Source organism: Pezoporus flaviventris, unplaced genomic scaffold, assembly GCF_033815535.1.
Source record: "Pezoporus flaviventris isolate CSIRO_AGI_PZ_B2104156 unplaced genomic scaffold, CSIRO_AGI_Pfla_v1 ptg000081l, whole genome shotgun sequence".
Lineage (NCBI taxonomy): Eukaryota > Metazoa > Chordata > Aves > Psittaciformes > Psittacidae > Pezoporus > Pezoporus flaviventris.
In genome coordinates, this window is record NW_026892629.1 from 3,245,094 (window position 1) to 3,480,717 (window position 235,624).

General features: G+C 38.9%; 3 protein-coding genes and 1 long non-coding RNA gene across 17 annotated transcripts; 2 read left to right on the top strand and 2 right to left on the bottom strand.

Moving 5' to 3' along the window:
* Nucleotides 1-1,588: 1,588 nt before the first annotated feature.
* On the bottom strand, nucleotides 1,589-55,406 carry TMEM200A (transmembrane protein 200A). Of its 4 annotated transcripts, XM_061474889.1 has the most exons (3): nucleotides 55,211-55,406; nucleotides 34,428-34,492; nucleotides 1,589-4,778 (listed from the first exon to the last, which is right to left on the bottom strand). In XM_061474889.1, the coding sequence occupies exon 3, from the start codon at nucleotides 4,760-4,762 to the stop codon at nucleotides 3,287-3,289; it is 1,476 nt and encodes a 491-aa protein (XP_061330873.1). In that variant the 5' UTR covers nucleotides 4,763-4,778; nucleotides 34,428-34,492; nucleotides 55,211-55,406; the 3' UTR covers nucleotides 1,589-3,286. The 4 variants fall into 4 exon arrangements, 3 of the variants coding, with proteins under 3 accessions (XP_061330873.1, XP_061330872.1, XP_061330874.1); XM_061474888.1 differs by lacking the exon at nucleotides 34,428-34,492; XM_061474890.1 differs by lacking the exons at nucleotides 34,428-34,492; nucleotides 55,211-55,406 and adding an exon at nucleotides 54,923-55,149.
* A 1,032-nt stretch (nucleotides 55,407-56,438) lies between these two features.
* Nucleotides 56,439-57,102, top strand: LOC133280310 (uncharacterized). The gene is made up of 2 exons (XR_009747117.1): nucleotides 56,439-56,561; nucleotides 56,975-57,102. It is a non-coding gene; the product is annotated as an uncharacterized LOC133280310 (long non-coding RNA).
* A 35,498-nt stretch (nucleotides 57,103-92,600) lies between these two features.
* On the top strand, nucleotides 92,601-129,888 carry SAMD3 (sterile alpha motif domain containing 3). 3 transcript variants are annotated; one of them, XM_061475004.1, is made up of 11 exons: nucleotides 92,601-92,831; nucleotides 92,923-93,028; nucleotides 93,740-93,929; nucleotides 97,440-97,550; nucleotides 106,952-107,137; nucleotides 107,447-107,531; nucleotides 112,494-112,661; nucleotides 125,193-125,396; nucleotides 125,777-125,948; nucleotides 127,610-127,692; nucleotides 127,940-129,888. In XM_061475004.1, exons 2-11 carry the CDS (start codon nucleotides 92,950-92,952, stop codon nucleotides 128,222-128,224), a joined length of 1,563 nt encoding a protein of 520 aa, XP_061330988.1. In that variant the 5' UTR covers nucleotides 92,601-92,831; nucleotides 92,923-92,949; the 3' UTR covers nucleotides 128,225-129,888. The 3 variants fall into 3 exon arrangements, with proteins under 3 accessions (XP_061330988.1, XP_061330990.1, XP_061330989.1); XM_061475006.1 differs by lacking the exon at nucleotides 127,610-127,692 and having other exon boundaries at nucleotides 127,940-128,137; XM_061475005.1 differs by lacking the exons at nucleotides 125,777-125,948; nucleotides 127,610-127,692.
* A 280-nt stretch (nucleotides 129,889-130,168) lies between these two features.
* L3MBTL3 (L3MBTL histone methyl-lysine binding protein 3) lies at nucleotides 130,169-211,214 on the bottom strand. 9 transcript variants are annotated; one of them, XM_061475000.1, is made up of 22 exons: nucleotides 210,716-211,214; nucleotides 200,563-200,674; nucleotides 188,575-188,686; nucleotides 186,193-186,352; nucleotides 185,052-185,190; nucleotides 183,686-183,770; nucleotides 181,079-181,170; nucleotides 176,865-176,969; nucleotides 175,129-175,264; nucleotides 170,575-170,666; nucleotides 169,874-170,025; nucleotides 160,340-160,416; nucleotides 158,858-158,943; nucleotides 156,420-156,530; nucleotides 154,727-154,841; nucleotides 152,307-152,409; nucleotides 144,635-144,781; nucleotides 143,154-143,318; nucleotides 139,373-139,464; nucleotides 135,374-135,537; nucleotides 134,248-134,310; nucleotides 130,169-132,056 (listed from the first exon to the last, which is right to left on the bottom strand). In XM_061475000.1, exons 2-22 carry the CDS (start codon nucleotides 200,662-200,664, stop codon nucleotides 131,913-131,915), a joined length of 2,442 nt encoding a protein of 813 aa, XP_061330984.1. In that variant the 5' UTR covers nucleotides 200,665-200,674; nucleotides 210,716-211,214; the 3' UTR covers nucleotides 130,169-131,912. The 9 variants fall into 9 exon arrangements, with proteins under 9 accessions (XP_061330984.1, XP_061330983.1, XP_061330987.1 ...); XM_061474999.1 differs by having other exon boundaries at nucleotides 210,626-210,749; XM_061475003.1 differs by lacking the exon at nucleotides 210,716-211,214 and adding an exon at nucleotides 209,315-209,468.
* Nucleotides 211,215-235,624: the final 24,410 nt, after the last annotated feature.

Sequence of the window (235,624 nt, forward strand, 5' to 3'; positions counted from 1 at the left end):
TAAAACTAGTTTAGAAGGTCCTGACTTTGGCTTATTTGTCACCCTGCAGTTGAACCAGAGCAACTCATTGTGGGGCTGCATAGAGCATTGATAACAGAAACTAAATTAAGAAAAAAGTCTGTGAACTGAATCAGCAAGAGACTGAATATGATATGGGTGCCTTAAAGACACAATTTAAGACATGTTTTTGTCTTCACCAGTTTCTTACTTGCCAACTGTACATGGCTCCCATTTTGGCCACTGTAAGGTTCCTAACTTTCCTCATGTACTACTGCATCTTCGCCCTGCTGCAGTTTCTGACTTCTGTACATGAAGACTAGTGTTCAGGCCTTTTAAACTGTCTGCAAGCTTTCATGACTAGCTTGAGCTGGAACTACCAAGTAATATGGAAGGATGTGATGTCCTACATTACCATCAAGTGAGGGGATCCTTTCCCTCTACATGGCACTAGGGAGGCCACATCTGGAGTGCTGGGTGCAGTTCTGGGTTCCTCAATACAAGAGAAACATGGACACACTGGAGATGTACCAGTGAGGGGCCACAAAGGTAATGAAGGGACTGGGGCGTGCTCTCCTCTGAGGGCAGGCTGAGAGACCTGGGAGCACTGCTTAGCCTGGAGAAAAGGCTTAGGGGGATCTTAACACCATATGTAGGTGTACAGACACCTTAATACCTAAAGGAGGGGGCAAAAATAAGGAGCCAAGCTCTGAAAAGAGCCTGGTGCCCAGTGACAGGACACAAGGCAATTGGCACAAATTGCAATACAGGAGGGTCCCTCTGAACATCAGATAACACTCTTACTTTGAGGGTGACCGAATACTGGCACAGGTCACTCAGGGAGATTGTTGGGTTTCTCTCCTTGGATTTACTCAGAAACCACCTGGACATAGTCCTGGTCAACCACCTCCAGGTGACCCTGCTTGAGCAGGGGGTTGGACAAGATGACCTCCAGACATCCCTTCCAACAGCAACCATCTTGTGATTATCTCAATTAAATATTCCATTTTGGGGTTATCTGGGAATGTTTTGGTCTGTCAGCCATGGAGTTTCTTTGTATGGTATTATTTTGATTTCTTGCTTTAAGTCAGTAGCCTTACTCTGGTCCCCCAAGTGGGTAATTTTTCCAAAGTGAGTATATTTTTCAGTAACAAGTATCTATGTTGAAATTAAAAGCTCATGCCCTGCTGTCCTTAGAAAAGAACCACTATTAAATATATGATGGTACCCCAAAACCAGTCTTTTAAGCTATGATTTAGTGTAGCTATTAGGAAAATAAAAGCTTAAATCATTAATGTCTTTAATAGTGTTTTCCATTTTTGTAAGAAACCTACTGCAAATTAAAAAGAACAGGATGTTCTTTTTATAAAAAAATTCCTTGTATCAAAACCGTATTTCACATTACATGAGGAAAAAACATCCAAGTCTTTACATCTACAAGGATGTCGTTGAAATCAATTAGTCATAGCCAAATATCCAGTGGCAAGAATATATATTAAGCACAATGTTATATACAATGTTACGATACCCAATTATACTTTGGTATGGAAGATTTGAGAGCATAGAAGAAAAACAGGTCTTAAACCAGATATATGTAGATAGACATTTTATTTCAAAAAATAGCAAATGTCTTAAGAACACAAACCAGAAAGTTATTAAAAGCTTCATAGCAAAATATTTAGCCAACTCTGTTACAATATATAGGCTTGAGGTTCTAACAGTTAACACTATGCCTCAATTCACTGAGCAAGTAATGCTCCTGATACATAAACATCACGCAGCTGAAATACAGAGTTTAATATTAAAAAAAGAGAGAGGGTATTTTCATCTTTGATCTTCCATAATCAAAGTAAATGAAGAACAACAACATTTTAACAGGTTTTATTCTTTTTGGGAAAAGCCATTAAAAAGAATTCCTGAGTATTTAGGTTAAGTAAAAATATCAAACCCAACCAATTAAGACCAACATCCTGTTAGGTGAGCCTTGCAACAAATGTCACTTGAAGTGACATTCTCTAGCATGGCTGTTGTGGCAGGACTGTGGACTGAATACCTTAGTGAAATACATGAAAACCTTCTGGTATGCACATTCAAATTTTCATTTTCTTTAGTAATACAACTGTCAACTGTGAAGATTGGTTTGCTGAGAAAAACATTGTTTTAAATGTCACTTCCTTCTGCAGAATCTTGTAATGCAAATTACCACAGCTAAACCTTCAGTGAACCGTCACACCAATAATTATGTGAAATACAGAAATCAAAATCTAGGCAAAGGTCTTTCATACTATGCTAGTATACATATTGAACTATATGCTTTGTATCAGTATTTTGAACACAGAGATCTAGCTATTTAACTACTCGTTATTGTAATGAGAGGCAATATATTCATTTTCCATTATTCTCTTCAGATGCATGTCACAGTATAATCCTATTATACACTATGTTTCTAAAATCCTGCTGGCATTCATCATGTTCCTATGATTTTAATTGAATATGTATATTTTTATTTTAAAACTGCTGCCAATCAAAGTGGGTTAGATAACTAATCCCAGAAGAATTTTCAGATTTCTTACTTTATATATGCTTTCCCAGAATTACAAGATTAAATTACAATGGACGTAGAAATATTATTGTACAAAGCATAGTTAATAATTCACAACACTGGTATTCAACTCGACCGATTACAATGAATTTACAAAAATGGTTTTAATTATACCCACTCTTTTTTATCCACCCATCCCAATATGTAAACAAGTTTCTCACAATGACAATGGCAAGACTGCAGTTACTGAGATGTACCATATGTAAAAGACAACACCTAGGATATAGGCCTGGATTTGACAATTCCAGGGTGTGCTCCTGTTCACTTCCCATTCTAGACTGCAAGCACTGTTTTCAGACTCTTGCAGTTATTAAATAGATAGAATTTACAGGTAAATGGAGCTTTTTTCCTAATGCAGACTTCTGGAGTCAATTGATAAAAGATAGCATGCTTATATAGAACAAAATAATAATGACTCAGGGAAAATTAGAATCAGTTCTACCAAAAATCTCTGAGCAATTGATAATGTACAGTATTGCAGCTGTATGTTACTAAGACAAAAAACCTGGCATTAAGGTTGGTATTTTTTTAAGATGAAGATCTCTGTTCACACAAACCAGTTTTGATGGGCTATATTAAGCATTTGGTTAAAAACAGGCTAGTACTAGTGTCACTGAAAAGGAAACACTTGTCAAAATGTTTTTTTTAAAAATACTGTGTGACATCTTCTAAATTGCAATTTAAATATTAAAATCTTGTTTCAGATGTTCCTCTCTTCAGGTTGTTACTCAAAAACTCATCATGTTCAAAACTCAAATTATTATGAGATCTTGATATCATAAGAAGTTTTTCCTTATTAGTAAAGTCTTTCTTGACTGCCGCTTGTGGCACAAGTAACCTATCCATTGGGTCCTCTTTGTTTTCTAGTTTCATATATCCTTTACTGTTGCTCCGATCCAGTCTGGGCCAGCTAGGGTGCTTCCTTTGTTCAGCTTGGACAGTGAGCATAGACGGACCCCTGTCCAAGTCCAGGGACTTTGAATGCGAAGACAGAAGATGCAAAGATGTGTTGGACCCAAACTGTTTCCTGGCAGCACCAGGTGATAAAAGCTTTCCTGTGCTTGGTCCAAGAGTCATAGAAGATTTGAACTGATCAGATGGACTGTCCCCAAAAGAATTGTGTCTTGGCAGCATGGCAGAGGCTGGTCTATAAGATTCATTGGTATCAGTTAGTGGAATAGCCAGAGAATCCATCGACAGATTTCTAGACCGACTCCTAGTGATGTCTGAGTCCTCAGTTATGTTGTCTATATTGGGTTCATCAATAACACAGTTATTCAGTTTAATTACTGGCAGCGTGAAAGCACTAATGGAAGATGATACAATGGATTTTGTTTCACACTTTATAGAGCCAGTGTTTTTGTCATCTGAAGCCTTGCTGGAGTGAGGGTAAAGTCCAAAGACTGAACCAGATTGCTCAGTCAGCAGAGGTGGCAGGAGGCTACCAGTGATCCTGTCTTCATTTAGGGTAGTCTCATCTTCTTCAGCAGAACTATCCATTCTAAAATTACTCTTGAAGCCAGAGAAAGGTGCAACTGTGTTTGCAGCCAGCCGTGAAGCACATAAGCTCCCACTGTGCCCAAGTTCTCCTTCCCCCAACAAGCCAGTGAAGGCACCACTCAGCTGCTTTTGTTCCTTGATCCTCAGTGTGTGGATGTCTATTACAGTGGAGTATATGTCTCTCATGTGTATGATTTTTGTCTCCTTGTCACGGTTTTCATGCAGAATGGCATTTGCACAAATAAAAATGAAGATTCCAATGCCCATAGTAAAAGGGCCCAGCATTTTCATCTTATCCGAGTGCACATGCTGCTCAAAGAAACGAAGTAAAATGCTTCCTTGGCTTCTCAGGACTTGGGTTTCATTTACAGAGAGATTATCTTCAGATCCTAAAAGCTGTTCCTTTTGGGGCCAGTATCCAAGGATAGCCATTGCAATTCCAAAGAATGCAATAAGCACTCCCAAAACAAGGAAGAATCCCGATGGAGAATAGAGGCGGATTTTGCCCCTGACAATAACTACATCTGCCCTAGGTCGGCATCTAACTGGTTTCTTCTCCTCAGTAGCTGGAGCTGTAGAAAGATTTACATGTTGCTGAGATCTTGCAGAGTCTTGCCTTTTTAAGGCAGCTAGTCCTGTTATGACTCCTCCGGTTGCTATCATAGTTCTATATTGTGCCCTGGGGAGGCAAAAAAAGAACAAAAATTATAAATATTGAGGCAAGCAAAGGCTGTGTCTGCAAATGAAAACAGCACTTTGTTAATCTGCAGATATTTCTAGATGATAATAATATTAATGAATTTTAAAAAGCTAACATATAAGAGCTAGTGCTCTTACTGGCGATATATCAGTATTAGAGATTAAATACTCAGAAGAGAGAGTTGAGAATTAGAGATTAAATACTCTTAATAGACAATTTATCTCTGGATTGGTCTGCAGCAAAATCAGTAATATAGTTACCTTGTATGCATTTTAGACAATCTCAGCACTTTATTAGTTCTTTTGAAAACTTCTTTTAAAAACTTTTAAAAGACTATGAACATGGATTCACTCTACATAGGCCCTTTAGGAGCTCTTTCCTTAAGGATTTCAGCATATATTAATACATATTTATTCCATCATTTAAAGATGTTTTTATTAAGCCTATTCAGATCACCTGAGTCTGAACTACACAGAGTAGTTCAAATTCAGAACCATTTTTGTCTTTCCTAATAAAGCTGATTCTCTTTTATGCATATATAGATTTTTCTTCTCCCCTTCTTGGTTCCTCCTGGACTACAATACAAGTAGCTGTAGTCCACAGTTTAATTTACCAGACAAGAAATCTTCATAAATTTTATCCATTCAAAGCTTCATCATTTATAAGGAAAATTATTCATTTTAGACATAGTTTCATGTCTGGCTGTCTATGACACAAGAAATATTAATGAGCATGTGTTTAAAAAGAGAAAGACATGTTTGACAGTTTCATATGAGTAAGAGTAATAAATGGAAAAACACAGTTAGGGTAACGGGTTCATGCTTAAACAGGGGAAGTTTAGATTGGATATAAGGAAGAAGCTCTTTACTGTGAGGGTGGTGAGGCACTGGAACAGGCTGTCCAAAGAAGCAGTAAATGCTCCATCCCTGGCAGTGTTCAAGGCCAGGTTGGATGGAGCCTTGGGCAGCATGGTCTAGTGTGTGGTGTCCCTGCTCATAGCAGGGGTGTCGGAACTAGATGATCTTAAGATGTTTTTGAACCCTAACCCTTCTATGATTCTGTGATTCTATAATTGTATTTTATTTTATAAGGCATCTTATAATCAGACTCAAAAATAGTTTCTGAGCTTTATTAATTAATATTAGAATGAATACTAGATAACATTATAGAGTAAACTTGAGATATTGTAAGCCAGGTATGAAAAAATTATGTTCTCTTCAGTGGCATTACTAGGCTCAGAGATAAAGAAGGCTGACAGTCTGTTGCAGAGGAAAAGACTGTTGAAGCTGGGAATGGCTTAATGAGCAGACAGAGCTAAAGTTGGACTAGGTGAATAATGTGAGAGGCTGAAAAGCAGAGGCAAAGCAAGTCAGCGACTGCTTGCAATTCACAGGCCTCAATTTTCATCAGATCTTTTTAAAAACATATTTTTTAAAAAAACCCAGCAGCGCACCCACGGGAAAAAAACAATTAGATGTACCATGGCATGAGAAACAGACAGATGTACATTGGGACATTAGCATAGATTTCCAACACTGCAAGCAAGTGTCGCATAAGCATATCTATGAACAGAAATAGGTCCAACCCACCCCATATGAACTTGATTATGAAATTAGCAGGGAATTTGAGAAAAGGGCCAAGAGGAAGGGCTAATAAAGAAAAACTAAAAATCCACTGTTTATTATTACCTGTTCAGTAGCAATTTAGATGAGAGACAGAAGATGTAGCAACCTGAACTCCCTCCCTGCACCAACTTTATTCTAGGACAGAGCACTTCCTTTCTCTGTGAGAAACCTTTGCTTTATGAAGAAAGACCTGAAAAAAGGCCTAGGGTGCTAAGTATACAGCATTTTCTGAACTTCTGAAGGAAATTCATAGCATTATTCTAAAAATCTCTGATATTTCACTCGTACTGTCATGTTCTGGAAATTCTCACCCTTTGCAATTCTCTTCCATTTTTATGCTGTCATCTGGGCAATTTCCATAGTTTGATGCCAATTAATTTCTTGAATGCTTCATGAAAAGCCTTTTTTTATGTAACAACTGAAAATCCCCCAAAGAAAGTTATTTGACATTGATAGACTTTAAAAATTAAGCCAAAACTTTCTCATATGCTGATGTGTTTAAGGGTTTCTGCCAAAAAAGAAAGATCATTATTCTGCAAAACAATGTTTTGAATCTCTAGACAGAAATAAATGCGACTTGTCCGTTATAAAAGCTGCTGTGTTTTGTCATTACTCAATTAAATGTAGTTAGTTTTCTCTATGAAATAAATTACAATAATGTTAGCATATCTTTACTGAAATTAATAATAATTTAGCTAGAATCTAGTTTATTCCATTATTCTTTTCCAAATCCCAGACCTCTGGGTGGGGGGGAAAAGGAGTTTCCATATTCATGTGGTATTTTACAGGCACACACCAACTCACCCTGTCCATTCTCAGGGCTGCCAAGGAACTCCACAGGTAAGGCAGGTTAGGGCTAAACCACACTCTGCCTGTTGCTAAGATTTGTTATTTTGTTTACTGTACTGTGCTTATCACAGCTACCTGGATTACTCCAAAGGATGAACACTGTAAACTCACATTGTCTTGCTAATTATTTTAAACAAACCTCTAGCAAGAGCTCCTCTCTAACTCTGAAAAGAAGAACCAATAAAAACATTCTTAAAAATTACGTCTTGAAATGTCTTTCTATAGAAAGTTCTCATTTGCAGATTTTGCAAAAAATTGCAGGAAAACCACATCTCAATTTCATTATTAACTGAAGGACATACAGAAACTGAGATCTCTTGAAGTAAGACAGGAAGCAAGATCTCTCAAGACATGTGGCTGACTTCCTTCCAGCATTTCAGGAGAATATGTTGTTCCTCTGTTCATTTTACCTGCATCAGAACGTGAGCACAAGGGAGAGTAGGTCTGGCAGTAACAAGGTACAAGTATATTTTATACACAGAAAGACTCCTTTCCAACCCTAACTATTCTATGATTTTATGATTCTATATTAAGATGTAAACCTTTTTTTTTTTTTAGGAAATGTTTAATTTAGAATAAAGTGACATTGTATACACATTTGATTTATTCTGCAAAGCTTTTTAGTTTGCCCACATAACAGCCATAATGGGTGCCAACGACAAATGCTGCTTCTATTATTTAACTTAGTACAGTGATTACATTTCATTTTACCCTCGAGTTTGAATTCAAACTTCTGAACAAGCAAAGACTTAAAAGACTGACTCAGAGGTAAATAAAGATTGCATGAAGAGCTCAGACAGCATCTCTTTGGTGGCACTGTGAATGACACAGGCTGGCTCTAAAACAAATGACAAAATGGATGTGGAATATAGAACAAAAAGGAAGAGTCAAGCCTGTAATTCACTTTATAAAACACAACTGTCTTGCTGATACAAAAGCACCACAGCTGCCAAATTTCTTTTGAACAAATTTTGAGTGACTCTCTAACCTCATAGCTGCTCTCTTTGTTTCATCTTCAGCAAGAATATCAAGTCCAAAGGCCAGGACAGCTTAGGATTTTAGTCTCGAAAGAAGCAGCGGCCCAGATTTACCTCTAGATTTAGCTTTGCTTTGCAATGTGGTGTTGTTATGGAGTGGCCTTGACACCAGCCCTTTCAGCCACTCAAAGATCAGCCAAGAAAAGCCTGTTTTGGTAGAGATTCTGCAAATCAGCTCCCACTCACCCTCGCTCTTAAACTCTCTTTGCATTGTTCACACAGGAGAATGACTCAGGCTCTTGATGCTTCAGCTCTAACCTCTTCAATAGCCATTATCAAGACGTACTTCCCACAGGCTGCAGTTCATCATGCACTGCTCCAGCCTGGGTCACCCATGGGGTCACAAATACCCACCAGCAACCCTCCTCCAGCATGGGTTGTTCTCTCCATGTGCCACAGGTCCTGACAGAAGCCTGCACCAGCGTGGGTTTTTCATAGGGTCACAGCCTCCTTCAGACATCCACCTGATGTCGTGTAGGGTCCAAAGCTGGATATCTGCTCCCTTATGGAACCTCCATGGGCTGCAGGGGCACAGCTACCTCACCATGGGCTGCAGTGGAACCTCTGCTCTGGAGAATCTCCTGCCCTCCTTCTGCACTGACCTTGGCTTCTGCTGTTTCTCTCACATATTCTCACTCCTCTCTCTGGCTGAAGTGGCACAGCAACTTTTTCCCTTCTTAACTACATTATCACAGAGTCACTACCATCATCACTGGTGGGCTCAGCCTTTGCCTTGTCCAGTAGTGGGTCTGACTTGGAGCTGGAATTGGCTATAACGGACATAGGGGAAGCTTCTAGCAGTTTCTCACAGAAACCACCCCTGTAGCTGCCCTGCTACCAAAACCTTGCCACGTAAACCCAGTACAATAACACCTGAAAAAGTACGGGTGGGTAAGGAGTCACAGGAGGGGCTGCAGACCACCTAACAAGAAAATAGTAGAGCCAGAGGACTAAAAGTTCATCCAGGAAAGGTTTGCAGACATGATGCAAAATGGGTAATGATAAAAGAAGTGTCACCTTGGGATATGGAGTGACATCTGCTTTTTCCTTATTTTACACTGGCTACCCAAGTCAAGGCTGCCAAAGAAGCTGAAAGGTATTCTCCTTTATTACCTTTCCATATGTTGCTCAGACGCTCAAGGAAAGGCTATCATAGAGGAAACATAAGAAAGAGGGTAAAAAAAGCTTCCACAAAACACTTTGTTGTGAGTAACCACTAGAATTGCGTTCACCAAGCAACAAAGTCAGGAGGTCAAACTCAAATCAACAAAGAAATGGTAGATTGACTCTGTGATACAAAGGTAAGGCATAGGTAAATTATCATAGACAAACTGCAATTAAGCACAAGTGGATGAGGATCCCTCTTTTCTACCAATACATCAGGCTATCACTGGTGATCAGACAGAAATATGGTGCATTTATGCTGCCAGCATTACCCACACCTGACTTTGCCAGCCTAGAGAAAGGAAGGGAGGCAGGTAACCTGGGATCTCACTAGAGTAGCTGCAGCACACAGAGCAACCTGAACATCTTGGACATGTCCACAGGGAGGTATGGCAGATAAAAGGAGTGACTCAGAGTCCTTTTGAAGCTATGAATTGTCTGCAGAAGTAATACCCAGTTATCCTTTGGAAGCTAAGCAAACAGTGGGTGGGACAGGATTTCATGAGTCAATCAGTTGACTCACTGATTGATTATCCCAGATATAAGAGATGTGTCAACTGCAAGAACCAACTACAGACTGCACATTTCTGTTTTAACAGCAACTGAGGCAAGAGCTGCTATTTAGACAATGGCTCCAGTGCTAAGCAGCTTAGGAAAATATGAAAGATGTGTGTGCAAGAACACAGATTCAGTGGAAGGAACTCCAGCGTGTTCTAGTGGCTCCAGCTAACTTCTCCTGGTTCCACAAACTATAAGTTACTTATCTCTTTTACCTAAGAGACTGCTACCTTAATATCCCTCTTTCTTAAAATCCCTATTTCCTCCTTAATGAGTAGCATCATCTTAACTGTACTGCTGTCAACTAACTTTTTTTCAGAGACATGACTGAAAGTGACTCAATTTCAAATTTTAACAAGAGGACAAATTTTAACATCAAAGAAAGTTTCTTTTACCTTTGAAAAACCTGGATGTTTCGAAATGAAACAGGTATGTAAGAGACTGCTTACTTATAAAATATTTCTCATAATCAAGAATGCAAATGATAAAGTAGTAATAGAACTGATAACATAACTGAGTAAACAAATCAATATTAAGCTGTATTTAATACATTCATACTTTCCTCCCAATACACAATTATACATATCAATGTTATCGATGCATAGATGTTGTCATCTGGTACAATCTGTTCTTTTCCAAAGATAAAAATACACAACTTCTAGTCCCAGGGGAATTAATCATTCTGGTAGAGATGATAAAGCAACAGCAAAAAGAGGGTAGTTCCACAAGAAGCAGAAAAAAATCACCTCAAATTACATTTTTATTTAACAGTTTAACAAGCAGCCCCCTTCAAGTGCCTAGCATATCAATGGGACTACCTTATAATGCACCTCTACTCACATCCATTCCTCAAAAAATGACCTGATGGAACAGATTAAAAAAAAAGAAGCAAGAATACAGATTTCCTCTGCATTCATGATTATGGGGTATTTTAAATGTACTTTAATTGACAATAGGTGAGAAGAAAGCATGTGAAATGTGGTATCAAAAATCTTCATAACCTCAGCTGGGGTTTTAAAGTCATGCTAGCAAAAGGATAGGAAACTGCATGCCTATTTAAAACATTAAAGCTTTGAAATTTTCAGCTGAAAAGTTCCTTTTTATCAAAGTGACTTTGATACAACTCTGAAGGAGCCACACTCAATATATCAAATCTCTGTTTGGACTAACATTCATCCTATTTTATTAGCAAGCCTGGGGCATGACATTGCCTATCCTGACCTTTAGGACTGCCCACTGCCTTGTGTTAAAGCAGGACTCTCACAGCTAGGAAGATCCAAGTATGACTATGAGTAATACAACTTCCTAATCTAGCCTTCCTCAAGCTGTTACACTAAGTGTCTGCATAATGACTCAGTGGAAAGGTTATAAAATTACCACAATTCATAAAAATTACATTAAAAAAATAGAATCTTTAACCATCTGTTATTATTTTGGGGGGGGGGGGGGGGGAATAAAACCCCAATCAAATCCAAACCAAAACAAAAAACCCAAACCCCACTAACCCATTTTTATAAAATCATACTTCATTACTATTAAGTGAACCTCTCAACTGGACAAGGAATAGAACTTACTTACAAAGATACAACTGATTGTTACCCAACCTTTCACAGCTAATCAGTTTGTGTCAGCAGCAGTGCAAGCCTTTCCTTCCTTTAGAAAACGCATGAAAGTGAGCTTAAAGACCATCATTTTATTTTTCAAACAAAATTTTGGGACATACTGTCCAAGACAGCTGACTCAGGAGGTCAGAGCCCTGGTTCATATACACAGTGTGAATATAGGATCATAAGATACTGGATAATTCAAGCTAGGCAGGAGCTGGGAGTCTCTAGTCCAACCTCCTGCTCACAGCAGAGCCAGCTGCACAGTCAGACCAGGTTGCTTAGGGGTGCGTTCAGTTTGGCCTGGAAATGCCGCCCCCAGGACAGAGCTGGCATAGCCCTCTGGTCCCACTGCCCCACGGGCAGAAAATTCCTCCCTATATCCAGTCCAAACCTCTCTTGTTGCAACTGGTGTCCCAACACCATGCGGCACTGTGAAGAGCCTTTCTCTGTCTCCTCAGGAACTTCCCTGTAGGTACTGGGAGATGCTGTTAGGTCCTACCAGAGCTGTCTCTTCTGCAGGGCTGAACCAAACCCACTTGCTCGTTATCTTTGCTGAAGCTCTCTCAAGAGCTTCAGCTTCGGACCTCCCCAGGGGCTCCATGCCAAACTCACTCCAGTCTGCCAGTGTCTGTCTTAACATCTTATTAGTGTGAAATTCCTTTTTTAAAATCACCTGAGATTTTATTTGGCTCTAAACTGACTTGAAATAATCAACCAAAAACTATGAAATTTCAACTAAAAGTTACAAACTCAGAAATACTGATAAATATAATTGGAAGCTAAGTGAAGATGTCCGTTACCCAGACTTGGGGAATGCTGTGTCTGCATTCTTGAAATCACACCAAAGAAAAATCCCTTTTGGATTCCTTCATCATTTACAGTATCTCTCATATACTTTAATTATTCCAACCATTATGCCAAGGTCAAAAGTAAGCTGAACACCCAGCAATATTGCACAAAGATGAATGCCTGAACTGCTTATCCTCTTTGCTCTTATTTCCTCAGCTAGAAAGTTTCAGTGGGTCATATATTGTAATTCTATGCAAAATCAGCAACATTCAATATTGGCAGCATTACACAGAGCTCGTTAGCCACTCACAAAAGCACAGAGCACACATCAAAGAGAGAAAGAAGGAACCTGACTTTCTATATTTGCTTTCAAGACACTGCTCTATGACTTGGCCTAGATTTGGTGTACAGGCTTTTGCCTGGCCCAGTTGCACTCACTTTTGAATTTGTTCCGTCCTCAGACACATCTATAGCAGGCTGCAGTAAATCAGGTGTGAGTCTATAGAAGTTCATTAATTTTACCAGCATAAACCTCAAGTAACATGAGTTTGGCACCAGGTCTCTTATGTCTAGAACGGCTCCACAGGGGTCATGCACTAAAACAAACATGTTTTCGAGGCCACAAAACAACTGTCTCATGCAATCTAAACCCACCTGCCCCACCATTGTCATGTGGGATGTCCCAAATTTCCAGCTGTCCAGCTTAGGGCAGCTTTACCAGCTTAGCTCAGGTCTTTGATGACAGACTAAATAAATACAAGCTCTCAGACACTGGATGTATTTGTTTGTGGAATGCCTCCTGTAATCTCTGCATCCACGGTATTAAACTATCAATAAATTGAGAGCTGTAACTTGTTCTCAGATGTGTGCATTGGTAACTTCTTTACTTATGCAAGGAAATTTTCACTTATGCACAGATACATCATGTCCTGTTCTGAAGTATGTTACAGAACTAAGTCAAAAACCAATAGGGAGCTAAAAATAAGACTGGAGAAACAAAAATTGGAAGAAGCTTTATTAAATTTGCAGACAAGGTGTTTAAAAGGTGGTTCCTAGATGAAAAAAATAGAATATGCATATAGGAAAATAAAAGCCAGTATAGTAGGATTTACTTTTGCTTTTATTTGCTTGCATTCTCCAGTTTGCCTGAGTTTTTCCACTAAAAAGCAGCTAGGGTGTTTTGTTTGCTTTTTCTAGCCTAAACTGAATAAGGTGATAACTCTCCTGTATGACTAAAGTGACAAAACCTGTTTCTAAGCTATTTTAGCACTTCAGTTTGTCCATTTTCTAGTGAAAATCAATATTACAAGTGGAAGCAGATACTGGCTGTTTAGCCAAATATTCATAATTATTTTAGACATATTTGTCCATTCACATTAGTACTGTTCATATTTAGCCATTTACAAAGAACCTGGGTTATAGAATCATAGAATCATAGAATAGTTAGGGTTGGAAAGGACCTTAAGATCATCAAGTTCCAACCCCCCTGCCATGGGCAGGGACACCTCACACTAAACCATGCCACCCAATGCTTCATCTAACCTGGTCTTGAACAGTCCCCGGGATGGAGCATTCACAACCTCCCTGGTCAACCTATTCCAGTGCCTCACCACCCTCACAGGAAAGAATTTCCTCCTTATATCCAATCTAAACTTCCTCTATTTAACTTTTCACCTGTTACCCCTTGTCCTGTCACTACATTCCCTAATGAAGAGTCCCTCTCCAGCATCCCTATAGGCCCCCTTCAGATACTGGAAGGCTGCTATCTCTGTTTACAGGTGAAACAAGTAGACTATTTTAATTTTTTTATGCCACACAATCTACCTGGTTTCAGTGTTAACAGAAAGTAAAGTTTTTCATTGAAAATAATCACTTTAGAAGCACAATCTAGTTTAAAATGTGTAAAATAAGCATCTGGATCTTAATGCATGTCTTCAAGTCTGCTTTTTTCACTTTTTATCTTTTAGACATTACAAAAAAATTAAAAGAAGGAGCTTCTTTTAGAAGAAAGGAAGTGAAAACTGTGAGGTAATATTATAGCTAAGCAGCCCTAGAACTGAAATCCAAAATGTGCAGATCTAATAGGAATTCTAAAGCAAGCTCGAAAAACACAGGTCAGAGTATTGATCGGCTATCAACCACATCATAAAATAAATTTTATAAAGGTCTCTAGATGTTTCTGAAAGAATGAATGTGTAAAAGCAGAGTAAAAGGTATGCTCACTGTCATCTACTGCATGCCAAGGAAAGGCATGATTAAATACTCCAGGGCTCAGTGTGCCAGCTAAATTGAATTCCTAATACAAACTGAACATGAAACAAGATCGAAACTGTTAGGAAATATCTTCATTTACAAGTATTAGCATTTTGGGTTCTTCAGTCCTTATGCAAAAAAAATTCAAATAAAACTGTGGCAGGCACTTGGTGTGGAGGTATAAAAGCACAAAAAATGCTGGAGTGCTCTGGCTACCATGTATACTCACATCATCTAGCTTAACTAGCAATTTGTTACTTGATTTAGTCAGAGGCAAAATCTCCAGCCTAGACACGCACTTTATATAGGCAGTGACCAGCTGTCAGGAGACCAAACAAATGTCCTTATCTGCACTACATGCTCAGTTAATCATGTCAATTAGCAGGTTCTAACAACTGCAATTTCCCACTGTATACAAGTGCAATGATTGCAAGATCAAATAATACCGGGAACAGTTAGGCAGTAGGTATTTTAAAGAGGGTGTAAGTAATATAGCTATTAGATATGAAATAAAATCTATTTGCTCCACAACGAAGATGTCTGAGCAAAGCTTTTCCACTGACCAAGGAAATACTTCTTGTTCTATAAAATGTACAAACTCAAAGGAGTAGAAGCCAGGATGCTCTGTTTACTGTCAGAGACCTAGAACCAATCTTTCAAACACACTCAAATAATGCAACCACAGTGTGTGGTTCTATTTGAAAATCTCAGTGCATGATAGAGGTACAAAAAACATGTGAAGTGCTCAACTTAGCAGAACTTAAGGACCTAAGATCAAAAAGTAACTGTGAAAGCCACAGGCTGAAACCTGCTACTTGTCCACTAAACCTGGCAACATAGTTTTAAATTAGCGGCCAAGACATTTCCTGGCTCCCTGGGTGCCCCCAGCCACAAGGTGAGAATGTTTATATGGCCAAAAGGAACACCTGCTTCAGCACACCTGAGCTCTATGCTATTGTTGCACTCATCTGCCCTGTCACTGCCTTCTGAAATGCTCTTTCACGCTATGATCTAAGGAACACTTACAAAACATGGCTCAGCGTCAGGACGTTTTTCACACTGAAGACCTTTGTATGAGTTAATTTGCTCTGCCAAGAAGCAAGACAAATCAGCCCCTTCTAAGGTCTCTGTTCCCATAATTAGCAAAGCCATAGTATCTGAGCTGCCACATTTAAAGTCAGTTCCAGCACCTCTACACTAACTTTCAGTGACTCATGGGGGCAGGTGAACTCAGATAGTTACAATATAATTATATTAATCCATAGGGGCATAATAATCAGTGTATGAGGTTTAGGTTATTCTATCCAAATAGATTTTAATAATAAACCAAATAGGGCATCATTATATTATTAGGACATTAATAATGGAATGAAAATTTTCTTGATTCTCAGGAATCCCCTGAAAATAAGTAAACTGGTTAGTGTGATGCTATTCCCAGTAAGTCAACAATAGTTTCAAAAGCTAGATACAAAAAAGGGAGAGTCAAGCCCTGTTTCATAGAGAATGGAAGGCCCAGTTCAAAAATAGTTCTGGTATCCTTCACATTCAAACTTTTTTGCCCATTAATGGATGTCACAGAAATAAATGATGATCAAATTAACAGTAAAAGTCAACCATGTCTTCAAACACAGGCTACAGTGATCGAGACACGCATCCACATGGGGGCATCAGTAGAACCTGTAAGCATCCACACTGCTGCTCAGCTTGTTGACTAGTAAACACAAGTTCCAAAGTACATACAGAAGCAGGAGTTTCAAGACACAAAATAGTATTTTACGTGCATAAAACAATAGAAATGTCAATATGAAGGCTTGAGATCACTCCCCTTATGTAAATTATCCCTCACAATTTCTTCTGTACTTCAACTCCATTTTCACTTCTAATAACCACTCTCCTTGTGCTGTAATACCCAAAACTAAGGATACTGTGAAAAGGAAGAACCCACAAGGGGCCAAGTAACCCAAGAGTAGTGAGATGCTAAGAGAAAGACATCCTGAAATGCTGTGGGTCACATTTATAGAATTGTATCTTAACCTTTGATAAGCAGAATTCACTTACACAGATAAGTGGTTTGCTTAGTAAATCCTTTTTTTCCCTTTACCATGAATAATATGTGAACAGCATTGAGAGTTAAAGCCAAATAATTCCTTGGTAGTACACAAAGTAAGGCCAGTTAAGTAGAGCAAAACTGCTACCTGCCCACTTTTACTTGCTTCCAGAATGCCCAGGTGCTGTTCACACAGGGAACTTTACACCTAGCTCAAAACTTTCTTTCACAACCCTTAAAAGATCTGCCTCCCTCACCTCAAACATCTACACTCCATCCTGTTGGCCTACATTTCAAACATACACAGCTTTTCCATGAGACCAAAGCCTCTGAAATATGGCAGAGTTGCTGTTACTTCATTTTGCATCTGTGAATCAGCATATGCCTGTCCTGCTGTTTTGCAGAAAACCAGCTCCACCCAGTTGTTCCAGTTAGATTGAGTCACTTACAGAGAGTTTGTGGAATAACAGGCTGCCAGGCCTTAAAAAAAAGAGACTATTCCTTATACATGAGGAATGATTAATGGTACTGCTAGCTAAAGCGTGGTGCCCTAGTTAAAGACCTATTAATGGCTGTGTTGCAGAGAGCATGCTGGCTTATCCAGTATGTTGCACAATTTCAATGCCTTCCACTCATAAAGTCTATAAATCTCTATTTTAACATCCTTGAGCTACCCTGAGTTGACCCATATGATCAGGACAGACGTTAATACTGACTGATACTAGGTAACGTTTATTTTAGCAGATGACAACTTTTATTAGCATGTATTACAGGTTGCAATTTATTCACAAATGACTCACAGTACTCTTTCTTTTAGTTCCTTGAGGTGGTCACTTACATTGCTATTGGTACATCTTATACGCTATTAATATTTTACTTACTTTTAATTTGCCTGGATATGGTCACTCTTAATTAAAAAGACAAGTATCAGTTTATTTTAATGAATATCCTCCTGACTTATACAAAGCCAGCATAATGTTCAGAATGAAGCACTTATAAGTAAGGCACATTTAAACTAAAATGAATACAAAACTGAAGCTATTCAAGGTACCTTGTTACAAACTGTTGGTTGATCTGTGGCACATATAGATGGCATGAACAACTAAGAGATTATTTCAATCATGATTTTAAAGTCAAGACAGAAAATATACTGTCAAGTTTTTCCAGTTAGTGTAAAATTTACATTCTTGTCGTATGTCTTTAGGGACTTCTAAGCTCATCACGGAATATTTTATAGGTGTCAGTCAGTCTGGTATGCCTAAATCTTTAGCCTTAATTCTAAATTCACTGTTGAGGAGAAAAGAAAGTAAAGGTCAGTAAAACTCAGCAGACTACCGAGTACCAACAGATACAGCATGGGTTATTTTATTTTAATTTTAAGAAACTTTTGACAAAATGCCAGCTCTGTGTGTGAAAATCAGGATGAAGAAATGAGGAGAAGGAGGTAAGTCAAAAATATATTTATGGATTGAGCAGCAGGAGGTTGCCAGCTGTCCACCATAAAGTTTTAAGTTCAGAGTATATGGGAAAGAATGAAATACAATATCACCAGTTACTTACTTTTTCAGTAGAAGGCTAGCAATGTGTTAGCAATATACCAAATGACTTGAAATAGATTTACTTAGATAAAGCAACAAGAAAAACGAAAATGAAAATTATCCACATATAATAGAATGTATTCTATAAAATTCATAGAAAATAATCAGAATACTTTTTAACTAATGTTTATTTATGATTCTTCTTTTCTCACAGTTGTGCTTAAAGGTTACGGTTCAATCCTTGTCCCTCCTAGTGGAAAGGCAGCAGCAATGTCAGTGAAAGTATGGAGTAACAGGGAACAGCCATTAAAATACAACAAACATTATGAAGTAGTTGGGACTATCCAGTTTAGTGCAGTTAACACCAACCAGCGCATGCCTGAAGTGTAACCAGTCTCTAGTTTTGTTGAGATACGGTCCTAAAAGTTCAGGTCTTAAGACAGGTACTAAGTTAGCTCTTTTACTTCTTTGGGGAAGCCTTGAGAGCTTTGATTCTGCAGAAAAGACACTTCCTAGAAAACCAAGGGTAAAGTAAATGGGTTAGACAGCTGTATTACTATATATATGTACACAAGTTCAAGTTCATTATGTGACTAAAATGTGAATTAAGTAATTACTACTTGTTTAAGACAATGAAAGTACTGCAGCAATGTCACAGTAAGCCAGATACACAAGAAAGTAAAAGAACAACTGTTATTTTTTTCTAAAAATATGTCCAGGAATTAACAGAGCAAATATTAGAAGGAAAAGGTTCTGTACAACATGAACTCAGCTTGACATTTGAAATAGTGGCTGATAGAGCTGCAAACATTGAGGACCACCCAACGTGAATAAAGAGGTAGAGGACTATAGAGCGATGAACCAGATAGTGCAACTATGTGCAAACAGCCTGGAATGTCACAGATAGAATGTAATTTAACCAATGCAAATGCCAGAAAAATGAAGATAATGAATGAGAACACGCTAGGAGGCAAGGAAAACTCAAATCAACAGAGAGACCTATGCAAACAGTGGAAAAACATGACAGATGAGAATGAAACCAAAAGGGAAGGTAAAAGAAGCATCTGCTTATGAGAACTGTTTTATTCATAGGAAAAGTGTAGGGTCTGTGGGAGTTAACTAGTTGGATACATTTGCAGCTGCTGGCAGATTTGGAAGCTGATCACATCCCCCAGGTTCAGCTGGAGGATAAGACTACAGAACAAAATCCTTCTTCTTTCACATCACACTGTTGTTTTTCCTCTACAGAAAGGATCAACCATCACCTGCTCAGTGGCTGAAATAACCACTTCACAGGTGCTTCATTTAAGGCTTCTCATTTACCCTTCAGTTTTCCTTACCCTAGAGCATTGCTAAGATAGCAAGAAAATTTCCTACAGTCCTAGAAGTCAGGGACTGCTTTATAAGCAACTAGCATAGCCACCATTGGTCAGAGAAGTATGCAGTACTCTGAGCTGTTCATAAGCACCTAAGCCTCAGTCACTTGTGCCAGATGGCTCCCTTGGAAACATGCCTGCATTGCCCTCGTACATGAGTGCAGCTTCTCACACTGCCTTGACACCCCAGGGTGTGGTTCTAAGCGAGGCATATCCCAACTGAGAGTTCCAAATTCCAGCCAATTCTGACACTTCTGCCTTTCAAATAACTGTGAATTTGAGAAAAGGTTTAACACAAGCCCCCTGCAATTTTTCATGGCTGATTGCTGAGTGGGTGGAAGAATGGGTCAGAACAGAGCACTCACAACATCTCTGCTGTACCCCTCAAAAGCTAAATTCAGCAGACGAAGATCCAAAGATAAGATATCTACTATATAATTAGAAATATAATATCTGTACTTTCAGAAAATAAGATCGATCATATTGGTTTATTTGTTGTTGTTCTTGTTGGCAAATTTCTGTTTGTCGTAATGTTTTATTTAGGACCTTTGAAGGAATTCTGGTCAGCTGCAAATGGCAACCATGAATATCCCCAGCTTTTCAGATTGGCTGAAAGCTGTGTTTAGATTTTTCACTTGGACAGTCCATCCCCATACAGTTCCAAGTCACATTTTCCAAGCCATGGAGAGATGCTTGTAGAGCAGACCTCTATTATGTGCTTGCTGATAACACACAGCAGTGTTTTTGTGCCACTTACACAGAAGAAGCCTTCCATACACCTAGGAACAGTCAGTGACAATACTGAACCTGATGGTTTCCCAAGGGCTCTTAAACATGCCTTTGCTGTTAACAGGAGCACAACATTTAGCTCACTGCTGCCAGACATGCTAAAAGCAGGAACACAGTATTATGATCTTAATGCTCAATATTTGTCTGCTTTATTTAAGCTGACTTAAATCTGCAAACAGAAACCCAGCTGAGCACTCTTTTCCTAACTTTTCAGTTCATAATCCATACATAGATCCATAAATATAGCCTGAAGATGTCACATCTGAGAAACAAACTATGACCCATTTTACATAAAGCTTTTGTGTGCACATCATATGGAGCCACGGTAGAATCTTAGCAGATTGTGAAACCAAAAAACCCCAGATGAGTAAACCTGCTTTGGGACCAAGGGGGCAGATTCCTAAATAATCCCTAAAACTGGAAGGAATTATTGTTTCTCCAGCTCTTACCAGTCATCTTAACAAAGATGACTCCCTTGCATGCAGTCTACATGCAGAAACCTTCTTGATGAAATATTCTGACTTACACTGAAATCATTACAGAAATGTCAGTAAAGAGTTTTAGTGTTAATGAAATCATCATCCTCTGGTGCCATAAATATCATCCCATGTGATCCTGCTCACAGAGCATCAACGTATGTAAGGAGATTCTAATTTTCTTTCCATCTAAGGTATAATAAAGATCACACAATTCCTAAAAGCAGGACCATGGTGTCACCTAAACTGCTTTCAGAACTGCTGGAACATTGATGTCACTCTGAAAGCCTCATGTCCTGTGAGCTGAGAGGTGGAGAAGAGTTGAGACAGCAATGTGCCAGTTTTTTCCACCATGGAAACTCACAATCCATGCATGACGTGGCACCCTATGCCACCCCTATTCTATTCTACTGTTGTTATACTCACAAATAAATATAGTGACACCTGTCCTTGGTGAGTGTCATATAGTCCTAATCACATAACACCACTGTGTAGTACTTGTTCTGAAAAAGCATTACTGAAGCACATTGATGAGGTGCAGTACAGCCAACAGAGTATTTCTATGAAACCTTCAATTTTCCAGCACTTCCTGATTATCTTCTGATTTGAGCCATGTGACACAGCTGAGCATTAATATTGATTTTTGAATTTAATTACAGACACTTTGGCTTGGAGAGCTGTGACATGCTGAAATTCAATTGAACTGGGCTTGCCCTGGACTCCTTCAATATGCACTGTGCTGATTAATCCAATCCTGTTCTGATTTTCTGCAATGCAGGCTACACTTATTTGTTCCCATTCCTTCACAATGAATGCTGTCCAGCATTTGCATCCCTGATTCAGCACTTGTTAAACATATGCCCCTCCTCAGCTTGCTATACTTTGTGTTAACTGTTATCACAGAAACATATTGCTTCAAAAACAGGGTCAATAAGAACAAGACAAAGGAAGGGCAGATAGGCACTCCACATGTGTTTTAGGGAGGAACTTACAGATTTAGATTTGCATAGGCTGCAATAGACATATATTACTCAGAATACCTTTATTCTTCTACATCTTTATCCCTATCCTTTCCTTTTGAGAGCACGTGGTTGTTTTGTAGCTCTGTTTTTAAAAACCTTTATTTCACCAAAAATGTAAGTAGATTACATCCACTTAGTGCCAGCTGTTGAGGATTGATGTTAGCTATGGGATAGTGACAAATACTTGCTTACTCTGTTGGCTTACTGACGGGGTAAGGACGTTAAGAAGTCCTGATTCATGTTTCTTACCTATAAAATCATACCCAGACACCAGCATACTGGAATCTCCTTTTAGTCAATATCAAAATAAAATGGTGTTTCACGATGTCCAGAATACAGCTATAAAAATTATGTCATCAGGTGATTACTACCAGTAGAATTTAAAACAGTTTAAAAAGCTTAATATCCATTTCCTCTTCATAGAATAGCTAATGCATAAAAAAGCTTAGAGCAAAATTTTCGAGAGTCATTCAGAACCTCTTTCAGAAGTTACCTGGGAACCCTAATTCAAAATGGAAATTTTGTTCCCAAATTGCTTAAATGTTTTTGACACTTTTACCCTTAGGGTCTGAACCTTCAATTTCAGAAAGGTTCACCTTTAAGCATTTGAGGATTAGAACTTCGCTGTTTCCGTTAACTGGGCCATGGCTCTTTTGCTCTGACCCTACAACACCCTCTTCAAATTCCTATTTACTAATCACCAAGTAATTAAGTTATAACTGTTCCCCCTAGACAGCTATTCCTTCCCCATTTCTGCCTTTTCCTCCACATACACCAACCTTACAAAGAATCGGGTTTAAGACTTTCAGGCAAGCTTTCAACCAATGAATTCACATCTTGCTGTCTTTAGGTGTGCAGATCTGTAGGGCTCTACAGTCTAATGGTCTTTATTGATGGGAAAAGGAGGAGAACCACTTCAAACAAGTATACCCAGGCCATACTGTTCACTGCCCTAAGGTGTTTATAGGATGGTGTCTGTCATTAATTTGGGACCAAATCTTTGCATTTTCCACTTTTATTTCAGCAGTTCAGTCTGCTTGAGGTTTTGAGTTTTACACAAAAAGCAGATTTAAATGCTAAATGATGTCCAAATTCAGTAATACCTCCAAATTACAGTAGGCTTTATATAGCAACAAAATATAGGATGCATGATTGTGTTAATGGAAAAAAAACAACCCAACCTGTTAATTCCGAAGGCATTTGTAAAGTTACTATCAAAGATTTACCAGTCTTTTGCTTAAAGGACCTTTCTAATTATAAAGTCTTTCAACTTTGCTTTTTGAAAATATGCTTCCTTGTAGTTCACAGCCCACCTGCGAATTTCTGAAGAGCTCTTCTGTAGAAAATTACGGGGGGGGGGGGGGAACAATAATAATATCCCATGAACATACATGGAAAATATTATTTATTATAAAATATTAGTAAGACATATGGGCAGCAGCAATAGTTTCCTTAAAAGCTCTCTGTCAGTTGAGCATCTAACCTGGGGACTTAGCATCAATATTATTAACATGCTTAATAACAAAAATGCTGAAATATATGTAAATTCAAAATCATGTGTCTTTCTACTGTTGTACCAATGATTATACAAGGGCTACGTTACTGAATATACCACACATTCGAAATTGATTCATTTACACAAACAAAAATAATAACCATATTAACAGAATAAACAGATTATGTAAGGATTTGTGGGTTTTTTTCCCTATATAGTCTGCCTTGCTAGAACACTGAAGCTGGTCCCTAGACAGTGTCTTCTTCATAGGGATCATTTAATATTCAGCTGCACAGTAAACATTAATTGTGTTCTTCCTCTACACAAAATTAAAAAGAAAGCCATGCTTTGTACCATGTCAACTGCAGCACTTTAACATTCAAAATACCTTCTACAAATATAAACTCTTGCCAATTAGGTGAAAATGTGTTGTTGTTGGGTTTTTTTTTTGCTTATTTTTTAATTACTCTCTCTTCAATTCTGATCTTAAAGCCAAACTAAAATCTAGGGAGAAAACAATTAGTTTAGTCCCTTTACCAATGGTAAAGATAGCACCAGATATTGTTTTAAAAATATAAGACTGGAAAAGATGTATGCTTCATTACTTTACAATCAAAACCCATTTATAATCTTTTTCAACAAATCTACAGCTGCCACTTTAAAAGTGAAGTATTCGTTCCCACTGTCTCACTGGGATCACTTTACCCCAATGTCTAGAAACATTATTCTCACTTCCAGCTCCTTTTTATTCCTGGATTATGCTCATTTTATGCTCATTTGGGTTTGTGTAACATATTCTGAGGTAGTTGAAGACAACTATATTTTTGAGATGCATCTCTGTTGTTGAAACAACCCACTTCTGTTCCTCTCTCTAATGAAATAATTTGTTTCAGTACCTTCAGAATAGCCAGTAATACTAAACAGGACAGATCCATCACTTTTTACATTCTCAGAGCACTTGTTTGACCCATCAGTACATTTAAATGTATGCTAAACTTTACGAATATGAATACTGCAGCTGACCTTGACAGCATTACAAGTGTGCTTCACATTTTTAAGCTAAAATGCTCTGTGCACTGATGGGTTGAAGCAATATGCTCCTCAAATTGCAGACTGAGGCCAAGGGAGCAGGAGGTCAGGATCTGAAGCAGCCAACACAACAGCAGAAAGAGCCGATGCAGTGAGGACAAGCTTGTGCCTCAGTTACAGTAAAACATTTGCAGGGAAAGGAAGTATTGGTGACACAGTAACATTTATTTCTTTAATCATAATTACCTAATACTACTCTAGCATATTCACATATAATTCAGATGCTGAATTAGAAATCAAAGAAGAATAAAGTACTCTACGTGGTATCAGTGAATATCTGGTGAACTGTAGCAGTGCGGCACCTAATCTGCATCTTCTCTGTGTCTGGTAAAATGTGCAAGAACTGCGTTGCCAGTTGTAAGGCATACTAACCACAGAAAACAGATTTACCCCTAGATGCCTTTATTATAACAAAAAGATACTTTAATTTTCATTATTATATAATGAAAAAACTGTCAGCAAATATTTAATCTTTTGAAGCTTACAAAGCTTTTGATTTCAAATATGAACTGTGAAGTCTTGTTTCTTTTGATTTTTTTTTTTTTAAATGCAGTCTGGTTCTCATGTGGGTGAAGACAAAACACCCACATTCATTACACTCATTGATTTGTAACCCTTCACCTTGTCTTCTATTGTATGTTACTTGTCTGATGTCCAACCCTTTCAGTCTAGTTTCTTCAAAGAATTTTGTACCTTATGAGAACAGATTTGATTAAAATTCTCCTATTGCCACTCTAAAGCCTGTTACTTATAGTCTTCTACAGTCTTCTCTTTAGTATTCTCACAGTCTTCCATGCTCATCAGCCACAAATGAAGAAAAGCTGAAGACGCACAAGTTATAGTGTAAAATCTATAGGGCAGGTACATTGTAGATGATTCTTTTTTGTCTTCCATGCTGTGCAGAAGTTCACCTTGATGTACACACAGCAGGTTATGTGGCAAGGCATCCCTTCCTGTTCCCTCAAGTCAACAGCAAAAATCTAAGTCAACTAAATTTTGAATAATTTTTAATTAACAGAAGATTTTAAAGTGTTTTCTGTTGCTAGAAACATCTCCAAAATTAAAGCAAATGCTCTGACTGAAGTTTGCTTTGACACTAACTAATGAAATCCTTTGAAAATACATAAAGCAAAACTTTTGGTTCAGTTCTAGTCACTGGGAAAAAGTGGCCTCATTGGAACCATCCTGACAGACACTTGCAAAATCTTGAGATCAGATTGTGTACTATACTCCTCAGGGGAACATTATTAAAAAAGAGATAAACTTGCAGCCAGTGAGATTTAGATGGACTGTGTGTACTAAGTATAAACACAGATGTTTTCTTGAGTCACTGTCTGCCAGGCACCCTCTATTAACAAAATTAAATTCTCCTATCCTCATAGACAAAACACAGATAAAGAACCGCCTGTGTACTCTCATAAGCCAAATATCATATACTTTAGAGTATCTGTTGCTCAACAACAGTGAATTTAATTATTTTGTTTCTACAGCAAATTTAATTATTTTGTTTATCTGTGAACATTTATGTGAAGATACATATCTTCGCATTTGCATCTTGACATGACTAATGAAAGTACAACGTTTTTTCTGCAACTAATTCATTTCACTTAATATGGCAATGACTGATTGATTTCATTTTCTGGTGTGGAGGACATCCTGTGACACAGCCAATGTTGCTTCAGAACCTCTGAACTTAATTATCTCAAAATAGAAGGCAAAGTAATAGATACTATTTTTCTGTCTCTTTATTTCTGAAATTACCTGCTGCATATCAGAAGATTTTTCAATGATGTTATAGTTAAGCAAATGCTACTGTTATTGGTGCTCAATTCACAACAGGAACTTTGCATTACTAAGGCATGTAAAATTATATCTGTAAATGTCTTTTAGGATTATGCTTAGTATAATTTATTGAAAACAAATTAGAAAAAAAATTCACCTACAATTAGAGGCCTACTTTTCTAAGCACATATAAAATTGTGATTGGCTTTTATGGAAGTTTTGAACGTGCAAGGAATACAAAATGATATTAAGTTGCCCCTCTAAAACTATACAGGATTACGAATACCACATAATTACGCTGTGATCAAAGGGCCCTGGTGATCTTTTAAATTTTGAGAACACAAGTTTGCAAACCTGCCCTCTCAATGTAGAATGAAGTTAGGTATTTTAGTTCAATTTCTAATTGTTTTAAACAGCATTCAGAGACTTTGCACACTGTTGCCGAAGTGTCTTTCCACTTGTCAGTACTGGCTTAATGACTGGACTCAAGATTGATCTTGAAGGTCTTTCCAGCCTAAATAGCTCTATGATCCAAAGCATTTCTTTCACACATAGTACCATAATTTGGAAGCTACACAAATGTGGGCAACACCATAGAGGAAATAAATAAAATATAGTATGAAAGAATTACTCTTCTTTTTTTTAACAGTGCTAGTTTTTCAAAACCAAAATATAATTATATCTAATATTTTCTAGTGGATATTCGGTAACATATGTGCCAACTCAGCATTCTGAATTTTAGTTGCTGATATGCTGGGAAATCTTAGGCCTAGCACCCTTGCAGTGATCCTAAAAATGGAATGATACAGAAAATTGTTTGGATGTGAACATAAATAGCTTTTAGCTTTCTTACCAAAATCTTAACTACGCAAAACTAGTTCTAGGTCAAACAACATATTTTTTTCTATGTTTCATTACCATTTTTAAAAAAAGTTATTTTTAGGGTGATTTTTGACTAAAAACATATTTTTGACAGGAAAAAAAAAAAGAAGACGTTTCAGTTTCAACACTCAAAATGTATTTTGGCTGTTTCAACATCTGTTTTCCATCATTATTGATGATTATACGGGTGCCCACACAAGGTATGTCTTCTTTTAATCTATACAGCATTTTTGCAAACAGACTTCATTAGCAAAAATGCTGTTCTGATATATATGTAGTGTATTCTCCATTTCAGTTCCATCCTACTTCAAAGTTTTGACAATTATTAAATAAAAAATATGATAAAAAGAAACTTTACAGCAGTTCTTCTTTCATATTATTGTCAACTCTGAGTGGGAGTGAAATGTTTCGCATGTAAAAGTGATTTTTTAACCAAAATATTGCACATACAGAAAATGAGTCATATTATAAATCACACAACTTCTGTCAAAAGAAAGAAACACTTCACATAGAACTGACATTCATCTGGTTAAAAAACTGTTTTTATGAAATATAATTTTGAACACCACAAATCATGCTGCTCATAAGAAACTTTTATACAATATGCACACCATTTTCAGATCCATACATTACCAGATGTCAGAGACTGCAGCCAGGCTGGCCCAGTTTTCCAAATTCTTTTCTTTGCAATGGAACATCCTACAAGCCTGCCAAGAGCTGAAAAGTTGCTGCCCAAATACAGGAGACTTATTAGAATTGAAGATGTTTATGGCAATGACCACTTATTTCCCCTTACTGTATTCCATTGTTCTCTCACCAAAAGCTACTCTTGGTTGCCAAAATTTTTGGTTATTCCTGTTTGCTGAGGTTTATGAAGAATGGACTTTTAAATGGTAGCTGCAACGCTACTTTAAATCAGGAAGCTGTAGCAAATGGATATTCTCTAAGGGCAATTAACTTTCTGAACCTTATTTTAACTACAGCTTTTTGTTAGACAACATACTACTTATCCTAAATAGAAGCTCAGTCAGGAAAACTTCCTTGAAGGATATTAATCCTATTCATAGCAGCCCTGTTGCATCTTCCTTTTTGCCAGGCAAAAGACTGCATATATCCACAGAAGCTCCAATTGCTGCCTGGGGACTTCAGAACAGCATTCACTGAACTTTTATTGAAGTGTCCCCTTTGTCACGCTACCAGCCTGGTATCATACATATCTGCTGGAATCTGCTTATCATAAGATAAGCAGAGAAGTAGAACAGGTGGTGACAACAGATGCCATTGCTTTAGACAGGTGAAAGGATATGGTTAAATTCACAATCACATAACTCCTATCAATCCCTCGACCAATGTATTGTTACTAATACAATTTGTCACTGGCAGTAGTTCTCTGTATGCACCCCAGCTGTAACTAACTTCCGTGCAGTCTCATTTCCCAACTTTGACACTGGTTACAATAGTCAGCTTCATGATTAGCTTCAACATTCAAATTACTTAAATTTCTATAAAACATCATGTAACTGGTTACAGTTGGCACTGGATAAATATTAACACATAACATGTAATTTAGAATTGAGATATCAGACGCTGGTAAGACCCTGCTAAGACACTGCTATATGACCTCCAACTGAATACACTAGTGAAATTACGACATTTTTTTGATGCAGGATCAGCCTGTAAGTTGCCAGGAATCAGTACTGCAAGGAATTGAGCACTTTGGCATCCAGTGCTCTGAAATAAATTTTTAGCCTGAGACATGTTATCAGGAGAGCAGGTTGCTTAACACCACATTCTCAGACCCACACAGGAATCTTCCAATTCAGAACAAAGCCAACACCTTGATCTGGCCTTACTCCACACTTAAATTTACACATATCTAACTAAAATAAAAACAAATTTCAAATACTTTCTACTGTTTGCATTACTTGTTGCAGCAACAATTGAGAACAACTAGAAAAAGTCCACATTTTACCTTTTCTTAATTTTGTTTATTTGCCAAGTATTTTTTTACAGCAAGTTTCTCTTAAGTGTTTTTTTTTTCAACTGTTATTTTTAAGAGTCTTTTACATGACAATATAGAAAACAGAAAATAAGAGCATTAACATTTTCAGGAGCACTTGGAAGTCTAGCATTTGAAACTTTTATTAGGTACTGATTTCTAATGCATGTTGGCTTTTAATATTCTTTAATACACAGATAATACATACTTAAGCCAGAAGAGCTTTACAATTATTTGCACTAGTCCCAACACCCAGCCATAAAACTCACAATGAAAAAGAAAATGTGATGTCTTCCAGGAAAAGACTTCAAGAAAATTGCATCATGCCACCAGCCAAAAGGCAAATATCAAATTCCAGTTTCCAGAGCCAAAATGCCTAGGAAAGACTAAAAAGCAAAGAAGAGGGCAAGCCTTAGAACCTGTAATTAAGCTAGCAAAATATTCATATTCTAAATCAGTGATTTTTCAAATTTCTGATGTTTGTAGACACCTAAAAAATTTCCAATGCAACCACTGTATAGTTAATATATGTGAACTTTTTTCCTCGGTCATATTCCAGAAGTAGTCTTAGAAGTTGTTCACAGACCACAGACCCTTCCACTCTCCATGGAGCCCAAAGATCACATTGTGAAAGCCAGACAGAAATTCAGCAGCCAAACGAACTCTCTTTTAAAAATAACTGAAATCTTAGAAGACAGGTTTGTGAGGGGAAATTACAGGGAAAAAAAAACAAAACAAAACAAAACAGAATCAAAACACATACATAAAATGTCTTGATTGTACCTAAAAAAGATTCCATAGAGGTGTCTGGATATTGTAGCAAACTTTTTGACTTGCTATCTTCTCATGGTCAAACCCTATTGTCCTCATCCCATAGTAAGTTCAGATCTCCAAATTTCTTACGTCCTTAATGGATTGCTACTGAAAGTCAGTAGCTAAGTCTCATGTCGACTGACTTCCCGATGACAGAATTGGGGAGTGATCATATATCAAATCTCTTCATGCCTGTTGTGTCTCTGCCAAATAACTCCCTAAATCTTCATGGCAAACTGTTATTATAACAGCCAGATGTCTTAAACAGGCACACTTGTGCTATGAAGCAGATCTTCCACACAAGACAGGTCCAGGTGCTCCATGCTGATTCTGACTAAATCAGACATGGCAACGTGTGCACTCCCTACACTCCTTGCTAGGAAACCCTTAGTTTCTGAGATAGCCCATTCCCTTCAGCCAGAAGGTGATTCAAATACATGTAAATGTGGGGAGTGTTATGACAAATTAAGAAAGATCTCTGCAACATAAGAATAAGTAGACCTGATCAGGAGTAATGTAAATAAGAAGCTAGAAGAAATCAGAAGAAACAAAATGCCTACTATGCAGCTTTTATTCATAGGAAGGAAGCAACCATACATTAGCCTAAGAACTAGAAGGGGGGGGAGGGGGGGGGGGGGGAATAAAAAAAAAAAAAAAGAAAGGAAAAAGGGATAATGTCTATCTTTAAGAAGATTAGTTTTCCTGGAGTTCATGGAATTTTCAAAATATATAAATAGGCTGCTACTTTTGCACAAATTTTCACATTGGTTGCTTATTATTCAATTCATCTGTGTTAATGATTAACCCATCATAACTGATTTATCATTTTCATTAGTCTCAGAATTCAACATTCCACTCTGCAAATGCTGAATGGAAAAACACTTAGGCAATAAAGTAAAAAGTCCCTGGATGCTGTTTATCAAAGTAGTTACATCTGAAGATTAATTCAAATACAGAACATCTGCTGCCCTGGTGTCATAAAAATCCACAGCTGCATTATGAGCCACACACATTCTCTCAGGGTATCTGCTGAGACAGGGGAAAAAAAACCTAATCCCACTAAGGAAGACCAGCTAAAAAAACTTCCGTCTGTAATCAAGATATTGATACAGACATGGCATCAACATAGAGCTGAAATTCAGCCATATTCTTGAACGCAGAGTAGCGACTTGCTGCCTACACTTGCAGGCATTCATGCCACAATCAGTACTTTGCTGTCTGGGGCTAGAATCTGTTGCTGTGACTCATCCGAGGTGTCACCACACCACAGGAGAAATCCTGCTGTGATCTACAGCCTGTTCAACGTAGGAGTACTACAGTAGCTCACAGAAATCACTCTGGGGCCCTTACAGACACCAACTAGTACCTTCTTCCGTTAGAAACAGTTCAAGTGGAAATGGGGCTACTCATTTAAGTAGAATTTTATTTACTGTTGGTACAGATGCAACAGCTAGACCTTTATCATTCTTAAGAAAAATCCATTTTCTAACACACTGTATAAGGCAAATTCTAAAATCCTTGAGGAGACTTGAGCGCAGGCCAAACAACTAATACACTTGTCAATGTTCCCTATGAATGCTTCTGGTACTTCTGTAGAAGGCAGTGTCTCCTTACTCCACTGCCAGTCCTAAACTTTCCTATGTGCCACTTTCTCACTAGGACCTGCCCACACCTTCCTCAGGTGGGATTTGACTGCCTCTCACTTGGTCACCAAGGATCCCTCAAATCATACTGCTAGGCTTCCTTGCTCTCCCTTGCACTGGAATTATGGTTCTACATATCTCTCCCCAAAACTCTGTACTTGGATATGTGTTCCTCTAGCTCTTCTCCATCCTATCTGTGCTAAATGTTTTCTTCATTCACTTTATTCAACCTTCCTCATTTTTTTCCTATTTAGGAGATGAACCATTCAGGATGTTAATTTTACTGGAAGGATTGTAAGATCTGAGATACAGATCTGTTATGCCAAAAATGCTAGGAGCTGGCACCAACAAGCTCTTTGACCCACTGTAATGTTTCCCACACTCTGATTTGTGCACAATAGGCAAGTGGAGATCCAGGGAACAGAACAAAAACATTAAAAAAAAAACCAACCCACTCAAAAACAAACTTAACGAGATAAAACTCTAATGACAATTAAGAAACATGTAGATCGGATATGTTCACAAGGCTACTAAAACAGTGACTGGAGCTCTTCTCAATTAAGCTGGGTCAGCTTCAGCTCAGTAGGGTTGGGTGCTGCTACCAGGGGAAGTACCCTCATGCATGAAGTCCAGTGGATTAAGTGCTTTGCCCTGCTACATCCAGCCCTAGAACTTCCCAGTTCAGCCTTGCAGTGCCCTTGCAGAACATGAGAAACAGATGTGCCAGGACAAAATTACTGCAAGTTGCAGTGGAATATATGAACGCTTTGTTACTCTTCATTAACAACTCATGCTAAGACACTAAAATACAAACTGTAGCAAGGGAGGAGTTGGGTTCACCTGCTACTTGCAACAGAGAAAGCCTTTAATAAGCACAGCGATGGACAGTTTCAGAAGAAATATCTTAAATCACCATAGCTACATTTGCTACTGAACTGGGGTCAGAGGCCAGAAGTGCTGTCTAACCAGCCAGATGCCTGCTGGATGGAGCACAGGCTACTGAGATGGAGCACAGGCTACTGAGCTCAAGTTGTTACTCTACCAGCACTGCATGAAGCCTGTTTGTGTAAGGGCATATAAAAGGTGAGACTATCTGCTTCAGTAACTTTATCCAATCAAGGACCTTTCCAATACATCAGGGGATAATAAGCAAAGAAGGAAGCAATAAACAAAAGCACACAAACTGATAGACAAGGGATAAACAGAGACAATGCCAAAGACCTCTGGATACTAATAGATGATGCATTACGAAACTAACTCAGCATGACTGTGTATTCACCCACAACCTTCAAGTCGAACTAGTCAGTGAGTAGCAGGCTCTGGGGACCTAGTAGGGGTATCAAGTGGGCAGAGGGTTCATGCTGGTATTTGAGGGAGCCCATGAGTGTAGGGTGCCTATGGGACAAGTGTGCGTACATGTGACTGCAACAAGCACTGAACTAGATCAGCTGGTGAGTGGCGTACCCAGGAGGAGGGGCTCCACCAGTGCTTGGGGGATCCATGAATGCATGTGTGCTTTCATTCGCTAGGGAACGTCAATCCTTACCAGCCAAAGAGAAGAGGTACTTGGTTGTGAGCTCACTCCTAGAAGCATTACATGTGGGTGCTGCTGAAGGAATTGCCTTGCTTATGGCAATCTGTGTAGCCAGCCGTGCACAAGTCCTCTCTCTGTGTGGGCTCTGTGGTACATGTTTTGCCCTGCTAGTGGTTGAACTTGTAAATGGAAAAGTGGCAGCCATGCCCATCAGTCTGGGACGGAGACCTCTAGGTTTCAGGGCACCCTGCTGGGCTCCAAGAGTCATGCAGGAGGAATTTCCAGACTCTTGGAGCTGCTGGAAGCAATGGCTACTTATAGGATCCCTTAACTGTGCTTAAAGCTGATGTATATTTGGCTTCAATCCTATAGTCACATCAACATTTCTTAAGTAACAGCAAGGTCTTCTTTACATGCCCCATAATACAACTTCCCATTAAGAAAAAAATTTAATCCATGCTGATAGGTCTTAGCTCCCTGCTCCTGGAAAACTGCTCAAGATTTTGAAATAGATGACAAAAGAAGTACGTCTTATCCATCCCAGCAGAAAGACAGGAAAGGTATGCCATAAAGATGAAGATAAGCCCACACTTTGTTTAGCCATTTAGTCCCAGAACTGTTACATGCATTAATCTTTAGTCGAGAAAAAAGTTTAGCAAGGAAGATGTATTGAAGCCACCAAATTCTAAGGTTAGCTTTGTTCTCCAGGCTTTCTATAGTTCATCTATATTTCCCTTTGCTCTGCATAATTTTCAGGTCATTGCATAATTTTCAGGTCATTTGTCTTATCAATTAGGTATCAAAGGCCCACATATGTGCTTTGAAAGTGTGTAACAAAACAAAAGGTTAAATCCTAGGTTCAAGCAACAGGAGGCTGGCATTAGTTTAAATGGGATCAGAATGTTATATGTGACTTCAAATTCTTTTTTTTCCTTCTCTTCCTGGTGTGCATTTCGCTGCCTTTTCAAAATAACTGCTACCATGTTTTATTATTTGTATGCTTTTGAGTCTTTGGACGCTGTCCATCTCAAATCTTAAGAGATCTGATCTTGTTATTCAGTCACACTTCAGTATTATATTGGCTTATTAAACAATATGATGATAATTACCTTGGAACTTTAAAAAGCAAAAGACTCATTGTAATGGACCCACAGGAAGTACAGAAACTTAAATTATTATTTCTATAGTGACAAAACTATGCTTTATGTTTACAAATTTAACAAACTTCTACAGACAGCCTGATTTATAAACATCTGCTTACCTGCACTTTTTTCTTCATTTTAAGGTCATAAAGCTTTTACAGTAAATTCTTCAGAGTTATTGCACCTGTATGCAAAATAACATTATAATCTTACAAGTTGGATGCAGAATTTGTTCAGAAAGAAAATGCCCTTAGTGCACCTAAATCCTCGAATTCCCTCCATTACAATTGGTGCAATTTTTCATGAAACTAATAGCTGCTAGAACTGGCAAGAATTTGTAGATCTGAGGCCAGAGTACTACAGCTTTTCATTCTGCTGCTTGGCAGGTAGAGAAAAATTCTGTCATTCCACATAAACTGGCAGATCTAATCATTTGTGTAATTTCATATGGTTTTGCTTATCAATGAAACACGAGCTCTTTAATTTTTCTAAGTCTGTATTCTATTTATTTGCAGGATTGATACTTTGACCAACTAGAATGAATTAATAGGAGACACATCACCAAAAAGTTGAAAAACTATTTTTTTTTAAAGTAGTTCTGCTGTGTAAAGTTTCTTCCATTTTGAACTTAAGAAATAAAACTACTTCACAACTTGTCAGCAGCAGGTCATACACATTAACAACAGGACCTATGAGTTTCTTCAGCAACCAGGACCTTTCAGCAACACATGCTATAAAAATAGAATGAATCAGTCCACATCTCAAAAATATTTGTTTCTTAAACCTTAAACGCGTTAATTTTCCTCACTGCTTTATACTTTTTATTTTCCTAATAAGTTAAATTTTGGGGAGAGAAAAACAGACAAAAAAACCCAGACAACTACTATGACCTCCCCATTTCCTTTACCTCACCTAATTGACTGCAGAGAACAAGCACCTTCCATCCTCCAGGCACATCTGTGTATATGCTCTCACCAAATGTAATATTACTATAGCTGCCTCAACTCCCCCTAGATTTTCACTTTTCTATTACAGCACATCAACTATCCTGAGACACTCTTCCTCATATTAAAATTAATTGAAATGTGCTTTCAGCAGTATATTTTCATGCTCAGAAAGCTGACTGCAGTTAAGTATGGCATGACCACAGAGAAAAATATTTTCTCTGAGTATCTTTTTAATCTAGGCTTGTCATATGGTTCTGCACAATAAAAGCCCTATTTTGGCTTGCTCCCAACCTTCTCTTGAAACAAAGCCTGATCTCTCTTTGGTAGATTACTTGTCAGTATGTTAGCATACATGTTCATATCCTAGAAATAAGGCTGGTTAGATTCTTGATTCTATAGAGGAACCAGGAAAACGCATGTGCTAGTTTTTATCAGTCATTCTAAAATGCTGACTATTAGAATGATTGACACTTCCACTGAACATCTACTATTGCCTCATCTTCCTTCAGAAGCACTTACCGTTTCAGAGAGACAATAAAGGCCTCATCCAAAGCAACCTTACAACAAAGTAACCACTTAAGTCCACTACATGTGCAGTATAAGGTAGACCACATGAAAAATAAAGAAAAAAAAGATAATATGACCAAGTAAAAGGAGATAACATTACAGAAAGAACAGGAATTAATGAAAGTACTAGTTCACTTTGGATTATCACTGTTCGCACTAGCTCTCCCTGCTTCTCTTTTGCTTTTACTACATGACTCACTCATTCATCCCGAGACCTTAAGAGTTTCATGCAGCGCAGCACTGGACAGAATTTTTTGGTAAAGATAAATCATAGAATTACCTGAATTAATGTATGCTATAAGGGCGCAGAGTGGTATAGCTTTTACAGAAGTGGAAAAAGATGTACTTTATCGTCAGTGCACATGTTCTAATGTACACTGTGTACCTGTACATTAGTACAAATGTACTAATACTCAGTGAATGTGGAGACTGCAATAAATAAAAAAATAGCAAATTGTTACTTTCAGTTAAAACTGGAAGTTTTATGGATAAAGCTAATACATATTACGAAATCTTTGGGTTTACAATGTTAATAACATTTTTACAACAATCACCGGATACTCCTTGTTGCCTGGCCTTTGAATAGAGATGCAGGATCTTTTGCATCTCTAAAAAATAGATTTTTCACTTTAATTATCAGTTAGAATTGCAGACACTGGGCATATTTACACTATGCAATGAAGTGGGGTAAACTGAACTGAGCAACAGCTAAGGAAGCTCAAAACAAAGCACCATGCATGGGTGCTCAGTGTTACCTAAAATTGTAAGAAGCAGCTCCTACTGCTTTGGTTGCAACATCACTTTTCTATTTCTTTTTGCAGAGGTGCTACTTTCTCCAGATGGCATGATGCTGGTTAAGCAGATAACAAAATCTCTGACATTGCAATGTGTAGATACAACCAACTTTGTTTTGAAGAGCTAGCTATTAGCTGAAGGACTCTCACAAAAACTACTAGCCATGCCCTTCATACACTGGTATCGTGGTTTGCCGTTTGTCTGAGGAAGCTGCATCCTAAAGAAAGTGCAAAAGAAAATTAATCCTCATGTCTGCCCTCGCATTTTGAGAGCCAGTGCTTGTCCTCTGCATTCATCCAAAAGGAGTCATCTTTTAGCATGGCTCTGTGGGACTGACAGAGGCTAATTCTTTATAAAAACATATGACCAAGTTGAATATGAAATAAACAGTTTTAGGGGAAGATCTTTACGCAGAAGGTCCGTTACAGGCCACTTAGTATTTTGCAACAATCTGACATTAACTTAGATTTTGGGATACTGTATTAAGACAAAGTATGTCTGACTGCAAAACCTGTCATTCACTAACAGATAAATGAAGGATGAGAGTATACAACTGTAAAAATATTTAAATGATTGTGTATTATACAAATTCTCAGATTTTCAGAAAACCAACACAAAAGTAGAGCTAAAAGATGTATTTTTAAATTATGAAAAATCTGAAATCCCCATATCACAGTTGTTTGACATCCTCTCTGTAAAATCTGCTTTCTCTGTTATCAGCATCTCAATTTAAAATGTAACCATTGTTAACAATTACTACAGTTAGATATACTCCAGATGAAGAGCTTTTGCAGATAAAGTCAAACTGAGCATATGGAAACCTCCCATAGTTCATTGAAAAAAAACACATACAGACTATGATTCATCCTCCTTTCTGCGACCTTTATAAAGAAGAAATGGTTATGAATATTTGTAATCCTTTGGCAATTCTTGTCTTCTTCCTGCTGATATTTGTCAAGATTATCCACTAAAGATACTCTGCTTCCTGAGTAGTTTTCTTGTACCTCACTGAAACCTTTGGTTTGCAGGAAAGATGAGAATTGGAACTAACTAGCTTAGAACTCCAGATCTAAATTATTTTCAAGTATTTTGCTTTAAAAGATAATCTGAGCCTCCAACTTTTAATGCTTCTTTTAATTATGTGCCAGGTATGAGAATGAAACATCATGGCTTGACAGTACCCAGTCCAGAAGTTCCGGCTGATTCTGCCACAGACCACAAGAAACCATAAAATGACCATTCTCAATGTCACTTTGTATCTGATTTTCTGTGATATATTATACTGTGTACCACTGCAAAGGAAACAGTTTCCTTCTCCAAAGTCCATTTAAAATGCTGCCAAGTTACCCAGTTGTCTGGTTATTTTCTTTGTAAATTCTTGTTTGTAATTTTACCAGAATTTAATAGCTATGGCCTTTTATGGAACAGGGCAGCCCTGCGTCTGTGATGCTTTTGAAAAAACCTCCCGAAAACTGGTTGCTTGACTACTAAATAAGATTGGGGAAAAATATACAGCAATGGTGATATTCATATTTGTAATTGTTTATTTCAAAATCTGCAACTCCTTACACATATGTAAATTCTCTGCAGACTGTTGGTATAATTTAAGTGGGACATGTGTTCTCTGATGTCAATTTTGTTCAGACTCTGCAATAACTTGAAAGAACAGGATACACACACACACACAAAATATCTGTTTTGACCAAAATTATAAAATATTGTTTAAAGGGAGGGAAAAAAATAAAAAAATCATAAAACCTTTCTTTATATAATACAGATTTTGCAAATGAATACCTAAGATCTCCATTATTAACAAACTCACCTAGATAAGAATGGGAATAAATTTGAATGATTCATATAACAATCTGTCAACCTTTCCTATAAATGATTCTTTTTCTCAAAAAGGATACTTCAGAAAAAGAACTGTTGAATCATATTGAGTTACAAATCTGAATAATAGCAAAGTTTGCTCACGTAATTTTTGAAAATCAGACTTCGGGCCCAGCTCTAGACGTTCTGCAAATATAAGGCTTTGGTGAAGTCATTTTGGGTAGCAAATGCAAATTTTAGAATTAACAAATCATTTATGATATTTAATTACGCATATGAAATTCTGGTCCTACTGAAATTAACAGGCAAACTGTTAATGATTCTTTGAGACCACCACACATCATGCGTTGCTTTGTGACATGAATGAATATGAAGTGAAGAATATCACCCACACTTTGGTCTAAGCTTGCAAACATGTAAGCAACACAGTACTTCCGCTTCACAGTACCATCAGCAAGTGCTAGCTGCAAAACTTTTTCAATCTGTTAATTATCCCATAAACACGCCAAACCAATTTCTTCACAAAAACTGTGGCTTGTATATTTTTATACTCTTTGTTAGAAGAGCCAAAGTGTTATTTTGCTTATGAAAGCATATATTTCTCCTTAAATGAAGTATTTTTTTGAGGTAGTATTTACATGAGATTCTAGAGGGATCAGTATGTTTAAAAATAATACTTCGTTCATAGTTATCCAGACCACACTGTCATCCAGCTTGTTTCTGTCTGGGAAGAACTGGCATGTCCAGTTTTCCTTCTCCTAAGTCTACCAATGGAAACAGTCCAATATTTCACCAAGAACAAAATACAAAGGTCATAATGCCCTGTTTCCAAAACAGTGATCCATCCTGATCGTTACCTTGGGCAGAATCTCCAAATCCCACACCTGAGGCTTACCAGGAAACAGATACCTGTGACTCAGCCCACAGGCAAGAGGAAAGGTAGTCTTTTACAGCAAAAAAGACTAGCTCCCTACTTTTGTGTGCCAGTCACAGAGCTACCAAGGGTGCTAGCCCAGACAATATCCCCAGGAAAGGAAAGGAAAGAGCCTCCTCACTAACTGGACCACATATGCCATCCTCCCCTTCAGGGCAAACTTCCCATATAGCAGACAGGGTGTCTCCCTGCCTCCCCAGGCAGACTTGTTCCCAAAATTTCAGAAAAATACAGAACCTTATAACCTAAAATCTCTGACACTTGATATTGTGGTGATAAAATATACTCTTAAGTATCTCATCACAAATTTATTTAATTAAAAATTAACCTTGCAGTTAAATGGCCATAGTAACCAATTGTTCTCCTGCCCAATGCTTTTTCTGAGCAAGACAAGCAGTTAGCTATTGCTGCTTACTGGCAGATGTTTCCTGACAGTCAGAAGCCAAGCCAGGATATGGAATTAACACAAAGACCACACATGATGCTCCATCTGTCAAAAATCTATCAGAAAGGTAGCCCTGATAGACTTCTTGCAACATGAGGTAACACTGGGCATGAAAAAAAAAAAAAAAAATCATATTCCAATAACAAGAGGTTTTAAGACACAAAAGTAGTGCCTGCCTTCAAGCTATTGTTCCTTTAATTCCCAGAAGCAAGGTCCAGGCTTTCCTGATGAACTGCTGAGACAAAGAGCAGCCGCCGAGAATTCAAGCAGAGAATTTCACAAGGCAAAAGCCATAACCTTCACAGAAGCACAATACAAACACTAGACCTCATCTCCACAGTCAATAAGGGTGTCTACAGACTCATCCACATCTGGAATGGCTCCAACTATATACATATACATATATGTGTATCTGTCCAACTATATGGCCCTGAAGCATGCAGACTCATGCATACAAAACAAACCCACTCTTAAATCACAGAAGTATAGAATAATTCAGGCTGGAAGAGATCTCCACCACTAACTCCAAACTCCAAAATATGCAATTCATATTTATTTTCCTATAAAACAGCAAAGGAAGGCAAAAGACTGTTATTTCAACTTAGAAACAGTTCAGAAAGTTCTGAGATGATCTAATCATGTGCTATATATGACACACAATTCTTCATTCAGCCCATTAAGAATATTACCAAATCGCTTGTATTCGGTATTGTACATTAAACCTTGCACTTGTAGTGTGACAGCTACTCCTGAACTCACAAGGTTTGTGTAAATTACCCAGTCTTATTTGGAGACATCTCCATATAGGAGACATACATGGAGACATATAATGGAGCAGACATGTAATAGCCATCCAATGTCTGTTGCCCCCATTAGCTCAGGCGTCATTACAAAGTACTAAATTTCATTAGGCAGATTTACCAATACCCACCCTACTTTTGCCACACGAATAATGCATTAAAGGCATGGTCCGTCTGCAGAATTGTACCCCTATGTAGACACGTTTGTTCCATTCACTACACTGAGCATGTGCATTCTAAACTTTATCCAAGGAGTTGTATGCTGGAGAACCACATCCAACTTCTCCAACATCTATTTATCAATACAGCTGGAGAGAGTTGCCTAAAATAAACAGCTAGGCCATTATGTTTGTCTAAATAACGAGCTTACATTATACATTTCAAAGCAATAGCTTTGATGGAATTTAAATCCCTCTAGAGAAAAGCAGTATTTAGCCACAAGCATATAACTGTTCCACCAAAATATATATATGCATGAATATTTTAGGACAGAAAAGATCATTGTCATCTGCACACTGCGTACATAAACAAGGAAATTCATCTCTGATTTTCACATCACACCTGTAACTCCTCAAGTTAGATATTTCAGAATGACAGCCTTGATTTTCAGAAAGCCAGCTCAGCTTTTGGAAGGTACTTTAAGAATTAATTCTTCTCACTCCTAGAAATGTTTCCAATTTCAATTGTTATTTTCCATTTCAGTATTTTAACTTCCAAGACATTTTGGTACATTAAGATTCCTTCCGCCATTAGTGTCTGCTCAGACATCAACATTCTCAGAGCTCTTCACTCAGGACATATAATACAGATTTGATTTTGCATAGCACCTTTCATTCAAGCATCTGAGAAATTCCTCATGTGTATTTATGAGTGTTAAACCGCCTATAGAAATATCCCCATTTTGCAGATAAGCAAACTGAAGGAAAAGACACTAAAAATAATATTCTTCAAGAGGATGAAAGTAACAAGTGATGAGACCAAGGTGCTTATGTATTTCTGGGAAGGCAGGGTCAGGAAAGCTCTCTGAAGTCACAGAGTGCCCCTGGCAGAGCCAAGAGTAAAACCCTCATGGTCAGATTCTTATACCTGGAGTTCTATAGCAAGGTCATTATGATTTGAATACATTACTTCTAGATACCATTGTATAAAGTTGAAGTGTACAAGTCTGTATTCAAAACAGCTCAGAAATGCACTACAAATTTAATACTAACTTTTCAATTACATTAAGGGTACAAAGTATCCAGCACAGGAATGCAACAGGCTTTACACTGCCTAAGCAACTGGCTGTTTTCACCCTATTTCATACAGTAAGGCACTTTAAGCCTAATAACTCATAAACACCTGTACTTGCAGCAAGACCAAATTCGCCTTGGCAGCTGCTGAAACTTTGACCCATGGCAGAGACAATGAAGACCTCAGCCCAACAGTTTAGTCCCCAGTGACTCTGTCTCAACGGAAATGCACACACTCAGCTGCTTCTTTTCACATTTGAACCTGGAGGAAAGCTTTTTCTGGGTCAATGCACATTACTGAGTAGATGAAAGAACTTAATTGGCTTTCCCCAAGATGCAGCTAATAGCTATCAGAGTATATTTGGAGAGGAGACTTATTAGGCACAGACCTCTTACTCTCACAGCCTTATGTCATACAAAGCAGTAGGTCAGATCATAGTAAGAGGCAGAAAATGACGGTGTCTCCCATCCCAGTAGATGGGATTGCATAACCAGGAGAAAGTAAATTTTCAGTACATTTATATAACCTTTCTTACAACTCCAATATTATTGCTCAAGCATGCTGGGACATAAAGGTTACTGAGATTTTACTACTATTTTTAAACTGAGGGACATGGGCTTTCATAAATGGCCAGCTTTATACAAAATGAACATCTGTCCCGAGATTTACACACCTCATAAAGTCCTTCCTATCTGCATTAAGGCATTTCTGAAAGTTCTCTAAAAAGTGTTTCCCCTTGACTGAAGATACATCTTCCCCATTGTGCTTCCATTAAGAGTCTGAATATCACTAATAAGAAAACTGAACATCTACTCCAAATCGTGATTAACTTAATTAACCTACCATACGCTTTCATAGTATTCTATTATAATCAATGCAATTAGATGGGGGAAAAGTATCTCTTACTTCCAAAGATACTCAGACATGTTAGATATGCCATTTAGAGATTTTGAAGACAGATGTTTTAAAATACAGACAATAAAAGCATATGTTTAGGGATGTTAAAACAACAACAGAAATACCACCTGAACATGGCTCAAATAAACTAGAAAGTCTTCTCTGCACATACTGGATGGCTTTGGAGGTTTTTCCAGGATGGCAGCTTATTAGCTGTAACTGATTGTCACGGCTTTGAACTAAAACTATTCTAGCTCCTGAGAGCAGTTTTGGTTTGCTAGTGTAATAAAGGCATGATTCACAGAAAACATCTTTGACATTTCTGGGCTATGTAAGAACTAATACTAGGTCCCTGACCGCCTCACACACTGAAATCCTAACATCTTAAGGTCCTTTCCAACATGAAATCCTGATCTTGTTGAAATATGTAGGAATTCTGCATTTGATTTCATATGGTCAGGATCTCACCACACTACCAGAGCAACAGTAAGCAAACAAGAATAATTCAATCTTTTACAGTGTTCTTGAGATCACAGCAGGAGAGGCCATTTTTTACATCATCCAATTCTATCTGTAACCCTCCACCAGTTTTGTGACATATATTAAAACTTCCATTAAAATCAAGGATTTATACTGATATGTTAGTAATGATAGCAAAGAATCCAAATTCCTACCTCTTTGCCAACGTGAGTAATTTGTACAACTCTAAAAATTAACTTTGCAGGAGTCATTGAGTAGTCCAGTGTGCAGTTCCTGGCTGTGTGCACCCTAGCTATAAGCAAATCTAAATACCATTCACTTCCTGGCTGCTCTGTTGTAGGAAAAAAACAAAAAGGGAGAAGCAAAGCAAAGGAGGAGAGGATGGATCTCCTTTGATATAAATAGAGGAAAGACCATTGCAGAGACACAAAAAAAAAATGAAGGATTTAAAGGACTGTCTCAGGAATAGAGTAAGTCAGCTATTACCAAACCTTTCACATAACATCGTGTCCATGAGAATCTTATGTGTTGTACTACACTCTGGTATCTTGTCTATATCTATACAGGGGTGTCTCGGGTTCACATCATAAAGTAGGGCTACAGCATTAAGGAGCTTTACTGCTATCCTTTGAAGCACACAACAAAACTAGAGCCTACATGCCTCCATACGAGTCAAATACACTACCTGATTGGAGTTTGGTTTGGATTGTTTTTAACAAAGAGAGGGAAAATAGTTCCATGGACTCCCCACTCTGCTTCCAAGATTAAATATGTACACACATATGCATACACAGCAAGTCCAGAGGACAGCCACAAGGATAAGGGGACTTAGCACCTCCCATACAAAGGCTGAGCAAATTGGGGCTGTTTAGCCTGGAGAAGAGAGGCTGTGTGGAGACCTCATAGCAGCCTTCCAGTATCTGAAGGGGGCCTACAAGGATGCCAGAGAGACTCTTCACTAGGGACTGTAGTGATAGGACAAGGGGTAATGAGTTCAAACTTAAACAGGGGAAATTCAGGGTACATATAAGGAAGAAATTCTTTCCTGTTAAGGTGGTGAGGCACTGGAACAGGCTGCCCAAAGAAGCTGTGAATGCTCCATCCCTGGCAGTGTTCAAGTTCAGGTCGGACAGAGCCTTCGGTGACATGGTTTAGTTTGAGGTGTCCCTGCCCATGGCAGGGGGGTTGGAACTAGTCAATCTTAAGGTCCTTTCCAACCCTAACTATTCTATGATTCTAAAACAGAAATTACTGTCAGATCAGACAGAAGAGCCATAGCAATTCAGATAAACATTTAAATAATGCAATACTGTCTTGGCTACATAGCCATGCTTTTTTCATGCTCTCTCTACATGAACTATCCAGGCAGAATGGAGAAAGTTGCTGCACTATAAATATACAGACTGTTTCAGTAAAAACAAACAAAACCTATACTGAGAACAAGCAATAAAAAAGTTCTACAATAAAGTATTCTGAAAACTAAACTACAAGCCAAATATAGAATCATTCACACAAGCCATTTATCAACCTCAATTTTATCATTCTCCCAAAGCCGTGACATGAAGTCGTATAATCTTTTGGGGTTTTATGAAATCCAGGATGGTTTCTCTGGCTGTTTTTCAGACCTCTGCTGTGGCTCTTACCTTCTTTTTTTTACAGTTTGATCATTCCGAGTGAGAGCTCTTCTGAAAAAGCAAGTTACACTCAGTCATCCTCTGGCTTTTGCACACAATGAAATTGTTTAATCACAGCCACCTGGTTTTATATGTGATGTATGTGAAAGTGATTTTAAATGCTTTTTAAACCATTTCTATTGTTTTGAACCAATCTCAAATTCTTTTCCTTCACTCCCTCTCCCCTCCAAGAAAACGTGACTACGTCTAAAATAGTAAGAAATTCATAAAGTAAGGTCTGTAGACAATTGCTGTCTTATTCACCTCATTGATGTTTCCATCTGAGATAATTTCCTATCCAGATAGGATTTTAGGCACAGGTATTGTAGAAACCTGCCCAGCACCTTAACTTCAAAGTCCATGTGATTACATGGGCAAAATCTCATCTTTTGAAAACAAACTGCTTCAAGATCTTGACAAAAAATCTTGCAAGCCTGAACTTAGTGCTCATCTCAACAACCTCTGCAACTACCCCTTCCTCTTTTGTCTACCTTCCACACCGTGAAACAGCATATGTGGGCTGGAGCTTGTCTAGAATATACCCCTAGGACACACTATACATGATCAAGAACATCATAGTCTAAAAGGCAGAAGAAGTATGGTCAAAAGGCAGACAAGAAGCAGTACAAACATGCATATGACCATGCTAAAGGCAAACTTTCTGTACAGTGCATCTGTTACTGGAGAAGTTTTCCAGTTAAGTGTTTGTGAAGAGTTCAAAAGCCACAAGCTTCTGGAAAATAGTAGGGCACAACAGCAGATCAGACCCCTTTTCTAGGGCCTTTTAACTGCTGCATGTCAAAGTCTCTGTTGTCACTGCTGAAAACTCCAGTGTTACCGCACCACATCTTTTCTAAAATTTTAACCATGGCAAATGGCAATGACTTGCTTCATTGTTCCTTATGGATTTACTGAAAGACAAGAAGGAAAACAATGTTATGATATTAATGCCACACGTACTTCTAGTTACATTACTGCTTCTAGACCCGCTCCTCATACTTCCAGTTATTTACATAAGAGTCTCCCTACTACTTGTCTAAGACATTATTTGCAAAAATACAGTCTTGCCCCTACAGAATAATCAATGTTTGTGGTTGCTGCTCTGCTACTGACCTATCTTTCTCTCTAGCTACCATCTGCTTTCATATCATTATATTCACAGTCCTGCAGTTGTCAAGGAATGACTAGTTTGCCTACGATTTTTTAGAAAAGTGTAATAAACTCTGTCAGTTTCAGAGTTTTCTGCGCAGCACAGAGCTACTGAATGTGTGCAACTGAATCAAATGCAGGCAGTTAGGCATAACAGTATTATTAATATAAAGCAATAGAAGAATCCACACAACAAACATTACCCAGACCTCAAAGCACCAAGTCTAGCCTAGGAATCTCCAAGCCTCCAAGTATTAGAAGTGTTTCAACCACATGCTGTTGGGAATATGGGTATTCCCAGACAAAGCCTCACTGTCAAAAGGCTAATTCCAGAGCACATGACTCCTCAGAAGAATCTTCCAACCCAAATTTCCGTAATATCAGCACTCTCTCACAGGACCATCTCTGTGTCAGACTAGTTTACCAGCCTGTCTCTCTGCCTCTCCATCTCTGAATTCACAGTTTGCTGTACTGGACCTTCATTTCTTTTTTCTTTTTTCCTCCCCGTTTTCCTCAGTAGATGCTTCTTGAACTGTAAAGTGGGAACAGCTAGATTAGGCCAGAAGTTTGGAACTGAATTCTGAAGTCCATCCCTTCAGCCACAAAGTTTAACAAAAGCACACTTAGCTTGAGGGTGATGCTGATACTGGCTTCTCAAGGAGTCATAAGCAATGTGCTAGCCCTATTTCCAAGGCACTCAATATTCTGGGCTGAAAATTACCCCCTAAGCTCAAACCTGAAAGACATGGATGACAAACCTTATTAAAAATGACAGTGTACCTACTAACAATTGGAATAGTCTGTACAAAAGAGAAGAAGTTGTCCTTGAGACCAGGTCTAAACTCTGGAAGGAGGGACTGCAGAAACTAAGGATCACACAGACTATCTTCTGCTCCAGGTTCCCCCTTTGGACTTTGCCTTCCCAAACACAGAGTAAATGCCTAGTAACATGCACACTGACAAAAACAGTTGTAAAAGCAAAGATTAAGTATTCCCAGAATTCTTTAATGTATGAAAAACAATGAATTTCACATGTCATGAAGTCATGTCACAAAGCACAATAATAATGTATTTGTATGAACTGCTATAAAGGCAGCACAAAAACATGTTGGTAAAGTTATCTAGAAAACATTACCAGAAAGCTATACTAGTTCATCTGAGCCCAGCTTCTCACAGTGCAACCCTGAGTTGTGATAAACTTAGCTCTTTTACAGGAATTTTATATAATGTATACAATACCATCTAGTCATAACCTCCAAATCCCACTGGAAAATAAAAATAAAAATCTAACTGAAAGAAAACATTCACAAAATTAAGATCTAAAAAATAACCACAGTCTCAGCTATAACCTACTTTCCATTCCCATTTAAAATCTACAGCCAACAGGACAACGAGAAATTACAAACTGGAGTTTTTAAATGCTTCTGTGTGTAATGTCATTGGTATGACTTCTGTCTTTCTAATACAATATAGCCTATTGAACTATGTTCCAGCAAAGTATGTAGGACCTTGATGATATTCCACCACAGGCATCAATTAATGAGGCCATGTCCTAGGAGGATAAAATTGAATTAGAAAAAGAATGACAATAAATTCAGAATAGGCATCTGTGAAGTAATTTGAAAAGAAATTTCTTCCTGGCAAAGAGCAAAGCAAACATTTTGCAGGGGTCATAAGAAGGGTTTGGGGAAAGCACTTTGTTACTCAATTAATGCAAAGTGATTCTACTGCTTTAAAATCTATAAACTGTATTAATAGCCAAGCCATTACTTCACAAGAAGCGTCTGTGAGGCCTCTGGATGTTTATTATTAATATTATCCTGGTCCAAAAATGGCTAGCAATTATTACCAGGCCATTAATTGTGACAAGCTAGAGTTTTATTTCGTGTGCAAGTCTGTGTTTGTTTGGTAAACCTCTTGTAACCCTTTTGGGATTATGGTGTCCCAGTATGTTCCACCAATTCCACATATATTGCGTATCCAAATATAATGTTCCATATTCCAGTTTCCATAATACCAAAGTTACTACTGAGATAGGAAATTGACATCAGATTTCTTTAAATGTAATTACAGCAAATAGTGGCTTCCAAACATAACTTTTAATATCTTACTTCTATTTCAAATCCAAGTGTATTAGAATTATTGTAATAAGACTGTTTGGGCTGAGGTGGGAAATCATTTTAACACATCATGGATCTAGTGCCCAGTACCAGTTGCTGTGCCTGGGCATGTGGGCCCAGGCAGTGGGACTCCACCATGTCTCTTTCATACTATCAGAAGGATGCCAGAGCATCTGTGGCTAAGGTCAGCTAGCACTCTCTCAGGCATTTAGCTGCTTCTGTCGAGAAGCTCCTTCCAATCAGGCAGTTGGGATGTGACCAACTCAAAGATGGTTTAATACCTGCACATAGCCAGACCATTCTGGCTCATTCTGGCTCATTCTGGCTGGAGAACAGATCTTTGCTTCATTAGTATCCTAACAGAGACATAGCTAACATGTATCAGAAAGAAAAATCTGTGCCAAGTACAGTAGGTAGCCAAGTATTCATTTGATAAATGCCACTTAATTATCCACCATTTTGAAGGAAGTCTCCAGTGTGCTTATTGTGCTCGCTAGTCTTCCTCTTCCATGAGACAATGACAGATTACATAGATCTGCATGGTAGTAACTTCTGAGTTCAGAGTATTAAGCTGTTTGCAGATGGAAACAACAGTTCACCTAACTTGCAAGCATTTCAAAATCCAGTTTCTATATTCATAAGCGAACTATACTACCTAGATGCCTTTCCTTTCATATGTCTGAACTGATTTGCTTACAAGTATCACTTCTGTAAACAGTGTTTAACATCATTTTTGCAGATCATCGTTCTTTGACACACAACAAAGACAAATAGTTTAAAATGCATCTTAGAGAGACAAGAATTAATCTCTTAATTTTCCGAAGTCAAAAAACAGGAATGCTTAAAAAAAAAAAAAAAGAAACACTACCATATCTTTTGGTCTTACTATTTTATTCATTAGTTACATTCAGGGGTATAAACAACTTTCATCTTTACAACTGCAACTTGCTATATCTCATCCTTTTTCTGCCTTCCCTTTGTTTTGGGTTTGTTTTTTTTTCCTTTCTTCAATATTCTTTTTTACCATTTGCTCGATTTTCCACTTTCCCTTCTCCCCTGCTTTCTTCCTTGGTTTTTGTCTGTTATATGTAATTTAACATCATCCTACAGAAATAAAGTCACACTTCAGGTGAAAAAAGTTAACTGTTAAATACACAGTAATTTATAGCAAGAAGTACACAACTGCCAAGTCTCAGACAGTGTATCAGCTTTACTCAGTTGACCTCCAACAGCCCTACCATGACATCCGTGTCTCCAGAACAGCATAGTTCCATGGTGCATCTCTTTTTCTGAGTCCAGTGGGCTGCCTCATACTTTATGCACCAAGACTGTCTAGCACAAGATAATGCAAAAAAGAGAAGCTACAGCAGCTAAGATATGTACACCCTGTCCAAGTAAAACTTCCTCAGGAAAGCTAGTCTGCTGCAGCAAAATGCTGCCCCAAGACATGATGCTGCCTTCACACTTTTCATAAAGGAACACAATGTACATCTCATGTACAGTGTCAATACATGCCAAATTTCACATTTGCGTAAAAGATAGTGTCTTTAAAGTATCATATCTAAAAATACAGGTAATAGGATCAAGACAATTGCCAGGCTAGAATACACTTGGCAACCCTGCCAACTTGTATGAAGAACAGCAAGCACTACAAAGGAAATGCAATTCTCAATTTATGAGTTTTTCCAGTACAGAGGAAAATAGTTTGATATCCTAATAACTCTGAGAGCTATTGATTTATCTGCAGTGTCTTGCACACTGAACCCTAACAAATCATAAGTAGATTTTCAATAATAACAAACAAAAACTGGACTTTTTTTCATTACAACCTACCTTCTTCTGTATTTCCTCTGTATTTTAATATGTGATATGCTTTTGTTAGCTTGAATTACACAAAGGAGAGTGTACACTTCAGCGCTTTTTCAGCTGCAATTTTACACCTGTAACTAAATGGATGGACAAGTAATAGCACTTTTTTTTTTTTCATTTAATACATAGCAAAATGTAAGTGATAAAATTAATACCATACAAACTCGTTCTTCAACAATAGGCAACTGGTTACAGATAAGCAGAGCCATTTACCATTTATTCAGGTTCCATTCAGATGGAGAATGTGAAAAAAAAAAATCTAATTCTATTACTGTTACCACTAACACACCAAATTTAACACAAAAAGTGAAGTTTTTTAACTGCTTCCTAATTAATCTGCTTTGAAGGTGGTTTATATTGACAAAAACTAAAAGTACTTTTGGAATTCTGCCCTTTATTGGAAAAAAGTAGCATGACTATCATGGGATAGATGTAAAAAAGCTTGTTTTGATTTCATATCCACTCTCTGAACTAAGGCTACAGATCCCAGCATAAGTTAGAGGCATCAAACTATAAACCCTTACCATGCCGAGTTGAAAAAATTAAGCTCCACTAACCAACTGCCAGAATGCGTAGGCTATTAGTGTCCAACTGTATCAATGCTTCATTGAAAATGTCTTTCCCACTTTCCAGCCAGAGTGAATTACAGAAGTATGCAGTTTCAACAGGCTCAAATTTTAGCCCTTTTTGTTGATGGGTTTAAAAACCATTGCACTGGTGTGCAATTAACTGTACTTGTGAAACAGCAAAGGAAAATAACAATGCATATAAAGCCACATTTTTTCCTCTTCCTCTGTAGTTCTTCATCTTTAAACTAGTTTCCCTGAAAAGTAACCTAAGCTATATTTTATACCTCTTGTGATTTTTAAAATCTGTTTGATTATATGTACCTAAAGCATTTTTCATTGAAGTGACAAAATCCTAATTTCTCTGATTCAATGAGAGTTTCATCATTTCGCTCAGTGGGACAGAATGAAAAGCAATGTAAAAAAAGTCTTTTGTTTCTACTTATTTTAGTTGGAGGAAAATGGTCACACTTCCAACAAAAGGAGCAACTGACTAAAATTCTAGTGGGATATAAATAATGAGCCATTTATATAAATGCACACAAGAGTAAAGCAGCAACTGTCTTCTAAGACTTTTCAGTCTTGGACTTTATACACAAAAAGGTACTTCATTGTTTCACTTTACACAAGTCTATTTTCCTGAAAATCTCTGCTACATCATTACTTCTCACTGATGGTGTTTCTCAGATGCCCAGTTTTGGTAAGGTAGCCCTGCAATTCCCTGTCTCTCTTTTTTTTTTTTAGGTACTGAAACATGGAGAATAAAAAAGAACAATAACCTTCCCCAGCGTGAAACACAGAAGAGCAGAGGAGATTACTGAACAACAACAACAACAAAAAAACGCTTCTTTCTCAGGTCTTTTGGTCATTCTTTTCAAAAAATGCCAAGTGCTCCTTTTAATATTTCTGTCACCAAAAGACCAAAGTAAGAAAACTGAGTGATACAAACATGTTCTGCTACTGCTGCAGATAAAAGGTTTCAAGTAGCTCTGTATTACAGATATCCATCTCATTTGGCTAGCTGTACAAAAAAATAAGATAAAATTGATTTTTAAGAAAAGGCACCGAGGCAAAGTCATGAAATTTAAAATTATTAATCCTGCAATAAAGTTTGGGAAAGAGAATGTAATTCCATTTATACTAAGAGACCAGTATAATCTGACTACTTCAGTACTAAGTTCAGTCATCAGGTCCACTTGAGCTGCTCCTGACAAGATTCACCCATGTGAAAAGCAATTACATATATACACCATTACTGTGGCGTGTATAAATGGTTAATGGTGGAATAGAGTAACAACTTCATGCTGCACAGTTACACTGAAGTCTCAACATGGAAGTTTAGAACAGCATTTATTCTCACAAACTTCACAAAAAGTGGACACCCAGGAGCTAATCTAACTAGTGAGTAGGATAACAGCTGTGCAAAACATCTGTTCAGTAGTTTAATTCACTGATGTTGTCAGTATTTCACCTTTCCACACAATTGATAGTCCACTTATTACCTTATTACCCAGAGATTGTGGGGGGTTTTGTGTTACTGAGTAAAGAAGAAAAGCAGAAACTTTTCCTTACAATATTTTTATTTTAAAACCAAAGTACTAACTAAAAATAAAGCACTAACTGAAGCACTGTCTGTGATTTCCTCTTATTTCTAGTCAGCTTGGAGAGCATACACAGTTCTATTTTAAAATAAGTATCAAACTTCTCTATGAAGATTTCTAATTCTTAAACTATTGGTTAGTATCTTCGAGTAACTCAAAGGCAGTAACCAGTTAGCAGCACAGAAGTAATACAAGGATTCTGATGGTGAGTATCAAGAATGGATTTCTCTAAATCCTGATAGTAATAACATGTTTGGGATGTCTTCCCACATCTATCATACTCCGCTGCATCAGAAATCTTGACGACAATGTTTCAGAGAACAGGTTCAAGTCCTCTTAAAGGTTTTTATGTAGAACTGTAGTACAAACATTACCTAATAGGATATTCTTCCTAGTCTTTTCTAGAAGTCTTTGGGTTCTTCTTGGGCCCTGTTTGCCAGCCTCATACATAGGTCTGAAACACCTTAGAGTGTCTAAACTGGCACACGATGCCTCTGATTTAATGAATTAGCCCCACTTTTACTCTCTAATATTGCACAAGAAAATTATTCACAATTTCCTCTTTGTTCCAGTATCACAAGATCAAACATGTAGACTAAAAGTAACTGATCTGCTTATAAAGCATAATGGCATCAAATCAAATGGGACGCATCATCATAAGCTAGGGTATCAAGCTCCTCTTACTTCTACTACATTCTCTACCATTATCATAGACAAGACTGACAACAATCTTCTGTTAAACAAAAAAAAAAAAAGTCATGACAGCGACCTTTAAGTTTCAGATTTTTTATACCATAACTTTGTCTGGTTTCAGCAGTTTCAGTGGGAGTTTTCACTGGTTTTCAGCATTTCAGATTTTTGGCTCTTAAAATACACTGAACAAGGCACAAGAAGTTGCAGTTTCCTCCTGCTTTTCCATACATGCACTTTACTCCTTAACCAATTTTCACTTTTCATTTTCCCCTTTTGCCCCCAGACAGGTAGGAGTCAATCAAGAATATACAATCTGTGAGATGTAGCCAAGGTAAGAATCTGCTTATGGCATAGGTAGTCTGTGTCATATAGCCAGCATTCATGGAAATTGGAGCAGAACACTCTGAAAGACTGCTTGGTTCAGGAAAAGTCCAGCAGTGCAGTTAAGGCAGTGAAAAGTTTCACTGAAGTTACTAGGACCTATTGCTATGTGCAATGAACTCGCACCATAGGAGATCATTAGGGCTGGAGGTTGGAACTACACACCTGCTTGAGCGTCAGCACACATCAGCGCTTTCTTAGAGCTTGCTTAGTCCATAGTTCATAGGATTAAATTCAGACAGCCCAACTTTTGTAATGTGATGACTGAGCTTCAATAAAAATGAAATTCTGTTACAATTCCAGCAAGGCTGTATTGGGCAAAACCATTTCTGTCTATGGAATAAAATAATTCTAATATGCTGAACTCTTGCATGGGTAGTCTTTTTTCCAACTTCCATTTGGATCATTGTTGCAATCCAACAAAGGAGCAACAAATAAAATGTGTTTCTATGCCGACAAAATATAAATTATATAGGATTTTATTTTCCAGATTACTACATAAGTACCACATACCTTTTTCCATGAGGGTGTCTTTCTGTGCTCAGGACAAAAATCTAATTATAACTCATGTTTTAAATTACTAAGAATTGTCTTATCTTCTAACAAGTATTTTGCTAAAAGTACATTTCCTGGCAACAGAAGAGGTGCATTAAAATGTTCCAAACCTGAAAGACCCTTTGGCTTAATTATCAAGTAATTTAAGTTATATTCAATGGAATAAGTTATATTCAATGGAAATATAATTTTCTGATATAAACGGGCTTTTTTCCCCCCACATCTTCTGCAAAGCAACACAGAAACAACTAAAGGAAAAAAAAAAAATGCACTATTTCTTTCTATCTGGACACTTACTTGATTTCCATCACATGGACTGGAAGTACCACCTCCTTGTAGAAGAATAACGGAACAGTTGCTAGTTGATCTAGCACCAGGGTTAACCACAAAAGGCAAAACCCTTGCTGATAGAATTTAATTGAACAACATAGTCCTTGTATCCTAAGAGCACTCTGAAGTGCAAGTCCACTACGCTGCTACAGGTTATTTTGTAGTTCATGTTACACAGAATGCTACACTAGAGGATCACTTTCGCCTGAATGGTTTTGCCTTTAAACAGGAAAACCCGTTTTATTTTTCACAACCACTGCATAAAATAGACTAGCAGCGGTTAATGACAGTTAGTCTTAAGTGTCAAGTAGATGCAGCAATTGCAGTCCCAGATCTGCAGAACAGCTGCACGCATATTGAACTGAAGCACAAGCACCGACAATGGTTATGTTAGGAAGGTATGAGAAGCATGTACCACGCACCCAAGCTGTTTGCAGTACTTTTGTTTCAAAGTCTACCTCACCAGTAAGCTGATGTCTAGCCGACCGTGGATTTATTTAGCAGCGAGTTATTTCTAAACGCAAGGGAAGAGGGCAACCCCCGTGTAGTCCCCATCTGCCTCATCCATCCAGTTAACAAGCACACCACCATTTTTTCCTCAAACAAAGGTTAAGGAAAACCCAACTTCTATGCAAAGAGGAAACCCGCGGGGCGGGAGCGGCAAGGGGGGCGAAGACCGGGGCAGCCCCTCTGCAGGGCAGGGCAGGGCTCCCGTCCGGCGGGGCAGGCGATGCCAGCGCGTAAAGTACCTCGGAGCCGAGAGCAGACAAAAGAGGGTGTGTAGCAGCCGCACGGAGCGTGGAAGCCCGCGCCGCTCGGAGGCAGAAAGTCCGTTTCTGGCAGGGCAAAGCCCACCTACCCGTGCCAGCCCGCATCCTGCCCCCAGTCGCCCTAAGCAAGGGCGTGTCTCCCCGTTCCCCGCCACCGGCAGGAACGGACACGGCCCAACCCCTCCGCTGCCGGCCGGCTGCGGGCGGGCTGAAGTTTTGAGGCGACGGGCGGACCTCTCCACACACACCCCCCGCCCCGCCGCTTACCTCTGGGGAGGCGCGAGGTATCGGCAGCCCTCCGCGCCCGGCGGGGCTGCGCGGCACCCGTACCACAAGGGGCTTCTCCGGTGAGGCGGCGGCTGGCTCACGGAGTGACAGGGCGGCGGCTCCCCTCGCCTTTCCCCGGTACCGTCCTCGGCGAAACGCGGGCGGGGGTAGGCATGGTGAACAGGCAGGCAAAGGGGCCGGGGCGGTCACTGCCGGCCGGAGGAGGACGCCCGCCGACCGGGGACTGCGCGCCCCCCCGCCGCCTCTGCACGGCCAGCCGGAGGCGGCCTCCCCCTGCTCGCCCTGCGGCGACGGGCGGGTGCCATAGCAGCGGGCTCCGCGGGCCGCCGGGAGCTGCGGAGGGGGAAACGGCAGTCAGACAGCTGTGGGCGGGCGGCTTCTCCGCGGAGCAAAACTTTCCCGGCTCCTCAGGTCGGTGCCCGGCCGCCGCCCCGAGGGAGGGCAGCGTGAGCCCTGTCCTCACGGCCGCCCCACGGGCCAGGGCCAGCCGCGCCCCTCAGTACCGCCAGAGGCAAAGTTTCACTCCGAGACCTCCGGGCTGCGGCCCCGGCGCCATAGGCACGACGCCCCCATTTCCAGCCACGGCCGGGAGGAGGGTGACGGGCGCCAGCAGAAGCGGCCCCCTCGCCCGCGGAGGCTGCAGCCGGAGCTCTGAGGGGCTAAGCGGGCAGTAGGCAGATCTACTGGAACTAGGGACGAGGAGCCCCGCAGTGGGACATGACGGGACGGCGGCCAGGGAAAGGGACAGGCGGAGCCGCGGGGTGGGAGCGTGGCTCCTTCTCTACCTCCCGGGGAAGTTTCCCTTCTCCCCAGGGAAGAAGCGCGGCGAACAGGCGAGACCAAGCGGCTGGGAAACCTCCCCTGCGGACCCTCCCTCCACCGCTCTGCGAGCAATCCCGCCGGAGTGGCGAATTTGTAGGGCGCCAGGTCCCGCCCCGGCGGGATGAGGGGCCGCGAGGGAGGAGTCGCCGGCAAGGGCGGAGGGAGGAGTGCGGGCTTGGAGGGGGCGCGGCGGGGGCGCTGGGGTGCACCCTTCTCTGCCTTCCCTTTTTCTCCCTTATGTGGAGCCGGACGGGAGCCATGGGAGCTCAGGGTGATTCACCGAGATGGGGGGGGGGGGTTCACCTCAGACGCAACTGCACTTTTATGATTCAGTTCTTCTCTTTTTTTTTCCTTTTTTGCTTAATTTTTGTTGTCGGTTTGGGGGTTTTTGTGATCGCCCGCCCACTCGTCCTGTCCAGCTAGGGAGCTGAACTACCTGCTGCTAGCATCTTCATCAGATGGGGTTGGAAGCGGTAGAGACTCCGGTCTGCATGGGAACTCCACATTTGTAAGTAGAACATACCTTTTTTGTTTTGGGAAAAAAAAAAAAAACAACACTTTGCACTTGCTTTTAGTTGGGAGGTTTTATTTAATTTTCAAAAATTGGTTGGACTTAAGCATTGCTATTGCCTTTTGTGTGACTTACCAAAATTCTACCTAATGCATCTCCCCAGAAGAGATAAAAATGCTGAACTTGGCATAAGCATGTATAAATTTACCTCGGGTAATGCTCTCCTCAAGATAGGTAGTGGCTTAGTAGCTTCCATCCACCCTGCAGTAGGACTTTAAATCCTAAGTGTGTACTGTGGTTGTACAGTGTGTTGTCAGTTCTCAGTGTACATTTTGTAATGATTATACTCCTGCCTCATGGCTGCAATGGCTTCCACATTAAATATACCTTCTGTTACCACCTTATTCTAGCAAGGAGACACCCATGTCAGAAACTCTGGACTAGCAAAGAGAAGAGTAACATTCCTCAGAAGTTTGAAACATTTCCAGCTGTTCGGCATGTTTTGATTCAAGGAACGAAGAATCACTTTCAAGTGTCAGATTTCTCTCTGTTCATTCAGGTATTACTGGATCTGTAATTTGGTTTGTGCATAATGTAGCATGTATTTGATGTCAGCTAGAGCAGGTCTTCAGGCATATGTGTACTTCAGAGATGTCAAACTCCCTAAGGCCCAGCTGTGCATCACAGAGGGAAGGAATAAAAGGATTATATATGCCCACCAAATCCCTTTTAGATGCAGTGTCTTTACAAGTAAAAAATCAGAAATTTTCTCTAGAATTTATGGAAAATGCCACTGTGGAAGAGATGGAAACTTCAGCCTCCGGTGCTGTCAGTAGATGATGAAATGTGGACCAAAGGTGTGATGTGAACCAGTGCCGGTTTGATGACTGCTCTTGCACTCTCTCTTGAAAGGCTGGGACTTGTAAATCTGCAAGGAAAGTGATCTGTTCAGTTCTTGCTAATGACCTCTGCTTTCTCTCCAGTACTGGATGAGGTACAGTATCACCTGTTAAATCATCATCTCTGCAGCAGCAACTAAGCCCCACACAGCCATTTGCTCACTCCCCTGAGGTGGGATGGGGGAGAGAATGACAGGAGTAAGAGTGATAAAACTCATGGGTTGAGATAAAGACAGTTTAATAAGTAAAGCAAAAGCCACACATGCAAGTGAAGCAAAACAAGGAATTCAGGCAGGTGTTCAGCCATCCCCAGGACAGCAGGGCTCCATCACACGTACCAGTTACTTGGGAAGATGAACGTCATCACTTCAAATGTCTCTCCTTCCTTTTCCCCCCATCTTTATACGCTGAGCACAGCATCATATCATATGGAATATCTCTTTGGCCAGTTATCCAGCCTGTGTCTCCTCCCAGTTCCTTGTGTACCCACAGCCTGGTTGCTAGTGGCATTAGGGTGAAAAGCAGAAAAGGCCTTGCTTGACTCTGTAAGCGCTGCTTCAGCAATAATGAAAACATCCCTGTGTTATCAGCTCCGTTTATAGCACAAATTCAACACAGCCCCATACAAGTTACTATGAAGAAAATTAACTACCCCAGCCAAAACCAGCGCACTTCTCTATTCATATTTTCATGCCTTCTCAGATAAATTTTATCCTTTTGTAAGTGCTGGCTTTTAAAATAAATCCTCAGATGATTTATGCTCTCAAACAGCCACCCTCAAAAAAGATCCTAGGCAGGTGACGGGAAGAGCCAGTGTGATTTTGGGGACAGAGTGAGTAAGTTGCAGGACCAATTTCAGTAGCGCTTCAGGGTGAGAAGCATCTCTAGGATAGAATTACCCTTGCATTTGCTGTGTGTGCAAAACCCATATTGCCACTGAACAGCAGGATTTTTGTTTTTACATGTGGCCCATAAATTCTATGTAGGAAAATGTGACAAAAAATTTAAATGACTGTGGGCAACACAATTATACGGGAGATTGCTGTGGATTATGGTACAACAAGAGGGTCTTCCTGTGGGACAGACATCTGGGAGACGTGTCTTTCAAGCAGATGATTTTCAGCTTTGCTTGTTAGTTGTGTTGCCTGGATTCTTCTAAAATTCTATCAGTGAATTTTTAGAGAGGGGTAGTGCCTGTTCCTTTTCCTACTTACAACAGTTTTATACTGATCTTAAGACCATTGATTTAAGGAATTTACTCCTCATCTGCAGTAGAAAAGATGACAGCACTCTTAACTCTTCAGATCTGAGTTGTCTGCACATCTCTGGAGAGTCAGCCAATGTCAAGACCAATATTTCAGGCTTTTAAAGTCAAAACTGATATTGCTAATGCCCATTAAAACAAATATTATAATGCATTAATTATGAAGGTGGTTGCTTTTGAGATTATAGCAAGAATCATTAATAAGCCTCATGAGTGAGATCCTCCCTTTTAATTTATTTAAAAGCATGGAGTACTTTTATTTGCAAGTTGGGATGTTAGTAGTGTTATACTAGTTTCCCTTCCAACCCACACCTTTCTGCTCATAGTATGAAAAGTCATTCATTTGCTGTATAAGCAAGGCTGTGGGAGGATTAAAGTGTAAGCCTATCTTCTGTAAATTTAATGCAATTAAAGAGAAGGCTGGCATTTTCTTTAGTTCTTGCCTTTGGACAGGAACTTCTTCTAAGATCTAGACTCCTTGCTACTTTGACTTTGGCCAGAATTTGACTAGAAATTATGACACTTAACTATCCTGTGTGATAAGGAGGTAAGTGTGAAATGTTCTTAATTTGGAACACAAATGAAATTGAAGGTTGGAAGGATCCCCACTAGAGATGAAGAGGTCTGTCAAGTCTGGACTATTACTGTTTTTATTTTTGCTAAGACTTAATGTGAATAGTACTGAGGATCAGTTATCTTATGCAGCTTACTTTCCACATCATATTAAACTTTTAAAAATACCCTAAAGCTGTTATCTCTTTAATTCTAATTAAGATGTAAAATGAATCTTCAATCCTTCATTTGTTCATACCTAATTTTTTACAGTTTAATCAGTTAGAATTTGAGCTCTCTAAGCAGTGAATATGAGTACCAAATGTTCCTTGTTGTTAATAAATGACATATTAGTCAATAAATAATAAACATGTAACTGCAAAATATGCCTAGGTCTTTGGTTTAATGACTGGTTCCTTCTCCTAAACATACAAAATCTTAAGATCTTTGATCTGTACATGAGAAAATGCTTAAGCAATCAAAGCTCTAAATAGTGTCTAAATATTAAATCACAAGCGTATTATGTGTTATCAGGAAGTACAATCTAGTAAGCAAAATTCAGTCATAAAATACCTGAATCACTCCAATGTTTTCCATCAGGAAATGGGGTTAACAGTTAGGTTTTTCTGTAATATCCTTCTAGAGCACACAAAATGGCATTGTATTCCTTGCTGTATTTTTCCCTTGAACTAAGTGAAATTATTATTAGAGAGGAATGATGCCACAAAGGCTGTTGTTTTAACTTGTGATGCTGTCACTGCCTCCCACTATCTGTCTCTTTGAAAATAAACCACCTTTCCTCTCCATCAGAGGTCTAGAAGCTGTGTCTTTCTTATCCTGTGTCCTTTTCTTATCCTATGCTGTACTGATAGGTTAGCTCCTGGCCAACTGCTAAGGTGTATAACAAGCAATTAGCTCTTTATTCTACGGTGCTCCTGCCTATCAGGAGCTCATGGTAAGTGTTATTAGAGCTACTTCACTGGGTGTCCTTGTAACACTGGTGTGGAAGTCATTTCTATATTGCCCTAAAAAATCTTGAAAGTGGCTAAGCTGCTGCAATGTCGAAACCACCGACTCTCAGGCTGATGAGTTAATTTCCTGATACTAATGGTACATGCCTTCTTTACTCAGCCAGATACTTTTCATGGCAGATAGCATCTTTGGTTTGCATGTGTACCCCACTGTGAGAAATCAGTGAGGTCCCATTCAGCAGAATTATGGTGCAAATGTTTGGTAACAGCAATGTAAGCCGAGAAACATGGGGCCAGGAAAATGTCAGAATCCTCTAAAATGATCCTGGCATGTGTCACTATCTTTATAATAGTTAAGCAGCATGGAATACTGTGTAATTTACCATTTACTGAATTGAGCTTTACCTTGAACACTTTCTGAAGCTAGTGAGAATACAGATAGAAATGGCTGCTTCCAATGATTTGTGGGGTGTCAACAATATTTACAATGCTGGTTTAACTTAATCTTTTCCTGCTTTCCTACAGTCTTAACTTTTTAAAAAAGAATAGACGCTCTGCTCTCCAAGTGTGTAAAAAATGTTTATGTATAAAAATAATCCTTTGAAACTGTGTTACTAGTTTCTGTAAATAGAAAGTCAAATTTTTATCTGCTCAGCATTGAGAATATGTAGGGCTTTTTGTATATAAGGAATTTTCTGGAATATCTGTTCTCTTGTGAACAAGTGAAGTATGAACCAAGAGTTTGAGTTTAGTAGGTTTTAATCTGTCTTGAAGTGGTTTAAGAAATCAGGCTTTCTTAAACATGTTCCAACTCTGTAATAAAAGTTTATTGTGACTTTATTTGAAATGTTTGTCTGAAGAAAGTGTTGTTATATTCTGAATAACTGTATATGTTGGATACATATGTATAATGTTGGTATCTGATAAAACCACACAGAAATCTTACCTAGAAATAGAACCATTATTTTTTATATCCACATGTAGGTGAAGAGACTCTGAATAATACACTGAATAAAGGAAAGAAAGTTAAATGCATATGTCATGGTTTAAGCCCAGCTGGCAACCCAGAAGACCATGCAGCCGTTCGCTCACTCCCTCCCCCTTTCTCCCTCTGCTCCTGGAGAGATGGGGAGGAGAATCAAAAGAATGTAACTCCCACAGGTTGAGATAAGAACAGTCCAGTAACTAAGGTATAACACAAACCACTACTGCTACCACCAATAATAATAATGATAAGGGAAGAGAATACAACCGCTCACCACCCGCTGACCAATACCCAGCCCGACTGAGCAGTGATCTACCCCTTCTGGGTAACTGCCCCCAGTTCTACATCCTGGGCATGACGTCCTGTGGTATGGAATACCTCTTTGGCTAGTTTGAGTCAGGTGTCCTGTCTCTGCTTCCTCCCAGGTTCCCCTCCTCCCTGGCAGAGCATGAGACTCAGAAAGTCCTTGGTCAGACTAGACATTACTGAGCAGCAACTAAAAACATCGGTGTTATCAGTGCTGTTCCCAGGCTGAAAGTCAAAACCATAGCACTGCACCAGCTACTAAGAAGGGGAAAAAAGACTACTACTGCTGAACCCAGGACAGCATATGAACTAGAACTCGTTTAAGGCATAGGATGGTGAAGAAAACAATTCTTCCAGAAAGGTGTATCTTTTATTTTCATCATTGCAATCTAAGCTTTGGTCTATGTCTAGGAGACTTTCTTGAGTTTGCATCTTTAAATAGCAGCACCATCTTGAAAGGAAGATGGAGAGTAATATGTAGCTCTTATATCCATTATAGCAGAAGCCCTCAATAAATAAATAAAGTACTAGTGGAATTTTTATTATTTTTTTTTAATTAACAAATATATAGAAAATGTAATCTTTTCTCAGATTACTGAATTGTTTGCAGCAGGCACTTTTTCTTCCCTGCATTAAAGTTTCCTGATACTCCATCATGAATCAAAACACACAGGTCTTCTCTTCGGGCTGTTTCAAGACAGGTAAGTGGGATGCTGCGACCACAGGTAGTATCTTTCCTTCTTTGCATAAGGACTTGTCTTTTTTTTTTAAATGCTAACAGTAGTGCCAGCAAAAGAGAAGATGGCTTACAGAACTGCCGTCTTTTCATTGTGCATTTCTGGGAAGATAACAAAAAGCAATATTCTGTGTGATTTAAAATGCTAGTTTTGTAACAAGCTTCCCATGCAAGTGCTGTCATGAGCAGCAGTCATACTATCTCCATGTAAGATTCCACTGGGGACATTTGGAAATTGGAAGCAAGTGAAGCAGAACTATCTTTGAGAAAAGCATTGTTGCTCTTTTGAATGTAAATCTAAAAAAACTGGTAAAATAGAATTTCTTCATAATTTTGAATGATGCCACTGAAGTATTTTATATGTCACATTGTATTTATCTGTGGTCATTTCAGTTGTGAGGTCAGACTTCATGCCATTCCATACCATCTCAAATTCTTCTCACTATCATTGTGGGTAAAAAGGTATGGAGCACTAGGAAAAGTGAACAGATGAGTCCCATTTGAATAAATATATCCCTATTAAAATGCATCATTAAGGAAAATATCAATTATTCCTCCTGTTGCCTACTTATGCAGGAAAAAAAAAAAAAAGATCGTGTTATGTAATACAAGTAATTAATTACCTACAGGTGCTACCAATGAGGTTCCTAAATATTACTGTTTCTTGAAAAAGAAACTAGAACTGAACTACAGCTTCCTTCATCAAGAAAACATGAGGGTGTTAAAAGCCTCCTGAGACATGACCAGATATGCTAGCTTTGCTAAAGCAGGAATTTTACAAAGTGACAGGTACCTCAAAGAAGGTGCTCCTCTCCCATAGTCATTAGCATTTTATTCCACATAACACATGCGATTACTGTCTATCCTTGATTAAAGAGCTAGATCTTAATGCTTAAATTACAGGAAATATTTTAGAAAAATATTTATGTTCCGAGGAAAATAGCTAAAACATCTTCAGCAGAGAAAACTGTCACAAAATCATCTTTATAGATTCCCATTATGCTTAAAGATTGTTAGGATGGGTTTTAGGATTCCACATAATAGTGGAGTGCTGGAACATATTCTAATGGGGAGAAGTATGTTTGTGCTAAATCTAGACTGATGTCATGAGGATCTCCCTGTCTGACATGATTATGCAAGTCTTCCAAATAATCGAGTCCTGCTGACAGTCTAGACAGGAGTTGTGTTTTATTCAAACAGTTTAAGATGGTGCACAAAATCCTAAGCATCAGGTCTTCATAAAATATACTGTAAAATGTAATTCAACAATTCCAAGCTTTATGAAAAAGAGATTGTGATTTGTTGTTCTGTTACTCTTTATGCCTCTTTCTGAAAGGCGAATGCTGTCTGTAACAAAGACTACCAAATGTGGCAATTAAAAAAAACTCATTGATGGCACCAGGAAATTTACATTTACTATGAGAATAGTTATGAAAACGGTATTTATGCCAACATTTTGAGTGTAATCCAACATTTTATTTCCAACACAATACAAATCTATAGTCTATGTTACCTGGTATTTCAAGGACTTAACCCCATATAAAAGATCAGTCCTTGTAGATTTTTGTCTCAATAGTCTTCTCGTTGACCAGTTTTAGCCACCGTGCTCCCTGTTTTTTAATTCCAGTGAAGATTTAAGAAGGGACTGCCAGTTTACTGACAAATTTTTGCCTTAGTTTACTGAGGCAAATTTTTGAAGAAGCTCTGGTTTTGGTTTTTACATTTGAGTGGTGCTAGCAGCTAGAGTATGGAGCCAGAGAGCAATGGTCTTTGATTAAAACTGAAGGAAGAGAGTAAAACTAAGAATAAATGCAGTAGAATGAAGTGAATGATCCCATTTCTGTTGAAATCAACAGCAATGTTCCCTTTACATTTAGTACCCCAAATATTTCTTTTACTGAAGTGTTGCATGAGCCTCCTGAAGGTGCAGAGTATTCAGCCACTATGCAGTAAAACATTTCAAGACATATTTAACTTTAAACATGAATAACGCAACTGAAAAAAATACCAAACCCTATTGCTGTTGGACAGTGTTCTCAGTGTCCTGCTAAACTGACTCAGTTTAAGCCTACAAAGCTATAAATATAATAAGAAACATAATAAGAGTCATGCTATAAAAAAGATTGGAGTCTTACTTTATATTAGAAATTTACTAGAATATGGGTGCTAGATAAAAACTACTATTTTGTAGTTTTCAGAGTTCAGTTTAGCTCAGCAGTAAGGTTCATGACATAATCTGCTTGTTCTCCTCAGAAGGTATTCTGAAACAGTGGAGAAATATCCTGAACCACGAGTTAAAGAAGACAGGATGACTTCATGCATTTTTCATTTGGATCTCTATGGGAGATACTGCCCCAAAGACAGATGCATGGTAACATGTTGTAATAACGTACTTTTTTTCCCAGCTCCTTAGAAAATGTTTTGGTTTTTTTTCTGGTATGGAATTTGTACTTGTAAATAGTGGATTTTTATTACATAGATACATGCATATATACATATATTTATATATTATAATTACTGGTTGGAAAACATGCATTATATTCAGGTTTCCCTCCTTTCAGAGAAATTTTGCAATGCTTAGGGATTTGAGTTTTCCCACTAGAATCAAGGAAAATATACTGGGAGGTGCAGTACCTTTAGAGGATTGTATACTAAAGCAAATCAATCTGAAAGATATGTCCTACCTCACAAAATTAAATGGAAAGACACCCGTGACATTTTTGGCCCATTTTAATGTGCATTCCACTGTCTTATCATTTTTGTAGTCATGAGTGAGAAGTCTGTAAACAATACTTTCATTTCTGAACACTGCAGATTCTCAGAATAGTTTATATCAGGAAAATATTTTAGATGAGACCGTGGAGGAAGCTACTATGCTAAAATGTAAAAAGAAAAATTAAGAGATAGGGCAGACCTCTATACAAACCTCTATACATCAAGGGATTTTCCTTATGTTTTTAAAGGTCGCTGTTCTGCTTAAAGAATTGTAAATGCCTGTTAGTGATGATCTAGATATGAACATGAAATCTGCTGCGTATTTCCAGTAAATTACTGGCATAAGATGCTTAAGAGGACAAGAAAAATAACAGTGGAGCCATTCATTAACGTCTAAAAATTTCTGTTATTAATAATTATGTAACAATCATATCAATCTACCACTCAGCATATTTTATCACAGCATTGCGTCAAATCTCATTTATGAATGGGATTCAGTTATAACTGAATAGTTAGTTATGAATATTTGATTTGCTTAAATGGTAATTAACATAGAAGCTTGATAAAGGGGAGCCTGTTATTCATTATTTCCATATGTCTCCCAGGATTTATTATATCAAAATCCTGAGTACAGCAGAATTACTTTCAGAGAAGTATTGCTAACTTGTGATAATGATGGAAAGGGATCATGTCAAAATGTATTAACCTGATACTAGGAGAAGAATGCTTTAGAAGAACTTTCTTTTAAAGGTATTTGTAAACAATTTTCCAAACATTTAAGTTAAAGGAGATACTCTGTAACAAAATGCTCAGCAGGATGAGCTTGACTATCTTACCATATTGCTAATTGCTTCATCACATCTGCAGATGAGCACACAGCAGGCTGACTGGAGCCTTTGTTGATGAAGTTTGCCAAAATATCAATTTGTTCGTTGTGTTGAAATGAAGCACAAGGATCTTTGTCAGTTTCACTTTGATTGTTTTACTGTCTGTTCTGAAAATATCTTTTTTCTTCACAGCTTGACCAGAGCTGGATAACATCTTCCTCAGGAGAGCAGTTCTGTTATGGTTATTTATACCTAACTAGACAGTTTGTTATGTACCCATCTGCTCCAATTCTCATTGACTTCAGTGTGAATTTATGGCAGAGGAGGTACTGCTTAGTGCTTACTTTCATTTTACCTGTCAACAAAAGCCATCATGTTTATGCACAGGGTAATGACATTCTCTTTGTGGTATTTTTTCCATCTGAAAAAATCTACTGATGTTAACCTTGGTCTCCCAGTTACATTCCAGCACACATATTTAACCTTTTTTTTATTATTATTATTATTCCCTCTAAAATTTCCAGTTGTCACAGTACTCCTGTTTTTGCCAGAGCTGTTAAATGGCATGGCTGTACACTGCTGACTGAAACATGAGAGCCTCCTTTTTTCATTTAGTCATCAGCTATGTTTCAGCTCTACGGTTTACTTACCATGGGGTCTGAAGCATCTTACTATTCTCATAGAGTTTCTTCCATCGATGGAAGCTTAAATCCATATATTTAGGGAAAAAAAAATGCTTCTGAGTTGCAATAAATTTTAAAATCTATTCTGTTACTTTGTTGGTAAACAGTTTAATTCAACTAAAATCCCCTTATCTGTGATGTGATTCTTTAAAAGCACTTGACTACACTGAGACCAATGTCAGGCATGCTGACCAGGCATGTTTCATAGTGTTTCCTAATTCGGTCTCTTTCACTGTGAGGTTAGACTGTGGTCCTCTGGAGTCACAGACTGTCATGGATAGAATAACATGGCAGAGTATGATTTCTATGAGTATGCTTTATCTTCATTGCCAGGGCCTTTGTCTTCGTACCTTAAGACATGCAGTCTTGTGACATAAGAAGTGTTCAAGTATGCTGGCTTAGGACCATGTGGAGTAATGAACTTTCATTATAAAAATGTTGGACTTTGTTAGTCCAAGTTTTTCACATATAGTATTAATTAGAGGGGTTTGGGTTGAAATGAGCACTCTGGAATAAAAGACAATGAAAAGGCAATACTCGAAAATGCAAGTACCAAACATAAAAGCATTACAATAGCAGTGGCATCAGGTGCAGCAAATGTTTGTCCTCCGTTGTTCAGAGAAGCCATCTGTTGCACAATAGGAAAGAAGGGGTGTTAGAAATCTGCTGGTATAGGAAACATCCCAATTTTATGAAGTGCTTTGAAACTGCATCAAAGTAAAAATGACTATGTAAATATAGGCACTAATTTATTTAAGGGCAATGAGTCTCCCGTGTCATTCTAAGTGCACATTTTAGATAAGAAATGGCTGTGCAGCTGAGTCTGCAACACCTGTGCCAATCTGATTTGAACCTGCTCTTGGAACCAATGTTTCTGACAAAAAAAGGTTTGAAAAATAACAAAGCTATTCTTTACAGATGTCTTTTTCAGGCCTATGGTGTGTTGAAAAGGGATGTTAGAAGTACTAGCAAAGTAGCTACCTTTTGTCCTGTAATGATGCATATGAACTCTACAGATTTGTGAATTCTGGAAATAGGAAAGCCTTTTGCTCCCTGAAATGCCTGTACACCAATGCACGCAGCATGGGGAATAAACAGGAGGAGTTAGAAGTCTGTGTGCGGTCTAAAGGTTATGATTTGCTGGCAATTACATGGTGGGACAGCTCACATGACTGGAATGTGGTCATGGATGGCTATGTCCTTTTTAGGAAAGATAGATCAGCAAAGCGAGGTTGCTCTTTATGTGAGAGAAAGACTAGAATGTATTGGGTTCTGTCCAGGGGCAGATGAGGACCAAGTGGAAAGTCTGTGGGTACGAATTAAGGGACAGGCTGGTATGGGTGATACAGTTGTGGGGGTCTATTATAGACCACCTGATCAGGATGAAGGAGTTGATGAGGCTTTCTACAGGCAACTGAAAGCAGCCTCACGACTACATGCCTTGGTCTTTATGGGGGATTTTAACTACCCCGATATTTGCTGGAAGAGTTACACAGCCAATCATTCACAGCCTAGGAGGTTCCTCCAGTGCATTGATGATAACTTCTTAATGCAAATGGTGGACAAACCAACTAGGCGAGGAGCGCTGCTGGATCTGGTACTCACCAACAAGGAGGGTCTGGTTGAAGTGGTGATGGTCAATGGCAGCCTGGGCTGCAGTGACCATGAGATGGTGGAGTTTAGGATCCTGTGTGGGAGTAATAGAATACCTAGCAAGGCCACAATTCTGGATTTCCGAAGGGCCAACTTTGGCCTCTTCGATCAATTGCTAAGGAAAGTCTCATGGGAGAGGGTACTAGGTGGTAAAGGGGCTCAAGATAGTTGGTCAGCATTCAAGGACCACTTCTTCCAAGCTCAGAATCAGAGTGTCCCAATGGGTAGGAAGTCAAGTAGGGGAGCCAGGAGACCAGCATGGTTAAACAAGGAACTGCTGGGCAAACTCATGCAGAAAAAGAGAATCTGTGGATTATGGAAGGAGGGGCTGGCCACTTGGGAGGAATATAGGACAGTTGTTAGAGGATGTAGGGAGGCAATTAGGACAGCTAAGGCCTCCTTGGAACTTAATCTGGCAAGTCGGGTCAAGGACAATAGAAAGGGCTTCTTCAAATACATAGCGGATAAAACTAACACAAGAGGCAATATAGGCCCACTGCTGAACGAGGTGGGTGGCCTGGAGACAGAGGACATAAAGAAGGCAGAGGTGCTGAGTGCCTTCTTTGCCTCTGTCTTTACTCCTGCAGACTCTTCCCAGCGGACCCAGATTCCTATAGCCCCGAAAGGAGTCAGGATAAAGGAGGAGTTTGCTTTGGTGGATGAGGATTGGGTTAGGGATCAGTTAAGCAATCTGGACATCTATAAATCGATGGGTCCGGATGGAATACACCCACGGGTGCTGAGGGAGCTGGCAGAGGTCATTGCTGGGCCACTCTCCATCATCTTTGGTAAGTTGTGGGAAACAGGAGAGGTGCCTGAGGATTGGAGGATGGCAAATGTCACGCCAGTCTATAAGAAGGGCAAGAAGGAGGACCCGGGTAATTATAGACCGGTCAGCCTTACCTCCATCCCTGGAAAGGTGATGGAACAACTTATTCTTGACACCATCTCTAGACATATCAAGGATGAGGGGGTCATTAAGAGCAGCCAACATGGCTTTACCAAGGGGAAGTCATATTTGACCAACCTTATAGCCTTCTATGAGGAAGTAACTAGGTGGCTGGATGATGGTAGAGCGGTAGATGTGGTTTTTCTTGATTTCAGTAAGGCATTTGATACTGTCTCCCACAGCATCCTTATAGATAAGCTAAGGAAGTGTGGGCTTGATGATCAGGTAGTGAGGTGGATCAAGAACTGGTTGAAAGGAAGAAGGCAGAGAGTTGTGGTTAATGGGGCATAATCTAGCTGGAGGTCTGTGACTAGTGGAGTCCCTCAGGGGTTGGTGCTGGGACTAGTGCTGTTTAATATTTTCATCAATGACCTGGATGAGGGAACTGAGTGTTCCCTCAGCAAGTTTGCTGATGACACTAAACTGGGAGGAGTGGCTGACACACCAGAGGGCTGTGTTGCCATTCAGCGAGACCTGGACAGGCTGGAGAGTTGGGCGGAGAGGAACTTGATGAAATTCAACAAGGGCAAGTGTAGAGTCTTGCATGTGGGGAAGAACAACCCCATGTACCAGTACAGCTTGGGGGCTGACCTGCTGGACAGTAGTGAAGGGGAAAGGGACCTGGGGGTCCTGGTGGATAGGAGGATGACCATGAGCCAGCAATGTGCCCTTGGGGCCAAGAAGGCCAATGGCATCCTGGGGTGCATTAGAAAGGCTGTGGTTAGTAGGTCAAGAGAGGTTCTCCTCCCCCTCTACTCAGCCTTGGTGAGGCCGCATCTGGAATATTGTGTCCAGTTCTGGGCCCCACAGTTCAAGAAGGACAGGGAATTGCTTGAAAGAGTCCAGCACAGAGCTACAAAGATGATTAAGGGAGTGGAACATCTCCCTTATGAGGAGAGGCTGAGGGAGCTGGGTCTCTTTAGCTTGGAGAAGAAGAGACTGAGGGGTGACCTCATCAATGTTTACAAATACGTAAAGGGTGAGTGTCAGGATGATGGAGCTAGGTTTTTTCAGTGATGTCCAGTGATAGGACAAGGGGCAATGGGTGTAAACTGGAGCACAGGGGGTTCCATGTGAACATCAGGAAAAATTTCTTTACTGTGAGAGTGACAGAGCACTGGAACACGTTGCCCAGGGGGGTTGTAGAGTCTCCTACATTGGAGATATTCAAGGCCCGCCTGGACAAGTTCCTGTGTGATGTACTCTAGGTTACCCTGCTCTTGCAGGAGGGTTGGACTAGATGATCTTTTGAGGTCCCTTCCAACCCTTGGGATTCTGTGATTCTGTATGAGACATTCTGAAAAACATTTGAAACACTGGACTTCTTGAAACAGCTCTGGTTTTTTGACCTGTGGAGAAATTTGAAGTCTTATCTCCATAACATGAAAATAACACAAGGTAAGCATGAATTTAAACTTCATTTGCTGTTTTACAGTCTCCACATAGATAAATTTATTTGGATTTAGGACCTCTATAGGATTCAGCTTAAGCCTCTTCTACGGGATAGATATTCTGCCTTCACTGTAGTGTGTCAACATGGATAGCTACTGCAAAACATATATTGATTGCAGTGTCCCTTTTCAGTGGTCCTCAGTGACAGGACCAGAACTGATGGTCACAATGCGAAATGCAAGAGGGTCCCTCTGAACATGGGGAAGCACCTTCTTACTGCGAGGGTCATTGGAGCACTAGCAGAGGTTGGCCAGGGAGGCTGTGGAGTCTCCATCCTTGGGCAAATGGCTCTATGTGTCCCTGCTTGAGCAGGGGGAGTTGAACCAGATGACCTCCGGATGTCCCTTACAACCTCAATCACTCTTTGATTTACTCATTGCAGGGGGATTTATCAGATGAGGAGAGGGTAGAATTATTTTTTGTCCACATTACAGAAAAAAGGCTGATGATTTTCTTAACTTACATACTAGTAAATGCTTTTTATCTCAAGTTAGCAAGCTGGAATTTATCCTTTGCAAAAGCTAAGGAAAAACACTGAAGGTAAGTTGAACCTAATGTGTTTCCAACAGGCTGGCATTACATATTTTCATATCAATTAAAGATAATTGCAAGTGCTCAGCATAGATGCACCAAGTTCCCTAGGTGAACTTTATCAATATATAATGTATTTATAACAATACAGCTGCAGCCACCTTACTGATACACCCATTTGGCTTTCCACTGGTTTCTAAACTTAAATATTATATTTCTCTTATTTTCTAATATCTCTGTCCTCACTGTTGTCTCAGGTTCCTTTAAAACCTGTACACCACTTTCACTGTGTATATAAATTAAATGAAATTATTTTAAAATATTAATAAATAATAAATATTAGTAATAAGGGATAAATAAGAATAGATAATAAACAGTGAATAATGGTAATAAATAATACATAGTAATTACATTATAAATAAATAGTAAATAAAAATAAGTAAATAAATAATTATTGACAATTATTAAATACTGTCCAGCACTTTCCACAGCACTGATGATTTTACAGGAGCTTCAACAGGAAAATTCTACATTTCATTAAATATACCTTACCTTACAAAGGTTTAAGTACAGCTTCCAAACTCGATGGCTTTGCAAGTAACAATACAGAACCTAACACGTGATCAAGCACTTTCATTTATACAAAAATACCCCTTAACTTCAGAAACATTACTTGAATTGGAACGCGTTGCCAGGGCCATAGCCTTACGTTTGAAGTACATATCAAATATTAACATGTGTTTATACTGTTCAATGCCTCACTGATTTCCTACCCTGTCCACTCCCCTCTGAACAAACACCTGGTAGTTTTCTTGTGTGAATGTTTGAATTGATTAGTCTTTTTCCTAGTCTTTGGGACTTCTAAATTACAGATTGATTCAAATCAAGCTTTAAATAGTTTACCTATAACTGGATATCTCATAAAATCAAATCTCACTTCAAATACTCTTGTCCAGTGGACTGTTTTTCATTGGTCTCTAAATCATGGAAGTTTTTTAAACAACGATTTGTCTTTAACTTTTTGAGTTTGATTGCTTTCAAATTGAAGTCTCTTATATTTAATAGTAAAGCAAAATAATACATTTCCAGCTCTCAATACTTAGTAGCAAATTGTTGTTTTTCTGTTTTTTTGTATTATAAATTTAGGCAATTTTATGTAGGATTATTTTAAAAACCTTCATCTTATAGGCCAAGGAAAGAGGGCAAAGAAGGGAATAACTTAATATTGTCATTTATGGCTATTGTGCAGTGGTAATCAGTGATATATATTTCAACTAATAGGAAGATAAATGGGTAAAGGAGATAAGAAAGATAATAGCAGAAAAATAATTTTATCATTTCCTAACAGATGTTTACTGAAAGAAAAATACCTTCTTTTCTTCAAACAGATGACATTTTACAGAGCTACAGATTCAGAGCTTGAAAGCAGGTGTGTGTTTAATGTTTCTTAATCTAAATTGTTTATACAGTTTTAGAGCTATACCTTTTGGCAAGAGCCTTTTACAAGGTGGACGGCATGCAGCTATTCTGCTTTCACAACACAGGAATCATATTTCCATGTTTCTCCCTTCTACAAGGCAAAAAACCTCAGTGAGTTTCCTAATTAGTTTTCAGTGGACTCTGGGTTTCTGCTGAAGCACGCTTAGATTTGACACCTGGCATGATAGAGAGTGGGCCAAGTACACCACTAGCCTGGCCCTGATCCGTTACCCTTACTGGAAAGGAAGCATCAGTTCCTTAGCTAAAATACTGGCATCTCAGAATATTGACTTGTGAGATGCAGAAGGCAAGGTAGTATCTAAGTCCTGATGAACTGTTACTGAAAGGAGACTCAAAGAAGCAAGAGAACCTTTCATGCTAGTTTGGTAGCAGCAGCAACACTTTCATGCACTTCAGTCAGAGTATCATCAAGACTTGAAATTTTGACAGCTGATCTTCCAGTCCATGCTTAGGAAGAAAGGTTGATGATAGAATCAATTTTCCTCAAGAAAATGGATCTGAACAAATTAATCAATGTTTATATATCACACACCAGTTTATATAGTTTCTAAAAATAAATACACATATTTAGGTGTTATATTTTATCTTTGTTCTACTGGACTTCACTAATTACGGTTACTATTTAAGCTGTGTTATGCTTAATTTGAATTAAAGTCACTAGAGTTTCTCTGAATACACTATTTTCTATCCCCTGAAATATATACAAGCTCTCTAAAAATACAAAATCCATTTCATTACAAACAGCAACATCTGCAACACACTACACATAATTTATGAGCTGTAGGTCCTCTGCTTGCCAAAAGTCTCAAAGCATACGTAAATCCTGATTGAATGAAACTGTAATTTCATCAGGGGATGATGCTGAGATCCTAAATCTCACATGCACAGCTCAAGCAGTTTGTGAACAGTAGTCAATCCCTGTGATTAAATTCCAGGACTGGAATTTAGCTCAGGACTGTGTTACTGTCACCCACCATCCTTGTTCCTTTCCGAGGTGAAAGAAAGGCACAAGAAGTAACTGTGAACGACACTGCAAAATTACCTTACAGAAACTGTTAAGAAAAAATGCTCATCTCGGCAGGGCAGGGATTAGCCCTAAAGACTGGAATATAAAGTAACCGATCTTGCAGTCATTAATGCAATTAATTGCAGAGGAAATTAGAAAGTCAAATAAAAGGTTGCCTGTACAACTGGTTTCCCCATGTGCCAGCAGTGGCATTGCAAAAAAACCTCAAGTGTAACTGACTGACAGCAGCATGGCAGAACAGAGATTATTGGATAATGATGTTGATTCATACCAGCAAAGATCTTGCTTGCAAAATATTTTAGTAAGTCGTCATTATCCATTCTGAATTTATGATTGTTGATTGTAAGATATGTACAGAGGAGAGAAAGGCCAATCAGTGCATCCGAGTCTTTAAAGTTGAACGGACTGAATTATTTCAGTCCATTTACTGATGTATTTTCATATCCATTTTCCCTGCTGAGAAGGTTTTAACCTAGTTTTTCCTCTAAAGACAAGGAAAAAGAAACCAAAAAAAACCCAAACTGTAATTTACAGTAAAACCATGAAATCAGAGAGGATCTTGCAATCAGATGAGATCCATTTTCAGTCTCATACCCAACAAGACAAGGTAATGTCAGTTGTAAGTTCTCAACATAGCTCAGAAAATGGTCAGGCATGGAGGTAAGCTTCCTTCTCTGCTCTCTTGGTTCTGTCTGGCACAATATCACACATATATGTGATTTATCTCAGATACAAAACATAGCCTTAAATTAATACAAGTTCTGAAAGAATCATGTATTACATTTTTTTTCACTATGTTATAAATATTAACTCTCTTAGAGGCTGTTTTTTTCTCTGTTTCATGTCCAGCTTGGCCAAAAAATGCCTAAAACATTCATGGAATATGAAGTAGATTTTTTTCAGAAAATTACTAACTGTGCTGCCACCTAGTGAGCCTGTGCTGTCTCTGATAATATTTTTGTTCATAAAGCGATTCAACTCCCATTTGGGGGGCAGAAGAAGCTTTATTTTAAGAACTGTTTCAATAAAATAAGAAGCTAGAAATTTATAAAATTAATTACAATTTTCTTTAAAATTTGGTTTAAAATAACCAGATACAACTAATCCAAAATGCCAATGCGTTGAGCGTGGGCACTGTTGTTATTCATTAAAGATCCTTTTCTTGTAGGATCATTCCACAGAATTCCAAAAAAATCTTAATCCTGAAGTCAAAGGCCACTCTCTAATGTTTAAAATGTCACCATTTTAGCAACCGTCCTGGGTTTATTCCTACACAACTAAACTCAATGTGCTTGCCATTTACTTTATTTGAACTTCATTCTTCTGTAGCTGCAATACTTAATCCATATGTTTGCCAAACTTATTAATAGAAATTATCTGCTCAACAATTATACCAGCCTGTTTGCAAACACTTTTTTAAGGAAGAAAGACTGCTTGGATTCATCTAAGGAAATCACACATTCAGATGGTTTGGATGGGTTTTTTTTTGGCTGCTATGCATCTTACTGCAGGAAAATGCTGAGTAAAATGATTATTACTGGGAAACAACAGCAGCTGATCCACAGCAAAATCAATTCTTGCTAACAGTAATTAGCATTCCATAAGGAAATTCATGGCATAGCCACTTATTATCTAACATTTAGAGTCTTTCCCATGTAACTGAATGGGAATCTGTGCAATCTTAATGCCCTATTCAAAATCTAGAAATACATCCTGAAACTTCTCATCCTATACACTTATTCTCCTGCCCTGGGTTCAGCAGTAGCAGTCATTTTTCTCCTCCTTGGTAGCTGGTGCACTGCTGTGTTTTTGACTTTTGGCCTGGGAACAGAGCTGATAACACTGATGTTTTGGTCTGGTTAAGGACTTTTCTGAGCCTCATGCTCTACCAGGGAGGAGGAGAAACTGGGAGGAAGCAGAGACAGGACACCTGACCCAAACTGACCAAAGAAGTATTCCATACCACAGCACGTCATGCCCAGGATGTAACTGGGAGTTACCCGGAAGGGCTAGAGGGACTGGACGGTTGGACGAGGTATCGATTGGTGCTTGGTTGGGCTGGGGGGGGTGAGTTATTGGTCGGCGGGTGGTGAGGTGCTGTACTCTCTTCCCTTGTTATTTCCTTTACCATTGTTATTATTGGTGGTAGCAGCAGTGATTTGTGTTATACTTTAGTTACTAAACTGTTCTTATCTCAACCCATGGGAGTTGCATTCTTTTCAGTTCTCCTCTCCATCCCTCCAGGAGTAGGGGGAGGGCAAGAAGGGGGGGAGTGAGTGAACGAGTTACCTGACTGGGTTTAAACCATGACATCTCCCTATTCTGTACCAAAATAAGCCTAGAAAAACAAAGACAGTTGATCAAGGACTGTATAATACACATTTGTTTCAAGGCCAATTTTCTTGTTGCCAACCTGCAGTTAGGGATGCGCCTTGTTTGCTCTTTGTTTTCATAAAACTGTGTTCCACTTTGGCAAAGGGAAGTACTCTCTGGCCTCTGGTGCTGGAGCTGACATGTCCTGGAGAGTCTTACACCAGGCTGTTCCACAGCCTGCTAGTCCTACTGCCCTCAGATTGAAGATGGTCTAAATCCAGGTCATCTATTTCCTAGATGACTTACTGCACACTGTTTTTCACTTATAAAGGACAAACAGAAATGAATAAGGAATAGTCTGAGCAGGTCTAAAATGCTGGGAGGTTAATCCAAATTTGGATGTCATCAACTACCTCATAATCCTAATAGCGTTCAGATGTGTAGCTCCCCAGACCAAGTTTCATCAAAACATATATGAGCATGCACACAACGATGGCTCACAATAAAATCATTTCATATTGAAGATACATCTCTCATAAGTATTTTGAGGCTGATGTTAAGACGTCTACAGCACAGTCATGAACAGGGGAGCATGAGCCAGCATTAGATTTAAGTCGGAATACTGCATAAGATTGGAATTTACATGAAATATAGGTTGACAGAAGCTGCTTCAATACTTTTCAACCCCTGTGTTTTATTTCCTAAATATATTATCACCACACTAATTAAGTATGTCTGTATAGTTCAGGCTGCTCTAATGAAGCGCAGGGCATGGCCAGACAATGCACTTTTAGCTCACAAAGCCTGAAGTGCATTTGATTTTACAGATCAGATGTAAAATGGAGTTCTTGAGAACTTATAGTCTTTAAAGGACTTTGCAATCCATTTTTATAAAAGTTGTTACTGATCATTATATCCTAAAATTTATCCTAACAAAGGTATCAACCGGTAAAGTTATTTTTCATCCTGTGTCTGTTAAAAAGTATCTATCTGTGGTATTAAAAAATATTGAAGAAACACTCCTGTGAACAAAGGCTGCACTTTTCTATTCAAGGTAGCTAAAAAAAAATGAATAGGAGAATGAGAAATTATCATGTAGTTAGTCAAACATTGGGAACCTTCAGTACATAATGTAAGCTGTTCTAGGCATACCACTTTCCAATAGGCAATTATCTGCTTTTATTTCTGGTAAATCAGTAGCAGAATGCAGCATGTAATCCTAAATGCAGAATTATATGACGTCCTGAGAACCAAAAGGCATGGTTTATAATAGTTCCATACAGTATGACATATATTTCCTGCTTTAGAGAGACTTTAGAACTATTTCTGTACTTAAAAAAAAAGCTATCAACTGCACAAATTAGCAGCAATAGCCAAGCAGAAAGCCTTAACTATGCCACATTAAATGATGCCTCAATTGACTATAACTTATTTCAGAATGCATCCGTAGTAATGTTATTTATTAACAGTAATGTCTTACACATATATTTCTCTTGAGATGCAGTTCTGCAGGTGCATAACTCCTAAGGATAGTGTGCACTTAGCCACATTATCACTGTTTCTTTCAGAAATATATATTGATGCATATACTGATCTTGCTTTAACAGTTAAGTCACATTACTGCATAAAGCTAGTGTCTTATTTAGTCTTCAAAAAATATCATTAAAAGCACCTCCAGAATCAAATTTGGCAGCAGAAGCAGGCAACTACTGGAGGTACTGCAAGTGTAAAGTCCTGGCCATGGCAAAGTTTCAGTGTGGATTTGGTGCACGGTATAGTACAGCAATATGCTTGTCACCTGGAAGTGCCAGTCATATAATTACCTAATGATATAACTTTGGTGATACTTTGCAGATTCCTCTAAAGGAATGAAAAGGGAGAAAGGTCAATCACGTGAGAACACAAAGTTAGTCAGACCTCACAGAAACCTTTCTACGCTGAAAACACACAGAAGAGGCTGAAAGGCAGGTAAACTGAGGCAGAAGGAAAGCTACTCCCTCACTGGTAAAAGCATGTAATCTGAATCCAAACCATATTACCATTTCTGAATAGTCCTGTCAGGGTCCCTAAAAGCAATCTTTGTCTGGGATGCCTGGTAATGTAGGTTCAGTGCTACTGTTCTGAGTGAGAGGGAAAAGGTCTTTGGGCCATACAGCTCAGGGAAATATTATTCCAAGTTGTCTCCTGGTTATACTCAAGAGAGGGAAAGGCATGGCAGAAATTTGTATTGACATAGCAGCTCAGATGTGGCATTATCTAAGTGAAATTTCTGGGTAGGAGGATCTGTGGTTAGCAAAACTTACATGAGTAAGAGGTATTCAGTGCCATATCAGATGGAGCCATGTAAGGTAGGAGAGCTTCTTTCGGAGGAAAAAATGGGGTAGTATTGCATGTGTTCCAGAAGGCTTTTAGACTATTCACACTTTCCACAAATCACATTTCTTCATTGCCTAGCCATGAACCTTTCTGTCCAGTCTCCTTGGATATTGCATACTGCCAGCACCATGGTCACAGAGCCTCTCTTCTCATTCTCAGCTTAAGAGTCCTCAGCCACTAAAAGACTAGCCAGTCTTTTAGTAGCTCACCAAATATTCCTCTTTTTACACTCTGCTGTTACGATTTGCAGGTGCTGGATAAGGGTCATGTTACCACCCCAAAGGAAGGGCAGTGAGGTGGGAGGGAGGAGCATCTAGCAGCCACATTTTTTATACTGCTGCAGGAGTCATTAATGAAGAACCAGGACAAATGCCTATTTTCAAAGGCCTAAAGGGAGCGCAGTGAGGAACACACTGACATCATCTACCAGCATTGTCCCACCTGACATCCTTTGGGTTTGAAAGGCCGGAGCTACCTATTCTGAAGTGAAAAACATAGACTTTCTGATGCTGGAGCTACAACAGAGTACTTTTATGCACAAAAGTTGCACTTTTTTACCCCCTGTAGACATGCAGAAAGTTTGTAGTGACATGAAAGGAGTTACAATTTTTGAAACTGTTAGAAGGTGCAGTGACCTGTGCCTGTCACCTTACCAGTGCCTTATTATTTGTGCCTGCTTAGGCATTCAATAAGCAGAACACCAAAACTGCCAAGTTTTGAGTGAGACACCACCACTCCCTACATGCACACAAAGCCATGCAGTTGTCCTGCTGAAACGCTGTGCTTTTGTGCTAAGAAACGTGAAAAGACTCACTGTACTATTCCACTGAGCTTTACAAATTTCTTTATAACTTTCTATGCAGTCTTAAAAGAGCACTGATTAAGTTTTGAGATAAATACAATTATTACCATAATTCAAAGTCTGCACTGTACATAGGGCAAGCAGGATCCAGCTTGCACACTGCATACATAAATGCATGCATGCATGAAGCATCCAGCTCCTCATAAGCAAGAATAAGTGTAACACAAGAAAGAAATTATTTCTGTCTGGAGACCAGGTTAGGTACAGAAAATCTTTTAATGCACAGGGAAGAACTTTTAGGTTACCCAGTATGGAGTCAGGATTTGGACGTGATGATCCTTGTGGGTTTCTTCTAATTCAGGATACTCTGTTATTCTATGATTCAAGTTTATTTTCTGAAGTAGCCATGAGGCTTTTACAAAGGGTTTTCTGTGGGGGTTTTGTTTCATTTCGATTTATGTTTTTACTTGAAATGAATGCAAACACTCATTTGCTTTTAACATAAGTAATATTTGAGAGTAGACATTATATGTATATATTTTTATTCACATATAAAATTACTGGAAAATGTTTGTGAAATGTTCATTAAATATGCTGTCCTTGGGCTGAAGGTAAATCACAGTTTCTGATAAACTAGTCAGTCAAAGCTGTAAACACCCAGGAGCACTAAGAAGCCTGAGCTAGCTAGTAACAAATTGTTTTGACTACAGTTGGTGTCTTAGTATTCATAAATAACTTAATAATAGCAACCCACTGAGATTATAGCAAAAACAGTTAATGCGTAACTTTGCATGGAATTAGAAAAATATCAGTCATAGGAAGGATAACTGACCAGTGTCCTGCATCAAAGCTTTAACAAGTTGACAGATGGCTTACTTAACATATTCTTTTACCAGTCTACTGGACCAGTTTCCATGTCTCCATGTATGTTAGGAATAAGTGTAACTAAATCTATTGCTTCACATATAGCTTGAACTATAGATACTGACACAGCTATTGAATTGATCTCCATTCTTTCAAGCAGCTGCTTGTATCCCTTTTACTGGAGGAGCATAACTTAAAATAAAGCTCTGTTCTGAGACTATTTAAAGCATCTGTATTTTTTAAAGTTTGATCTCTTTCTCTCTCCTTACCCAGTAATGCAGTCATCAGGGTACTAGATACAGTATATGCTACTGGAAGATTAGATTATTTTAGTGTGGCTCAAACTTTTCAAAAAACATAAGGGAGAAAATCTATTGCCAACCAAATATGATTATCAACTGCTATGATTTCACACCAAGGTGAATCAATCACCACCATTTCAAGGTGTCACATACTTAATTCCTGGACAAACTATTGTGGCATAAAATCCTTCGTTCTGAGACATGCAGGTTGCCTATACAAGTGAGCAAACCACGTGGGGTATCAAATGAGGGGGTCTGCATAGAATGCTGTCAGCAAACTAAAAGCAGCAGCTTCATAGTGCACCTGGCCAAACTGGGTTAGCCTGACCACAATGTTCCCTCAAGCAGTTTATCTGTTCCTGGCCCCCAGGATTTTTTTGCTTGGAAGTCGGTCAAGCCCAGCACTTTATTATTGCTGTCACTTGCAAAAGACATAAAGATGTCTTTCAGTCATACAATATCAGAACTGGAGAAAAAATAGCTAGCAATAATTCACTGTCAATAAAAAACAGAAATAAACCCCCTGTTTTTTATTTCCTGCTTATGTTGAATAAGGCTGGTATCTCTGAAAGTGTTCTATGATGCTTTTTACTATGCTGAAATGCTATAAAGTTTGATCACTTTTTGGTCAAAACCAACGATACATGTGAGACGTGCTTGGCACAAAGGAGCACATTAATATTTTTGGCTATAAACTTTTAAACCCAGTTTTGTTCTGCTTTGTTCTTGTAGCTTTTGAATAGTTGGAGTTGTTCTGCTTGTTCCTGTTGTTTCCAGCCACAAGCATTTTGTTTGTACTATTTCAGCTCCTCTACTAGGGTCAAAATTCACACTCTCAGCCACCAAAATTTCCTTTGACTTCAATTCTTTTACTTTATCCTTCCAAAAAAGCCTACTGTAACAATATTACATACATTACATGCACACACAAACACAGGCTGCAGGGAGGACTTTCCAGGGTTTCTTTTCTGAAATTTCCTGTCTGTATAGAAATGAAGGTTGAGGTGGTTGTGAAATAGTTCTTAAACTAACCTATTTAATAGCCTGGTATTTTAAAGTAATGCAGAATTAGCTGTGGCTTGCTTTTATCATTCACTACCCTAGCAGTGACATGCATTATAGAAATACTGATGAAAAGCTGTTTATCTCTTTGGAGGAGTTTGGTGTAATTATTTAACATCAAAAGATCCTAACAGTCAAAACTGGGAATGCAGCTAATTATTTCCTCTTGGTAAAACAGGTTTTGCAGACAGCTTTGTAAAACAAAATTGATAATATACCTTGTACCTTTACAAGCATTTATAAAAATTATAGAATAAGTATGAGAAATAGTTATTCTATACTTTGACCCAGGGAATTACAGACCAGTCAGTCTCACCCCTGTGCCTGGCAAAATTTTGGAGCAGATCCTCCTGGAAAGCATGCTAAGCACATGAAAATCAACAAAGGTGGTTGGTGACAGCCAGCATGGCTTCACTAAGGGGAAATCCCGCCTGACCAATTTGGTGGAATTCTATGATGGGGCTACGGAACTGATGGACAGGGGTAGAGCAGTTGATGTCATCTACCTGGACTTGTGCAAAGCGTTCGACACTGTCCCACATGACATCCTTGTCTCTAAATTGGAGAGACATCAATTGATGGATGGACCACTCGGTGGATAAAGAACTGGCTGGATGGCCGCACGCAAAGAGTTGTGGTCAATGGCTCCATGTCCGGCTGGAGACCAGTAACAAGTGGTGTCCCTCAGGGATCGGTGTTGGGACCGGTCTTGTTCAACATCTTCGTTGCTGACATGGACAGTGGGATTGACTGTGCCCTCAGCAAGTTTGCCGATGACACCAAGCTGTGTGGTTCGGTTGATATGCTGGAGGGAAGGAATGCCATCCAGAGGGACCTTGACACACTTGTGAGGTGGGCTGATGTCAACCTTATGAGGTTTAACCATGACAAGTGCAAGGTCCTACAGCTGGGTCTGAGCAATCCCAGGCACAGCTACAGGTTGGGCAGAGAAGAGATTCAGAGCAGCCCTGCAGAGAAGGACTTGGGGGTGCTGGTCGAAGAGAAAATGAACATGAGCAGGCTTCAGTGTGCGGTGGCAGCCCAGAAAGCCAACCGTATCCTGGGCTGCATCAAAAGGAGCGTGACCAGCAGGTCGAAGGAGGTGATCCTGCCCCTCTACTCTGCTCTTGTGAGACCTCACTTGGAGTATTGTACAGCTCTGGTGTCCTCAACATAGAAAGGACATGAAACTGTTGGAGCAAGTCCAGAGGAGGGCCACGAGGATGATCAGGGGCTGGAGCACCTCCTGTATGAAGACAGGCTGAGAAAGTTGAGGCTGTTCAGCCTGGAGAAGAGAAGGCTGCGTGGAGACCTCGTAGCAGCCTTCCAGTATCTGAAGGGGGCCTATAGGGATGCTGGGGATGGACTCTTCATTAGGGACTGTAGTGATAGGACAAGTGGTAAAGGGTTAAAACTTAAACAGGGGAAGTTTAGTTTGGATGTAAGGAAGAAATTCTTTCTTGTTAGGGTGGTGAGTCAATGGAATGGGTTGCCCAGGGAGGTTGTGAATGCTCCATCCCTGGTGGTGTTCAAGGCCAGGTTGGACAAAGCCTTGGGTGGCATGGTTTAGTGTGAGGTGTCCCTGCCCATGGCAGGGGGGCTGTAACTAAATGATCTTAAGGTCCTTTCCAACCCAAACTATTCTGTGATTCTATGAAATGCCTTACTGTATGGTAGCATTTGAAACTTCATTAGGAGTCACTGTGCTACCCTTTGATTGCCTTAATTACATAAGAAACAACAGTCAGCACTGGTTATTTTTAGCCCTTTAAGGTATAGCTGAGTTTCAGATACCTCATAAACTTTAAAGATGCAAAGATACATTCAACCATCTAATCTTAACATCCTCATATGACTGGCAATTAAGAACATGGACAAACCTTAGCTGACACAGGACAAGGCAATATGAAGGGCAAAGCAATCCTGAAGCTGTTAGGGTTTTTAAATTAAAAAAAAAAGAGAGAACACAAACAATTGCCAGGACCAGTTTTGAGGCTGCTTGTGCAGCTTTGCTTTCCCCACTATATCCCCTTCTCTGCACCAGGCAGGCAGACGAAAGTGCTGCTAAGCTCTCTCCCCAGGTTTACCCAGGACCCCGCAGCATGGACTGGAGGGATAACCACAGTGTCTGTAGGTCATACTGGATGAAATCAACCCTCCTCCATATTATGAAGAGATAAGTACACCCTTTTTTGCAGGCACGCAGAACCTGTCCTATGCTACACTCTAGACACAGCCTTGCACAGTGCTGGACTTGCCTGAGCTATGACAGGACATCTGAGCTCCAGCTATGACAGGACATTTGAGCTCCAGCACTACAGCAAAGACCTCATGCTGTGGCAGGAAGACTCAAGGGTTTGTGGGTTTTTTTAAAAATCCTAAACTCCCAACTGTACTTAGACAAGAAGATATGAAGAAAAAAAACACATCTGTCTGCACTTGTAAGGAACACAAGATTTGCAAGTGTAATGTGAGAAATTCCAAATACAGCAGTCTTAAATAATTCAAGTTGCCTAGTAATGCTGATTTCCCTGTTCACCCTTCATCTATTGCTAAACGTTACCTCATCTACATCAAAATGGTAGTGAAACCTGTCTGCCCATCAGAGTCAAACAAGTTAAACTAACAAAGAGGATTTGACTTTATACTAAAGTGGCCATGAATACATCCTCTTCTACTGACTGTTTGAGACCAGCGAATAATGAATGAGCTGTCAAGCAGCAGTAAGGTGCAGCCAAATCACGGACTTCCTAAGTGACTGTCCCATCCATTTCTGCTGCAAACATGTAAATGGAGCTCCATGGACCCACATCAAACCTAAAGACTGAATCTATTCTGCACTGAATTTGGGTCGATGAACACTCAGTTTCAGAAGACTGAGCCTGGGCTAACACCAGCAGCAGCATCACCTTCAGAAAAACAGAGAAACCACTGTACCAGCCACTAAAAAGGCTCACCCACTTGGTATCTGATGTTTCAGTCAGACTCATTGTGGAAAACAGCTGTAGTGATTTAAGGTATCATGCCTACTGTATCAGTGATTACCTACTGCATGGCTAACCTATGGAATACAGGAATACCCAAACAGCTCAGTTTTAACAGCTTTCCAGCCAAGAAACAATAAGCAGCTGGATGCAACACTTCACATCAGGGCAGCTCTTTCCAAAATGAGTGTTTGTAAACATTATTATTTAAATCAGGCACCAGTTCAACAGATATTTTAAGCCAACACAGTTGCCAAAACAAAGAAGTCTTAATCCATAAACCCATGGTAGCTCATGGCCACCTTTGTGCCACCAGCTCATTTTCATCAGCTCAAGTATTCATACAACTGTACAATGAACTGGATGAGGGACCAGATGTGACAGAAAACTCACAATCTTCTCAGTTTTCAGTGGTGCTGGTCCTCTGATGTGGCTTATATGCCAGAGAGCACTTGTGCTGGCAGGGAGTGTGGAGGCAGTGTGGGCAGGAAAGTGAAGAGGTGGAAGAGTGGAGAGGGACAGCTTCTTTCAGTGTACTCCCAGTGTTCATACGAGCTGAGCAACAGAGCATCCAGAAGGGAGTTGCCAGGCAAAAGGACTGTGTAGGGCTTTTTATTTAATCAAACAATGAGAAAAGGGAAGAAGATAATGTTATTCTTCTTTTTTTAATAACTTGAATTAGCATGAAACATGTTAATCTCCAAAAATTTTTTTATTCTATACTAAGCACTGTTTTCACATCACAGTGACTCTCGTAAATGCCCTGTTTCAAGTATTCAGCTAGGCTGCATGTGGCAGCTGAATTAGTAACATCTTAGTTCCTGAATAGTAATATACCTAGTAACATATACATACCGTATACAGTGAAACACAGGAGCAGCAAAAATCCCAAGCAGTTTACTTACTTACATACTTACATTAAATTAATATAGTATTTTTAATTAGATCTTGGGTGTTTGGGGAAATTATTATTCTGCCCCTTCATTCAAAAATTAATTTTAATAGATCTTTTTGCATTCTCATCACAAATGCTATAATTCTATTGTGTCCATAAATACTATCTTTATATTACTGCATCCATAAAATCTTACTAGTATATCTGTGTGTGACTGTATATATACTGGCTGTGTGACAGTAAGCTGTGCTATCTTTTGGACAGATCCCAAAGATGCAAATGAGAGAAAAATGACTGGAAATATCAATATGACAATGTTGTTATGGAAAGAAAAAAGTATTACAAAATAAAATATTCCTGGTATTTGTCAAAGAAAGACAAAATACAGAACATGGCAACATTGACTGTCTGTCACAGAAGCACCCCCGTACCATTTGCTGGGTAGAAATGTGCCTTCATTCCTGGTTTTATTAAAGCTAGACAATGTGACTTTGTGGTGTGTGTGTCAGGAAGATCTTGGCATACTTCTTATCCTTGACTGCTGAACTATGTATACCAAAATATGTTTTATTGTACTTGACCAGTGTACATAACTAAATACAAATAACTAGCAATGTGTGTAGCTGTTTAGGATACACATTTGCTTAAAATTATTAGCATTTTAGCAGTGAAATGATATTTTGACATTAGCACTCTAATGACACACATGCAGAAGAATTTCACACCTCTTTTGGTGTTCTACTACTTCAGTCTGACTGTCTGCAGTGCAAACAAGACCTACAGTCAGAAAATATTTATTTATACAACACATAGGTTTAGGAGCTACAGAATGAGCAAAACAAACCTAAATCAGTGAACCCATACATTTTCCCACTTATACTGTAACTGCCTAGATTGAATCACAAAGCTGATTTCTTTTAGCTAGTTTGGGAAACAAGTTTAACTTCATTAATTCACCATACAAGTATAACACAAACATTATATGGATGTTTTGAATGCACAATATCTAACTATCTTAAGCCTGGAGCAAGGTGTTTTCTTCCCCCTGAGATCCTCACTCTAGGCCTTTCTCCTGCAGAAGAAAAGGTCTATTAACTAAGCTTGTGAATTCTTTTACTTATGTCATTACTACAGTATCACAACATAACAGGAGTGCATAGGTGTTCAAACTTTACAGTTCCCTATCTCCATCACTCAGGTAGAGATTATTGATTTTCTTTCCACTGGTGGCTTGAACTAGCGTTCTTCTACCAGATGAAGAAGTCATGTAAACACTCCACATCTGGATATGACAAGGAGACAGTAACACAGAAGCATTGGGCAGAAATACCAGTTTTGTATTGTAATACAGTAAGAAATGGACTGTGTGTGTCCTAAACAGCAATGAATTAAATAAATGCAATCACTCTGTCCCTAATCCAAAACAGATGTGCAAACATCTATTTTGGATTAATACTGTTACTTAGGTCATCCTTTAGAACACCTTGTACATAAAGAGCTTGCACCAATGGATGCCAAATTAGTTAAGCTACTGCTTTTAGTGTATAAAATAGGTCTATGAGACAACCTGTTGTTTTTTTTTTTTACCATCTAGCTCAACAATACCCAGCTCACCTGGCTACATATGCCAACTCTATTCCTTAACACAAAAATGGATCTGTCATTATGAATTAATACTACAAAACCAAAAACATACATCATGTGTTAGAACTTAGTTATTCATCATTGCTTACATAGTCATATGATGGATAAGCTGGAGGAGGAGTACTGTCAGTGGTTAGCAACCATATAATTTAGGATTCCTCAATCATGCTGAAATAGAAATCCAAAAGTGGTAGGTGGCGGCTTGCACTGCTTACCAGCGGTGCTCCACTCTTTGACTCAGTGATTCCTAAAGGCTCTCAGTATTTCTTACCAAGGAGGTCCTGCCCAAGGGTGTCCTGCCCAGCTCTCTGGGGAAGGAAGGAAAGGCTAGTGCAGGAGAGACATACTGCGCCCCCAGCCTCCCCACCTCTGTCTAACTTCAGCATGAGCCAAACAAACCCCAGAGTTGTCTTTGCCTGAGCTAGGCAGACCTGGGACCTTTTCTTCAAACACATTCACTTGCTTTATTCTTTCAAAGTGCTGATGAGCTGTGAGCGTCCTACTAACTACTCATAAGGCGTAGCAAGCTCTAGTTTTCCTAGCAATACAGTGAACACCTGAAAAGGGACCTCTGCACAGATTCTCATTGGCTGAACAAAACTGATAGTGGGCAGTCACCTGTCTTTACCCATGAGCGTAGTTTGCTCCATTTCAGGGTTTCCTCCTATGTCTCTTCCCAGTAACTGTCACTCTTCTACCCAGCAGATTCATCCAGCTGATCAAATGCCAGCAGAATTCAAAAGCCTTTGCTAAGATTCTTGTTTCTTTGCTGTCTTGTAAACAGTTCTTGATCTAGCTAGTAGCTCTCTTTGAGGTTGAGCTATCTCAGACATGTGGCAGAGGGTAGTGACGATATATTTCATAGAGACTAGTAAAGACCCTTCTCAGTGAGAGGTCAGATCCTGACTTTGGGCACGATTGAGTCGTTGCTTGGCAAAATCTTGTGTTGATGCAAGACTTGTTTTAAAGATGTGCACTTGTTTGTTGCGGTCCCTGTGAATCTGGAAAGACAGTGCAAGTACAGAGTTCTGAGGGACAAATCCTCAAAAATATTTTTTTCCTCTTTAAAATTTATTCCAGCTGCACTGGTAGGTTGTTTCACTGTTCAAATGTGGCCAAAAAATTCTTACTTTGAGTGCAGGTTGTATTACAGACTAAAACCAATTAAAGCAAATGTACAAAATTTAGGTGATAAGTTTCGTAACACCTCCTAGGTAACGAAGGTGTAAGTGTTCTGTAGATCTGGGAAAACCATGTCAATGCCATATATCCATGTGATTCCACATAGGAGACCAAATTTATGTCATAGCTCAGCTATGCAGACTCACTTAGGGATATGTATCTCTTTCTAGATGTCACCCAGGCTAAAAAGGTTTCTGTATTCATCCCTTAGGAGCAACAGAGTGGCTTTGTCAAACATTAGCAGCTTTGAGGTGCCAACTGAAGCACTTACAAATTGCCACCAACCCTTTTTTATCAGAATAGGTTGGGTAAGCTGTTATTTTTGGCTAACCTTAACCATTTTTTGTAAGGTCATGAAGACTGACTACTAGTTCAGCTCTCTGAACTGATTAATGATTCTAAATCAAGAATGGAGCAAACAAATAATAGAAACTTACACCCATCCTTCTCAGTAATTAATGGATTAGCTCCACCACTATGAGTATTCCACATGTTATTCACCAGGAAAGCTTGAATGGGCTTCAAATGGGAATGAGAGTAATCCTGCAAGAAGCAGGGCCAGTATAATCCAAGAAAAATTATTTGAGGGAAAGGAGATGAGGATGTTTCCCAATTGTTTTTGGAAGTGGAATAGTTGCTACTTACAGTTTGGGTTTCTGGCCTAACTTTACAAGTCAGTGCTCCATTAAGACAGAAATCTTTGTTGTTATAATTGATACAGGGTTAACCAATGTACGGGGGGTTGTACAGGGGTGTTGTACAAGGGGGTTAGATGAATTTTCTTGCTTAAACAAAAGTATTGTCTGTACCTATCATGCCTACTAAGCAGAACAAAGGCACTAACCATTGGTAAGGAAAAGCAGACACCTGGTTCTATTGACAAGGAAAAGCAGAGGCCTGATTCTACTGATAAGCAGCTATTGATAAGGAAAAGCAGATGCCTGAAGGGGGAGATGCAGACGGTTTATGGCTGGGACACCGACCAAACCCGAAGGCCATACCTGAAGACTAAAAGGTGAAAAGTTCAAGAAGAGGAAGACTCATTTACTTCATCTTGAAGACCCCTACCCACAGGAGGAAGACTGTTACTTTGTCTTGAGACCCCTGCCCATGACCAGAGGGGGCACTGCACAGGCGCAAAGGACCTTCTAACTCATAATACGAAGCGGGGATAGGACATGACTATGTATAGGAGTATTGTGCAACCTTATGAATATATATAACTTTAGAGAATAAATGTAGAGGGGAACAACACTGAGGCACGCATGACTTTGAGGAATTATCCCCGCGTCTCAGCGCTGAATAAAAAGCATACCTACTTTACAACTTTAAAGAGTTGTGGAGTCAATCCGCATATCATAATGCACTGTAACAATGATCAGCCTGCACCTTGATGACTCTAGGGATATAGTTCCACCACCTATTTTCACTCAGTTGGCCAGGGAGTTGTTTAAAGGCACTGATCCATTCAAAACCCACCATATCAAAATAATTATGTTTTCAGCTTAGCCTGCACTGCTGACTGCATGATCACAGAGATGGCTGCAAAGAAGAGAGCTGGATTGTGACTGCTGTGATTTAGGCTGCTGTGGAATCACACTACAGGGCTTAACTATCAAATATCTCGGCATCTCTCAGTGACAGGAGCTGGAGTCCCTTGCTAAACCAACTTTGAGACCTGGCCCTTTACAATACGCACCACACAGCTGTGATGTATCGATATGCACATATCACATTCCTCAGTCTTGTATTAAAATGTACTAAAATTAACCTTAATTCCAACCTCAGTGACATTGACATGGAGGCCTGTTAAAGGCTGTGGTATTTGTAACCTGTGATGGCATAGAGTCCCTCACATATCAACACATATACTAGATATAATAATTCACTTTTCTTGTCTAAAATGTTTTGATGTATAGGCTTATTCATTTAGAAGTGTCACTTCAAGTTGATGGTAGCTCATCATATCTTCTCATAAAACAGCTGCACAGTAAATTAGTGCATGCATAATATGCCTTTGACAGCACAGGTGTGCTGGTCAGGAACCTCATCTCTTGCTATTGTGTAGAAATCTGTAGCATAGACGGTCTTTAGCTTGATCTGATTAAAACCACCAAGATTTTCACATAATCATAGAATTAACCAGGCTGGAAAATCAACTACTGGATTTTACAGTAAAAACAAGTGTTATCTTGACTCATCATAGGGAAAATTAATTTTTATTAATTTCACTACTTAATTTCATAAACCACAGCTGGTTAAATCCTAATGATAAGCATTTACCTTAGGTGTTTGAAGAAATGGTTCACAATATTTACTATGGGCTGTAATAATGGGCTGTATTTATTAACAGACAGGGATCACTTATATGTAGAACTATTCTGAATTTTACTTTGAAGTTATGCTGTAAATACTGTGTCTTTAAAATGTTGCCATTGACTTTTAACATATTCGGACTTTTAAAAGTTAATTGAAGAATATAAATAATCATGTGTTTTACCACACCAAGCTCAGGGAACACTTCACCGGGTAGTCTTTTGTTGTTACTGTAATAAATAGAATCATTAATGAATACAAATCTCAGTATCCATGCTCAGTTTTTCTCGTTGCCTCCATAATGCTGATAGTAGTCTGATGTGCCCTTTTATTATCTCCTTTATCCATAGGATATGCAAGTAAGTGAAATAACTTTTGAGAAACATTTCAAAGTATTTGTGGGTACTGACCCTTAACTCAATGATGAGTTGTAAATTGGGACCACCCTGTTGAGAGCAAGATGTTAGGTAGTAAATTGGGACAACTTTGTTGAGAGTAAGATGGGCCGGTGTGACCTTGGGGTATGTATAAAACAAGAGTATCCTGTTAAGGTAAGAAAGGAATGAGGGAGACAGACTGGGTTCTTCAAGGAACAAATCAGAACAAACTAACCTAAAACACAGACACAATTGTTAAGTACTACACAAGAGTCTTTTCACATGCATAAGCACAGAGATCAGTCAGCAGAAGAGTATTGACGACCATCAGAGACCCCTCGAGACTACCACTCGGCAAGAAAAACGCATGAATAATTAAAATGCAAATATTACAATTAGTTCCAGGAAATCTAATGAATATGTAAGACATTTTCCGGAAAGGTTGTAAATATGCATAAGTTTGTTGGGTATGGATGCTGCTTGTAGACTCCAGGGGTGCTCACCTTCGCGAAATGATTCGCACGTGCACCCAGGGCTACAATAAAGAATGCCTACTGTCTAAAACTCCAAATCGAGTCTTAGAGAGTTTCTTCTTGCAGGATGAAGCAGGACATTCTCCATCATTTCAATGTATCTTGCTACTTTCACGCTGCTTGGTTGATAAGGCAAGTATCTTTCTGCTTTGCATTTGGTTTTATCTTTAAAGTTTTGGGAGCCTTTTCCTTTCCTTTTTTTTTACCTTACTCTTTGCAAGGAAGTAAGAAGTGTGACAGGAAGGTGTGACTTTTAATTTACACCAGACTTCTCAACAAATAATGACTTTTCACACCCTGTTATTGCTGTTTAGCCTGGGGGAGGACTTGTATGGCTACTGTTGTCACATCAAATTAAATCCACTCATGTAATTCAGAAAGACATTCCTCTTAAGCTTAACCCTTCTAAAGTTGCTGAAGTCTAGTGGCACAAGAGCATAAGCTGAAGTGAATGTGTTTTGGGGGTCTCTCTTGCTGAAGGATGAAAACGAAGATGTTTTTATTCAAGAACGGTGCACGGGGCTTTTTCGGAGATTAGTTTTGGGTTTTCGTAGTGCAGTGAGCCAGATCTTGGTGAGGTTTGTGTGGATAAACCCTCATGTTAGAGCCCACTGCAGGCTCAGAGGTTGTGCATGGGTACATTTCAGGAAAAGAAAGGTTTGGCCAATGATGCCAGACACTCGTGTTTTCATCTGAAAAAAAAAAACAACAAACCCAAAAACAACAAACAAAAAACCAACAAACCCCAAAACCAAACAAGCCCTTGCCTGAATAAGTTCCTCTAATATTGTTTGCGGTAAATTGCAAGTATAGTCATAGAGCATTGGATGCTCCTTTATGTACTAGGGCTAAATCACCCTCAGAGAGAGTTTTCTACTGTCAAGGAGTTGGCAGAGTAGGACAAGCTTTGGCTTTGTAAATCATCTCCTGAGGTTGCAGCTCGTTTTGGTAGGCGATGTGCCCCCCTCACCTCTATTGAAGCAAACCCCTCGGGGAGGTTCACACGAGACGGGCTAAATAGACTTACCGGGTATAGGAATCGGGGTCTAGGTCCCGTCTCTGCGCCCTCTTCCTTCTCGGGGAGCCCAGAGCATTTTCCTAAGAAGCGCTGGAGCCTCAAAGACAGGACTAACAGGAGGAGCTGCTCCCTCCCCTACATTTTCCAGGAGCTTTATTGCTCCTAATTGCTGGTAATTGAGGGTTAAGTATTTGCCTGAGTACCTGCTTGGTGGTACTGAAAGGGTTAAGGTGCTTGATTGACTCTAAACATATGTGTGATAGAATCTTATCTGATGGTGGGGTGGTTTGTTTTTTTTTTCTCTCCGTAAAATGTCAGCCGTTTCCTGAGGAGCGTGGTGGTGGTGAATTTCACACCTTTACTCTCCTCTGTGTGGAAACCTGGGTGTTAATGGTACTGGAGCAGGTCGTATTTTACAAGAAATGAGACTGTCTTTTAAAACAGAGGGAAAGCAAGGAAGGGAGAGGAGGTGAAGAAAAGGATCCAGGGAGACTGCCACTTGTAGCAGGCATTAGTTGGATTATTTTGTGCTGGTTTTATTCAGAGCATGTAAGTGTAACATTATTTGCTAAGTACATTTTTTTTCCGTATGAAATGTTGGAGCTTGGCATAAAAATAATCCTTTCTTTTCATTTCATAGTGAAATTTTGCATTGCAACACCTGAAGATGGAAAATTGGTCGGTTGATCAAGTCTGCACCTGGTTGAGACAAAGAAATTTAGGTGAACTAGTTCCTAAGTTTCGGGGTAAGAATTTTTGTTGTTTGTGTGGGGTTTGTTTAGTATTTCTTTCTGTGCCTTTAAATTGGTACTGCCTACCTTTTCTTTTTTTCGGGGGGGGGGGGGGCGGCATGTGTATGTATGTATTAGCTTCAGACTTACAGAAGTTAATTATGACTAACGTAGATATGATAAATCAAAATAGGTGTGCAAACTCTCTGAGAAATCCTGGGGGATGAGATTAAGCCTGAATGTAAATAGGTACACCTCAAATCAAGCTGCCAGCTTAAAAAGGCCTATTTTATATCGTATTTATCTTTTGAGATAATGCAACTGTACTGTGTAAATGTTTTATGTCTGAGTATATAAGCGATCTACAAAAGAGTACATGACTGTCTGTTATGTCAACAGGCTATTTTTTATGTGTTTTCTTCAAAGAAAATTTGCTTTTCTTCCTTAATCAAGTAACAGTCTGCTGTGGTCTAAGCAAGGCCTGATTTAAAGCATTAAAATAGCGCTCTGTTTTTTGGCTTTTTGTCAGGGGAAAGCATCTGGCCAGTGATTGGGACTCCTGGTGCTGCTAGGAAAAGGACAGTATCTAAACCAGCTTTTTAACAATTGAAGACCATCAGGAGTAGAAAGCAGCCTTGCCTCTGACCTGTCATGATGTTTTTAGGCATATAGAAGTTACTGTAACTGTAAAGTTATTTTTCAGAAATTCTTTAATTCCCTTTGCAGAAGAAGAAGTAAGTGGAGCAGCTCTTCTGGCTCTTAATGATCGTATGGTGCAGCAGCTGGTGAAGAAGATTGGGCACCAGGCAGTGCTGATGGACATGATCAATAAATATCAGCAACAAAAAAGTGGTCTAAAATCCCTTACATATGATTCTGAAACAGCTTCTCAAAAATTTCCAGAAGTAATTAGTGGGTGAGTTCATATATGGCACAGAAAGTATCAGTTTGGGTACAGCTGTATTCTTTTTGTAACACTTTAAAACTCACATTTACTAGCTCTTCAGCTCTAATATGTAGCTGATTTTTGTACTTTGAATATCTCTAACAACATGTGAAATGCAAAAAAAGGTTGTCACTTTGTGGTTTTAAACAGGGCAGCAGCATTCCTGAACAACACCATTAATTAAAGCTGCTCTTCATTTCCAGTTCTAGGACCTAGTTTGCATTTGGATGAAGCATCGTCAAGCTTCAACTATAGCTAAAACTTTCTGTATTTGTGATATTAAGGTTGTGAAGCAGTTCTAAATATTTGCAAGTCTGGGGGTAAAATCGCGATTTAGCCAGAGATGGTATTTGTGTCATGGGTATTTAAACACAGTCTCTCCAAAAAAGCTCTGAATTTGCTCTAGGTGTAAGCATTTAATGATCCCACCGTGTGGAACTAGATAGATTTTTAGAAATAAAATTCCACAGAGATTGTCTTAACTGGGCATGTTCTGGCTTTTTTTTTTTTTTTTTTAATTTCTTTCTTGTCTGTGATTTCTTTCGTGGGGGCAGAGGTTGGTGGTTTTGTGGTTGGGTTTTGAGGGGTTTTTTGGTTATGTGTTTTGGTGTGGGTTGGTTGGGGGTTTTGGGGTAGGTAGGTTGACTGGTTTCTCCCCTATCCCACACCTTCATTCTGATCTATTGTAAATCTTGCAGGATTATTTTTTTTCTGATGTATTGGCTGAAGAGAGACATGCTGAGCTCTGAGTGCTCTCTTCTAAGCCAAAGAATTCTGACAGCAGAGAATGTCTTGTCATGGATGCAAAATGCCCTTTTTTGAGGGAAGGACTCTAGCTCTAAGCCTGTATTAGTACACAGTTGTAGCCAAGTAGGAATAGATCTGTAGAGCATTCTTTGTTGCATTTGGCTTGATCCTAAAGGAGTCCAGTTTGTGCATTCTGAGATGACTCTGTGGTGCAAACCAAAGCATGGTAAAGGATAACTGGGTTATTTCCAGGCAAATTGCACTCGTGAGCATAACTTAACTTGCTCACATGATACATCCTCTTGTCCTTATATTTACGAAACCCCTTGGGTAAATTGTCCTGCATCATTAGAGGGAAAGAGGGTACAGGAAGAATATGATGTTACCGCATGTATGATTTATCAGAGACCTGAAGTATGCAATCACAGCCAGTCTTGTTTCCCTGCTCCAGGGTCTTGCCTCACTTGATTTACAGGAAGCCTCCTCTTTGGAGGTAGAGCAAGTGTCTGTTGTGAAGACTGCTGTATGTGGGCCCTGTACTTCATGAGAAGGGTGGTAGATGCATAGTGATTTCAGCAGTGAGAGTCAGAAGAAAACCTGTCCTTCTGTTTAAGGCAGTGCGAATGCTGCTCTGAATATTTAGATTTTATTCTTGACTGTCAGAAAAATTTGACTAGACTGTATCTCAGATGTGACTGTTTCCTGTGTACTTCTCAGCTCCTCTAAATCAGGCCTTACTGTCTCACAAAGGGCGTAGAGCTGCAGCAGTGTGAAGGCACACCTTTTCTGTGAAGTTCTGCAGACTCCAAAAAATAAAATGCTGAAATTCTCAACTATTGGTGAATATAATAGAATATACCTTAAAATCTGTCTTACCTAGAGGTCTTGCCTGGAAAAGAAGTTGCTGGTATTCTTCTGTTTATTGGGAAGTAAAGTAAATAAGCTGCTGTTTCTGAAATATTTTCTGTGTCAGAGTCAAGAACAGTAGAATAAAACTCAAGCAAGTTTAAGAAATGCATTGAGTCATGTATTTTTGGATGAATAAAAAATCATGATATTCTATGCAGCTTGCAGTATAGAGTGATGCAAAAGCTCCTGTGGTAAACCCAGTATTTTTTTATAGGCTGTATCCTCATACGCAGATGGCTCTAACTCTCATTTCTTAACTCGGGAGTGCTTGTGTTTGTGATGTAGTTAGAAACTATTTTGTCTGGTACATCTTGTACAAACTCTCGTAAGAATAATTCATTTTGACCTAATTCAAGGACTCATGACTAGAAGAAAGTGTATGAGGCACTGTTTTAAAGTAGCTTTTATTTTTTTTCTTGGTATGCTGCTTTGACACAGAGGAACAGAATATACAACAAAACACAAAATTAATGGATCCACAATATATGAGAAGTGAACTCACATTTCCTTTGTTGCCCAGTTATGTTAGGCTGAATTGCAGTCTTGGTCCCTGTCACATTTCTTACATGGATGCTATCTCCAGTACTTGTTGGTGCACCCCGGGCTAGTCACTTCTTTATCCTGCTGTCCTTAACATGTCTTCTAACTGCATGCGAATTGTGCTCACCTCACCTTTCTTCTAGAAACAGAAGTCATTGGCTGGCATGGAGTTTTGAGTATGGTAGGTGAACACTTTCTGTGTGGAAGTAGCAGACTTGTGAAAGGACACCAAATGTGACTTGCCTCTCCAGCAGTTTGGATTAGGGCATAGAAGAAACATCTGTCTTGTGTCTCTCTAGTAAGTGGAAGTGTTCTGGGTCATGCAATAGAAACTGTGTTTATGTGCATATGAGGAGCTTGCCCGTAGATGTTACCAGGTAATAGCAAGATCTTTTCCAATTCAAGATTGATTGTTTCTAAAACCAACATAGAGAACATACTGGATTTTTTTTTTTAACTAGAAAGCTGAAAAATATTGATTTGTGAAAAGCCTGTGGCTTCCAATAGTAATCTTTCATGTGTGAGAGCAGCTGAGGCTGGAACAGTTTATAAAGCATCTTTGAAGTTGGGAGGTTCTGAGGAGATGAGGTTCAGAAAGAAAGCTATATCATCCCCCCCTCCCCAGATGGCTGATGACAGCTATGAATTCTTGGCAGCATAACAATAGCCCCTATCTTAGCTCTGCCTTTCCCCCAGTGCAGGGTAAAAATGCTGATGTTTGCTTCTACCAACAAAAGGAGAAGAAATAGATGGAAAAATGAGGCTGACTTGAAGGTTTAATATGGACTTACTTAAACTCCGGAAGAAACAACACTTCAAAGTTCTAGTTGAATAGAAACTGCCTTATAATACCATGTAAATCACTCTTTCACCCCTCTCCTTGCATATTGTAATGTTTAGTTATTCCCAGAGATGCCAGGTTATGAAGATGGCAGTTATCCTGCAGCTCTGAGAAGGTTTATTTTCTTGGGTTTTGTATCAGTGTAGTGATTACTACACTACAGAATATTATTAACAATTTTCCTTTTAACTTCTCAGAGTCTGATAATTGAACTGAAAGGCTGATTAAGAGATATCTGCATCACATAAAATCATAACTGTTCAATAAGTATGTTAATTTCTCTCCTTTTCTATTTCTGCCACTAGTATTTTAGAAACCTAAAATATCTTCTTCTATAAGTTGCTCAAAATGTGGCAATGAAAATATTTATTTATTAAATAAATTAATAATAATTAATATTAAATATGTATTTATTTAAATAATTTATTTATTCATTCTTTCAGGGTTACTGACAGACAAATGTTAAATTCTTCTGGTCCTGTAGAGCAGAAAAAACATCTGTGCTCAACTGAAAGGGAAGAAGGACTAATTGATCACAGAGTGCTAAAGCAAAAGTGAGTCATTTATAATGCATTTACTAAATCTTTGTTACCTTTCAAAACCCACATAAGCACTTCTTTCTTTGTTAAGACTAAAGAGATAATTTTTCATAAAAATTATCCTAATTATTGGAGGAGAGGTTCAAGTATATCCAGGTATATTTAGAAAACAGCAGAAGCAGGAATTTATTAAGATCTTACTGAATTAAATAGTCTAATAGTATTTTTTCTGCCCCCCCCCCCCCATCCTCAGCCCTTGCTCACTGTCTCATATGTTACCTTATGCAGAGGGTAATTTATAGGTTTGTTTTTGTCTAGTTTTTAAAAAGCCTTTTTTGCAGATGTGTCTTCAACAGCAATCTGGTAAATTAATCATTACAGAGTGGAATATGGCTATAAAAATATTCACACTTGAGTCATCTTAAATATAGCACTTGGGAAGATAAGCAAGGCAATTGCACTTGTATGCTCATTTTCCTTGGGTATCAAAATGAGGCTCCCTAAAAACTGGAGGTGAGATGAAGTGCTGGGGGTGGTTTCTTTCCCCCCTTTTTTTTCCTACATGCTCTTTTCCCCTTTGAGATGGGCACTTAGTATTGGAAGAGCCCCATTCCTCTTTCAAGGCAACCGTTTTCTTGTTTGTGAAGCTTAGTTATTCCCCCATGTTCCCACCTTCTATAATTTCCACTCCTGCTATCATCATCCCCCCCCTCCCCCCCCCCCCCCCCCCCACCCGGTTTGACTGATATGTTCACTATACTGATATAAGGGAAGGTCTTCTTGCAAAAAAGAAGTCTATTTTTATAACTTTAAAAAAGTAACAAGGAGTTGGGGATAAGGCTGTCTGGGAACAGAGTAGAGAGCTTAGTGAATCATAGTTAATGGTTTTAAAATGAAGTCGTGCGACGAGCTTCAAAAGAACAAAACAAAGACCTCAAAACCTAAAGATCCTGCCAGCATTGTTATAAAAGAAGCAAACCCGAATCACTAAAACCGTTGGAATAAACCATTAATATGATCTTGTAATGATGGATTTCAGCCTGTGCTACTAAAGGATACTTATTTTTAATTAATGATGTGTAATTGGCTTTGTGCTGTATAAAGAGTTTTAAATGAGTTATATGAATCAGTGAAACCCAGAATAGAATGGCTTTAGGAAATGTTCTCAGCAAATGTTGTCAGTACAGAACTTTCAAAGGCCTATAATGGCCCCTTAAGGGAAAGGGACTGCAGAAGAGCAGTGCCATTTCACTTTGGGGTATGGAAGCAGAGGAGGAGGGAAGTCTGCTGCTGTAAATGAAGTGCCCCTTCTCGGTGAAGTAGTAGATGCCCTGAAAGTCAGTGCAGCTGTGATGATCTGTAGTCTTGGAGACCTGAGTAAATTTTATGAGGGCTTATCTTTAAAGGTCAGATGAGAAGCTGGCAAATGTCTTTCTCAGAAGCAGCTCTTTAACTGACTAAGACTGAGGATGGAATTGAAGAGCCCTTGCATCATTAACTGCTGAACTAGGTTCATCCCAAGCTAAATACTGGTTTTAGATGTGAATGCTGTTTTATCTATGTTTGTGACTTGACCCACACTGACAAACACAATATTATAGAGTTTAGGTTTGATTTTTCGCACACACCTCCCCCCTCCTTCCTGCTTGCCTTTCCCTAAAGTACCCACTCACGGCATTTTCAACAACTAATGGAAAACGTAATGTTTTATATGCTTGAGGGGATTATGCCACGTATAAGCAGGTTGTGAAGGGCTGAAGAAGATGTTTTAGAAATTTGATCATGGGAGCAGAAAAAGTTGCTTCGACTAGAATATAATGATAGATTCTTAGTCTGGAGTATAAAAGTAACCTTGCTGTCTGCTCTGCTAATATACTTTGAAAGCTAGGTTGGTTGGTTTGTTTTTTCACTCAAGTTCCAGTTTATGGATTTATGTGCGGTGGTGAAGAGTGATTTTTCACATCACATTAAGGGTGTCTATTTATTGCATTTTGATATAATGTTACTTGATATTTCTGTTAAATCAGATAATGGATTTCTTCCCTTAATTTAAATTTGTAATGTTTAAATGTCTGTGCTTTTGCTTCTTTCCCCTAGTCTCTCATCTTAACTTATGGGGAAAGGGAAAATGTAGTAATATAGGGAGGTGGTTTTACAAAGAAAACACTCTGGACTGTCATTCCAAGTAAGAAAGAGGGTAGGTACTTGGCCTCACTGTTGAGAAACAGATTTGGAAGAGCAGCTAAGAACAATGACGGCTCCCACTCTTCCTTAGTGAGTGTTTGTTCCCCCTGGCTATATGGCAGTAGAGCAGTTCATATAAGCTCTTCTAGAGTGAGTTCTGTCAGGGGTTAGTTTCATTCAGTAGGGATGGTTTAAATGTACAGTTCAAATGATCGATATCCAGACAGTGTTACATTTGTAGCTTCTGTTTTCTCATTCATTTCATCTATAAAAGAGCTTAGAAGTTGGGATGGGTTTTTGTTTGGGTTTTTTCCCCAGAAAACACCCATGCAACTATAGCTTCAATAAGTGTCACAGTTTTTGCTTGAAATGACTTCATGGGTGCTTTTCTAGATTATTAGCACTGTGAACTGGCTAAAAGTGTCTCTGTGTTTCCTGTGGAGGTAGTCCTAACAGCTGTGTTAAATACACTCTTTATTACTAAATATTACAAAAGTCAAGGAAGATTGATAAAACACAAAAATAGAGTGCCAGTCGAAGCAGCAATTTTATAATTTCATTTCTTTTGCATTGAAATTGTGCATATGTGGAAGCAGATGAGGTTTGCAGGTTACTTCTGTGAGATAACTGCTAGCAATTACGGAAGTAAAAATAGTCTGTCTTTTTGTCAGTCTCCCAGGAAGATTAATCTTGAAGCAGTGCTTTTCTGTGAAGATAATAAAATAGCTACAGAGGATGATTCAATAAATATGCTTCCCCTATACCTGCTTTTCTGTATCAGAGCATCAGCAGTTTGATGTCTCCTGGCAGCCTGGTGTTTATCTTGTTGCTAAGACAGAGGCTGTCATTACTTGTAAATACCTGATAGTTCTGTGAAAAACTAACCTTTTATTGGTTGGTTTATGCATTCTGTCTGCCTTTCCTCAAGATGTTTATCAAATGACATCCCTAATGTATCCTCTTTTCACTGTTTCCAATATAACAGTCTGACTGTTTCCTTCAAGAGTGATGTCCTGATACAGCTTTATTTGTACATATATTCTGTCTGTAAAAATGTGTTCTGTAACTCTTGAGTGTTGTGTAACAGATTTACTGTTTGAATGCCTTGCAGTAATTTGCTCAGAGAAGGCTGATGTGCACAAGCAGGATAACAGGTGTTTTAGCCAGCCCTGACAGCCTTGAGTTTTTCTGTTTGCTGTGAGTTTGGGAGATATAGTCAGTGCCCAGCTAAACCTGGGCCTACTAAGTGTTCATATACCAATAAAGCCATTAGCAGCATTAACAGTATATTGGCGCTGATGTCTGCCTAAATTTGAGCTGATAGCAAGGATGATGAATTGGAAGATGTAGTTGAAAACAGACTTATGTCCAAGACAGCCATGTATGTATGCTTGCCAGCTGTTGTTCATCCATTTCCTCTATGCAGGTGGCTTTCCTGCTACAATGAAAAACCCACTGGTAGGGACTGGAGGTGGGCACAGCATGGAGCCACAGTGACAATGCCGTATGACTCCTTAGCTAGGGCAGTCTTGCTTCTAGTTTGGTCTAATTAAAGGCCACTGCAGAGACTACTGTGTAGGTGCTTCTGAAGTGTGCTTTAAAAAGAAGAAAGGAAAAATAAATAAATAAAAAAGAGCAGCTAGCTTGAGAAATTGTCACTTGGTTCACTATTTCTGATGATTTTGTTTCCCTTACAGAAAAGAACAATTATTGCTTTTATATGTATGTATACAAAAAAAAAAAATAATCTCAGCTTCACCATGCCTTTGTACATATATATATAACTGCAGAGTTTCCTAGCTTCTATATAGAAATTTTATTGCTGATCTAACAGAATTATTTCTAGTAGATGTGATGATTTTTATTCAATTAGTTCACATTGACATGAAAAGAAGCCAGAACCCCACCCCTATGTTTAGTCTTTGACAATGTTTGTTTTTTGTGGGGTGTTTCGCTTTTGGGTTTTTTTTCCACACCAGTCTTACAGATGACTTTCAGGAAATACTAATTGTATTGTGCTGTTTAGGTTTAGCAAAATCATTAAAACAAACAAACAAAAAGAAGTTATTTGGATGCAGTATAACGCATCTTACATGGGTGAATGCAAATAAACCCTGTTTCTTTAAAATAGCCTGATTTAGCTGGCAGTTCTGTCAATCAGATTCCCCAAGGAGTGTTTTATCTCCCCCTGTCTGTAACCTACAGCTGCTGCCCTTGCATGAGATGGAAGTGCAGAGCCTTCACTTATATGACGCAGCTCCTCAGAATGGAAACTGTCAAAAAATCTTGACTCCCTCTAGAAGAAGGTTGTGTCTGCATCTCTCCAACTGTGTTTTTTAAGCTGATTAATTTTGTCTGGAACTTTGTGCTTGTCCTGAATGTGACGGTTTCTATTGCAAGAGTACTGCAGGACAAACTGAAACGGGAGCTGCTCTGAGAAATAGGCAGCTATGGTGTGTCTCTTTGCTCCTGCATCCTAGCTTACCTGGAGCTAACACTGCTGCAGATAACTCCTTGTTCAGTCTAAAAGATACCTGGCCACACGTTTGGTGGGAACTGGAAAATTAAAAGACCTCATCAAGCACTAGTAGACTACTAGTCCCAAGCTCTAGGGAGTAACTGGGAAACTGTGCGTTTGTCCTGGAAAGTAGGGATGGCAATGAAGCACATGAAGAAAAAGGCGTAAGAAACTTTCAGACACTGATCTCAGAAGTGTGAATAGAAAAAGGGAACACTATTTTATCCCGCTATTAAGAGGGGGAAAAGAGGGTTTTTTTTTTTGATATTTCATTGTCATAATCTTTTCCTTTTGATGAAATAACATTTACAGCCTTAAACATTGTCATAAAGTTGAAAACATATTATATATGAGTTGGGGAAATGGAACATTTTCTACAGCTGCAGACTTCTCCTTTCCTTCACATCTGCAAGTTCCATGTTTTCTCTTCTGTTTTTTCTTGACTTTGTAGACATAGGCTTTTTTCTATCCGATAAATATTCAGACAGGAGTCTCTTGCTGCTGTGTGGTGTAGACACATGAAAGGTTAGGCCTTAACCTGCGAAGCCCATTGAGGCTTCACTCATGTGCTGAGTTTTATCTGGATGAACTGAACATGGGAACCCGCTGATGTCAGCAAAGTTCTGCTGAGCTGTGATGTCTTCTGATTAACTGGGGCCTGAGCTGATGTGAGTGTAGTAATGGGTGCTTTAGACTCGTGAACTTCATAAAGCAGGTAATATAAAAGCTAGTTGCGCACAGCACGTGTATGCATGTGCTCAGTTAGCTTTTAAGTCACTTTTATTCCTAAATGAACTGAAAAGATATAGCAAACTGATCCTTCTTACCAGTATGCTCAAGTAGCTTAAAATTGACAAAGTCTAATTATGATCTTGTTTCTAGGACCCTACTACACTTTGCACTGCTATCGCTGTCTATACTGACACCAAGATTATTTTTACTGCCTTGTTACAGCTAGGACAGTCCTTGTTGCACAGGACAGTGAGCTTGGAGACCATGGTGATGTGTCCACTCACTGCTCTCCAGTGAAGTCTGAAACCTTGGGACTGGGGATGCCAGGGATTATACAATTCAAATAGGTAGGGACTTTGGGGGGTGGTTGTTTTGGGTTTTTTGGTGGGTTTTTTTTTGTTGTTGTTGTTTTGGGTTTTTTGTTTGGTTGTTTTTTTTTTTTTTCCCAGCTGAGGGAGCCAAATGGCTCCTCTCAAAATTATGTTACTTTACACTTTTTTGTCTTGGTAAATATGTTGTGCGTGAGCAATGTAATGGAGCCAGAGGAAGAAACAGTTGTGTGAAACAGTGATGTGACCTAGCACAGTAAGTAAAATGGTCATCTACAAAAGCTGAGGGGTCAACAGCTCTGTGACTAGTTGTGGCCTTGCTGAGGAGATGATTCTTAGCATGCAGTTCCATATTGCAGTTAAACATAAATCTTGCTTTGTTTGCTTTCTCTTGCCTCATGGGGAGACATTTTGGGAACCTAAACTGTAAGAAAACTAAACTGAGAGGAAAAATTAAGAGCTCTTTCACTTGTAGCTTCTTGAAGTAACTTGCCACAAGGTTAGAGGCTTCCCAGTACCAATAAGAAAGGGGTAGAGACATATGGCAGTGAGAGAGAGGGGGCTGACATTCAGCTGGAGCTAGCCATCAGATTTAGTTACCGCATCAAAAGTCTCCAGAACTGAGAGGTAAATAAAAAAAAAAAGTGGTAATTTGCATTTGGGGATTTGGATCTTATGTCTGTCTCAGGTCAGCTGAAAGACCAGGAAGGGTTGGTTAGAAACAGGCTATGTATGCTTGTACCTAAATCTCCAACTGTTGTAATCTGTTCTTCACAATCACAGAAGGTCTTGGCTATGTTCGTAAATCCCAGTGCATGTACAGTTTAACTGAACTCTTCTTTTAGTTAAACAAATTTGCATGCAAGCTTTTCTGGGGATGTAGTGTAGAGTGGTGTCTCTTTTCAAATAAACTTCTATTTCACTGTAAAATATTACTGCACATATTTAACATGCCTCCCAAACAGCAATGATTCCAGCAAACCTAGAAAAATATTTAATCTCTTGCACTGTGGAGACTAAAGGAATTTTTGGATTTTATTTGGACAGAAATGAAGTCTTTTGTATTGGGTAAAGCTGAAGTGAAATGGAATTTGGAGCATATTTATTGTTCTGCTAAATGTGAAGGGACTGGCAGAGGGGAGAGTTCACATGCTTCCCTGGCTGTTAGCTATCCCAACTGCAAGAAACCTTTATTTCTTCAAGTAACTGGGTATAGTTCAGTTTGCCTGAACTGAACCTGCTAAAATATGAACTGCCTTCTCAAAAAGGGGCAGCTTCACTGATGTTAGCAACAAAAGGAATTTCAGTGCTGCTCAGATACAAATTACCAAATACTTAAACTTCTGTTCATCTTTGAACTAAATGATATATCATGTTGAAGAGCATGTAGTAATTTGCAGCCTGTCTGCTACATCACTTTCATCAGTAAAGTTGGTGAAAATACAGGATTCAAACTTATAGGCTACATTGCTCCTCGATGCTACACTGAACATCTGCACTTTATTTGCATAGGAGGGATTTCCAAGTGACTTCAGAATCTGGGCTGGGTTATAATTTCCCATTTGTGTATTAGTTTATCACCAAATAAGGACATGAATGTGTCTATGTGGATACGTTGTCACTCTTGCACAGCTTTTCCTTCTTTTGAGGCTGCAAAGTACTATTAGAAGTTCACTGCAGTTTGCATCTACTGTTAATCATCTGTGTCCCATACAATCTGGAGAGCTTGCAGAGACAGCAGCCCTGACTATTTTGTACCTGTTTTACATGGGGAAGTGGTAGTGCTGTGAGTACTGCTACTACTGTGAATATAACTGTGAGGATTAGATGAGGTTTCTTTTGGGTTGACTTTTTTTTTAACTGTCTGCACTGCATAGCAATTTGCCATAGTGCTGGGTTTGGTGCAGTTGTGTCACATCTGCAGAGCTTTTGCTAACCTGCAAGTTACATTAAAAGATGCCAAGTTGTTGTGGCAGCATAACCAGGTCAACGAGGTTGAAAGTCACAGTCTAATCCACTCAAGAAGATACTAAGGTTGTAACTGGCCCAAAATGAGTTGCCTCCCAGCTATATAGTAGTTTTTCAAACTTGTAAAAAAATCTATTGCAAATGCTCATTCATTGGTATTGCAGTTCATTTTGCCAGCTTAAAGATACTGGCTTCCACGGTTTTTGTTGCTTTTCTTGTTGGATGTTGGTTGTTGTTTGTTTTTAACATCCTTACCCGAAAGAGTCTGGATAGCAAAACCTTTCAGTGAAGGCCTTGCTAAAAAACTGTTCACAGCTCTTATTTATATACCTAGCTCTCGCTTACAGGCTACAATAGAGACCTTCATTTATTTATTTAAGGAATGAAAACTTATGTATGTTGACTGGGTGAAATTTAGCAGTGTTTCCCTCCATAACTTTCATAGACTCAAAATCTAGTATAGCTTGGAAGGGACACCAGAGCACACCTAGTCCAGCCACAAGTGTTTGTGTGGGAGGTTTCCCTTATATCCCCCAAGTGGGTAATTCTTAACTTGAGGCATATACCACACATATTTCAACAACTTTAGTACCTATCTTAATTTCCTTCATCATTAGCAGAGGGAAATATATAAGAGAGAACATCTGGTCTGATTTAGATGTCTTTGGTTGTTCTGCCATCCTTCAGTGGTGTTTGTTTCCTTAGTGAATAGAAAGGGACTACAAATGATTAATTTAGATAGACCATGTAAGCATCTACATTTTTCATCTGTAATGATACTATTTTATTTTTAAAATTCTTTTAAAAAATCTACTATTTTTTCCAAATTGCTTTCTGCATTTTAATTAAACATAAAATGTAGTGATGCTACCTACGTAACAGGACTTTTTAGTTGTCTTTGGTACTTCTCATGTGAGATTTCTTTGTTGTCTGGACCATTATGACTGGAAAGCCGTTTAAGGCTGCCAGGACCATTCTATCTTGATTCAAGGTGGCTCTTGATTGACTTCCACCTCAATTTATCTTTATTTTTCCCTCTGTTCCTTCAGAATTAGGGTTTGGCAGGCTTTCTGGAGGTGGGAAGCGTTTGGGTAACCAGTGGTGATATCCTGCCTAAGGCTCACCCCAGCTGGGGTGTGACATCTGTAGACAGTGTTGATGGTGGTCTTGGGAGAGGAGCTGCAGGTACTTAAGGGTCTAGCCTGCTTTATTTCCAGCCACGTGCTGATGGTAATTGCTTTCATTCCTTCCTTGCTTTCCCCTTCGGGAGGACAGTCTTAGCTAATGACATGGATAATATTTTATTCAATTAAGCTGTTCATCTTACTCTTGCTAGTAAGTTAGCAGAACTGGTAGAAAACTTATAAATGAGGACAGATAGATAAAGTAATTTGCAACAGTAGCAAGTCCCCAGTGGCTTCCTCTGCTCTGCCTTTTGCTTTCAGATAGTGGCAACCTTCTAGTATCTGCTGATTATAACATTTCACATTTGACATCTGGTTTTAATCCCATATTGATTGCAGCTTCTGTAGATATTCTTTATGTAGAAACCAAGAGAGGAAGATCTGAATTTCTATAGCAACAACTTTCCTTTGTGTTGAGTTTTTGCTTGTATTTTATTTGCCTGTCTGCATTCCCATAGGAGAAGGATGTGATCATGATGATATAATCTTTTTCCTTTACAGAAAGAATCTGAAATCATTTTTTACAAGATACAAGACGTTGCAGTGGACAAGTTCTTATGCTTTGCCGGACTTCCCTTATGATGTTAAGTGCATATTAGCAGAAAAAAAATGCCCTGATCACAGTATGAGAATAAGAATCATTGAATTTTTACAAGCAGACATGACAAAATACCTAGATGGATCACTGTGAGTAAACATTGTTAGATTTATTTGGGGGTATTACCTATTGGCTGCAGAAACAAATTTTTTCAAATGGATGTAAAACCATTCTTTTTAATAAGCTTGCTTAAATAGAGGAGACTAAGGGCCTGAAACTTGTTGAAGCCAACAGGAAGATTTCATGCAGAACTTAAGGCTATTCCCCTTGTTATTTGGAGGGGAATCAACAGTCTGAGAAATAGTCAATTTAATGTAGCTCAGTATAGACTCTAGACAGTGTCTGGTACTGTCTAGAATACCAACTATTCCTTTTACATCTCTGTCTTGTTTGCACAGGTATCCAACCAGTCAGCAATATAACATAGTTGTCAATGCTCTGCTGCAGGCATATCCCTTCCTTGATGAAGATGGGAATGGCTTTGTAAGTATTGTAAAGAGTATTACATCTTGAAAAGTACAGGCTTTGTTTGGGTTTTTCTATTTATTTGTTTGGGTTTTTTTTCCACATAATCACAAGAAAATAACCTACATCAGAGGAAATCAATATTGAGTTCTTATGTACTGGCTCTATTCAGAGCTGTAAGCTTTACTTTAAGATGTTTGGCATATTACATTCTTCTTTCACGATTTTAATTAAAAATTAATCCAGGTATATCCATTCCTCAAGGCCACTGTGAGATCATGCAGACCTGTACATGAAACCCCTGGTTGCTTGTTGGGTACCATTTTTTTGCTGGATTGATTTTTCCAAAAAGATAAATTTAAGTAAATGCGACTTATTTTTGTTCATAAACAAAGAAGCTGAGTCTTTAGGAAATTGCATGAGGACTAATATGACTGAGGCTCTTGCAATTTACTATGATCGCTTGTGTGTTAGATATCTAGCTACAGTGTGTAGTAATACCAGAGGTTTAAGTATGTCTGGAATCTAGGCCTAATTTAAAAGAAAAATAATTATTTGAAAACACTGGTTGTGAGCTCAGTGGGGACAGAAAATAAAGCAGTGGAAGGAGATGACTTAAATTTGAACTACTTTTTTTCACTCTTGTGAACTCTGGTACATATCTGTGGTCTCAGAGGACAGTATTCACCTTTTGACTTCACGTCATTGCTTTGCCATGTGATTCTTTTATAGCATCTTGTAAAAGCTTGTGAGACTCAGTGGAGACTGTTAGCTTTAAATGTATATAAATATATCTCTTGTGTGCAGTTACTGCAGAAAGCCGAATAAATAATTTTGAAAATAAAACAAAAAAAAAAAAGGGAGGATTAAGGGGTGGCTATTCTAGTTCTCCCCTGAGTACAGGCAGTGGAGGAGGGAAGGGACTAAAGAAAACAAGCACATCTTAGCGAGGAGGAAGGGAACAGAAGGATGAGAGCACAACAGTCCACCCTTATTTTTGATCAGGATGCCAGTCTGAATACACCAGTGGGGGTCCTTGGCCACGGTCCTGGGTCATGCTAAGGCTTCATCTGTCTCCCTTTGTGAAGGGGAGCTGCAATGACATTCGGGTCAGGTCCAAAGACCTTTTTACAGCCTTTAACTTTTAAAAAATATTTTTAAGCCAGGCTTTCAAAGGGCTTTATTTGCAGCAGGACCATAGAGGGGGTGAAACTACTTATAATTCCCTTGTTATAAGGGCTCACCATTTTCCAGATTGATCCCAGAGCTGGTGCTGGCAGGGACTTCCAAGTTGTTGTTCTTTATATTTTGATATTTCTCTCATGCTTACTAGAAAGCATATCTGGAAGGAACCACCGTAAGTAAGCAAGGAAGCTGGAATTAGCAATTCTCAATATTGCTAGTCTAATGCTTCTAAGTTGGCCCCTCTCTGTTGCCTTGGTTGAGGTACGAAAAAAGGTGTATGGTGTCTGTATACTTAAGTTTAGAGGAGGGGGTGAGAATGAATTGCTATTTTTATTTGCCATACTGTTAGACATTTTGTTCTTCCTTCATGATCATAAAGGCTATAAATACTTCTTTTTTCTTGATCAGAGATAGTTGTGTGTGACAAGAAAAATAGCTTAAAACAAACCCTACAACGTTTCCAGAGCTACTCACCATGAGGCTTGCAGTAAAACTGAATTCGTATGCTTTTAAGAAACAAATGAACAACAGCAGCCAAATTGGCTAACCACCATTTCTTCATCTTTTCTCAGAAAAGAGTTTTCAACAGCTGAAAAAAGCAAAGTTTTTGTAGGCTTTTCTTTCAAAATTGCCCCAGGCTTGCACGGGACTCTTAAGACCCACGGCTTTCTGGTCCTGATAACAGTATTGATTCACAGGTCTTGTAAGATGTAAAATATTGCTTATTGAGAGGTTTTGAGTGCCTTAAACTTGTTTATTTATAATAATTAGACATTATAACAATTTTTTAATAGTACATTGAAAGTATATAAGAAAAATAAAATAATAATAAAATATAATAATTGACCACCCTCAAGATACTATTTTATTTGTATTTATCCTTTTTACGTGGGTTACAACCAACCCTTTGGAAACAGTCACTGCCCTTATTTCATTTCATTTCAGACAACGTGTTGAAAATTGTGCGGTTTAAAGAATTTATGTTGCATGAGGAAGAAAAGAGAGGGCTCTCCCACCCACACAGCTTGCCAGTGGGCTTTGCGTAAGCAGCTCCCTTGAGCTTGGGGCTGCCAAGGGGTGCCGTGACACCGGTGAAGCCCAGGATGCCTGTGCTGACTGACATGCCTTATTTATGTAACTGCTGCATGCAAAAAGATTATTCACTCGTAAATTACTGCTTTTAATCTGCGTGTAATCCTTTCCCTCCTATGTCAGATAGACACAGACTAATCCTTCTGCTCCCTTACAAGCATTGTAAACCTTCCTGGGGAGCTTTGGGTGGGTTGTTTGGGGTTTTTTGAGTGTGTGTGTGTGTGTGTAATTCACAGAAAATAAAGGTATCAGCTAAAATATGATTACAAAGGCATCTCTTTTAGAAGACACGTTACCCACTAGTATAACCCCATAAACGTATGTGCTCACAGTCTCATTCATGACATAGGTATGTGAGAAGGGACTTGTCTAATCTTATGAGAATCCTAGTACAGAAATAGATTTAGTTAGAACTCTTATTTTATCTGAGGGTGAGAGGATGAAACAGATGAATGTTTTGAACTTTGAGGGATATTTAAAGCTCTGCATAGGTGTCAGCATATTCTGTCTTGTGGAAGAATAAGCAAAAATGTCTTCTAGCCAAACAAAAGTTTTCAAAGGAAAAAAACTATGTAAAACTCAACTAAGGGGACATTTATATTGTCAGCTGCTAATATATTCTGGGATGATCATGTTTTAAAATAATTTAACACCTGTTGAACACTTCAGAGAAGCATTAATCTAAGGTTTTTGTTTGCCTGCTTTTTAACAGCTTTAAAATAACAATTTTCTAAATAAAGGTTGCTAGGCATGTCATTTTGGGGTATTTACATCAAGATGCAAAGGCATAGGACAGAACTGTAAACATATTTAGGAATCTTAATGGTTCAGGCAGATAGCAAGCAGGATTTTCAAGGCGTGTTGTCACCTTACTGTTTTTGGAAACAGTGGCTCTTTTTCCTTGTATTCAGGATGGTGACTTCATGACTCCTGTTCTGGCAGAATCCAAAGTCTGGAATTTACGTACTAGAAATGCAGATGGATTTATTTCCAGTTCTTGTATGTTCAGGTGTGACTGGCAGTGAGAGGATACTTCTATAAGGGCTCATTGGTGGGTGGTAGAAAGCATCCCCCCAGGAAGGGCCCTGGTTGGCCCAGGTCTGCTCAAGAAGAGCCAAGTTAGATGCTACAGGAGTTTTGTCCTTGGAGCTTTTCCACTGTCATTTTTCACCATTAATAGAGGTCTTGCTTTTAGGATTGAGGGCCTGTAAGTCATCTAGTGCCCTAGGGAGGTGGGCACAGTGTGTTCAGCAGGAGAAAGACATGGTCATGCTGCCTTCACCACTGTCTGTTAAGAAACCCTCCTAACCATATCCTGTGGGTAAGAAAGGCAGGCATGTCAGACTCGCTGCAAAGAGACATTATTTCTTAGTCTTCTTTTACTAAATTCTGGTTTACACCTAAGTTAACCCTTGAAACAGTGTGACGTTTATTAGTAAAGGTCACGATATTGGCAAGAAGTTTGGGGTAATCCTTCTTCTCTTTAGTTTCAGTTATGTCAGTCTGTACAGGCTTGAGTGTAGTGTTAAGTGAGCATAGTATTGGAGCTGATTTTAGAAAATGAGGTAACAGATGTTTGAATATCTCTTGCCATGTCCTGTCATTTGAAGTCACTTCTCTGACTAATTTTTGTTCACTGTGACTGTTGAAAACCCCTCAGTGACTGGAATAAGCAGCTGCTTTTGAGGAACCGATGAAACATTTCCGATATTCACAATTGCGGTTTTGCATGCAGACATGTTTAACAGTCGTTGCTTTGTAATTTCTTCTCCGTGTGTTGGTAGTTAGCGCAGCTGGGCCCCACCACAGGATGCCTAGCCAGGGACTGCAGGTAAACAGGTGTCTGTCCATAAGGATGCACAAGGAAGTTGCTGTCCATCCAGTTTTCAGAAATGAATTTTCAGTACCCAAGTAAAAAAGGAAATGAGTGTGATTGATAGGAGCAGTGGGACCACATAAACTCCATCTTTAGCTGCCAGGGAGTGCTGAATGGCTCCATTAAACAGGGTCTGCATCTACTTGCAGTGCAGAACTGCTTTTAAATTGCAATTTATATGTCTTGAGGAGTCTCACAAACACTAGGACCTACTTAAATGATCCTTTTAATTCAGAAATTTTGAGTTCTGTTTAATAATACACTTGATCCAGTGCAACTGTAGGCTCTCTGCAAACAGGAGCATCCCCCTGTGTCTTTCCCGCTCCCTTGTGTTATATATAATAATTGTACAACTGCACAACCAGGCAGATGCTGTCAGAGGAGGAGAAAAAATAATCCACTCAAAAAAAAACCATTAGTTTTCTGTGGCATCAGTGAGCTGATCCGATTCACTGTGTAGTTTCATGACCTAATGTCATGAATGGAGCATCCCAAAGAAAGAGCTGAGAAAAAGAAAGCAAACTGCAGTTTCACGGACAGACCTGATTATATTAAATCTAGCCCTTAGGTTCAATTACCATTATCCTTAACCAACTAGGGTGGTGCCGGTAGCCTGTTTAGTTGCCATAGTCATATACCGCAGGTGCTTGTATTTCCTTCAGTCCTGAAGCCACAATATGCTGATGCCACCCTATAGAGTCTTTTTCCGCTTAGTGGCAAATGCTTTTTTATAAAGTAGAATTGGATAAACCACAGTAACCTGCTTTAGGAATGGGACAAATGTTAGAAAGATACTGGTAATGACATAATATTTTTTTCCCATGCAGTTGCTGTGGAAACGGGCCCTTAAGGATCGTTTCAAGTATGTGCGGAGACCCATTGAAGATGATGAGCAAGTCCTGAGGAACAAATGCAAATTTGGCCACAGGAGAGGACAGACCAGGAAATGTTCATTTGCTGAAAACAAACCTGACAATGTCCAGGTGCAGGTAGAGGTAAGGTTTTTAGTTTTGGTGCTTAACTGAGTTGTGTGTCTTCCAGCTCTTCTGCTTACAGTAAGGCCATGTGCCATTAAAGGGGAGAACAAAGTGATCTCATCATATTTAAACACATTTTGTAGGGAGTTTGTCCTATAGCCAGACCCTTGACAATTCTTTCCATTTCTGAAGAGCCGAGTATGAACAGTGGAGCTAACCCAGGATGGAATGCCTTGCAGAGTTGTTGTCATTTAGAGTTGTTTCCAATTGGACAGAAAATTCTGGGGCTTTTTAAATGCAGTACTACCAGTCTGCTTTAGGTTACACACACTCCAATTAGTGAAAAACAATAGAGGCCCATGTCTAAGAGCTGAAACCACTGTATAAAAAAGAATGCAAAGTGATATTTGAGCTGGTAGCAAGTGGCCATATACTACACATTGCACTGTTATATAAAAACTGTGTTGGTGTGTGATATACATAGGGATGCTTATATGTGCAGTTGCTGTATTTCCCCTTAGTTAGAGAATTTGGAGAATTATCACTGTCCAGTAAGTGCATGAAGCATTCGAACAAATCTGTACACTTTCATAAATACATTATGGTTCTAGTTATCCTTTACCAGTCCTCCCCACACTTCCTTGTGCTGCAGTTAAGATGTGGTAAAACTAAAGCAGTTGTAAGAATGGGATAAAGATGATAGGTAAGCAGATATTTGACTTTACTTGTCCACCTTGCTCTTTAAGCAGATACATGATATTTAGGGGAGCAAGAGTGGTTTACTGGATGCATTTCTCCATATGTTGCCCTTGTGTTTGAAAGCAATTGTAATTTTCTATCCAAAATGCACATATATGTTTGGGTTTGGTTTCTCATTGTATTTTTTGCGGGGGGTGGTGGGGTTTTTGGTGGTGGGTTGTTTTTCTTTTTCTTTAGGTTTTGTTGGGTTTTGCTGTGGGTTTGTTTTTTGGTTTTGTTTTGTTTTGTTTTTTTTGTGTGTGTTTTGTTTTGTATCTTTGTTTTGTTGTTTTTAAGCTTCAGTATTTTCTGTTTATCCCCTTTTGGTTAATGTGTGCAGGAATAAACACTTCCCTCTTTTTGCCTGCTTTAATTGAATGGCTTGCAGAATGTGTGAAGTAAGAAACCTTTAATTTGGGTGCAACACAATAAACAGCCTTGCATGCAGTAAAGGAGAAATGATAATTTCCTGAGTTTCTGTATGCATCAAGAGTTGACCATCCTTTATTCACTAATGCTCGGAAAGGGGTGGGTCTCTTTTGTCACATCGGGTAGTTGAGAAGAGCTTTGCAGTGATCTTGTAGGGACTATATGCTCAACTTCATTTTTCTATGGAGAGGGTGTAACTGCATTGCACTGTATCTGGAATCATCACTCTTTTTAACTGCACTGTCCAAGGCCACCACTGATCATTCCTTGTTTGCTTTAGAAGTTGAAGAAGAAAGTATGATCAATTTCTTCTAAAGTCTAGGCATTTTCTGCTAGTGTTGATGTTGTAATCAAATAAGGGTTAAACTGGAAGGGGGCAAGAGGATACTGAGTACCCCTAATCATAGAATCATAGGACCATAGAACAGTTAGGGTTGGAAAGGACCTTAAGATCAAGTTCCAACCCGTCCCGCCATGGGCAGGGGCACCTCACACTAAACCATGTCGCCCAAGTCTTTGTCAACTCTTCCTTTCTCTCTTGTATCACGATTTTTCCTGTATCATGACTATAAATAAAAAATCAGTATAAATGCAAGAATTAACATTTATGAAAACCTGTTAATGCTTAAGAATGAATCCCACAAAATTGGGGGAGTCATGACTTTCTTAGTTCCAAATGTGTTTCTACTTTGAAAGCAGGTGTGTCTGACTCTAAGGTCCTGAATTATGTCATTACAAATGCATACAGCTGAATAAGATGTCTGTTTAATATTTGTCTAAACAAATGCAGTGTTGGCGTTTTCATTCTGTATGTTCAGGGGCACACATAAAAGCACCTTTCTGCCACTCTTGGCACTAACTGCTTTGTGGTAAATTTAAACTGCTAAACAGAGTCTTAGCTTCAAAAAACAAATGCTTGGTCTAGAAGCACATACCACAGACAGAACCAAATGATTCTCAGATTATCATTAGACAGAATCCCTTGCCTTCATTCCTTTTCCAAGTCTGGAAGAGCAGATCAGCCTTCTGTGGACTAGAAGTCAATACATCAGGATTATTTATGGTGAAAGTGTGGGAAATGAATTCCAGTTTAAGGAAACCTTTGGAGAATCATCAGTGAAGGATTCCTAACCCCTTTGTGTCATCACACTCTCTCTTAGCTAGCAGAGTAGAGCATTTAGGGCATTACAGGCTGAAGTCAACTGGCAAGCAGTGCAGACGAAAGAGCACATCTGTTCCCAACAGATGACCTACTTACCAGCCACACAGCTGACTTCTATATTGAGCTTTAGTTTCTGAACAGTCATAAGATGTAACTGTCAAATGTGTTTTGTGTCAGTATAATCTTGGATCGTTAATGTTATCAAACTGATAAAAAGATTATTTACTAGTAAGAAATGCCTCACTGGTATACCTGGCATTTGGTTTCATATAAAAAGAGTAGTAAAGTTCTTACCACTAATGAAATCCTTAACCACTCTTTCTATTTTATCATGCAAAAAAACAGTTACTTGCCTAGACATGCTTCCTATGGTGTTCTGGGATATGCTCAGAGACATAGATGATGTCTGCCCCTTGGCCTGACCAAGCCCCATTACCAGCCAGCAGGCATTCCTGCTCCAAACACAGCATGAGTGTTACTTTGCTTCCCATGTAGGGCATTTCTTCCACATGTAGCATCTGGCATTTTCCCCAGTTTCTTTAAAACATCTGCTGATGTGTTCCTTGTTACAGAGCATTATACTCAAGCAAGATTGAAGAGTATACTCATTTTAGAGTGCTAGCATCACAGCAAAGGTCTTGAGCACATGCAGGGCTATAAAATAATGGTAAGCACATAAACCTATGCTGGAGGTGTCTGTCACTGAAGGATGCTTTGCTTAAAATGATGCTCCTTAGTTGAGCCACCACTGGAAAAATTTGCACATTAATATGACCCTCCCTGTCTGAGGGATATTTAGACCTTGAAAATAAGGAAAGTCTTCTTAATTAACGAACTTTCTGGCTATGAGGTGAGAATCCTTCTCATTCATTTTCCAGTCAGACAAATATCCTGGAGCTGCAGTAATCCAGGGCAGGGGTGATCAAACCACAAAAATGAATAAGGCAAGCCAGTCTCCCCTCCACAGCCAGTGGGGTTACTTCAAAGTCAGCCATCCAGCGGCTTGTTCTGAATGACCTTATTCTTTTTTTTTTTAACATCGAAATGGCATCTTTATGAAATTACTGGGCTTTTGGTCCTTTAGGCTATGAGAGAAATCACTTCTTGCCAGTTGTAACAGGAGGAGCCCTAGACTTGGGGGAGCCAAGAAAGCAGATAGCAAAGGAAGATAGCACACTTTTGCTGTGCACCTTTGGCCAGAGGATTATCAAAAGGCAAAAGGTGATGGAGAGGGAAGAGTGGTTAGAGCTGGTGATTGGCTTCCATATGATGAAAGCATGTGGTTCAAATGCTAGCTTGGTCATCACAAGGGTGGTGATCAAAGAGCAAATTGTCCCTTTCAGAACTCCAAGTTTTGTAATTTTGTTAGTCTTGAAAAGTGAAATACTAGTTGTCCCTTGGTAGAGGAAACAAGATTTCACCCATTTTGCTTACATTGTGTATTTGTTAGCTTACAAATCAGAAGGTAAATGTGATCAGACATAAACTGACTTACGTGGCCTTGAAAGTTTGCAGTTAGCATTAGCACGTCATCTAGCTCTGAGAGTCTGCCTGGCGCAAAAGGGTAAGTATATGTAGCTAAAGCACAGCCTGCTTTAATTAAACATCTGATTTGAGTACAAGACAGTATGGATCCTGCAGAAGGTTACATGGTCAATTTTGCATGAAAGCAGTCTGCACATGTTGCTTCACCTCTCTGTGTCCAGTGTTTGGATATGAGAGGTGGCACAGTTGCAATGCCTTCTCAGTTCTCTGCTACCCTATGGGACTAAGATGGGTCCTGAGCAGTATCCAGCTTACTGCCTGCTTTTCAGATTCAGACTTGCTCCAGATCAGTCTGCAGCATTTTGTTTGGTTTTAGGGTTTGTTTTTTTTTTTTTAGCAAATCATACCTGGTTCAAGCATTTATCCTGATCTAAAATGCTTCAGTGTTCAGAAAACTAAATGTCAATATGATGAACCTGAAAGTCACCATGCAAAAAAAGTCTGTCCCTTACAATAGCAGTAATAAAAGCTGTTCTGTACACTGTGTTTTTAAGATACCTTGTGTCTCTATGTATTCCAGACAAAACAGTAAAACACACTTTTCAGTATTCAAAAATCAAGGTACAAGATTTGCATTATGCTTACTTAACTACCTGTGAAAGCTGTTTCTCATCCTGAAGTACTTATAAAACCCAATTAATGGAAAAGATTATTCCGAACAAGAAAACAAGGGTCCCACTATAGTCTCAGTGGGAGTATTCAAGCATCATGTTCTTTGTTTAGGCAGATAGAAGACCCTGAAACTGCTACTGTCAGGTTTTCTTGCATAAGTACCTTTAACATTGATGCTAACTCTGATGCAGGTATCAGAAATCAAGGAGTGTTAGCAGCAGCAGTAACAGAACTTGGCTTATACATTGGCATCTAGCAAGAAAAACCTGAAATGTTTTTTACAAATGAAATATATTTAGCTGCTGCTGGGAGCTGACAAGAGCAGTAATAATGACAGTCAATACAACAGCTGTACCAACACTGCAACCTATCAGCAACCCAGTCCCAAAGTATGGTGTAAAAGGAGCTCCCACTCAGTGCCAGCACCACTGAACCTGTCTATGTGGCTCTGCTGTTGCAGGAGATGGTTCTTGCTACCATCGCGTGGCTTCTGCCCTTTCCAGCAAGTAGATTAGTCTCCATCCAAAGGAATTTTGTCAAAGAAACAGTCCCAAAGCATCCCAGGTGAGGAACCTGAATCCATGGTTGGCGTGAAGAGACCAACAGCATGCAGTGCAGTGTCCTTATATCCATCCCTTTAACTCTGCTGGTCCTATCTGAATTCAGTCTCCCAAGCTGAGGAACCAGTAGGTTCTGCTGGTATTCTTCAAAAAAAGAGACCTTGATCTTTGTTGGTAGCAAAGGGTAGGCTACATTTACCATTCAGGAACTGCTGTAAACCCTCGTAAAGCTAAGACGTTCCTGCTGTCCTCACGAGAAGAGCTTCCATCACTGTGATTCTGCAATCATGTTACTGTGTTACTGACACTAATGACTTTAAGGATTTATGATGCTGGCTTTAAACAGTAACTGAAAGCTTAGACCTTGGAGATACACATCATTCGTAAGAATTGCTCCATTTCTCCCCACAAAGACATGTAGCAGTTTCACTTCCTTGGTTGCAGCACTGACTCATAAAAATGTCCCTCTATCTTGGGCTTTTTACAAGAGTATGATAATGTAATCTCATATCATATGTGAAAAATCAAGATCCGTCAAAAAGATATTAAGGAATTTGGCATTTATTTAAAAACCTGTCTCTGACCAAATGACTAATGAGCCTATTGCTTCTGGAAATGGGAGGCATGAGGGATTTGGAGGGCTTTTTTTTGAGTTTTTGGTGAAAAGAAATTATGTTTTTTGTATGTATGCATTCTTGTTTAATGTGAGCGTCTTAACACAACCTATTTGTATATGGTTCCAAGTAGAACTGGGAGTATCAATTGCGGGTCACTAGGGAAAGGCAGCTGGAGTGTGGGCAAAGAGCCCTACAACCCATGTGGCTTCTAGATCCAGTGTCTTTAGTCACAGATATCTGAGACGCCAAAAGATTTAGGGAGCTTGTGGGCATGAGCACTCTGGGATGGGCTCCCTGTTGCTGTCACCTGTTGTGTGTGAATCCAACAGAAGGGCTAAGAGTCTTTCCAGGACCATCCCTCAGGCAAGGTCTAGCTTACACTGCCATGCAAGTACTGGATCCTCTGCTTACCTCATTTACTCCCTTTCTGCTTCCTTTTGACCTTTTTCTCTATTCTTTATTTCTCATGAGCGTGTGACATAAAGGCAGCGTGTTTTTTAAAGGCATTGAGGTAAATACTCATTTGTTCCAGAAGGATATTTTTAAAATAAGTAGAACTTTTATGGTTTAAGAAGAAAGGAAATTCTTTACATTGAAAATGAGGTTAGCATGTTGCTAAATAAGATAAAAATCTATATACAAAAATAATTAGAGATCACCAATTAACACTGGAGGTTGGTGACCTGAAGAATGAATGATTCCTCATTTAAAGCGGCTATTTTTTAAGCTGTGTCCTGCTTTGGCTTCTTTTCTTCAGACCTGGAGACAGGAGCTCCTGACTTTGGTCTAGATAGGCTTGCTTTTCTGACTACAGAAATAATTGAGCTAATAATTGAGCTTTAACCTTACTGTCAAAATTCTGATATATTGCTGTGCTCTAATTGGCTTTCTCACTTTGATGGTTAAAGTGAAGAGGATCTAGAGTCCTCCCTAAATTAGCGTGTGATAGGCTGATATAATGGTTCAGTAACCAGCTTTCCAAACCCAGATTCTTTGCAAAATGGCATCCCACTGAGATAACTTCTTTCCCCCAGAAGAAAGTCAACTTTTGGTTACCTTTCCATTTACCTTAAAAATTAACTTGTTCACAAATGAAAAACTAAAAGGAAAAAGTTAAAACATTTTAAGTGATTCCTGCATTTAGGTGTGGCTGAGTTAATATAATTTCACTGCACTTTACTAGAAAAAAAGGCAAATTTGCAAAATAGGAAGAAGGTCTGAATATAATGGGAATTGAGTCACAAAGCAAGTTACCAAACACATTCTGCTGCAAGCATATTATTTTGTAATTTTTCAATAAAAGCATAACTTTTTTTGATGTTAGAATCTAATAAATCCTGAGGTCAGAAATAGTTTGTGTAGAATTCAAGTGATGTCAAACTTTCTGCTCCATCAAAACCCTTCAGATTGTATTTCAATAAAACTATGCTTAGAAATAATGAAGAGCATAAATCAGAATGCTTTTGCCCTTTTCAGCTAGTTTGACTGAAAACGGCTACTCATCCATAAACATCTAAAGTCCCTGTTCTCCAATTCCACACTAAAGACAGCCACTGCCATTTGACTTGATGTACCAGTGAAGTCTTATTGCAGTGTTCTGTTCTTTACTGATAAACATGGATCACTTGCATTAAATCAGCTGGAATTAGAAATATGCAATGATGCAGTAAACCTATCTTCCCAATTATCAGCTGATCTATATTTGCATAGCAGTATGTTGTTTGTATTCCCCAGTAGGAATGAAACTGTCCAGGGACAAAATGAAGTGATTAGATATATAAGGCATGCTCTGTCACTGTATTAAAGCCATCATGTATAGTCAAGATCAGATCATAGCAACTTTGGTTGGTAATGCCAACCCTAGAATTGGGTTTTCACAGGCTCTTTCACTGCATGCAGCATTGTTTTACAACACCCCAAGTATTTTACATCATACTCATCATTGCCCATCCTCAAAGTACATTAACTTATTATGTTTCCTCTGCACTTTAATAAACAAGAAGTAATCTCTGAAACAGCAATACCTACTAAGGCCAGTAGAAAACTGTCATTAATTGATATCCAAACAATGCTACCAGGGATCTGGGACATTTCTGCAGTTCTATTACTTGCCTGAATTTTTAAGATACGTTTTATGGCTGGAAATATACACCCGTACACAGACTACTAGCTTAAACAAGCTATGTTAAAGAGCTTACACTTCAGAACTACCTTTCCTCAGCCTACAAATGGAGCTTAAAAAGGTGGAAAGGTTACAGATGTTCATTGCTCTAAGCAGGCTGAACACTGCAAGAAAACCAATTCTAATGCCGATTTCTACTTGTGTTACTCATATGTAATGGATGATTTACACAATGAAGTCTGGCCTTCCATCACATTATTTTTTTCCTAGTAGATAAGTTTGACAGCAATTCTTCCTTATACTACTGCTGTATTTCTATTGGTAGCTTGCCACTGATGCTTACAAAAATGTCAAATAGTCTCATTTAGATAATCAATAATATCACTAGCTAAACTAGCTCTCAAAGACAGAGCTGACTACATTGTGAGCTTGAGCTATATTTGCCTTGACAAGGGGGATAGAAATTAGCTGGAGTAAAGGTCATAGCTTGTTCTCAGTGTTTGTTTCTAAGCAACCCAGTTGGTTTGTCTGTGGTTACAGCACACCAGATTGAGTTTGTTTTGCTTTCCTGCCTCTGTAAGTGAGGCGCTGAAGGTGATGGCCCCTCTGGAAATGAACCACAGCAGGTGCCTGAAGAAGCTCCTGCTCTATGGGTAGGAGGCTTGGAAGCAGACCCAGAGCAGTAATAACAGCTCTTTGGAGTCAGAGACTTCAAACTAGCTTTTGCCTGGAGTAAAAAACACAACAGTAATTAAAAAAACCAACCATCTGTGTACATGTGTGAGAAAGCATGAGCATCTTGAGACTGACAGGAGTAAGCCAGCCCTTGGTTTTGTGCAGTGGTCATACTGAAGCAAGAGCCAGTCCATCCAACTTAGAGCAAGTTAGCAGTTTAAGGAACAGATGAACAGCCAACTTGGAGATGTGTGAATACTAGAATGGTATTCACAGTTGGTAGGGACCATATTGACCAAGAAAGCTACTGTCTTTACTGGCCAAATTGGCAAGAACTGTAATGCAGACCCAAGAGATGAACACATTGGGAAGGAATCAACAAAGTTCCAGTGAAAAGAAGTAATTCTTCATAAATTCATTCATTCTTTGAAGTATTCAACAACCCTGAGGACACAGGAAGTCCAACTGATAGAATTTACTTTAACTTCAGAGGAGTTTTCACCACCTGCCTTTCAAAGACTCTTAGAGGATATAATCTGAAGGATAAACAAAAAGGTAAGCAAGACGGGCCTTGCATGAATAAATTAGAACAAAGAAGGCTAGGCAGAAATAGCTGTTTTTTACAGCAGAAAAATTATTAATGCTTCGTTTAAGCAGTTTAATATGTTTCTAAATGGTGTGGGAAAAGGAGGATAGTTGGCTGACCACACTGGATGATGCTAAAGAGGGTAGTAACAACAAAAGACTGTCTGAAGAACTGCAGAACGACTCCATGCTACTGAGTGACAGGGCAAAAAAACAACAGATAAAATTTGAGTGTTAGATGAAAACTAAGGCATGAAGAGAAAACTCAGTCCTAACAACATTTACAGTGATGGGCTCTGAGCTTATTCTTACTATTCACAAATGATATTTTTATCTTATGCCAAAGAAAACTTGGCACAATGCTAAGTAGCAGTACAAAAATGTATATCGAATGCTCAGAATTATATAAGAAAGAAACAAAAGGGAATATGTTATTCCACTGGATGCACCTGTGGTGTTTCAACATCTCAACTAGCTAAGGGCTGTAGTGAAATTACAGGATATGCAAAGATAGTAACAAGGATAATTGAAAGTTTGGACCGGGTTTTCTATGTGGAATGATTTGACAGCTTAGGACAGTCTCGGCTGGAAAAGAGGTGGCCAAGGACAGAATATAACATATCTATACTACAGTGGCAAGAAGATGGTGAATAGGTTTTGAATCCAGAATGATAATTAGAAGGCAGAAGCAGCAAGAGAAAAATAAAATATTTTCCAACAGTGCACAGTTAAACCACTGAATTTAATGCAGGATGTACCATTTTATGAGAGTTGGAAAAGTGACTGGGAAAAATAATGAAACAAAAAAAATCTACTGAAGGCTATTAAATATAAAGCCATAACCCTTGGGAGTCCACAGACTCCCGGTCAGTGGAGTCTTCACAGAACTCAGGGGAGATGCCACTACATACACAACCTTACTTTATATATCATGGAGCAGACACTTCTGGAAACCATGCTAAAGCACAGGAAAAACAAGGTGGTTGGTGACAGCCAGCATGGCTTCACTAAGGGGAAATCCTGCCTGACCAATTTGGTGGCCTTCTATGATGGGGCTACAGAACTGATGGACAGGGGTAGAGCAGTTGATGTCATCTACCTGGACTTGTGTAAAGCGTTCAACACTGTCCCACATGACATCCTTGTCTCTAAATTGGAGAGACATCAATTTGATAGGGGGAGCACTCAGCATAAAGAACTGGCTGGATGGCCGCACACAAAGGGTTGTGGGCAATGGCTCCATGTCCAGCTGGAGACCAGTAACGACTGGCATCCCTCAGGGATCGGTGTTGGGACCGGTCTTGTTCAACATCTTCATCACTGACATGGACAGTGGGATTGAGTGCGCCCTCAGCAAGGTTGCCGATGACACCAAGCTCTGTGGTTCGGTTGATACGCTGGAGGGAAGGAATGCCATCCAGAGGGACCTTGACACACTTGTGAGGTGGGCTGATGCCAACCTCATGAAGTTTAACCATGACAAGTGCAAGGTCCTACACCTGGGTCGGAGCAATCCCAGGCACAGCTACAGGTTGGGCAGAGAAGAGATTCAGAGCAGCCCTGCAGAGAAGGACTTGGGGGTGTTGGTTGATGAGAAGATGAACATGAGCTGGCTGCAGTGTGCGCTTGCAGCCCAGAAAGCCAACCGTATCCTGGGCTGCATCAAAAGGAGCGTGACCAGCAGGTCGAAGGAGGTGATCCTGCCCCTCTACTCTGCTCTTGTGAGACCTCACTTGGAGTATTGTGTGCAGTTCTGGTGTCCTCAGCATAAAAAGGACATGGAACTGTTGGAGCAAGTCCAGAGGAGGACCACGAGGATGATCAGGGGACTGGAGCACCTCCTGTATGAAGACAGGCTGAGAAAGTTGGGACTGTTCAGCCTGGAGAAGGGAAGGCTGTGTGGAGACCTCATAGCCGCCTTCCAGTATCTGAAGGGGCCTATAGGGACGCTGGGGAGGGACTCTTCATTAGGGACTGTAGTTACAGGACAAGGGGTAATGGGTTCAAACTTAAACAGGGAAAGTTCAGGTTAGATATAAGGAAGAAGTTCTTTACTGTGAGGGTGGTGAGGCACAGGATCAGGCTGCCCAAAGAAGTGGCAAATGCTCCATCGCTAGCAGTGTTCAAGGCCAGGCTGGACAGAGATGGGCAACCTGGTTTAGTGTGAGGCAGGGGGGCTGGAACTAGATGATCTTAAGGTCATTTCCAACCCTAACTGTTCTATGATTCTACAATTCTTTTTCCCAGCACTCAGACAGGTAGAGGAGGGTATGGGACTTAAATTGTCTGACCCATCACCTCTGTTCCTGTGCAGTGAGGAGGAGGGTAGGAATGCCTACTCAAGTTGGTCATGAACAAATATTACTCTTGTAATGCAATCCAGATTAAAGTCCTCTATTAGAAAGAGTGCAGACTGTGCTAATACAGCAGCCTAGCACAGGCCAAGGGAGTACCTGCGGGGTCACAGTAGGTACCTGTCTTGCATGTAAGGCTTATTTTCTTCTGTGACCCGTATGGTTATTGAAATCCACAGATATATACTGGGAGGGAGACAGGTATTTTAATTGTGTATGTTGTGCAACCATTCTTGGAATGCCATATGCACAATTTAAGAAAGGATGTTAATTAAACTGGAAAGTTTATTTGCACGTACAGAGCACCATGAAGCAGTTTTGGATGTTGTACGTTTTGTAGCTCTGTGTCTCAAATGATCTGGGGAACAGGATGAAGTGTTTCATCTCCCACTGACATTGCCCCACAGGCCACCAGTGACAGAGACAACAGCTGCATCAGTGATAATACATATGGGAAAAGCCAGGGTAAATGCAGCCTGGGAGCAGTAGCTGTACTAACAGTGTATCTGTACATCACCTCAGCTTGTGTCAACGAGCAAATTCACTGCATCCTTTGATAGAAACTTAACAGCTCCAGGCTACTGCCACTGATTTACTACTCCTTTGGATAGCCACTGCTGTTCTTATAAATTATTGGGTTTGGAATTAAAGCATGGACGATAATAGTAATTTTGAAGAACATTGTTAACAATCTTCAAGTACAAAATAACTTTCTCAATACACTAACAGTCAAACTGCTTGGTCATGTTTTCCATTAAGAGTTATCTGAGTTCAGCTGGTCTCCTTGGAGGTAAATACTTCAGTCGCATAAATGTGAAAGTTTGTTGTCCTGCTTTTAGGACCTGTGTGAGTAAGAAGAAAATACTATTTCTTCAATTAGACAAACCAGACACAGGCTTAGGAATTTCATTAATATCCTTAAATATGTAATTTAAGCTTGGGAGACTTGGCTGATATCCATAGTGTTATATGAAAACAGATCTTCATTTAACTATCAGAACATGAAGGCAAGTCCACAGAGCTGGTACTGAAATAATACCACAGGTACTTTCTGCTGAGGGTGTCTACACTATGACTACACTCAAATCACATAAGCTACATCAGATAAAAATTGTGATTTGTCACAATTCTGTCCTTCCTTTCTTAATAGGAAGAACCAGTTTATCTTGAAGACAGTGCAATGGATGTACACATTCAGTGGCTTAAGCAAGAATATCTGAAAACTCAGAGGAACTGGAAAGAAGTGGATAACAGAATGAATGTGACAATTGAAATGCGGAGAAAGATGATCGGTGATAAGGCACCCTTAAAAGACATTCTTAGACTATTTCCTTTCTTAAGATGCCCTTATCAGGTAATAGCTATTTTTAATAATGACGTTGCATTTCGTGTTATAGATGTGATACAACCATAGGTACATGTTTTACTGCGTGTTTCCAGTGAAGTATACAGCATTGTTCTCTTTAACCTAATTCACATTTTTGCTGTCAACACCACTTTGAAAGATTCACCAGTCCTGTGTTAAATATACCACACACAACACCAGTGCATTATTTGCAGTATTTTGGTGTTACTTGATGTATTTCTTCCTTGCTTTGAAAAGAAATTAAACCATCCCCTCTGATTTATAAACTTTTTTACTGAGCTAGTTTTATTGTGTCTTCAAAGTGGGCATGTTGTGCTGTTTTCAGCTCCCAGGACTGCAATAACACCAAATATTTGTTTCTCTTTTAGCTCTTTAGGGAGTTCCAGCTTCTCACACACATGGACATTTATAAGAAAACAGTTGAGATTTTGGAGATTTATTCAGAAAACATATTATCTTTGTATGCGGTGAGGAACAATCCAATTAACGTTATGCTGCAAGAAAATCTGAAGCGTCACACAGAGCAAGACATTCTGAAATGTCAGTACAAATCTTCCATGCTCTGAATATCAGAGTTTTGTTGTAGCTAATTGTTCTTACTTATGTAACTAAACTAGCTCCAATTTTACTGCAAAAACATATTAAAAATGTCACATTTGCCTGAAAAAATACACAGTGATGAGGAAGCATTAAGAATAAAAGCTAATGAATTACTAGGAAAATTAAGTCAGGTATTGAATCTTCTAATTGAATGAAAGACTGCAGGATAAGTATAGCTAGATGAGCAGTTACGTATTTCTGGATCTGTAAAGGAGTGCTTATTATTTTCTAAAAATACACACAGAAAACAAATTTTCTGCTTTAGAAATAGTCTCATCAGAAGCGATCATTTCCTTTAGAAAGAGAGTTACTGTTTCTATGGGTGAACTCTTCATCCCGGTGAAAGAAAACTAGTAATTACCACTGTGTTTCAAGTGCCTCATGTCTGCAGACGTGTTGCGGGAATAAGTGCACAAACTGGTACCTCTGGTGAGCAGGTACCACAGCCACGCAAAGAGGTCCAGGAACTTCAAAGTGTTCAACTTCCTGGCTGTGAGGGAGTAAGCGCCCACTGCCGCTCAACTTCTTTCAGTCTGAGAAGTCTGAGGAGCACAGTTCTGCAAGGGCAAAACCTTTGAAGCAGTTACTTGAAATCGTTATTCTTCCCAAACTGCAGCTGCCAGTGCCTATGCTTGAGCTTACCTCTGTGAGCTTACTTCTGTGAGAAGTGCTCCTCAGACTGTCATTTTCTATCACACAGGCATAATGCCGGGATGTCAAATCAAAAGTGACACAGTACGAATACATGTGTTTCCTTTAGCAGTTTCACTCCTTTTATTACCAGGCCATTTCTTAAAGAAGCCAGCAGAGTAGGTTAAAATACTGGGGTTTTCTTTCTTTAAGCTTAAAGCCATGAGTACTCAGTAGCTCATGATAGATAAGAAAGTGTCAGCAGGCAGCCTAATCCAGAAAGCGTTTATGGACTTTCTACTCATACCTTTGGCCTTAGAAAGTTATGGATGTAAGTAATTTCCCCTTTTCTTATACAAAGTTTTAACTCAACATCTTAGTAAAGTCCCAAGGCCATTACTTTCCTGTTTTTCTATCACAAACAACTTGACCTGGCACCTAGGTAATAAATGCCTGACAAGACAGGTTCGGTGAAACACATGGCACCTGAAGCCTGATCTGCAAGAAAGATGTTAGAGTCAGTAACAGCTGAACCAGAGGGTAGCACATACCATGTCCCAGGAGGTCCTGCCGTGCCAGCTCATACCACAGCCTTCAAGGTGGAGTCCTCTGGCACCAGGACTCCCCAGAAATGCCTGATTTACTAGGGAGAGTGTGGGCACGGATGGGGGGTGCAGGAGGTCTACTCAGCTTGCAGACTCCAACAGAAGCAACCCAAAGGCCTACTTACTTATTGAGAGAGAAATTTAATTGTAATACTGAGTAGCAGTGCCATGAATTATTTGAATACCCTTTGCCAGCTGAGGTGCCCAAACCTTCACTGTGATACAAGCTACTCTTCAAAATGGACTGAACAGTTCCACTGCTGAGCTGTTAACTATTATGTAGGCTGCAATCTGCTTTTCCAGGGCCATACTGAGGTGCTAGAATGTTTGCATTTGTAATTTAGTAGAAATCCTTGCCTTTGACAGATATGAAAATGACTGCTGCATGTCTGCTCCTGCCAGATGTCTTTGGAGATGATTCCAGTCTGTTTGCTGCTGTGAATGAGGAGGTAGGAGACAGAGCATAGCAGGCTTGGTCTCTCTTCCTTGTATCAGCTGCCTGGGTGCATCACTTGGCCTTCTGGTTGCTCAGCTTAGTTCCTGGAAAAGGTTGACATTAGTCTGTCTTTTGGGTAGATGGCAAATATCCATAGAAATACTAGCTAAATTTAAAAGTTTTGTGTTAGTTAATTCTCTGACCTGTTCACCAAAGTGATGCTGTGGCATCATTTGAAATCTCCTTTTTTTTTAATTTAGGTAAAGGCAGTGACACCAGTATTGGAAGTAAAAAATCCTTTCCACGTGAATTCATGTGAGTTTGTGCTGTATGTAGAAAGAGAAGAGCTAGCCCAGCTCGATGACTGCACCATGGCCCTGGCAGCACTGGTGGCTGCATTTCATGTGTTCGATATCCCGTGCCCAAAGAGAATCCACAGGACACTGAACTTCCTGGAGTCCCTGGTCTTTGAAGTGAGGAGCCCAGCATCCCTGATCACCCAGGTAAAGAGAGAACTGGAGGCACCCAACTATCCCAGTATCTGATGGTGTACACAACACCCCCCTCAGAAGCATTTGACAAATTGATTTTGTCAAAATAAATCCCTCTGTTGTGAAGACAAATCAGTGCCATTCTTTCCGGTGAAAATGTGTGTATAACAGTTACGTTTAATAATGCCTTTTTTTTTTTTTTAAGTTGTACTAGCTGCTTTTTACAACAATTTAAACCTAAGCATTTTCATTACTTTAAATAGAAATTCTAGAGCACTCTAGAGGCATTAGAGATAATAAAATTTTCTAGACTACTGCATGTGTCATGGATTATTTTTCCATACGGAGCATTTGACAAATTCAGATAATATTTTGACCCTCAGAATGTTAAAAACCACATTGTGAGCGAATGTGAGCACTTCACTGCTTCAGATGCTAATACAGTTAATGTTTTGAAGTGGCACAAATTAAAGATTTCCTTTTTACCACCATTTCATTATACTATCATCACTAAAAGCCTACTATAATAATTTTTGTATTTTAAAATGGTGGGCCTGATTTTTAGTTTGCAGGAAGATAAATTTCTAGTATTCTCCCCATGCATAACACCTTTTTATTTTTACATTACTCCTGAATTTGCTAAATAAGGTTTCTAAGATGAGTTCTCAAAGTAGCAAGAATGACTTATCTGAGATGCTGCCATGTGTGTTTGTAACCACAGCTTTGGCGCTGGGGAGAGAATGCCTCATTTTCCTGAATTTGTTCCCCAGAACAAATTGGCCTTCTCCACATGGCGACTATGTCTGCCCCCACAGAGCAGAGGCCCTCTCTTCTATTCTTCCACAGCCTCCTTTTCTCCCTAACACACTCCTCCTAACTCCTGCATGTCTGGAAATCCCAGGGGCTACTGCCTGACAGTGCATGGCTTTTGGACAAACACCTAGTGATGGACAGTAGCAACAGCCCAAACACAACTCATTGCATGGAATTAGAAATCAAAACGGATTTTTATTAAAACATTGCATTCTACCAGAGATCAATCTCCTACCCGTTCTAAAAACGCCTGTGCGGGCAATGCAGTGTTTGGGGTCACCACCATTCTTTAAACACTCAAACACACAGCCTGGAAGACCACAGCTGTCTTGTTAAAGCTCAGCTGTGCAGCCGTGACTCCAATGCAGAGACTATGCTGGGAGATCCTCCAGGATAAGGGGAGCTCATTGCATCTGATGGCCAGGCTCTCTTACTGAAGTCTTAGTATTTTTCATGTGGCTCCATGGAATTAGGGGACAACTTTTACCTGTGTGACAGCTGGGCTACCTCCAACACAACATACAAACCAACAGCTGTTTTAAAAATTCAGTAGGTGTCCTGAGTGGTTTTAGTTTCTAAGTAAGTAAATTTGCTGGGCATAGTTTTTGTAAGAGAGGTGGTTACGCTCTGCTACTTCATCGCATTGGATACAAAAGTAAGGATTATGCATGTCCTCACTGTTGTGATAGCTGTATAAATAGGTTGGTCTCTGTACCATTTAAGTGAGGTTTATTCTAAATTTTGTGGATAGTACTAACTCAAACCCATTTCTTAAACCACAATACTTTGTAAGTAAATATATAAAAATTCAAGGAGCTGCTAACACCTCCAAATAATCTCTGTCAAGCAGCAAATCTCTTCACTGGTTCTCACTGCAGGCTACAGAGCTGGCTCACATGAGAGACACTGAGGGTGAGGGAAAATAAAACTATATGGAAAGACAGAAGAAAAGAAAACAGAAGAATGTGGCATTTGACTGATCTGCATGGGCAACTTCAGGTGCTGCCAGTGACTTTGTCCAGGTCCACAAACGGCCTGTTAGCCTTAGGAGTTAAGCGTTTAGGGGGAGGACAGACAGCAGTAGCCAAGTTCCTTCTTTAACTCATGGCCACATTGAGCTACAGTGAGGAATTACTTGGGTACAGCTGGGTTCATCTGAAAATCCTGGGCACACACACATACAACAGACAGCTCCAGTTCAGGTTTTATTTGTAATGTAGTACAATAAGAGTGCAATTTGAATGTACAAATATTGAACAAAATGTAAAAAACATTATGCAATGCTATGGAAGGAAATTAACAGAGCAATGCAACTTACTTCATACTGACCCTGTTTTACCTCCTATTATGGCAGGTACCAATCACTTACATGATCTGGAAAGGGCACAGAGTGTTCTTGAAATCTTAAGGAACTCCAGCCAAAGAACAGCCAGGCAAAATCTGTGGGAAGATGCAAAATTCTCCCAGCTCTGTGCAACGGAAATGCTGTTTGTTCTCAGCTCTAAAGGCTGAGCAACTGCCCACCACAGCACTAAGAGGGCTGCCAAAAATCCTGATCCAACTCTTCTCTTTCTTGCAAAAGTAGTATTCTGGAACAGTCTTCAGTATACACATAGCTAGGCTTTCTCCCATTTAAAGTGCATCTGGTTTACATCTTATATATACCAAGTGCAACAACTTTCCCTGACAAATCGTTACAATAATCCTCCAAGAAGGAAGGTTGCCTCACCTAAGTACTTGCTGACAGCATTTGCAGCCTGCTAATGACCCAGTAAAATGCATGCATTTTACACCTAGAATGTGCTGATGCACCATATGCGTTTAAGTATCCTTTTCCTCCACGCTTTATGTTTCCCCCTATGCCTTATTTGTTTATAATCAGACTTTCCAACTAGGAAGTAGTGGGTGAAATAGTTCTTCACCATTGGGAAAACAAACTTATGTTGAATATGAAGCCAGAGTAGCCATCCTACCTTTGGCACCCTGGTTTTCTCCACTGTTGTGGTAACTACACTGGAGACTGGCACATGCATACATGAATGATTCTACCTTCTTTTTTGCTAATGTCCTTACCTCAATATACATGTATTTTCCTTGATGTGCTAAAGGACTGTAGTAAGTTTCCATGTGAAAGGCTGGGACTCTATTGTGCAGCATTAACAAAAAGTCTTCTATGAAGTCAAAGTTTATTTTTCAGTTGCAGCCTTCTCTATACTGATATTTTGGTAAAATACATTAAAGATGCTGGTGGAAAAACTCACATAACATTTTTGTAATCGTGCAAAAGTAAAAACATTCAGTTATCAAAAAAGTATTATAATTTCAACCTCAACAAGGTTTGTTTTGTTACAAGCAAACGGACATTTTTATAATCTGTAAAGTTATATGCTGTAGCATAAAGTGTCACATATGTAACATTGTGTTTCATTTTTAAATTATGGCACATAGGTATTAGCCATAACAGTCTCATCTGGCTACCTGTAGCCTAACTTTTGGCTATTCAGGTTTTGTTTTATAGTATGAAGTAAAAGCTTCTGAAAAGTAAATGGGTACATGAAGTAAATTTAAGAATTCTTATAAAATATTAACATTCCCTTATATAATACAGCATAAATAATTCATGAAGGTTTTCTTGATGTCCAGAGAAACTTAGGGATCCTAACCATCATTGGAGAACTAGCGCCATCAGTTTGGTAAATAAGACTAGCTGACTCGGTTGTTAAACAGTACCTTCTCAAAAGCTTGAACAGTTCCCAGAAGGATTCAAATGTTTACTGGCTCCAGGAGAATATAAACAGTTCACCAGTGCTGAACATATGTTTCTTCCTTTCTGAGAGTCCTTAGTCAATAGTTCTAGCAAGTCTTTGTGCTTTGAATAAAACATGAACTCCAGTGGAGAAAGCTGACTCCGTACACATTTCCATTCTCTTCAAAGTTCATTGTGTGAGTTTTTCTCTGCAGCTTTGAACATCAGAATGGAATTAAAGATTTTTAGGGCTGGTCCCAGTTTAATGCTCATTATTTTGACTATGTCTGATTGGGTCATTAGCAGAAACGCTTCTCCATCAATTTGCTGGAAAAGAAAAAACACAATGCTATCAATAGGTCTAACAGTGCAGCAGTATAGATGTTTCAGGAAACATGAAAATTCTTTAATTTCAGACAGCGTAAAGGAATGGCTAAATACAAACACTTTGAAATGCTTTCAGGATAGCTTTGATTTCAACCTTTTAGAGAGATCAGCTAGGCTAAAAGAACAGGATGATGATCATCTTTCTGCCTGAAAATAATTGTTTGGCTAAATTTTAGCTAACCTGTTCTTATTTTCATACTGACAGTATAAAGTAAGAGCTACTGACAAAATGGATAAATGAAATTATAAATTCAACTGTACGGCAGCATCCTAAGGCTTTTTAACATCTTAGCTGCTCCTTTTATGCAAGCCTTTGTAAGAGAGCTTCTGGATTTCACTCCCAGCTACAGAACTGGAACCCCCTTCAGGCCACCCCTTTCTGTTAATTAAATAGCAACATAAAACAAATTTGGTCCCAGATGTAAACAAGGGCCAGGCTACGTATAACTGCTTCTTTGACACAAACACAGCTTGTCAAAACACTGAGTATTTTTATTTACAAAGCACTGAGTATTTTTATTTACAGCTTTGTAGCGTTACTATTTCAATAAATGTTGCAAGTGAATACTCTGTAAGCAAATTTCTCAGTCAGCAGGAGTGATAAATCTGAACATGAAGAGCCACAAGGCCCTCACATCCAAGGGCTTCAATGGGGCCAGCACATCTTGTGTCAACTTCAGGTCACTTCAGGTATCTATAGTAAGTTTTCAGTGTAACCTAAGCAGGATATCAACAGTGGTTATATCAGGAGCACTGCTTAGTCTTAGATACTAATCAGGAGCACTGCTCCTACTAATTTGAGATAAAACCAGTGTGTAACTAAGTTTCTGTAGGACTGAAAGACAAGCTTTCAGAATCAGGCATGATGCAAAGGGAAGCCTGCTAGGTACATCCCAGCACTGTAAGTCAAGGAGCACTGAAGTGAGAACAGCATCACGCAGTTACCACAATTAGTTACTACTCATTTTGTGCACAAAGCCAGACTGGGTGGGCTCTGAACCAGAAGTGTGTGAATGTGGGAGTGCCCAGCTTTTTGCAGCAATTAATACAAGGAGGATAAGGCTTGATTTCCACAGCGAAGTTTGAACCAGCACCTTCTACCTATTGAAAGAACTACTGATGCCAGCTAGTCCACACCAGTTAGTCTCACTGGTAGAGGTTTAATCTACTACTCACAGACAAAGCACAAGAGGCTGAATCCTGAAGATGGGAAGTATTTTCTTACACCTCTGAGAATAAAAATGTTTAGGATTTATCCGTCTCTCTGGCACTTCCCACCATGTGACTTGATTAGTTATATGCCAGCTTTTATTGATCTTAAATTAATTGGTGAAACACCCTAAATGACACAGGGGACAATCTAGGCCTGCATACCTGCTGCAGCTGTAGAATGCCTAACATCAAAGCAAGTGCAAACAAAATGCCCAGAGATCACCTGTCAATCCTTTGATATGCGACTGTAAGAGTCATTCTGATTTACAGCACAGCCTGAAAATTTCTTGAAGGAGATTAGCAGGGCCATCTGTATGCATTTTCCTCAGGAGGTGCTGAGTACCAATTATTCTTCAGTTGAAAGGCTGGCTGACTTGGGATACTACAGTATCAGACTCTGCCCATTCAGGTGGTCTGGCTGGAATAAACACCTGAACTATTCACAACATAGAATCATAGAACAGTTAGGGCTGGAAAGGACCTTAAGATCATCTAGTTCCAACCCCCCTGCCACGGGCAGGGACAACTCACACTAAACCATACCACCCACGGCTTCTTCCAACCTGGCCTTGAACACCGACAGGGATGGAGCATTCACAACTTCCTTGGGCAACCCATTCCTGTGCCTCACCACCCTCACAGTAAAGAATTTCTTCTTTATTATTAACTTATTAACATCCTGCAGAACTAAAGTAACATAAAACTAGGTAAGTATCAGATAGGTCTCTTTCTGTTTTGAGAAAGTTTACCTTACTTCCTTCCCACTTCATGCAAACCAACCTAATCTTTCATCTATTTGCGTTTGACTTTAAACATGCAATTCATCCTACTACTTTATATCTGTTTTTAATGATGACATAAAATTAATCTTTTCACCAAGATCTGTACTCTGTGTCTTTTTGAAATAAAATTCACCCACCTCATCTTTGAACACCTTCCCATGTTCTTCACATCCCGGTAAACTCCGTATAAATTCAGAGACCTGCCATCAAAGTATACAATAAAAGATACAGTGAAACCGATGTTTTCTCAAAATAGTCTCCAAGGCTGACAATCATTAAAAGTTTTCAGCTGCTGTTTCACAGCCTCATGTTAGGTGCTCCACCTTCTTCTGTAAGTACATGGAGTCATGCAGCTGGTTGTTTAAGGACAGGATTCACAAAATCCACAAACTAGAAGAGCACATGCCACTTTTTTCCACAAGACATCTAAGAGTAGGATATGGCTACTCCCTCAAAATTACTCATATTGTTCTATCCATGCAGATCCAGAACAATGGATCTTCTCTCAGTGAACCACTTCTGACAAAACGTTTGTTGCCTTCCTCTTTATTTTCCACTGCACAGAGATTAGTAAATCCTTTTTCAAACTTCACACTTATTTTTTCTCTGATTAGAGAAGGTCTGATTGTCCCAATGGAGAGAACTGCCTTAGTTACAGGTAATTCTGAAACTAAATCAGGGACTGGACCCTGTCTGTCCAAGCATTATTACATACTTGAACAGCAACAGAACTCTAAAATCTTGAAACCATGATTTTAAGATTTTAATGAGAGTCATGGCCTGACCATATCCATGCAGTTCCCCTTGCCCTATATTCTCACCCTCCAAAACAGTGTGCCACATCAAAACTATGCACCAGGAATAGCTCCTTGGTCCATGCTGACACTTAAACTATATCTCCAGAATACCTGTGTGGGTACTAGATGTTTTTAGTGTAGACCTTGGGCACCTGATCTGCTGGGCCATACGTCGTTTAGCTTTTTCTCTTTTTTCTTTCTTTTCCTTTTCAACCCCAGTGAATATATATATATATATATATATATATATATATACACACACACACACATATTTATCTCTGGCTATACAGAGATTAATAATTACTGATTCCAGGGCTGAATGGCAGCCACTGGGGATCTGTTGTATTAGGTCTGGCTGACTCTAATCCTCTGAAGTACTAATTCATTATTGCTAATCTAAGCCTCTCAATCAACCAAGACTTCCCCAGGGCAGTAGTAGTGAGACAGAAGATACAGGCGAACCTACCTCATCTGTACTCCACTTAGAAACTTTACTGGCTGGGATTCCAGCTACACTTGGAAGGAGTTTGCTCTGCTGTTCCCAGCGCAAAGGTAGCCCGGGGATTTGCAACTTGGAAGACACAATAACTGGTTGAGAAAGAAGCCTCTGTGTGCTGGGCTCTTCAACATCTTCAATAAGAGAAAGCAGCAACAAGCATTATATCACTCAGTGATGTGATCAGTTACAGTAAAAGCATGTTCATTTCTGTTGGTACATGTGGGCCTCCTTATACAGGCTGTGCAGTTTTGCTTACAGCAGAATTAGAGTAGCACCATGACTGTTCTTCCACTAGAATGACTGTGATTACATTGGCTCTATATAAACGTAACTACTCTTACATGGAAAAAGTCTCTTCCAACACAACACAATTCTATGCCAACACAACTGTTGGTATACCACACTATAGGTCAAATAATTTTAAATATTTTGATACATTAAATCACACCTACATTTAATAGCTGTACAGCAGTACAAGAACTAAGTTATTCCAGGGTTAAGCTTCTATAAATTCATCAAAAGCAGCACTGCACTGTTACAAAATTCCAAGTAAATCAGTTCTAGCCCACACAACATCTATGCCTCATCCACAATAACATGCTTTTCACTGCTCCTGAGAGAAAAGAAAAACAACACAAATGTCCGTAAATTCCCTGCTTCCACTTTAACTGTTTATTTGGAAAATAACATTTAACTCCTCCATGCTGCTCTGGGCTGGATTTTTTTTTACAAGGTCATTTCCCTTTTTATCTCACTTATCCATGGAAGGAATAAGCTCCCATCTCACTCGCCTCAAAGGTAATGTACTGGTGGGAGGGTGGCTTCAAACACATGCTGCTGTTGCTGTCTGGAGAGCAGCAGCAGTTGCAGATGTGTGTAGGAGGAAAGAGTGAAAAGGCATGTCTCCAATGATGCCAAACTGCGTAAGACATCTACAGTCATTTAGATCCATGGCAGATACAAAAGCAAGATGCCTGAATGTTTCCCAATTGCAAGTAAAATTGTGGAAAAACTGAAATTTATTTCTGAATGAAACAGCCAACAAAGAACCTATGCCTAATATTCTTTACTAACATGGCTTCATGCAATCACTCACAAATCCCTGCACTATTTTTGTTTGGATCGTTCATGTCTATTACAGCTCCATTCTATTTCCATTTTTGGGAAGTTTCTATAATTCACAGTTCTCCCTATCCTTACTGATCAAGTTTTCTTACATTTCTGTCCAACAAGTAGGGCACAAATTCCTATTACAGAGTTTTCCCAGCACAGTGGGACTGATCTAGAATATGTATCATGTGGCCAATATAGGATATGATTACATTCATTTGCGTTATTCTGCTCCTCCCGCTTAAATTTTTGTTACTTCCAGGATTTATCCTCATTACGTATGAAGGTTGATCATTCAGAAGTTGACCCTTAAGCCATTTAGTCAGTATTGTCAGCCAACTGATTAAACTTTTTTAGAAGACTCATTTTTTTTCCTAGCATCATACTCTTACCACTAATAATGTTCATTCCCTTCTGTGTGTTTTAGCTCCTTCCATGTATCAGGTTAAGCACAGGATTTGTGTCTGTAAAAAAAGCTAGTATGAAGCTATGATTTCAGTGGAGTTCTTCAGCTCCAAATAATTTTTCTTCAAAAAGGGTAGAGAGCAGTACACATTTTACAAAGTATCAACAGAGAATTGGTCAAGTAAGTACGGCAAAAGTAGTTTGAAGAATAATGTGACATGCAGAAAAAAAAAAAAGGGCAAAAAGCACAGGTACCAGCAGTCACAGTTCAAGAATGTCTGCACAACTGCAATTATTTTAGCTTGACCCTTCCACGACTATGGTAGCAAGAGCTCAATAATCCCCTTTCATCCTAAAGATTAAGTATTGTGGCACATTTAAACAAATAATGGCACAAAATTAAATGTATGAGAAGAGGTTAAAAGGATAACTTTGTTAAACAATAATGTACAAAAGTATTCTAGTTTTATAAATATAATTATGCAAGACTCTACACAGAAATGTATCCAGACCTTGTTGGTGAAACTTTAGCCAAATAGTCAATTTTGTCAAACTCAAAAATGCTTCACAAAACCAGGCCAGTTTTCTTAGAATAAAGAAAAAATTGCAGACAATATGAAATGCTCCAAAGTATCTGATTTTAATTTTTCTTTATTGTGTTATATAACATAAAGTCAAGATCAAACCAGTATATTTCCATTCTGCTGAAACAAAATACTTCAAAAACCCCAAACTCTCTTTCCTTCATCTACTTTTGAGAGATTCCTCTTTCAATGCTTCATTTTCTCCAGAATTCTGAACTACATGTTTCAGAATACTGTAAAAACTCGGATTTTTTTACACCTTTTGCACAGCTCTTGTAATAGACAGTCTTTCATACTTCACATACTCTTCAAAGTGCCTCTTAGATCTATCTGAAAAGTACTCACAGACAAATGATGATTTAAGATAAAAAAAAGTATCAGAGTTAAATAATTAAAAATAAAATGCTACCCTAATTTCATCTTTATGCAAAGCTCTACTAGCCTTAAAGAATTTCCTAAGCTTTACAAGACTGAGCTCACTTAAAAGGTAAGAAATGCAGCCCTTTAAGAATCAGTGTTACTCAAATCTGCAGATTTTTCACAAAAGCCTTACAAATTTTATGTTGCACAACAAATTGCTGATGAAAACAATCTAATCATTTAAGGAATTAATTATGAAATTAACAAATTTAGCTTCTCACTGAACTTGCATGAGTTAATAAAATTACTGCAGGAAAAACTGCACTGAAAAAACGCATTGACTCAGTCCAATAACTAGTCTGACATACAAAGTTTCACACATGCAAAGTAACTTAAGACTGTGATAATTGTTTAGACATGTATGACTGAGACGTTCTGGATTTGTGCTGTATTCTGTCTAAACAATGAGGATAGAAATGAATATGAACAGCTACCTCAATCTGTCCAACTGGATCACTGAACAGCCAAGACTTTGAACACAGCAGTCCACACAACCAGGCAGAATCACTGAACCAAAGAAAAGTCCATGTTGGAAGGGACCTTTGGAGACCATACAATGCAACCTTCTATTAAGAGCTGGGCATTAGGCTAAGTTACCCAGGGCCCTGCTGAGTAAAGTCCTAAATAGCTCCAGCAAGAGTGGCTCTCTCTTTTCACAGCAGCCTATTCCAATTGTTCTCATGTTGAGAAGTTTCTTCCTTAGATTCAGACAGAATTTTCCCTGATGAAACTTGTGTACATTTCCTTTTGTCCCACCACTGTGACTCCTAGAGGAGAGGGTACCTCCCATCTTCTCTATAACTACTTTTTAGTTACTGGAGGACTGTGACTAGATTCATCCAAGCCTTCCCTTCCCAAACTCCTTCAGCCTTTCTTCATATGTCAAGTCCTTCAACAACCTAATCATCCTGAGGGCCCTTCACTGGACTTTCTCCAGTGAAATAAAAATCTTAGCTATCCCTCTGTAACACATTAAAAAGAAAGGGCCCATTCTGCATATCGGCTGCTAGAAAGTATCAGACTGCACAACAGGCTGATGCTGGGTTGAGTAAGTCACCTTAATTTTGCATTATGCCTGTAATGTATAAATGCTTTAACTTTCAGTACACATCTGAAGCAGTAAGTGAACATTACACCTTTACAACTCATACTAGTTAAATTACCTATTTTTAAGTCAGTGGAAAGCTATTCTTGAAATTAAACTTTCTATATCAGTACTTATTTTGCACTTATCTTTACAAATGTGATAAAGTTTTTGGCAAAGCCTTTAATGATTACAAGATAAAGAAACATAGCATTAAAACTGTGGCTGTCAAGAAATTTTGGACACAAATAGTGAATGTGGAAAATAAGTTTCAATGCAGTTTTATAGAGACTTTCAAGAAATATCACACTTCTTTAGTTCTGAAAATTTTAATATGAAACAAAAGAAATACTGCCAATTTACCTTTAATTTCATTTGAAATGAGCAGCTTATTTTCTGTCTCCTCCTCTTCACATTCTTTGTTCTTTATGGAGTCCTTCATTTGTAGTACTCCACTGAGGAAAATATAATGTTCATTTTTTATTAATACATCATAAAAATCACTAAGCACGATGACATCTCTTGCTAATAATGCCATTTACAAAACAGGATTCCCACACAAAGAATGTTTTATCATCATAAAGTAAAAAAAAAAAAACAGAGAGGATCTAATTTCTGGTAAATGGCATGACTACTGACATGAAGTTTGCAGTGAAGGCTTGAGAACAGTATAGATTAAGATTATGTAAATCATAGCAACACAGAACTTCATAACTGAAACTGGAAAATATACAAATGAAGGCAGGGGATGTGTCCATAGCAGAAGATGAGAAGAGTGAAGAACACACATATAGATCCATCTCCTACAAAGCCTTACTGGCTATCTGGGCCATTTTCAGGAGATGCCTGAAACAACATTTACTCTTTTTCTCTGCCCAACCTTCGTCTCCACCCTACCCCAACTCCTGTACTATACTGACACTGTTGTGTAACTGCTAATGATACTGCTGACATTATCTGTATTCGTTACTGGTTTGGCATTACTTCTTACCCAGCTAAAACAATTGCTCTTACCCCTGGTGCCTGTTGCTGTTCCCTCAGCTTTGCCAACCTAAGCATTTCAACGAGGGAATGCCTTTCCCCTACTGAGAAAAATAAGGCAAGAGAGCTGGAAATAAGAGAATTTCTCAAAGGGGGTGTGGGTGTATTTGCATCTTAAAGTCAGTTCCTGGGAAGTTCCTCTTCAAACTCTGCCTTCAGAAGTTATTTCCAGCCTTGTTTCTTACAAAAATTAAGCTTACATGAACTTGCTGACATTATGTGTGTATTTCCTTCTGCTCTGAAGAACCTGATAACACTTTGGACAATTCTTACTAAACCATCACATATCCAAAGCTCTCAGAGATAGTAACTGCATAATGAACATTCTCTAAAACCAGGCACCAGACAAGAATGACGTTAAAGTGTAGACTGCAAGAAAGCCCACTACATGAGCCCCATGCTTTACCATCTACCAGAGAAGCACTCAACAAAAACCCCTTCACACATGTCCCAAACACAGATAAAAAGCCAAACTAGAGCTAACACTTTGCTAGACATCAAGATTAGCAACCCTCAAAACACAAATCCACAGAAGAAACAGGCCTTTTTAATTCAATTGCTTACATCTATATTATTAAATACTATTTATACTATTAAATATAAGTAAATATTTGGGAATAAATCAGCAAGTTCACCAACATCAACAAAAATCTATTTAACACACTATTAATGGTGCTAACTGAACACAACAAATGGAAAAATACAGCCTTTGTAGTATGGTAGGATACAAATAATAAAGGTGTGACAAGCAACGCCAGTGGAATGCATACAGTGGCATGCCTTCTTGTGCTGCAAAGGACTTCTCCACCATCACTTCCTCAGAAGTAACACCTCATTTATTTACTCTGAAATTATTTCCCTAAACTCCACAGACACAGAAAACTTTTAAAGTAAGATGATACAAAGTAGTGCAATTAATTCCAAAGCCAAACAAAATGATTACTGTAATTCAACATAAAGAAGAGATATCACCAAAACCTGTGAGGAAACATGTATCCTCCAATTTTCTTTAGGACAATTTTCACAGCAACATATAACCAGAAATTTTATCTCACTAAATACAGGACAGTGTCATGAGCTGAAGGTTCTAGGGAAGGGGTTGGAAGATAAATGGTATTTTCTTTTAAGAGGTAGCACCATTTGATTATCAAGCCTAAGTGTTCACCTTCCTTCATTGTAAGCATTTCCACAGTGGAAATATTATAACAGTGAAATTCTTTTGCTACTCTGAAGATAGCATAAAGATACTTTCAAATTAAAATTGAATATGCTGCAGGCATGTGATTTTTATCTTGAATTTTAATCTCAGGAACATGCCAGAGGGACAGACTGCAGTTTTTACACATGTATTTTTGTAAACCAAAACTTTCTGGTATAACTGCTTGTGAGTACAGATACCTCTGACTTGTTAAAAAAAAAAAAAAAGACAAGAGAGACAAGGAGTGAACTGGAACAGATTAGCTGAGTACCATTTAGATGTAACTCAAAAAAGTAAATCTCATGGTTGGGTTCATAAGTAGTTTGTTCCTCAAACAAGGACTTGTAAGAAATAAAAGATTACCTGGAATATGAAGGTATACACAACTGTAATGAAGTCAAACATAATTAAATCCACACTACAAGCTCAGCAGCTAAAGAGCACACAAGTTATCTATGTCTTCTATGATGCATGTGTACTTTGAATATACATCTAAAAAGATCCAGTTATCTATGTCTTCTATGATGCATGTGTACGTTGAATATACATCTAAAAAGATCCAGAGTATTGCAATAACTAGATGTTAAATATTTGTATATGTGAACTTTAGCAGTTCACATATACCTAATTTTGTGAACACTATTTTTCATGTCTTTTTCAAAGGAAGTTTATTCAACTGGAAGTCCTTTCTGACTATACTGGATACATAAGGAATGTGGAAAGCTAGATGATAAAATGCGTAGTCATCAGTGTATTCAAACAGTTCAAATAGTGACTGCAAAGCCTCTGGGGAGTTCAAAGTTGGCACAAGGTTGTTATTCTCTTAATGTAAACGACTCAATACAGTAAATGACTCAATACAGTGAACAGACAGCACAGATACTGCTTATTTTAGGTCTTCATAATGATACTACCCTCAAAAAAAATGAAACAGAAAAAGAATTGTTTTTCAATTAATTTTAAGAGATAGTCTGTGAAGTCAACTTTTATTTCTAAAAAAAGGTGAATTTACTACAACTGTTAATTTACTACAACCGGTTAAAGTGATGAACAACAACTGCTATTTAATACAGGTTTTCAAAACTGCACATGAAACTGTCTTTCCGCTGTTTAAATTCACTTGAATATGACAAGTGAATGCTGTTTATTTGACTTACAGAAATTATATCAACACTGCTTGATGTTCCTACTAGATCTTTTCCAATAGAATTTTCAATATGAACTCTCTCAAGTTTCTCAAGACACTACTACTGCTAAAAACTACAGTTCATATATTATGAATGCATGAAAACGTGGCCAACATAAATATGTAAGAAATGACACTTCTTGATCCAGTGTCTTCTATTTCTGCATAAAAAAAGCCAATAAAATAATACACTGATACTGTAACTAATTAAAAACATAGAGAATCCTAATGACTCACATATCCCCATGAAAACACTGAATTGCATCTTTCTAGTTTCAAAGATAGTCTTCTTATACTGTAAATATTATTTTTCAGTGAAAGCTTGGAAATTATCTCATGTCGTTTTCTGTCAAAAAGATACTCCAAATCCTGAGAGTTAAGGAATTACTTTTCATTTTTAAATATATGTACATATCTGTACATATACAATAACATTTCTAGAAAGGTAAGGAAGAAAAGGATCTCAATTTCCAATACTTTCTCTGTCTTGAAGTATTTTTTCTCTCCTCTCTGATATGCATTTCTTATTTCTTAAATACATTGTGACACTCCCTTCCCCCCTATTTCTAATATAAAGACAGCTGAAGAACATACATCTCCTTCCCCACGGCTTCCAAGAGTCCCATGGACAAATATCACTGTATTGTATTGCCTGGTAAGTTGCATTTTAAACTGACTGACTCAAAACAACCCATACTTTGAAAGGAACCAACAGTTACCCAGGTGCCTTCTTTTCTTTCACATCACATAGTAGGGACTTCTTGCAAGGAGATTTACTTTCTGCTTCTTCCTGCTTAGTTGTTTCTGGCATGGTTTTCCCAGATGATCGATTGTGAGCTGAAGATTTCAAACCTATGTGACCAGGGCTGGGGCATTTTCTATCACTGTTTAAAACAAATTAACAAAATGTTTAAAACTCCAGCAGTTGTTTTTCACCTTATTTTCTCTATGGGTAAAGTATCATTCATGTAATTGACATAAAAGAGTTTCGTTCATTTGTTTTAAGAAATACACAGAAGTTTTTCATCTGCCACCAACAGAAATCACAATACAGAACTTTCTTCTCCATGAAATCAAAGGTAATACATGTAGGCAATTCAACAGGAACAGAATTTGCCTAATGTCATTTCTGATAATAAGCTATCCACTTCAAATATTTGTAACACAACTCGAAAGTATCATTTTCGTCTATACATTCTCTCCCTTCCATGATATAGAAATGTGCAGCCACAACACATGTAGTCTCTTACTTGCGGCAATGAAAAAAATAGCACTTGACATAGTCCCTGCCACGCATAGCACTTCCCACTGTTACTGGCTTCACTGGGATGGAACCTGGGCTACCTGTCAGAGCACAATTAAGTCATTTCAGATTTCTACAACCCTACATTTGTAAGAACAATCAAACCAGGCAGCACTGTGACAGATGAATATTTTGGTTTTTAAAGCATGAAGCTGAACCTGTGTCCAAGAATGTAATTTAAATTACCATCTATTGAAAATATGTGGTCATTACAATAAGAACTGGAAATCTTCAGTATAAACATTCACATTTACATTAACGCAGCACTTTAAAAGAATGGAGAGACTCTCTTCTTTTCCTTTTCTTCTTAAATTCACTATGCATCCCCACAGTCCAAAATAAGCACAGGAGTCAGTGTCCGTAATTTCTGATAGAAAATGTTAATCTGAAAATCATTATCTTGATATCACATGCCTTTGTTTTTTTCCCAGTGTTCTTCCTAAAAGCTTCAGCTACAGAATTTAACACGGTTCTTGCAAAACTAACTCCCAGTAATTTGATTTCCCACTTCCACAATAATGACAAAATTTATAGTGGCTATTCTTCAAAGCGCAACATTAATTTACAGTCATGTCAATAAGTCCACCCCAGCAAGCAAAAGAAATTCAAATAAATAATTTTCTTACGTGAAACCAATTGGCAAACACTCCGTTTTAAATTCCAATCAACCACTTAGTAGTCCAGACAGTTATACTGAGGGTGAAACTGAATACTTGTTAAATCATACACAGTAAAATCAGTGCCAGTCTTTGACACCTTGGTGACCTTTTTGATAAGCACTGAGGAAATAAGCAGGCCTTTCTGAAACCATTTAGCCATTACAGAACCCAAATTACATTAAAGAACACTGAAATAAAGTACTGTGTTAGTCACAGACATCGCTTCAGTGGTAATTACTTGATTACAGGAGAAGTGGATCTTTCACTTGCTTCCACTTTTCTGTTTCTGGGGACAGGACTGGCTGCAGGCATCTCCCCGCTCAACCGATCAGGTAAGAGGCTTTCTTTGTTCAAGTTCATCTCTGAATACGGGCAGCTGACTGCACTAGAAGTTTAAGAAGAGAAATGCCTCCTTATTGTCAGTTCACTCAGTTCAAATGAAATAACATCAGAGACCAGTTTTCTATAAGCAGTTGCAATCAATTAATATAAAGAAGATGAGGGGGGAAGAAAAGCAGTAAGTAGTCATACTTTAAAATGTTAATAAACCTCGACCTGAAAGTTTTTCACCTTTCCTTTCAACAGCAACTTATAAGTCAAACTGTATTAACTTGTATTACAGCATACAATCTGGAAAAGTGATGAATGTTTAGCCTGGTTTTTCATACCTTTAATAGCATTATATACATAAAATACAGGTTGCCTTTGACTATACCCTCCTGTCTCCAAATAAAGTCATATTCCCATGGTTACTTTTGCTGTGAAGGAGGGTATTTCTATTCTGTATGTCCACAAAGCAGCTGTAGCACAAGGGCACAGCATGAGGAATGGTGCACATCCTCTTACTGCAGTGAATGCCCCATCTTTGCAAATGCCATTTTGTGATATTCCATCAAAAGACACTTATTTTCACAGTCTTTCCTATCATCCAGCACTCCCTATTTCACTGCACTCCAGCTAGGGAAAGAGAAAATTTGACACTGTGCATTGATGTAATGACTTGTAAATGTGGTGTACCTCCTAAAGTCAGAAAACCTGCATTTGCACAAAAGGTAGGAAAGGGGAGAACAGAAAAACAAAACACATGGGCTAAACTAGGATCTTTTCTTTAGAAGAATGGAGTGTTCAACTGATCAGTCGGGCTACCTACTCTCAATTCAATGATAATAGCCTAAACTCTGAAAGGGGTATATGTGCCACAACAGTGAATAACAGCATGCTCAAATTTTCAGATCTCTGTTTAAGATACAGGAGAGGCTGTACTAAACATGATGCTCTGTTTAGTACCTGGCTCATGAGGTATGACAGGAGCTATAATGTAACATCATGCTTTCCTACTTACCTGTATTATTACAATGGTAAAACAAAAAAACAATCAAACAAAGAAAAAAACAACAAAAGCATGTCCTAAGATATTGCTTATTTTCTACTTAAGAATGTAACTACTTGCCTTTCCACAAACAGCCATGTTTTATTTGTTTTACTGATTGTTACATGCATAATTTCCAAACAGAACTAATACAAACAAAGTCTACCTAGCCAGCCATATGCCCTGCCATCTCCAATTTACAAAAAACAAATAGAAAACCAACAGCTTTTATAATCATGTTTTATAAAGCACAGCATCTAAAAAAAAAAAAAAAAAGCCTATAAAAATATGTTGCACATTCTCAGTTTCCTTTACTGATGAAGCTTGGGATTCAGAGTATGAATCAACTCCTATCACAAGGTTGAACCAGTACTGGTGGTCTAATTTTGGTCTAACCACCATAAAAATGTTGGTGGAAATTTACATTTCTCTCACTACTAGCATAAAAGGAAAAAAATCCTTAAGGTTACTACAGGCGTTAGTCCCCAGCACCTCCTCTGAGATAAAGGCACTGAAGAACCTTCATACTGAGACAAGGAGGCACAAAAGTACAAAATGAAATCAGTTCTAAGTGATGTTAAGTTTGATGGCTTTGTAATGGAAAATAACTGGGGTGCTTGGAGGTAGTTGACATAGTTTCAGGACCTCTGGACCTCAGTACAAAAGGTGTGAGAAAAGCAGAATAGAATGACAGGACCTGGGGATGGGGAGTATCTGGGACTAGCAGATGCCCAGGGTGGGCACAGATAAACTAACTGATAAGTAAAAGGACAGGATGATTGCTATGCTTGGGGTGTTAATAAACCCATTAAACTGGTGTAAGTAGGGAGTATCCCGGACTAGCAGATGTCCGGGATGAGAGCAGTTAAACTAACTGATAAGTAGGAGGCCAGGATGATTGCTATGTCTGTAATGTTAATTAAGCTTGTTGGGAAAAGTAAACGACCCTTAAAGACCACCGCATTTTGTATGCATGCCGGAAACGTTTTGGAAAATGATGTAATATGCTCGGTGACCATATAAGGATGACCTGTATAGCAATTCGGGGACACACGTTAGGAGCTATCCCCGTGTCTCCCGGCGCCGCAATAAAGAATACCTGCTTGTCAACTTGAAACTCTGCTGGCAAGTTTGTTCCTGGAGTTTTCTCCGAATCAATACCAGGAGTTACATAGCCAAATAAGATATAGCTAAATGGGTAGCCGGACACCAAAGCACTGCACTTTACATTGAGTACTCTTTTGTTAATGAAATTGTTTTACAGACATGGAACAGAATATACAAATAGTAATAAAAAAAAACAAACAAAAACCATCACCTCTGGGCATTACCTTTTACTTCTAATTTCTCTTAAGCAGCATTTGACATTTTATTTATATGCTTCTACTTGCATTTATTTTTCAGCCTACTGGTTTTGTCTTTCATAAGGCTAGACTCTGCCAGATGTCTTAAAAGAACAAAAAGAGCCCATTAACAGATATATGGGAAGAACACAGGAACAGCAGGAAAGAAGGGAAATTGTTTTATGTTTTCAATTCTTACTGCTGCATCTATCAAAATGATGTGTTTTTCCCTTTCAAATGAACTACAAGATGAAAGATACAGGCTTCTATTCAGAAAAAGGTTTTAAGGAGCAAAAGCTAGTGGCAAATTCTTGCTGTGTCAAACTCATAACACTGTGATGAAATACAGTTATCAGAAACTCAGGAATATATTGGTTAATCTCAGTTCTGCCACTGCTATGAGGCAAAACATGTAATCTTCTTTTGGCTTCCTACGCTTACAGGGGTATTTTGAGGCTTAGTGTTTTTAAGCAGTTAGAGGGTTGTCTCAAAGAAACACTAAACACTACCACTGTGCTATTTAATTTCAGTTGCATAGCATTAAACAAGCCATGCACCACAATGAAATCTGACAATGCAATTTTGTCTCCATCAGGTCTTCTATTCACAAACACCACTAACATGTTTTAAATTAAAAAAAAAAAAGCCTCAAAATTTAGTCCTTCATTAGTAGAACTTGCCTGCTTATACAGTTTTTCCTTTAGTGTTTTCTGGAAAAACAGAAACTGAATGACAATTTCAGTCAATAATAGTTATAATATTGCTTTGGAACACTATATTCTGATGAGGTTTTCCTTCTAATTAATCGTTTGAGTTGTTGTATGATCTATTTTTTTTTAAAAGAAAGAACCCTCATGGTTTCCACTGTTGGCTTTGTTTCAACAAAGCACAGCATGAATGAGCCTGTGTATGAGTTACATGGCTTTGGATCGATCAATAAATCCTCCTGAATCTCAATGCCTTCAGCCTTCAGTCCAGTTTAACTTGTCTACTACAAAGAATATAAGATGAATCTTGTTATTCCTACATAACGTAAGTATTTGATTTATACAGGACTGTAAGTTTAAGGACTTATCTCAAGGCTCAGGTTAATTAACACTGAATTAGGATTTTTAGCTCGTCTGTCAACTTAAACCTGCATTTCTGCTTATATTTTGCCTTAGCAAACTATCTGCAAAACAGCAGAAGTTCAGAAGGCAGTTTCCAAAATAATCATATGTCCTTGACTTGGCGGTACCAAGGTCTGCCAGAGGCACAGGGAGAATATCAAGCAGCAGAAACAGCAGCAGGTACTCAATTTGAAACCTCTGTTATACATCGACAAGGCTGTACATCCCCAGCACTGCTCCACAGCTTTGAAACCAGTCCAATACAATGATATCAATTATCATCTGAGCTGCTTCAGTAGGCTTCAGTAAACAAAACATCCACATTAATACCACCTGACCCCCCTGCACAGGAGAGTAATCAGCCACTTCAAAATGGTGAAGGATCAAGACTGCACAGCAATTAGCTGTCTGCAATACACTTTGCATCCTACTGAAATGGCATTAGAGTGTCTGGCAACACACTTCCATAACAGTTTTCTGACGAAAGGGAGCCACTGTTTCCAGAGTTCCACATAGGCTGGGTACAAACTGAGCATTAAAATAAGCTTTTGTTTTTATCAAATCATGATACCATTCGAAGAATTCTCAGGATCCCTTGTCTGGGTTTTTCCAGGCAACAGAGGTTTTATGTAATTATCCCTTTCCAGAACCTAAGCACTGAGGTAGCATACCACGTTTGTGGTCATTTTGCAACTGCTCTTCCATTACTCTCAAAATCTATCTCTAGGTAGGGTTACACACAGACCTTTTTTCACTAAATTTCAAGGCTTGTAGGATAAAATTGGGCTGCTGATGGATAGGCATGGACCTTAGCTTTCTACAGACATCTGGAAATGCTCCTATTTTCTAGTAGTATGCAAAGTTTCCGAAGCACAAGAGTCCAACTGAATTACTCAGCCTCAGGTACACATAACATCAAAAGGGAATACTAGCCAGGGTTCTCTCATAACCTGAAGAAGAACAGTGAGGTGGCGATTTCTTTGATAAAAGAATGTTAACATGAAAGTGTTTTTTTAATACAGATTTGTAGTCTTTATGACTGCTTGGAATATTTTGCAGCCTGTGTGAAGCCATGGACAGGTCTTCTGGTTTAGCTGTACTGGCTGGAAATGTTATCAACCCCAGGTCCGCATTACCATTCAGGTGCAGGTTTTTGCCAAGCACTGACAAGAGACGAGGTTGTATGGCAGTTGCAGGACAATTCACTCAGATTTGCTCAAACTGTCTTCCTTGAAGTGAGGTGAAACTCATACATTGGTTTAACTAATGAATTAGACTTTATCTAGAGCAGCGTATGTTGAAATGACCACATCCACTAGTAGTGGTAAGTGATTAGCAAGAAACCTCAAGCAAAAACGGTCCTGACAACATCTGGGGGATGTATTTTTTTTTTTCCCTGTTGGATTTTTGTCAAGTGATCACTTCAGTTGACTTTATGAAAATATTTTTAACTAGTCTGGAAATAAGCAGTACAAATGTTTTCTTTCACAATTTACAACTTAATCAAAGCATTCTTTTTCAGATGAAAGCTGTTTCATTCAACAGTCTAAAGTTGACTCAAGAGTAGCTTGTAAGAGATTTCATTGTGGGCAAATGACTTTACATAAAAGATAAAATGAAATTTGAGACTGGCATCAAAATCAGACGAGTGATTTCAACAGTCACTGAATGAACAGATGTGACATCCTGCTGAGCTGAGGTTTCTCACATTTTTGCATTGTTCTTTTACAACACATCTGCCACCATGACACATTCAGTTCATCTCAACTTACACATAACACATGTCACATTTCTGGTAAAAATCTTCATTCATGGACAGCTTACCCAAAGAACTAAAGGGCTGTTTACAATTGACCACTTTGCATTACTGCTTGAACTTGAAAATTATCGCATACATTAAACATCAGAGAACATAAAATTCACAATGATAAACATGAGGATAATATGCATAATGCTACCAACCCACATATCAGTCTCAGTTTCAACTGTGCAGCATAAAACTCTAGATCAACTGGAGATAGATACCAAGTCCTTATTAATATAAATTTTTTTGAAAAAGTAAATGCTTTAACCCCTACATAATCACCAAGGCTTTCATCTGTTTCCTAAGTAGCAAGCTCTCAAAATTATTTCAGAACTACTTAACATTTTAAATTATCATCTTTTCTGACACACTGGCTTTTTTTTTTCTTTTTCTTTTTATTAAGTTTCAGCCTTGGACTAAGGATTGATATGCTCACCTGATTCTAAGTAACTGAGATAGTACACAGTAAGGAATTGGAATTTATTGCCTTACAGATCAGGTGTGTTAATAAATTAGATAAGACTTAGTCTACTGGAATATGAAACAAAATGGATTTCAGCTAAGCAGCCAGGAAATATTTTAGGCAAGTCATATTTTCAGTGGACTAAGAAATGAATGCAGTAGGTTACCATATGATAACTGAAGGATGGAAGTGTTCAAGGCCAAGTGGACAAGGCCTTGAGCAACCCGGTCTAACGGAAAGTGTCCCTGCACACGACAGGGGTTAAAACTAGATGATCTTTAAGGTCCCTTTCTACCCTAACCAGTCGATGATTCTGATTCAATGGTAATGTCTTAAGTACTAACTTGACTGTTTAAGGAGTTATCCTACTGATTGAGTGCAATAAACCTCCTCAAAAGGGAAGGTGGAAAAACTGCAAAAAATAAACCAAAGTAAAAAGAACATAGTCAGAAAAAGACAAAAGGAAAAGCATGAGAATAATCTAAAAGACAGCAATGCAGCATACTGTGTCATGACAATCCACCACAGTTCATGATGCAACAAGTTTTGTCGCTGGCGCTAACCTACACACATACCTTCCTGGAGATAAAGCTCATACTAGCATCAGGAGTTCTGCCTCCTAACAGCATAAGGACAATGCCTCTGCTGTAGACAGGAAAAACCTTTCTGCAAAAGATGCCTTTTTTACACTAAACATGCAATGACACTGAGTTTTGCTGGCAGGTACTTTTGTTAGGGATGAGTCAGGACTTCAACCAGTGCTGATACACCATCAAAACCTCATAGCATAATTCAAGTCCACAGGACATAATTCTCTCATCAAGAACATGAAGAGACTGCAGAGCTAATTCTTGGATCATGGCAGTTTAATAATATACTTAAAAACCATGAATAGACAAACTGCTGAAGAGCAATTCCCTAGCCATATATAAAAGCAGAAAGCACTAAGTGATGAGACATTGAAGAACTGTATGACTGTGTAATGCAAAAAAACTGAGAAAACTTCTGGAAGCCCTAATTTGCAAAAAGGTAATAGGATGACATTTCTGATAACTGATTCTCAACTTAACATGAGACTTTAACTGTACATCCCTTACTGAAATTCAGGATTCACCTCACACTGCAAATATTTTAAAAATAATAAAATTCTGACTCAGCAAATGTTTCCCATTTCTCTGACATTGTCTCTCTGTCCCTCACTCCATTCTCCTGTGCTACTGCTCTCTCTGTGTCAACTCTCCTCTAGGAAAACTTAGGATATCCGCATTTCTGTATTATATTTTCAAAGGTTTATAACAAAAGCATCCTTGGAAACACTATGTGCAAACAGTAAATTGTTCAGCTTATCACTTGGGAGCACGTCAAACTGTATTTCCTTTCTAGCATCTTTCCAAGAGAACAAACAAATCCTTACATCTACCAACCAAGCAGAACAAAGACATCCAAGCTATATTAAAATTAGTGGCCTCATATTTTGAAAGAGTCAAGAGTTATTGCTTTATACATATCTGTTAATAACATTTTGCAATCTGAACAGCAAGCCGAGGAATCCTCATCAGAACAAAATAGAGACTAACTACAAATTGCGACAATGATGTTCAACAAATCTGATCTTGGCACACACTGGTGAAATGAAGTTACAGATTGCTAATGTTTATTTCAGCATGCTCCCCATGGCAACTGAAATCACTGTATCTTTAGGTTTACAATATTTCCTATTTTGTTCCAGCTTGTATCTGTTTTCTTGTGAACAAATAAAAAAAAATAAATGTGCAGACATCACTCAGTTGAAAGAATAAAATTACAGTTTCACAGCACATACCTATGATGGCCAATATGTCTTGCCCTTTTAATGTGTCCAACTCCTTTACATCCTGTTATGGGACACCCTCCATGCTCTAAAGCTTCCACCAATTCCAAGGGAGCTGCATGTCGGGGGAAATCACGTGAGAGATTAAAAAAATGTATCTAAAAGTTATACAAATATGCAGGAATACCAGACTATCATAGTAAACATGATGAATAAGTAAGTAAACAATATCTAATTCTAAAGTACTTTTAAAAAGCATTCTGCAAAAGCATGATGGACATTCAAACAACTTAATCCACTGCAGAAAATTTTTTTTTCTGTGTGAGTACATCTCTACAGGAGAGGAGGAACTATATGACTTCAAGTTTCTCTCCTATTAACTACACGCAGCTGCAGCCTGGATGTTTTGCAAGAGCACTGACAAAGTTACCCTACTGTTCCCAAAGACAGGGATCTGTTTGCAGTGGGTACTGACCTCCATTTTTAGTTCAAATTTTCCAGGGAACAAGACATGAAAACAAAAGCTGAAAATACTACTAAAAAGAAAAAGCCATCAGGAGATTTATTAATCTCATTATTACGTATCTGAATTTATGTGTTTATCTGATTTTCATCAACCTGAAATGATGCCTGAAGAAACTTTAAAGCACACAGCTGTCAAAACAGGCTTTGACTTTCCAGCTAACATAGTATATAACCCATAGTTTCATAGCAAGTGAGACACAGACTTCAGTACATGAAACTGAGAACTCCTGCTGCAGATCTGCAAAGATGCACTGTCTCTCTAGTACTGGTTTTACTTGCAAATTCTATGAAATTGTATCTCCCCTTACAGTTACAATACTAAATAAAAAGGTCTATAAATTTTCCTAGATGAAAGATTCTTGCTCGCAGATGGATAATCAGAGAATTAATATGTTAGGACAAAACTAGGACAGTCCAAAAGCATTTTTTAACAAATCTTCCAACTATGCTAATGTTACAACACTGTGACTACACTGAAGTCCAGAGAATTCTATAGGCTTTAAAATGGTGTAGTGCATGAGAGAACAGTGCCTCCTATGCTACCACCTAGAGGAGATGACATGTTTTATGTGATGGGCATCTGTATTTTGTTTCTTTTAATGTCTCCAGGAAAATGAAGACACCTAGGCTAAGAATCTTTTTTCTTTGCTATCTTAGGTAACAGAAATGTCACAACCTTATTCATCTCTTTTGCCATATGATAAGATTTTTATTTATGTGTCCACAGATCCACCTCTCCCACTGGACTTTTCCTTCATTCAGTATGTAAGATGCACATCTCAGATTAAGAAGTAGATAGGCAGCATTCTATCTTCTCCTCATTATTCACTTCGTGCTTTGGCAGTCACATCACTCTATTCAAACTCTGCTTTGAAGGCAGAATGATTAACTTCCTAACATGCAGTCATCACTGTACCACTGGAGTGCTCAGAAAACTCATGAATATACTCTGATCACGCTCTTCATAGGAAATATTTCTGCTTGACATTTTACAGATGCAGAATTGAGGTACTGAGACTTTCAGGTATCATGTTCACACAATCTGTGTGTGCCTTATCCCAGTTATTTTACATTTCATTTTTTCAGAGTACTTGGCATTGCTCAGCATTTCTTATTTTCCAAGTGCAGCTTTTTCTGATCTCGGTCACAGCTGTGAACACTCAGTAGTCTTGCATACCTCAGAGTCACAATATAAGCACTCAGTTAAAAATCATCCGCTACAAGTTTGACTAAGGTGATTTCACCACCATTATCCAGAAACACAGTGGCATAGACAGGTGCATACCACAAAAGTCCCTTCTCCCTGCAACCTTCAGTCTCACTTATAATAGACAGCACACTTCAACAAGTAAAGCAAAATTCCCAGAAAGGGCAAGCTGGTAAGTACAGTATTATTATTGACACCATGGTCCTGTTTAACTTATTTTCAATGTGGGCACCATTAACTCCTCTTTGCTCAGCTGCAGAAAAAGGAATTTAGCTGTTTTTAAGGATTTGTAACAGCATTTAAAAGGAGTGCCTTCTCAGTGAAGTCTGAACTATTCTGAGATAAAAGCACACTAACCTTCAAGAGGCTGTGGACAGAGGATTTTAAGAGTTAATCATCTCTACTGAGTGCCAGAGCAGTCTTATCAGTGGCTTCAAGAGATCTGTATCATTACTTCAGGTTTTGACCCTGGCTCTTATGCATACAGAGAAACACTGTATTTCCATTACAGTAAGGGTCAATAAAGCAATCTACTAAAAAGTGATTGATCACCGATGGTTGATTTTTGCACTAAATGTCACATTTACATTGTTTTGCATATCCTAGCTGCTCCTCTTTCTTGGATGGCACTGGCAGCGAAAAAGATAGCATAGTGCACATGCCTCTTAACATCATTGCATTATAATATGATTTCTCTTACTAAGCGGGGGCTGAAGAGGGTGTCCAGTTTTTGTACACCAGCCTGCAGGATGGATGTCAGGGCTATCTACATCAGTCCAATAATCATATATGCTATCCCAGCCATCAAAATGGACCTAAAATCAAAAGGAGAACAAGATTAGAAAAATTCTCTATAAAATCAGTTTCCCTAAGTAATTTCTAAAAATTACACGTCCATTAGAGAAGTCACTTAAAGAGAACTATCAAAGTTACACAGAAAATACATGTACATTGAATTATGCACCCATGCATGCTCTATGAAAAGGCAAGAGGTGTCATTGACTGTTTACTAAGTCTTGAATCAGCAGTCTCAAAGCCCAGGAATAAAGCAGGACAAGTACAGCTATCCTGTTATTATTTCAGTTAAACGTGAGTTTCTGCCTCTTTTCTCTCTCAAAAACCCTGCAAAATCCAAACATTTTTTCAACTCCTGAACAGGACTTAAGAATAGCAGAACAGTAAACCCTAACACACACTAATGATTTACTACAATCAGACTATAAAGGGTAAGGACTTGAAACTGAAGAGAAAATGAAGTATGTGCCTTCCCATAAAACCACCAATACATGCTTTTTTTTCCAAGTGAAAACTAAATAACACCAAATTTTACTTGACCTTTGAACCAGTAACTAGCTCAGATCTCTCATGTGCACACGTATGGATGAACATACACACAGATACATACGAATAGAGCTTTATCAACATATGCTACAGTCAAATTACCACCCTAGAAGCTACAAATCCTGTAATTTTAATAAATAAAACTGAAGCAGTTTTGGTGTTTGGTTGGGGTTTTTTTGTTGGTTTGTTTGTGGCTTTCTTTTTTTTTTTTTTCATTAACAACTAAAGTTTAGATAGAAAATGTGTAGGTATGAAGATACTAGTTCTGATGGCTCCCTACCACCAGGTAATTCAGATTCAAAATGAAATGTCAGGTGCATTTCCTGCTTGAAATACCAGGTATGCCTAATAAATCTTTACAAATCACGAACAAAAGTATCCTTCATATCCATCTAACTGGACATCCAGAATATTCTAGGCCTTTTAACAGTTAAGGGTTTCTGAGTGTAAACTGGTTTTGTACAATAAAAGAAAAAGAATTCAAATATACAACTTCTGTTAAACAGCCATTTCTTAAAAATACATTATCTGAGATTAATCCAATCTAAAGTCCATAATCAATATAAAATTCAGAATTGCAAAAGTCACTGACAAGGCACTAGAGATCAGGATTATTTTTTTGTATTTCACTTACATCTCTCTCCTACCTGGAAGTTTATAGAGACCGATTCAGTTAACCTAGGCCAAATATTTTATGGGCCTTAATAGAAATATCACAGCAGGCCTTCGACACTTGATGTTAAATCATATAATTTTTTGATAGAATAGACAACTGTCTTATATCAACTATTCCCAAAGCAATTTCCCAATATATTCAACTATGCTCTCTAACTACCTATGTCAGCAAATGTAACTAAAAGGACAATAAAACAATCCCTTCCAAAGGAATTATGCACATATAAATCAGTGAAAAGGATAAGCAAAACCTTATCAGGACACAGCAATGTGACTCATTTCTTCCTGTGCTTAGTTTTACAAGTATGGTATTTTGGTTTTAAAGAGTACCCATCAGTCTCTCAAGCAGGATATTACAGTAAGACAAAGAAACTTACTTTTATTCTATAGTCATCAGTATCTACAATGGTTGCTACTCTGATAAATACTGGATTTCTCTTGTCAACCACTTCAAGTTTCATGTTTTTCTGAAAGCCATGAGAAGGTTTCTAGGCAAGAAGAACAGTATTATGTGAAACAGAAAAAAACCTCAAAAATCTCACACAACTGTAAAGTATATAAAATCCATAGAAAACTTTCTGCCTTCATTTTCTCAACTCTGCCTTTCTCCTTGAACAAATCCAAACATAAAAGCACCATTCAAACCAGTGTTATTGAAGTAGAGAAATAAAGTAACTACTTTGAGATTCCAGGTTCTCCTGGAATGGGCTGGATTCAAGCCATGCAAAGAAGTGGGGATTTTTATTCTGAATCAGTTGGGGTTTTTCCTAAATTCTGTAAAATATTTTTTCTCAGAGATATTGGCCAACAGTTTCAAAGCAGTACTGAATTAATTATTACATACCAGCAGCCTGAAATGTCTATGAAACTGTCTACAGGAAACATACTCATGGTTTTTAATATGTGTTTTCACTTTGTGAATCAAACTTTCCTTTTCAGTCTCCTACTGAAAACATAACTAATACACGGTATGAGAGTAAATACTCAGAACAAACAGGACCAAATACCTCTTTCATAATACTATTTTGGCAAAAAAGTATCTTTGTTAGGAGTACTAAATTTTGTCTTTGCCACCTAGCTATGAAATCTAATAAAAAATTACTGCCATTTTAAAGGAACATATGAACAAGACAGTTATATTTTAGATTTCTAGGAAAATAGTATATCTGTCCCTCTAAGACTTCCTAGAACATTGGTGCTTTTTCCTCAGCAGCAGCTTAACTCTCTTTACTTCCATAATACAATATAAAACACTGTGACTGCCTCAGGGTGACTTCAATAAAACTCCAATACAATCAGCAATTTATTCCCATGAAACCTGATTTCTTACTGTTTAAAACAACTCATTAATATGCTTACCTTAATATTAGTATAGAAAGCAGGAAAGTTATTTTTTCCGGTTGTGAAACCAAAAGACAGAGCACAGCCAACCCCCCTTCAGTCATGCTCTTGTTCCCCTCCATCCTCAAAGCCAGATAGACTTGTCTAAGCTACCTTTTGGGATCTATACCATCTGCAGATGCTCTCTGCTCATATGCTTTCTGGAACAGTGCTGAGCCAGGCCAGCAAGCGTTCTCCTGGTTTAATGCTGTCAATGGCTGCATGCCTGTGGTATGTCCTGTTCAGCTCCCCAAAGCAGACACAGCCAGATGGATCTTGCTACCTGAAGGACCCTGTGGGTCACTAGTGGGGCATTCCCACTGCTGAACGCTGCAGGGTGGCTGGTCTCTCCCTGAACCCAGGGAGGGAGAAATTAAAACATGGATGCTCAAAGAGGAAAAGGAAACATTTGCTTTTAGCTTGATGTAGTCAAGGTCACAGCCCTTCACTGCTTTGCTTCTCAGATATAACCAAATACCTTCCTAATCCTTGCTCTGAGTATTCTTGCTGAGAATGCAAGATTGAGACATGTTATTAGCCAGATGCATTTTGAGGTGATAAACTGCAGGTCAGTAATAAACTCTAGTGATCTGCTGATCCCAGGAACTGCTATAAGGACTACATTTATTCTGCTTTTGTTAATACAGCTCTTAGCAAAGCATTATCCAGAATTAGCGACATTAATCTGTAAAGATGAGAAGGCAAACCAGCTTGAGTGAGCTGCGAGACAAGGGGCTGGCTCTTAACGGCAATTCTTTCTGCATTACTGACCAGTGCACTTTGCTCCCTGAAATCCTAGGAGCTCAAGAAAGATGAGTGTCACTGGAAGAAACTAGGAAGTACAAAGCTAAAAGAAAAGAATGTTGCCCACAGACACCATAGTTAAAATGGGGAGGTGCCTATGGATGCTGCCCATGTGCCCTAGTCACAAGCTCACAGATGAAAAAGTCCACTGAAGGGTATTAAATTCAAAAGCTCTCCTGGCTACAGCCAGAGACAGTGGACTAGACGGACAACTGGACTGATCTCCAACAATCAGTTTTACATTCTCTCTGCATTCATGGCATCATTTAAGATGTATGGATAGAAACACATATGTTCAAAGTATGTTATGATGAATCCATAGCTATCTCATTATTTCTAATAACTAGGCAGTAATTTCCCCATAGCAAATTATATTCATTAGTAATATTTTGTAGCATTTAATCCCATTTATAATGATTAAAATGAAGTGATAGTGATTTATAACAATTATTTGATTTCCAACAGTGAACAGCAAACTTGCATTAAAACAAACCAGCTATTATGCAACTGATTAACTGGTTACATTTGGAAACACAGGAACACCATATATATATTCTTTTACTTTTTTTTTTATTTTAAACTAATTAATTATAAGCACTTAGGAACATGAAAAATATAGGTATTTTCTCACCACTTTAAAAGCCCTTGCAGGTGCAGGTAATGAACTGGTTTCTTCCAAATACTTCTCCCAAGAGAAATGCTTAGCATGTGGATAATCTGGCACAAAAGAAATATGAACAGAATTAAACACAGCAGTGCAAAAAGCAAAATTGATGGCTAATTTACAGAATGCAAACACTTTCATAATACTGTTCTGATTTATGCTTCGCATTTATAAAATAATTACAAGAAAGGGTATTCTAAATTGTCTCTGACACATTCACCATGTAGGTTAAAAACCCCAACAATCTTCTCATCCACAACATTGAGTAGCTAGCGGAAAAAAGTCACAATTGCTTTGGATATGAGAATATAAATAATGTGGACTGGAAAAATCTGTCCACTTAATTCATGAAATTTATTCAAGTATTATCAGCCTAATCCTGTCTTTTGTTAACAATGATTTATTGGTAACACAATCTAATGAGTAATAACTTTTTACCACAGTGGAACACACCTGACTATTTGTTACTCTTTTAGTGAATTTAAGTAAATTGAAAAAAAAAAAAAAATAGCCTGGTCATTTACTGTAACAATTTACTGACATCATCAAATAAGATGTTGCCATTTTCCAAACACTTTACGCAAGAAACACAAAGACAGCTTTGCTCTTAAAGACAAGGCAGTGAGTGTCCTTCGCTTTTACTCTGCACTGGAAGCTTATCTTCCAAATTTAAATATCATGACTTATAATCCAGGGGACAACTAAACCAATTCTGACTTAGTATAGAAGGGATTTCACTGAATAATAGGCTGTAATTAACCTCCTGACAGATTGCTTACGACTTTTCAAGATCGCTGGCTATGAGAATTTCTGTCAAAGTTGGTTTTAATCAATTAAAATCTTCCAAGTTCTCAGACTACAAGTGGTAGTTTCTGCAATAGGACATTTAGATCATCCAGCTACACACAACAGCCCTGAAAAACAGCGCTAGCCTTGTAGTTCATACTAATGAATACACTGTCATTCTTCTGTATCGTCTTTCTCATTGTGTCTTCCTTCCAAAGAGCCCTTACAAGTTTGATTCCTTGATCACCTAAGACAATCTTATCATCATATGCATGTTATCTTGCATATTTAGTTCCCATGAAGATGTTTTTCTTATATAACAATCTCATACACAAGAAATTTGTTCTATCAGCATTTTCACAATGTGAGTCTTAAATAAGTGAATACATTCAGCTAAAAATACAACCTTGTTCAGATTCCAAGGGTTATCTTTAATGGATAGATGTCTCTACTAAAGCAGGACACATGTGCGTACTTATAACTTAATACCTATTGTAATTCTAATTTCAATACATAGTGTCCTGTAAAAAAAATTTAAACTCCCCAAATACCAATTACAGAAAGAAAAATTCAGGAGAGGTACAAAAAGCTTATTGTAAATTTTAATGCTGCTAGCTGACTATAACCTCCTTAAATCTTTCAGATGTATAGTAAGATACAAACCTGGCGGGGTGATGAGAGTTCTTTTATGCTCTTTACACCATCCAACAGGATGAATATGTGGGCTAGCTGCCTCACACCTGGAGAAAGGGAGAAAAAAGGGGATTGATAATGCAGTTCTTCAGATATCCTGTTATGCTTAGAAATCAAGACATACCAAAAAAGACTTAACAAAACCCAATTAACCTATTACACTTTCAACTTACACTTAAACTGCAAAAATAACCTGAAGAACACATTTAATACAGACTTGTTAACACTTAAGCAAGCATAAGGGGTTATTTTACTGGAAGATCAAAAAGCCAACTCCTTACTGGAAGATAAAAAGATCAACTCCTTTAATTCAGTGGTAGATCTTCACTGAGAAGCTATAACATTGGACATGAAAAAATCACATGTAGAGATTCATGGCAGAAGCCTGTTGGCTTGTTGCAAGAAGAGTAATTCCATAAAAAAAAAAAAAACACATAAAAAAATAGGGTTTTGCAATGGCAGGACTGAAACTTTAAACCAAAAGCTTAGAGACCTTGATTCATGCTCCAAGTTGCACCTGGGACAGATTAGAAAATCATGCATAACTGCAATGCACTGCCAGTAAACGAGTAAAAATGCAAAAGCTTATTTTGAGTGCCTTGAATGAAGCTGTAAACATATTATAAGCCAGCAGCACATACGCAAAGTAGATCCGAGATACACTGTCACAAAAAAAAACAACAACAAAAAAAGGCATTTGAGTCCCCAGACTGCCTGAAAAAATATGGAACTGATCAGTGATCCAAGACAGCAAAGTGCTCTAAAAGAACTGGTCAAATTCTCCTACTCAAGGGACCAACAATTTCCCGTAATTTCTGTCATCAAATTTTGCATGACTGCTGTTGTCTGTGGCATGCCACAAGAACCACAGAGGACTAACAGAGGCAGGGTGAGCTATACTTGACATGTGCTGGCATCTGTCTGAAGCAAGGAGAGATTGCTCTCACTTCTCTTATGGGTTCTGTTACATTGTGCTTAAATGAAACCAGCAGCAAGCACTGGCTATCAAGTTCCGTTAGCAATACAAAACAAAAAGACATACACTGCAAAAATATAATTGATATAAAAGCAGATGAGAGAAAAACTGTTTAAACATTCAGTATTATGAAATTATTATAAATAGAACTGTATAATTTTATTATACTGTATTATTTCATAGCATAATAAATTATGTGCAATATAATACATATTGTATAGAATATGTAATGCATCTACTATAAATATTATATTATTACTCAAGATTATTAGGGAAGGCAAAAAGTAAGACCGATCTACTGGAAAAGTAAAAAGCCATCACTCTGCTGTGAAACATGCACCATCTCTGCGCCTGCATTGATACTTAATGATTGTTTCTGAGTAGTCTGAACAACTAACAGTGTTTTTAAAGAAGCAGATAGTACTTATGTAGTTAGAGTGACTAAGGAACATCACACTGACGCAAAAAGCTAGCATTAGTCTACACAGCATTGCACTACACTGCAAACACATCGTTTACTTCTATTTAGCTAGAAACTTGCATCTCACCATGAAAATCCCCATGTACATCTGTCCTTATGGACTTCATTTCTCTTGGAGTCTGTCCCACCGTATTTCTTCTTTAGTTAGTTAAATTCAGTATTACAGTGCATTATCTCTCTCTTACACTACTTCCTAAGCCTAAGGGTGCTTCAGTAGCTGACATTAAATATTCTCAGCTATGTGCCCTCTCTCTTCCAGAGAATCCCATGAGCATTTCCGTCTCTCCAGGGGCCATGAGCCCAGTGCCACACTCACTCCAACGACCCACCAAGGCCAACAAACTGCTGTCTGAGTAAGCTGATGTAGCTAAGATCTTCATTCCCCAGGGATGATCAAGAAACCAAGCTTAAATAGCCAAGCAGCAGTTTAAATAGAAAGTCTCTCCCTCCTGCTGAATGCTGTTTTCCAAACACTTCTCAAATATATAATGAGAAAAGAAGAAAAAGCAGAGAGCATCAGAGCATCCATGCATAAAGATGCTTACTTCATATACAATAATCATTGCATAAAATACTGAAACCCTCATTCTGATCCAGTTTCTATTTAATCCCTTTCTGAAGTTAATGTGTCAGCCATTAGGCTGTAGAGTAATATGCATTCCCTTCCTTTCTCCTCAACAAGGCAAAATACTTGAACAGAGGGTCTGCTCTCTCTGATTGTTGTAACATAATCATTATCAGTATCTACCTAGAAAGTATTAGCATGATGGAAGTTCATATTAATTAAGTTCTTTTAATTAGCAGTGGTACTGTATATTTTTTAAAAAATACCATGTTGATAATCTGTAATACCTAAGAAGGTGCAATGAATTGTGCATTACAGAAAAGGAAGTCAAAAGCAAAACAGCAGGCGCACTAACATCTTAAGTCTGCAGATCTTGAACAGAAACATGTTTTAAGGACTGTAAAGGGAAACACAACACAAAAGACTAGACTGAATCCTGGGCTACTCCCACATTGCAGTTTTGAACCTCTGGTGCATAAAAGAAAACCAAAGGAAAACATCATATCTGGACTATAAACAATAACACCAATAATTTCTAAAAAATCTGAAAAGCAATTTTACATAATGTCTAACATTCACCATGGAGTATGGGTATACCTCAATAACAGAAATGCAGGATGGGTGTCTCAGAAGCATTGACTCACACACAACAAGCACTCCTCTAGCCTTTTACCTGAAAAGAGTCAAGCACTAATGATGAAAAATATTGGCCAACCTACTATAATTATCTTGCAGCTTTATGTATGGAAGAGCTCTGCTAGTATTTCTTTCTAATGATGCTGAACAGATCAACTTCTAGCAGATAAAACCTACCTTTGACAGACTCTGTAATGGCTCAGACAGCAGCCAAGGATTCAACTCACTTCAAGAAAATGAACTTTTTGTCCTACTACAGTATATAAAGCTATAGAGTATGTAACTAGTATTTATAGTATCACAGCAATTACTCTCAAAATCACTGAAGTTGCCACTAATAAAAGCAAGCGAGAGGACTTCTGTGATAATTTTGCACGGTTAAAATTCAGCATCTGACTCCTAGAAATGCTTTGGCCCAAACAAATTAAAGAAAAGGTGAGTGCTTCACGCTCCCTTTGTCCTCCTCCTTTCACTTAACAGTAACTCTGAAGAGAAGCTAACAAGCCAAGAGGGGCAGCATTTCTCTGTCCTATCCCGCTCAAGCTGGAGTTTTACATGGAAGAATTTTACATGGATAAGGTATCCTCTTACTTCCTGAAATGTTTTGGAGTAAAGTCCACCAATTATTTCAAAAGTCTCATGAGTTAAATTTGCAAACAAGACAGGACAAACCTTCTAAATGCATTTCTTCTGTTTTGCTTTTTCAAGCATAGTTTGAACATACATTTTTATAAAATTCGGAAAAGTAAATGCCACTGCACACACTTCTTGCCTTGAAGATTCAAGAAGCAAGTGACCAATGTATGCTGCAATGAAAGATGCACTCCTGGACGATGCTCTGACATTACAGCAATGGCAGTGAACATGGAACATGCAGTAACAAGTGCTACACATCACAGTACTGCAAAATAGCACTATAAAACATCCACAACATTCTGATTTGCTTTAAAAGAAAAACCCAGCCATTACAGCCTGTAAGAAACTCCTGTAACCATGGTGGCTTCAGGAAAAAAAAACCAACATCCCTGTTCCAGCAAAACAAGGTCATACAGTCCATCTTTACCTACTGATTTCACACAGCCTTTTAGCTTCTAACAGTCCATTTAGCAATAAAAAGTAGAGATCGGTAGAAGTCATACACAGTTGAAAACAAAACTCTTATGTTTTAATGTGTGTTATTTCATGGATATATTATCTAGTTTGGAAGAACAATGGCCTACCGCAAGACATGTCAGCTGGAATGCTAAAGACCACTCTGACTTTTCACAATCAATTTGACACATCCCACAGCTTTTTTATCTCCTTTCTTCCAAAACAGAAGGCAGATCACCTGACTCACACGCTTCATAAAACACAATGATCCATGAATTATGAGGATGCATGCTAGACCAAAAAAGATTACCACCACCAGCTGGAGCTGAAGAATTTTGTACCTCCAAACCAATCTACCCCTGGGCCTCAACAGAGCACCACCACCTTCTACCACACAGTGGAGACACACACATGCTCAACTAATCAACCAAGATTGTAATGTTCACAAAATTCATGCTGCTTGCTATCCACTCTTTTTGTAATGTCAGAACATCCAGAGAGAAAAACACATCTATTACCTATACTGGAAACTGAAAGCTAACTCAGGAAGCTGAAGTGGAGCCAAAAGCAGAAGAGTGTGCCAGCTGAACCCTTAAAAGAGCCACTCAGAGGGACAGAACAAGCCGCAGCTCCACTGAGTTACAGGCAGTTTAACTACATCTTAGAGAAGATATCAATGCAGGGAAGAGCTGCATGACATAAAAGCCCAGGAAGAAGTTCTGCAATAAGGAAAGCTGAGGGCAGCTGACAGCATGACCCCCCGGTACACGCACAACTCTGTATGAAAGGAACATATATGCAGTCCAACAACCCTTAAGTTATGGCACAAGAGCACGTCCCAGTGGAAGACTTAGGTATGGAAGACAACTTAGCATTTTTTTATTGATTGCTTTCATCTGTCAATTTCTCCCCAAAATCTGTTTCATATATACAGTTCATTACATTCAGATCAAGAGAGATGGATAGTAATGCTCATTGCTAAAAAATGAATATTCAATTCTAGAAAAATATTTCCCCAAACAGGTCTCCACCTGAAGATCTGGACAGAAGTTTTATTTAGCAATCATCATTTTCTTTAAAATAAGCGGTATGTGTTATACTCATTTTCAGTTTTGACATAACATCTGATTTTCCCTTTTGGGGAAACAAACCTTCTGGTATTTTGCTTTTTACTTTATTAAATGCAGATATAACCTGCAATGAAAACGTTATCTATTAAAACCTGTTCATACACACATGTATTTTACCCATAAATAACAGTATGCCCTCAAGAATGCTTATACAACTTCTTGATTGTGACATGTCAGTCATCTAACTGTATAAAGATTGAGTGCGCCCTCAGCAAGTTTGCCAATGACAGCAAGCTGTGTGGTTCGGTTGATATCCTGGAGGGAAGGAATGCCATCCAGAGGGACCTTGACACACTTGTGAGGTGGGCTGATGCCAACCTCATGAAGTTTAACCATGCCAAGTGCAAGGTCCTACACCTGAGTCAGAGCAATCCCAGGCACAGCTACAGGCTGGGTGGAGAAGAGATTCAGAGCAGCCCTGCAGAGAAGGACTTGGGGGTGCTGGTCGAAGAGAAAATGAACATGAGCCGGCTTCAGTGTGTGCTTGCAGCCCAGAAAGCCAACCGTATCCTGGGCTGCATCAAAAGGAGAGTGACCTTTTGATGCAGGTCGAAGGAGGTGATCCTGCCCCTCTACTCTGCTCTTGTGAGACCTCACCTGGAGTATTGTGTGCAGTTCTGGTGTCCTCAACATAAAAACGACATGGAACTGTTGGAACAAGTCCAGAGAAGGGCCACGAGGATGATCAGGGGACTGGAGCACCTCCTGTATGAAGACAGGCTGAGGAAGTTGGGGCTGTTCAGCCTGGAGAAGAGAAGGCTGCGTGGAGACCTCATAGCAGCCTTCCAGTATCTGAAGGGGGCCTATAGGGACGTTAGGGAGGGACTCTTCATTAGGGACTGTAGTGACAGGACAAGGGGTAATGGGTTAAAACTTAAACAGGGGAAGTTTAGATTGGATATAAGGAAGAAATTCTTTCCTGTTAGGGTGGTGAGGCACTCTAATGGGTTGCTCAGGGAGGCTGTGAATGCTCCATCCCTGTCGGTGTTTAAGGCCAGGTTGGATGAAGCCTTGGGTGAGATGGTTTAGTGTGAGGTGTCCCTGCCCATGGCAGGGGGGTTGTAACTAGATGATCTTAAGGTCCTTTCCAACCCTAACTATTCTATGATTCTGATTCTATGATAAAACGAGTAAAACATAGAAACCATTCTGCAGCCCCATCTAGTGCATAACTGAGAATACTTCATCATTGACAAGTATAAAACTGGTATTATTTTAGGTCAGAACTTCCCAAAACATGGCCCATGAGATTATTCATCTAGAGGTGATACAGTAAGCCACATTAACATATTTTCCATTTAAAGTCTAATAAGACAGGAACATGGTGATTTGCATGAAATTTTAGAGCTTTAAGATCAGATAATAGTCCATTATCCATTTAAACAGTTAAAAGCATGCACTATGTCTCATGGATCTTCAAGACTGTTTTACCTTCTTTTTAACGAAATATAAGCACTCGAAAACCATTGTTCCTCTTAAATGAGAGAGTGGAACAAAGCTGACTACCTCAAAAAAGAAACAAGCTGAGCACGACTTTTTAGGACTTGGCTGCTAGCAAAGTAGCAAACGCTGGTGGAGAGTATAACTGGCCTCTTAGTCCCACACCAAAATCCAGCCTTGTTCCAAAACTCATACAGATTAGAAAATGGTTCAGAAAATCAAAAGCTGATTTCTCTTCACAACACATCTTAAAAATTTTTCTATGCAAGACAGACAGGAACAGAATGGTGAGTGAAGCACGAGACATCACGTTTTCTCACACTCCTGATAAGCTTATCCCAAAAGCTGACTAGCACCTTCCCTGCAGCGTAAGATCAGACCAAACCAAGGATGAGGGCAGCCAGAGCTCTCTGACCCAGCGAGTTTGGGCTGCACCACATCCAGCACAGGCATCTCTCCACCTCTCCTGGGGGCAAGCAGTGACAAGCCCAAAGATTCCCAAATGCTATTTCCAGACTCAGAGAACCGTAAGAAAAATTAGAAATTCCACTAAGAGGGAATGTCTTTGGCTCTCAAAAAAAGTATCGTTTCATCAAAAAAGATGGAACAGATGAAAAAGACCTGATAGCTTGTATCATGTAAGTAAAAAATCTTCTTCCTGAAGGAGTCTTAAATTTCACAATCTTGTTCACTTTTCTCCCTCTAAAAGCTACTGCCAAAGGACAATGTAATGGGATTTATAATGCCCAGAAAGTAATACCACCATGCATTAAAGTGTAGTAATGACTAATTCTAGACAGGGTACTTATTTTCAACCATTAATGTATTTTCCAGTACCCTGAGGAAAGTCAAGAAGAGTTATCTATCTTCAGGCTGAAAGCCTGACACCTAAAAAAGCTTAGTTGATAACAATAATTTCTGCTGCTTGAAGTCCAGTAAAATCAGTCAACCGTCTTTCAGCTATCCAGAAAGAGGACAAAATATTTAACCTCAATGAAAAAATTCAATCTACTCAAACTAACTAAATCACAGAATGTATATGGAAAACAAAAGGTACTTGTTTGAAAATAACCGAATATGTAGACTACATCATTTCTCCTTCATTGTAATTCTGAAATTGAAACTTATATGCAGGCACAGGGAAACTGTGAGGCTTTGCTCTGAGTAATCCCAGAAGAACTTTTCATTTTTAGTTACAGACACCAGTTGGTATATGTGAAACTTATGCACCTAAGGTATTTTAAGGCCCCTACAAACCTGGCATCTAAAATTAAAAATGTGTGATACATTCAGGATGCATTTCCAGGCTTTCTTTTTGTTGGACATTCAACCATTATTTTCATTTGCCATTCAAAAGAACCCCATTTTATTTCCCTCTTCTATTCACTCCTGTTTTCAATCACAGCAACGCAAAGGTAGGTCATGCCACTCAGATTTTAATTTCAATGCACAGTATTTCCAGCAGCATTTTCTTGCTCCTTTGAGAAAGGTATTTTACAATTCCATCAAAAGAACAAATCTTCAGCTTGGCTTCAGTATAAATACAACTCCAGTAATGTCTCAAACACCTATACATTTTCCACTTCAATCTTCCCTCATCCTTCAAAAAGGTATTATTTCATGTGTTCTACAGACAAAATTCAGAAAACCCACTTCAGAATACTATGACTACAAAAACGTAAAGCCTGGTTATGTACTTAAAAAGTGCTTTCCCTTCTTCTGAGAGGATTGAAGGACAAAATTCCTGTTGACATGGGAATATTAACAAGCCTGAAATATAGTGTATATCTGCTATACAACAGTGCAATGTTTTAGAGATACCTATGGTACCATGGAACAAACTACAGGTTATATTGCACTATTGTTTCCCCTAAAAGCCTTGCCTAACTTTTGTCTTCATTGTTAACTACTGGCATAAACTGTTATTAGTGAACATTCAGTGAACATTAGTGAACATTCAAATACCAGGAAATTCAGAATACCTTTTCCCAGTCCCCAGTTTCCTGCTGCTTTGTAGAGGAAATGTATGTTCTATGTTACTTCTTAATGGAAATAATCACTTATCTTTCTGGTCTCTGACTCAAATGACCAATTATCTTGATATTCAGTTCTTGACTTCAGAGAAATGCCTTTTCATCACTGCTTCAATAATTTAGCTCTCCTACAGCTTATTTGTCAAGTAGCTCATACAATTATTATTTCAAGAGATAGACTCACAAAGTTTTGAAGTTACATAACAGTTTCACGTCATTCTCATTGATGTAGTGCCTAAAGCAGTTACCAATTACAGATGAAGAAAACTTTCTTCATTTAATTGTATAGCCAAACCTGTAAAAATAAGTTGCCACTGCCAAACCCAAGACACAGACTTACAATACCCTACCTGTTCTGCAGTATCTTAATCTTTAAAGAATGTAAGTTATATTACTTTGCTCTAAATGATCTGTCAAAAGAAGAATCAAGTGCAAATACAAACTTGCACTGTGACAGCGAAAGCCTGAACTTCCTTCAGTATCTTTATGCTCATAGCATGTCCTGTTCCTTCCACTGACTTTTCTTTATAGATACACAAAGCCCTTCCACCATACAACATGCAGAAACATCATCTCTAACACAAATCAGGATAACTGGATCCCAGTTTTCACAGGAACGTAGAACGCAAAAGAGAAACCAGATTTTGCAACTACAAAAGTCTACAGAATGCCTTCCTACTACAGATGCCATACAGAAGACGGTTACCTTTCAGTCTGAATAATGTCAGCAGATCAAGAAACTTAGGAAAAAAATGCAGCCTTTTTTTCAGTTTACAACAATATGTAAACCTAACTCCAAGTACGGTTAGTCACATTATCATGGTGTGTATTCTTCACTAAAGCTATCAATTTCAGATATACTAGCTAATTAAAAAAGATACTATGCAATTCATAAAAATTAATCCACAGCTCCAGATGTAACAGCACATGCAAATACTCATTTAGTCCAATCTTGGGTTTTTTTATGTGCGACCTGACATGGGAAATTTGATTCCTCTAGTTGGCCACGTACACTGGTGGCTATGATCCCACATCTAGCGAAGTTGGTATGGTAACTGTATCAACAGTCTGGAAAGTATCACAGAAAATAGTGCTTAAAGCTATCACATTTCTGATATGTCTCAGTAAGGTACAAAACAAAAACATCATACCAGTAGTCATAACTCTCATCCCAGTTGTCAAAATGAACCAGAAAACGATTGTCCACCATGTCTGTTACCGTAGCAACACAAATGAAAGTCGGGTTCTTCTTGTCTACGGCTTCCAGCTTCATCCCCACTCGAAATCCCGACGGAATCACTGTCTACATAGAGAAAGAGATTTAATTGAAAATAGATACTATAAATCCATAAATCACCCCCATGTCCACAATCAATATATTCATGTCACTTCTAAAGTTCACAATTAGCTGCCCCAACAGAGTTGCAGCAGCCTAATTAGCTGACGTGACAGATGCTTAAACACAGAGGCTCATGGTTTTTGAAATAAAAAAGCCCTAAACAATGCTGTTAAAATTAAATGTGTTGAGTTTAACTCTTAGATACTCTCTCTGGAAGACTGTGCTTGTTCCACAACATTCTGTTGCAAGACACAGTACTAACAACAAGTCTTAAATTTCATTTAATATACTATTTCTGCATGTGCCAGATCAGATTTTTAAACAGATTAGTAAAAACTTAATGGATCAGAACTGCAGAGGTGAATTGGAGGTTGTTATTGTATGTGTTGTAAACATTTTTATCTTAAATTTCAGGTTTCAAGTCTGCCACTACTAAAATGTGCTGCAAGTCTGTACCACACACATGAGCATACTAGCAATTTTCCATGCCATTAGTAACAAGTGAGTACTTACTGCATTCTGGTTTTCAAACAGTGATTTAGGAGCAGCTTGAGCTTTGCATGCCTTTAGGTATGAGGGCCAGCTGAATTCTTCTTCCTTATATCCTAAATGAGGATCATAAAAGAAGGGCAAAAAACGACAGGCATGAAACAGAAGGTGCATGAAGGTGATTTGATCATAACTGAAGAAATTATTTTCCCCATCCAGTTCTGAACTGCTTCTTAAAATTTCAAAACAGAAAAGACTATGTAAAACTAACTATTTATTCTAATTTTATATGACTATGTTGGGGAAAGTTACTTTAAAACTACCTATTATTTCTGCCCCAATATAAACTCGATGAGTCTCTGAGGGAGAATCAATTTGGATTATTTGAAATTTTAGGAGGACACACTTTACAGGAACTTCTAGAGTTCAGAAGAAAGTTGACAAAGCTTTTCTATTTTTATTTGGTAAATAAAGATATTTTATTTACCAAAAATCTGGTATTACAAAAAGGAATCATATTCTTTAGGGTTGGCTGAGCTTCCTTACCAAAATGTCAAGCTTTCTTTAAACTAACTGAAACTAAACAAAACTGCGTCTTCTTGAGCTGAACATTACTAATTTCTTATAGTTGTCTAGGAGTTTCATTTGAACTGCTTAATTTTCATCTGGGAGGAAGACTAGTCATATAAACAAAACTCTAGGACAGAACTCAGGAGACTTCAGTTTGATTTTGATATCATGTTCAAAACAAGCCCCTTCTAGTTTCTTAAGGAAAAAATAAGATATTTGTAATATATTGAACTGCATAAAGTTCATTCAAGTTATACTGAACTGCATAAGGTAATTCACAAGGAACAGTTTGTATTTCTAATCTATAAAACAATCCTAAGAGTTGGAAGCAAACGGTCTTCCTCCTGTGTTCTCCTGTTAAATAATAGTTACAGAAACATCTACTTTAGTTCCTAAGTTACAACACAGTAAAACAAGACCAAAACCACAAGGAACTTCAGTGACTGACTGCTTTTTCTGAAATGTGTCAACCTCTTGATTATTTGAAGTGTTACTCAAACATGCCACAGACATATTTGTGGCATATTTGCTCTGTTTAACCTCCGGAGAACCTCATACTTTCCAAGGAACTGCAAGTAAAGAATCCTTCACCTTCTCTGCATCTGGCTTTCCCACTTATCATTTTAAATACTAGCCAATATACATTAACCTCTAAGTCCACACAACAGCACTTTTCTTTATACTTCAATTGCCTCGTCTTGATACACTATAGCTGTAGATCAACTGTAACCATTTTTAAAGGAATGTGGTATTGAGACTTTTAATTTTCCTTTGTAATTTTAGAGGATATTCAAATCTGACTCAAAGTTCACAGGCAACACCACAAAACTCTCACCTACTGCGTGTGTGATGAGATCAGGTACTCATACTGCAACAATGTCCATGGAAAAAAAAAATGGCTTCAGTAGACCATGAAACAGTTTCTGGACAAGGGGCTCTTTCTGTCACTAAGTGAGATAGGGAGATTTCTAGCTCTTAACCTCATCTCTCAAAAAGGGCCAAAGGTGAATTTGATTTAGTCACTGTAGAAACAGAACAGTCAATGCAATTTTTTACTTTGGGACCTTTGGTGACAGTTTTCAAGGCTCTTCCGCTCTCTGCTAACTGCAGAGCAGCTCCTCTAAAGTGGTTTCAGAAGACCATGCAGCCTCTGCTGCACCAAATTCTCCCTTTTGCATCCATATGATTCTTGGCCAATTCAGGCAAAACCAGTATTATCACAGCAGAGCCCGTGATAATTCTAGGAACACACACACAGCCATTTCCTCTCTGCAGGTCTCACCCACATGAGACAGAAATGTGACCTGTGCACACAGAACAAACAGCATCTGAAACACCATCTTTTTTTCCTTCCCATAAAGCCCAGTTCAATTTTGCTGCTCCACTCCCTGTGCCTGCTGACAGCCCAGCAGCAGCCACCTGTTGCCTCTGCTGCCACAGAGGATGGCAGACATCCTGCTGCAAGGTACCAAGACTTACCCATCCTTTCCATTTTAATGATCAACAATAGAAATATCTATCAGAAAACATCTAGAATAATATTCTTCCATTCTCATATCCCTCTCACCACCCACAGTCCTTTCCCATGATAATAAAATAGCCTCAGAACACTCACCAGGGAAGACCAATTTATGCCTGTTTGGAAAGTTACCCAATTTCAACCCACTCAGAAAACAAGGAGTCAGTTAGTGAGCCCCCAAATGCCCCTGAGCATACACCCACCTTACAAACCACTCCTGTGAAGCAGGACACTGCTGTCCAAGCTTGCAGGAATGATTAACCAGGGCCACACTGCACAGAAATGCAATCAGGATTCTCTGCTCCTTTCTCAGGCCACTAGGTTCCAGACTGTTTGTGATTTATACCATGAAGGTCATAAATTTGAATTATATCTGGAAAATGAACGGCTACTAATGCAAATCTTTCAGTTCTTCTCTAAGTGGTATTTTATATAAGATATGGTGCCCTATGTCATAACAAGTATAGTTTTAGCGTCCATACGATTTGCACTGAGCACTAAAGAGAAATCATTAAAATGTTATACCACAGAGAAATCTAAGCAATCTGTCCAACCCAATAAAAACACACAAGAAGCCCCAATAACCTAAGATCAGCATGTTCTTCATCCCCTTGGAATAACAGAACTCCACAAATATCAGTAAAACTAGAAAAAGTATGTATAACTAGTGAACAGCTGTTTGCCCTCAGCCTCCTTCCAAAATATGACTCTTCAATACTGCTTGTTCTTTCATCCCACATGCAAGATAAGCTTGCACTGGGCCAATTGAAGAAATCCCCTGAGTACAAAAGCAGTTTTGCATTCAAACCATATCTCATCAATGATAAAACTGTTTACCACAGAGGTGAAGCAACAGCCAAACCATGCAAAGGGGACAGTATTTTGCAGGTCTTAGATAAAAATATCAACGAACAATCTTGCTATTCAGAGTCAAGAATATGACTTGGAGATAGTACATGGCTGTGCAGGATAACAACCAGATTCCTCACAATCACCTTCATATAACCCCCTAACTTGTCTTCCTTAACACCTCTGACAGGCTCCATGACTTTCCTAATTGAAAGACCCCAATCACTACTTCAGTATGCTGAAAAAAATAAACAGAAAAGAACAATCTTCCCACTAGATTAAAACTAGAAGAGAAACTAAAGAAACCTTTCATAAAAGTGACTCAGAGAAAGTCAGTAACTTTCCTACAGCAGCAGTAATTCATGGTTAACAAAAGATGAAGCTTTCTAAAACAGGCATTTAAGATGGAAAAGATTATATAGAACTTCCTAAGCATGCTATTAATAACGTCAGTACTCTACAACTGGGGACTACCCGTTTGCTACATATAGCTTACTACTTCAGTGGAGGCTAACCTTCTGAGAATTTCCAATTTATGCTCAAGAAACTGCTACTCCTACGCAGTTATGCAGAACTGTGCCTCAAGAAAAACTCCGGCATGGGGGTGGCAGCACTGAGCACTCCCTGCCCTGTAGCCAGAGCTGAGCTCACAGAGCGCTTATGAGCAGCACACACTCAGTCATATTTCTCCAAGGCTCAGCTGGAAAACGCCGTGTTCTGCCACAATGGCAGGCCCCATAACTCTACACTTCCAGTGGCTTTACCCTCGCTTTCCATACTTGAGTGCTTACATCCAGTTTCATAATCCTCCGTAACACATCCTCTTGACCCTGTACACTCATCGTTTTGAAGCCCTTCTAAACCACATTATTCTACCTTCACTGTGTACATCAAAACACCACATTCATCTGCTTCTCACTCTCTTTAGGATTTGCTCCCTTCATCCCCACATATTCCCTTCCCTGTTTCAAAAGGGAGCCCATTCATCCCTTTTTCATGGTACAGTTCAGTGCAAATGCCCTCCATCTGCCAAAATTAAAGTGTTAACATGAGTAAATGACATATTTCAACACCTGAGCACTGTTTACATAAGCTATGTACAAATTACACTTTCAGGCTTGTAGTCTTACCCTTTTTTCTCCATCCTTATCTGTTCATTCCTCTTTTCACCTCTATTTCAAGCTTACTCTTTTTGGAAAGAGCACAATCTTTATTAGTGTGTGCCAACACATGTACAATAATGACGATCGGTATCTAGTAATGCAAATGTCTTAAGACTTTCCACTAGAGGATTCTCAGATGCCTGTGAGATGTCAATTTAAGCATACATGTCACCAGAAAGCTGCCATTTTACTTGCAATAAACCTTCATTTGGGGTCTAGGTTTACTGCTTAATTTTCTTTCGTAATGCCTTATGAGTGACTCTTACAGTTCATTTTCTTCTCTATGAATTTCCACCAAATAAAAAAGGTAGGATTTCAAGCTTCAGATTTTAAACAAGACTTAAAGAGTTTAATTTGCCACATTCAAATACTCTGACTAAACTGAAAGATTTCTGCCAAAACCAAAAATTACAGTACTATGCAGACAGACTTAATCTCAGAACTATGAGAAACACACGCATTTCAATTAAACAATACCTTTCGGTGGATGAAGCTTGTGACCTGTTTTCTCACACCATCCAACAGGATGAATGTCTGAAGAATCAGCGTTCACCCAGAAATCATAACAATCTGGGTATCCATCAAAATGGAGCCGTATTCTGTAGCCACAAACCTAAAAGCAAGAATGTACAACATACAACGCTGTGTTTTAAAATGTTTGCCCTCCACACAACAGCTTCTGTTCAAGTATTATGTGTAACAATAGTGAGTTTTCAGTCAGCCTTTTACTTCTGCTAAAGCCAATACTGGATGAGTCAATTCATTTGATAAAAAAAAATAAAAACGCAAAGGTATTCTCAGTCCGAGTGCCTCCTCTTCCGGTAAAAAGAATTAACTAAAAGCTGGATGTTGCCATTACTGTCTAAAAACTTGAAAAACATTCAACCCAACATCAAAACAAAGCAGAAACCTGACAGAAAAACATGAATACATCCAATACAATCATGGACAAAGCACAGATAATGATGTTCTCAAGCTATCCCAATTAATATCCAAGGGAGCACTCAGCAATAGCTATGCTCAACAGGCTCTCCAGAGAAATAATGAGAACACTGAAGATGAGAAATGAGTGGAGGTATCACCCAGAACCTTACTGTTTCAAGAAGTAATAAGTTAACCACTGAGAGCAGGAGAAAAACAGGACAAAAATTCTCTGCACAAAAATTCTCCACATCTTCCTGAGTTATGAGAGTCACCAGTGAAAATCTCATGACATCAAAGTCATCCTGTTTTGTATTTCATTTATACTCTGACATAACTTTCAGTTTGCCATCTCAGAACTCTCTGGAATCCAGGTCACTCATCTACTGACATAACAGCTGCAAGAAAATGTAACAGACATCTGCAGAAATGGGATATGACTATGGGCCATGAAGAGATCCAGAAACAGGAACACAAAAGCCTAGGCTATTAGAATATGAACTGCAAAACTGCTGTTGCGTAGAATACAGTGACATAGTACCTATCTACCCCTGTTTTAATTCTAATTTTAATGTTTCCCTATTTTAATTCACAAAACAAAACCAAAAAAGGATCCTCGGTTAAACTATTTAAAAACTAAAGTAAGGTATGTTTGACAGGCACTTAAAATGTAACTGAAAAACAGGTTCTCATTTATACTCCTAAAAGCAAAGAAGATAGCCCTGAGAAAAAATATTTCATAAAGTGTAGCAAAACCACAAACTGCATTTATATTGTATATATTGTATACTGTTTATATTGTATATTAACTTGTAGAAGTTGCCAATACAGGCAATTTTGGAGGCCATCAGCCTGGAAAGATGATCGCAACTGTAATACAAGAAAGTGCCTGGTATTTGCATCAGTGAATGCAGCAACTGTAAATACTATCAAACGTCTATAAAACTACTACATATCAGTTGTGAACTTATGTTTTTCCTGCTTATTTTGTCTTTTAAATATAGATCTAAACTACAAGATTACAGAAAAATCATACACCATCCAACTAGTGTAATGCTGTTTCTTCTGGCTGCTTACGTTAAATACATGTAGACAGTCACGGCTGTATGGCATTGGATAGTCTTTACATGCCTGTCAGATAAATTTAATACAGTGTTATTAAGTTAAAAAACATTTTCCCACATACAATTTCTGTCTGCTTGTGAGGGCTGAATGAGCTCTTTCAGCTACTGCTGGTTTGGTTCAGTCTCTCCTGTAATTGCACACCATGGTTGCTCGCAGCCTCTACTTACCTCAGCCACTGTGAGAACACAGTATATCGACTGGTGCTCAGGATCCACACCCTCCAGCTTCATCCCTACTTTAAATCCATTTTTGTTGTATGGGAAAGACTGATACTATAATGGAAAAGAACAGTTTCAATACTTCTGAAACTGTAAAAGAGAAGGAATATCTTTACAAGGAAAAGAACAATGATTCTTATTCATAAATCACTGTAAAGTAAGTTTGATATTTTTAAAAACACAGTGGAAAAGAGAAAATGATTGTTTAAAAACAACCTTGATACCAGAATGACTTAAAACTTGAGAGTATGTAAGAAAATTATAAAAAATTAGCAAAAAGGTTAATTAAGGGAAAGAAGATTACATGATTTACTCTCAACTTTTTTCACTAGTTGTCAATAAAACATTTTAACAATGTAATATTTAAACCTCATAGCAGCCTTCTAGTATCTGAATGGGGCCTATAGGGATGCTGGGGAGGGACTCTTCGTTGGGGACTGTAGTGACAGGACAAGGGGTAACGGGTTAAAACTTAAACAGGGGAAGTTTAGATCGGATATAAGGAGGAAATTCTTTCCTGTGAGGTTGGTGAGGCACTGGAATAGGCTGCCCAGGGAGGTTGTGAATGCTCCATCCCTGGCAGTTTTCAAGACCAGGTTGGACAAAGCCTTGGGTAACATGGTTTAGTGTGAGGTGTCCCTGCCCATGGCAGGGGGAGTTGGAACTAGATGATCTTAAGGTCCTTTCCAACCCTAACTATTCTATGATTCTATGATTTTTCAGCCTGCTCAGTAACATTTTGACACCTTTCTGTCATCTTTCCCATTATAATAACAATGATGCTCTAGTTTGCCTTTCAATTTCTGCATCTCAGGATATGAAAAATGAGCTGTTTGGCAGAAATATGAGACTTGTTTGTATATAGGGATGGCCCCTTTGATGCCATTTTCCCCTTTATATGCCGAGTCCAGGTTAGCTAGTTTTTCAGGAATACATTTGCATCACAGGAACACGACTACCCTTGTAACCCATTACAACAAACCCAGAGGAATATCTTTCAAAGAAGATAAAGTGAAAACAAGGTTAAGCAGAACAGTTTTTTCAATTGGAAGGCATCACCATCCCATGTATCATGCTCCCTGCCCTCTGTTAAAGAAGGATATTAATGTTAAATTGGAGGGATTATCAGAAAAATAACTTAAACTGAAGAGAGAGTTTCTTTCCACAGGTTAACAAATTCACAGCTAGTTTTATGTCCCAAAAGGTTACAGGAAAATATGGGAGAAGCATCTGATGTGCCACTCCTTCCTTCTGTTCCTGTCTAAAAGCTATGCATGCTCCCTAGCCATCTGCAGTACCTCTGCAGTCAATGGAAACAGAATAGTACGAAGGGAGGTACTCAGAGAGGTCTCACCTACTCGGAAGGAAGCAAATCCTCTCTTTGGTAGCTTTGGCTGCAACTGCTATAACTGAATAATAAACCCAGAAGAAAAAAAAAGCAGTGCATGGCAGAAGAGCAGGAATACAGTCAAGAGGAACAGAAACGGAGAACCAGACTAGTTTAAATAAGCCTAAAGTGGCCAGCTAATAGATGTTTAACCACAGCTCTAAGTCCCTATCTAAAAATAGCTTAGATAGTTTTGTAGACCTCAGTTAAAGCATCAGAGTATCTGACTGCAGAACATGCATTTGAGAAGTTATTTCACCCAAACACCACCATACTTCATTATTATCAGTGAATGTTTAATGAAGTTACACTATGCATAATTCCAGACGCTTCCTCAAGAGGAAATGTGAAATGTGAAAGCACAGCATTTTTTTTTTATATTAATAAACTCAAATTTTTAAAGTTCACCTTGGTACACAGACTTGCAGTTAATGCCATCTGTATTGTAAATACTTCACAGATAAAAAAACTCTGGAAAACTAAAATCCTAGAAATACTGACACACTGCGGAACAATAGCAAAAAATGTAACCAACATTTTGCAAAAGCAAGCACAAATAAAATGACAAAGGAAGGAAATGGTTAAGTCAAAAAGTTGTTTATCCTTGCATTATTATAATAAACATTACTGTACAAATACTACAAAAATCTACAAACAAAACACTAAAAATTAAGCCATTATCACACATGTATTTCCTAAAATTTAAGACATGAATTAATCACTATTCTTTTCATTATCAAATCTAAAACTTCTAAGGCAACACAATCTGTTTTTCTGTTACAGCAATATAACAGGCAACTTTTAGAAGACTAGTAACTTTAACATTCTTCAAGAGATTTCAGTTTTGTGCATTACTCTCAGCACATCACCCAAGATAAAGCTATGGCAAACTTAGTAATCACACATTACCTTCACAAGAAACATTTAAAGACACTTTGTTAAGGAGAGATACAAGAACAAAATAAGAGTAAAGGTAATAAATGGCAGCCAGCAAATGAGGAGATGTCAAACTAAGGATCACAAATGCTTACGTATGGTGCGAGAACATACACAAACCCCAAAAGATTACACAAGGGAAGCTGGGGATTGAAATACCAAAATTCAGGGGTCGATAATTTTTTTACTGAAGCAGAAACAGCTTGTCAGTCACAGCCTAGAAATAACTCTAAGATTTAAGTACCAAGAAATGGCAAGGACTCCTACCCTGACCATTCCTAAATAAGGATATGAAAAAAGCACAATGAAAAATACTGCTCTCTAACTGGAAAAATAGAGAAAAAATAAGAATAATTCTCACAATCCAAATGGAAAACAATGATTCAAAATCAGTGGTGATGTTTGGGTTTCTTGTGTTGTTTTTGTTTGTTTTTTTTTGGGGGGGGTGGGTGGGTTTTTTCTATTTTGCTTGGTTTTTTTTTAACTTTCCTTTTCCTGTGGCTTGTTTGTGCACCTGTAGAAAATTACTTGGACACTTCTGAGTGTTATTAAGAATTCTCTCTTCACTCCACACTTTAAATACTGCACACTACATAAAACCCTAGAGTTACCCAGGAGCTAACGAATTTAAAACAAAATATGAAATGATATGAACTGAATGAGAAAGGTACACTGTGGAGAAAAATAAAGGAAACAGTACATCATCTTGTAACTCCAGACTTTACTACTACAGTGCCCAGAAAGGCTGGTATATGCCTGTGTGCCATCAAGAGCATTTCATGGAACTTCAGAGAGGCAGAGCAAAGCTCTGTAAATCTGCCTTCCAGATAGAGGCACTACATATCCAGATTCTTGTTAAATTTTCAACCAGTAAATAGCACAGGGGTATATAACTAAGGATGGTAAGCTAAGTGTCCTTCTTGCACTACAAATCTATGGACTCTTTACACTGCTATCTCAGTTCTTTATTTTTGTATGTCAGTAATGTCTAATAGCACCAATTAAAGGTCAGCATCACATGCACATGTAAACTGAAAAGCTAATCTCTGCACAAAAGATTTAACAGTTGAAGCATAAAGCAAACTAAGAAATGGATACAAGAAACAGACTACAAGTTTGAACAGAACTATCAAAAAATAATACGGGATATAATAGCAGAAGTACAGCAGCTGAGACATGTTCACATGTTTTGCCAGGTTTTGCAAGACAGGAGAACAGAATGGAAGCTTTGAGAATTTGCGTACAGAATTCTCTTCCAAGCAAGAGAGGCAGCTCTAGAGAAAGCACTGAAATGACAAATGACAAAGACTACCACAGCAACCAAAGGACAAGCAAGAGATGATGATGTAACATCCAATCAGATGACAGACAAATGGGAACAAGCCAAACCAGTATCTAATGTAATAACGTATGTCAGCAGGAGCTGCAAAAAGACAGGTAATATAATCAAAGCAACAAGCCAAAAGATTACCTTTGTATCCCCTTTCTAAATATGTTTGAAGAGAATGATATGAAATTAAAAAATGACTATGTTATTAGATGCTTAGCTTCAGAGATTAGAAGGAAAGGCTAGAACTTGCAGATTTTGGAAAAGCATCTGCTTTCTGTAGTCTCAGTTGACAGCATTCATCTGCAACTACAGAATTCTCTGAAAAAGCAAAGAAAGGTAACTAATTTCACATGTTCCAACTATCTTGATAATTGCTGATGGATAGCATTATTTTAATCATGTAGGGTTTTCCCAAGGAATTTTAAAATCTCCAAGTTAGTTTTTTTTAATTATTTCCGAGAAATTTCGTGATCTTAGGTAGCTGACTGACTTAAACTTTGAATGTCATACCTCTTTAAAAAGCTTAGTAGGTACTGCAATAGCTTTTTCTTCCTCCAGATAGGATGCCCAACACCATGCTTGCCTTCCTTTAGAGGATATAGCTGTAAAGAAGCACACAACAGCAAAGGAATGCTGTAACTGTTACTTCTGAAGAAAAACAAAAAAAAAAAACCTAAACAACACTTCAAAGTTTATAATATACCTATCTCAAATCTACATTTTATTAAATGCATTCATGGAGTTTCTCAGTACTTATTTCTAGGAAATAAGTATTTCTATGCAAACCAGGAACCTTCGTGTTCCAGGTGCTGCTAAACCTACAGAGCTACTTTTTTCTTAGAAATACTTATTTCTTATTAGAAATATTTCTTATTAGAAACACTAATTACTTATTTCTTATTAGAAATACTTATTTCTTATTTCTTATTAGAAATATTTATTTCTTAGAAAGAAGTAGCTCTGTAGGTTTAACAGCACCTGGAACACGAAGGTTCCTGGTTTGCATAGAAAGATTTCCGGCAACAGAAATTTGATTAGTAGTAAGAAAAAGGTCTTTCAGGTGACAAGAACAACTTACGAAGCCTTGCCCCCTGTCCTTTTTCCCTTATTGCTCATAAGAAGCATGAAGATATGAAATTTGCCAATGTGCCAAAAGACCAGTTAAACTCACAAAGTAGCTCAATATTTTACTTTTTTTTTTTTTCCTGAGAATTTCTTTGCCAGGAAAGCATTTGTAAATGGATGGAACTTGTGACTTTTTTTTTTGGTTTTTTTTTGATCACAGTTGAAATACTTGATTCTTTAGCCCTATTCAGAATGCTTCTAACCTACTCCATCTTTGTAGTTTGATGGTTTTGGGTGGAGAGGCAATGATTTAACAGTAATTCCTCCAAGCCATCAAAACAGTCACCAGTGCTTTCTTCCCCCCATCATGTTATTACCACATGACAACAATCTCCAGTTTCAGGTTTGCTTGTATAGTATGAATACTCACATACACTTGCATGGAAATTGTAATATTGGTTACAGTCTACCTTAATATTGGCTACAGTCACATCAGCGAGTAACAGCTTTTAGGCCTTGAAAATAAGGAACTAAGTACACTAGCAAAAGCCAGGAACTTCAAAACTAGATGGTTTGTGAGAGTAGCCATGTATGTATTTACTTTCATACACCTCTGCCTTGCTCTACTGATCTTTACCTAAGATGCTGCCTCTGCACATGCAGCTTAGCATTTCTGACCATAAGCTTATGCTGCCAGGAGGATTCCTCACAGTCAACATGATTTTGGATCGATCCTGACCATGGACTACTCAAAAGAGAAATAAGTCCCTTAAGTAACAGTCTGGCTAAGTACTTTTATAATTAAAACATGAACCATAACAATAACAATGTCAAACTCTCCTGAAGAAAGCTGATAATGTAACCAAAAGATAACAAAATTCAAAATGACAGTGATCGCTCAACACTATTAAAGCACATTCATCTTATTTTATCTGTGATTTACCCAGTTTTTATCTACACCATTTAAAAGATGTGTTGCTCAGCACAACACAGTTATGTGCTTGGTTCTGAATATAAATTGGTCTTTTACTCCAAATCTCTTGTGCTGAACTGACATTTTCCCAAATAAAAACAAACAGAAGAAATCTGTACAGATCATTGTCAGTGGACAGCAGTGATTTCCATAGAGCATCAGCTTTGTGCTTGCATCTCACAAGCTTCTTATCACACCTCAGCTCTAGAAACAACTGTAGAAATAATATTCTTATTTCAGGAGTAATTCTATCTCAGGGGGAGATCTTCCATAACTTTTATGTGCATCTTCAATCAGTATTTCATCTGCCTAGTGTGCAGAAGAGTTGTTTGGAGCTCTGTGATGATTAGTGGCCCAGCAACTTCTGGTAATGGCTCCCAGTCTACCATAAGAAACACTTTGCAGGGCAAGATGTAGGTTTGTGCTTGGTGTACCACGGAGGTATAATAGCTACTATTCTCTCATTCTTCCTAAAAGTATCTATCAGCTTGAAAAAACTGCACTCATTTAAAATATGTTTTATTATGCTGCCTGATGCAGTGTACGTCCCTTTGGACTGATTACAGCAATTATTCCTAAACAGTTCCACTAATGTGTCTCCTTCCAGCACATACGGTAGATACAAAATTGATCCCCAAGGAAACAAAAGTAAACTTTCACTTCTACTTTAATACATGTCTTTCAACATCTGGGAATTCAATGGGCCTGATTTCCTTTAATATTGACACTCTTTAGAAGGATGAAAAAAAACCCTAAAATGTGTATCAATTACACTTACACTCACTATATCCTCCTCCACGCTGCCAGAGGTATATAAACTGGTTCTTTGTAAAAGGTAATCAACCTCCAAGTGATGGGCTTTTTCCCTAGAATTCTCTCGGCTCTTGCAATTTTTCAGTCCTTAAAACTTAATTGCTATAAGTAACACTAATGCTCTCTTTTTACAGAACTGAACTGGAAAAAAAATGTATTCAATAGGGAATACAAATTCAGTCAAACAACGCTGGCAATTCACAATAAGAGATGGATACTACCTAAAGAATTGATAGCTGAGATTTTTATTTTGTAATCTAACTTACTTTGCTTCAAAACTGTTATTTCCCCTTTTCTTTTTCTCCTGGCTCTCTGTGAGACTCTCAAGATCCTTCCTTCAGGTTTGTCTTCCTAAATTAAAAAAAGAATATAGTAACATCATTAGTTCAGAAGTCTAGTACAGTAAAAGTGAAGACATCCAAGGTCTATGACTTCATTTAAATGGCTACTGACATAGCTCTCTGCTATTTCGAACCAACCTGCAGGGGCCTAATAAAAACAAAGCAAGCCATCAGTGACAAATCACAGCAAACACAATGAAAATGACAGAGGACTCTCAACTCCCAGCACTCAGCCAGCCAGCCTTGTCTAGACCAGGGACAGATCACAAAGCCTGCAGCAGGCCTTACTGCACCAGAGATAAATAGCAGTATCTTTGGTATGTTCATGCTGCCAAAATAATTTAAAAGAAAACCCCTTACAGCTTTAGTCTGTTCTTTTCAAATGTACAATTGGTTTACTAACTATAAAATGGCACTGATCCTTTTTATTTATTTCACTGCTTGTGTATTAACAGTTTTGTTAACTGCTGAATAGATGAAGAGAGTAAGTACCCATTTAGGAAGGCAGACACATGGAGGCAACAGAAGTATCCCCTGACTTTTGCCTAAGATACTGCTGTACAGACTGCTACAAATTCCCTTCCAACAACCCTACTGTCTTCAGCCTTTTGACAATTTGGCACTTCTAGAGCTCTCCTCTTCTCCCTCAAAACTGTGCTCCTCCCAGCAGTATCAGAGCTACTGGGAGGAAAACAAATATTGCAGGAAAACAAACATTATGGGAAGATACTGTGATAAGTTAATTCTAAAATGAAGAATAAATCCAAAAGGAAAAAACCAAAAGGTACCCCAGAAGACATTATACTAACATAAACCAGAATCAAAACTTTACCCACAATTTTCTAAGGCAAATTTCACTGAGAAAACCAAAACTATTCTCTTCTTAACTGCAATGTAGCTTTCTTTGTAAATAAATTATTGGTCTGTAATCATTTATTTATATGCAGAGTGACAAAGTGACAGGTGTTGGCAAATACGTACTCCTATTTTTCTATGCTGAACATATAACAAGTCTTAGGTTAGTATCATTTTTTCCTTTAAATTCTTTTTGTTGTTTTCTTAAGAAAGGAAGGAAAAGAGTTCAAAACCAGCTCTTATCAGTTCATTGTCAATAATTACAATTTACAGATGAGGCATAACTAAATTGGTAAGTGAATCAACTAGTTATTGTGGTGCTGACAGAGTGATGCCCTCACTTCTCTTTGTAGACTGATGACATTACTGACATTGCAATATAAGGCAAAACTCCCATTGAAATACTTGCAGGAATGGGTTTATGACGCATACTAACAGTTTCATCAGGATTCTCTTTCTTCTCCCCATTATCCCTGGACTCTTCTCTGAGAGGTAACTTTGCTTTTCTTTTCCGAATGCCTTTGGAATCATCTTCCCCATTGCATTCCACACTGCGCTTTTCCTCCTTTGGTTCTCTATTACAAGAGTAACACAGTGACACAAAGCCAATATTATTTCACTTCTCATATTCATAAAACAAGTAAACAGCGAGTAAATGTGAAGGTCAAGTTGGTCCCAGAGTATTATACCAAATATATTTTTAGAAATGCTACCAGAAATTACATCTGTCAGATGAACTAATCTGAAAGACACATAATAGCAACTGGAAAAAGAAAGCTGTCAGGTTACACCGAACAAGTTCTGCATGTTTTAAACAGTGTGTCTTTTCCCATGTACCATAAGGTCTCAAGGAGAAGCAAACTGTGAAATGCTCAGGACTGCAGGGCAGCTTACAGACAGAAAAGCAAAGGTAATTGTTAAGACTGACAAATCCAATTGGAGAAATTTGGTATATGATGTACAAATTGCTAAACATGCAATCAGAACAGAAAACTTTGAAGCAATCAGTTTATTTTGAACACTTCAAAGCAATTTAGCAATTAGCTAAAAATGAAGGAAAATGCACAAAACAAATCATAGATGTTAAAAACTGCCATAATACAGTAATATATAATACAAAATGGACACACTAAGACAAGCCTTCTTTTATGACGAGATTAACAAGCTAAAAGGAATTGAGAAACTACAGTATGTCCATGTTTTCACTCACTGTCATCTATAACATAGCTCTTGCACTTAATTATAATTAAGTTACCACACCAACCATCTCATTACTGATTATCTTAATTCTCATGATTATGAAACAGGGTAGGAGTCTGACACTGATTCATGCATCCCATAGACTGTTTTACCGCTTACATCTGACAGTAGAACACAGCACACTGAGCAAAAAACACTGCCTTCAACATCACTGTTTGACAAAACCAAATACTGTTAAAGCATTTACATAAAAAACAGTGGAAGAACATTAGAAACCAAAGGAAATTCACCAAAATGTGCCTGCTTAATATCTCCCTTTGATTTCATGCTGCATTTATGTCAAATTCTTTGTTTCTATGCATTATAAAAGCACCTACTTGTTTTTTACTTGCTGGGCACATTTCTGGCTGCAAAACTTTCCTTCGGAAACAAATTCTTCTATGGTACCATAGTGGTAACAGTTTTCACAGAAAACAAGTCCATCCATTTTTGCAGTTTCCTTCAACCTTGCGGGGAACCCTGTCTTTTCTGAAAAGGCTGTACAACGAAAAAAAATAACTTCACTTAGGTAGAGGTGACACACTTCCAACCATTCTCAGCAGGTCTTGCCAAGCAAACAGGAAAACAGAAGTCACACCACTCCTAACGAATTAAGAACTGAGAGTTAGTGTCTGTATGAGATCCATATTCCTGACAAGCAAACTGGGTTTTCATATTGCAACACAAGAGAGAGGAATCCACCAATTTCATGCTTCTGCAATCAGTGAAACATTGACACTGCTTGATGTGACTGCTTGTGGAAGGAGTGAATTTTGTGACAGGCACTGCAGTGACTGTCCAGCCATCACTGCATGGAACCCATCATCTCACCCCCTGCTGACACACCTCATTTTTGACCTGTATAAAAGGTCATTTGGGAAGAAGATTTGGAGGGGAATTATCTTTCAATATGTGAACTTATTTCTGGAAGTAAATCACTGACTAAATCTACAGTCCCTCAGAGCAGTAGCTATTGCTCAACCTGCCTGACACCCACAAGAATTAAAAAAAAAATCACTGATTTGTAACAATATTTTTTTCAAATACAAAGTTACTCATCCTAAACTACAATTTCTCCACAAGAGGTGTGTAGACTGAGAATGCAGTTTCTTTCACTCAAAGGCAAGTATGAAGCGCTGTAAAATTCTCCAGCTTCCCTATCAGGTCATTGACTTTGCATTCCCCCAAAAGGCAAATTTCAAGTCATAAGTCTTTAATTTGCTTGAGCATCTCAAATGAACTCATCTGTGTAGACTATCTCCACTAGAAGAATGTATCATTTATTGCTTTATTTTCACTCCAGCATCATTAGCGGTTCAAAACAACTATTTCCTCACAATGGAAAATTTCAGCAATATTTTTACTTTTGGAGAGCATTAAATTCATCAAGAACAGTGTAAGGCAGGAGCAGGATGCTTACTTGGTGTATTTATGTGTCCATAAACATACTTTAATTCAGTATTAGCATTATTTGTTTGGGGTTTTTTAGGATTCCCAGACCAGAAGTGATAATAGTTGTGCACTTTACTGCAGTTAACTGTGACCTCTCAATCTAAGGAGAGAACCTGTTTTGTCCTATGTTATCACACTGCTGCTACTCTCATCACAGATTTGAATCTTGAATAACTGTCACTGCCTTGGAGACAGACCTACAGAACAGAGTAGCTGTGGTCTGCAGCTGAAGACCTCACAGCTGAGGTCCAAACTACTTTCTCACTGGTGTAAATGTTTTGCCTATTCACAAAAGACAAGACTTAATGGTGGGAAAGTAGCAAAGGAAAACTATCACTGACTTTGCTTATCATGTTTATACTGATAATTATTAAATCAAAATTTTAAAGTCTGCTTTTCAAAGACCTTACAGAATGTGTATTTTAAAAGCAAATTGGTAAAATACAGTACCAACAAGGAAATAAACTAGGTAGTTGTAAGTAATCACAAAACCAGTTGTTATATTCTCTTTCTTACTACTTTTTCATTGCTGGAATCAGAGTATCAAGATTTTCAGAAGTTATGACCATGTAAAATCAGCTATCTTTGAATAAAAGAGGTGTTTCCTTAAATCAGAATTTTAAATCCAGGAAATACCTTATTTGGCAGACAGATACTACAACTATTAAAATTTTATTATTCAAGCTAAACATAAATGGTTACTACACACTAATTTTAATACTGTAAAAAAGCATAGTCAGCAGGAGCAAGGCAAGAGTGCAAACATACATTGACATCAGTGGTAGCAGCTGAGCAGCAGCCAGCATCATGTGAAGGAAGTTTACAGTGCACAGTATTTCAGTCACAAATAAACTGTAGGCAGTTAGTAAAGTCTGTGGGCAGACTGGTGAACTGGTTCAACAAAAATAACTTCTGAAAAATTCTCAGTAATTTAAAAGTAAGAAATTGACTATTTTGCAAATCTGAGAGAGGGGAAAAAACAATTCTAAACTTAGAAAAAGTTACTGTTAGAAAAAAATGTGACAGCAATTGAACTTCAGATGTTTAACAGTGGAATTACTTCCTTTAAACTTAAAATATACTTCTTTTCATACTTATTACCACCCCAAGAAACAAGCAAAATCAGAGATACCCTTTGCATTAGAGCAAATAAGGTTGGGCTTGTCCATTTGTTTGTTGGGTTTTTTTTTGCAGGGCAACCTTTCAAGAAAAACTGATATATTAAAATATAGTCTGGCACAGAAAATGTGTATCACCTCTTAACTGACCTTCTTGAGCAGTTGGAACCATCCAGGTAGTGGTAGCAGTTGCCTTTTTAACACTTTCCATCTCAGTTTCATCTGTAATCACTTCCAGGGCCCCAAATTCATTCACTCTAAACTGTAAGAAAAAACAAATGCCATAGAAAATAGTAAAAATTTACTAATACACTCTTTTGGCATCTTCTTCTATTCACCCAGATAATTTTTACAGAGTGTCCTCACCATATTACCTAATTTCTATGTGTATCTGCTTATCCCCAAGGAATTGGAAACAAGCCTTTCTTGTTTCTATCAAGCAAAATGCAAAATCATTTTGTTATCTAAAAATATTAATCTGCAATAAATAATGCTATAAATTGCCCCCACATGCATACACAATAATCCAAAAATCAGTAACAGAATTTCATGGGAAAATCTCCTAACTGTATGCTTTGCATTGCCAGCAAAACAACACACTCCACTGAGTACTTTTGTCGACGAAAAGGGAACTGAATGTCAAATACAAATGCTTCACAGAGTACAGAAATTTCATCATCATCTGAAAAGACAGTACTTCTCTGCTGTAAAGTGCGCGTAAATAAACATCTCAAGGCAGTTTATGAGCTGTTTAATTACATGCTGAACGTGGTATTACTGTCAGCCAGAAGCAAGGCTCAACAATACCCCACATGCTGCGCTGCTTACACAGGAGCACCAGGAGTTATAGCCATTCTGCTGCCAGCAGAAAACCATATTCCAAATGCTGTAATGATTACAGCACTACCAGATGAAAATAAACATCAGCTTTCCAGTCACTATGTTGTTTACAGGCCCAGCTGGTTACACATGTTGAACTCAAGGCAGCATTCTGCCCGATTGCCTGCTCTAAACATTGAAGGGGTTTGCCACAGAGGACAGGTCTCTAGAAGTGTGATGCTATCACTCCTCAAAGCTCCACAGCACCCATCTGTGAGAATATTCCTTAGGGGCAATAGTATGAAGCCCATTTCTATTTCTCTGGTCAGGCAACTTCACCTGGGGAAAATGAAAAGGGGAACAATTGCCTGGCATTATGCTGATCTTCTCTGTGCCTCTAGAGGCTGCAGGATGAATTGGACCCTGTTAACGTATAGTACTGAAAATAAGGCATTCTGACTGAAAGCAAAACTAAGCCCCATGTGTATATACCACAACAGCGTGCTTTCGTTAATACAGTCCTTCCAACTTCAGCATTTGCAAAGAACTGCTGGCTCCTAAGGAATGTGAACTGAGCTAAGGGGAGTGAGAGGAAGAAGAGGAGGACCTCACACAGTCATAAGACTTCTGCAGCCAAGATTTTTACTTCTGATGACAATGCTCAGAACAGGTATGCAAGTGTGGGTAAACTGTTGATACACCCATCTGGACTGAAAGTCCAGTTTAGCCTTGAACTGAAGGCAGCAACACCGTATGTTCATACTCCAGTTTGTGGAGAGACAATCATGCTGTTCCACCCAAAGAACAGCAGTTACCATTCAGAAGAGGATCTTTTTGTGTCTTACAGTTGACTTTCGTACCCAGCATAGTTCCTACTTTGGTTATGCTCATATTTGCTATTTGTTTACACTCATTTTTGTTATCGGTGCTTTGCTGCCTCTGGAATAAGTGGATGTCAGAAGGAAAACCTTTGTTGTTTCCAAAGGCTCTAACTCTGCAAGAGCTGGATAAGCAAATGGGCTGTGAGCACAGACTAAAACATGGCACTGCAGCCTACCAACTGACAGGACACAGGGAGATTACTAACTGGCTTCTGGAAACACTTGCCTGCACCTTCATACATAATCAGCCAGAACATGTGTGCACCAAAGGTATTTCTAAGCAGTCCAATTAATACCTATGATATTTCTGTATGATCTGATCGATGTTCAGCCCTGACACTAGACATATGTTCCTCCTTCACTGTGGTCCCCTGTGGTATGCAAGGATGTCACTCTGGCTACTGCAGTGACCTACCGGCCCTTCTCGCTTCAGATGACTGACTGACAGGCGTCAAACCTGATGAAAGGCTCATGACTGCAGGGAAGCCTGCTCCCAGCTACCCTTTCACTGGAGTGTGTTCATGGCAGCAAGAGCCAAACCATTAAGGAAGCAGCTCTTTAACAGCTGGGCTACCACACCAAGATGGGTGCAGCAATGGAGAATAACCAGTCAGCACTGCCTTAGCAAGCAGGAGAACATAACCACGCGGCAGCATGCTGCCTCATCTGACCTCTGTATCTCCTGCTTTTGCCCACAGCCTCAGTGTCAGAGGCCTCCAGCTCCTGTTTGGACACAGACTCGAAGGAGATATGCCTGCTTTCCTTCATTGCTTCCCTAATTAAAGCTTTAGCATTACTGTGCATGCTGAGCTCTCCATAGCTGAACAGAAAAATGCCTCAGACCTGCGGAATGGGACTCTGGCTTTAGCTGGTGAGGAAAAGCAATGAAAACCTTGTGACAGAGGTTAATTGCTTAAAACCAGGACAAATAGAGGTACAGAGCAGCACGCTGCACAAAGCTATCACATGGTAAGAGCTGCCAGAGCAATGTGCCAGCTAGTGTCTACTGTTGGAAATGTGACAAAAGGGAGCTACAGTAACGGTAGTTTATGTTTCTATGAAAAAAATTAGCACTTTTGTAAGCCTCTTCTATTTAGAAAGTAAGGAAAAAAAAAACCCAAAATGTTTCTTCTATTTTTGGCGACCCAAGCCAAAACATATTAACAGCAGTGCTCCCATATATTTCCTTAGGCGTCTTGACAGTCTGGAAGTTTGCAGCAGGTGATACAGAGGAAAGAAAATAGTGACATTGAGCTTACTTCTGAGGATGGATCCATAGCTTTCTGAGAAGTAAAAATTTGGGTTTAAATCACAGAACTCCTTAAGTAAAAGTGTAAATTTGCACTGGATAAAGGGATTTTCTTTAAATCTGTCTTCATTAAGGCAAACAGTAAAATTTCCTTTGATGGAAACAAACTCAGGCCATTATCAAATACTTTTAAAATGATCTCACAAAAAAACCCTGATTTTTGTCACTTCAGTGTTTAAAAGACAGTAAATTATAAAGCTTATGGGGTATGAATTTAATCCACTTGACTTTGACAAGTCAAATACTTGTTTGCAAATTTTAAGTAACCTCTTAAGAAGATAATTTTCTATGCCACCCAATTAAGCCAATGGTCTTTTAACACAAATATATCATAAACTGAGCTGGCAGGATGAATCCAACTGTGAGTTAAGTATACAACACAAACTTACTTAGCTGCCTTGTTTAAAAGTTTCCACGAGGACCAAAAGGGAATTAAACAGTAGTTTCCACCTAAACATCATTAGAGAGTCTTTCCACTCAAGAGCTGAGATACATTTTCACATTCTGAGGAAATGATGCCCTGATATACCAGGATTTCAGCTTATATGACAGTTAATTTCATCCCCAAGAACATTTTAATATTCATAGAACAAATATAGAACACACTGAGGGAAATGAAGGCTTAAATAAATAATAATCAAACATTATACTTTCTGAACAATTTCTTTCTACCCACATGGTAAGTTCTTCTACAGGGATCAAAATTGCTATGAATACAACCTTAGAAAAAACAATTAAAATCGTGTTAAAATTTACACAGGATAGGAACAAGTATCATAAGTCACTGAGATTAAGCCTTTGTTTACTGCAGGCAATAGTTCCACATAAAGTATTGCATAAATGTTTCAGTTGCAATGGAGGAACAGCCAGTTTTCTGTTACCAGTGCCTCTACTGAGTGTCCATTCCTGAATTTCTTTCTCAGAAAACCTTCTTCTAACTTTTTACATAGCTCTAGTACCCCAGCACTTACTATGGGTATATATTTGAAGCAAGGAATTATTACCCTGAAACTTAATTTTATTAGGCTGAGCACAAGCTCCTTCTGCTCTTCTTGTGGACTTCTGCCGTCCCTTTTCCTGTGGCTTTAGAACCTTTCCATTTCTAATGGAAATTCTTTGCCTCACCATGCAGGCTGGAAGGCACTCCATAGTTTTATGTAGAGGGAATTATATGTTAAAAGGGCTTTCAGTTCTCTTTCTCCACATTTCCAAAAATACGCTGTGCATTTGTCACTACGTGGGATAAAAATATATTTGCAAATAATGTGAAATGTCTATCATATTGCAGATTAATTCTTAGAAACTCAAACCTGTTGGGAAGAAATACATAAAATCTAGTTTCAAATTGAGTCTCCGCTGCTGCATATCTCTGTTTGCTGTTACTTGTGCCCTTTTAACAGTATATAAGGCCTCATCAGTACCCACAGAGATCAAATCAGAATAAAGGCTGCTACTGTTTCATACAAGATGAAAATGCATTTTGGGAGAACAGGCAGTAAGGAAAAGGAATAAAAAAGAAGAACAATCAAAGTGCAAAGGACAAAAAGGAAGAGAAAAACCAACGCATCTTAATGCATTGCTTTAAAATAAATTAAACAGCCAACAGTACCATCTACTGGGCAAGTTAAGGACAAAGAGTGCATTGCAATGAAGACAATTGTGTTGCTGCATTCTGACAGTAACATTTAAGAACAAAACTCATCTTGACCCCCGCAACAGTTTGAGTGTGGACTAGCTCAGAAGGGCCCTGCAAAATTTGTATTACCCAAAACAAAAGTAAATTGAGTAAACACTTTTATGTCCACGAAGTAACTACACTTAAAGAAGCAGAGTTATATAACAGTCTGCCAAGAGGACCGATAACTAGGACTCCACAGTGATACAAGCCAAAGAACTACACTCAGATCTCTGGTTAGCAAGCAGTTACCATCACTCTTGATTTTAATCACCATACAGTGATTTCAGTAGGACTGCTCAGATAAATCAGAGCCTTTCAGGCACTTTACAGCTCCTCCTCTCTTTAAAGCAGAGGAATTGCCTATAGACATTGTATTGTCCAACCACATTCTGCTATAAGCCAAACTATTTTTTTTTTACATATTACTTAAGTTGAATAACTTAGTAAATGCCAGAACTTGTCCATTCAACCATTCTCATCTTCTGTGTATGTGTGATAAAGTCTTCAAAGGCTTCATTTACATGATCACATACTATTTTTTTCCAGAGAACCCCTGCCTCAGGCAGGGGCTGGATAGCATTGAGAAAATGAAGCAGCTGTTGGGTATTTCTGTGTTCTTTCTTCAAGCAGTAAGGCTAGTCTTTTTTACTCTACACAGTTTGAAAGTAGAATGACGATTTATTTTCTTTGAAAAAAAACCAAAACAAAACACTGAAATAACAAAGAGCATGTATCTAAAAAAGGATTTAGGAACTCTAGCAATTACTGTTACAATGCAGTGCAAAGTAATTCCTGGAACAAAATTTGTTCTCAGCCACTTACGAAAAAAAAAAGAAAAGTATCTCTTCCTAGCTCTTCACCCTTCTCAGTACTCTGCTCCCAGCTTATTTCAAAGCACGCAGCAAGCATGTGACCACTCATGCCTACCTGGTCACAAAATTTTGACTTTTTCAGGTATAAAGAAGGTTAGGGGGATGTGTCCCTGCACCTGACTATTCCTCTTCGCTAATGATGAGAAGGTATCCTGCAGCACACTCCTGCTCTGTAAGTATGGCTAAAAACAAACAACTTTAAGTAGGATCCCCGGCTATTTAGAGCTCCTTAAATCATAACTGGCAGAGATTAAAATCCACATCATGACCAAGGGGCAGGGCCAAACCTCCTCTCACTGGGTTGATGCTGAAAGAAACAATCTTTGATTAGTTTTAAGATGCTTCAGTTACACTGCAATAGGCTAATCCTGAAGTAACTGAGTAGAGAGAACAAAAAAGATTTCTTCCTATCTGGGCAGGCATAAGCAGGCAAGGATTATAATCATATTACAACCTTAAAAACAAACAAACAAACAAACAAACATTGTCTCATCACTTTTGAACTGAAAGCATAGGTACCATCAGGAAATATACACCGTTAGCAAGAGACTGATGTTTCCCTAGCAAATCGCTGATAGCTCAGCTGTCTTTGCAGTAATACTTGTCTACTTAGACACTCCTCAGGCTCCTTCAATCTCCGCCCTCCACCCCGAATGCTCAAGAATTATCTTAGTACTAGAGGGCTTCTCAATGATTTCTCTCCATTGCAAACTCAGTCTGCCTTATTATCTCCACTTGAGTGGGAAATTGCAGCGAAACAGACTTTCTTAAGGTGACATATATATCAGCGACAGAGCCAGAAGTCAAGGCCTGCCAAGACGACACTTACGGATCCAGAAATTGACCTACAAAGCAACCCTCTCTGAGTTAATTTGGGCAGAATATTTCAAAATACCAAACACTAATACCTCATGGGGAACCCAAGCAAGTTACAAATAAAAAATGAATGGCTACCTGCCAAAGTTTTGGTTTCAGAAAGTTGTTCAGCCCACACAGGAAAGCTGTAATAGAAGCAAGTGCAGCACTAAGCTTTCCTGTATGGGATTTACCTGCATTAATCATAAAATTATTCCTTTTCCTTCCTGAAATCCTCTGCCTAGTTATTTACACATCTAAAAGCATCCACAGCAAACGACACAGTACGTTTTGAAGTAAAATAGCAAGTGATCCCTTAACTGAAGACTCTACCATGACTACACATGAGGAAGCCCAACTAAAGATCCAAAGGTAAATCTAATTCTGGCATTTCTGGCTTTGAAGTTTTAGCAATTTTAATAGTGAAACTTCCTTTCTTTTATTTTTTAAAATAAGGCAAAATCATTTTATGACAGTACAAAGTTTTATCCAGAAACCTATGGCAATGAAATACCTTTGCACTAAAAAAGCACTATGCTTAGTTACTGCTTGAGAAACTACCGATATTTCTGACATATAATCCTGTGAGAAAAAAAAGTGTTTTCAAGATGTTAATTATCTCAAGCAAGCTTGAATGCAATTTCAGAATGGGCAGGTGGAAGAATGTATCTTACGCCCTTGAGTCGTTGCACGTATGCATCCAGAAACACTCTGAATCACCATTACCTTCTTTACAATGCAGCTGGAAATACCAAACACCAGCGATCATTATTCCACCATTCATGGTCCACTATCATAGTTAGTTTCCTATGGTATCAGCTGCCCAGCCTTATTTATTTCTTTAATTTGTTCATCATATTTTCTTTTCTTTTTTCTTTTTTTTTTTTCTTCCCCTTCAAGCACAATTTGCAATCTGGAAATAATGACCAAAATTCTGTCCATGCAGTATATAATAGCTCACTTTCCAAACACAAGCACTAGAAAACTCATTACGAAGTATTTCATAAACTTCTGTCACTGCAGTAGGAAGTGACTGTAAATTATTACAGCTTTTCCAATTTAATGAGTACATTTAAATCTTGAAGTGATGGTGTTACTGTGTGCACTCAGCACAGAGATTTAAAAAAAAAAAAAAAGAAAGAGAAAAGAGAAGTGTATTTCACATTTACATTCACACCATGCAGAGTAACTGGTAAGCACTGATGTTTTTCAGATGAGCATACATTACTTAGCCTGCCACATGAAGGCATTCTGTAATTTGTAAACTATTTTAAACTCTACTGGAATTCAAGTTTTCTGTTTATTTAAACATCTTCAAAGAACTAATATACAATCCCAAAATTTTTGTTCTCAGTCTTTGGTGCATCACCCTGTACAATTTTTAATTCTTCCTGTCCCTCCTGTAATTAGAAATTCTAGTGTTTTCCACAACCTGTCACACAGCATGCTCACAGCAGCATTCAAAAAGTATTAACTATTTTATGACTATTTGTGCTAAAGAGTTTCAACAAAATCTGTGCGAGAATGTATTTCTACAGCCTTCCCCAACAACAGATGACAAAAATCTAACCATTAACACTGCCTAAATTAACAGGAAAAGAACATTTCCAGCATTTTATCAATGTGGAAACAGATGTAGGCACAAGAGAATATAGAATGGCTGAGAATGGAGGTTTGGTATCTGACTTGATTCCCTTGCTTTGATGAGACTGGGAAGCGAGTGCCCCCTGGTGCAGAAACGTCTGGTAGGCATGAAACCGCCCATCGGACTTTGTAACAAAAAGTAACTCATTTTCTTGTTTCTGATTTAGTTGTTCTTCTGTATCATAAGAAAAGCTAAATTTAAGCAATAAGAAAACACTGAGAAAAGTTATTTATGTTTCAAGCATTTTACTTGCTTTAAAATAGTTTTTCATTCACAGATGAAATAATATTCAAAAAAATGAAGTGGTTCTTAAAAAGAATGGTTGCTCAGATAGACCTCCCTGTAACCTGACAAGGCTGGATAGTGATACAGCACACAAGAAAGACATTTCCTTAAAAGTGCATTATGTAAAAAGAAGCACGAAGCTACATCATGCAAGCAGTAAAGACAACCAAACGCCATATGACTTACATGACTAAAGATAAAAAGTTCAAGTAGGTAAATCCCAAAATGTCAATATTAAAAAGTAGCATTTCAAATTATTGGCGTACGTTTAACTTAAAGCATGCTCACAAAATGCAGTTTAAAAGACAGTTTTCCCCAACATTCTGTGAAGGGACTAAATATGAGAATGTAAGCAAAACATTGTCTGCAATGAATAGTTCAGCTATTGCTTATTATTATAAAAAAAAAAAACAAGCACTCTAATCTATCACCAAGCTGTAATCTTTGGATTTGTGCATCTTGCTAGTAGTGTTTTCACTGGATTTTTCAATTGCATTTCAATGTAAATACATGGCAATGGTTTAATATCTTTACTGGAATAAGTCTGTTATAATTTTTGAAAGGCACATGCAAGCTTACAAGAACTAACTGCTATGTAAGGCCATTTTCTTTAGGTTCAGGACACAGTATTAAAATACTCTTGTTATCAGGACAGTTCAGGTAAATCATCTGCACTAACTCTTCTGAGAATTCCACAAAGAGCAGAAAATATCTTCCACGATCACATTCACAGTTTCAAGAGATTAGTCACCCTTTCAACCACCAGTATTTCGAAGCAGCCCTGAAAAATGAGTTGTTACAATTATCTCAAAAGCTTAAAAATCCTTACTATTCTAACAGCTCAAATTATTTTGCTATCTATATAAATGCCTAGTCTTTCACCGAGTCTTGGTGCTCCCTGGTCCAGTGATATCTTCAGGCTAATTCTCCATTGTTAGAAAATATTTTTCCTTCAGTCAGTGTAGGAATGACTCAATTTCAATTTCATCCAATAAGCCCTTGCTTTAGAAGACCAGAATGAGCTGTCTGGCCAATTCTCTGTATCTTTCATCATTCTGGATAGATTACCATTGCACCTCTGACTGTGTCTTCCCTAATGGCTGGATCAAACAATCTCTGTCCAAACATACATTTTATTTCCAAATAAAAATGAAAAACCGAAAAACACCACAAACACCTCCCCAGCCTCCAAAAAACCCAACAAAACAAACCACAGAAGAGCAATCTTAAAATTAATCTCATGCTTTTCCTTGAACAGGACATTAGTAAGAACCTTCTTACACAATTTCTTGACGTTACCCTAAGCTACATCTCCTGGTCTCTTCCCTCACTTTGTATGGAAGCTTTCCCATTCCCAACCTAACTAATGACCTAAACTTTGCTTTGGTTTTGTTTCTTTTGACACAGAGTAACCAGAGCTGAATAAAGCAGGCACCAGTGATTTATATGTGATTGTTGTATCTTCCCACATTGTTCTGCTTTGTAATCCTTTCAATATTTGCCCTTCACACAGCGTTGCTTATTAAAACAAAGAAATTTTAAAAAGCTGGACTTTCAAAAAAAAAAAAAAAGGCCAGAATTGGTCAGGGATGTGGAGGCTGGTAATAGCCTTGGCAGCAGTGACCAGGAGATGGTGAAGTCTGAAATCCTGAGAGAAGTGAACAAAATGAATACTGAAGCAGCACTGGACCTCAGGAGAGGCATATTTTGGCTTTTTCAGAGATCTGCTTGGCAGGATCATACTGAAGACTGCTTTAAAGGGTAAAGAGGCCCAGGAAATCTGGATATCTCTCCAGGGAGTTCAAACCAGCAGAATGATGCATGCCAATGTGCACAAATTTAAGTGAAGACGAGTTAAGCTAATATAGATGAAGGCCAACAGGAATTAACTAGGGACTCCTGACTTAGTTCAAATAGAAAAGGAAGCAAGCAGCTGGTGAAATGGGAAATGTTATGCAGAGCAGGTATATAGTGATATTGCTGCAGTGTACAATGATGAAATTAGGAAACCCAAAGCTCAGCTGGAGAAGAAACTGGCAAGGGCAACAACAAAGGCCTCTGTAAGTGTACAGGCAGCAAAACAAATCACCAAATTGGAGGGAGTTGCTGAAGGGCAGGTTTGTGATTCAGAAAGCCTTCGACACACTGAAGAAATGCACTTCAAGATCTCATGAAGGCCTGCAAATGCACACGCAAGGTCCTGCACCTGGGATAGCACAGCTCTAGTACAGTGCACTAGTATAGCCTGCGGGGCAACTATCTGAAAACAGCTTTGCAGAAGACAACCTAAGTGTTGAACATGAATCAGCAATGTGCCCTGGCAGCAAAGGTGGCCACAAGCACCAAAGGCTACTAGCAAGAGGGTAGCCAGCAGGTCAAGGGAACTGATAATTCCCCTCTGTTTAACATTGATGGGACCATACCACTGTGTCCAGTATATGAGAGACACTGACATACTGGAGCAAGTCCAGCAGATGTCCACCAAAACAAGCAGGGGCTACAACAGATAACATGCAAGGAGAAGCTAAGTGAACTTGTTTGCTTGGTCCTAAGAACAGGAGAGATTTTACTGCTGTCTTCCAGTAGTTAATGGGAGGATCGAGAAAGGATGGAGCCAGGTTCTTCTCAGATGAGCACAGGAAATAGAATTCACAGAATTCAGAATTCACAGAGAATTCAAATAAAGTATATAAAAAAAAATAAAAATCACTATGAGGGTAGTCAAATGCTGGAACAGGTTGCCCAGACAGACTATGGTATCCCCAACGCTGCAGATAACCAAATCTGTACTGGACAAGGCCCTGAGGTCCTTATGGTGTCCTGAGGTCCTTTCCAAAGAAAATTATTCTGTGAATGTATTCTATGGTTCTGTGAATAAGAGAAAAAACAGCAACAACAACAACAAACCCCCAACACAAATACACACTCGCAAGATATATGTACTGATTTTCAAACTTTTCTGACTCTTCAACAGAACTTGTATCAGGCATCAAGAGATAAAAAGTTGTTTTAAAAAACACAGATTTTCTTGTGAGATCCCTTAAAAAAAAAAAAAACTATGATAAAACCTCATCAATGTTAGTGTAAATGAAATTATATGAAAATATTGACTATAATCAACAGGAAATAGGCACAAGAAAGTCTCTAATATCGAAACTGTATTTTTAGCTAATGCATCAGAGGACATCTGACAACACAGTAAATAGTATCAGATAAATAAAAAATATTTTGAAAACAAAGCTGTTATTTCTTAAAAAAATAAAACCAGAGTGAAAAATGTAACTGAAAGTACTATTCCAATGTAATTCAAATTTCTAAACTATATCAAAATCAGAAGCATTCACTTTATTCATTTTTCTAGGCACCCACATGACAAAAGCACAGGAAAAAAAAACAAACTATTTTTAGAAATGAAAAGAACTAAGAATATGAGATGTTGAGAGTCAATAACAGTATAAAGATTCTTAGTGATATGGTAATACAATGCTCTAAGTGGACTGAATTTTCACACTTTTGAGATTTCTTCTGGATTTTGTGCACTTGATTACTTCTGTCTATATAGTGAGGCAGCGCTAATTTATGCCTTCCTACGGGGATGACGGCTGTCTGTGCCAGCACCAGAAACTGAATCAAGAAACTCCAGAGCTAAAAGCTAACAGGCTACAGGCTCTTAACTCGAACTGCAGATCCATATTTTATTCATAACACCAGGTACCTACACACCAGCTTGTGAAATACATTCTTTCAGCATTCAACATTTTTATTTCACTTACTAAAAAAATTACGTATCTTACCTTTAGGTCACTTCCTGGCAAAGTACCTATGCCATCCTTCCAGTCCATAGCACTAAATACATCAAACTCTTGACCATTTCCACTAGAGGCAGATTCGTTCATGATGCATGTACTAAAAGAAAAAAAAAAAAAAATTAAAAAAATGAAGATTTTTATCTGAAAATGCTGTAAGTGTCTTAATTCTTGTAACACCAGACATTCTTCAAACGCACTTCATAGTCTGGTATCAAATGTTTCTGTCAGCATGTTGGCAATGTGAACAACTGATGACAGTGGTGATAATACACATTAATGCAATAAAAGGAGAAATCTTTGAAAACCTTAAAAAATAATACCTGTTTAACACACTGGGAGGCTATTAGCGAGGCTATATTGAAAAGAAATGAGAACTTTCAAACTGCAGATAAATTGACAACAACTAAACATACCTCAAGTAAACCTAAAAACCCATTTGTTCCTGGGAAAGCAAGACCCAAGTGCATGCCTAAAATAAATATATTAGGCACTGACTAATAGACCTGCATTCCCTTATTATTTGGTAACATGCTGCTGTGAATGCTTCACCCAAGTTCAATCTGAAATTTCAAAATTAATTTGAGATTGTCTTTCATTTTCACCATCTGACTCAGGAGACTCAAACATTCCTTGTACATACAGTTTCACTAGATCTTGATTTGCATTTATAAGATTTATTTACATGGAGAGAAGCACATATACACCAGAGAAAACTACTACTTTGCAAGAGTTTATTTTACTAGATCCCTCTGTTTCAGACCAGTGAAAGGAGAGAATATTTATCTTCAGAAATACTGGATTTGAACATCCTTTTCTGTAGGCAGAGTTTAAACCAAAAAATTTGTACAAACAGAAGTATATAACACTTGCCACTGACCCCTGACATTGGCCCACCACTTGACAGCATCAGCTACACTGGATTGTAAATGTTTCTAGCAGCCAGTTTTGACTACCATCAACTTCTTCCTTTCCACTTCCTACAAACCCAGCAATCTTTGACTCCGTGGCCTAGCACCTAATTTACTGTCTGTTCAATGTGAAATCTGACTCATTCATTTTCCTCCTGAAGAACTTCTGTGCTACACCTAGAAGCCGAAATAATCTGCAGAAAATTAGCTCCATCTTTGGTTTGTGAACTATTAGCAAAAACTCACCCCTCCATAAATTTACACTTTCTGAACCTTTTCACAAATGCTTTCTAAGCCTCATACTCTGTCTGTAGACTGCAAACTTTTGCTGCAAGTATTGGTATTTGAAATTCAAATAGGTAGAGAGCTTCCTCAGTGCTTGACCTTGTTTTCTAAAATCTAATTTCTAACTTAGGTCCCAGTCCCAAAATCTGTAAATATCTATTAATACGCCCTGGAAATCTGGAATTTAAAAAAAAAAAAAAAAAAAAAAAAAAAAAAAAAAAAAAAAGACTTAGTGGTATTTGTTCACTCACAGATAACAGAAAAAGATGCAAACTAAGCAGAAGTAAACTCAGGTCATCTAGAAGCCTTCTACTGAAAGTCTGAGGGGAAAAATGCTTAGCTAGTTAACCCCGTTGCATGAAAATATAATCCAATTTACATTATTTTAATCAGAAAAATTGTACCAAACGCAGTAACACCACCACAACAGATACTGCTCTAGTTTTGGGTCTACAATGTGGACTCCCTTGTCTTTCTCCTAGGTTTCCTCTATATTCCCAGCAGAATTCTTTAAAACCCTGACCACCACCTTACTCCAGGAATACTTTGGTTACACTAGAGCTGCTACACAGTATCAACCAGGTAACAGGAGCTGGATCCCAGTCAGTAACCACTGCCTAGGGTGAAAGCTTCTACATTCCCCTTATCATACAACAGTAAGGGTTCATAGAAGGCTCTTCGAGAAAACTTTGTGTATTTTACATGACAAGCTTGAAGTTAGAACCACACGACTGTGTCTTCTCCATCTCCAATTTCAGTAATCCTCTGTGAGAAAGTACTGAAAACCATACCATTGATGAACAAAAATTTATTTTAAAATATGTCAATAAATCTGAACAAACTCAGTGCAAACTGAGAAATTCCCAAAACCAACAGACCTTATTTTTTAAAAGCACTTCCAGGCAAGATCTGCCACCCTACCTCAGGGCAGCTCCTGCAATACAGCTTGGGCGATCTCTAATCCAAGAGCATGATACATTGCAGAGCTCAAGCCCACCAAGCATCCAGGCTTCCACACAGCAGCAGACCAGCTCAAGAAGGCTTCCACAAAACTGAACTGCAGCACAATGGAAGAGGCGCAGGCCTTCTCTCAAGAACGCAAAACTCAAGCTGCTAAGGAGTAGCTGAAAAATTGCATCTATCCAGAAACTTGTGAAATTTTGAGGACATCAGTAAACTAGTGCTTATCACGGGTAACAAGCTCCCATGATTACCCTGGCTAAGGAAACACAAAGCTGTGTTCTGTATTAACTAAAGTTTCTAGGTAATCTTAAATTACCACCCTATTTAGAAGACACTTCACTCAATCCTCCTGTAGTTTATTCGTTAGAGAAAACATGTTCCAATGGTTTCTGCAGAAAGCAGGACAGAAGATGGAAAGAGACCCAGGAGGCTGTGGGAAAACACTTCCCAGCAGTGGCTGCTGTCCCATGCAGCAAGGAGCAGCAGACAGGCACTCCATCAAATGCTGGTGTCTCTCAATAGTGCCAATCTTGTTATAGACACACTCTGCAACAGAAAAACACCTACAAAAAAAATGACACGGGGGAAAAAAAGAAAATATAGAGCCCAGCGTACTTAGGCAGGATGCGAACTGTGAAAGTAAAAAAAAAAAAAAATTAAATTGAAAAAAGTTCAGGGCATACTTCTCTCAAGAAAATATACAGATTTTAACTTATTTACACCTAACAAAGGCTCCTCAGGTAACAATCAGCAATAATAATCTATTCCAGTGTTTGATAAGGTACTCATTAGTGTTTCCCTTTTAAAATTAATTCAACATCAAAGACACAATCTGTACTTTCACACACTGCAGCCTTCAGAAGTGTTCTTGGTGGAGATGAAAAGGTCATAGGGCAACACAGATAGAAATTAATTTACCAAAAGGAGTAATATTTAACAAAATATGTTTCCAGCTTTGTTGAGTTTAAACAGATAAAAGATAGGACTATTTCCCTCTGCTAATGATAATGTAGAGTGAGATAGAGACCAATTAAATTGTTACAGCAATAAGATACTAAAAAAGGATGAAATCATAGCAATATATACACCTAAATCACAGAACAAAGAAAACTACCGAATGTCTTACCTACTCTTTTTTTTTTCTTTTCAAGCTCTGATGTAGTTCTTTGAACCAGTGTAACTCTTTCCATAATGATTTCATTTGCTATCATTTCTGTTGCTACACTTCCAGAAAAGCAGTAAAAATATTCAAATAACTAGATAAATAATAATAATAGGTTAACAAGGCAAAGCAACTACAGTAATGTTCCTATGCCTATCACTGAATGCCACCTAACGTGAAGGAAAGGACATAAAAGTAAGAACTTGGAGCAGTCATCTTCCAAAAGCATCTCCAAAATCTATTAGGGATGTAGCTGTATCTCAGTCTTCACAGCCATAAGCTGTAAGATTTATAGAGGAGTTTGCTGCATGTTAATATTTCAACATCAACTTTGGTTTAGACATATGTAATAAATGAATTAAAATAAGCAAGCATGTAAAATAAAATTAGACACATCTCTTAGAAATAACTTTATTTTTGCCAACTGGTTCAACAGTAAATGAGTCCCTCACAGAGGACGTAACAGCACTAAAAATTAGATACTTTCATCTGTTGAAAGACTCTCCAAAGATGTAAAGTGAAGAAATAGGAGAGAATATGCCAATTAAGCTTACAAGTGGTTTTTGAAAAAGCTACAGGGTCACGTACTGAATACATAAAAAAGTAATAGGATACTTTTTTCAGTCAGTGCTTTAAAAACTACCCGATACCTAGCCAAATTTTGAAAATCTAAGGTGCTACCTGTGAAATGTCTGTATGATTTCTAACCAGTGGGGCCAACCCAATACCAGGTCACTGGGCAGCAAAGAGAGGAGGTTTCAGCAGCAAAGCCACCAGTCAGCACTGCCAGACTGGCATAACCGGTCTGCAATGGCATGTCTTTTCTTTTCATGCATCTCTGTGTACTTTTATTTTTACTTTAGAGGATTTCTACAGCCACCATGACAGGACAGCCTAGCAGATTTCCTCCATGCTGGTCCTTTCCCCAGACAACAGCTCTTGAGAGAAGAGGCAAAACTGTCTGTGGAGCCAGAGGAGGTCTTGGTAAGTGGCACCAAGGGTGAGGTCCAAGGAATAAACAGAGGTCCTTATGGAGCCGAGACATGGTCCCTCTTCCCCACAAGGCTCAGTGACACCACCACTGATGGATGTTCAGGAACAAAGGCAACAGGTGAGTTTTATATCCTAACATCACAGATGGTTATTTTGGGCACCTCCAAGGAGGAGGCTGCTTGGTACAGCACCCATGGGCAGAAAAGCCACATTTTCCCTAAACAATAAATCAGGAAAACAAAACAGATCACAAGGGACAACTTGGTGTACCAGATCTGCAAATATACTTACTCTATACTTCTAGACACCAAGGGACAAGTGGATGCTCAGCTTCAGCTTTACTTGACATGTAAGAATGTGAATACTTACCAGGGCTCACTTGTTACACCGCCGAAGCCACACAAAGCAGTAGCTGCCTCTACTTCAGAGAGACTTTGTATTAAGCTAGCTTCATGATGACAGCAAAACCAAAGCCAACTCACTGTAAACCCAGAGGGGAGAGCTCTGTTTTTCTTCTCACAATCCCCTCTTTGGCCTGGGTGCACGCAACACTTGTTTTTTTTAATCACCCTTCATCTTTTTGCACCTTAATCTTCACTGAAAGAAAAACAACCACAACAGGAACAGTGCAGGAAACAGTAAAAAGCTTTGAGGCTATTCACCACATTTTAATATACGCTTTGCTTTATACCTGTTCAATGATTCAACTATTTTTTTGTTTCATTAAAAATGATATCTGTAGATGACACATTTCCTCCCAAGTCTCCTTTTTTTTGTTGTTTAGGAACTACATTACCAGTTCTGCCATTTTTCTGGTCTGTACGCTAAAGAGCTGTTTGAGTAAATTTTACTAATTTGCCAGTTGCTTATGATGTTTATTACCAGTAAGTTAATTTAAAGGTACATAGCTTCTATACACACTCACAAAGGGACGACAGCTTAAAAATCTTTGCCATTCTTAACACTTGTTACAGAAAACAGACCAGATTTCCAGTTGATGAGGTCCCTTCAGCATTATTTCTTCTTCTTTATCTGTTGCTACTCTTCTGCCTGCTAGATTCTTCAGGGGTATTGTGTCTGTTTGTTCCTGCTTCCCAATACTTTAGCTTAAAACCTTTTTCCTCACAGGATGAATCTGGACATAGATGCATTCAAAATGCTGTGAAGCCCGAGTCTGCACTAGTGCTAAAGGAGATTCATGCTGTTCTCACCTGAGTCTTACCTTTGTCAGCAAGCTAATACAGGTATTGCTGTAGCATCGCTAGAAAGAAACGGGGTAACACAGTTACATGTAGCTTCATCTACCACCTCATTTTCAAATATCCACAGAACTGTACAGTAACAAGTTACCCAATATCAAAGCTATCCCATCATCTAATGAAACAAACCACTAACAACTTTCATCTTGTTCATAAAGAACCTGCACTTCACACCAAAAATTATTTCCTCTGCAATGCTTTCATGGCTTTTATTTCTGTTATTGTCTGTGCAGGCCTCGGTGGAGGTTTAACCTACTCAGATAGCAACACCTGAGTACAACAACTCTGAAAAGTCTTGGTTTCTCTTAACTCCTTGAACCAAGCACAGAAAGTTACAGAAAATTTCTGCCTTTGTGTATCTGTGACCCCTTTCCTGTGCAGACACTTCCTTGAGAGGAACTGTGATGCACCAGATCTTCTCACAGAATATCTATCACCTGACCTATTTCATATTGTTATTTTTTACACAAAGTTAATTCAATGTATGTCTGAAGGCTCCTTTTGTCTGACTCATGACCTGCTCTTCCTCTTCTGCCAGTTCTCAGCAGCTTCCATGAGCTCTGCTGTCCTTTTAACAATTAATTCACCTTTTTCTAGCTCCTAAATATACTCAACAGGCTACTGCATTTAGAGACCTTCCCTTCTCCCTCATAAAGAGTTCAATTCTCCCATTGCAATGAGCAGTCTTACCATTGGACCACTAATAAGCTACAACTATGCACACACACTATCAAACTTCTCAGGAAGCCCCATGCCAGGTAATGACTGGGTCCTCACACCCACCACTCGCAATCCATCATCCTTACCAGCAGTATTTAAAAACCCAGACAGTAAATGGAATAGCCCACAAAAAGTCAACAGCCTCTCTTCACAGAATAGGTGATGCCCAATAAAACTGAACAAGTCAGAGGAAAAGGACTCATCACATAATCATTTTCTTAAGTTGCTAGAACTTTTGAAAGCAGCAGTAGAAAAACTCATTAAGCTGAAGGTGAAACATACACCACAACAACACACAAAACCAGAGTTCACTTCAATTGTCCAACTGTCAACAAAAAACATCCAAGATGATTGGTTTGGGCACCTTCATTAGAGCACCAGTTTAGGAGAAGACCAACTGTATCACAGTCAAAACTGCTGAAGTCACACCAGGAAAAAATGAATACCCGCACCACCCGATTTAAGCAGAGTGCTTTACTGCGTTCAGCTGGCGGTTTCAGGGAGTTTCTCTCTGACAGATATTCATCACACAAACTTCTGTGAACCTGATAACTTCCTTGGTAAAACGCACCAGTTTCCTGAACAGCTTTGAAATTTGCATTGAGAAAACTGTGCCACAATCCTGAATGCAGACTATTTCCGAAAACAGCACAAGCTGAAGTTTTTGTATCCCGAGTTTTATTTATGCTCACCACCTGATTTTTAGCACCCACGACTAAGCACCCATTCATGAGTAGAAACAAACAGCAAAAACGGTCAGTCCAACGCCACTCAACCACACGAGGGAAATTAAGAAGGAAAACAGAAAAAAGTGAAAATGGAACTAGTGGTACCCTTCACTGTAAAGCTTACACACACACCCATGCTATTAATTAAGTACAGGTAATTTAACACCATGGAAAAGGCTGTGACCCTCGGCACCCGGGGAGGCTGCCGCATCTCCAGGGGCCTCCTTCCCCAGCCGCGCTACCCGCTGCCGCTCGCACCGCGCTCTCCACTGGGACAAGCGACACGACCACGGGGCGCGCCCCGCGCAGCTCCCCACGCAGGCCGTGGGCCGGGCCCACCCGCGGCGAGGCGGCTGGGAGCTGGCGGGCCCGGGTCGCGGCCGACCCGGAGCCTGCCCTGCCTCCCTCCCTCCCGCCTTCCTTCCCTCCCTCCCGGCGCGGCGCAGCGCGGCAGCCGGAACGCGGCGGCGAGGCCCGGCGGGCGCGGCCGCCGCTCCCCGGCGCCGGCAGCCCGCGGCCTACCACCAGAGGTCCCTCCTTGGCCAGTTTTGCGGCGTGTTTTCGCTGCACTTGAAACTTTCTGGAGAAAACCCGGGCTCAGGTCCGCGTCTTCCCCAGGCTCGGACAGAACCTCCGAGACAAAAGCGCCCGCCCGGCCGAATCCTGCGCGGAGCGCTCGGGGAAAGCGGTTCTCAAGTTGTTCCGTTTCTCTCCTGAATTTGCCTTCCCACACACACCCCCACCGGGGGCAATTAAAGGCAGCGGAGGGGGAGTGCCCCTGCCCGGAGAGGGGGCGAGCGCCGTGCAAGGGGGTTGGAGAGGAACTGGGTGTTAAATGTTCCTGAGGAAGTTGCACAACGAGAGAGGGACTCTGCTTGTTTACCGGGTCCTTGGCTTTTTTAACTCCCAGCCCTACCCCCCCCCCCCCCCCCCGCCTCCTTCCGCCCCCCCGAGAACGGAATCCGGGAAAAGGAGGCTCTTTCCTAGGGGAAAGGAGAAAAAAACATATATTTGAAAATTGAAAAAATGTTACCTTCTCCTCCCTCCTCCCCTCCCCCAGCGCGGAGGAGGAGGAGGAGGAGGGGGGCGAGCTCTCTCTTTTTTCCTAGGAAACTGTTGGGGTTTGCTCCCCGGCCGCTCGGAGCCGATCCCCGCGCATCCCTCGGCGGCGAGGTCGCCCCTTCCCGAGGGCGGGGCGGGCACACACCGCCCCCAGAGGGCTCGCCCCCCGCCAGCCCCGCAGCCGCCAGCGCCCGGCCCCGTGCTACAACTTTTTCTCTCACGCTCTCGTGTGCGCCCGCTCCGACGGGTAAAGGGGGAAAAGCCATGGCGGTGGGCAGCGGGCTCCACTGCGGCCCCGGCGCGGCGCCCCCCCCCCTCGGGCGCTGCCGCCCCGGCGGCCTCTCCCGAACCCCGGCCCCGGCTCCGCCGGAGCGCCTTCCCGTCGTCCGCCTCCACCCCCCATCCCTCCAAAAATCGCTTTCCGCTTTCCCCCGGCCAACAAAACACCACCTCACACACGTTAGCGAGAACAAGTGTGCCCATATCCTGTTATGTGCACCGGCTGCGAGGACGGGGAGGGAGACACGCTTGTGCGCGGGGGCCGCTCCCCCAGCCCGGCCGCACTCCAGCCGAGAGCGCGCAACTTCACAGGAAAGCCGCGTCCTATTCCCTGCCCCCAGCCCTCCTCACCACCCCCCCAGCAAAATGCGCACTCACGTGTATGTGCACTCACATACACCGCCGGCACCCCGGGGCAGCCCCTGGAGCCCCCCAGGCCGGCCCGCGGAGCCGCCGGCGGTGACAGACGCCGGCCCCGCCGCCACCCGCAGCCCGGAGCGGGCAGGGGCCGCTCGCCGCCGCCTCGCGTGTCTGCCGCAGCGCAGCGAGCGCCGCGCACGCACCGCACAGAGGCAGGAACTGAGCACTCGAGCTAAAAGACTTTTTTTTTCGCCTCTTAAAAAAAAAAAAAATGCTAGAAGCTTTTTTTTTTTTTTTTGGTATGTGTATGTGTGTGCAAACTTTCCCCAAAATGGCGGAAATTGGGAGATGATTATATTTTAAATATCTCTCGCACACAATCACACAAAGTGCAGGAGCGACGGAAAACACAAACTCCGCTGAGCGCTGAAGAGGCCTTCGCACACGGGAACCCACGGCACATTCAACCGGTATATCCCGGCAGCCGCCACCTCCCGCCGCTTCCGACCGAAAAACAACCCTGGGCTCCTTCACACCCCTCTCCGCTGAGCATTGCCCCCTCGCAGCCCGCACTTCTCCACGTCCTTCAGTCTGTGTGAACAAAGAGCCGGGGCTGGAGAGGGGGGGCTCGAGTGGCAGCGAGCCCCCTCCCTCCTTCCTTCTTTCCATCCTCCCCTCCTTCGCTCCCAGTCCGGCGCTCACACGCACACCCGTGTCCGTGTCCGCGTCCCCCCTCCCCCCCCCCCCCCCCGCCGCTGCACCCGCATCACATTGTTCCCAACAGCGCGGCGGTGCCCCGTAAGTGTCATTAAATGGAGCCAACTGACAAGCTCATTGGTGGGGCAAGTCTGCAAAATGTCTCTCCCCTTCCCTTCCCCCTCACTTCGGAACCCACTCCCCCCCCACTCCCCAAAAAGGCCCCCCCAACACATTTCCACAGCTCCCTCCCCCGCAGATAGATATATATGTACATACACATACGTGCGTGCGTGCCCGTGTGCGTATATAAATACACAGCGCATACATCTACCCATGTACACCCTTCGTGTGTTTGGGAAGAGAAAAAGAAATACCAGGCACCTCTCTCTTTCTTTTGTTCCTCTTTCACACTCGCACACTTATGATTTAGTGCGGTCCCCTGTGCCCCAGCCGCTCCCCAGCCACTTGCGAGTCACTTGCCCACTTTCCCCAGCATTAACTTCCATCCTCCCTGCCCGAGGTGGTGGGGGAGAAGCCCCCTCCCCTTCCCCAGATACGTTTCGTAAGGGAGGGAGAGGAGGTGCGCCTCTCCCTTTATCTCTCGCGCTCTCTCCCAACTTTCATCCTCACCGAGGGGGAAAATCAAACCCCATCGCCAGCCTTCGCCGCTGCCGCTCCCTGCCCGGCTGGCGGATTAGCTCGGAACCCGCCGCTCCTTACCCCCCCAAATTCTCTCTCTTTTCTCCGTCTCTCGAGTAGTTCTGACAAATATGGTCCAGGGCTGCGGGCACCAGTGAGCATGCGCCCGCCGAGCCGGGGCTGGGGAAAGGGGAAACGGCCGTCGCCGCGGCGGTTCTTCCTCCCTCGCCCGCGCTGCCGCTGCGCCCCAGCTCCGGCAGCCGCCACTGGCCACCGGCCACTTTCGACAACCGTCACCCTCTCCAAAACCCCGGCCGCCGCCAGCGGCTCCGGCGGAGGTGTATCATCTTCCCTGATTTACTGCCGACGCCGGAGGAATAATAAGGAGACTTGTGCAGCAGCCGCGCGCTATTTTGGGCGCCTTCAAAAATAATGCCTCGCACTTTTGGGGGAGAGGGACTGTGAGGTTGGGCATCGGCCGCCCCGCCAGGTGCTGCTGAGGCCGGGGGCTGGGCCCCGTCGTCTCCGTGAAACGGACCCGAGACAGCGGTGGGACAGTTCCTCCCCGGCGGCGGGAGCGGGGCGTTGAGGGGGGGGGGGGGGGGGGCGCTGCTCTCCCCGCTTCCAGTGAGGGGTCACCGGGGCGGGTCCGAGGCCGAGTCGTCCACAGCCGGGCTCCTCGGGCGCCCCAGAAACGCGGGGTTCCTCAGCATGGTCCTTAGGATGGGCCTCTTCTCGTCTAAAACCTAGCCTGCTTGCACACTAAAAGTAGTTTCCGATGTGCCACCTGCCTGGATTCTCTCCATCGTTGCCCTGCATTCTCAAATAAAAATACCACCTAGAGCACTTATTTTCTGTCACTTGTTGCTCAGAAAACAGTAAAAACTAAAGGCCCTCCTTATTTCATGGGATTGGCCTGGGTGGACTTCTTTCACCTACAATGAGGTCAGTTATGCAAAAGAACACTAAACAAAATAGATCTACATGAGGCCTAGCTAGACTGGGGGGGGTTGGAGGGGAGGAAGAGAGAAGGGAGGATCACAACCAGGTGCTGATATATATATATACACTTTGAAAAATGTATGTCTATACATATATATATCATTTCAGGCAAAGTGTAAAACAACACAGAGCATAGCCTTAATTATACTAGTCCTAATGGGTTTTTTTAGACCACAGAATATCTCACTAAGGGTGACTACATCCTTAAGTCAAAAAATGTCAAAGTGAATTTTGAATTTTTAATGGTTTGGCTTATTATTATATATCTCTTTAAATAACTCTCAAATCTCGATATATGTGTTGTTAATCCCAGTCATGACCAGTGTCCAAGCTTTCTCTTGATTACTACAACAGAAATATTAATAAACACTAATAAATATCTAGGAATAAGTATCAGCATTAAATATCAATAGAAATAAATACATAGCCAAAATGCTCACCTACAAAGTCAGACTCACTAATAAAATGGTTTATACAAGACCAAATGCAATCTTTTTGCTACCGATGATATGTATTCCATTATAGTAGTATCCCATGATGGAGACAGCATTGCACTGGACACAGGCTAGAGGTGCTTCTTCTCTGACAGGACTTCTGAGTCTCAGCTTCTGTTCAGTAGAGCATTTACTTCAGAATGTGTATTAAAATATTTAAGAATCACACTTGGCAGCTCTCTTTGCTCCATGCTGAAATAATTCAGACATGACTTCAATTAGACTTTTACCATACTGTCTTGAGAGTTTCTATTTATTTAAATCAATTTTTCTTCACAACAGTAAAATGGGGCTCACCCATAAGTGTTTGCAGCATTGGTGCTTAGGCAAAATAAATGGGAGTTATTTTATGATGAGCATTTCTCACGCAGCTTCAGCTCAAATGGCATATCATATAGGCTGCAATTTTTGTCAATGAACATACGTTCATTAGAAACTAATTACAGAAAACAGTATTAACCTAATTGTAATGATTAGTGATAACATAGATTTAAACTCTTCTAAAACACAGATGCGAAATATAGTAAAGGATGAGAAAATTCCTACTTTCCACCAGTGTACTGTCAGCTGAGGAAATTCATGGGTTAGAAACAAAGAATAAACTGTAACTGAAGTCATTCAGTATTTTTCTGAAAATTATTTCCCAATGTTATTGAAATGGTTTTATGCAGATAGTTGCCAAATAACCAGATCATACTATTGTAGCCTTAAATTAGCTGGGCTCTGCAGAAGACTGTTAAGGAATTATACAATTTGGTACTATTTAAAAATCTTGAGGATGTTCAACCTGTACTAATTATTTCTCCAGATGACATTGAGGTTTTGGGGGGAGGCTGTGCCATACCCTGTTATGAAGAGACATTTCTAAGAATATAAATGATGAGTTATCTGCAGTTATTTTATTTATGCTTGAAAGACTTTGTCCCTTTTCCTTTGAAAATCTTCAAGGAAAACGTAGAACTTGTAAAACCCTGTTATAATTCATCTAACCTACTTGCAGAAGTCAGGAGTGACTTCCTTACAGGAAATGAAGACACAGGTGAAAAAATCTCCTTGAAGGATACACACTGGAAGTCAGAACTGAAACTAAGTACTTGAAGTTGGGTATAGTTTCATTATTGGATCAGTAGTTTCAAATGGATACCCATTTGATTAAAATAACCTAGGAAATTAATAAAGGTACTTCTGTTCTCTTCTTCTATCCTTGCCTTAATTATATTGTGGCAGCTTGTGATGTATAATAAGCCCATTATTTTGTCAATAAAATTTATCATGTAAAAATAGATTGAAAGTTATTAAAATATGCTCTTTAAACATTAATTCTGTTGCCATTTTATTTAATGCTAGACTTCCGTCTGTATTCCAAAGATGGAAAATTTTGAACACTTGTTTTCTATAAGTATGGCGTTTAATATGATTTTGGCAGTATGTTTAACGACAGATTTTGGCATAGCTAAACTTGATCTCTTAAGTATTCTCATAAGTGACTGAACAGGTATTTGTTCTATAGCCAGATACTGGTTATTTTTCTAAGAGCATGTGCATGAACATCCATATACATGGCTTCCAAATCCCAATTACTTAGCACTAATTGTTTTCTGCGGTACAGATTATGATGCCTTAAAGATGGCATCTCAAACACAGCCTGGACATAACATTTTCTCACCCTTCTAGCAGCCTGTGCAGCAAATTGTGTGACCTTTCTCACCAGTGACAAGCACCAGTCTGCCACTTGATTCTTCCAGAAGCCAAACCAGGGGGACAAGAAAGAGGCCTTGAGGCAAAAAAAAAAAAGAAAAACACATTGGCAAAAAAATGTTGTGTATGTTATGTTGGATATAAAACTCTAAGCCAAGAAAAAGGAAGTGCAAAAGCATTAAGAAACTGGGGATGAGAAGAGATGGTGTATGTGCCTGTATAGTAAGAAAGACAGGCAAATTGCAGTCTATGGTGATTCCAGTTACTCTCAATAGTGTTCTTTCCTCTCCAGGAAATTTGATGTTCCTGTAGATGTGAAGAAATAGTGACCGAGTCATTTTCAATAGAACTGTTTTTTGCCACTAAGCCCACAGTAATTATCAAAGTTGATTCAGATGCCATGCTAAACTGGAGAGCCAGTATTATTTCCTAGCTCTGAAATTTGAATATGTGCCCTGGCCACATCCCAGCTCCATACCAGAGTGAGACTTGTGTATGTAACAGTTTTTTTCCTGGGAAGGAAGCTTGAGCCTGAGTACTTGAAAGAAACTGCAGTGTTTTCCAGGAAGGTTTCAGCCCAGTATGCACCTGGATGCTCTCTAGGTGCAGCCTTGGAGAGTTTGTTTCTAGAGACTGGGAGTTTTGAGACATTGTGAAGTAGGTGTTTCAAAGATATCATCAAAGTTGCAAGACTACAAAGATTTCCAGAGGTGGTGTTCATCCTGAAGAAATTCACATAAATAACCAAAGTTACTGGATTGTCATTCAGTGTGAAGTGAATCCAGAGCCATATTGCCTATGAAAAGTCTGGGGAGAATTGGACTAGAATAATGAGGTGTAAAAGCAGAAGTCATTTGTGAGAGTGGGTCAAATGCAAATTAGGACTTCTATTGGGAATATTGATGAGGACTCTTGTGCCAGGAGAGGATTGAAATTGGAAGCTTGGACAGGCGGGTCAGGCATTAGGGAATGGCTTGGAGTACTGGCAAACTCTTGAATTAGTTGAGGGAAGCAGGAGACAGCACTGTTTCATGTGGTAGGAAGGAGGAGTACAAAGGTACAGCAGAGACTGTGCAGTCTGGAATGGATGGTAGGCCAAAAGAAATTGGCAAGAATAAAGGTCCTGTGGGAGGGTGAGGAGTACTAAGAGAGACTTACCACAGAGAGAAGGACAAATGGTGTGGAAAGAGGCAAAGAGAGTGTGAGGGGGCAAGGAAGGAAAGGGGGAGGAAGGGAGGGAATCTGCATCAGGAAAAGCTGGAACAGCAGGAGATTTGCATCTTTAAAAATGGAGTGTAATAGATGAAGTTCAAAGGGGTAGTAATGAGAAATATCTTGATTATGGGTGGGGGAGTGGCCAACCACTCCAGAGCTCTTTTTGACATAGACCTCTATTCCTGCATGCTCTTTTCTAAGGTGTGTGAGCACATTCTGCATATAAGAGCCATTATGATTTCCCTTAGCAAAAGGCTTCAGCTCCAACCATGCATAAGATTACAACGGCTTTGCAGCAGAGCATTACATTGGAAAGCCTGTTCAAGCTGGATACTCCAGACCTGTCATCCAAAAAGCTAGTAGTCACTCTGAGAGCTAAGGCTGTATTTTTAAATAAGCACAAAGAAGGCAGACTGGTGAGGCAGCATAGGAACAAATATCACTCTTGGGAACAGAAGCTGAAAGAGAAAGGGTTGCAGCCTGCACTCCTTTTGTGAAAAACAATTCTGTTGAAATGCAACAAATGAAGGGGTTATTTTAATAATTGTTGGTAGAATTTCTAGATCCATAACCGTTGCTGAAAATATCTGGAAGGGAATAAATAGTTCACCCTGTGGGTTTGATTGGACAGCAAAGCCTGGCAGCAAAGGGAAAGGAGGAGGAAGTCCCATCCAAGGCCCTTAAGACACAATGGCAGAGTTAGAACTTGCTCTAACTTGCTCTCCCTGGAGAGCAATAGAACAGTTTTTAGAGCAACATGTGTCAGACTTAGTGACTCGCAGCCACATGTGGACATTCTTCATAAAATATGAATTGATGAAGCAGTAGATGAACAGGAAGAATCCCAAATATTGCTTGTACTTGGCATAAGATCATGTAACTCAAAGTATGCATGTGGACTCTTCTTTCTTTATTTTCAGTCCTTTTTATCTAATAGTGTCCTTCAACAAGTAAATAAACCCCTTTGTTTTAAAAAGGCATTGATGATAAAAGACAGATTGCATATAACAGGCAATACACACTTGATGTATGTGGGATAACACACATGGTTACTCCAAGCAATCATATTTCTCCTTGAACTGGCTAATGCAAAAGTCTGACGACAATGGTTAAAGGCAGTAGAAAGAAAACAGAAATGCTCAAGGCTGTAGCAAACACTGAATACAGTTTTTTTGGACATTGATAAGAGTTTTTTTCTTATCTGAGAATTCAGAATTAGGGTTGCAGCAGAACAGGTATCCGCTAGGCCTATGAAATGCGATTGCAATTAAAGCAATAGAGAAAGCTTTTCCTATTTGCTGTCAGGCCCAACATCCCTTGCAGAATCAGAAGTGCATCCTTCATAACATTTTTCCAATGACGTCATGTCACATGGACATGCAGCAATAGCATTCCCTTCTTTGACAAGCAACAGAGAATATTAATGGGCCCTGGTTCTGAGACTGACAACAAATGGATTATTCAGAATCAGAGAAAATTATATTCTGTTGTTGCCAATCCTGAGTCATGAGGCTTTGTGGATCCAACTCTTACAGTTCCTGGGTTTGAATAGTGAGCATTGTGGCTATATACCTGCTATCATGGATTGATACATCTAAATGTAAATAGTGGCTTCATAAGTAAAAGGGAGTTCTCATTTTGGACTTTTATGCTATGTGCTAAGGCCTCATGCTAAGAAATCTAGCTACCAAAATCTCATTTATTATTGAGAAAATAATGATGAGTGTGAGCTAATATTCTTAGAAAAATAATTGCTCACAATAATAACAGGTGGGAGTACCTGCTTGCTACAGATTGCAAGGCTCGACAAACATGTTTTAGTGGAGAACTCGGTCTTCTGGCTACCACAACAAAGCAGGCAGGATATTCTTTTTGCTTTGAGTACAGAACTGTATGTGTTAGTAGTCTGTGCAGGCTGATGCCTGTTCATGGAAGAATCTACTCATGTTGATTTACATTTACAGTTTCTCACAACATCATTTGATTCCAGTATCCAGTGATAACAGAGCTGATGAATACTCTTAAGCATCCAAGAGGAACTGAACTTCAGAAAGGATACTTTTGCTGAAACTAGTTCATTTTCACATGTTCCAAGGCAAACTTTATGTAACACTTTACATCGAGTCCTCCTAGCTTCTTACCCACCCAGGGAATTTTTTGCAAACCGAAAATCCTTTGTGGCTTAAGAAAGATGATGTGGCATGGGAACATGAGCCATATAATCATTATAGTACTGTGTTGGGAAGCATATCTACTCTATTTTACCTAGCTTGCAAATACTTAAACTGAAAAAATTCAGTTAAAACTGAAGGACTTTTAGATTTGCAGTGCACAAATAACTGCTTTTGAGTGTGTTGGCTGGTTCCCAAGGAACATTTCAATCTTGTTAGTATGCAAAAAAGCACAGAAGAACTTTGAGATAACTGGCTAAAAATCAATGATGGACTACTGTTTTGGCTCCAAAGAGAAAGTGTCTTCCTTTCTTACCACTCACCTGGGCAAACATGGATGTAACTAATAATTTCACAAATATTTAATAATTCTGAAAGCACCATGTATATTCTTTAATCACAAAGATAATCACAGTGATGATGATGTGCAAGGGTATTGTTACAAACCTCTTTTAGGGGCTATTCTTAATGACTAACTTCTGGCATCTCTCTTACATGCTGAGCTTGGAGCTAAGGCTTTCTGTAAAGTCAATGGTGTGAAGAACATTCCTTAGAGTAGGATTTAAACACATACTTTAAGAGTTTATTGCTTTTAATTACCTATACAGTGAATTCGTATACATAGAATCATAGAATCACAGAATACCTAGGGTTGGAAAGAACCCTAGGATCATCCTGTTCCAACCCCCCTATATGCTTAACGTTATAGACTATGTGAATATCTGAACTGCAGTTATCAGTCCAGAAACTTTAGTAAAAACTGTCTTCTGCATGATGATGATGGATGATCTCTTTCCATTCATAATATTTCTGACTTCACCTGTCTTGAATGACATAGCTCTGAGTATCAGTCCAATGAAAAAGAGATATTACCTAAATATATCTGAATGAGCAAGAGTATATACTATATGTACATTTATTTATATAAAAATACTTAATCTTTGACAAGTAACAGGGTTGCTCTTCTGTATGGAATGTAAGCCAAATTTCAGCTGGAAACAAATAATTGAGTTATATATGCACACATAAAAATAGACTGACCTAAATCAATAATAACAAAATCACATTATAATAAAATGGTATTTGTTGTATAATTTCCTGAAGACAGAAAACACCTATATAAATGGACTTAAATAAGGAAAGCCATGTAATATTTGGTCTATATTATGCACCCATGAAGCTCTGCAATAGGATGGATGGTTTACATGCATGTGAATCAACACATGAACAGTTTGTCTTCCTGGTACAATGCTGTTTGCAGGTAAGATAGGTATTTGATTCTGAGTATCACTATCTGCATTTGTACCAGAAGGTTGATGTAAGATGACATAGTCTGAGAAGAATAAGATGCATACAAAAAATATTAAGTAAAATTAAAATAATTTCATTTCTGGAATAGGCCACAGTACTGTACAGTTTTATTTACGTTACTCCAACTGATCCAAATAGGGCTCTGGTGAACACAGTTCTGCACACATCAGGGAATCTGCAGCTGCAGATTTGAATAGGATAGATTATATAAACTTACTGCACATGCTGCTTCTCCTGCTGTAATAGCTAATATGTCAAGACATGCTTATAGAAACAGACACATGCATATGTTCATCATAGACAAGGTAGGTGCTCAGCTGGAATTCAAACCAATGTGTATTTAAACCTACTGTCACCACTGCTCTCTTGCACAGTTTGCAAATTCACAAGCATAAATTCCAAATAATTTAAGTTGTAGTTCTCTTCAAAACTAAGAGCTGGATGTATAACATGGTAATTGTGAATATTTAATACTTCACAATACTCACAGCAATATCTGTTTTACCAAGGAATATCTGTTCATAAGCCAACAGACTGTGTACAATATGAACACCTTTCTTTAACTGTAGCTACCATTACTGGTGCTCCAACCCAACTTGCAAATCCTTAAAGGTTAGTTAACTCAGAATTAGTTTTCCTCACAGTAAGAGGATGATGTACTCCAAAGTAATGAATATATCCATATCAATTTCTATTTAAAATTCTCAATTTTGTTGTCTATAACATTACTGTTTTAAAAAATGTTGCAGGAATTCATTCATAACAGAGACTTTTTCTCATTAGTATTCTAATAGGTGAAAAGTAAATGTTGGTAGAAGCTAAGCATGGAAAATTTCAGCCTAAAATATGTAAGTAATGAATGACTGAAAATAGGACATTAGAATGAAACAGTTTTCTAACCTTGTTGCACTTGCCTGGTCATAGCTCTAATACAGAGTTTATAATATAAGGAGGAGTGTTTCTGCAGCATAGATCTGGTTGCTTAACCAGTAAAATACAAATCTAGTCATTCAAGTACAGCATAGAAAAGGCAAAAAACTCCTGGGTTGTTTGGTTTTCTTTTTTTCCACTGGTTAGTCTCTCTGCCTTAACACAGATGTAAAAATAGCCACCTGAGGCAAATTTAGGCTCCAGTTGCCACCTGAGCTTAGCTGAAAGATAGCTCAATTTTGGCGTACATTGGCTCAAACGTATTTCAGCTCACTCTGTCAATAAGAGCAAAAACTAGTTGTTCTCCATGACACAGAGCCCAGTTCTCTGAAAACTAATCAAGATTACAAGGTCATCTTGCTCTGGTTGTTGAAGAACCATCAAAATAATTTATTATTTTTTTTTAGCTTCTGTTCCAACATAGACCAAATTAAAGAAGAAATCTATAGCAGAAATTTGCAGTAGATCAAGATCAGTAGAATATACAGTAGATCAAGTCTGCATCATAACTGATGAACTCTCCAGTTGGCACATATGACCAGGTAGTTTCTATATCCCGGGAAATCATACAAATTTCTCAGGTGCTTAGTGGGTCAGATAGCAATGCTGATATTTTCAAATAAGAGCACCAATATAGACACGAGGGCACCAATCCTTCAAATAATGTAACTGCCTTATTCTGTATATATGTGTGTGAGATTGCAATAGCATGATCATTATGTATGTTTTTGAAATGAGGCAAAATAAAAAATTGGAGGATAAAATGTACTTCTAAAACCCACTCAGCGACTGGTCAACCAAAAGCCCACAGAAATCAACAGGCCATTAATTACTAGTGAGAGGTGGGCTCAAAAACTTTTAGACCATTTTGAAAATTTTGCCTGTGTCTGAAAGAATCTAACATTTTTGGAGCCAAAACCTCATGAGTTTAGTGGATCTTGTGTTTATACATTGGAACTTCAGAATGTGAAAATACCACTAACATTATGAATGTTGAGAAAAAAAAATAAAATAATTGCTGTGTTTTACATATACTTGGCATTAGGAAAGACTGATCTATGCGACCAAAAATAAGCCATGTAAATTAAAGCAGCTAAACAAAGTGACAGTGGTAATTATATCAAACTGCTGAGTGCAGCCCTCTCTACGAACTGCAGTGAGCATTACAGATTCCTCTGATCTTACATACATCTTTTCTATTGGACTCCACGGCTTTGCGAAGTCTTAACTTATAACTTTCTAAAGGGTGCTATGGCAGCCCAGGGAACTGAACTTCCAGTGACTTTGCACAACTGTGCAGCATGTGAGAACAGCTGAGGTTCACCTGAGTCTGGAATGCACAGCTGGGAGATTTCCCCAGCTCCAGCAACAGCTCCCATCCCCACTCATCCACCCCAGTCACTCCAATCCGATAACCGAAGAGTTCATGTAGACCTAGATGGCAAGTTTAAGACGTCCCTGTCATCCACATATAAAAGCCTCTGTGAGCCACAAACATTAGGGGAAATAAGTAACTCATTCAAAGATTTGAAGTTCTTTCTGACTTCTTAACCTGGCTTTTGACTGCAGTTCATCTGCTATGTAATGATTCCCAGCAAGCAGAGTCACAAAGAAAGCAGTTTTTGATAAACCGGTTGACAAGAATCACTGCTTCTTGACAAAATCAAACACCTCCCATGCCCCTCTGGCAATCCAAACTCATGCTGAGTTGACTGTGAGGATATAAAACACTTGGTCTTTTACCAGCAAGAAAAAAAGGAGTAAAGTCTTAACATCCCCAGATCCAAGGTACAGGAAGTCTTGGTGCTCTTGGATTCAGCAGAGCCTGAGCAGTGAGCTCTTCCTGGTGAGCCTCCCACCAGCTCTCCACTGCTACCACAGGAAGAGGTGTGTGTCAGAGTTATGAAGGATGTGGAATAATATCCACTGGATGTGGGAATCATTAGCTCCTTTAAAATCTGGATTATATTGTCCAGGTATCTTGATTTAAAAAAGTCAAAGTCATACCGAGTATTGACAAGTAGCTTAAAAATTAGCAGTTCTGATCTTCAAGGTGAAAAAATATTTCACTCTTTCAATATGACAATTTTTCATTCCTATGTATAAAAGCTGAAAAAAAACCCAACAAACCCAATCTAAATTTTGACCTCTCTGTAGCTGAGCATCTACTATGGAACCTGGAGCCTAGGTGAATTATGCACTCTAAATTAAAACAGATAGGAGTATGAACTTATCATTGTTGTGCATGTAAGTATTATGTATATAAGAATACATAACATAGTTTTCCTATATACTATATATACTGTAATTTTGCAGACTGTTGGAAAGGTGGGCCTTAGGCTTGAGTAGTTCTGTGTAGATAGTAATATGTATTTGGAAGAACATTTTGTATGCATACATTTTTGTTTGAATATTCTTCATCTTTATAAATGCAAAGCTTGAAGTTGCTTTGAGGTTTGGCACCTTGGAAATTATTCTATTGGAGACAATTAATACACAGTGCTTGTAATTGTATATATTTTGATTGTATCTGATAGCACAATCTGTGTGAAGTTGTCCCAACGTTTTAAGACACCTCTTTTAGTTACTTATACCTTTGCCAAATGGTCTTCAGACTGAAAAAAATCTTACCAGATGCTTTTCCTTATCCTGATCATTTTATTGTTCGTTTCTCAATTTATAGATAAAATAATGTAAGCCTTTATGAGAATGGGACTAGACAAAAAGTGCATTATGTTGCCCATGTTGAAAATGTACATTTTTACCTTTGAAGTTTTACTTAACTTCCAGAAGTAAAAATACTACATTGGACAGGAGTGGAGGGGCTTTATGCTAGGGAAATATTCCAGCTAAAAAAAATCTGAAAAATCTATCCACATTTTAAAAATTTCATATCAAAAGTGTTCAGCAAAGGCTTGCTACAGATTTAAACTAGAGACAAAACCTCTGAAGAGCCTGTCTGCTGTGGACATACTCAGGGCTGCACAGCCAATTTTTCCTGTGATTACAGCCAAGCACCACAAAATGTGTGCCTCTCAGGGACCTTTCAGTTGACAGAGTGCAGAGGAGAAAAATGGTTTGAATGCAGTGTAGGCAAAAGTGGCATTTAGGAGTTAGAGGCTGTATACATGGAGAGAGAAGTGGAAGCAGCATGATGATCTAGGGTGGGACCATGAATTGCTATGTGTAGGTGCAGGAGATGGGGACTGGAAGCTTGTGTGGAAGTTAAGATTTAGAGGATGGCAACCAACCAAGGTAGAAAAAGGAAGAGAATGGAGGTCAGTTGAGCAAAGGGACCAGGACAAATACGTGAAGTGAGTTTGAGGAGGATTTCAGGCAATGGGATTGAAAATGAACACCAGGTAAATCAGGGATTGGGTAGTGCAAGAGGGCTAAATGGTAGTTTGGGAGATGGTTAGTGGTTAAGCTGAATTATTTGGGTAGGTAAGAAGATATGAATGCAAAAGGCATAAAGAGGACTGTGAGTAAGAGTCAAACAAAACATTAAAACAATGTTTTAAAGGTTCAAGGGAAAATTAAATGCAAGCTTTTAACACATAGGAAATGCCAACATTGATACTGTTTTTGAAACTTTAATTTGAACCCTTGGGCACAAGCATGATGGTACACTATTATGGCATGATGATAGATTATTTCTTCTACAGAAAGCCAGCCTTACTCATGGAACCCCATTATAAGAAATCTCCTCTGGGTTTTCACAAGGTTATAAACTGAAGATTACAAAACTTCTGCTTCATTGACTCTGGCGTTTAGAAGGTGTGAAATGCATTAAGCGGTGGATTGCTAGAAGGAAAGCCACCTGCATGGAGATGCTGAAAATTAGGTTCCTTCTTTGCCGATGACAGTTCTTGTGATACTAAACAAGTAAATTTAACCTAATTTTCACAGATGGTCACTAATTACTCATTTTCAGCCAGCTACCCAGAGGTCTGAGGTCCAGTTTGAAGTGGTGTCAGCTAGTCATAGCTGAATTCTCCTGGAACAACACTTCAGATGTAAGGACTTGAAAAGTCAGGTCCTTGGCACCTTGGACACTGAATATTACAAAACAGTTTAAGTTCTTGCTTTCCCAGTCTATGACAGTTAATGTTTCTTACCTCAAACTGTTCCTCAGGCCCAGATGTCACTCCAAATAGAGAATTAGAGAGAATCATAGAATCATAGAATGGTTTGGCTTGGAAAGGACCTTAAGATCATCTAGTTCCAACCCTCCTGCCATGGGCAGGGACACCTCACACTAAACCATGTCACCCAAGGCTCTGTCCAGCCTGGCCTAAAACACCGCCAGGGATGGAGCATTTACCACTTCTTTGGGCAACTTGTTCCAGTGCCTCACCACCCTCACAGTAAAGAACTTCTTCCTTATATCTAACCTGAACTTCCCCTGTTCAAGTTTGAACCCATTAGTCCTTATTCTATCGCTACAGTCCCTGATGCAGAGTCCCCCTCTGGCATCATTGTAGGCCCCCTTCAGATACTGAAAGGCTGCTATGGGGTCTCCACGCAGCCTTCTCTTCTCCAGGCTGAACAGCCCCAACTTTCTCAGCCTGTCTTCATACAGGAGGTGCTCTAGTCCCCTTATCATCCTCATGGCAGTCCTCTGGACTTGCTCCAGCAGTTCTATGTCCTTATGCTGGGGACACACTGCATTTGGAAATGTAGTATTATTTGGTTATTACACAATTGATTTGAAATTAAATACCTCAATAAAAACCTTTTATTTAGGCAAAACTACATGGATTTGTTTATTTCATCCTACAGGGAGTTTGGCACTTTTTTGGTTAATGATTCATCTCATACAAGGGGTCAAATAGATTCTTGAATTAAATACGTAGGGAGAAAAAAACAATAGCTCCGGAATAAGAAAACCGTTGTACGTTGCATTTACTGAAATAAAACCTATATGGTTAAGCTTTTTAACTAAAATAGAACCTTAACTTTTGGATACAAACTAGAGTACAGTTTGGAGTTACAGTAAAATACCATGTAGACAAATTAATTTCAGTGGAACAATAGTCTGAAATGTTGCATTCATTTCATTTTCAAACTTAGGAAACCCAGACTGTGATTCTTTTATACCCAAGTAGGGTTCATTAAATGACAGCTAATGTAGGAAGATACAGAGCCAAAAACCTGGGATAGAAAAGGAACATTTTTTGTAGTAATGTGGGAGGGTGAAGCTCAAGAGTGTTTTATATCTTTTAGTGACTCAGGTATTACATACTGAGATAAGTGCCTAGCAGCAGAACAGCTTTGTATGTAACTTCTCAGGCTAGACTACTGAAAGCAAAGAGTTACACGAGGGAAAACGTGAGAATGCTTGGTTCAGCTGAAATCAGACTCAGGACAGTCATAATCCTGGAGTAGTGTTTACAGCTCATGATCAAATTATAAAAAAAAAAACAGAACTGGAGATAACACCAAATAATTCTGATGTGGTTTGGTTTTGTTGATTTGGTTTTGGGTTTGTTCCCCCCCCCCCCCCCCCCAAGCATTAAATAGTGAAAACCTAAACTAGAACCTGTCATTTGCTATGTATGTGCTAATTTTGCTATTCTTTTTTTCCTTTCCACCAGCCCATTTTCCTCCCTTCCTCCCTCCCTCCCTCCTCCCCCCTTTATTTTTTTTTAATTCCCATTTTGGACATATGCACTGTGGCACCTTGCATTAACAGCTCTAATATCACCTCCCCCTGAACCAAACTTTTGAACAACTTATAGTAGAGAAAATTGCTATTCTCCCACATTAACTGTTGACTGCTGGCAGAGGCACAAGAAGGTTCAGGCCTCCTGAAATGCACAGAGAAAGTCCATGGGAGAAACAAGCTAACTCCTCAGACCCTTTTCTGTTTCTCAACTCAACTTTTAAGATAACAGAGACAATCCTTTCCCTTCTAAAAAGGTCATTCAAAAATAAGGAATGTGTTTTTTTTTTTATTTTAAACGTGTATGAGGATGCATGCACACTTTCTTGAAAAAAATTCCTTTCTCATAGGAAAAGTTAACAATCCGTTACAGAAAAATGACTTCAGTCTTCCAGGCTGTGAGAATGAATGTTACTGCATTTGAATTACAGATCTAAAACATTGCAGGGGTTTTCTCTAATTTTCCTTTGAGCAAGGCACTGTCTTGTCTTGAAAACAAGTTAATGAAATTATAATCTAAACCACTATATACTTCATTTTTTTTTTTTAAAACAGCCCCTTGAAACCATGAAAGAGATGATTTAGTGTAAGAACTAGATTCCCTTACCTTTTGTATGAAAGGAAAGACTGTGAAGGAGCTAAATTTTCAAGAGTAATTAATTTTGCAAGGAAAAAGTCATAACAGTATATGCAGGGTAGTGGTCCAGTGTTTTGGCTGAAAAGCTTGAAAATGTAGCTTTCGGCATTGCAGTAAGGTGGCCTTGCAAGTTTCAGTAGGTATGATCTTTTGTTTTCATAGCCTGCAGCCAGAAGGGGTCATTAGACCCCTTCAGTTCAGTAGACCCAGAACATCAGATCTGTTACTGTATTACATTCAATACAAGCAATTAAGCTAGATGAGTAAGGTTTCGATGCCCAGAAGAGTAAGAGATTTGTTAGCCACAGTCAGAAAACAGAACGCATAAGGTGACACGTATGCCCAAGGTCATGGCAAGAGCTGATGACCCAGTAGGTGATGTGATCTCAGAAGATGAACCACACTTCACGCTACAGAGGAAGAAAAAGTCCTCTCAAGTACTTGTCAGGTCTAATGTGAAGGTTATTCTTTTCCACCTCCAAATCTGGTAATGAGTGAAAATCTGAATATATGAGGAGAATGCAGGACTGCAAAAACGAAGATCCTCAGCACAGCCTTAAAGCAGGAATTCATTCTGCATGAGGTCCCATATCCAGGTGTGGTTGATCTCTGGTAGTTTGGAGGATAACTTACTCACATATTGCTAATTGTACATGAGGCAGAAAAATACCGTACTGGTTCTTGCTGGTGAGTAACGGCCCTATGTGAGAGATCCAATTCTAATGGTTGCTTTACTGCACAACTATAATTTCACAACATGCTGAGAGCACTGCCTACAATATCCCTGAGGCCTATGAAGGATGAAGATAAACATCACTTCACTAGATGCAGACTTGGTAAAACCAGAGGGAACTGCACACCCATCCAGTCAGTCCAATGGACCTACTACACTTTTTCTCAGGAACTGGATTAAAGCAAATCTTTTTAGAATGAATCTTGCTTGAGATTCTGACGTGTGTCCTAAACTCTCTGCATATATTTCAAATACTTTCAATTTGCCACACCAATAGAATTTAAATCAGATCCCCAATTTTATTTTTGATAGCATAGCACCAGTAAGCTAAACTAGTGTTAAAAATAAATTCCAAATCAAAATTTCAAGCCTATTTCCATAAGAAAATGGCAGTACAACTGCTGATCCTTTGCCTTTAAGAACTGTTAAATCTCTAACAAATTAAATAACAAAATAATGTAGATGAAAACTCTGGTTTCAAATGGAAACTAATCAAAGATAGCTATCAACATCAGTTAATGGCACAGAAAGGACATAATATTTAGGCATGCATTTTTTTATATATATACATCTGCTAATGTAAGAAAGTAGAATACAGCAAGCAAGTTTCTGGCTTACTCATGCTTTTAAAAGAGATCTCTGTTTCTGACTACTCGTGTCAGACCAGTGCACAATAGAAAAGTATACTAACAGATATAAGGCCTCTGACAATTGTTTTTTAATGTAGGATCATAAAATATTTTCTTGCATAATGATAGTAACAGTAAAGTGGCACTGGTGTGAAACTGATAAAATCAAGATCTTGAGTAGGTTAATGTGTTTTCGGAAGTGACCGCAAATAGCACTTGTGAATGGAAATGTGCAGCATCTACTTCAAAAAGCCATCCATTATTGCAGTATTATGAAGGAAAAGGAAAGGATAATGTCATAAGAGGTCCTGGCGCTAGCTGAGGCTCTGTGTGAACTGATGGATACAGACATCTCTAAATCAGAGATTTGTGGCACATGATCAGGTGCTGTAAAATGTGACTATTTGCATGGGTCCTGTACAACTGGGCACACATAAAAAGGGATTCCGATTTTCAAGTCTCTTTTGTCTCTGTCGGTGTGTGCCACTCACTACCTTTTAAGTATCATGGAACGTACCTGGTACCTAAAACTGAATGATGGGCCTCAACTCTTGCATTTTGCCTGTGTGAAGTTAAAAGCTTTACTATAACAGACTTCATTTAGACAAGCAGACAGAAACAAATATGATATTTACTTACTGTAGGCGCTTTCAGTACCTAAGGTTAAAGAGCCATCTGTTTCTCTGGTATAATTCCACTGGTTTCAACGGAATCAGGGCAGGACAAATTTGATGCTATGCGTTCACCTGGTCACCTAGCACACAGCAGAGACGTTCCCTTTGTGTGGAAGCCTGCGTACACTTAGTTTGCCATCTAGTGGCAACTATTTTGAACACAGTAATTTTAAACGGTAGCTGTTATTTTAAACACCAAGGTGTATTAAATTATCAGTTTCATGAAGACGTCCATTATCAGTTAAAAAATATTTTAAAGCCTCAAAGGGTAACTGAATGTATACCCAGCATTGTACATTCAAACAGTAAAAAAATCCTGACCTAAGCTGACTAACATAAAACCATTTCCAATTGCACTTTCTGTACAGTGTGGCTGGATCTATATCACCTGTAGCATTTTATACGAAAGAAGGTGGAACAAAATGCTGATAATTAGACATCTTCTAAGTCACCCGTCTCACCCTCCTACCAGTCTCTCTGGGATTAAAAGAAATGCTGTTACTGAAAATTTTCACGTAGCCAAACTGTGGCCCTACCTGAGTAGTCTCAATGACTGGAATAGCAGCTGCTCATGTGGGAAAAGCAAAGACATGGCCAAGTCAGATTGTTTGTGTTAGGGTTATGAGTTACTAACAGAAAGACTAGTCACAGCTAACGACCACATGCCATACCTTCTACCCAAAGCAGCTACCAGAATCCGCTCAGGAAATGCAAAAAAGATGTACATTCTGGTGGTGGATGGCCTGGTAGTACTTAAGCATTTATGTATGTGGGTATATTTTCCTTACTTTTAATGATAATTTCACTATTCTTAAGAGTAGCCGGATGTTTATCTGCTTGTAATACTTAAATGATCTTTGTTACTACGCTATTCATTGCCTTATTATTATTACCATATGTATTGTGACATGGGAAATGTATCTGACACAGGGAAATGCTGTTACCTTATTACACAGATAAACGTCTCATTGCTTCAAACTCAAAGTGGCAAAGACTTCTGCCTTCTGCAGAAGGAATTACATACATTTCATAAGAAGCTTAAAAAAACAAACCCAGTGTCAGAGTACAGTGTCCCTAGACCTGATTTTAAAATAGTAAAAAGGTATGAATCCTGCATGTTTAAAATCTACTGGGACCCAATTCTATAATGACGGAGATGAAATACTTGACAGACAACTGATGTCAGTCTGTCTACAAGACGTGCCAAATATGTAGCAGTAGATAACCTTGGTGAATGATGGGAACCAAAGGGTGATAAAAGGTCAGAAGTGAACACAGGTTCTCCAATTTTAGAGTATCCTGAATTGATGGGGAAATCCCCCAAACTCTGAAAACTCAAGCAATGTGATGTGAAAAATTTGATTTAGGAAAGATTTAGGCTGCTGAAATTCATATTAAGATGTCATATTAGCTATCATTCTGCAGAAAACTGTTTAATAATGAATCCTATTAAACTGGAGCTGTACTAAAAAGCTGTTGAAATACATTTTGGAGATGTCTTAAATACAATTTTTTGTCTGTTTTCTGACAAATATTAGCTGGATCTACTGTCAGAGAAGCAGTAAAATTGAGAATTTTTTAGATGAGACAATTTATCAGGTTTCTGAGCTTAATGGTATGTCTGCTTACACTGTAGTAGTCAAAAATATAAATATGCATAGATGTGTCACTGAGTTACTGAATGCATCTGTATTCAACCTCCTACTCAGTGATCACAGACAAATGCTCAATTCATTGAAAATATACTATAGCCCCAGTTGCCAACCTAGTTGTGATAAAGTGACTTGCATTCTGTTCTGGGCCATGAATCATGGTCACAGGAGTTAATTAAAGTTCTAATGGCAGGGTCACCAAGGTCAAGTGAATGAGTTTGTCTCTGTGTAATTAGGACAGAACAGAAGATAATGAAGTTCAACAGGTGTAACTGAGAGCAGAATATGTCTGCTGTATTCAAGTGCTTGACTTGAAGATCCAAAATTGATTCTGGAGTGAAAAGTTGGGAAAAATACCTTTTTACTTGTCAATGGAAGATTTTTTTTTTCTCTAGAAACGACAGGTCTGAAAACAGACAATGTCCCAGTGCTCTTTACTCTCATTTTCAAACCCGCTAAACTCAAGCATGTGAATAACGTGATTGTTTCAACAGCACACATTTTTATTTTCAAGGCAAATGCAGTGTATCTACGACTGCAGAAAAATAAAGATAAATGAGAAAATTTTGTAGATGGAAATTCACCCTGGATATGGTTTATTCTACGTCAGATCAATTTTAGAATTTCTGCATTTTCTTACATTAAAACAACAAGTTCCACATCAAGAAGGCACATAACTAAAGCCATGAATTTGTGGCATTTTTCAGTCTAATAAGAAAATACATACTTTATCCTGACGTCTCTATACAGACATCTCTTGCTCTCAAACTTGCCATTTTAAAAACAGTCATTTTCCTTAAATACCAATAAATACAGCAAAAGCGTTACCCCATGAGCAGGACAAAATGCATGCAGAAGAATTTACTGCATAATCCTAAGAACCCAGTGTAAAAGCACTGAGGCAGGTTTATTTAAACTCCATCTTCAGAGAGCAAAGGTAAATGTGCAAATATGTATGTGCCCCGACAGTCATTCCCCAGCAGTTCCCAGCTTTGTATTAACACATTTATGATAGCCATTGGCAGTGCAAATTTCTTTCTGCTACCATTCCAGTGCTCGAATCAGCCTTTCAATCAGAAGGTACACTTCTGCAAATGAAAAAGGAGCGCAGTTTCCATGCCCAGTCCTGGTATCTCTCCTCAGAACACCAGAAAGAGATGGTTAACTAGTGCAATGTATTACTGAAGTGGGGACACCTGCCTGCAGTGAACAAAAATGAGGCTGTTAGGTCATTTCTTAGAGACTCTACAGTTACATCTACCCCAGTAAATTAAAACAGTGACTGGGAACATTCTTGGGCACAGAAATGGGATTGCACATTACATTAAGTGCTGCTGGAAAGGGTTCTAACCCATGCCGGTTAGCACAACTGGGGAGGCTGGCACAGACCTGGTTCATGCCTCCTGGGCAGCTTGTGATCAGCCACCCTGTCTGGTAGAGTACACACCAGTCACGTCATGCCATGTGGCACAGGAGCATTCATGGCACTTTTATGGTGTTAGGATACACATAGTGTTAAGCTTTAGCGTAATGTATAAAAACTATACTTGAATCAATTATAAAATAGATAATAATAAAATGTTCAACCATTCCAAAATCACCCACTATATTGTGTCAGCTAGGTTCTGGCTTTTTCAAATAGTGGAAAACAAGGCTTGGTAGCTGTTAGGTTATGTGATAACAGCCCATCTGTAGTCCCATGAAATAGTGCAGAGAGACAATGTTGGAGGAGGGTCCTAAATAATACCATGATGGACTGCTCCCACACCCATTGAGGAGAGCCATTGGTTCATCTCTTCAAGCCCAGAGGGGCATGGACTCACAGTGGCAGGCAGGAATCCAAATTAGAGCCTCCAGAGGAGCTGTCTTCGTCCAGTTTTTTACCAGGAGAGCCTCAGCACTGTTGCCCAGGTGTGAAACCCAATATGAGGCCCTGGATTACTTTTCAGGCCAAGAGGATTGAACACATGGGACACAGGAGAAGAGCGTTTTGGTGATTGCTGAGAATTTGTCACAGGATGTCAGGGGAGGAAACAAAGGCTGGAAAATGGGGGATTTAAGTGATTTGGAGAGATACAAATGTGGAAAAGTGCTTTTGCATGTGTGAGTCTGGACCAGTAACTAGAATAAGGCTGCAGCCTAAGGGGCTCATATATCCAGGTCTCAACAACAGGGCTGACTGGGATCCAAGGACCAGCTACTGGCAGACAGTGTCTGACCCAGATACTGGGGAGATCTACCTTGTATATATTCATAGATTATCTTCTCACTAAAGTGCTTCCAAACTTCTCAGCCAGGGAGGGGAGCAGGATGACGTCGCTGGTAGTGTCTGTGCTCATGTGAGTACTCTGTGTGCCTGTGATCTGTGTAACATACATATATGTGTGTGTGTGTATATATGCACATATGTGATGCATATGTATGCTCTGTGTGTGTGTGCTTACTGGGAATACATTTCAGTCACGCTACTGTTTGGACCTGGGGATATGGAGCTGCAGCAGCCTGGCCTCTCTCAGGCTGTTCAATCCAGCATGATATTTTCTCTAACAGTAGCACCAGTTCTACAGCTGTGGGTCAGGTTTTGTGGGCCTAAAGTGATTTTTCAGTGCTTCACTGTACTCATCAAGAATTCCCACTAACACTAGCGGAGATGCCAGAATATCTTCAAAATGTAGGCGGTGGTAATCAGCACATTAAGTTTCTCAGCAGAAAGGCCAAATATTGTTTTTTTTAAATACAAACAATTAAAATTGGTTCTTAGACATAGAGTTGGGCCAGGGTGGAAAGTTTACATTGCTGCAATTGCGTTATAGCTTCTCTCTGGATAAACAGAAGACTTTGTTTTCAGTTCTATCAATCCCACACCAGTCACAAACAATACAATTAATTTCCAGTTTGAATAAATAAAGCCTACCAAATTGGTTCCTTTGCCAATACTTTTAAGTTTTATATTGAACTTCTTCACAAAGCCAACAGCATCAGTTAACAAAACAAAAGATGTTGTTTATTATTTTGCTAAGCCAGCTCCTTAGATGCAAGTAGCTCATCGGGGTTAATTATCTCTAAAAGAATCCAATTCATTTGCAGTAGGAAAATCAAAAAGAATGATACTTTTTTTTTTTTTTGTTGAATTCTTTCAATATTATAAACATTTTAGAGTTCATGGAAATTCAAGGATACAACTTTTCAGGAGCTTTAAGTCCCTAAAATTCACCTCTTATTTAATCAATTACATTGAAAGCTCTTTTACATTATATTATTAGGAATGAGGACATTGTTAAAGAAATCCAACAAAATTTGGAACTAACATTACTATTAATAATAATAGAAGATTGATACATTCAAAGCATATCCCTGCTTCCACTTAATTCTCAGATTTCCTGTCCTTCAAAATTTATCCATCTGCAGCCGAGGTTAGAGAAGAAAAGAACCCAATTGCTTTAATCCTCATGGAGGTAGAGCATAGAACTCACATAATTCTAGCTCTTTCCATATGGGAGCCAAGCTGTCATATTGAGGCTGTATAATGCATATATGATCAACACCAAGTGTAGGGGCTGTCTTTCATAGGATACAATTAAGCTATATTTGCTAGAGTTGTAATGCATTCAAGAACAGTCAAGTAACAGACAAGAAATGTAGTGCTTTTTACTTTTAAAGATGTGTTTCATAAAGTTCCTTTCACGGCATTGACAGTCTTCTAGTCACTGCAGTGAAAGAACAAAAATAGTGGCCACTTTATTTTTCCAAGCTCTTCCATCCTCGTACGCAATGTCAGTAGAGTTCCTCCCCATCAGCAGATGGAGACAGAGTACACAATTTTTGATGTCATCCTCCTTCAGTTAATGAAAAATGTCCCACCAGGCAACCCAGACAGCATCCCTTTGGTTGAACTTCGTATTTTCTGAAAGATTCCAGGGTAATGAATCGACATACCTTGGGTTTTAGTAATTTCCCTGATCTAAAATCTTTTTTTTTTCACGTTTTGAATAACCTAAGAAATGTGACTCTGGGTCTAGCTCTACTTCTTAAGGCACAGTGCTGTAGCACAAACAATCAGCACAACAGCAACACAAACCACTTGTTAACTTCAATGCAGTATTGCTGCATGATACAGTTCTTGAAACCGTTCTTAATTTTTTCTGCAATGCTATTTGACAGCATCACAAATTGTTGACTTAAATGGGACCTAAAAACCCTACGTAATAAGCTTAGACAGCAAACTTAGCAGGAAGGTTTTATGAAAACTTTCTAACAGTTCATTATTACAAATTGACTTTTTGTTTTGGCCTAGGTAGCACATAGGAACTAGGTATTGCCTCGGTAGTATTAAAGGCCATTATCTGTTTCTTAAAAAGAGATACAGCCCTATAGAAGTATCCTTAATTTCACCTCCAAATTCTTTATTCTGCAACAATTTTGTCAGTCTCTTAAACCTTGTCCATTACATATCACTGCAAAGAAAGTACATGGGTACAGCCAAATGCAAAATAACAGTATTTATTAACTATTCTCAAATATGTGAGGGTACTATATTGATACCCTACCAAAGTACCTGTTTCCTAAATGTTTCCATAAGGCAAATCAGCATAAACTCCAGGGGATTAAAAGTAATGGAGTACTATTTTTCCTCATAGCTTTAATAAAAAACTGCAGCATAATGCTTTCAGAAAATAGTCAGTGTTTAAAAGTACATCCTTTTGAAAGCAAAAGAGATAATTTATTTTAACCTCTATTAAACCTTGTGTTCTGTTTCTCTCTACTGAATTTGAAGAAGAAATACAAAAAGTGATTATTCCATTATCTTGCCATTTTGCTAACAGCAACACATCTCTCCAGTTAACATTCATTATTGAGTGATGTATTCAGTATTTTGGGTCACAAACAGTTTCTTCTAATTGAACTTTTATTTGCGCCTGTTCACTGGATTCCAACAATACAGGTGTCTCCAATCTTGAAGCAAGGATGCGACAGAAATATTATCCTTTCTCTTACAGTATTTAGAGTTTTCAACTGTGTAATAAGAACAGAACCTCTTTGTCTCCCCAACAAAATCCGTGCCTATAACTTACATTACATTTTAGTCGAGCTTGGTGACTTCGGTTTTATCCGTAGTCTTTGCCTAGTTGAGTTGACTCTTTGTGAAGAAGTAAGCCAGTGAATGTAAACACCTGTTCTGTTTAGTAATGGTCTTAGATTAATGCAATCCATTACTTTTACAATTGTTTTGCTACTTAGAGCTACTGCAAAAAGTTTACGTGAATTAATTTTGGGTTATGGCTGTTTCCAGCTGATATTTTGTGTAGATAGGATGCTCTTTGAATGAAACCTCTTTTTCCTTTCAAATATTTGTTTTAATTATTAAAGCAGAATTTTCTTCATTAATTTGCTACTCATGACTATTGCAATTAAGCAAATTAATTTAGTTTTTTAATTTTGTTTCAGTCTATTCCTTTGACATCACTTCAGCCCTTAACATAGGATTTAAGCATTTTGCACAGGAAGTAATTTCTCTGACAGTATTCACAGTCTGGAGCTATGGAATCCATGAGTGAAAACTCTTGTTTGCTGCGTGTAGACTATATTTTAAAGCAGATACTTTCATTTTGTATAAATAAAACCCCAAACTAAAGAAACTTGCACGTACTATGTTAGTGACAGCCAAAAAAAAAAGTTAATTCTTGGCTCATTTTCAGAAGTGTTCCCTTATATGACCTCCTTTTTCAAAATAACACAGCATGCTGAAAAATAACATGCATGTAAAAAGTCAAATTTGGATCCATTAAAGAACTGCTCAGTAGAAGTTGGATCTGCTCTAAAGCACACTAAAATTCATTCTATTGAAGGAACAAAATAATGTTCAGGAAAAGAAGAGTCATAACATAAATCCATCATTTCTTAATCTACTTATAACTAGTTTAATGTGAATTATACTTGATGTAAGAAAGTGATGGTCAGAAGATGAATGTTATCAAAGAACATTGTGAAGAATGTACCACTTTACATATTACATAGTCAATAGAATTAGGACTTGTAAAACTAATTAAAAGTAGGAAGGTGTAATAACACCAAGGAATTTTGATCAAATGAGTGCTGAAAAAAGCAAATAGAAGGTAGAAAATAATGTTAATAATGTTGTTTCTAAATAGGTAAGGTATATTATAGATGTGCTTTGGCTA

What these genes read in the sequence shown, in the direction of transcription:
- SAMD3 (XM_061475004.1), top strand. Translation starts at nt 92,950, where the DNA reads ATGGAAAATTGGTCGGTTGATCAAGTCTGCACCTGGTTGAGACAAAGA. An exon ending in ATGTCCAGGTGCAGGTAGAG is followed by an intron (nt 112,662 to 125,192) that starts GTAAGGTTTTTA and finishes CTTTCTTAATAG; the next exon opens with GAAGAACCAGTTTATCTTGA. An exon ending in TCTTAAGATGCCCTTATCAG is followed by an intron (nt 125,397 to 125,776) that starts GTAATAGCTATT and finishes TTTCTCTTTTAG; the next exon opens with CTCTTTAGGGAGTTCCAGCT.
- TMEM200A (XM_061474888.1), bottom strand. Translation starts at nt 4,762, where the DNA reads ATGATAGCAACCGGAGGAGTCATAACAGGACTAGCTGCCTTAAAAAGG.
- L3MBTL3 (XM_061474998.1), bottom strand. Translation starts at nt 205,844, where the DNA reads ATGGCAAAGATTTTTAAGCTGTCGTCCCTTTGTGA. An exon ending in GGTTCCAACTGCTCAAGAAG is followed by an intron (nt 186,353 to 188,574) that starts GTCAGTTAAGAG and finishes TTCGTTGTACAG; the next exon opens with CCTTTTCAGAAAAGACAGGG. An exon ending in TGTTTGAAAACCAGAATGCA is followed by an intron (nt 170,026 to 170,574) that starts GTAAGTACTCAC and finishes TTCTCTATGTAG; the next exon opens with ACAGTGATTCCGTCGGGATT.